General features: G+C 41.9%; 2 protein-coding genes across 12 annotated transcripts; one reads left to right on the forward strand and one right to left on the reverse strand.

Annotated features, from left to right (window-relative positions):
• Positions 1-8929: 8929 nt before the first annotated feature.
• fcf1 (FCF1 rRNA-processing protein) lies at positions 8930-32759 on the reverse strand. 2 transcript variants are annotated; one of them, XM_063043960.1, is made up of 8 exons: positions 32683-32759; positions 27840-27907; positions 24427-24498; positions 22242-22390; positions 16317-16389; positions 13603-13690; positions 12139-12233; positions 8930-11258 (listed from the first exon to the last, which is right to left on the reverse strand). In XM_063043960.1, exons 1-8 carry the CDS (start codon positions 32683-32685, stop codon positions 11210-11212), a joined length of 597 nt encoding a protein of 198 aa, XP_062900030.1. In that variant the 5' UTR covers positions 32686-32759; the 3' UTR covers positions 8930-11209. The 2 variants fall into 2 exon arrangements, with proteins under 2 accessions (XP_062900030.1, XP_062900041.1); XM_063043971.1 differs by lacking the exon at positions 32683-32759 and adding an exon at positions 32663-32681.
• A 1834-nt stretch (positions 32760-34593) lies between these two features.
• arel1 (apoptosis resistant E3 ubiquitin protein ligase 1) lies at positions 34594-133428 on the forward strand. 10 transcript variants are annotated; one of them, XM_063043993.1, is made up of 22 exons: positions 34594-34691; positions 52236-52396; positions 54902-55088; positions 59401-59612; positions 59719-59790; positions 61498-61724; positions 71782-72019; positions 79100-79269; positions 84213-84393; positions 85057-85310; positions 99415-99492; positions 99942-100083; positions 101027-101148; positions 101430-101505; positions 103719-103828; positions 104774-104953; positions 108418-108543; positions 111070-111199; positions 116023-116081; positions 121261-121350; positions 124091-124266; positions 125362-133428. In XM_063043993.1, exons 4-22 carry the CDS (start codon positions 59609-59611, stop codon positions 125462-125464), a joined length of 2538 nt encoding a protein of 845 aa, XP_062900063.1. In that variant the 5' UTR covers positions 34594-34691; positions 52236-52396; positions 54902-55088; positions 59401-59608; the 3' UTR covers positions 125465-133428. The 10 variants fall into 10 exon arrangements, 9 of the variants coding, with proteins under 9 accessions (XP_062900063.1, XP_062900078.1, XP_062900054.1 ...); XM_063044008.1 differs by having other exon boundaries at positions 52236-52337; XM_063043984.1 differs by lacking the exon at positions 54902-55088.
• Positions 133429-288358: the final 154930 nt, after the last annotated feature.

Below are 288358 nucleotides of genomic sequence, written 5' to 3' on the forward strand. Positions count from 1 at the left end.
AAGGTAAAAGCCAATGGTGTTACAGGAAAGATACTAGCATGGATAGAGCATTGGCTGATTGGCATAAGGCAACCTGTAGGAATAAAAGGAGTCTTTTTTGATTGGACGCTGGTCACTAGTGGTGTTCCGTGTTGGAATCACTTCTTTTTACATTCTATGTCAATGATCTGGATGAAAGAATTGATGGCATTGTGGCCAACTTTATGGATGAAACAAAGACAGGCAGAAGGGCAGGCATTGTTGAGGGAGCAAGGCGGTTGCAGAAGGACCTAGACAGATTAGAAGAATGGGCAAAGAAGTGGCAAATGGAATAGTGTTGAGAAATTTATGGTCATGCACTTTGGTAGAAGAAATAAAAGCATAGACTACTTTCTTAACGAGGAAAAAATTCAAAAATCTGAAGTGCAAAGGGACTTGGGAATCTTTGTGCAGGATTCCCTAAAGGTTCATTTCCAGGTCGAATTGGTGGTGAGGAAATACAAATGCAATGTTAGCACTCATTTCAAGAGGACTAGAATATAGAAACAAGGAAGTAATGCTGAGGCATTATAAAGTACTACTGAGGTTTCACTTGGAGTATTGTGAGCAATTTTGGGCCCCTTATTTAAGAAAAGGTGTGCTGACACTGGAGAGGATTTAGAGGAGGTTCACAAGAATGATTCTGGGATTGAAAGGCTAATCATATGAGGGGCAATGATTGATGGTTCTGGGCCTACACTCACTGAAATTTAGAAGAATGGGGCCGGGGGGGGCGGTGTCTCATTGAAACCTATCGAATGTTGAAAGGCCTATATAGAGTAGATGTGGAGAGGATGTTTGGTATGGTGCAGGAGTCCGGGACCAGAGGATACAACCTCTGAATAATGGGACGTCCGTTTAGAACAGAGATAAAGAGGAATTTCTTTAGACCGAGGGTGTTGTATCTATAGAATTTGCTGCCACAACCAGGTCATTGGACGTACTTAAGGCGGAAGTTGATAGGTTCTTGATTAGTCAGGGCATGAATGGTTATGGGGAAAAGGCAGGAGAATGGGGTTGAAAGGAAAACAGATCAGCCATAATGAAATGGCAGAGTGGACTCATTGAGCCAAATGGCCCAATTTTGCCTCTCTGTCTTATGAACAATCAACAGCAGTGCACCCCAAGGATGCATGCTTAGCCCAATTCTCTACTCTCTCTATACCCATGACTGTGGGGTTAGGCACAGCACAAACACCATCTATAAATTTGCCAATTACACAACTACTGTTGGCAGAATTTCTGTTGGTGGAGAGGAGGTGTACAGGAGTGAGGGAGATCCGCTGATTGAATGGTATCACAACAACAACCTTGCACTCATTGTCAGTAAATCCAAGAATTGATTGTGGACTTCAGGAAGGGGGAGTCAAGGGAACATACACTAGTCTTCATCAAGGGATCAGCAGTGCAAAAATGGCAAGCAGTTTCAAGTTCATGGGTTTCAGCATCTCTGATGATCTATCCTGGGCCCAACATATTGATGCAATTATAAAGAAGGCACAACAAGGGCTATATTACATTAGATGTTTGAGTATATTTGGTATGTCACTAAAAACTCGAGTAAATATCTACAGATGTATCATGGACAGCATTCTAACTGGTTGCATGACTGTCTGGCATGGAAGGGACACTGCACTGGACTGGAAAAACCTGTAGAAAATTGCAAACTCAGCCAGGTCCACCATGGGCACGAGCCTCCCCAGCATCAAAGAGATCTTCAAAATCAATGCCTCAAAAAGATGCTATCTATCATTAAGAACTCCAATCACCCAGAACATGTCTTCTTCTTATTGCTACCATCATGGAGGAGGTACAGAAGCATGAAGACACACGCTCAGAGTTTTAGGAACAGCTTGTACATGTTTCTCATCCAGTGCAAGGATAAGATTCCTTTTGTCCTCACCTTCCAGCCCTCTGGGCTCATACATTCAACTCCCTTTTTTGCTCCTTTGATAAGATACCACCATCAGATACATCCTCCCCTTCCTTTCAACATTCCAAAGAGAGCATTTTCCCTGAAATTCCCTGTTCCATTCTCCCAACACACGTCACTTCTAATGGCACTTTTCCACTGAACTGCAAAAGAAAAATCATTTTCCTTTCTCACTTTATAGAAAACATATCCCTTTGGGTGAAGCACTTTCATTTCAGCCAATTAACTCATCCAGTGCTCACAATGTGGTTTCTTATAGATTCAGAAAAGCGAATTGAAACCACTGTAGACCAACTCACTTCAAGCTGCAAGGGTGATCCTGATAAACAGGAAGCAGTTAATGTTTCAGATCCTTCTTCAGAATTAGCGAGGTACAGTACCTTTTCCCTCTTGCAACTCAGCAGCATCTCACTCTTCTCATAGTATCTGTTAATTAACACTTGAAAAGTAACATCTTGAGACTAATTTCTCATTACATATTGGCTACTGTTAATTTGGCCTTTAAAATATAATTCAAAACTGGCTTTTTTTCAAGACATGGTACAATTATGAATATAATTGATACTTTAAATTTGAAATGAGTTTTGAAAAAGGTTCTTAGACCTGAAATGTTTTTCTATGCAAACACCGACATGGTGCAGTTTCTAAATTCTTTGGCTAGGGGATTCCCACTTCTGATTGATGTCAGAACTCTTTAAAATGGGGCATGGTGTTTGTCAGCCATTTAATCCAAGCCTTCGGTTCCTTAAGGATGTTATAGCTGGGGTGGTAGTGGGGATAAGCTCCCAGTACCTACTAAATTCTCCCATTGGTGTTTGTCTGAAATAGTCTCTGACAACCAAGTCCAGCTCCTGGTTCAGCTGCTAAATGTGTGATTTAGCTACTAAGCCTGGCAGATCCATTTCTACTGGCAGGAGAAGGGACAAAGGTGGGTTACTGGCTCCTTGAAACCAGTCGCTTCGGACAGATGGTGCATATCAGTCACGGTTGGGAGCTCATTTAGGAGAAGGAAAAGTCTGAATTGAAACCTCTGCTGCCTTGCAGCTATACCCACTCATAGGGAAGGCTTTGGGAGTAAACCCAGAGGAAAAATCCAGAGCTGGAGTCCCTAAGGCAGTCCTACTTTGAGTTCAACGCTGACTGGCAACCCCTGTGACGCCGCTGGTGACAAGCTGTATTGGTTCCTGTTGTTCCTTTGGATTCATCAGCATGGAGAGGGGGAGCTTGCTGCATGGGTGACAGCCAGCTCTCCATATCTCTTCTTTTTTTGCTAATTTGCATGACTTGTTCAGAGCACTTTGGTGTGGACTGGGGTGGTTCGGCACAGACTGGCTCTGCGGACTGCAGTGAATGAACAACACTGTTCTAAACTGAACTGACCTCAACTGAACACTCCTGGACTGTTTCTAGGACTCTGCAGTTCGATGTTTCATATTCTGTGTGTCATTTGCTCGCTTCCTGCTGTTTGCACTATCTGTTATTTTTTCGCACGTTGGGTGTTTGATGTTTTCTTTGAACGGGTTCCATGGTGTTTCTTTGTTTCGTGGCTGCCTACGGGAGGACAAATCTCACAGTTGTATACTGTATACAGTACATACTTTAATAATAAATATAACTCAAATCTTTAGAGTATCGTATTGCCCTGGCTTGAGTATGTAGACAACTAGGATGCAACATTCATGGTCAAACCCCAGCAACAGAGGCTTCACAAAGCAAACCTTAATAAAAAATGTTAATCCAGTTAATGTACATTATCATAAACTTTAGCAAGACAGTCTAAAACAAAGATAATTTTGCTGTGGATTGCTACCCCCATCCAAATTCCATGTTCTTTTATGATATTTATATTTTTAAATGATGTGATACAATTAGCCATCTTTTGATTTACATTTCACAAGGCTCAATCAATTGTAGAGTTATAATATCAGTATAGTCACAAAGTATTACTATTCCATTGGTAATTATCTGATATTTTAGAGAAGAGTGACATAGAGTTGAAGTTACTTTACCTACTGCCCATTTGCCTGCCAGTGTTTAAGGCAGCAATGAAAGCCCTCCATCTCTGCTTGTCCTTGGCCGTCTTCTCTATTATGTCCCAGGTGTGATTCAGGGTCCTCATTTCTGCCTCTACGGTACGGTGCCAAATTTGGTCTCCTGTGTACATGGTTTGTACATTCCAGAAATTAATCTTGGTCTCGGTGGTGTTCAGGGCATTCTTCAATGTACCAGTAGCTTCCTCTCAGTTTTCACTTTTGTTAGCTATACAAGTCCCGCTTGGAGTCTCAGGAATACTGTCGCACACAGATTTAGAAGTATTCTTCATTGCTGTTTTGTTTGACCAGTCAGGGTTGTTAACCCTGAGCTGAACCCTGAACACAGAGGTCTGGCAGACCACATTTAGTCTGGCCTCTACCTTTTGACCTGTTTGGCATAGGTGACCCTTCCAAGAGCCAAAGCATAAAGTCTTGACTCCATTCAGCCTAACTCTTCAGATCACTGAGGCACTCAAGCCTCCACACCCTACAACAGACGTCCCACCTCTCCCGGAAGTTCCGGGAGTCTCCCGCATATTAATAGTGGCTCCCTGATGCCCGCAAATTATATACAATATCACGGAAATCAATTTTTTTGAGAGCGAGCGAGAGAAAGCAAGAGAGAGAGAGCGCGCGCGTACGCAAGGGAGAGCGAGCGAGAGCAAAAGCAAGTGAGAGCGCGCGAGTGACCACGAGCGAGAGCGCGCCGTGGCAGAGTGTTCCAAAAAAAATATAAAACGTACGTCAACCCAGACTACACTAAAGTGTACCCCTGCCTAATAGGGGTCAAAATAATGACAGTGTTGCTCGCTGCGCTGTTTAAAACAGTGACTTTTCTATTGCCCATGGTGGGTTAAGACTGTAAAAGACATGTTGAGGTGAGCTTAACAGGTGTCATTCGTTCATTAGCATAGCTAACGTTATTTAAACTAGCTGGCCAGCTGCTAAGGAGCTACTCTATTGCAGACATCCCACCTCTCCCGGAAGTCTCCCGCAAATTGATAGTGCTACCTCCCTGAAATGAGTTTTTGCAGGATGGGATGTCTGCTACATTAATGTTGTAGTCCTCTTGGAGGAAAGCTGAAGTTGATGAATCATGGTTATAAATAGCTAGGGTGCCTAAGAGTTTTGCCCAGTACTGTACTTGTCAATGTAGAATGGACAAATCAGTACTTCAGTACTTCTTGGCCTTCACGTGAGGCTTAGCTACTAGGACTGGCGGAACTATTTCTACTGACAACAGAAGGGGCATAGATACCTCTGACTGCCAAAGCGAGAGGTTAAAGTACTGTGCAAAAGTCTTAGGCACCATAGCTATATATAAAGTGTGTGCGTATATGTGTGTGTGTGTGTGTGTGTGTGTGTGTGTGTGTGTGTGTGTGTGTGTGTGTGTAATATATATATATATATATGCTTAAGGCTTTTGACAGTACTGCACCACAGTGAGATTCATTTTCTTGTGGGCAATCACAGTAAATATAAGAAGCACATTAATATCAGTGAAACACTACATCCAACAAGATGGACAATAACCAATGTGCCAAAAAAAACACAAACTGTGTAAATACAAAAAGAAAGAAAAAATAAAAACAATAAATAAATTAAACAATACATATTGAGAACATGAGATGAAAATTCCTTGATAGTGAGTCTATAGGTTGTGTGAACAGTTCAATGTTGGGGTAAGGGAAGTTATCCACACTGGTTCAAGAGGCTGATGGTTGGAGGGGGTAGTAACTGTTCCTGAACCTGGTGGTGTGGGTCCTGAGGCTCCTGTAGCTTCTTCCTGATGGCAGCAGTGAGAAGGGAACATGTCCTAGGTGGTGGGGGTCCCTGATTATAGATACTGTTTTCCTGCAACAACAGTCGACGTGGTTGTGCTCAATAGCGGGGAGGGCTTTACCCATGGACCAGGCTGTATCCACTACTTTTTGTAAGATTTTCCATACAAAGGCCTTGGTGTTTCTATATCAGGCCATGAGGCAACCACTCAGTATACTCTCCACCACACATCTATAGAGGTTCGTCAAAGTCTTAGATGACATGCTGAATCTCAAGATGGTGCCAACGAACAATGCTCCCTCAGTCAACATCTTCCAGATAGCCCACAAAAATGTACTTTTACTTGTTTTTCTAAGATTGTTAGAACCTGTAATTTACAGTTTAGAGATCAATTGAGTGATCCAGCACTCTGCTGTCTCCGAGAAGCAATCACGTACTCAGGCCTCAATGCAAAGAAACTTCGAGACAGGACACAAGCCAATGTTCAACACTATTTCACTGATTAAGATGTTTTTTTCTAATTACCCGTTCCTTTTCCATTTTATTGTGTGAGAGGAGGGTGTTTGTAGGTCGATGTTCTGTTGGTTTTTTTGTGTGTGTGGGGAGGGGTTGCTTTTTTGGGTGTTGATTTTCCTGTTCCGTTTTGTGCAGGGTGAGAGGTGTTTGGGGTTGATGATTGGGATGCCATTCTTTAATGTATGTGGGTTTGATGTTTCTCTTTGAATGGCTTTCATGCTTTTTCTTTGTTTTGTGGCTATCTAGAGAAGATTCCTTTCAGAGCTGTATATGGATACAAGCTTTAATAATAAATGAACCTTTAAAGTAGAGGTGCTGCTGTACTTTCCTCGTAATGACATTTACGTGCTGAACCCAGGACAGATCCTCTGCAATAATAACACCGAGCAATTTAAAGTTGCTGATCTCTCCACCTCTGATTCCCTGAAGAGAACTAGTTCATGGACCTCTGGTTTCTTCTTCCAGAAGTACATAATTAACTCTTTGGTCTTGCTGACATTGAGTGAGAAGTTATTATGGCACCACTCAGCCAGATTTTCAATCTCCCCGATATACGCTGATTCGTCACCACCTTTGATTTTGGCCAGCAACAGTGGTGTCATCTGCAAACTTTAATATGATATAGGAGCTGTGCTAAGCCTCACAGTCATAATCATAAAGCACACATCTTTGTGGTGCACTTGTACTGAGGGAGATTGTGGACGAAATATTGCCAATCTGAACTCACTGGGGTCTGCAAGTGAGGAAATCGAGGATGCACATGGAGGTACTGAGGCCTAGGACTTGAAGCTTATTGTTTAGTTTTGAGGGGGTGATTGGTATTGAATGCCCTGCTGTAGTCACTGAAGAACATCCTGATGTTTGCATCTTCACTATCCAGATGTTCTAAGATTGAGTGAAGAGCCAATGAAATGTTATCTGCTCTTGACCTGTTGAGAAGGTAGGCAAATTGGAGTGGATCCAAGTTACTTCTCAGGCAGGAGTTAATATGTTTGATCACCAAACCCTCCGAGCACTTTATCACAGTGTTTGTAAGTACTGCTGGATGATAATCACTGAGACAGGTTACCACATTCAGTGGCCACTTTGCTTGTTAATACAAATACCCAATTAGCTAATCGTCTGGCAGCAACTCAATACAAAACAGCATGTGGACATGGTCAAGGGGCTCAGTTGTTGTTCAGCCCAAACACCAGAATGGAGAAGAATTGTGATCTCAGTGATTTAACCATGAAATGATTGTTTAGAGTGGTTTGAGTATCTCAGAAACTGATTTCCTGGGATTTTCACACACAAGTTCATAAGACCATACGCTAGAAGCAGAATTAGGTCATTTGGCCAATTGAGTCTGTTCCACCATTTCATCATGGCCGACCCATTTTTCCTCTCAGCCCTAGTCTACCTTCCCTCCATATCCCTTCATGCCCCAACCAATCAAGAATCTATCAACTTCTGCTTTAAGTATACATAAAGACTTGGCAGCCACAGCTGCCTCTGGCAGTGAATTCCAGATTCACTACTAAAGAAATTCCTTCTCATCTCCATTCGAAAAGGATGCCCCTCTATTCTGAGGCTCTGTCCTCTGGTCTCCATCCTCTCCATATCGACTCCATCATGGCCATTCGCCATTCGATAGGTTTCAATAAGGTCACCCCTCATTCTTCCGGACTCCAGTGAATACAGGCCCAGAGCCAACAAACGCTTTTCACGACAAGCCGTTTAATCCTGGAATCATTTTTGTGAACCTCCTTTGAACCCTCTCCAGCTTCAGCACATCCTTTTCAAGGGGCCCAAAACTGCTCACAATACTCCAAGTGAGGCTTCACCAGTTCTTCAAAAAGTCTCAACATTACACCCTTGCTTGTATATTCTATTCCTCTTGAAATGAATGCTAACATTGCATTTGCCTTCCTCACCACAGACTCAACCTGCAAATTAACCTTTAGGGTATCCAACACAAGGACTCTCAAATCCCTTCGCACCACAGACTTTTATATTTTCTCTCCATTTAGAAAATAGTCAACCCTTTCATTTCTTCTACCAAAGTGCATGACCGTAGAATTCCCAACACTGTATTACATCTGCCACTTCTTTGACAATTCTCCTAATCTGTTTAAGACCTTCCGTGGCCCCTCCATTTCCTCAAAACTACCTGCCCCTCCACCTATCAGTTTCTAGAGTTTACCAAGAATGGCACAAAAAAACAAAAAGCACCCAGTGAGTGGCAGCAATGTAGGCCTTGTTAATGAGCAAGGTCAGAGAATGGCCAGATCAGTTCAATCTGACAAGAACGTGACAGTAACTCAAATAACCACCTGTTACAACAGTGGTGTGCAGGACATCACTGAACACACAATACGTTGAACCTTAAAGTCGATGGGCTACAGCTACACAACAGCTATGAACATATACTCAGTGGCCACTTTATTAGGTACAGGATGCAGCTTAATAAAGTGCCCACTGTATTGAAAATCTCAAAATTAAACAATGCTGTATGCATATCAATTAAATTGATATCAAAAATTACTATGAATGAGCACACATTAAACATTCCATTACAATCACTTTAGATGTAAAGCAAAAAAAAGTATGACGGAAAATTATTACATTTAATTTTCTATTTATTAAATACAATTGTGAAAATATATACAGTACATGTACATAGTCTTCTGGAGAGGGATTTACATAAAACATTCTCTAACATTAATAATATGCAAAATATTTTTGAATTTTATCTATATTCATAGAAAATGTCAATATAGACACTAAGTAACTACACTAAACAATTGCAAACCAGAGAAAACACTTTTATTTTGCATAGCTAATAGTTAAGTCTGGTTTGTTCCCACCAAATGCTACTTCCTTTACCGGAGTTCTTGTGACCAGCTTTACTGTGGACCTAATAATAGGCATCCATTAGTCTCGTGAGACCATGGATTTGCGCCTTGGAAGGTTTCCAGGGCACAGGCCTAGGGAAAGTTGTATGGAAGATCGGCAGTTGCCCATGCTGCAAGTCTCCCCTCTCCATAACACCGATGTTGTCCAAGGGAAGGGCACGAGGGCTGATACAGTTTGGCACTGGTGTCATCGCAGAGCAATGTGTGGTTAAGTGCCTTGCTCAAGGACACAACACCTTGCCTCAGCCAAGGCTCGAACTAGCGACCTTCAGATCACTAGTCCGACGCCTTAACCACTTGGCCACGCGCCAACACAGCTGTGGACTTACAACAACTATAAACTGTGTAGCAATAAACTATACTCAAACAGCTAAAATTAATGACATAAAGGATAAAGGTTGACACTGTCAAGGTCATAAATGGGTAGGTAATCCATATCTAAATATGTTCCACAGAAAGGAGAATTCAGTAGGATGCATGATGGCTAATTACTTACAGGTCCATAGATTAAGTAAGAGATTCAAGAAAAAAAAATAGCATTTTCCAAACGTGTCCCTTCTGTTTAAGTAATTAGCCCCCAGGACAGGGGTTCCCAACCTTTTTTATGCCATGGGCTCCAACCATTAACCAAAGAGTCTGTGGACCTCAGGTTGGGAACCCCTGCTCAATGAACATCAAAGGAGAAAAGGGGCTGGAGGAAAAGAGTTACATGATCTTATTTAAAATAAAACAGGTGTTTATTTTAACATTGTATTGTCAAAGTTACTCAATAGTAAGCTTTAATACAGATGAAGCATATAATTATCTCAAAAAGATTAATACATTCCACGTTTAACATTAATTAGCTTGTCAACTTATTCCATTTCACAATTACTTTCTTGAAGCACTGTATGAAAACAAATCAAAACATCTCTAATTGTAAGGCCTCAACCCCCAATAATTCATTACCCACTGGCAACCCCACTTACAAGTCTTCTTAGCTTGAATAAGCTTTGCTGTTACAGATGGCAAAACTACAAAGCATGAAGAAAGAGTATAGTAGTGTCTTCCACCTTCCTTCTCAGTCATGAAGAAGGGGCTCAGCCCGAAACATTAACTGTTCATTCACTTACATAGATGCTGACTAACCTGCCGAGTTGCTCCTTAATTTTGTGTGTGTTGGTTTGGATTTCCAGCATCTGCAGAGTTTCTCATGTTTATGAAATTGTGGTGGTAATTTTATTACATATCAAACACAATATACCCAAGTTAGTACACTGTCTAACATTTTATCAAGTCACCAAGTTGTAAGGGTCAGAATGAAAATTTCCCACCTACTGGTCAAAGGTATTGTCTATTTTATTACCATTTCTATACAACATGCCTAAAAATAGATTTTTAGATAATTAAGAGTCTAAGGATATGGGATTGATAGAGGAAAGCAGCAATGGAGGTGAAAGACATTCTTGAATGGCAAAGCAGGCACAAGGAGGAAAATGGCCCATCCCTACTTTTATTTAATGTTCATACGTACATGGATCGTTAACAAAATTATTGAGGATTGGATAAGAGGACCAAAGAGTCCACTCCTGTTCTTTGGTGGATCTTGAATTTGTCTGCTTAAGTGTATATGTCATGGGCTTAAAATTAAAGAGCAAATATTTTTATGTTGGTATTGGTTGCTTTATAACCAGTTTCACTTTTCAATATTACAAAACTGCAAAAACTTACTTAATGTATTTTTCACACCTACATATCAACATAATATTAATTTAACTCTTCCACTGCTTATTTTAATATCGTGTTACTCACTGTTACGACTCCTTGAAAGTTAAGAAAATGCCATGTTATTGAAAGTCATTCCTCGTAAATATTCAAGAGGGAGGGGCGGACACTGGAAGGGCAGATAAAGAAATGCATTAACTAGCCCTATTATAGATTACAAGCAGCTGTTTTAAGATAGCAATTTGGTTTAATGTGAAAACAAATTCTTCATGAAAAATGTAAAACAAACAGTTTTTTTTTGGTGCAACCAGAATATCACTGCCTTTTCAAAATCTTGGAGCGCCATAGTCATCTGGCATTCGTTCAATGTTATACCTGAAAGAAAAATAATCAAGTTGTACAGCAATTGTTATTAAATTATTTATTAATATAATCCACCCAGAATACAGGCAAATGAAAAATAATTTTCTTTGTTATAGCATTTCACAATTTCAGAAATTTCATTATTGCCTTAGCTGAATTATTGCCCTGAGGTTGGGAAATATGGAAGACAATTTCTGGGCACAATAGGGCCCCACAAATGAGCAATTAAAGGGCAAATCTTAAATAATGATGTGGTGGGATCATGTTTATCCTGAGTTGACAGACAAGACCTACCATCACACAATTCATCCAAAAGCCTTCCGCTATGGTGATACAGTAACCTCAGAACAAAGCTATCAACAGACAAGAGTTGTATTACCAAAGGTGCTATATTGAACTGAAGGACTAGATTGTGGTACAAGTTGATTAAGCAATGTTTGAACCAATTCCCTTCTAACTGAAAGGTGAGAGCATCACCAGTGAGCCAAACCTTGCAAGAGAAAAGGTTGGAACTCCTTTTTGTCAAGGACAGTGAATACTGGCTAAACTCAAGCTGTGAGTGAATATTAAACAAAGAAATGGAGCAGTAGAGGTTGAAAGAACAGGAGCTAAAAATTGTTCTGACATTCAACGATTCAGCATCAAATAGGATTACGATAATTCTTCTATGATGGTCAATAGCCAAATGGTCACCATATCAATACCACAATACTCCAATTCTATAACTCAGGCTCATGATTTTGATGTCCAATTTCCTATTTTTTCAACAAACTGTTCTCCACCCACCCATTTCCTACACAAGTGAGCTGAAAACTAACTTCACATGATTGTTTTCCATCTAACCCAGAAAGTCAAAGATTACCTTTCAGCTTTTTAGAAAAAATGTTCTTACCTATGATTAGAAATGTACATAATAGGAACACCTGGAATTTTCCGGATTCTCCTCTTAAGATCTCTGTCCACAGTTGCTACAATGTAACATTTATGCTGCAAATGAAAAGTAGGTTGCCATTTAAAATATAAATCATGTGAAACTGATATCCAACAGCTTAGAATACTGCCTCGGCGCACAAACTGAAATTGCACAATGGCTCACGAGGCATTTAAATCCAAGGAACTAGATTAATCCGTAACTGCATTAAAAAAATGCTTATATTGGTCAGTCAGGTGACAGGGTGAAGATACGTCTGTACCAAATGAGCAGTAAGGTGCTCCTTCCATCCGCTAGCCTGCAAGTCACTCTTGGGCAAGGTGTAGCACCTGCTTAGCCCCTCAATCAGGGTAATATGAAGCTATGGAGCAGGTGGTGGATGGTCGTGTGAGCAAATGGTGCATATCCCAAGTCCTGGTTATGCCAGCACTGATGCCAGGCAATCTCCGAAGAGTACTGATAATATCTAGGGTTACCTGTCTTGTAAAGACACTGCCCAGAAGGTGGCAATGGCAAACCACTTCTGTAGAAAAAACTGCCAAGAACAATCATGGTCATGAGACCACAATTGCCAATGTCATAGGACACGGCACATAATGATGACTGTAATGGTTATAGTCACCATTAAACAGTGGCTCAGCTCGTTGGGCTGTTGTCTCGATCCAGGATCAATCCTGACCTCTGTTGCTGTCTGTGTGGTGAGTTTGCATATTCTTTGTGTGATGGTATGGGTTTCCTCTCACAGCCCAAAGATATAGAACTTGACAGGTTCACTGACCATTTTAAGTCACCTACTGTGAATGTAGGTGAGTGGCAGGACCTGGAGGCGGTGAAGGGAATAAGGGATGAATAAAACGGGATTGATATAGCTTTAGTGTAAATGGGTTGGCACGGACCATGTGTACCAAAGGGCCATGGTTTTGTGCAGTGTCACTTTTTCCTCAGATGGACGTGAAACTTTGGAAATGCTGCAAAGATGATCTACTATTGTACCATGGAAGACAAAACATAATTACATGGATAGACTGGACAAGCTAGGAGTTGGCCTTCTTAGAGTAGAAAAGGCCAAAAGGAAATTTGATAGCAACTTTCAGAAAGCATTAATTGGATAAGAGTAACAGAAACTGTTTCTAAAAGTAGAAAGATCAGTACCCAGGACACACAGATTTAAGGAATGGCATTTCTATTTTATGAGTGGACTACACTGTCAGAGAGAGCAATGATAATTAGCTTTCAGAAATTAATTACATACTGTACGTGAAGGGGAGAAAGCTTCAGTGACTGGGGAAAGGATGAGGTGGATAGGAGAGTTTTGACTGCTCTTCTTAAAGAGCTGTTCTACAATTTTACTGATTATTGAACCTAGCTTCAGCAAAAGAAAACTGTTCAAAATAAAATATTCACTGTAGTACGTTTACTTCATACCTGTGTGACTCTTTGCACTAGACAATCATCAGCATACGTTCCTTTGTGTGTGCAGGGTAACCTTTCAAATCGTGGATCCTTTGCTATTCTAGGAATGTAGACAGAGCAGAGTGTCATAATGTTATGACTATACCAATAACATGTTTATTCTACAACTTTTTTTTTGCTTTTTGCTTCAGATCACCCCTTTTGGAAAACCTGAGATTCCTATCTTCCCAAAAAGCTGCTTTTACTTCCTTAGATAACAGCATATATTTATACAAACGTTTGTAGAATGACTAAAAATGAACTATAGGTATTCTGTCCTTTAGATGCCTTTGGAATTTTGCATGCATTTAAAACTCAGACATAACAGCATTGCGTGATCTAGCAGTGATGGAAATTAAGGAACTTGTGGAATAAGGAATGATACCAAGGTAGCTGCTCTTCCTAGGTTTAATTTCCTGGTTTGTGAGTTAATAGTTTCAATCCAAGCAAACGAGGAAGCATGAAGACCCTCAGAGCTTGTAGGTATATAGTACCCAACTACATACTTCAGAAATGAGACAAAGCATCTGATAGGTAATAAATTATCACAACTTTTATATGGGAGTATATAATAGCTATTTTGCAGACAGGTATGGTACCAGAATGAATGCAAACCTAATCTATTGCCATTCGGGATAGTTATGGAAAGAGCATTGCCCAAGGTGAATTACTCTTCTTCCAGAAGCATTATGGATCATACAACTTTCACCTGATTGATAAAAAGGGGACGGCACGCTAGCATAGCAGTTAGCATAATGCTATTACAGTGACAGCTGTAAGGATCATGGTTCAATTCCTGCTGCTGCTTATGAGGAGTTTGTACGTTCCCCCCCCATGACCTCATGGGTTTCCCCCAGGGGCTCTGGTTTCCTCCCAATTCTAAAGATGTCTGCTTAGGGTTAGTGTGTTGTGGGCATGCTACTCACGTAATTTTAATTTAGCACAGAGCAGGCCATCTGGCCCATTTAATACCAGCCCTGTCACCAGACAATTTACAATGACCAATTAACCTACTGTGGGAGAAAATATCAAGGCCTTACATTGTAACGGGCATTGAGGGGCTAATGATTTGTTTTAAAATGTGAATTCGAAGTCTACAATCATTTATCTGTAACTAATGCACTCTGAGTGACTGAAATGTGCCTCGCAACCGAGACATAAAAATAACTGTATCTGTACTTTGTTCTGAGAATTTTTATATCTCTGTGGTTCAGCCAGCTTGCCTGATATATTTTTTGAGAACTAACACTTAAGTAAAATGTGTAGCTGCTCAAGGACATATTTTTGCTACCTCGCTATTCGGTAGCGTTGCTGGAGTTCCACTAAATACTAACAAACTGATTGCTAAGCTTTGCCTTGAAGTCGTCATGCAGGATTGCAGTGGACTAATTATACATTGTTCTCTAAAATGCTAGACAAAGGCTCAAATAGGGGATAGAATGTGAGGAACTAAGCTAAAAAAAGTGTAATATTGGATCGGGGTGTAGAATTGTTCTTTTTCTTGTAGTTTAAATTTCTTATGCTTGTCTATGTTTTTATATAATCACCTATATACATGTATAGTACTGTGCAAAAGTCTTAGGCACATAAATATATATATATATATATATATAGCTAGGGTGCCTAAGAATTTTGCATAGTACTTTATATTATGTCTTTCCAGTTACCAAATAACACTGAATACTACTGAGCTAATACAAAGCTAAGTACTCTTATTCTGTTTCCCAATCATTTTCCTATTTTACCCAATATACAGTACGGTGTAAAAGTCTTTAGGCACTCCAGTCATATACATGCCTAAGACTTCTGCACAGTACTGTATACAGTTCAGTGAGTTTTCCAGTGGTTACAGTCGCCTCCGCATTTTTCTGGAAACTTCTTGGTTCCAGTGGCAGGTGCCATATTACTTGAATCTGGCTTATTTTATTGGTTAACTATTATCAATCGAATTTTCTGTTATCAGTCGCTCTGGTATGAGCAGACCTCACTACTTTCTAGTCTCTCTTCTTTTCCCTTGTTCTCTCTTGTCATGCTTTTTCTCCTTTCTTCTTCACTGCATTTATAACAGTTAATAAAACAATTGTAAGCAAGAAGTTTTATGCCTCATTCTTGACTTCCGAAGACCCTTTGGGTCGCAAAAACATCAGGATCCAACAGTAATATAGATTTTTAAAAAGATTAGTGGTCTATTAGTGTTTAAAATTAAGGTTTATGAACATTTTAAATGGCCAGCAGTTATTCTGTTCCTCTGCCACCGAATCCCATTATATCAAATGGTACCATTGCTGTGGTGGCTCTCACAAGGGGATAAAGCCAGCTCTACACTTCAAGTTCCAACTGGAAAAAGTTGCTCTGCACAGATCTGCGCTGTTCAGAAGCACCAATATTCAGTCCACTGGAATAACTGCACAAGCTTGGCAGATTACAAGGACCACCGTCACAGATGTAGTCCCTGATTTTAATTTCAAACAACGAAGGCATGCTGTCAGTTCCTTATACACAATCTTATAGCAAGAACATCCTTGAAATGTGAGATATTTTTCATTTGCTTGGAATCATTCACTAATGCAGTTTAACAAGTCAGAAGTTGGTGGTAGCAGGGTGGACAAGAGAAGCATGTCGTTGAGACGGGAGAACTGAACTGATACTCGCCTAGCAGGATAAACCTGCTTCAGAAGTTGTTTTACCTGAGTGCAACTCTGTACTTCTGCCCCAGTTTCTCAATTTCTGCCATCACACAGTCAGTAATACAGGGAATACCTGGAAAAAAATATTCAGAGATTTTAACTTACATCCTTCACTTTATTCCCATTCATCTGAAGAGCTTTCCCCACAATATGCATCATAAAATAAGTAATATTCTAATTTTGTGCACACGCTTCATGTCCAACCCAGATATGAAACAATTTTGTTCACAATAAACGATTACATCTCCTCTCCACCCTTGCATGCTGATCCTTGTGTCTCCATTATTTTGTATTTATGTTTGCAGCATCCAAATATGTAAGTTTCTTAGCTTTTGGATCTTGGATTCTTACAGATGCCTTCCTTTTTCAGTACAATTTAGATTTTTTGCTTTCCTTTTATTCAATTAATCTTTGCTTATCTGTTTGATCTTTTCCTGTGCCCACTGTATGCCAATGAATTTCTTTCAGCATTTTTTTTTTTTTTTTTAAAGTATGCTGGTCATCATGTTAGCCCAAGAGCGTTGTCAGGCAAGTGTCAAAAGTTATTATTGCGCTGGAACTGCTTGACTGGAGACATAACTAATTCCAGAGGTCAGGCCTTCAGTATTAGTTGGAATACTGTTTGGTATAATCGCTTCTACTGTATCCAGTGCTCTCAGACATTTATGGAGTAAGTGGACTGAATTACTGATGAGCAGCTTCTATGACCACAGGAATCTCAAAGAAACCGAAACCCTCATCCACCAGGCACCTGCGGCTTAAATTAACAGTGAATGCTTTGGTCTTTTCATTAACATTCACCTACTATACCTCACTATCCACAAGGATAGGTATGTTCTTGAAAATTCCACATTTGTTAAATGTTTAATTATCTACCACAACTTACAACTAGATGCAGCAGGCTTGCAGAGCTTTAATGCAATGAAATATGATGCACACAAACCATGATATGTGGATAAAAACACAATGAGAAGGCAAGAAACAAACATGGCAAAAATATTGAGAGAATGGAGGGATAAAGTTTTGAGTTAAATATAAAAATTGCCTGTAATTTCCACTGCATCAATGGGAATGGTGGCAGGGTGGTTACGTTGCTGAAATATTATCCAGACACCTGAATTATGAAGCAAATATGCAAACTTGATAATGTTGATAATAACTGATCTTTTAAATTTCTGCTAATAGGTGATGAATAGGTTATTGCTGAGGGTCTCAATGATGACAATGCCATTAAAGGAGAGATGATCAGGTACTTACCTGGAGGAGGTTTACTTCCACCTTCTAAGGGGCAACGAAGGGCAGGTAACTAATCTCCACATGCCATGGATAATATAGGAAAAGCTCAGGCGATGCAAATGTCATTTGGCAATTAATCATCCCACATGTTGATATTGCCTATGCTGCATTTCATGCAGCTGGAGATAACATCTTGCGGTATTGCATTACAAATGAAAATTAACACTGTAATCTCTCACTCAATGTCGGCAAGACTAAGGAATTGATAACTGACTTCAGGAAGAGGAAACCAGAGGTCCACGAGCTACTCCTCATTGGAGATCAGAGGGGGAAGAGGGTCAGCATCTTTAAATTCCTCTGTGTTATCATTTTGGAGGACCTGTCCTGGCCCCAGCACCTGAGTGTAATTATGAAGAAAGCACGGCAGTGCCTCTACATCCTTAGGAGTTTGCAAAGATTTGGCATAACATCCAAAACTTTGACAAACTTCTATACGTATGTGGTGGAGAATATATTGACAGGTTGCACCTCTGCCTGGTATTGAAACACTATTGCCCTCGAACGAAAAATCCAACAAAAAGTAGTGGATATGGCCCAACACATCACAGGTAAAAAAAAAGCCCTCTGCACTGCTGAGCACTGTCGAAGGAAAGCAGCATCTATTATCAGGGACCTCCACCACCCGGGACATGCTCTCTTCTCGCTACTGCCATCAGGAAGAAGGGACAAGAGCTTCAGGACTGTCACCACCAGGTTCAGGAACAGTTATTATTCCTCAACTATCAGACACTTGAACCAGAGGGGATAACTGCACAACTTCACTTGCCCCATCACTGAACTGTTCCCACAAATCAACTCACTTTCAAGGACTCTTTATCTCATGTTCTCGATATTGATTGCTTATTTACTTATTTTTATTATTTCTTTTTTTCTACTGTGTATTTGCAGTTTGTTGTCTTTCGCACATTGGTTGATGTCCATTCTGTTAAATCGAAATGCTATCAAGTTGCACTCTTTCTTATGCACAAGTTTAGATGACAAAAACAAAGATGAATTACTTGACGTAGTTGTTTACAGGAATTGAAGTTTCTATACTTGTTTCTATAATAGGAGTGCATACGACAGTGTTATGTTTTGGGGAATTAAGGCTATTAGAACAAGTGATCCCAGAAGTAAACTGTACTCATAACAGTACTTTAAATAAAGTGCTACAGCAGTATATTTCAACCTTGTTACTAAAGAGAATAAACAGACTGGGAAAAAGGCAAGGAAATAGCAAAAGTAAAAGAATTAAGTGTCTTGATCTTGCTTGTGTGTTCTTGTGATTTCCTAGTCTTGCAATCAGAAATTCAAGTCTTTCCTCAGTCCACTGCTGTTCATTCTGCTGACCACAACTGTGCTGCAACACACAGCTCAAACCACATCACCAAGTTCGTTGATGACACGACCGTGGTGGATCTCATCAGCAAGAACGATGAGTCAGCATACAGAGAGGAGGTGCAGCGGCTAACGGACTGGTGCAGAGCCAACAACCTGTCTCTGAATGTGAACAAAACTAAAGAGATGGTTGTTGACTTCAGGAGGACACAGAGCGACCACTCTCCGCTGAACATTGACGACTCCTCTGTAGAGATCGTTAAGAGCAACAAATTTCTTGGTGTTCACCTGGTGGAGAATCTCACCTGGTCTCTCAACACCAGCTCCATAGCAAAGAGGGCCCAGCAGCATCTCTACTTTCTGTGAAGGCTGAGAAAAGTTCATCTCCCACCCCCCATCCTCACCACATTCTACAGAGGTTGTATTGAGAGCATCCTGAGCAGCTGCATCGATGCCTGGTTCGGGAATTGCACCATCTCGGATCACAAGACCCTGCAGCGGATAGTGAGGTCAGCTGAGAAGGTCATCGGGGTCTCTCTTTGTGCCATTAGAGACATTTACACCACACGCTGCATCCGTAAAGCAAACAGCATTATGAAGAACCCCACGTGCCCCTTATACGAACTCTTCTCCCTCCTCCATCTGGCAAAAGGCACCTTAGTATTCGGGCTCTCATGACCAGACTATGTAACAGTTTCTTCCCCCAAGTTATCAGACTCCTCAATACCCAGAGCCTGGACTGAAACCAACCTACTGCCCTCTACTGTTCATATTGTCTTGCTTATTATTTATTGTAATGCCTGCAGTGTTTTGTGCACTTTATGCAGTCCTTGGTAGGTCTGTAGTCTAGTGTAGTTTTGCGTTGTTTTTTAACGTAGTTCAGAGTAGTTTTTGTATTGGTCATGTAGGACCATGGTCCTGAAAAACGTTGTCTTGTTTTTACTATGTACTGTACCAGCAGTTATGGTCGAAATGACCATAAAAAGTGACTACTTTAAATAGCAATTCAAAGAACATCCCAAGCATCACCACACACCCCGCTTGCTGCTAGGTTTCAATATCATATTGTCAGGGAAGGATGATCTAAAAAAGCCGATGTTAAAATTTCAAAGATCATCTCTGATGAATTGAGGCTAGAATTTTCAATTGGTGAATGACAGTGCACAAGGGAGAGCATGATTAGACACGAACAAAGGAACACTAAATCTGTGAAATTAAGGTAGTTAGACAAAGGAAGATAAAAGCTGTGAAATATGGAGCTGTAGGAAATATCCAGCAGGGCAAGCCTTATTAATGGAGAGAGGACAACAGAACCGATAGAACAGTGCACCTGGCCAGGTATAGGTGTAAGATGAACCAGGAGGTACATTGTCTGCTGAAGGCTAGGTCTGTGGCGTTCAACCAACGCTGGCAACCCAGGTCTGTACCAGAAAACCAGGTATGATCTGCGGAGGGCCATTTCAAGGGCGAAGAGACAATTTTGAACGATGTTAGAGGCGACATCGGATGTATGACCACTCTGGCAGGATTTGCAAGACGTTACTTCCTACAAAGCGGAACCCAATAGCATGATGGCAGCGATGCGTTACTACCAGATGAACTCAACGCCTTCTATGCCCGCTTTGAAAGGGAGAAAATAACTAGAGCTGTGAAGATCCCTGCTGCACCTGATGACTCTGTGATCTCTGTCTCTGAGGCCAATGTTAGGCTGTCTTTAAAGAGGGTGAACCCTCGCAAGGCACAAGGTTCTGATGGAGTACCCAGTAAGGCTCTGAATACCTGTGCCAACCAACAGGCAGGAGCATTCAAGGACATTTTCAACCTCTCACTGCTGCGGGCAGAAGTTCCCACTTGCTTCGAAAAGGCAACAATTATACCAGCGCTTAAGAAGAAAAATATGAGCTGCCTTAATGACTATCGCCCAGAAGCACTCACATCTACAGCGATGAAATGCTGAGAGGTTGCTTATGAACTAGACTGAACTCTTGCCTCAGCAAGGACCTGGACCCATTGCAATTTACATATCACCACACAATAGGTCAATGGCAGATGCAACCTCAATGGCTCTTCACACGGCCTCAGACCACCTGGACAACACAAACACCTATGTCAGAATGCTGTTCAACGACTATAGATCAGCATTTAATACCATCATTCCCACAATCCTAATTGAGAAGTTGCAGAACCTGGGCTCCTGTACCTCCCTCTGCAATTGGATCCTCAACTTCATAACCGGCAGACCACAATGTGTGTGGATTGGTAATAATATCTCCTTCTCACTGACGATCAACACTGGTGCACCTCAGGGGTGTGTGCTTAGCCCACTGCTCTACTCTTTCTATACCCATAACTGTGTGGCTAGGTATAGCTCAAACACCATCTGTAAATTTCCTGATGATACAACCACTGTTGGTAGAATCTCAGGTGGTGACAAGAGGGCATACAGGTGTGAGATATGCCAACTAGAGAAGTGGTGTTACAACAACAACCTGGCACTCCATGTCAGTAAGACGAAAGAGCTGATTGTGGACTTCAGGAAGGGTAAGACGAAGGAACACCTATCAATCCTCATAGTGGGATCAGAAGTGGAGAGAGCAAGCAATTTCAAGTTCCTGGCTGTCAAGATCTCGGAGGACCTGACTTGGTCCCAACATATCGATGCAGTCATAACAAAGGCAAGACAGCGACTTTGCTTTATTAGGCATTTGAAGACTTCAATAGATGTACCGTGGAGAGCAATCTGACAGGCTACAACACTGTCTGCTATTGTGGTGGGGGGCTACTGCACAGGACCAAAAGAAGCTGCAGAGGGTTGTAAATTTAGTCAGCTCCATCTTGGGTACTAGTCTACAAAGTACCCAGGACATCTTTAAGGAGCTGTGTCTCAGAAAGGCAGCGTCCATTATTAAGGACCCCCAGCACCAGGGCATACCCTTTTCTCACTACTACCATCAGCTAGGAGGTACAGAAGCCCGAAGGCACACACTCAGCGATTCTGGAACAGCTTCTTCCCCCACCCGATTCCTAAATGGACATTGAAACCCTGAACACTACCTCACTTTTTAAATATATATTATTTGTTTTTTTTGCACAAATTTTAATCTATTCAATATACATATACGGTAATTTATTATTATTTTTCCTTCTTCTATATTATGTATCGCATTGAACTGCTGCTGCTAAGTTAACAAAGTTCACGACACATGCCAGTGATAATAAACCTGATTCTGAATAACTGAAGAACTGATTATTTCTAGAATATAACTATGCATTCACAGACATTAGTAAACTGGATAATTGTCAGGAACTTACACTTTGCATATAAACAATCCATCATAGACTGCACAATGTCCAGCTTGGCTTTGATAGAGAAATTGATGAAATTGGTATCAACCAGGATGTAATACGGAGGACCCAGCTGTGTGTTATATTGGAAGAACAGACAGGAAGGATACTTCACCCTGGGGAAAATATAAGATAAGTTACTTAATTTTTATATCTAAATTTTACATTCAGTACAATATTAGACACTGGTACTTTATCTTTCAGAGATGTTTTAAAATGTGTTTGGAAACTAAGTACAAAAGTTTTCAGCTTCTCAGCATAAATATTCCCACCAAATGAGTGTCATGATACTCAGCACTGTTTTTAATCAGATACTGCTCATATACCTTGCCACCCTGGTCAAATTCCACCCCACATATATATTTGTACATATGTTGGCAAGTGTGCAGAAATTACCATCTTTTGTTTTCTGCATTTCACTTGTCAATAAAAGGTCGGCATGGTAGCGATCGGGGTTTGAACCTCCCTGTGGTCTGTAAGGAGCTTCTCCATGACCACATGGGTTTCCTCTGGGTGCTCCAGTTTCTGATGACATATAGTTAGGGTTTGTAAGAGCATGGCGACAATTGCAGGCTGCCCCGAGCGCAATCCACACTGATTTGATTTGACACAAATGATGCATTTCACTGTATGTTTCGATGTACGTGACAAACAAAGCTGATCTTACTCTTAAATGGGAAACTGATTCCAGGATGCAACACTGATTAGTAGGCAGAAATTACTTCTGATGCCTATGCAGAAGGCAATCTGGTTGACATAATTCTTACAATTCTAATGGAAGTTCCTAGAGTAGAGGGAACGTAATCTATTCATGAGTCATAAAAGTGCACAACTTGGAAGTGAACATGCAGATGGTGGCCTTCACCTGTGCCTAGTTAGCTCATGGATTTTGTACCAGTGAGGTTCAATTCGTGTAACTCTGGTCATTCCCTGCTCCCAACCAAGCAATATTATTCTTATTTCCCACTATTTTTCCCTCTCACGTGCTCATCAACTTCTTTTGGTTCTCTTACCACTTGCCCAGACAGTAATCAATTAAGCTACCTGGTGATCTTTGGGACACAATAGGAAATCGGAACACCAAGTTCAACTCTACATTGTTACAGGGAAAACTTGCAAACTCTACACGAACGGTACCCAAGGTCAGGATCAAACTCGGGTCCCTGGAGATGTGAGATAACAGCATCAACCACTGCACATAATGCCACTGGGCAGACTGACGTCATTCAGGGCAGCTACTGGAGTACTGCTGGAGCTGCACTTATAAATACATTCAAGTGTATTCCATTATAGTATTGATTTGACCATGCAGATGGTTGAAAGGCTTTGGGGTTGGTGATTCATTTTCTCGCCAATGGGACCCCAACACCTCCACCCCCACAAACAGTAAAATGTCAGACATAAGAGTTATACAGAACTGGACAGGCCCAACTAGCCCACCTTGACAAAAATGTTAAACTATATGGGTCCCATATCCCCATAAACCTTTCCTATTCATGTACCTATCCAACTATCTTTCAAACATCGATAGTGTAAGTGCCTCAGCCACTTCCCCTGGCAGCCAATTCCATGTACTGACCAATCGCTACATGGAAAAAAAAGTTGCCCCTTGAGTTCCTATTGAATTTCTCCCCCCTCACCTTAAACCTATGCCTTCTCGTTCCTGACTTCCCAACTCTGCGGGAAAAATTAAAGATTGCACATTTGAAGACTGGACAAAGGTTCTTTCACCCGTAACGTTGACTCTGTTTCCCTTTCCACAGATGCTGTCTGACCCGGTGAGTATTCCTAGAATTTTCTATTTTTGTTTGGTTTGCTAATGGATGTGACATTGTCTGTCACCATTTTAAATGATGACACATTAATGCTATCCAGGCTTTGCTGCTTTTTGGTGTGCACTATATCATTTGCTACGGAGTTTCCAACAGAGGTGTAGATGTACAGAATTTTCTGGTGCAGAGCCCCGATGATCCAAGTGCAGATGAAGGGAGAGACCAATACTTGACAATACCGATCTGCTGCATCACTGTGTGCTCTCAGTACCATCACAGATTTTAGACAGCAGAAAAATATTTCACAAGCACCTCCCTCTAATATTAATCAAGATATTTCTTTAAAACTTATAATCTTGAAATTCCAATGTAAAACGTACACTTCCTTAACTTTCAAGGCACTGGGATCCTCTTTTTTCATCTTCTTAGGTTTTGCTCTTTCACTTTCTTTTCTGAAATAAAAAAAATTTATTATTGTGAAAGATAGCAGCAACCATCTCCTGAAGGGTTTTATGATCTGAGGGAACTTAAATCTGTTTTTTTTTTGAGAATAAAACTATAACTTGCAAATCAATGCCTTAACACAGGTTAAGAAAGCTAACACAGATCAATAATTCCTTGAAAGGGGAGACACAGGTGGATTGGGTCATAAAGAGAGCTTCTGGCACATTGGCCTTCATAAATCAAGGTACAGCAGATTCTGGTTAATGGGGACACATTGGGATAAGTAGATTTTGCCCCAATTAAGCAGCTGTTACAATTAGCCGAAGTTTCATGGAAATAGCTTTAAAAGTTATGAAAAAAGACAAACCACAGTTTAACTGAGTAACAAATTCTAGAATCAACCTCTGCCTAAGCAGGAACGTGGACCATCACCACAATAGGTCGACAATCTCACTAGCTCTGTACTCGGCCTTGGATCACCTGGACGATAGTCATACCTATTTAAGACTGTTGGTTATTGATGACAGCTCAACATTCAACACAATCATACCCTCAGTTCTAATCAACAAGCTCTAAAACATGGGCCTTTGTACCTCCCTCTGCAAATGGATCCTTGACTTCCTCACCGGGAGACCACAGATTGGAAATAACATCTCTTAATCGCTGACAATCAACACCAAAGCCCCTCAAGGATGCATACTTAGCCCATGGCTCTACTCCGTCTACACCCACTCTACAACTGGCTAGGCAGTTCAAGTGGCATCTAATGATTTGCCGATGACAACTGTTGTTGGCAGTATTTCAGATGGTGAGGAGTAGACGTAGTGGGGCAATCAGCTGGTTCAGTGACGTCACAGCAGCAACTTTGCCCTCGACTTCAGAAGGCCAAGGAATAGATTGTGGTCTTCAGGAAAGGAAAGTCAAGGGAACACACAGCAGTCCTCAATGAGGGATCAGAAAGGGGGAGCAGTTTCAAGTTCCTGGGTGTCAACATCTCTGCGGATCTACCCTGGGTCCAACATATCGAAGCAATTACAAAGGCTTGACAGTTGCTATATTTCATTAGGAATTTGAGGAGACTTGGTATGTCACTAAAGACACTTGCAAATTTTACAGTTGTACCGTGGAGAGCATTCTAACTGGTTGCATCACCATCTCATACTAGACTAGAAAAAGCCGCAGAAATGATTAAACTTAGTCAGCTCCTTCATGGGCACTTGCCTCCCCCGCATCTAGGACACCTTTTAAAAAGCCACGCTTCAAAAAGATGGCATCCATCATTAAGGACCCTCATCACCTAGGACATGCCCTCTTCTCACTGCTACCAGCAAGGAGGTGGTACAGGAGTCTGAAAGCACACTCTCAACGTTTCAGAAACCGCTTCTTCCCTTCCCCCGTCACATTCTGAACGAACATTGAACCCGCGAATACTACCTCAATTGTTCCCCTCTCTTTTTGCTCTACTTAGACAAAATATAATTCTTTCTTATATATACTTCTTATTGTAATTTATAATTTATTACTTAAATGTACTGCTGCCACAAAACAAAGTTCACAACACATGACAGTAATATTAAACCTGATTCTGAAATTATGTATTTATATGAAATACAGAATAAATTAGAATGCTACCAATACTACATTGTTACAAAACTGTGCATTGGTCCCATTCATTACCGATGCAGGAATTCATCCAGTATATGCTGAACATGTTCTTTTGATTAACTGTCAATGCACAAAATCAGTGAAGATATCTAGTGTAGATAACGGACTGCATACAATGCTTTCAACAATTGCATCCTCCAAATCTTCATTGTCATTATAACATTCAAGATGATTACTAATCCCTTCAAAGTCATCATAGTTCTTAACTTGTTGAAGTAGAGAAACAGTTTCATTTTCACTCCTGGCCGTCTCTGGCAGCTCAAAGCCTGAATGCTTGAAACGGCAGTGATTAAAACATTTCTGAATTGTCTTACTGTTAATTTCCCACCAACTACCAATGACAAAAAGAATTACTCTTTGAACACAAACACATGCAACTGATTCTGTTTAAAAACTGTTCCCTCTACGAGCAGCATAGTGTGTAATGGTCACACAAGTGCACGTGACTGAAGCTAGTTGGAAACTGTTTGGCAACTGTCTCCTGTCTAAAATAAGTAGCGTAGTGTCCCAAATAAACTAAGGGAATCCTGGCTATTTTTTGTTCTTTAAATGTTGTCCCAAATAAGTGGCTCCCCCAATTAACTGATGGCCCCATTAACCAGAATCCACTGTATTGAGATCACGAATTAGGATGTTATGTTGAAGCTGAGATCAAATTTGGAGTAATGTGTGCAGTTCTGGTCACCTCTGAATGGGAAAGAGATCAATAAGATTAAAAGAGTACAGAGAATATTTACAAGGAGGTACTTTATACTTTATTGTCGCCAAACAATTGATACTAGAACTTACAATCATCACAGTAATATTTGATTCTGTGCTTCCCGCTCCCTGGATTACAAAACGACAGTAAATATTAAAAATCTAAATTATAAATCATAAATAGAAAATAGAAAAATGTAAAGTAAGGTAGTGCAAAAAAACCGAGAGGCATGTCCAGATATTTGGAGGGTACAGCCCAGATCCGGGTCGAAAACCTGGGTTATGGACTAGGTTGAAGAGGTTAGGACATTATTCCCTCAGGTGCAGCTCAAAAAGGAGAGGTCTTCTAGAGGTATACAAAATTAAGAGGGGTATAGATTGGGTTAATGTAAGCAGGCTTTTTTCTACTGAAGATGGGCGAAACTGGAACCAGAGGTCATAGGTTAAGAGTGAAAGGTGACAAATATAAGGGGGAGCCTGTCGGGGAACTTCTTCACTCAGAGGGTGGGTGTGAGTGTGGAAATGAGCTGCCAGTGAAAGTGGTGGATGCGGGTTCGATTTCAACAGAAGAGAAGTCTGGATAAGTACATGGACAGGACAGGTATGGAGGGCAAAGTTCGAGGTGCAGGTCAATGGGACAAGGCAAAGTAACAGTTTGGCACGTATTAGATGGGCTCTACAGCCTACGACACTTTACCAAGAACATTAACTTGCTAGGTTTCAGAACATATGGAAGTGTCTCAAGAAATAAAGATCACTCCTTGCGTGCAAATAACACCAAACAATAATAGTATGATAAGCCACTGATCACCTACATCGAGGAAAGATCAATAAGATTTAAAAAAAAGCACAGAAAATCTGTGAAAGATATCATTTCCCAAACAGAAAGTCCTCAAAGAGTAATGCAGCACAATAACATTGAAATGGGGGCCATTAACTTCATCTAATCTTTTAGTTTCATCCCAAGCTTAATTTAAAAACTTACATTCTTGAATCACGCAGACTGATCATTCGCTTCATAGTTGCATATTTTCTTGTTTTCTTTGCTTTTCCCTGGAAAAAAGAATCAAACAGGTGGGGGAGGCGAGAATAAGTTCAATACTAGAAAAACGAGAATAACCAGCCCCGAAATAAAGTAGAATTCTACCAAAATATAGTACTGAAATAAGTTAGCAGACTTAAACATTACCTCAGTCCCTCTCTCCCTCGGTGCTACATGACCCATACCTGGAAGAAACCCATGCACTTTGGAGAAGGACAGATAAACTCCCCACAGAGGACGCTGGAAATGAACTCCAAACTCCAGAGCTGTAATAGCGTTATGCTATTACAAAATAGTATTTTCTATTATTTCAGATTTCCAGCATCTACAGTGTTTTGGCTTCAGAAATCATGGTCATTAGAGACTAGTCTCTCCACTCACTCATCTTCAAATGCATCACCATTCTCTTTTCTATGTGCATATACCAGCTGACAATGATACCATACCCATCTCCTTTTCTGCAGTTTACCAATTACTGAGCAGCATATTTCTAGCTTCTTACAGTTTTGGAGAAAGACAGGGCAGGGGTGCAGCCACACAGCCAGAGACCCCGGTTCAGTGCTGACCTTGTGTGCTGTTCTCCTGGAGTTTGAACATCTTCCCCAGTAGCAGTGTGGGTTAACTAGCTACTGTAAATTGCCTTTAGCATGTGACTGAGTGATTAAAGCTCACAGTGAGTCATGGGAATAGGGTGGAAAGGGTGTGGAAATAATGAAGGAGGATTAAAGGTTAATATAAATAGCTGGTCAATATTTAGTGTAGATTCTATGGGCTGAAGGGCCTATTTCTGTGCTGTATCTCTTAAAATAAATCACTGACCTGAAGACCTTTGAGGTAGATAACAAAGCAATATCTGATAAATATAAAAGATCCTGTGATACCTTCCCAGAGCAGGGACAGGGCAGTGGCACAGCTGGTAAAGCCAAGGTGCCAGAAACCCAGGTTTGATTTGAAGGCTTAACCTTTTCGTCAGCAAAGCCCTCAAATCAACTCAGCTGAAACAGCTCACCCAGTGGCACTTGGTGAGAGATTTCTGAGCACAAAGAAGCACATGGCCTCTTCTACAGCCATGAGGAGGCCAAATGCAATTTGGAGGAATAACACTTCATATTCTCTCTGGATAGCCTCTAACATGATGGCACAAACATCTAATTTCTCTGATTTCCAGTAATTTCTCCCTCACATCTTTTTTTCATTCCCCATTCTAGGTTTCTTCCTCATCCCTTCTCTTCTCCTTACCTGTCCCTCACCTCCCTCTGCTCCGCTCCTCCTCCTTTTTCCATGGTCCACTGTGCTCCCCATTAGGATGCTTCTTCTTCAGTCCTTTACCCCTTCCACCTATCACCTGCCAGCTTCTTACATCATTCCCCCTTCTCCTGGTCTCACTAGCTTGTATTTCCATCTCCTCACCACCCCCCCCCCCCACCTACCACCTTATTCTGGCCTCTGCCCCCTTCCTTTCCACTCCTGATTAAGGGCCTTGGCTCAAAATGTTGACTGTTAAGTCCCCTCTATGGATCCTGCTTGACCTGGTGAGTTCCCCCAGCATTTTGTCTGTTGCTCAAAATTTCCAGCATGTGCAGTAATCTAGTGATTACAAAGGCATCATGAATCTTCACCAATTCACAGCAGGCACAAACACCAACAGGTCTTCCATGAAAAATCTACTCAGCCCAAGCTCCACATTTGATTTTAAAATTCGATGAGAAGGCAATATGCACTCTGAAAAGGGTCCGAAGATTAGTTAGGAAAGTGGAACAGGGGAAAGATGAACAGAGGGGGTTTGGAGGCCAGTACATCCAATCTTAGCAGTAAAACTAATTCAAAATCAAAACAAAACAATTGCTGCTGGCCTAAGACCACCATGGGGTTGTTCTACTTGCATGACACATCCTCATCTCCAATATGATTGTTCCAAAGACTCGAATTCCTTTTTTCAATCCTTCATTAGCAATTAGCAAATATACAATCTTGAAGTGATATTAAGTGGTCAGCAAAGGTATGAACTTTGCCTGTCCCAAACTATAAATTGCCACAAAATAAGCAAGAGTATGTAACTTATTCTCTTCACTTTTAACACACCCCCTTAATGTGACCAGTTACCATAATAAACACGCAAAACAGAATACAAAGCAAATAGAGAACAGATACACGGTTCCTACAGGAACTTATGGGTGCTGAAGACTTCTGCACAGTGCTGTAGTAATTTTATGTATTGCACCGTGCTGCTGCCACAAAAAAAATCAAATTTCTTATCAATCATATAATCCCAATTGCTCTGCATCTATTTTCTATAATGTTTAAGATGCTGAAATTAATAAAAAGATTGAAAAAGAAAGAAAAGAAAAAAATCAAATTTCATGACATATGTGAGCAATGATAAACCTGATTCTGATATGGGTCTCAGTTGTGGACTGAGAGGGGAAAGGAGGCAGGGAGAGGGGAGTCATGGTTTGGAAAGGCGGAAGGAGTGGGAAGCATGAGAGACATTCTACAATGATCAATAAACCAACTGTTTGGAATCAGATGGCCTTGCCTGGTGTCTCAGGGCTGGGTGTGTCTGCACTTGCGCCACCCCCACCCCTAGCACTTCTCTGACACCCGACACATACCCTTCATACAGAGCTCCGCCCTGACCATTCCCAACGTCCTTTGGTCCTGCCAGATTTATAAATTTGCTCTCCTCTCCATGTTGACAAATACAGTACTGTGCATAAGTCTTAGGCACCCTAGTTATATATATGTGCCTAAGTCTTTTGCACAGTACCGTAGCTCACAAGCAGGTAGGGTGGTAAAGGTACACTTGCCTTCACTGTTGGGAGTATTGAGTATGAGAGTCAGGAAGTAAATTGCAGCTATATGAAATTTTGGTTTGGCTACACATGGAATAATGTGTGCATCTTTGGTACACAACGGACATGGTGGCTTTAGAATGGGTGCACAACATTTACCAGGATTCTTCCTACAGGGTACGTGCTACAAGAGGTTCTTCCAAGAAGACCACAACCTGGTCGTGGTTTGGAGGCTTGCGTGCCTCAATGACTTGAGGAGCTATGTTGGCTGGAGTCAGAGCTCAGTGCTTTGGCTGTTGGTAGGTCAACCCATGCCAACCAGGTTAAAGGGTAGAAGACAGACTAAGAGTGGTCCAGGGCTAACAACCTTGACTGGTAAAACAAAACTAATACAGAAACAGCAATGAAGAATCCTTCTACATCTGTGTGCGATGGTATTCCTGAGTCTCCACCCAGGACTTTCATGACTGACAGGAGTGAAAATCGCAACGCTACTGACTTGATCTCTGAGGATCTAACCTGGTCCCAACATATTGATGCAGCTATAAAGAAGGCAAGACAGTGGCGATATTTCATTAGGAGTTTGAAGAGATTTGGCACGTCAACAAATACACTCAAAAACTTAAATAGATGTACCCTGGAGAGCATTCTGACAGGCTACATCACTGGTATGGAGGGGCTACTGAAAGAAGCTGCAGAGGGTTGTAAATTTAGTCAGCTCCATCTTGGGTACTAGCCTACAAAGTACCCAGGACATCTTTAGGGAGTGGTGTCTCAGAAAGGCAACATCCATTATTAAGAACCTTCAGCAATCAGGGCATGCCCTTTTCTCACTGTTACCATCAGGTAGGAGGTACAGAAGCCTGAAGGCACACACTCAGCGATTCAGGAACAGTTTCTTCCCCTCTGCCATCTGATTCCTGAATGGACATTGAACCTTCGGACACTAGTTTTCTTAAATTATATATAGTATTTGTTTTTTGCATGATTTTTAATCTATTCAATATACATATACTGTATAAAGTATACTGAGTAAGATTTATTTATTTATCATTATTATTTTACCTTTTTTCTTCTATATTTTGTATTGCACTGAATTGCTGCAACTAAGTTAACAAATTTCATGTCACATGCTGGTGATAATAAACCTGATTCTGATGAAGGAAGCCCTGAAAGCCTCCAGAGATGGAAGACGTTTATTGCTGCTCTCAATGCCAGTGGTTGGACAAATTTGGGTTGCTTTTACTACAGCAGCAGAGGCTGAGGCGAGACCTGATAGAAGTTTACAAGATTATGAGAGGCAGCAAGACAGTCAGATTTTTTTTCCCAGGGGTGCAAATATCAAGTTGTGAGGACATGCGTTTAAGGTGGGGGGGGGGGGAGTTCGAAGAAGCCACACAGTCAGGGTTTTGTATTACACAGTGGTGAGTGCCTGAAACAGACCACGAAGGGTGGTAGCGTTAGCAGACCGGGCAAGGTATTTAACACAGGGAATGCAGGCTTTTGCTCGGCGTTGGAGACTCAAGAACGAAACGTGTTAATTTCTTAAACTCTAAGGTGAGAGGGGAGGGATTTAATAGGATCCTGAGGGACAAAGTTTTCCACCCAGCGAGTGGTCAGAGTTGACAGAGTAAGTGCTTGAGACAAGTACATCAACAAGATTTAAAAGGTACTTGGGTTAAAAAAAAGGAAATGGGGCAAATGGGAGCAGTTTAAGAGAGGAATAAACCAGCTGGGCCGAAGGACCTGTTCCATACTGTATGACTCTTTCGATGGAGGGATATGACTTTATGAAGGGGGAAATGAGGATCGTGGGCAGGGGGAAGAGAGATTTCGTTTCATTCGGCATCGTGCTCGGAGCTAGCGTTGTGGGCCGAAAGACCTGCACAGTCCCAGAGGTCCCTAAGCGCCTTTGAAGAAGATTCACCCGAAAACCCCACAGAAACAACCCGGAGCGCAGAGACCTCAACCCACCGATTCGGCGACAACCTTACCATCGTTCCCTGCTCGTGGTTGTCGAACGCCGTTACGTCACCTGTCGGCGCCGACCGCCGACGTCAGCCAAGGAGCGACTACCCCGCCCATCCAGCTTCCGGTTGCTATAGGTCCCTAGAAACGCGATGGCAGAGGAAGCGTTGTTGGGAAAGCTGGGAATCGGCTGGTATTCCTCAGCTTTTTAAACATGCAGGGGGAAGAGCCACTGTCAGAAGAAGTAAAATAGCAACGAAATAAAGCTTTGAGATGGAAGGAGGTCTGACGTCTTGCAAGACTTGAAACCCAGCTCTGGTTATGGTAATGCTTATTTTTTTTACTCTTTTCGACTGAATGTTGAATTTTAATTTAACATTAAAAGAAGCAGTATTAGGATTGGGGCGAACTGCTTCAGTAAAGAACCAGCACAGGGACGGTGGGTCAAATGCATGCCCGCCGTCACCATTGACGGACTGTGTTACTGTATTTAAAAAAAACTGTTAAGAGCGCAGTAGATCACCGAAGAAGGACGTTGTTGTAAAAATATACACAGATGTGCCAAATAGGTTTTACTTTCTAGCTTCCATATGTTATGAAATGCAGTGTGTTTAGAACAACAAACAGGCTTGTCTGATAACGGGTGCAAGAGAAAACAAATTCTTTGTCAGTGTTATAAATTATTAATGATCCCCTTTTTCAGTGCATTGGTAATTCGTTTTATTTTACGATCCCATTTGTTCATTAATGTCAGATTGAAAGTGGAAAGCTGTATAAAGATACAAGCTATGAACAGAACATTTGTAATTATGCCCCCTCAATAATGAATTAACAGGCACTAACATTTTAAAAAAATGTTTTCAGAGCTTTAAGTTGGCAAATTTTTATTTTCTATCCTTTGCTTAAAACACCCTTTTGCCAAGTTGCTATTTCCATGACGGACTTAATTTGCAACATACAAAGAATAGTTTTGAGCTCTGATCACAGGTACACAATGACCTTGAATAAAAGTGTGAAACAATTTTAATTTATAAATATCGAAGACAGGAAAAAAAACACTTAACCTATTAGTTGATGCTGGGTTTAGATGCATGACCAAAAGGTAAATTCAACAGGACAAAATAATTCTCCATTCATTCCTCTTTCTGCATTTAGTGCATAGAACAGTGAGTGCTAACCTTTCTATTTATATATATATATAAAAAAAATCAAAAGCCTGATCTCAATGCTGTAGGGTTTTGTGGAGACATAATCAAGTCAGGTTTTGCTCTGCATCATAAAGCAACTTGGTAGCTGGAACATGAGAAAATCTGCAGTTGCTGGAAATCCAAAGCAACATACACAAAATGCTGGAGGAACTCAGCAGGTCAGGCAGCTTCTGTGGAAGTAAATAGTCAATATTTCAGGCCGAGACACTTCATCAGGACCTGAAGAAGAGTCTCGCCCCAAAACATCGACTGTGTACTTTTTTCTATAGATGCTCCCTGCACGGCTAAGTTTCTCCAGCATATTGTGTGTGTTGCTTTGGCGGTTGGAAGTTGTTACAGGAATTAGTTCAATCTTTTTTGTGGCCCACTAACTGTAACGTATAAACTTAATCTTGCAGATTCCTTTTACTGAAGATGCAGATTATTTACATTACTAGCAGAGCAGAACTATGCCTTTTCGTATTCTCATTTTCTCAAAGTATGAATTTCCTCCCAGAAATAACAATTTGAACAATGAAATTAATGGATAATTGTATGTGGCTTTGGCAGTGGATTGTTTTCAAATGAAACATGCAAATGTTGATATAAGTTTACTGCAAACACAGCAGAATTTTGATAATCCCAATGCTTATACTGCATTCTGAAACCTGTGATTCATTATTCATGACATGCTCATTCACGGAGCCAGACGGACAGGTGTATTTTGATTTTCCTGCTCTTTTCATTTTGGGTGCTGGCCTGGCAACTGAGGTGGAAGAATCTTGGAGAGAAACTGATTGAAAAGTGGTTCAATGCTAACAATCTTAAATGCAAGATCTTATTTGAAGGTAAGTCATTGTTCTTAGTTATACTGCAATAAGGGAAAAACTGTACATGCTGGGAATTGGAGATAAGAATGGAAATGCTGAAAACAATCAGCAAGGAAAAGCTTAGTTAACATTTCTAGTTGATGACCTTCCATCAGTCCTGAGACGTTAATTCTGAGATTTTTTTTGGCGTTCTGAGAGGACTGAGGTGAGGAGAGATTTCTCAAGATTTATAAGCCATTTTTTAAACCAATGTCCATGGTTGAGATTTATAATTTCAGGATTTAAGGCAATGAAATGGATGAAGCAAAGGATCAATTGTTATTGACTGGCTGAGCATGCACCTGGAGCCATGTGTCCTGCATCTGCTTTTGTTCTTTGTGCTTTTTTTCCCCCGACAGACCCTATCCAATTAAGAGTGTGAGCATTAATTAGACCTTAAGATATGGGAGCAGAATTGGGCCGTTCAGCCCATCAAGTCTGCTCTGCCATTCCATCATGCCTCTCAACCCCGTCAGACAGAGCCATCAGACAGTCTTCATTTGTTAATCCTTTCATTCCTGGGGTCATTCTTGTGAACATCCCCTGGGCTCTCTCCAATGCCAGCACATCTTTCCCTGGAACACACATCAAAGTTGCTGGTGAACGCAGCAGGCCAGGCAGCATCTCTAGGAAGAGGTGCAGTCGACGTTTCAGGCCGAGACCCTTCGTCAGGACTAAGGGATCCCTTACTCACTCTTCCTTCAGTTAGTCCTGACGAAGGGTCTCAGCCTGAAACGTCGACTGCACCTCTTCCTAGAGATGCTGCCTGGCCTGCTGTGTTCACCAGCAACTTTGATGTGTGTTGCTTGAATTTCCAGCATCTGCAGAATTCCTGTTGTTTACATCTTTCCTTGGATAAGGCGCCCCAATACAAAACTGCTCACATTATTGCAAGTGCAATCCGACCAATGCCTTATAGAAACATAGAAAATAGGTGCAGGGGTAGGCCATTCGGCCCTTTGAGCCTGCACCGCCATTCAGTATGATCATCCAACTCAGAACCCTGTATCTGCCTTCTCTCCATACCCCCTGATCCCTTTAGTCACAAGGGCCATATCTAACTCCCTCTTAAATATAGCCAATGAACTGGTCTCAATTGTTTCCTGTGGCAGAGAATTCCACAGATTCACCACTCTCTGTGTGAAAAAGTTTTTCCTCATCTCGGTCCTAAAAGGCTTCCCCTTTATCCTTAAACTGTGACCCCTCATTCTGGACTTCCCCAACATCGGGATCAATCTTCCTGCATCTAGCCTGTCCAATCCCTTTAGAATTTTATATGTTTCAACAAGATCCCCCCTCAATCTTCTAAATTTCAGAGAGTATAAGCCTAGTCGATCCAGTCTTTCATCATTTGAAAGTCCTTCCAACCCAGGAATCAATCTGGTGAACCTCCTTTGTACTCCCTCTATGGCAAGCATGTCTTTCCTCAGATTAGGGGACCAAAACTGCACACAGTACTCCAGGTGTGGTCTCACCAAGGCCTTGTACAACTGCAGTAGTACCTCCCTGCTCCTGTACTCGAATCCTCTTGCTATGAATGCCAGCATACCATTTGCCTTTTTCATGGCCTGCTGTACCTGCACGCCCACTTTCAACGACTGGTGTACAATGACACCCAGGTCTTGTTGCACCTTCCCTTTTCCTGATCGGCCACCATTCAGATCATCTGTTTTCCTGTTTTTGCCACTAAAGTGGATAACCTCACATTTATCCACATTAAATTGCATCTGCCATGAACTTGCCCACTCACCTAACCTATCCAAGGCATCCTGCATCCTCTTAGCATCCTCCTTACAGCTAACACTGCCGCCCAGCTTCGTGTCATCCGCAAACTTGGAGATGCTGCCTTTAATTCCCTCGTCTAAGTCATTAATATATATTATAAAGCTTCAGCATTGCATCCTCACTTTTCAAAGGTTAAAAGGTTAATTTATTATCAAAACATGTATCCATATACAACTCTGAAATTTGTCTTCTCCAGATAGTCATGAAACAAGAACATGAAAGTCATTCAGAGAGAAGCATCAAATCCACCTGCCCCCCCCACATAAAAAAGAATGGCACCCCAATCATCAGCCTCTAAGACCTACCTCCCCCCGCACAAAACGGAACATGAATATTAACCTTCCCAATAAACAGCCCCTCCTCCACACAAAAGAACTAACAGGACACAACAGAACATCAACGCTCAAACACTTCCCCTCGCACAATAAAACTGAAAAGGAATGGGTGACAAAAAAAAAGTATAAAAGCAATCAATCTGATAAATTCCGCAGTCCATAACACAATAGTCCAATTCATAAATGCAGAACAACAATACCATCCTCCGATATCACTGGCATTTATCGAAAGAGAGGGACACCACACGAGGCAGAGAGGCCTACCCGCCTGCTACAGCAAGCTGCACAGCGATAAGCCGCTCACAGACCCCTCCATGGTAGTGATCAAAAGGAAGGCAGTCGGTGTTGAACTCTCACTTGCCATCCCCATTCACCCTGATGTCTTAATCTTCCTTGACACTTTAACCAGTAATAATGGGCGCTTTAACCAGTGAAATAGTCAAACATTGGCTTGCACTCATCTCAAAGTTTCTTCGCATTAAGCATCAGGGTACGCACTTGCTTCCAGGAACCCTCTGGGAGACATTTAAGGTGAAAAACAGATGGAAAATAAGAAAAAAAATTGTATTCTAGTCCTCATGAAATGAATGCTAACATTGTATTTGTCTTCCAACTCAACCCCAAGTTGACCTTTAGGAAATCCTGCATGAGGACTGCCAACTCCCTCTTCTCCCCATCTACAAAATAGTCGACACCTTTATTCTTTCTGCCAAAGTGCTTGCCTATGCACTTCCCTACATTATATTCCATCTGCTACTTTGCCCAGTCCCAATATGGCTAATTCCTTCTGTAGGCATCCTGCATCCTCAATACTACCTGCCCTTCCAACTATCTTCGTACCGCCTGCAAACTTGCCCACAAAGTCATCGATTCCTTCATCCAAATCATTGGCATATAATGCAAAACGAAGTGGTCCCAACACCGACGCCTGCGGTACATCACTAATCACAGGCAGCCAACCAGATAAGCCTCCCTTTATTCCCACTCTTTACCTCCTGCCACTTAGACAATCTTCTGTCCATTCTAGTACCTTTCCCGTAATACTGTGGGCCTTTGTTAAGCAGCTTCATGTGCGACACCTTGTCAAAGGCCTTCTGAAAATCCAAGTGCACAACATCCACTGATTCTCCTTTGTCTATCCTGCTTGTTATTTCTTCAAAGAATTCCAACAGATTTGTCAAGCAAGATTTCCCCTTAAGGAAACCATGTTGACTTTGGCCTATTTTATCATGTTCGTCCACCCTGAAACCTCATCCTTAATGCTTAGAATGCAGTGTACTCGATCCAAAACATTCTTGGCCCTGGCACCTGGGAGAAAACATATCATCCGGATGTCTCTTTCATGTCCACCAGATCTGCTTTCTGCTCCTTTATTTATGGAATTCCCTATCTCTACTGCACTCCTCTTCTCCCCCTTCCCTTTTGAGCCACAGACTTGGGTCCTGTGGCATCTCCCTGGTCGGTTGTTCTCCTTCCCCCAACAGTATCCAAAGCGATATACTTATTATTGAGGGGAACAGCCACAGGGGTACTCTGCACTGTCTATTCCCTTTCTCTCTTCTGACAGTCATCCAGGGATTTGCTTCCTGCAGCTTAGGGGTGACTACCTTCTTGTAGCTCCTATCTATCAACTCCTCATTTTTCTGCAGTTCAGTGCTCTTTGTGCAGACACAGTTGTTAGGGAAACTTGGAAGTCTCCCAGAGATCCCATACCTCACACTAAGAACATGGTTCTACCTCCAGATCCATTCTCAGTGCACTTGCTCTGTATTGACAGAAAAAAAACTTACTAGAAACTTGGAGCTTCAACCTGTTCTCTCCCAAGCCTGCTGAGCCAAAGCCAGACCACTCTAATAATGCCAGCCTCACACAATGGCTGTTCCACTTGCACCTTTTTTTATTGAGCAGGAGTAACATCCAGAAAATACTGCTTTTTATATGAAACAATGAGTTTACTATATGGTTATCAATAATTATCTATGGCACTTCTAAAATAGGATTTGAATACTGCAAAACATTTTCAGTTTTGACACTGAATCTAAATTCAAAATGCCATTGGAACATTTCAAAGACTGATATTGAGAACTTGATAATCTCAGATGTTTAGTCCAGTGTCTAGAGCTGGTGTGAACCCCTGTATGAAGTTTGTTTGACAGCTTAGTGAAATATCTTCTGGCAACTTGTATTTTTCTTTTTTGGGTTTGATGTCTACCACCATCTTATCAAGGCATGTTGTCATGCTGACAGTTTGCTTTCTTGAAATTGAAGTGACTCCAGAAACATACCATTTTGACACAGGTGGTTGGACTTGGACCTCAATGGGTCACAGTTGTGTATAACTATCTTGTAGCTTAACATCAGAATGTTGCTCCTGACAGAAGTGAGATCAAGATTTGTGTATTGTTTGTAGCACTTAGTGTTAATAGAGCTGGGATCATGAATCAGACAAAGCTCCTGTAGTTTATCCATGCCCAAATTTCTTTACAAATTCAGCTTTGGCATTGTGACTGTAGTTATTAATAAAACTACAATAACAATTCAAGTTTCTTTTTGGATTTATCAAATACTAAAGGGCTTAGCTTTAAGGTAGAGGGGGAAAGTTTAAAGGACATTTACGAGGCAAGTTTTTTGACACAAACTGGGAGGTGCTGCCAGGGAAGTAGCATGATAGCAACTTTTAAGAGGCATCTAGTCAGGCAAGTTACCAGGCAGGAAATGGAGGGATAAGGGCCTGTGCAGACAGATGGTATTAGAACGTAAACAACAGGAGTATAGGAGTGGAACCAGGCGTGGTCATCTGCTGCTGTTACCCACCCACTTCAAGGTTCACTGTGTTGTACATTCAGAAATGCTCTTCTGCACATCACTGTCATAACGTGTATTTGAGTTACTGTCAACTTTAACCAGTCTGGGCATTCTCCTCTGACCACTCTCAATAGCAAGGTGTTTCTTGTTTTTCATACCCTTCTCTGTAACCCTGCAGACTGTTGTGTGTGAAAATCCCAGAAATTAGCAGCTTCTGAGATATTCTGTCTGGCACTGATAATCATTCCACAGTCGAAGTCATTTGGATCACATTTTCTCCCCATTCTGATGTTTGGTCTGAACAACAACTTGAACACATCTGCATGCTTTTATGCATTGTGTTTCTGCCACATGATTGGCTGATTTGGTATTTGCATTGACAAGCGAGTATTCTGGTATACCTAATAAAGTAGCCACTGAGTGTATGTTGTAAAATTTGTTGCCAAAAAGACCAAAGTGCTTGTTCCTGTTCTGCACTGTTCTATGTTCTTTGTATAGGCATCCATTAGTCTCATGAGACCATCGATTTGCACCTTGGAAGGTTTCCAGGGTGTAGGGCTGGGCAAGGTTGTATGGAAGACTGGCAGTTGCCCATGCTGCAAGTCTCCTCTGTCCATGCCATCGATGTTATCCAAGGGAAGGGCACTGGGGCCAATACAGCTTGGCATTGGTATCATCGCAGAGCACTGTGTGGTTAAGTGCCTTGCTCAAGGACACAACACGCTGCCTCAGCTGAGGCTCAAACTGGCAACCTTCAGATCACTAGACCAAGGCCTTAACCACTTGGCTATGCGCCAACGTGATTGGCTGATTTGTATACGTTCTTTTTATACGTAGTTCCAAATGTTTAAATTTCTTTTTTTGGGATTTCTTCACTGCTGAGATTAACAGTTCCTCAACATTTAAATTCAATATCTTGATATTATTATTGTGGGTTATTGACGTTATCCTGATAAACAGCTGAATTTCTAAATATAGTACTGCTGTGAGAGAAGGTGAGAAGCCAGAAAATGGAGTTGATTGCAAGAAGACAAAGGCTGGCTGAATGGGTAGATAAATGGCAGATGAAATTTCATATAGGAAAGTGTGAAGTGATGCACTTTGGCAGAAAGAGCAAGAGGATGAGTTTATTGTGATATGCAGGTGCATTGAAAAAACTTGCAGCAGCATCACAGGCACACAGCATTAGATTCAAGATTCAAAATACATTTAATGTCAAAGCATGTATAAATTATACAATCTTGAGATTTGTCTGCTTACAGGCAGCTACAAATCAAGAAACCGGAAAGAACCCAATTTTAAAAATAAGACCAACACCCAATGTACAGAGAAACAGAAAATAAAACGCAAATCATACGAACAGTGGAAGTGAGCAACAGCAATCGGAACCAAAATCCTTAGATCTGAATACCTGGAGTAGGCCCAAAGTCTCAATTTCAGTTCTTCATATTTGCGGGGCAGATCACCACGAAGCTCACAGACATGAAGCCCGGCGGCCAGCGCTGTCTCACAGCCTCAGTGCAAAATTGGCATGCCTCTGGTCCTGACACCCTGCCTTTCCAGTCTATCTGAGCCAGTGTTTAAATTGTCCAAACAGCGGATCATACCTTACATTGGGATCCAGGCCCTGTTGCAGCAAAACGCTCTGGGCCAAGACTACACCATTCTTAACTTCTCCAAGCCACTCGGTGCTTAGTGTGATCCAACCTTGCACCTGGGTTAGCTGGATGGGCATCGAAATTCCTTTGCCTCAACTCCTCCTCTCTGAAGTGCGCACTCCAGCTCCATCTGCATCAATTTTGCAACGCACCCCTTTTCTCCTCCCTCAAATTCACTTCACCTTTACTGGCTTTTTCATTGTTTGCAGAAATGGTTTACCATAATTTACCTCTGAAAAGATATTATTAATAATGTTTTAGTCAAATTTCTTGCCTTCGAAGTGCTGGTAAGCTGTTGCTGTCCTCCAGTAGTGTTATCTTAAGCCGAAAATCAGACAGAGACACAACATTAACAAGAAAACATGAAGTAAACATAAATTATGTAAGAAAGCATGCATTTTGAACGAAAAATTAACAAAAAGTAATTGTTCTAAAGGATGTTCAAGATCAGAGGGACTTGTCTTTGAAAATGACAGGGCAAGTTAAGAGAAAGGTAGTAAAGTATATGAGACCCTGGGATTCATACCTAAAGGCTTAAAGAACAAAAAAGTAGTAGAGTTACATGGTGAGCAGAGATTACATCTGGAGAGTTGTATCCAGTTTTTGGATCCTTAAATTTAGAAGGATGTAAAGATCTGAGCATCCAGAAAAGATTGACTGGAATGATTCAAGGAAAGAAAGATTTCAACAATTGGGTCTAATAAAATCAGTGTTGAATTAAGGAAGGTTGAGAGAGGTGTTGAAAGAGATGCACTTAACCATGACTGGTTTAGATGGGGTTAATAAAGAGAAACACATTTTAAAAATTGAATGAATGATAAAGGTGGATGTGAGGAATAGAGTTTTTATTTACAGGCTAATCGTGATCTGAAACTCTGCCTGCTGAATTGCTGTAAACAGAATCAATCAAGAGTAATGAATAAATACTCAAGAAAGAGTAATTTGCAGGAAGTAGAAGCACAGGTATTCTGGATTTGTCTCCTAGTAGCTGGCATAGGCTTGAATGCTTCAATGAATTGGTTTATCTTGATGTGTTATCATTTTTTAAAATACAGAAATAGACTTTTGAGCAATCTTGATAGAGAGAGATCATTGTTGCTGTTTGCTGTAGTAAGAGAAGTGATTGTGCAATAAAACTATTTTTGTCTTCTGCATCTCCATTGTTAAAATTAATATTTTCATTTTTCTGCTGTTCATGGCTGATCTGTAGATAAGCTGTGTTCACCAACACAAAAGATACAGGTGCTGGATATCTTGAGCAACAATCACAAAATGATGGGGGATTGGGGGATTTCAGCAGTTCTGACATAGCTTCAGGAGCATTGGAGGGAAGGTTTCACTGCCACTTGGATGAAAAAAAGGTTCCTAATACTGTCCTTAAAACCTCAGCTCCAATTTTCATATTTCTTTTGTCATGACAAATAGATCACACTTTATCCTTTGATAGCCCAGGGATATAAACTACCATCATGCTGTCTGTTCTTGCAATCTATTCCATTATTATGATGGTAAAATTACATTCAGTACTCTGTCTAAGTCAGTTTTGTCTTCCTGAGGTGCAGCACAGAAATGAAAGTTCTGTTTCAGATAGGATCTAACCAGAATTTAATGTAACCCTTCTAGTAAGGGGAAATAAATTCTCAGAAAGAGGGCTGAATATCAAATGAAATATGTAGACAAAGAAAAAGAATAAGATTAATGCTCCAGAATTGAATGTAAAATCTAAAAGTAGTCAAATCAAAATTGACTGGGGGTGGGGAGGGAGAAACTTGGTTCATTCCTTGACAGAGATGAAATGTCACTGGTGAGGGTATCTTCTGTGTGGACCCAGAATTCCTGTACCTTTGCCATTGGGAACAATGCTTTAAGCTGCCCAGTTATCAGGTTCTGTAATTCCTATCCCTATGCCTTTCAGCTTTATCTTAATATTCTTTTGAACCAACTCTACTGCATGCTTAGTATCATCATTTTTGCTTTGTTTACTTTTGTGCAGTGCCATGGAAACATATTAATATATTAAAATTCAAAATGAAACAAAAGTTCCTCATTCAGTTTAAATTTCTGCTGCTCTATTCATTATCGGTACCTTATGCAGTTCAGAGTTTTTTGAGGCATCTGAATATTATTACTGCAGCAGATTACATCCCAGATAAATTTAATCTGCTACACTTCCAGTATCTGTTGGCTATGGGAGATACTAAAATGTGGTTGTGAGTGAGACACTGTCACTCCCATTGGGTGATTATAAAGTGTTTAAGAATGCAATTTCTCATTTGAAAAGTAAGGTCAAAGAAAGCGTTTTAATTTTGTAGTGGTTCTGGTCAGTTAATGGAAAGTGAGCAGTGTACCTTGGGATAGGTGCAGTGGCAGTTTTCCAAGGTCACTAGTGATGCAACTAAGAGACGAAGGCAGGCAGCCAAGTTTTATCAGGCAACCAGCTGTGGCCATTTTAGTTGACTGGCAGGAATCCATCGTAGCATTTGGTGGATATACCACAATACATTTTGTTTTACTACTTCAGAGATGCCCCTGGCTTCTGCTTGCCTGAATTTTGAAAACTCATTTGAGTTCGAAAGAATGTACAGGTAGCTTGTCGTGATACAGTTGATAGCACTTGACGCATGCATGTTTTTCTCGAGAAAAATGAAATTGTTCAATAGATTTACATCTTTTGTTTGACTCTGTGTCACCAGCTTCTTATAGATAAATTACAGAATAGAATGTGCTGTCCTAATTGTCTATGGGTGATCTACGAAACAGGGTTAAGCTGCAGGCTGTTGGAAAGCTGCAGCTATATTGTGCTCACAATTATAAAAATGATAGTAGTAAGATGATAAGCTTTTTACTTCTTTCAAAGTGTCCTTTAATAAAGAAAATGATCTTGCATTAATATAGTTTTTTCCGTATTGTTTTCAGGAAATACTTTCAGCCAATGAAGTACTTTTAAGTGCCCAGTTACCCCACTTAGCTCTGCTCCTCAAAGTGCTGATTCATTATGGCATATTTAGTCCCAGGGTCCAAAAGCTCATGAGCACATGCCATTTTGAAGACGTGCACAGTTTGAGCACTATGCATGGCTGTACCAGGAATCTGGCTTGAATCACTGCTGTAACTTCTGGCTGTTGAGCTTATTATCAGAGAGGAACCTCTGGGGTGTGGGGAGCTGTGCAAAAAATTAGGAGAGCTGAACCTACTAGATGGTGTTACATCCAAAAGGTGATGAGAGAGATTGTGGGATCTGGGCAATTTGTTATACCAGTCATTTTTAAGTCCCCAGGAAAGGTCTGTGTTCACCCTACCAGCATTCTAAACCCTGCATCTCAGTGGCACAGCCTGCCACTGGCTCCCATTCAGCTTGCACCATCTCTCATAGACAGTTCTTCATGTGTGGGGTAATGAGATCCTTATTTCATAACTGTAGAAGCACTTGTGGGGGTGGGCAGGGTTTAACATCAGACTCCTTGCACAGCCTTGCTAAAGACATTAGGCTCCTGGGAAAGTGTCCTGAGAGTAAGGTGTAGTCGTTGATGCAAAGTAGAAAGTGTTTTGTTGTTTATAGTCGTTCTGTGATTATTCGCGGGAACTGTTGTGATGTTCTTTTTATCCGATTTCTTTTAGTTTTGAAGGCAATGTATGAAGAAGAGGAGGATCAGCTTTTCAAGTGTTCTTCTCATTTGTGTCACAATTGGCTGCTGGGAATTTGGAGTCCACCTTCATTCGGAGTTGTCATTAGTCTTATTTTAGCAGCATTTAATAATTCAGATATCATGTAAACAAAGAAGCTCTGAAAAAAGTACAGTAAACTAGTCCTGCATTAAGGATCCATTTAATAATTAATAATTCTGCACAATCTAGTTGATATCTCCTAGAAATATTTTTCTTTACTAACTATCCGCCATGAGATGTTTCTTAATATTTAAAAACGCAGATACTAAATGCATGAATATTCCTTCATGGATGAAAAAGATATGGGAATTGTGAGCTGTCTCCAGTGCACCATTGGTGTGTTGGTTGTTAACATAAACTAAGCGATTTACTGTGTATGCTTTGATGTACATGTGATAAATAATCTTGAATCTTGCTTGGATAGGCAATAGTTACAAAAAAACTCCTACCTGAGCAACCACAAAAATCAAACTTGACTCATCAATTTGAGACCACATGACTTGAGCAGAATTAGGCTTTAGCATTCCATTATCAACTTTTGCTTCTCTATCATCTTCTCATAACCCTTGACGCCCTGACTAATGAAGGACCTATCAACCTCCACTTTAAATATAACATATGACTTGGCCTCCATGACTCTCTGTAGCAAAGAATTCCACAGATTCGCTACCCTCTGGCTGAAGAAATTCCTCCTCATGCATATTCTAAATGGATGTCCCTCTATTCTGAGGCTGTGCCATTTAGCCCTAGACTACCCACTACTGGAAACATCCTTTCAACATCAACTCTATCCAGACCTTTCAATTTTTGATAGATTTCAATGAGATCCCCTCTCATTCTTATAAACTTCAGCAATCATTCTTTGTAAACCTTCTCTGGGCCCTTTCCAATGCCAGCACATTGTTTCTCTGATAAAGGGCCCTAAACTGCTCACAGTACTGCAAGTGGGGTCTGTTGAATGCCTTTTAAGGTCTTAGCATTACATCCATGCTTTTGTGTACTCATCCTCTCAAGATAAATACTAACATTGCATTTTCCTTCCTTTCTACCTACTCTACCTGCAAGTTTTAACTTATGGAATCCTGCACACAGACTCCCAAGTCCCTTTGTACCTCCTTGTTTAGAAGGAATATGCTTTTATTCCTTCTACCAAGTGCATGACTATATGCGGTACTTCCCTACACTATACTCCACCTGCCACTTATTTACTAATTCTCCTAATCTGTTTAAGTCCTTCTGTATTCTGAAATAACACCTCCATCTCGCTGACAGTCAACGCTAGTGCACCTCAGGGACATCTGTGTAGCCCACTGCTCTGTTCTCTCTATGCCCATGACTGTATGGCTAGGCACAGTTCAAATGTCATCTATAAATTTGCTGATGATACCACCATTGTTGGCAGAATTTCAGATGATGGCAAGAGGGCGTACAGAAGTGAGATGTACCAGCTAGTTGAGTGGTATCGCAGCAATAACCTTGCACACAATGTCAGTAAAACCAAAGAGCTGATTGTGGACTTCAGAAAGGGTAAGAGAAGGGAACACACACCAGTCCTCATAGAGGGATCAGAAGTGGAGAGGGTGAGCAATTTTAAATTCCCGAGTGCCAATATCTTTAAGGACCTAACCTGGTCCCAACCTATCGATACAACTATATAGAAAACAACACTGCAGTTATATTTCATTAGGAGTTTGAGGAGATTTAGTATGTCACCTCAAACACTTGTAAATTTCCACAGATGTACCGTAGGAAGCATTCTAATTGGCTGCATCACTGTCTGGTATTGGGGTGGGGGGGTTTGCTGGTACTGCACTGGATCGAAGCAAACTACAGGGCGTTGAAAAATTAGTCAGCTCCATCATGGGCACTAGCCTGCATAGTATCTTAGACATCTTCAAGGTGCAGTGCCTCAAAAAGGCGGCGTCCATCATTAAGAAACCCCACCACCTAGGACATCATTTCTCATTGTTACCATGAGGAAGTACAGAAGCCAGAAGGCACACACTCAACAAGGCAGGAATAGCTTCTTCCCCTGTGCCATCTGATTTCTGAATGGGTATTGAACCTATATTTATACATAAATAAATAAAATAGTTAAATTTATATACTAAAACAGTTTTTTTTGTATTATCATGTATTGCATTATACTGCTGCCATAAAGTTAACAAATTTCACAACCTATGTCAGTGATATTAAACCTGATTCTGATTCTTAGAGTGGAATGACATTTGCAATTTTCTAGACCTCAAGAACCATTCCAGAATCTAGTTATTCTAGAAAGATCATTACTAATGCCTTGACAATCTCTTCAGCCACCTCTTTCGGGTCCCTGCAGTGTAGTCTATCTAGTCCAGGTGACTTGCCTACCTTCAGACCTTTCAGCTTCCCAAGCTTGTTCTTCTTAATAACAGCAACTATACTCCTGTACCCTTACAGTTTTGAATTTCTGACATACCGCTACTGTCTGTCACAGTGAAGACTGGTGCAAGATACTTAAGTTTGTCCAATGTGTTTTTTTTTGTCTCCCATCCCTGTGTCATTTTCCTGTGACCCAGTATGCACTCTTGGCTCTCTTTTGCTCCTAACATTTCTCAAAAAAAACTTTTGGCATCCTCTTGTATATTATTGGCTAGCGTACCTTTATATTTCACCTTTTATCTCCTTATGGATTTCCTAGTTGTCCTCTAATTTTTAAAATCTTCCCAATCCTTTAACTTCCCACTAATTTTTGCTATATTACATGCCCTCTCTTTTGCTTTCATGCTGTCTTTCACTTCCATTGTCAGCTATGGTTGTGTCATCGTCCCTTTAGAAAACTATCTCGCCTTTGGGATGTATCCGTGTTGTGCCTTCTGAATTGCTCCCAGCCATTGCTGTTCTGCTATCATTCCTTCTAGTGTTCCATTCCAATCAATTATGGCTAGCTCTTCTCTCATGCCTCTGTAATTCCCTTTACTCCACTGTAATGCCGATACATCTGACTTTAGCTTCTCTGTCAAACTACAGGGTGAATTCTATTATATTATTATCATTCTCTCCTAAGGGTACCTTTACCTTAAGCTCCCTAATCAATTCTGGTTCATTACCCAATTCAGAATTGCCTTTCTCCTTGTGGACTCACCCACAACTGCTCTAAAAGGCCATCTCGTAGGCATTCTACAAATAATCTCTCTTGGGATCCAATATCAACCTCATTTTCCCAATCTACCTGCATATTAAAATCCCCCATGACTATTGTAACTTTGCCCTTTTTACATGCTTTTTCTATTGTCCATTTTAATTTGTACCCTACATCCTGGCTACTGTTCTGAAGGTCTTTTTACACACTAGGATTCTATATCTTCCGCTGTACATCTCTTTCTACAGATTTCTATTTATTTTTTTTAACCATCAGAGCCACCCCACTCCCTCTGCCTACTTGCCTGTCCTTTTGATATAAAGTGTATCCTTGGATGTTAACTCTCAGCTATGATCCTCTTTCAGCCATGACTCAGTGATGCCCTCAATGTTATAACTACCAATCTCTAACTGTGCTACAAGATCATTTACCTTATTCCTTATGTCAGTTACTGTCTCAATGCCAATAATTTGGAATGGTTCTCTTATTTCTGTTATCCCTTAATGGGAACATTACAAGTAGAAGCAGGAATAAGTAACTTGGCCTCTTATGCCTGCTTTGCCATACAATAAGATTATATTTCTAATTCCTTATCTCCATTCACATTGTAAGAAAATAAGGAGGACATTCAACTGACTGAACTTGTACTGATTCTAAGAGCAATTCTATTCTCTCACTTACCTGTACTTTCCTTGAACCTATCCTCTGAAACACATCAACTAACATGCCCTGATTCTCCTACTGTCTCATGGAGTAAAGGCAACTTGTAGTAGCTGGTTAACCTTTAACCAGCACCTCCTTGGAACATGAGAGAAAACCAGAGCACCAGAGGAAATTTGCATGGCCATAGGGCAAAGGTGCATACCCCACATGTTCAGAATAACCCAGTTCACTCAATTTCACTTTATATATTTTTACCAAAGTGAGGCATAGGACCAGAACTAGGCTATTTGTGGCATTGAGTTTGCTCTGCTTATTGATCATGGCTTACTTATTTTTCCTCTCAATCCCATTCTTCTGCCTTCTCCCCATAACCTTCAAACCATTTCTAATCAATAACCTATCTGCCTCTACTTTTAAATATACCCACTTCAGAAACTTAATAAATTATTGTTTGTGTGCGTCTGAGTCTTGATGTCAGCTGCTTCCAGTTCAGTCCTTGGCCAGCACACTATTGTGGCTGGGTATCTAATGATTGGTAGGGCAAATGTGCTGATGGCCCTGATCTTGTTCTTCCCATTCAGCTGGCTTTTAGATTTACTGAGAAGACGCTGGGTGCAAGAATCAGCAGGACGCTGCCGGAAGTTGGGCAGAGCCCACCAGGAGCAGAGGCTAACTCTGGGAACTGCTCGGGCTCCACGCTGCCATGGAGCAGGGGGTCTGGGATTCAGGTCTTGGTGGAGGGGGTCAAGTAGGGGTCTTGGGCTGAACCCCTCGCACTTGCACTACATTTGCCCACAAAAACCTCTGGAAGAGAGTGACAACTGAGTCATGCTGGCTCAGACATTGCCCAGATTAACAAAGTCCTTGCCAATGTTTGGGGAACGGTGATCATTTGGTGATAAAGTGGCCAAACCATAAATGGATGAGATTGGATGAAAGAGGAGAGAGAGATAACTTGTATATTGATTGACTTCTATAATTCAAGGATAGTTTTCATAATCAGTAACTAATGTTTAGCAATGTTAATTACAGTTATCATTTCAATTTAACATCCGAACGGGGTTGCTAAATTTAGTCCCTGTTGACCTATTTTGATCACACTTAATAACTTATTTTAATAAGAATATTTTGTGTGCTTTGGTGGATCTATGAAATAAGATCAGCTGCACGTTTCAAGTACAATATGTGTACAGCAATCAGTTAGGGGAAGCATTGATCAGACACCCTGGGTTTCACTTGAAGTTGCTTTTTAGTTAACCCTAACTTATTTCCAAATTTGATTTTTTTGTTCCTTCAAGAACCTTCTGTTCTTGGCAATGACAAAGGAAGACTTTTGAGCCACTTCTCAGAATGCACAAATGGCTCAAAGATCAGATCAGTATAAGTGCCCCAATCTGGAAGACCTAGATCAGGATGAGGGAGACAACTCTGACTGATGAGATGGCAAAAGCAGACCTCAATATATTTGAGATGAATTAAGAATACTTTTTAAAGTGGAACTTGTGAACCAAATGTTATTTGGCTCATACCTAACAGCAACAATTTATATTACATAATTGAATAAATGGAATGAATGCATACAAATTATTATCAGTCTTGAATGCTGGACAGGTCCCTTCTTGAATATATTTATTTTAATTAGTAAAAGTGAAGTGGTTCATTGCACTTAGTCAATTTTTTGTTTATTTTCCTATGTGTACAATTCTCATGAATTGTCATCAAACTGAAACAGTAACATTTTCCCAACATGTAGGACTCAAATGGTCTTTCCAGGCACTTGGTGTATTGTACTCAGCATTCACAACGTGGCTTCCTCTGCAGTGGAGGATCTGAATGCAGATTGAACAATGGCTTTGCAGTGCATCTACATTTAGTCTGCAGGAGTGGTCCTCCTCTTACAGTTGCCAGATGCATTGATTCTCCATCCCAGATCTACTCTAACCTATCTGTCTCTGGATTCCTACACTGGTAGTGAGGCTCAACGCAAGCTTAAGGAATGTTGCATCAGTGATGATGAATTCTTCAACTTTAGGTAATTTACTATTTCTTTTGGGTGGCGGGGTGGCGATGCGTCTCCGCCAAAGGAGGCGTAAGGTGCTCCTTCCCTCCGCTAGCCTGCAGGTCACCCTTGGGCAAGATGTCGCACCTGCTTAAGCCCCTGATCAGGGTCATGTGAAGCTATGGGAGCAGAAGGAGGCGTAAGGTGCTCCTTCCCTCCGCTAGCCTGCAGGTCACCCTTGGGCAAGATGTCGCACCTGCTTAAGCCCCTGATCAGGGTCATGTGAAGCTATGGGAGCAGGTGGTGGATATCACAAGTCCAGGTTATGCAACCACTGATGTCAGACAGACAATCTCTGAAGAGTATTGATAATGGCTGGTGTCACCCATCTTGTAAAGACACTGCCCAGAAGAAATGCAACGACAAATCACTTCTGCAGGAAGATTTGCCAAGAACAATCGTGGTCATGAGATCACGATTGCCTAAGTCATACAAAATGGCACATAATTATGATGTTGACTATTCCTTTCTGTGGGCGCCATGATAGCATAGCGATTAGCGTGATGCTATTGCAGGTCAAGGTGTTGGAGTTCTGAGCTCAATTCCAGCACCATCTGTGAAGTGTTTGTATGTTCTTTCCCTGTGACCGTGTTGGTTTCCCCTGTGTGTCTGGTTTCCTACCACGGTTCAATGATGTACTGGTTAGTGGGTTTATTGGTCATTGTAAATTTTCCTGTGATTAGGTTACTGTTAAATAGGTGGGTTGCAGTGCGGTGTGGCTCGTTGGGATGGAGGGACCTGTTCCATGCTGTATCTCTAAATAAATGAAATGGTCATTTATGATTGTATATCTGTAATTTTTGACACTTTTTCTTTCTTCATGTCTATAGTCTGACTTCATAGGCTTATATGTTAGGATTGCTCACAGTCCTACTGTCTGAAAACCTAGCACAGATAAAAGAAAATGCAGATTATGCGTCATCTATCACATTAACCCATTTGGCATCACCCTATCATCGATACTCACTTTGGTTCTTACTTTTCTATCTCCTATCTTCTCTGCAACTGGAAAATACCTGTTTTCTCTCTTTCCCAACTTTGACAAAGGACTTGAATCCAAGATGTCAACTCCATTTCTTTCACAGATGCTTTCTGACCTGCTGAATCCTTTCCACATTTTCTGTTTTTATTTCTTATTTCCAATGTTTGCAATTTATTTGATTTTAATTAAATATCATTTTTCCCCTGTCTTTACAGATACTCTGGGCCTGTTTTCTGTTTCCAGCATCTTTTTTACCCTTCTAGCATTTATTGTGATTATTTTTGTTATTTACTTCAGGATTTTTATACTTCATTTACTCTATGTGCATTAACTTCACTTACCATTGTTATAATATGAATCCTTATCCCTTCAGAAAGCTGTTTTATGTACTATCAGTGATCTGGTTATTCCGAGAACAGACAACTTAGTCTTTTCTTTTGTTTTATTTACAGATGTGCAGAGATTAGAAGTTTGCTAATATTCAGTCCGTTCTGAAGGGAAATTCCTTGGGCGACTGTGTGACTCGGGAGTTAAAAGCAGCCTAATACCAGCTGGTAAAGAAGAGCCCTCGAGAGTAGCTGTGTACACAGGGTTTAAAACTTTATTATTATGTGTATGTTTTAAAAGAAAATTACATTGTTGAACTTATTTCCTTTCTTGAACATATGATGCTGGTATAACTGGAAAAAACAGGCTAACTGGGAATGAGTGCTAGAAATTACGTTAACTATGTATCCCAAATGGCAATCAGCAAGAAGTATAAACAAAATTTGGTCATGAGGTTCTGCAGATGTTGGAAATGGAACGTAGAAGAGTACAGCACAGTACAGGCCCTTCGGCCCATAATGTTGTGCCAAATTTGAGCAACAGGCACAAGCTCTGGAGGAGTTCAGCAGGTCAGGCAGCTTCTATGAAGGGGAATAAATGACCAATTTTCAAGCCAAGACCCTTTATTGGGGGTGGGGGGTGTTGTGGGAGAGCAGGGCAGAGAAGCTAGAATAAGCAAGTGGGTGAGAAGGGGGAAAAGTACAAGCCGGATGGTGATAGGTGACACCAGGTGAGGGGGAGGATGAGAGAGTAGGGAAGGAGGAATGGGAGAGTCTGGACGGTGATAACCTCTTCTATCTATCACCTTCCAACTTCTCACTGTTGGAGAAGGTTTACTTAAAATGGATGGGTTGTCTTCTGACTATAGAATAGAGGGTCTAGACATGTATCTGCTGGAATGGAGAACAGTGAGAGGGAATTTATTTGAAACACAAGATCCTGAGAAGTCTTGATTGATGTTTTCTTTTTCAGAAGATTCCAGACCTAGGAGTCACTGTTTAAAAGCAGTTTGCATACATGTCAAATAAATTAGTGATTTCTTTGAGTAACATAGAATCATAGAAAACCTACAGCACAATACAGGCCCTTCGGCCCACAAAGCTGTGCCGAACATGTCCTTAACTTAGAAATTACTTAGGGTTTCCCATAGTCTTCTATTTTTCTAAGCTCCATGTACCTGTCCAGGAGTCTCTTAAAAGACCCTATCATATCAGCCTCCACCACCGTCGCCGGCAGCCCATTCCACGCACTCACAACTCTCTGCGTAAAAAGCTTACCCCTGACATCTCCTCTGAACCTACTACAAGCACCTTAAAACTGTGCCCTCTTGTGTTAGCCATTTCACCCCGGGGAAAAAGCCTCTGACAATCCACGCGATCAATGCCTCTCATCATCTTATACACCTCTATTGTATTTGGAGCTCTCTTCTTCCAAGGGGAGTGAAACCAGTGTATTTCAAAACTAAGGGAGAGGTAAATAGCTTCTGGATAAACAAGGACGTGAAAGGTTACTACAGTAGCTGGAAATGCAGAGTTATAGCAGAGCTGCTTCAAGAATCTGAAGGCCTACCTTTCGTCGTAATTTATGTTTTTGTATATTGAGACATTTGGGAAATAGTCCTGTGCTGTGTTTCAGGTGCAGTGGATACAGTAGAGAAGGAGTGCATTCAGTTTGATGTCTAAGTGCTTGTTGGAGCAATTACCTCGCACCTAATTTTCAGTCTTTTTATTTTAAGTTTCAACAGATTTTTCATGTGGCACTGCTCATAGTGGATCTAGGCCAAGGAAATGAATTTAAGTGGGTTGTTTGCTATTTATAAAACAAATGTAACATGCCACAAACTACCATCGCAGCCAATAATCGACAATCCAAATACAGTAATATGGCTCAAACATGAGGAAATCTGCAGATGCTGGAAATTCAAGCAACACTCATCAAAGTTGCTGGTGAACGCAGCAGGCCAGGCAGCATCTCTAGGAAGAGGTGCAGTTGATGTTACGGGCCGAGACCCTCGTGATGAAGGGTCTCGGCCTGAAACGTCGACTGTACCTCTTCCTAGAGATGCTGCCTGGCCTGCTGCGTTCACCAGCAACTTAGATGTGTTTTACAGTGATATGGCTAATGAGACACTGCCTTGCAGCAACAGAGACCCAAGTTCAAAGCTGACCTCAGGTGCTATCAGGAGAGAATCTGCACCGTCTCTCTGAGCACATCAGTTTCCTCCCACATCTCAAAGATGTACTTGTTAGTAGGTTGATGGGCCACTGTAAATTTCCCTTGGTGTGTAGTTGTGTGGTAGAATCTGGGGAAGATGATAGAGAATGAAATGGAATTTGTTTAAAACAGTAGTCCCAAACTCGAGTCTATAGACCCCTTGGATAATGGTAGGCATCCATGGCATACATAAGGATTTGGAGACCCTGGTGTAAAAAGCTGTTTGATGGATGTTGAGGGCTCAATAGTCGGAAGTGCTTGTTTTCATGCATGATGATTCTGACTACTGTAACTGAAACACACATTTTAATAAGATCTTTTTTTCAAAGTGGTGATTTCACATGGACTCTCTGAATATATGGTTCCTGGGCATCTGTAAATAAAATTTAGAATCTTGGGAGCAAATTATATTCACAGTCTGCATATATGAAGATATTGCCAAATTAAGAGCAGTGGTAGCAGATGAATGTCTGCAAAATGAAAAGCAATTTTGCAAGCTCTGTCAATGAAAGTAGAAGCAAGAAGCAACCGAATGTGACAGTGAGATGATTTATTACCCTTGATCCTTTCTGTCTAGGTGAGAGAATCTTGACTAAAATAGAAGTGTTTAAAAATGGAAACAACAGGAATTCTGCAGATGCTGGAAATTCAAGCAACACACATCAAAGTTGCTGGTGAACACAGCAGGCCAAGCATCATCTATAGGAAGAGGTGCAGTCGACGTTTCAGGCCGAGACCCTTCGTCAGGACTAACTGAAGGAAGAGTGAGTAAGGGATTTGAAAGTTGGGGGGGGGAGGGGAGATCCAAAATGATAGGAGAAGACAGGAGGGGGAGGGATGGAGCCAAGAGCTGGACAGGTGATAGGCAAAAGGGGATACGAGAGGATCATGGGACAGGAGGTCCGGGAAGAAAGACAAGGGGGGGGGGACCCAGAGGATGAGCAAGAGGTATACTCAGAGGGGCAGGATCTCCCAGTGGCCACACATTTTAATTCCACATCCCATTCCCATTCTGACATGTCTATCCATGGCCTCCTCTACTGTAAAGATGAAGCCACGCTCAGGTTGGAGGAACAACACCTTATATTCCGTCTGGGTAGCCTCCAACCTGATGGCATGAACATCGACTTCTCTAACTTCCGCTAAGGCCCCACCTCCCCCTCGTACCCCATCTGTTATTTATTTTTATGCACACATTCTTTCTCTCACTCTCCTTTTTCTCCCTCTGTCCCTCTGAATATACCTCTTGCCCATCCTCTGGGTCCCCCCGCCCCTTGTCTTTCTTCCCGGACCTCCTGTCCCATGATCCTCTCGTATCCCCTTTTGCCTATCACCTGTCCAGCTCTTGGCTCCATCCCTCCCCCTCCTGTCTTCTCCTATCATTTTGGATCTCCCCCTCCCCCCCCCCAACTTTCAAATCCCTTACTCACTCTTCCTTCAGTTAGTCCTGACGAAGGGTCTCGGCCTGAAACGTCGACTGCACCTCTTCCTACAGATGCTGCTTGGCCTGCTGCATTCACCAGCAACTTTGATGTGTGTTGTTTAAAAATGGACAAGTTTTAGACTCATTGAATTCGAATTTTCTGATATTTTTAGAACTTATGCACATGATTTCCTTAAATTCCACCATTCACCTGTGATTTCATGTCCCTTGATATTTTTAGTAGGTGAAATATTTCAAATGTAGATGTTGTGATAACAGGAAATCTTAAACCAATGAGATTTGGCTTAAATGCTAAGCCGTCAGAGCAGGGAGAGCACAATAATCAACAATGAAATGTTCCCAGGTTGTTTCTAGTTACAGAGGGTGAAATATATTTAGTGGCACACAGATTGCCCGATTGTATGCAATATCTTTTCAGGAAAAGCATTCACACTGTAATCATAAAGCAAACCATTGCAGATGCTGGGAATCTGAAATAAAAATAAACTAAACTGAAAATACTCAGCAGGTTAGCTGGTGTGTGTGTGAAAGAAACAGAGTTAATGTTCCTGATTGTCTTTTTTCAGATGAGCATTTTATGCTAACTTTTAAAGGGGGTATATAGAGAAAGGGTCGTACACTTGAGGACAAAGAAGGTATTTATACATGGAGCTGGAGAAAATGAGTGAGCTACTAATCAAGTACTTTGCATTGAGATGCATGAAAACGAAGCACATGGAAGATAGTGAGATTATGGAGTATGCTAAAATTCTAGGACAGGATGATATTGATGAGGTATTTGGATTCTTGAAGAACACTAAGCTGAATGAGTCCCCGGGATCTGATGGGATATATCCCACGTTATTGAGGGAGGCAAGAGAGAAGATTGCCAGGGGCTTGTTAGGGATCTTTTTTGTCACAAGTGAGAACCCAGAAGACTGGAGAATTGCTAGTGTTATTCCTTTGTCTAAGAAGGGCAATAGAACCAAGTCATGAAGTTCTAGGCCGGCGAGTCTTTTATCAGTGTCAGGGAAATTATTGGTGAAGATTCTTAGAGATGTATGTACTCACACCGGGAATGGCATAGACTTGTTCGGGATAGACTGCCGGGTACCAATTGCTAAGAATGTGGGATCAGGGGAGTGTGACAGAAGGTCCGGGTGCAAGTATGTGCACAAATGCTTGAATGTAGCAAGGCAAACTGAGAGTTGTTAGCAATACATATAATGTCAAGGTGCTCATAAAAAGAGGCACTTTGGTACACAAGTATAGAAGTTATGTTGAGCCTATACAAAACACTGCTTTTCCTTTCTATCTTATATACTTCAAGATCATTTTACCCATTGTTAATCTTGTTGATGATCATTTCCACATGAAATTCATCACTGCACGTGTAATGAAGTAATTTGCCCTGCAGTGTGAGTTTCAGCCTGAGTGGCATACATTGAAGGTCAAGGCTTCACAAAAGAACTTTTCTTTTTGCATAGTCCATTAGAGTTGTTTAATTATTAGTTAAAGGACACTCTGCAGACATTGGGAGACCTGACTTGGCAACTCTGAAATTGACTGCAAGTAGTTCATTCACCTTCCAAAGTCCATGAAGAATGCTCGATGCAGCACTTCACTCTTGAGCTACTTTTGCATTAGGTGCCCTAGCAGTGACAGTAATGCAGAACTCCACCATCGGAGGTTTCAAGGATGATGTGGTAGCCACTGAGAGAGACTTGAGCACCTGGGCAGGAGATCTAGACGTGTCCATTCTTCGAACTCTATTCCCAGAGATTTCTCAGATTTAGCAGGCTTTGCTTGAACCTGTATGATAAGCAACATAATCTGCAGGCTCAGATTTTCAAAATCCGTAATTCCAGATAAGTGAACTTTTGCAGGAGTGCCATTAGCATGTCCCTCTCACCTATTGATTTCTTTGCACATGTGCAGTCCCTGGTGATCTTCATCATCATCTTCATCACCATCATCATCACCTTAATCATCACTATCATCCTCCCTGACCTCTTCCCACCTGCACCATTAAGCCCCAATTTCTACACTGCCTTTAAAGCCACTGGACTCCATTTCCTCCCTTTAAGCTCACCAGGTTCACTACAGAACATTGTCTGCTATATCTGTTCCTGTTTTTCCTGGTCTGTGTTCTGCTATTCTGGAAGGGGAGATATGTTGGTGAAGGGGACAGGGGATGGGGAAGGTAAAACTATGGGGCCCTCACATCACACCCTGTGAAGACAAATAAGAAGAGAGCACCACGTATATTGACCTAAAAATATCTTCATGTTGATGTAACAGCACAGATAGTGTAGTGGTTAGTGCAATGCTATTACAGCTCAAAGCGTCAGGGTTTGGAGTTCAAATCCGGTGCCATCTGCATGAGTTTGTATGTTCTCTACATGGCGGGGTGATTTCCTCTGGATGCTGCGGTTTCCTGTCACAGAAACATGCGTGGTTACTAGGGCGATGCAGCTCGATGGGCTGGAAGGGTCTGTTCTGCACTGTCTCTCTAAATAAAAGAAAATAAGATAATAACACAGCTATTCTGCCAATTTACTGAACAGGGATGTAATCATTATAATGAAATTTGTGGTGGACTTTGTATGGTCTCTGCTTGAGGAATGGCCTGTCAGCGTAAATTGAGGGATCTTCTTCACCTGATGAGGTGCTGCCTTCAGGTGGGACCCATCGCAGCCAAGCAGTAACTTTCTTAAGTTCTCACTGTTTTCATCATAATGACAAAAGGGGAATGATAGTATCCAATGTTTAGCCTCTTATACAAGGGTTGGAAACAGTAATTAATAGTGTAGTAAAGGTTGAGAGGGTGGCAAAGGAAGGGATTTTTTTGAATTGGGGCAGTGTGTTTCTGTCTTTTGTCTGTCTTCCCTCCCATGGCAAAAGTATGGCCATTGAAAAAGAACTGTTTTTAGTGGTCTGCAATCCTTTAACATACCTTGTTTGATATGACATATCATATATAAAATTTATTGCAACGTTGCTCTATTGTGTTAGAACATTTTCTTCTGGAGGGGACAATTCAAGCTGCCTCCTGTGAGGGTGTTCTTTTGGAGGTCCAGGTTAGTCTCCTCCCACCACCCCGAAACAAAATGTTCAATTTGCCTGTGTTTTATTCACTTCATCGTCACTTCTGAAAGTCTGGGATCTCTCTCTGTAGATGTATTTACTGTTGCTCTATCTGCCAATGGGAGTGTGCTACTGTATTAAACACTCACACAGCAAAGCATTGGCATCTGTGGTGAATTTTAGCAATTCCTTATGAGTGGTAAATTCAGTAACGGTCTTCTGCACTTTTGAGCAATTTTACGACAGTTTTGTTTTGAGGTGAATATGCAAGTAGAAGTAAATACAGTGACATTTAAGCACACCAAAACTAACTGCAATCCAAAACTGCAGCATGGTTAGACCACAGTTGGAGTGTTGTACCTAATCTGATCACCAGTGTATAAGAAGCTGTGAAGATACAAAATAGTTTGCATTCTAATAAATTAATTGGCTTTTGATATGGCTGGGTTGCACTTATCCTCTTTGCTCTCACTAGATGCTTTTAAATTGGTTTCATTTAGAAATAAGTAGTTAGGCAGTTTATGCTTGACATTGTATCAGCTTTCCAATTCCTTGTCTTCATACAGGTTGAAATCACTAGGGTACGGCAATCTAAATGATCTGGTCAAGCTTGGCAGCAAGTCACAAATAGCTCTCAGACTGGGACGACTTCTGTGGTGGTTACTACAAGTTTGGTAGGAAGGTCCTCCAGCTTTCAAGGGGACTTCTAGAGTGGGAGCACAAGGTTAAGTTTGTTTACAACTTAGCCAGAGGTGCAGAGCTGAAAAGTGGTCTATGGGTATGTGAAAATTTAGACATTCATTTAAAATATTCCGACCATTACATCTTCTTTTTCCTCAGTTTAGGGAAGAATGTGTGTCCTTAATTTCAACTCTTTCCCACAGTGGGAGCAGTATTTTTTACCTCTAGTGTCATACTTTGCACTGTAAGAAGAGACCTGATGATTGTCGTCATTGGTGAGTATACTTTGAATTCCTTTCATAGGTTTCTAAAAATGAGCAGTTGAGCTCTTTGATATGATGTATACCTTTTAAAGACGTTTGTCAATCAAAAGTCAGAGCAAATTTATTATCACATATATGTCACCATATACAATCCTGAGATAAATTTTCTTGCAGGAATTTACAGGAAAATAAAGAAATACAATAGAATTTATGAAAACTAATCATAAAGAAAGACTGACAAACACTCAGTGTACAAAAGAAGCCTTTGAAAATCCATGCATGGTGATGAAAAATTTTCTGTACATTCTTTGAAACAAGTATCCTTCAATTCCCAGCTTTTTAAAAAAAAAAAGTTTTTTGGCTTCTTTATTTGAGAGATGTTTTCTGAGTAAATTGACTTTGCTTGCCCTTAGCTCAAAAACCTAACTGGCATAGAGCTGTCAGAGGACATCCTAGGCCAGAACTTCCATAAATGCCTATTAAAAGAAAGTTTTGAGTTGCTGTAATGCTGTTCATAAAAGTCATATAAAAATGAGAGCATCATTTACAAAGGATAACAGAATGGCGTTGTCAGGCTTCCCCGTGTAACACTACCCTGAAGCTGACAATGCTGCAGTATTGATGTGTTACAAGTTCTTACAGCTGTTGGCAATCAGCCCAACAAATGTAGAACCTGAATCTGGCATCTGAGGGGACGTACTACAATGCAAATAACATTTCCAACTGCTGGGGAATATGCTTTGAAATGAATGGATGCTGTGATGATGGGAGGGACAGAAAACTGTGTGCCCAGGTAATGAAGAGGACCCAAGTAAGTTGCATGCAGGGGAGGAAAATGAAGGGTAATCTGTGAGGAGAAATGCTGCAAAAATGCAGACTGTATTTTGAGAATCACTTTGGGAATGCATCTCAGTGCCCACTCCTGTTCCAGCAGGCTGAAGTTAAAGTAAACGTCTTCTCTCTTTAAGAGTGGATGTCTTTCCCAGTGTAGCACTGTGCAGCAGACTTTGAAATGTGGCAGAGTTTAGCAGCAGACTGAAATGTTCCTGGAGCTCGGAAGCTGAAAATGATTGACCTCAGTAGGCAAGGCATTTGAGGCAACCTAAAAGCAAACACAAAACAGTGAATGTTAAAAAATTACAAGCAGAAGATGCTGGAGAAATTCAACAATTCAGAGGTGTTAGCTCTGCTTCTCTCTCCACAGTTGCTATTTGACCTGCTGAGTGTTTTCACTATTTTCTAACTTGGTTACAGTCAAAGCAAATGAGAAGGGTTGTATTTGAGCTCCTAAGAGATCACAAGTCTGAGGCCCAAGAATGCAAGATGAATCTTAGCCTTTTAAATAGCACGATTTCATGGGAAAAGGGATTAATAATAAAAAAAAACTGTGATTTTGCAAGTAAGAATTGGTGATTTTGGATTGGTGAAGTTAACAGTTTCACTGCAGATCACACTGTTGATGTTGTTTGAGGGCAGTTTCTACATTCTCCCTGGAATTCCATGGGCTTCCTCCAAGTACTCTGGTTTCCCCTCACTTGCCAAAGATGTGCTCTTAAATTTCACCTTGTAAACATGGTTGACAGGGGAATCTTGGGAAGTTGTCATGTGTGTAAAAGGGAATAAGTTACAGTGAAAGTAATTAAGTGGAGTAGTGTGACTGATGAGAATGGTCTAAGACCTGGCATCAACTCAGTATATGATTTTTCTATCCTTGTACAGGTGGAATTGCAGTTTCCATCATAGCTTTCTTCTTTACTGTGAAGTTTATTTACGAGCTCGTGGCACGGGTAATTAATTTTCTTCAAAATGACAACAGAGGAAGGCAGGGGAACCGTACCATTTACGACTATGTCCGTGGGAACTACCTGGATCCAAGGTCATGCCTAGTTACCTGGGATTGGAAGGACCCTCAGGAAGTAGGGCGTATCTTGACCTTCAGAGTACATGTGTGTAAAAATATTTTAAATCTCTTTACTTTCAAAAGAATTGAAAAACTCAATTTATTGTATATTTGAGGGGTGTAATTAAAGCTGGCTGTAAGTAGGCAGTTTTACTATAAATGTGAAGTTTGGTATTATAATGGTGAGCTGCGGTTGCATAAATATATCCATAAGACCTTGTAAGCAAACGCTTGCCCACATATGTAAGATTTTGATGTAAGGTGTCTTAAATATAGATTATTTGTGAAGCTGGATCTATTGAAGATGTTTTTCATCAGTCTGAGGCACCTTTCAAAATGTTTCAAAGAATTTCACATAATTAAACAGATAAAGTTGCACAACAAGATCCAACATAACAATGGTTGTTAATATACCTGTACACGTGAACTACTGGAAGGGGCAGGCTTGGCCTCATTTTAACAATTTGTAAAAAGTAATCCTTTTAAAGTGACTATATTTACACAGACTTCTGGGTCAAATGTGAGTATTCAAGTAAACCTTCTGTTTGAGCTGCTTTCTTGAATTTCTGAAGTTGGTATAGTAGTATTCCTGCTATCCTATGAGGTAGGAAGATAGACAGACTTTCGACATAGTGACATATATTTCTAAGCAAAATTTTCTGCATGTCTTGGAGGGGAACTTTGAGACATTAGTCTTACTTTTTAACTGGAACTATTTCCCAAAACTTTGATTCAGAGACTCTGACAGCCAAATGGTATGAAAGAAGAGGATTTTTAATCTTTCACTTTGTGAATTATAGTGCCTATCAAAAGTATTCACCCCCCCCCCCCAGAAGTTTTCGTGTTTTATTGTTTGACAACATTGAATCACAGTGGATTTAATTTGGCTTTTTTGACACCGATTAACAGAAAAAGACTCTTTTGTGTCAAAGTGAAAACCAATCTCTACAAAGTGATCTAAATTGCTTACAAACATAAAATACAGAATAATGGATTGCATAAGTATATACCCTCATCAACAGTATTTAGTAGATGCACCTCTGGCAGCCATTATAGACTTCAATCTGTGTGGATAGGTCTCTATCAGCTTTGCACATCTGGACACTGCAATTTTCCCCATTCTTCTCTTCAAAGTTGCTCAAGCTCTGTCAGATTGCATGGGTATTGTGAGTGAACATCCCTTTTCAAGTCCAGCTACAACTTCTCAATTGGATTTAAGTCTGGACTCTGACTTGGCCACTCCAGGACATTAATTTTGTTGCTTCTAAGCCATTCCTGTGTAGCTTTGGCTTTATCCCTGGGGTCAGTGTCTTGCTGGAAAACAAATCTCCCAAGTTGCATTTCTCTTGCAGATTGCATCAGGTTTTCCTCCAGGATTTTCCTGTATTTCCCTGCATTTATTTTACCCTTTACCTTCACAAGCCTCCAGGGCCTACTGCAGTGAAGCATCCCCACAGCATGATGTAGTCATGACCATGCTTCACAGTAGGGATGATGTGTTTTTGATGTGCGGTGTACGGCTTACACTAAACATCATGTTTAGTCTGATGGCCAAAAAGCTCAATTTTGTTTTCATCAGACCATAGAACATTTTTCCAGCTGATGTCAGAGTCACCCACATGCCTTCTAACAAACTCTAGCTGAGATTTCATGTGAGTTTTTTTTTCAACAATGGCTTTCTCTTTGCCATTCTCTCATAAAGCTGCAACTGGTGAAGCACCGGAGCAACAGTTGCGTGCGCAGTCTCTTCCATGTTCAGCTACAGAAGCTTGAAATGCCAGAGTTGTCATAGGTCTCTTGGTGGCCTCCCTCGCTAGTCCACTTGCACAGTCATTCAATTTTTGAGGATGACATGCTCTAGGCAGATTTACAGCTGTGCCATCTTCATAACTGAATGACTTAAATGTACTCCAAGGGATATTCAGTGACTTGAAAATTTTCTTGTATCCATCTCCTGACTTTTTTTTTAAATTTTATTTTTATTTGGATGAGGAGTTCACAATTATCATGTACTTTTTTCACACATATAACCTTTTCCATTTTTTTATATGTATAAAACTACAATTATTTATACATTCTTAAGTACACATTGAGATGATATAAAAGCAAAATAAACATTTAAATAGATAATTATGTACTGTGGTAAATCTAACCTATTAGGCTAAGTAATGAAATTAGTTGTTAAGAAAAATGGTAATAATAGTTTCCATACAACCCTTCTGGACCATTTCCACTGGTCCAAAATGTTGCATACAAGCCTATATACCAACCATTGTAGGTGTTTATATCCCAATTTGTTCGTGCTTGTTCCTGCCCGCAGACATAATTATCCAATCCCTATGTACTTATTTACTTAATTTTTTCATTTTTTTTTATCCCTTTCCCAAATCTTTCCCTTTACTTGTGTTAATTCTCTATTTTCCAAAAAAAAATAACAAACATTTAGACTAGGGGTGCTTACGTTAGCAATATTACTGTGTTGATGAGAAGAGCAATATAAATCATTAGGAGAGTCATCTAAAGTCTGCTCGCATTGGGGTTATATATTCAATCCATTTATTCCAGATTTGATAAAATGTTTCTTTTTGAGTTCTCAGGGAGTAGGTCAACTTTTCCATTTTAAATATTTCCAAGATAATTTCGTACCAATCTTCTAATGTAGGTGGTATTGGATTTAGCCATTTTCTAGTGATTGATTTCTTACTTGCCGCTAAGAGGGCCTGCAGCAACTTTATATCTTCCTTCTGTTCAAGGAACAATACATGCCCCAAATAGAGCGTCTCAAAGTTCAGAGGTATCTGGGACCTAAGTACCTTAACTAATGTTCTATGAATACCTTCCCAAAATAGACTTAATTTAGGGCAATCCCAGAAAATATGAAAATGATTTGCCTCCTTGGAGCCGCACCTTCTCCAACACATCACATTTGTATCTTTATATTTTTCCTGATATGGGGTCTTGAAGTATCTTATAATGTTTTTCCAACAATGTTCTCTCCAAGTCAAAGAATTAGTCGAGGACCATTGAAAGCTGCAGATTTTCCCCCAAGCCTCCTCTGAAAGTACCAACCCCGCTTCTTTCTCCCACTTCTCTTTAATATACAGTGTATTTACATTTTTAGCATGGGAGAGTGCATTATATAGGCGAGAAACTGATTTACTAGATATTGAACTGCAAGCCGAATTCAGAATCTTGAAAAATTCTAATTCTACTGTTGATAGGTCTGTATATCTACAACTCTGGTTAACATAGTTTCGTATTTGAAGGTACCTAAAAAAGTCATTATGTTCTAGGCCATGTTTGTCCTGCAGGATTTGGAAACTTTGTAATACTCTTTTATCTATAAATGAGAGGTAGGTTGTAAGACCTTTCTTTATCCATAGCTCAAATCTTTTATCTCCTCTGTTGGGAAGGAATTCGGTATCATATGCACACCATCTAAAGAGTTTTAACATGTTATTAATTCCACATGAATTAACCACCTTCTGCCATACTTTTAATGTAAGATTTATCCAAGCATTATTAAATTTTTCCAACTGGGCCATCAATCCTTTGTCAGCTATTGAGGCCTGAAGAGGAAAACTGTCAACTAATCCAAATTCTATTTCCTTCCATCTAGCCTTATATTCCCTATTACACCAATATAACAGAGGGGTTATCTGTGAGGCATAAAAATAATTTCTCAGGCAAGGAAGAACCATACCTCCTCCTTCCTTCCCTAACTAAGGTGTTATATCGAATTCTAGGTTTCCTTCCTTGCCAAATGAAGCGGGAAATCCATTTGTCCCATTCCCTGAATTGATTATCATCCACCTCCACTGGTACAGTACGGAAAAGATATAATAACCGAGGAAGAATATTCATTTTTATAGTATTTATCCTTGAATTTAAACTTAAAAATGGGATAAGATTCCATCTATGCATATCTGCTTTTATCTCTGAGATTAATGGCCCATAATTTACCTGTGACAGTGTTGAAAGATCCTTCGGCAGGGTTATTCCTAAATATTTTAATGATTTAGCTTCCCACTTAAGATCGTATGTATCCTGCAATTTTTTTGGATGGTGTATAATTTAGGGACATAACCTGCGTTTTCTTTACATTTATTTTATAACCTGATATTTTCCCAAAGTCATCCAACAGTGTAAACAATCCTATAAATGATTTTTCTGGTTCACTCAGATAGACCAAAACATTATCTGCGAATAACGCCACTTTCTGTTCAATCCCTGCCACCTTGATACCTTTTACGATTTCGCTCTGTCTTATTAGTTGGGCAAGTGGTTCAATATATAGCGCAAAAAGGAGAGGAGAAATTGGGCATCCCTGTCTAGTGCCTCTCTCTAAAATGATGGAGTCAGTGAGGTCCCCATTTATCTTAATTCGGGCTGTTGGGCTGTCATACAGAGTCTGAATTACTTTAATAAACCTTTCTTGAAAGCCGAATCTTCCTAACACTCTGTATAGGAATGCCCAACTAACCGAATCAAAAGCTTTCTCAGCGTCCAATCCTACTACCATTGTCTCTGTCTCGTTCTTTTTAACCTGTTCTAATATGTGCAGAGTTCTCCTTATGTTGCCCTGTGTTTGTCTTTGTTGAATAAATCCAGTCTGGTCTAAATGGATTAGGCCAGGTAAAAGCTTTTCCAATCTGCGCGCTAATATAGATGTAAATAGTTTGTAATCTAAATTAAGAACACTAATTGGCCGATAATTGCCACATTCTAGTTTATCTTTACCCTCTTTAGGAATAACTGAAATAATCGCTTCTCTCCAGGAAGGTGGAGTTTCTCCTCTCTGCAAGATCCAATTAAAGGTGTTAAGTAGTAATGGGGCTAACTGTGTCTTCAGGGACTTGTACCACTCTGAGGTAAACCCATCAGAACCCGGGGACTTTCCAGCCTTTAACCTAGAGATGGCCACGTTCAGTTCTTTGACAGTTACTGGTTCTAATAAACTTTCATTTTGTAAATCTGTAAGTTTAGGTAGATCTAAAAAATTCAATACACTGTCTATATAGGGCTCAATGGGGGCCCGGGGTTGGGAGTACAGCTCTCGATAATACGTTTCAAAACTCTCTTGAATTTTCCCTATTGTACTCTCCACAAGCTTTGTCTTTGGATTCTTTATTTTATGAATTGTATTGTCTGCTTGTTGTTTTCGTAATTTATATGCTAATAATCTAGCTGATTTACCTCCTACTTCATAATTCTTTTGTCTCAGGTAAAGAAAATTTCTTTGAGTTTCCAACGTATAAATATCATCAATTTCACTTTGCAATTTCCTAATTTCCTGTTTTCGATTTGAATTACTTTTGTTGCTATCTCCAACTTGAAGTTGTTTTAATTTTCCTTGAAGGTCTGCTAATTTTTGTGCATTGATTTTTTTCATGTGAGTAGTAATGGAAATAATTTTCCCTCTCAGTACAGCTTTCAATGTATCCCATAAAATCACTGGTGATGTTTCTCCCGTGTCATTAAGGTCTAGATATTCTTTGATTTCTCCCCTTACTCTCTCCATTACTTTTGGGTTATTAAGTATATGTGAGTATAGCCTCCATAGTGTTTTCCTCATTTTCCTTTCCAGGATTAGAGACATAGAGACTGGGCTATGATCCGACAGATCAATTGTTGCAATATTACAGTTTTTTATCCTGAGTCTATCTGTATTAAAGATAAAGAAATAGTCTATCCTTGAATAGGCTGAATGAGGGAAAGAGTAATATGTATAATCTTTACTAGTAGGGTGTAATTCCCTCCAGACATCTATAATTCCCAACTCCTCCATCAATGAATTCACTTTCCGAGTCAGAGGTTTATTCTGAGTAACTATTCTTGAAGAATCTATTATAGGATTTAATCTAATATTAAAATCCCCTCCACAAATTACTACCCCTCGAGAACTGACCATTAGGTCAAAAATGTGTCTATAAAATGACCATTCACTACCTGGAGGAGCATAAACATTCAGCAATGTTATTTCTGTACCTTCTATTCTTCCTGTGATTTTTACAAACTGTCCTTCTTTGTCTCTAGTCTCTGAAATATGTTCATAATTAAGAGTACTTGATATTAAAGTAGCTACCCCTCTTTTGTGACTCAATTTATATGATGAATAAAATACATGCTTAAAGCCCATTCTTTTTAATTTTCCATGTTCAGATTGGCTCATATGTGTTTCCTGGAGGAAAGCTATTTGTGCCCTCTCTTATTTCAATTTAGACATAATCTTATTTCTTTTAATTGGATTCAAAACCCCATTAACATTATAGGAAATTATTTTTACCAATTCAGTTTGCATTTTTCTCTAGTAGAAAAAAAGCACTCTCCTTTTCTAACCAAACAGTAAGCAATCCCTTCTCAACAGTAAACCAAGACATATAACCACACCCTAGACATTTCTGAATGTCTAACATTTGAAAATTTTCCCCGACTTCCCACAGTGAGGCCTGAGCACCGACCCGCCTCAGTTCAGAGGGATAACCTCTATCTTCACCCTGTGTTAGAGGGCCCTCAGCAGTTTGAATAATCATAGAGAATTTTCTCCTATTTATGTCTCGACCATATTGCTATCATTCAAATTATTCCGCCTAGATTATTTTCAGTTACCAGTTTTCATTTTACTTTTAAGTCCGATTTACTCTTTTCAGTCATTTCTCTTAATTAATCTGTATTCTCTGTACATTCGCATCTGAATATTTGCAGCTTTTCCTTGTAGTTTGACACTCTGGTTCGAGTGGAGCGTCCTCGCCCCACTAACTGCCACGACTTCTGCCGAATCCTCTCCAGTAGCGACTCTGGTTGGGTGATAACTTTAATAGGCAGTCCCCGGTCCGCCAGGTCCGACGTTGCCTCCTCCACCGTAGCGTAAGTTTTTGTCCCTTCGTCGTAAAAGACTCTCAGCCGAGCTGGATACAGGGTCTGGAATCTGATGTTGTTTTCCTTCAGGACTCTCCGTGTTTCCGTATATTCCTTCCGTCTGGCAAGAATCCCCGGTGCGTAGTCGTGGTCTAAACTGATTTTACAGTTGTTCCACATGAAACCTTTCTTTTGCCATGCTCTTTTAAGCACCTCTTCCTTCGTTCTGTAACTGAGAAATCTGATCAGAATCGATCTGGGCTGGGCGCCTGCCGGAGGCTGTGGTGCCAACGCGCGGTGAGCCCTTTCTATCTGTAGGTCTTTTGCGGCCGGTATATCAAGGTTCCCTCTAAGCAGCTTCTCCACGAAGGGAATCATCAATCCGGGTTTACCTTCCGTTCCTTCGGGAACTCCGTAGATCCTCACATTTTCCCTTCTCGAGCGGCCTTCTTGATTTATTAGTTTCCACTGGAGTTGGTCTTGTAGCTTCAGCATTTCTGCTATCACTTCCTCGGCATTTTGTAGCTTCTCTTCAATTCCAACAATCCTCGCTTCGGCTTCATCTATCCGCGAGTTAGTTTTTACTATTTCTCCTTTAATATCTTCCAGCTGTTTGCTGTTATCTTGTCGGAACTCGCGAATCTCTCCGAGAATCAAAGACAGAGTCACCGATTCCCCCTCATTATCTCCGTCCTGGCTTGCCGTGGGGGAGCTAGGCCCTTCGCCTTGCTGCATCTCTTTATGTTTATCAGCCTTCGAAGCGGACTTTTTATTCTTGTTCTTGGACATCATCCTTGCCCCTTTTATTAATATAGTTATGCAATATTAAGTATTTGCCTAAATTCGATTTTGGGGCAGTTTACCTTCTTTTTTGTCGAGAGACCTTTTCCTTACGCCGCCATTCCCTTGATGACCCGGAAGTCCTCCCCATCTCCTGACTTTCAATAACCTTTTCGCAGAGTTGCTTGGAGTGTTTTTTTTTTGTCTTCATGGTATAATTTTTGCCAGGATACTGACGCATCAGCAGTTGGACCTTCCAGATACAGGTCTATTTTTACTACACTTAGTTGAAACACCTTGACTGCACACAGGTCTTCAAAAACAGATCGCCATTAGCTGATTATGTGACTTCTAAAATCAGTTGGCTGCACCGGTGATGATTTGGTGGATCATATTAAGTGGGGGGGGGGTGAATACTTAATGCAATCAATTATTTTGTGTTTTATATTTGTAATTAACCTATATCACTTTGTAGAGATCTGTTTCCACTTTGACATGGGTCTTTTTCTGTTGATCAGTGTCAAAAAAGCCAAATTAAATCCACTGTAATTCAATGTTGTAAAGCAATAAAACAGGAAAACTTACAAGGAGGGGTGAATACTTTTTATAGGCACTATATGTATTACTGATTTAGTTTGAATGCAAGTTGCAATAAAGACAGCTGAATGATATTCAAAGTGATCTGTGATTCATGGTGAAGAGGAAAACTATTGACTGCAGGAAGGTATAGATTATTTTGATATGTAGATGTGTAAAATTGAACTCATAAAACTAATGAACACTAGCTCATTATTCCTTTAGCACTATTTATTGTAATTTATAGCAATTTATATCTTTGCACAGCCCTGCAGCAAAGCATGTAAATCAATTGTAATCTGATTTTAAGAAATAGGACATTAGGGGAGTGCAATTAGACAAGAAGTATACTATAAACGGAAGAACAGATCAAACTTATAATGTTTCTCTACTGTCTCTGTGGCAGGCCAGGTCACAAAGATCATTAAAAATAGGATATATTCCTTCATTGGAAAAGCTACAAGATATAAAAGCTGAGTGATTATGCAAAAACTGTGTGTATTTTGGATTACAACGTAACAGGCAAAATGTGATTGCTAGTAAAAAGGTGCAGAGGAAATTTATGAGAATGTTACTAGGACTGGAAGTTTATAACATTGAGGGAAGACTGTATAACCTGCAATTGTTTACTTTGAACTGTATAACATTATGAAAGGTCTATATTAAGTAGGTAGGAAAGACCTAAATTGAAATGTATGAAAATGAGGAGCAAATCTAAAAAGTTTAAAATTATGAAAGGCATAGATAAGGTGGATGTTAAGTCTTTTCCCATGAGTAGGGAGTCCAGTACTTGAGGAATAGGTTTATGACTCTTTTAAAGCTTACCCCAGTCTTGTATCAATCTCTTCAAGTGAGAAAAATCAGAAATATAGATACAAGTTGGCTTTGAGTAAGGCAACATACAGCATTTGGTTCAATATCTTCAGATTGAGGAGAGTAGACAGAGACAATCTACTTTTCATTGTTGAGAACCCCTATCTAAAGCATGTGGACATTGGTAGGAATTGGAGTCTGGGCTGGATCAATTATTTGTATTTTAACAAAAATTCACGGTGTGGGCTCAATGAAACACTCACTTGCATAATTAAATATGACTGTTTTGCAGATATAGAAGAATTGGAATGCTCCCTGCTTCTCAATCTCTCACTCTGTACCTCATGTTGCAAATACTCTCAACATTTAGGAATGGGGTTTGCAAGGCAACATTTTTGTTGCCTTGCAAACCCCAGAAAATGAGATGCCCACATGCATTGTCACTCTTATTTCTCTCACATGGAACAGTTCAGTTTTGCTCACTGCATTCTCATGGTGTAAAGTTAATAGTGGGACCCTCGAATTTATGAAGGACTATACATAAACAGCCAATTTTGTTTATGTATAGTTTATAATAAACTCTATTGCATTTTTTCTCCCTTATAAATTTTATAGAGGAAACCAAACTGTGCAAATAAATATTAAACTGAGAATGAGAGTCCTTGAAAGTGAGTCTGTAGGTTGTAGTATCAGTGCAGAGTAGTGAGGAGTGAAGTTATTCCATTGGTTCAGGAGCTTGATGGTTGTAGGGTAATAACTGTTCCTGAAGCTGGTAGATGTGATCTAAGGCTCCTGTACCTTCTGCCTGAGAGTAATAGCAAGAAGAGGGCATCGCCTGGGTGGTGGAGTCTTTGATACAAATTTTGTTTTAATTAGAACATTCACCAACCAGACTAATTTGTACTGTACAAGAGTCTTTGAAACTTTTGACTTAATAAATTTATTTGAATGTAGCAAATATTACTTATTGTTTGGCTTTTTACTACTTTTAGCCACCCAGCATGTATGCAATCACGGGGAGTATTAATACAATAGTTCCCCAGTGAAAATATTATTCTTCTTATTTCCATGTATAGTTGTTCTACAAGAATGGGCAGCCATTCCCGGCACAACGCCCAGTGGGCTTACGGATTCAGATCTCGCACATGGAACTTGGGATAGATGTCCCTGTCACACAGGAAGTCCTTCAGGCACAGAATAATAATGTGGTGAAGGTGAGCTTCACCGTGAGGAAAGCAGGAAGGTATGAAGTCATTGTCAAACTTGGAGGACTGAATGTTGCCTACAGCCCATACTACAAAACATTTCAACCTGGTAGGTGTAAATGTCTGTATGTTTTAACCACGAACCGGACTTTAGCTTTGTCTCTCTGTTAGTTTCACCATACCAGGCAGCAGTGATAACCTCACTGCAGGACTCCAAAGAAAAAAACAAAATGCCTCTGTTACTGAAAATGATGGAAATATTCAGGAGCTCAGACAGCATTTGTGGAAAAAGAAATTGTGCTAATATTTCAGGTTGATCCCCATTGTTCCAATTGAAGGTCACTGACCTAACTAAACATTAAATGTATCTCTCTCACTTACACGTTTATTGCCCAAGTATTTCAACCGCTTTGTCTTTTTGCGCTACATATACAGTAGGTAGGAAATTATCTAATAATGACATCCACTCATTTTCTCTTCTTTATTTGAGAAGGGATGGGTGGAATGAGGAGAGTTTTATCTTTGTTTTAGTCTTCTCTGAACCAAGTTTGAGGAAGGACATTCTAGCTATTGAGGGAGTGCAGTGTAGGTTCACGAGGTTAATTCCCGGGATGGAGGGACTTGTTGAAAGATTGGAGCCACTGGGGTTGTATACACTGGAATTTAGAAGGATGAGAGGGGATCTGATTGAAACATATAAGATTGTTAAGGGATTGGACACGCTAGAGGCAAGAAACATGTTCCCGATGCTGGGGGAGTCCAGAACCAGAGGCCACAGTTTAAGAATAAGGGGTAGACAATTTAGAACGGAGTTAAGGAAAAACTTTTTCACACAGAGGGTTGTGCTTCTGTGGAATGCTCTGCCTCAGAAGGCAGTGGAGGCCAATTCTCTGGATTCTTTCAAAAAAAGAGTTAGAGCTCTTAAAGATAGCGGAGAGAAGGGATATGGGGAGAAGGCAGGAAAAGGGTACTGATTGTGGATGATCAGCCATGATCACAGTGAATGGTGGTGCTGGCTTGAAGAGCTGAATGGCCTACTCCACTTATTGTCTAAGTTGAATTGCATAATTAGTGGAGGGAGTGATCAAATTTCCAAACATTTTTTCACAGAGTATTAGAATGCTATGCCCAGTCTGGTCAGAAGAAAACAACTAGCATTCAAGGGGATCTGTTGCCAGTCTATTAATTTTTTTCATTTCTCTCACATTTCTTTCTGATTTTTTTTAGTAATTGATTTGGGAGTTAATATTTATGATGTATTTTTATCTAGCTGGTAATGCTTCAAGTATTCATTATGACAATGCTCCCACTCTTTTAACTTAATTAACTGCAGAAATAGCTTTAAGGTTAGATTTCATTTAAGAAGTTAGTAACTGATAAACCGGTTTGAGTACACAAATTTCTGAAATACCTAAAGTTATTAGGATGGGCCTGTTTTCTTCTTTGACAATTCATAGCAAGGCAGAAGAAATGACTTGTTGCAAAGTTCTAATAAAACTATGATCCTTAAAACAAGATGTTACTTTTCTGAGATCTGCAGTTTCAAATTGAAATGAGCATGTATAATTGTAATGAAGTGGTTAATTTGCAAATGTTGCTCATGACTTGACTAAAATTGAATAGAGCTCAAAGGAAGGAAAATAATTGAACAAGATACTGGTTGACTGAAGTTGAAATAGTTATAAAGTTGAGAAACATTGAAAAGTTTTGATATGTTTGAAGCTCAGTGCACAGTATGAATCAACAAAGCCAATTAAATAATGAATTATTTAAACAAATTAATGGATCATATGCCAGAGGAGCCAACTACCAAATGGCATAATTTTCTTGTCTTTCTCTACTTTGAACACTGTGTCCAATTCTGTTCAGTGGAAAGGCAATGATATTCAAGCAAAGCAGACATTTGCCTCTTAGTTAGGCATTTTGTTCTTAATTATGCATGATTAATCACTTGGCAAGGACCAATAAAAAAAAAACAGGTTTAAACAGAGTGGCCATTGTGGGACCAGGACAGTGTTGGAGTGGGGAGTTGAGGCTTTGGCGAGGAGAGGCTAGGCCATAGATTTTTTCCTCTGGTATTTATTCTTTATTTCTTAATGCTCATTTAGAGCTGTGGGGATGCCAGACAAAATACTGGAATGCTCCTCTTGAGGGATGTGGGAAGGTAGGGAGATCTCCAGTGTTCCTGATGACTACACCTACAAGAAGCGTATCCAGCTGTAGCTTCTAACAAGCTGTTAGGGAGTTGGAGCTGGAACCAGATAAGCTCTGGATCATTTGGGAGGCTGAGGGCTTGATAGACAGGACGTACAGAGAGGTAGTTATACCCAAGATGCTGGACACAGGTGATTGGGTGACTGTCAGTAGGGGAAAGAGGATAGGCAGTCAGTGCAGAGTACCCCTGTGACTGCTCTAAAACAGGTATGCCACTTTGGATTTCATTTGGGGGGGTGGGGGGAGGGAGGGATGACCCAGCAGAGAAAAGTCACAGCTGTCAGATCTCTGGCACTGAGTTTGGCTCTCTGGCTAAGAAGGGAAATTGGGAGAAGAAATGAGATGTAGTGATAGGGGATTCAATGCTTAGGGGAACAAAAAGAAGGTTTTGTGGACAAGAACAGGATTCCCAGATGGTTTGTTGCCTCCTGGGTGCCAGGGTTAGGGACATCTCGGATTGAGTCCACAGCATTCTTAAGTGGGAGGATGAGCAGCCAGAAGTTGTGCTCCACATTGGTATCAAAGACATAGGTAGGAGGGGTGATGAGGTCTGGCAAAGTGAGTTCAGGGAGTTAGGTGCTAAGTTAAACGACAGAACCTCCAGAGGTGTGATCTCAGGATTGCTACCCATGCCATGTGCTAGTGAGGCCAGAACTAGGAAGATCATACAGTTTAACACATGGCTAAAGAGTTGGTGCAGGAGAGAGGCTTCAGATTTTCGGATCATTGGGCTCTCTTCCAGGCAAGGAGGAAGCTGTACTGAATGGATGGTTTGCAATTTAACTGGAGGGGGAACTAATATCTTAGTGGAAAGGTTTGTTAGTGCTGCATGAGGGGTGGAGGGTGGGAGAAGCGAGTGGGTTTAGAGTTGCAGTGGGATAGGAACCTGAGCACCGGAGCAGATAGTGGAATGGTTATGGGAAAATATGTTGCTAAGCCTGCATACAAAGTCAAGAACTGAAAGGATGAGCATGATGGGACTAATATACTGAATACCTATATTTCAAAACAAGGAGTATTGTAGGAAAAGTGGATAACCTTGGGCCATGGATCAGCACGTGCACTTATGACACCAGTGAGACTTGGTTGCAGGAGGGGCAGGGCTAGCAGCTCATTGTTCTGGAATTGTGTTGTTTTAGATGTGATAGAGCAGTGCTCAGTCAGAATAGATGGGAGAACTCATGTACTGAGGCTATATGGGTAGAACTGAGGAATAAGAGAGGTATGACCACATTAATGGGATTGTATTATTGACCTCCCAGCAGTCTGTGGGATTTAGAGGAGCAAATTTGCAGAGAGAATGCAGATGGTTGCAAGAAACATCAGATTGTGAAGGAAGGTGAATTTAATTTTCCACGTATTGACTGGGGCTCCCATACTTTAAAAAGGGCAAGATGGGAAAGAGTTTGTCAAATATGCTCAGGAAAATTTCCTTAATCAGTATATGTGTTTCTCCCATCCCAAATGGAGAAAGTAAGATACTAGATCTCCTATGTATCAAGTGTGGATTGTGACAGGTTGTTTTCTGTCAAAGATTATTTGGTGAATAGGAGTATAGAGTTTTCGTATGTACCTGTCAGAATAAAAGACAAGGATAATAGGTTTAGGAATCCTTGGCTTTCGAGAGATATTGAGGCCCTGGTTAAGAAAAAGAAGGATGTGCATAGCAGGATTAGGTGTGTATATAGGTGGTGTGTGTGTGTGTGCGTGTGTGTGTGTGTATTTGGATAGACAAGGACTGATTAGGGATAGTCAGCGTGGCTTTGTGCGTAGTAGGTTATGTCTAACCAAACTTACAGTTTTTCGAGGAAGTTACCAGTTTAGGCAAGGCAGTGGATGTTGTAAACATGAACTTTAGCAAAGCCTTTGACGAAGGTCCTGAATGGAGGTTGGTAAAGAAGGTTCAATCACTTAGCATTCAAGATGAGGTAGTAAATTGGATTATACATTGGCTTCATGGAAGAGCCAGAGAGTGGTAGTAGATGGTTGCCTCTCTGACTGTGGGCTTGTGACTAGTGGTGTGCCACAGTGGTTAGTGCTGGGTGTGTTGTTTGTCATCTATATGAGGGAGGAGAAGATGGTGGTGCGATGCAGCGCGCGCAGCCATTCCGAATGAATATCGATTATGTGTAACTAGGGGGCCGTGCACAATCCTGATTTGATGGAGACAGCCATGAGCAGCGCAGAGGAACACCTGGAGAAACTTCTGAAATGCCCGCTTTGCTGCTGCTGCTACTGTGTGATCGAGAATCTCCGGAGACAAAGGCCCCAAATCCTCGGCTTTGCGTATTGCCTGTTGCCAGGGCCGGGGTCGAAGCACTCGGCAGAGACGGTGCTCGGTGTCGAAGAGGTGGTCAGCAGCTCGGGGTTTTCGGATGGACTCGGAGTTGGACTGTGGTTGGATGCTTCCAGGATGCTGCATCGGCAAGTTGGCAGCGCTGGAGGTTTACCATCTGCGTGAAATGATGGGACTTTTGAGAGACTTTGTGACTTTTACTGTGCCATGGTCTGTTCTTATCAAATTATGGTATTGCTTTGCACTGTTGTAACTACATGTTATAATTGTGTGGTTTTTGTTAGTTTTTAATTCGGTTTGTCTGTGTTTTCATGATATCATTCTGGAAAAACGTATCATTTCTTAATGCATGCAATACTAAATGACAATAAAAGGGGACTGCGTGTCCTCATAATCATAATAATATCGGTGATCTAGATGATAATATGGTAAACAGATCAGCGGATTTGCAGATGACACCAAGATTGGGGGCATAGTAGACAGCAAGGAATATTATTAAGGTTTGCAGCAGGATTTGGACCAGCGAGTTAAATAGACTGAAAAATGGCAGATGGACTTTAACGCAGACAAGTGTGAGGTGTTGCACTTTGGAAGGGCCAACTATGGTAGGTTTTATATGGTTAGCGGTAGGGCACTGAGAAGTGTGATACAACAAAGGGATCTGGGAATACAATCCATAGTTCCTTGAAAGTGGTATCACATGAGGATAGAGCCATAAAGAAAGCTTATGGTACATTGGCCTTCATAAATCAAAGTATTGAGTACAGGAGTTGGGATGTTATGTTGAAATTGAATAAGATGTTGGTGAGGCCTGAAAGAGTAGAGAACATTTACTAGGAGAGGTGGTAAATTGGATTAGACATTGGCTCGATGGAAGAAGCCAGAGAGTGGTGGTAGAGAATTGCTTCTCTGAGTGGAGGCCTGTGACTAGTGGTGTGCCACAGGGATCAGTGCTGGGTCCATTGTTATTTGTCATCTATATCAATGATCTGGATGATAATGTGGTAAATTGGATCAGCAAGTTTGCTGATGATGCAAAGATTGGAGGTGTAGTAGACAGTGAGGAAGGTTTTCAGAGCCTGCAGAGGGACTTGGACCAGCTGGAAAAATGGGCTGAAAAATGGCAGATGGAGTTTAATACTGACAAGTGTGAGGTATTGCACATTGGAAGGACAAACCAACGTAGAACATATAAGGTTAATGGTAAGGCACTGAGGAGTGCAGTGGAACAGAGGGGTCTGGGAATACAGATACAAAAATCCCTAAATGTGTCGTCACAGGTAGATAGGGTCGTAAAGAGAGCTTTTGGTACATTGGCCTTTATTAATCAAAGTATTGCGTATAAGAGCTGGAATGTTATGATGAGGTTGTATAAGGCATTGGTGAGGCCGAATCTGGAGTATTGTGTTCAGTTTTGGTCACCAAATTACAGGAAGGATATAAATAAGGTTGAAAGAGTGCAGAGAAGGTTTACAAGGATGTTGCCGGGACTTGAGAAACTCAGTTACAGAGAAAGGTTGAATAGGTTAGGACTTTATTCCCTGGAGCTTAGAAGAATGAGGGGAGATTTGATAGAGGTATATAAAATTATGATGGGTATAGATAGAGTGAATGCAAGCAGACTTTTTCCACTGAGGCAAGGGGAGAAAAAAACCAGAGGACATGGGTTAAGGGTGAGGGGGGAAAAGTTTAAAGGGAACATTAGTGGGGGCTTCTTCACACAGAGAGTGGTGGGAGTATAGAATGAGCTGCCAGACGAGGTGGTAAATGCGGGTTCTTTTTTAACATTTAAGAATAAATTGGACAGATACATGGATGGGAGGTGTATGGAGGGATATGGTCCGTGTGCAGGTCAGTGGGACTAGGCAGAAAATGGTTTGGCACAGCCAAGAAGGGCCAAAGGGCCTGTCTCTGTGCTGTAGTTCTATGGTTTCTATGGACTTTGTTGGGACTTGAGGACCCAAGTTAAAGGGAAAGGTTGAATAGGTTAGCATTTTATCCCCTTTAACATTTTAAGAGAATTTGTATAGGTACATGGATTGGAGGACTGTGGTCTGATTGGGCTAGACAGATGAATGGTTATAAATGGCCAGATGGGCCAAAGGCCTTTTTATGTGCTGTAGTGTTCTCTCTCGGTTGTGAGGAAGGCTAATAAAACTTGTGCTTTTTATCCTAGAAGGGAGGTTTCAAAATTAATTTTTGTAGAGTTTAATATGTTTTTAAAGAAATGAAAAAGGTTAACTGGAATATTATTTAATCTAACACGCAAGTCAAATACATAGACCAAAATTGCAAATGTCATGTTCTAATGAAATAGATCTCTGATAAGATGTGCAGCAATCTCAGAATTATTTAAGAAAAGTTTTGATGTAAAATTAGGAACTTGAGGCCCTACCTGGATGGATTAATTAAGAAATCTGGAATACTCATCCTTATGAATTAGCTGTAGACTGAAATTCTAGGAATTGTAGAGAGGGAATGTGGAATAACTATTCCAGTACCATAGAGAAGTATTTTAGTTAACGCAGTATAATTGCAACAATATAGCATGCTCTTTATCGTGTACCTGGCCTGATCTGTATTTGAACTCAGTTTGTTGCTGGGAAATTTTAATTCACTTGATAGTCAAAATAGCCTCCTACCTTTGCATCTGAAATCTTCTTTATCCTTCATTTATAGGAATAGTGTTTCCAGCAAAAACAAAAATCCTTTACCACTTCTCCACTCTGGTTCTAACAAATGGGCAAGAATACACATTGCAGATTGCCCCTCGTGATGAGTATGATAATCCAACAAGCAATGCATTGGCCATTGATGACCAAGATAATTATAAAGTGCAAATAAAAGAGGTGAGTGATTAAAATATAAGGAATGGCGCGAATATGCCATTATTTTGATTGTAAAGATAACAAATCCAGCAAATTCAATTCACAAGTCACCTCAAACTAACTAATTAAATAATGCAAGTTGCTGGAACATTACTTGCTGTCATGAACAGAAGGCTTGGAAAATTTCATAAATTGAGTCCAGATTCCAGATCCAATTAGTGTCACTGACACAGGTAGCACACCAAACAATATCTTTCAGTGATTTCTGATTTAAGAATGCTGATTGAGAAAGAATACTTGTATTCATAAAAATCGAAAGCACAGAGCAGCTCATTTATTTCAGGATAATCATGAAAGCCAAAATGAGCATCAGGTTAATTCCACTTCCCATTCGTAAGTGCTTTCAGTGATCACCTTTGTACCTTTTTAAGTATGGGCTCCTTCCACCACCACCCTTTTCAGGTTTCAGAGTCTCAACACTCATTACGTGAAAATATATTTTCTTAACTCCCAATCATGTTAAATCTATACACCCTCATTATTGTTTTACCTGTATAGGAATTATTAATCCAACCTAACAATTATGCTATCAATGGCAAATAGCAAGTTGGACCTCCAGGTTGTTAGGATATAACTGATTGTTAAACATTGGATATATTTGAGACCGGCCAGCCCTTGGAAAGAATCAAACAAGGTTGATTGTTTGCCTGTTATATAGAACATAGAAATGTATAGCACATTACAGGCCCCTTGGCCCACAATATTGTGCTGACCATGTGACCTACTCCAGAAACTGCCTAGAATTACCCTACTGCATAGCCCTCTATTTTTCTAGGCTCCATGTACTTATCTAAGAGTCTCTTAAAAAAACCTTATTGTATCTGCCTCCGCCACTGTCTCCGGTGGTGCACTCCATGCACCCACCACTCTCTGTGTGGAAAAACTTACCCCTGACAACGCCTCTGTATCTGTTTCCAAGCACCTTAAAACAATGCCCCCTCATGCTAGCCATTTCAGCCCTGGGAAAGAGCTTCTGACTATCCACATGATCAATGCCTCTCATCATCTTATACACCTCTGTCAGGTCACCTCTCATCCTCCGTCACTCCCAGGAGAAAAGGCCAAGTTCACTCAACCTATTCTCATAAGGCACACTCTCCAATCCAGGCATCATCCTTGTAAATCTCCTCTGCACTCTTTCTATAGTATCCATATTCTTCCTGTAGTGAGGTGACCAGAAATGAACACAGTACTCCGTGGGGTCTGACCAAGGTCATGTATAGCCGTCACTGCTCTTGAACTCAATCCCACAATTGATGAATGCCAGAACACCATATGCTTTCTTAGCAACTCTGTCAACCTTTGTGTGTCCTATAGGCAAGGACCCCAAAGTTTCTCTGATCCTCCACACTGCCAAGAGTCTTGTCATTAATATTATATTCTGTCTTCAAATTTGACCTACCAAACTGAACCACTTCACACTTACCTATGTTGAACTCCATCTGCCACTTGTCAGCCCAGTTCTGTATCCTATCGATGTCCTGCTGTAACTTTTGACAGCCTTCCAGACTATCCACAACACCGCCAACCTTTATGTCATCAGCAAACTTACTAACCACACTTCTACATCTTCATCCAGGTCATTTACAAAAATCGCAAAGAGGAGGGGTCCCAGAACAATTCCCTGCGGAACACCACTGGTTATTGACCTCCATGTAGAATACAAACTATCTACAACCACCTTCTATGGGCAAGCCAATTCTGGATCCACAAAGCAAGGTCTCCTTGGATCTCATGCCTCCTTACTTTCTGAATGAGCCTTGTATGGGCATCTTTATTAAATGCGTGATTGAAATCCATATACCCTGCATCCACTGCTCTATCAGTGTGTTGTTACACCCTCAAAGAATTCATTTAGGCTCGTAAGGCACAACCTGCTATTGGCAAAGCCATGCTGACTATGTCTAATCAGATGATGTCTCCAAATACTCATAAATCCTGCCTCGCAGGATCTTCTCCAACAACTTGTCCACCTCTGAAGTAAGACTCACTGGTCTATGATTTCCTCAGTTATCTCTACTCCCTTTCTTGAACAAGGGAACAACATTTGCAACCTTCCAATCCTCCAATACTTCTCCCATCCCTATTGATGATGCAAAGATCATCGCCAGAGGCTCAGCAATCTCCTCCCTTGCTTCCTACAGTAGCCTGGTGTATATCTCGTCTGGTCCCGACAACTTATCGAACACTGCTTTTCAAATTCTCCAGCATATCCTCTTTCTTAATGCCTCTACACTCAAGCGTTTCAATTGTAGAATGTCTTGGGATTTTCCTTAATCTTGCTAGCAAAGGCCTTTCTGTGTCCCCCTCTGGCTCTCCTAATTTCATTCTTAAGCTCCTTCCTGGCAAGCTTGTAATTTTCTAGAATTCTATCATACCTAGTTTCTTGAACCTTTCTTCTTAGCTAGATTTAACACATCCTTTGTACACCATGGTCCTTTTACCCTACCTTCCTTTCCTTGCCTCAATGGAACATACCTGTGCAGAATACCATACAAGTATTCCCTGAACATTTGCCACATTTCTGCCACACATTTCCTTGAGAACATCTGCTCCCAAGTTCCTGCCTAATAGCATCATATTTCCCCCAACCCCAATTAAATGTTTTCCTAAATTGTCTGCTCCTATCCCAGCACTATGGTAAAGGAGATAAGAATTATGAGCACTACCTCCACAATGTTATCTCACCAAGAGATCTGACACCTGACCAGGTTCATTTCCTAATACCAGATCAAGTGCAGCCTCTCCTCTCATTCGCTTACCTACATATTGCGTCCTTCCTGAACACACCTAACAAACTCCACCCCATCCAAACTCTTGCCCTAAGGAGGTGCCAGTCAATACCAGGAAAGTTTAAAATCTTCCATCACGGCAACCCCTTTGTTATTGCACCATTCCAGAATCTGCCTCCCTATCTGCTTCTCGATGTCCCTGTTACTATTGGGAGGGTCTATATTTTTAAAAAACCCAGTCGACTTATTGCCCCCCTTCATGTTTCTGACTTCCACCCACACTGATTCAGTATACAATCCCTCCATACCTTCTTCCTTTTCTGCAGCCTTGACACTATCCCTGATTAGCAATGCCATGCCCCCACCACTTATGCCTCCCTCCCTGTCTTTTTTTTTGAAGCATCTAAAGCCCGGCATATTCAGCAGCCATTCCTGCTCCTGAGACATCCAAGTCTCTGTAATGACCATGATGTCATAGTACCACGTATTGATCCACACTCTTAAGTTCATCTGCTTTGTTTATGATTCCCTTTGCATTAAAATAGTCACATCTCAAACCATCAGGCTGAGTGCATCTTTGTTCTATCATTTGCCGATCCTTCCTCACAAACTCGCTACAAGCTGTCTCTACTTGTGCACCAACTGCCCCATCCTCTGTCTCTTCACTTCGGTTCCCACCCTCCTGCAAACCTAGTTTAAACCCTCCCCAAAAGCATTAGCAAACCTCCTCGCCAGGCTATTGGTCCCCCTTGGATTCAAGTGCAACACGTCCTTTTTGTACAGGTCACACCTGCCCCAGTAGAGGTACCAACGATCTAGAAATCTGAATCTTTGCCCCCTGCTCCAATCCTTCAGTCACACATTTATCCATCACCTCATTCTATTCCTATACTCACTGTCACTTGGCACAGGCAGCAATCCTGAGATTACTACCCTATAAGTCCTGCTTCTCAGCTTCCTTCCTAACTCCCTGTATTCTGCTTTCAGGACCTCCTGTCTTTTTCTGCCTATGTCGTTGGTACCAATATGTACTACAACCTCTGGCTGCTCACTCTCCTATTTCAGGGTATTGTGGATGAGTTCAGAGATGTCACGACCCCTGGCAAGTGGGAAGCAAACTACCATTCATGTTTTTTTTTTCACGCCCAGACAATCGCCTGTCTGTCCCCCTTACTATAAAATCCCTTATTAATGCTGCCATCCTCTTCCATTTCCTGTTCTTCTGAGCCACAGGGCTAGACTCAGTGTAGGAAAGATGGCCGCTGTTGCTCTCCCCAGGTAGGTTCCCCCCCACCCCCAAGAGCACTCAAAATGGAGTACATATTGTTAAAGGTGACAGCCACAGGGGTGCTCTCCACTACTTGACACTCTCCCTTCCCTCTCCTGACAGTCACCCACTTATCTGTCTCCTGTGACCCTGGTGTGACTACCTGCCCGTAGCTCCTATTGATCACCTCCTCACTTTCCCTAACAAGCTGAAGGTCATCAAGCTGCAGCCCCAGTTTCCTAACTTGGTCTCAAAGAAGCTGCAGCTTGATGCACCTAGCACAGGTGTGGCCCTCGGAGGCTGTTCTTACATTCTTTCTTATGGATGATTTAGGAAGACTTGTCATGTTCATAAAAACAATGCCAATGGAAGAAGGTTTATGGAGAAACGTGGATAAGGGTGGTGCATGGGAGGGTGGATGACAAGGTTGTAAAGGACACGGTTGTACCATTAACTAGAAATGTAAAGAAATGCAAATACTTGTGTTCATGAGTGATCTTCTACTTTTGGAGGATGTATTTCAGTTTTTTAATTTCCTTACCCAGTTACTTCCCATTTGTATTCTCTTTTAAATAATGGAGAGAAGATTAGATGTGGATTGAAGATTTCACCAATGAACATTAGGAAGTGAATAGCCTCCATCAGAAGTAGCTTTGTTCTATATTTTCCTCTAGCCACTGTAGGAAATTATTGTCTCCTCTCCACATAGCCCCATTACAAAACAGTTAAAATCAGTCTTTTTATCAAATGGAATAATATGGATGTAAACTGGTATTGAATACCTTCTTCTGCATGCTTTGCACATAGGCAGTAGTGGAACACATTTGAAATGGTTTAACTAAGATTGTGCAAACATCCAATAAATAGCACATCAGAACCTGATTAATGTCTCATTTGTATTTCAGCTTGGCGCTCATGAAAATGAAGATTCTGATATTTTATTTAACAAAACCATTTCTTCAAATAAGACTACGTGCCTGGTTTTTCTTAACCTGACCTTGTGGAAAAGAGGTTGCTTTCGGGTATCTGTTATGTACTGGGATCAATTGATTGGTAACGGCGAGTTTGACATCATCATCCTTAGTGGTAAGTAGGGCATGAGGCCCATGTTATTACCTATGAAGTAGTTTTCCATTTTAGAGTTCATAGCAAACTATTGCCCGTGTCCAATGATCTATCTTCCAGATTTAACTACTTTCCAGCCTTGTGTTCATCAAGGAACTCAAATGCTGAAGGAACTCTGCAGGTCAGGCAGTATCAAAGGAAAAGAGTAGACAGTTGACGTTTCTGGTTAAGACCCTTCATCAGAACTGTATTCACCAGTCCTGTATCAGTGTTTGAAACCTTCGAATCACATTTTCATCCCTGCCATATTGCTTAATAGACCATTTATCAAAGTCACAAATGACTGTGGTAAATCATCTTTCTTCATCAGTCTTGATCTGTTTGCAAAAGTTGCCATGGTTGACCATGCAATTTTCCTCCAATGCCTTCTACTGTACATTCTTCTCACCCACTTTGTAATTTAAAACTAAATTGCTTTTTTTTTCTCATTCTTAATTTTGATAGAGGCTCTTCAACCTGAAATGTTAACTTTGTTTCTCTTTCTAAATGCTGCTTAACCTACTGTTTCCAGCATTTTTATTTTGATATGGTTTGCTGAATTGTGTTATGTATTGCTTTATCTGAGTAACAATGTTTCTGTGCGAAGGTTACTTCTATTGATTACTTAACACTTTTTATTAACAGAACATGAGAAGAATGTTGTAGAAAGGAATGTATCAACTCCAGGTAGCAGTGTTTATTTTGAGGCATACTTGTATAGCACAACAAATTATGCTCACTCACAGTGGCAATCATCACCAGTTGCACATGCCTCTGCGAGCCGACACCAGTCGACCACCATGGATGAGGAAGATGATGATAAAGATGGGGATCAGGAAAATCAGACAACCGAAAAAGTGAAGAAACCCAAAAAGGTTTACTGTTACATATCATCAAAGGTAGGAAAAGATTGTAAAATGTGCCCTAAATTAGTATCATGATTAAGAATGGTTGATGGTTCACCTTCAACGTAATACTGTAGTTAGTCTTATAGTTGCTAATTTGAAAAGAAAACTTTTGTTATTCCAATTAGTGAACTGTCTTCCCCAAAACTCAACATTCTGCATTTTGTGCAGTATTTTTATTTTAATACTAATATTGTAAATATTTATTCTCTTAAACATAGTGCATTCAAACTTGCTAAACAAAGGGGGTAATAAGTTTCTTGTACATTGGCATGCAAAAGTTTGGGCACCCCGGTCAAAACTTCTGTTACTGTGAATAGCTAAGGGAGTAAAAGATGACCTGATTTCCAAAAGGCATAAAGTTAAAGATGACACATTTCTATAATATTTTAAGATTACTTTTTTATTTCCATCTTTTACTGTTTCAAAATAACAAAACAGGAAAAGGGCCCGGAGCGAAAGTTTGGGCACCCTGCATGGTCAGTACTTAGTAACACCTCCTTTGGCAAGTATCACAGCTTGTAAACGGTTTCTGCAGCCAGCTAAGAGCCTTTCAATTCTTGTTTGGGGAATTTTCACCCATTCTTCCTTGCAAAAAGCTTCTAGTTCTGTGAAATTCTTGGGCCACCTTGCATGCACTGCTCTTTTGAGGTCTATCCACAGATTTTCGATGATGTTTAGGTCGGGGGACTGTGAGGACCATGGCAAAACCTTCAACTTGTGCCTCGAGGTAGTTCTTTGTGGATTTTGAGGTGTGTTTGGTTCATTATCCTGTTGTAGAAGCCATCCTCTTTTCATCTTCAGCTTTTTTACAGACAGTGTGATGTTTGCTTCCAGAATTTGCTGGTATTTAATTGAATTCATTCTTCCCTCTACCAGTGATATGCTCCCCGTGCCACTGGCTGCAACACAAGCCCAAAGCATGATCGATCCACCCCCGTGCTTAACAGTTGGAGAGGTGTTCTTTTCATGAAATTTTGCACTCTTTTTTTCTCCAAACATACCTTTGCTCATTGCGGCCAAAAAGTTCTATTTTAACTTCATCAGTCCACAGGGCTTGTTTCCAAAATGCATCAGGCTTGTTTAGATGTTCCTTTGCAAACTTCTGACCCTGAATTTTGTGGTGAGCACACAGGAAAGGTTTTCTTCTGATGACTCTTCCATGAAGGTCATATTTGTGCAGGTTGCACAGTAGAACAGTGCACCACCACTCCAGAGTCTGCTAAATCTTCCTGAAGGTCTTTTGCAGTCAAACAGGAGTTTTGATTTGCCTTTCTAGCAATCCTATGAGCAGTTCTCTCAGAAACTTGACCTCCACCGTTCCTGTTAACAGCCATTTCTTAATTACATTACGAACTGAGAAAACGGCAACCTGAAAATGCTTTGCTATCTTCTTATAGCCTTCTCCTGCTTTGTGGGCATCATTTATTTTAATTTTCAGCATGCTAGGCAGCTGCTTAGAGGAGCCCATGGCTGCTGATTGTCGGGACAAGGTTTGAGGAGTCAGGGTATTTATAAAGTTTTGAAATTTGCATTACCTGGCCTTTTCTAATGATGACTGTGAACAAGCCATAGCCTTAACAGGCTAATTAAGGTCTGACACCTTGGTAAAAGTTATCAGAGAGCTCAAATCTCTTGGGGTGCCCAAACTTTTGCATGGTGCTCCTTTCCTTTTTTCACTCTAAAATTGTACAAAGCAAAAATAATAAACTAATCTTGCTTAAAATGTTGAAAAGAATGTATCATCTTTAACTTTATGACTTTTGGAGATCAGTTCATCTTCTACTCTCTTAACTATTCACAGTAACAGAAATTTTGACCAGGGGTGCCCAAACTTTTGCATGCCACTATAAGTGCTAAGAATTGTGCTTATCTCCCTAACAGGATCAAAGTTCAAAGTAAATTTATTATCAAAGTTACATGTTCATCGCCACATACAACCCCGTGATTAATTTTCTTGTGTACATACTCAATAAATCCATAATAGACTAATAGACAATAGGTGCAGGAGTAGGCCATTCGGCCCTTCGAGCCAGCACCACCATTCACTGTGATCATGGCTGATCATCCACAATCCGTACGCCATTCCTGCCTTCTCCCCATATCCCTTGACTCCGCTAACGTCAAGAGCTCTATCTAACTCTTTCTCGAAAGCATCCAGAGAATTGGCCTCCACTGCCTTCTGAGGCAGAGCATTCCACAGATCCACAACTCTCTGGGTGAAAAAGTTTTTCCTCAACTCTGTTCTCAATGGCCTACCCCTTATTCTCAAATTGTGGCCTCTGGTTCTGGACTCCCCCAACATCGGGAACATGTTTCCTGCCTCTAGCGTGTCCAATCCCTTAATAATCTTATATGTTTCAATCAGATCCCCTCTCATCCTTCTAAATTCCAGTGTATACAAGCCCAGTCACTCCAATCTTTCAATATATGACAGTCCCGCCATCCCAGGAATTAACCTTGTGAACCTCCGCTGCACTCCCTCAATAGCAAGAATGTCTTTCCTCAAATTTGGAGACCAAAACTGTACACAATACTCCAGGTGTGGTCTCACCAGGGCCCTGTTCAACTGCAGAAGGACCTCTTTGCTCCTATACTCAACTCCCCTTGTTATGAAGGCCAACATGCCATTAGCTTTCTTCACTGCCTGCTGTACCTGCATGTTTACTTACAGTGACTGATGAACAAAGACACCAAGATCTCATTGTACTTCCCCTTTTCCTAACTTGACACCATTCAAATAGTAATCTGCCTTCCTGTTCTTGCAACCAAAGTGGATAACCTCACATTTATCCACACTAAACTGCATCTGCCATGCATCTGCCCACTCACCCAACCTGTCCAAGTCATCCTGCATTATCTCAACATCCTCTGCACATTTCACACTGCCACCCAGCTTTATGTCATCTGCAAATTTGCTAATGTTACTTTTAATCCCTTCATCTAAATCATTAATGTACATTGTAAATGGCTGCAGTCCCAGCACCAAGCCTTGTGGTACCCCACTAGTCACTGCCTGCCATTCTGAAAGGGACCCATTAATCCCTACTCTTTGTTTCCTGTCTGCCAACCAATTTACGATCCATGTCAGTACCCTACCCCCAATACCATGTGCTCTAATTTTGCCCACTAATCTCCTATGTGGGACCTTATCAAAGGCTTTCTGAAAGTCCAGGTACACTACATCCACTGGCTCTCCCTTGTCCATTTTCATAGTTACATCCTCAAAAAATTCCAGAAGATTAGTCAAGCATGATTTCCCCTTCATAATTCCATGCTGACTCGGACTGATCCTGTTACTGCTATCCAAATGTGCCGCTATTTCATCCTTTATAATTGACTCCAGCATCTTCCCCACCACTGATGTCAGGCTGACTGGTCTATAATTCCCTGTTTTCTCTCTCCCTCCTTTCTTAAAAAGTGGGATAACATTAGCTACCCTCCAGTCCTCAGGAACTGATCCTGAATCTATAGAACATTGGAGAATAATTACCAATGTGTCCATGATTTCGAAAGCCACCTCCTTAAGTACCCTGAGGTGCAGACCATCAGGCCCTAGGGATTTATCAGCCTTCAGTCCCATCAGTCTATCCAACACCATTTTCTGCCTAATGTGAATCTCCTTCAGTTCCTCCGTTACCCTAAGTCCTCCGGCCACTATTACATCTGGGAGATTGTTTGTGTCTTCCCTAGTGAAGACAGATCCAAAGTACCTGTTCAACTCGTCTGCCATTTCCTTGTTCCCCATAATAAATTCACCCGTTTCTGTCTTCGAGGGCCTAACTTTGGTCTTAACTAATTTTTTCCTCTTCACATACCTAAAGAAACTTTTCCTATCCTCCTTTATATTCTGGGCTAGCTTGCCTACTTATCTCATCTTTTCTCTCCGCATTGCCATTTTAGTTATCCTCTGTTACTCTTTAAAAGTTTCCCAATCATCTGGTTTCCCACTCATTTTTGCTATGTTTGCTTCTTCTCTTTTATTTTTATACTATCCTTGACTTCCCTTGTCAGCCACGGTCGCCCCTTACTCCCCTTAGAATCTTTCTTCCTCTTTGGAATGAACTGATCCTGCACCTTCTGTATTTTTTTGTTAATTCTGTTTTCTTTCTTAACTTTCCTTATTCTCTCTTTCCCTTTAACTCTATCCTTATATTTCCTCTCCTCCCCGCCCCCCCCCCCACTACTTAGTTTAAACACACCCGTCTAGCAGTGGCAAACCTGCCTGCCAGAATGCTGGTTCCCCGCCTGTTAAGGTGCAACCTGTCCTTTTTGTACAATTCATCCTTGCCCCAAAACAGATCCCAGTGGTCTAAGAATCTAAATCCCTGCTTCCCGCACCAGCTCCTCAGCCACGCATTCATATCCCTTATCTCCCAGTTCCTGCCCTCACCAGCACGCGGAACTGGAAGCAAACTGGAGGTAACCACCCTGGAGGTCCTGCTTTTCATAATAGTATCCATGAAAGACGCACGAACTTGGGCATTCAAGCAATGTAAGAAAGGCAACAAATTGTGCAAATACAAAAAGAAAGAATTAATAATAAATAGACAGTAAATATCAAGGACATGAGATGAAGAATCCTTGAAGATGAGTCCATAGGTTGTGGGAATATTTCAATGATGGGGCAAGTGAAGTTCAAAGATTTCAAAGGTACATTTAATGTCAGAGAAATGTACATCTTGAAATACTTTTTCTTCGCCACCATTCATGAAAATGGAGGAGTGACCCCTGAGAATGAATGGAAGTTAAATGTTAGAACCACACAACCCTCCTCAGCTCCCCCATCCCACGCGTAAGTAGCAGCAAAGCAACAATCCCCTCTTCCCAACCAGCAAAAAAAAGGCATTGTCACCCACCACTGAGCACTCGAAGTATGCAGCAAACATCAGCAAAGATAGTCTACTCGTTCACCCAGTGTTTGACACATCACAGGCTCCCTCTCTCCCTAATAAGGGAGAAAGAGTGTCTCCATTTCACAGTGAGAGGGGAGACATAACAAACAACTTGCTGATTTATGATGTTAAAAGTCCATTGCATCGTTTTTTTTCTAACTCTGTGCCCAAAGAACTTGGGTTTCTGGGCACACAACCAGCAGCCAGCTCGCTACTTTCAATCTTCTGTCTCCCACGACACACTGGATTCCTGAAGAGACACTGACCTTCAATCCGCCCTCTGCAGAACCATGAGATCCCGGAACTCCGAAGGCGAGCTGATCTCCTAGGTTGCATCCTGGCATATTGAATAATGGCCAGTCGTGAAACCTCGAGAGCAGGTCCCATTCCCGCCAAGAACCGAAGTCAGCATGTACTTCCAGGTCAGGGTCTTCAAAAGAACCCTGAAAGGGAAAAATGGATATATTACAGATATTATCATTTTCCAACGGTCCGATAATCTACTCTCACCACTCTTTTACGTTTTATGTGTCTGAAGAAACTTTTGGTATCCGCTTTAATATTATTGGCTAGCTTACTTTTCGTATTCCATCTTTACCTTAATGACTTTTTAGTTGCCTTATGTTGGTACTCAAAAGCTTCCCAATCCTCCAATTTCCAACTAATTTTTGCTCTATTATATGCCTTCTCTTTAGCTTTTATGTTAGCTTTGACTTCCCTTGTTAGCCATGGTTGTGTCATCTTGCCTTTAGAATACTTCTTCTTCTTTGGGACGAATTGTTTCCCAAAATTCCAGCCATTGCTGCTCTGTCACTATTCCTGCCAGTGTCCTTTGCCAATCAATTCTGGCCAACTCCTCTCTCGTGCCTCTAATTCCCTTTACTCCATTGGCTTGATCCCCCTCTTAGTGTTCAAGACTTCCTTACTTTTATGTTGCACCCAATTATAATAAGAGACAATATACACGCATTCCAAGTTGTTTTCTGTAACTCAGAGATCTTGTTAATGTTGGTTTATATCTCTAGTGCAAGGCTAAACATTAAACCATTTATACTTCATTATGCTCATTTGATATAAATGTTGCACCGTATCAGCTATCCGTATACCTAATTATTACGAATTATTTTCCCATTTTTGTTCTTAGTATTATTTATTTATTATTATTTGTCCTTTTTTTTTGTATTTACTGTTTGTCTTCTGCACATTGGTTATTTTTATCTTTAGTCTTTCAGTGCAGTTTTTCATTGATTCTATTGTATTTCTTTGTTTTACTGTGAATGCCTGTAAGAAAATGTACCTCAGGGTAGTATATAGTGACATACATCTCATTTGATAAATTTACTTTGAACTTTGAACTTTTTGTATTGTCAGCACATATAACTATTCCTTTGAATACGAATAATCTTTCATGTAACAATTTTCTGACCCATTCTTGCTCTTAACATGGCTAATTTCATATCTCCCCCCCCCATTATACTCCATGCCACCTTATTGACTAATAACTTAATATTTCAGTCTTTTTCTTCACCTCACTGATGGACCTTATATTGCTACCACACTTGGATATGTTATATCTGGTCTCCTGTCAAAGTAGTTGACTTGTCTAATGATTGTAGCTGGACTCCACCTTCCTGAAAATGTTTTGTTTCTACCTGATTCCTACTTTTGTCTATAAATTTGTAACCTTTCAAGAAAATTAACTCAAACCATTGTCTAATAACTGACTATATGACACATTATATACTATTTCTGGAAAATTCAACTATGTTACATTTACTCAAATCCCCCCTCCATTTACAATGCCAATAAGACTCATATGTGTCCAATTGTGATATCAAATAAATGTACATTTCATAAAGATGTGTTAACATGAATAAATCATAATGTAATTTTCCATGTTTCCTGTAATCACATAGTTAATAATAAGTATTAACAGTTTCCAGACTACTGATGACAGGATTCTATTTAAAAACATTCCAGTTATCTGGAGTCTTGGAGTAATTACCTGCTATGCATTCCATCTGACTTGTGTCTTGGACAGAAGACTATCTTCATGAATATTTGGCCACATAGAAAAGCATTATACTGTGCTACCCTGTGAATTTAACAATGTGATTAGACTTGGCCACCTGGAGACCATTTCCTAGTAGCATTTTGCTTCTAGCATTAGGGTAATGGGAAGAACTGCATCTGTACAAATTCAAGTATTCTTGGACCTGAAATATTTTAAACAGCTGGGCACTAAACTACTGTTGCTATCGAGAGGCAAATTTAAGATGTTTATGCACCTTGGCTCAAGTATGTATTCCCACTTCTGAGTCAGTAGGTCATGATTTTAGGCCCCAATCCATCAACTGAAGTGCATATACAAATAATGTGTGTATTTTCCCATCTTCTGGAAAACTGATAATGCTTCCAGTGAGAATAAAAATTTACAAAATAAAGAGTGTGTTCTTAAATATACAATGTGTAATGCCCTGGTTAAAAGATTTACTGCTATGCTGTGAGGTACTTCATTTTAATAGTTTTCTGTAGGACCAGTGTGTCCTCCTTGTAGAGTGTTTTGGTTGTGGCTGAGATGAGAAGCCCTGCTGTTCAACTAAGGCAGTGGTCCCCAACCACTGGGCCGTAAGCATGTGCTACCGAGCCGTGAGGAAACGAAATGATTTGGCAATATGAACTGATATGAGTCAGCTGCACCTTTCCTCATTCCCTGTCACGCCCACTGTTGAACTTGAACGCACGCGAGGTCCACAAGAATATTGTCAATATTAAATCGGTCCGTGGTGCGCAAAAGGTTGGGGACCCCTGAACTAAGGAATGTGAGTCAGCCATTCAGGATGATGGGATCGGGAGAAGTTTCTGGGGAGAGCTGGGCAGAGAGAGATTTGTGACAGACACTGGTAGGGTTCTTGGTCTTTTTGGCGGGAGATGCGATCAAGAGAAGTTTGGCAGAGATGCCCGTAAGATTTGATCCAATGGGCAGATGCAATTGCAATAAGTGCTTCTCGAAATAAGAGTCCAAGAAGGGAAACTCTACTGGTGATTGGTGATGAGAATACAGCACCATGAGTAACGGTTAAACTCAACTTTTGGAGGAGATGAGCTCCAATGGTAATCTGCACATTTAGACTGATTTTGTTGTAATGGATGCTTTTCTTTCTCTTAATAACTGTTTGATAAAGTTGAAATTAGTAAATATACTTTCTTTATAATTTTATGTTGGTGTATAATTTGTCATTTCTTTGAATGGTAATTCAATAGGGCTGTATTTGCACAGTATTCGCTCAAATTGAACTTCTGTTAATCAGAACATCCCAACTTTCCTATTTGGTTGGATCCCAAATCATACCAACCCTTGACATGTATTATTTATGAAAAGTAGCCTTCTTACTGTTGAGTCACGTGGCTGTTAGCCGAATCAGCTATTGAGCCAAGTTTGCATGTGAGCCCAGTGTAAGGGTTACAAATATATGAATGAAAAGAAAACCACTTTCACAGCAGATTTTGCATGTTTTCTGTTGTAATGTCAAAAGTAATTTCATAAGTTTTTTGAGAGATGGGCACAGTAATGGGTTCCCCGCCCATCTCTTCCATGCTGAATGTGATGACTATCTGTGCTAATTCCATTTACTTGCATTAATCCCATATCCTCTACGCCTTTCCTGTTAAAGCACCTGACCAAATGTTGCAATTGTGTTCATCTTTACCACTTCCTCTGGCAGCCTTTTCAATGACTATTTCCTTTGGTAATTTGTCCATCATCGAGTTGTTACTTGCCTTCTGACTGTCACTATGTTGAAAAAGCGAGACTTCTAGTGTGACATCCAAAAAACATACATTCAACATATCCAAAATCCCTCTACAGTGGAGTGAGGAATTGGTGTTTACCTCAGGACGTATTGTGCTCAATTATTGGAATCTATACAGACTTCAAGACATAAATAGGTTAAAATTAAGGGGAAACACAAGTTTAATCAATATTCTATTAGGGTCAAAATCAACATCCTAAGTAACTTGGGTATTCCTAGGAGTTCACAGTATGTGAACTGAATTTAATCTCCCAATAATATTAATGTAAACTATTCTGAAAAGCATTTCCAGACAAAATAAGAATTGAAAAATATTGAAGTGGTTTATATTTCAGTGTCTATTGATAGGCTTTACAGACCATCTGGAAGTGTACGTTCGATTTTCTGAGGTTAATTCATCAGGTCCAGATTTGCAGAACATAAATTTTTGAGGTTGTAAAATTGCTTGTGAAATTTGAAGATAAGAACCATTTAACATATTGATGTGGACAGGGTCGTGAAGAAACACAGACCTCCAATTCCTGATCCAGTCAAAAGTCATTATTAACAGACTGAAATTTTGTGTAACTAATGTAGGCAAGAAAAGCCAAGTTAAAGAAATTTATCAGCATATGGATGTAATCCCAATTTTGGTATCTGTTATCCTGAATTTGCATCATCCTGTTTCTCAGGATAGTAGGAATCTTGTAATTTGTAATGTAATTTTCCAAGTTTCCTATGCCATTGTCAACGCACGATTTGTGATTTGCTATCTTATACATGTTCCAGGTCTATTCTTGCTGGTAGTGCAGGTGCAGTGTATAATACAATTCTCCTCTGATTCTCTGCTGATCAAAAGCATCTGAAGATGATCCACATAGTGACGGCAGTTAAATGTACAGAAGACCTATATAAATACTTTATGACCTATTTCTGGATGTGGCCAACTGTCTGTTGTTGATTATGTCTATTGCATTATCAGCAATGCAGTTCTTTTTAAAAACATACTCTTCAGAGAAAACAGCCAATACTCTGTTATACATTCTTCTATCAAAGTAGGGATGCTAAATTTGCTAATTCATCTACTTTTAATAATGTGAACCCTGAACCTGCCCAATTAACGTCTTTTCAGCTGTTCATTAATGGCACTGCATAGTTATTAGCAAGTACATGTTGTGATCTGTTTGTCACTCATTCATTGCTCTTTTTTTTTATCCAAACACTTGAGATGGGAATACACTTGTGACTTATAATAATTGCACACAGGTTCAAAAAACAGAATGCCGGCAGGAACATAATCTACCTGTCTAACCTTTCTGTAGCTTCTCTTGCCTTCCAGCAAAGTAGGATATAAAATATGATGTGCCCACCTCAAGAATTAGTTCTTAAATAGTTCACATCTTTCTGAGGGCACCTCCACCTCTACTGACTTTGAAACTGCACGAGGAGGCAGCATTAGCATTGTTCTTATGGGATGGAATTCCTGACAATTTACCAAAACCTGATTTGTGTGACAATTGTGGATAATTTAAATTTTGGATCTGTGGTGGAGAGGCACAGGGACTTCTGCACCTAAATTTGTAGTAGTTTTAACACTACTATGGTGTGATTACTATGAGGAGTAATAACCCAGATCTTCAGATTACAATTGCGCAGAGCTGCTTGGATCTTCTGACTTCTCATTGGTTTATTGTTGCCACATGTGCAGAGATATAGTGAAAAGCTTTTGTCTGCATGCCATGCAGAGAAATCATTCCAAAAACAAGTACATTGAAGTAATACCAAAGGAAAAGCAATAGCAGAATATAGAATATTGTCTTAAAGTTTCAGAGAGAGTGGAATGCAGATAGACAAATAAGGTGCAAGGCCATGACGAGATGGATTAAGGGTTCAAAAGTTCATCTTTATCATCCAGGAGGTCCACTCAACAGTCTTGTAACAGCAAGGTAGAAGCTGCCCTGAGCGTAGCTGTATATGTTTTTTAAGCTTTTGTATCTTCCTTCTAATAGAAGAGGTCGTGATGGGAGGGGTTTTTGATTCTGTTCACTGCATTCCCAAGGCAGCAGGAAGTATCGACAAAGTCAGTGGAGGGCGGCCTGGTTTTCATGATAGAGTGGACTGCGTTTACAACACTGCAATTTATTGTGTTCTTGGGCAAAGTGGTTGCCATTCCAAGCTGTTTAGATCTGGATGAGATGCACTAACTCAGGATTCCTAGAAATCAGCTGAAGTACAGTTCTCTAATGTATTTAAGAACTATTCTCAGGGCACTTGTGTTTTTCTGTTGAATTTAAAGTCCAACAGCTGCTCTGTGTGTGAACTTCATAGACATGAGGATGGAAGGCAGGCCTCATCCTGGTTCCCAGCACTTTTCTGCCCACTGAGCTAGTTTAATCTGCAAATCTTTAGAATCAGTGAAACGAAATAACTGTGGGGGTGCATTGTTAAGGAGTATTTAACTCCCTTTGTACTTTAATTAGTTTCAGTACATTTAATGATTATTTTAATTGTGTGCAAATGTTTTGTGTTTTGAATTTCATTTTTTAATAGTTTTAACTTTATTCAATGCTGTTTGAATATTTAGTTTAAACACTGGTGGGACTCATTAGTTGACAAGGTAATCAGGATAGCTGAACCTGTCACTTGTGCTTGAAGTGGTCTTGTGCTACACTGGGCTTCTTCACTGATCTGGGAATATGCCTTCTGCCAGAAAATTCCTTAGAGATATATTTTAAAGGCAAGTGACCATTGAGTTTGGGCAGGGACTTCTATCCTTGTCAGTTCAAGCCCTCCTGAAGCACGGATATCACATTTAACTATCTGAATTGTCTGGGCAGCCAGTGAGGCCCTGCTACCAAGCACCTCCTGTCCCACTTTTCGTTACCTTCCTGGTTTCAACCGCTATCTTAGAAGCCACAGACCAAGAGTCAAAACTCATCTCTCCTTCAGCCCTGAGGGTGTATCGCACAGTGCCTTACACTGTGTTTACAAGCTATAATTCTGAGTTGATGGAAGGTTAAAATATTTTGGAATAATATCAATATAATGATGCAGCTTCTGAGTATTATGCGCAATAAGTTAAGCAGAACAAAAAGGGACTACCCATACTCAATACAATAAATGTATCTGCAAGTTTGCCTTTAATAGGCAGCTTCAAAAGAAATTTCTTGTTCTTCCGAGGGATGTATGGTGGATGTTAGTGTACAGGATTGGAGCTGCAGAAGGTTGTAAACTCAGCCAGCTCCATTGTGGTCATTAGCCTCCTTGCCATTGAGAACGTCTTCAAGAGACAGTGCCTCAAGAAAGTTGCATCCATCATTACGGACCTTCATCATCAAGGAAATCTGCTCTCCTCATTACTGCCATCAGAGAGGGGGGTACAGGAGCCTGTAGACATACACTCAACGTTTTAGGAACAGATTTTTCCTTCCACCATCATATTTCTGAACAGTCTATGAGCACTTTCACTATCTTGCTCTCTTTAATTATTTTAATATTCCTTATTGTAACTTAGAGTAATTTTATCGTTATGTATTGCACTGTACTGCTTCGAGAAAATAACAAATTTCACAACATGTCAGTGATAATAATAAACCTGATTCTGCTTCTGATTCTGAAATGTTAAGAGAAGACTATCATATTTACAGTTGATCATTATCAGATTTATTATCACGAGATCTCTTGTTAGTGGGCACCATGATAGCGTGAGTGTGACGCTATTACACCTCTGAGCATTCTGGAGTTTGGAGTTCAATTCCAGCGCCATTCTGAAAGCGGTCTGTATGTCCTTTCTGTAAAATGTGTGGGTTTCCCTTGGGTGCTCCGGTTTCCTCTCACAATCCAAACGGTAAGTTCGTTGGACATTGTAAATTGTCCCGTGAAGAGGTTAGGGTTAATTGGGGTTGTGAGGTTCCTGGGCTGGCATGGTTCAAAGGGCGGGAAGGGCTGACTCCACACTGTCTTGCTAAATAAATAAAATAAACAAATCACTAACGTATGACATGAAATTTGTTGTTTTGTGGTAGCAGTAAATTGCAAAACCTTAAAATTATTATGAATTACAAAAATCTTATTTATATATGTGATATGGTCTCATTGTCAAGTCCAGAATATAATATTGATCTTTGAGAAAGAGGTTGGAGCTGCCAGTTTAAATCAGTGCTACAAGTTTCTGTGTGTTTGCACATTGGTCTGATGCCCTTCAAAGTTCAAAGTACTTTTATTATCAAAGTGTGTACACTATACCATATACAACCTTGAGATTCATCTTCTTGCAGGCAGCCACAAAACAAAGAAACACAATAGAACTCATTTTTAAAAAAACATATAGAAACTGTCAAACGCCCAGTGTGTGGGGGGGAGGGGAGGGAGAAAACAAGTCATACAAACAATAAAAAAGTAAACAAATAGCCCACACAATATGAACCTCAGAGTCCCCAAAAGTGAGTCCACAGTTATGGAGCCAATTCAGTGCTGAGGCCATAGCTGCAGAGTTGGCTCAGCACTGAGATGAGTGAGCTGAACACCCTTGATCTTGTATCTGAAGATATAAAAGAGGCCTTGGTGTGACAGTGGAAGGAGGAGTGAATTTTTACTGTGGTGAATGTATTAGTCAAGTGAACGGCTTTGTGCTGGAGCTATTGAACCTGGTGATTGTTGTTCTGACAATCAGAATCGGGTTTAATATCACTGACATATATTGTTGCTTTGTGGTAGCAGTACATTGCAATACATAATAAAACAACTATAAGTTACAATAAGAGATGTTTTTTAAAATTAAATAAGTATTGTAAAAAGAGCAAAAAAGAAAATAATATTGAGGTAGCGCATATATTGCCAAGTTTTGAAATCTCTCCCCAGTTCCCTTGTTGATTAGTGGAAACTCAGAAGAAAAGTTACTTACTGCAGGCTGCCCAGTCTTTGAATTGCTTTTGCAGTCACAATGCCTGCAGTCAGATCTTAAAAAAAAATGTTGACTCGATAATGTTAAACCCTGTGGTTTAGCATTGCAGGATTCATTCTCATTAGAGTATGCTTACAAGAGTGCTCTCTTCTGTGAGGTAACTTATCATTCTATTTATTTATCTCTTTAGGAAGCTTCCTCATTGCAACTGGGACTGAACCTGTCATCTCTTTATTATCATAATTATATGTAGAAAGTGTTTGTTTTGCAGGAATCTGGTCTTTTTTTTTGCTACTTTCTTTGACCTGGAGGGCAACAGGCACTTATGTATTTCATAACCTATTCTTTATTTTGTAAACTTGGCTAACCCTATCAGTGCTATACAAAGCACTTGATGTAGAACCTTATCTCTCCACAAAGTCTATTCAAAACATGAAATCTTAATCAATTAACCAACTTACTTGGTTAATAGTCTAAATTGAACAGTAAACAAAATATTTGTTTTCTAGCAATTCTCGGTGAAGGAATTTTACCTGAAAATCATTCCATGGAGACTTTTCACTTTCAGAGTATGTCCGGGAACAAAGGTGGGTCTGAATTCTGCATGTCCAATTTCTGGGGATTGTGGTGGAGTTTAAGTGGCAGAATGGATAGGTGCATCATGTAGCGTGTTTCATATTTGTCAAGATTTATCTGATATTGGATTGCCAACAGTTAACTTATTTGAGTTAAGGTACCATTAAGACCCTACCTGTGGTCTCTTAACAGACGCGCTTGAAGAATTAGCTGCAGTCTAGCGAGCTTACTGTTGCATCCATGAAGACGGTTAGATTCAACTTTGAACCTTTTTTAAAATCTCCACCTTAAGCCAAAACATCTGTCACTGTCCAAAGTTTTACTGAAATTACTTGGGTGCAAAACATGCAATCTAGCAATACAATTATGGTATACGCTTCAAAACTCCTGTCAATTGATATGTTGAAAGAAGGGGGACAAATTGGTAAAAATATGTAAAATGGTGTCTTTTTATTCTCAGTTTTACTACCATGGTCTCGACCCAGTGCACAAGTTCCTAACATTAGTTGTGGATGATGGGATACAGCCTCCTGTGGAACTTAGTTGCAAAGACAGAAACATCATGGCAGCAACATTTATCCGTTTCTTGCATAACAACATTGGTAAGAATGGAAAACTTGTGTTTTATTTGTGAATAGGTGTCAAGGGAGAGAAAGGGACCATTGCTGTTAACTTTTAGGGAAAATCGAATCTGACAACTGAAGAGGTCCTTGAGTGTCAAAATTCTGCCAAATATGACTTGGATGAGAATTTGGTCCCCTGATTTTTGAGCAGCAGGACAGGGCTCATAAGATTTGCCAGGTGGATATTAGACTCTTACTATGGTACAAAAGAGAAGAATAGTTGTTAGCCAAATTAATTTGGATCAGTCTTTCAAATCTTTGTGACCGAATCAGTTTACAACCTGTCTCAGTGCCTGAGAACTACACCATAACAGGTCTATTTTAGAGAAAGAACAAAAATAGTAATTGAATATAAAGAAAAATCTGTGTTTTTTTTTTAGATCATTCAACATTTATTTCCCTCCTGGGTTTCAGCTGTCTTCTGTCACGACAATTCATTCCCACCCTTCTGCATAGGTATACGTTGGTATCAAATGACTCCTCTAGAGTTGTTTTTGACATTTAATATTTTTAATACATCAGCAACTGTGATCCATGACGTTTGTGCCATATATTGTAACCAGTCATTGAAAATTATTACCTGCCAGGTAATTTGACATTTTAATTGTGCAAGGAGACCAGCTGTTTTTTTTCTAATTGAAGAGATAGTCTAAGCTGTTGGCTAAAGCAACATAAAGGGAATGCTATATAGTCAGAAATGATGAGCTTGGGATGAAAAGTTAAATTGAGTCTTGACCTCTTCTTAATGAGTTTTGACATACAATGTGAATCCCATATGGGGTACTGAAGGCACTTTATTTTTGAGATTATTTTTTTGTGATGAATCAGCTGATTTTTGTATAAAACCAATCTTCCAGGTATCTGTTTCTATTTCTAAGCCTCTATGGATATTAAATGGAAGTATTTTTTCTCCTTTTACTAGGGGGTTCTGAAACCTTCCAAGATAAAGTGAATTTCTTTCAGCGGGAACTCCGTCAGATCCATGTGAAACGACCACATACAAAGATTATACTTAAAGTCAGCCGTCATAATCTCCTTGAGTCGGTGGGTTTAGTTTGGTTTACTGACCATCTGTTTTCTAATAGTTAATAGATCATTACTTAAACAGTAGTGTCACTAACTGTCCTTTAGAGCCGTTTTCACTTTGGAATGCTCATTAGTGGGATGGTATATTTTATATTCATCTATTTAACTTGTATTCGTTTGATTAAAGCATTGTAATGTTGGAATTAGATAAAACATCAAATTTTATTACATCAATTAATAAAGATTTTAATGGGTAACTTTGTCTTCAAATTCATTTTTCAATTTCTGTGTGTCACTAGTCCATGAAAGCCACAAGAAATTTCTCAGCCTCTGATTGGAGCAAGAATTTTGAGGTTATTTTTCAGGATGAGGAAGGTCAGTATTAAAGAGAAAAAAATATTCCAAAAGTGGTTTGTGGTTAAATGTAAAATTTAATTAGACAACTTTGATAAATGCACACCTAAATAAAAAATTGATATGACGTTGATCTTCATAGATTTTGGTTGGGTGGTGTTGAATTTGCCTTGGATGCATTAACTTTTTTCAGCTACTTCCTTCAGGTCTTAGTCCCAAAATGTGTGACTGTATTCTTACTTATCATCAAACAGCACAGATTAGTAGTTTCATTTATTTTAATAAAGGAAACAGCATGTTGATGCTTTATTCAGTGGCACAACCTCATATGAATTTTGGAGCTTTTTAGTCCCTCTTCAGTACCTATGAGTTGTGGAGCTAGTTCAGAGTCAACCATGTTAATTTCATGGGTTTGGTTTGTCAAAGTAAATTTTATTATCAAAGTTACATGTATGTCTCTATATAAAACTCTGAGATCCATTTTCCTGTGGGCATACTTAGCAACTCTGTAGAATAGCAATTATAACAGGATCCTTGGAAGTTCAACCAGAGTGCAGAAGACAAAAAACGATGCAAATGCAAATATAAATAAATAGCAATAAATAACAAGAGCATGAGATAAGGAGTCCTTAAAGTGAGATCATCAGTTGCAGGAACATTTCAATGATGGAGCATGTGATTGTATTTATCCCCTGATCCCCTAATAGCCTGATGATTGAGGGGTAGTAGCTGTTCCCGAACCTGGTGGTGCAAGTCCCGAGGCTCTTGTACCTTTTGTCTGATGGCAACAGCGAGAAGAGAGCATGACCTGGGTGGTGGGGATCTCTGATGATGGATAATGCTTTCTCACAACAACGTTTCATGTAGATGTGCTCAATGGTTGGGAGGGTTTTACCCGTGAGGTACTGGGCAGAATTCACTACATTTTGTAGGATATATAGTAGTGTTTGTCTCTTTTCTCTAATTTCCATGCACAATCTTTCCCTGAGAGTACCTTGTGTCAATATCCTGTGGATCTCCTTCAATGCTGTAATATAACTGAAAATGGATATAGACCAATTGATCTCTTATTATTTCTTCCTTGTGTCAGCATCTGCCCTTCGTTTGATCAATGCAACACTGCAGAGGAATTATAAGAAGCAAATACAGGAGTGGATCATTTGGCCCCTTGTGTCTGCTGTGCCATTTGGTTTGATTCAGTGAGAATATTATGCCATCTCTAATTTTTGTTTTCCTCTGTTTAAGGAAGGACAGTATGATACAATCAACTATGTTGAAGTAGCTAAGAAATAGTTATCAATTCATTTAGGAGACACATAGCCAGGCCATATTAAGCTAGTGCATAATAGTAAATAACTAAGGCACAGCACAAACAGTAGAATCTATGTCTAAAGATGGTGCATGAAGCTGGACTGACCACATCTTATGTGCGATAATTACTTTACTACACCACAATAGGAAGTACTATAGAGAGAACCACTGGTGTTGACTCATTGTGCAAGATCTGAACTATATATTCACTGTCACTGTTAACTTTATTACTTTTTTTTTGTATATCTGTTAAAATTTGCTTTCATGGACATATCTTTCCCTCAGCCATTGCCTTCAACACAGCAATCACAGGAACCAAAATTCTCCTCCTTAATCCATTTTGCAGAAACAAATCTGAATCAGAAATTATCATAATTTCACTTCCACTTCTCGGGCCCATCATCAAAGATCCTTACTTCCCAGGCCATGCTCTTTTCTCGCTGCTGCCATCAGGTAGAAGGTACAAGTTTCTCAGGACTTGTGCTTAAGAGCAGTTACTACCTCTTAAGCATCAGCCTTTTGAATAAAAGAGGTTAACTACAGTCATTTAAGGACTCTGTTATATTGATGGATGTCATTTTGTTATTTCTTGCTCATTATTTATTGCTGTTTATTTGTATCTGCATTTGCACAGCTTGTTTACAGTTTACATTTCCTGGTGTTTACAGTTACTGTTCTATAGATAAGTATGCTAAGTATGCCCGCAGGAAAGAATTTCAGGGTTATATGTGGTGAAATGTATGTAATCTGATAATAAATTTTACTTTGAACTTCGAACTTTTTCTGGCCAGGGTTTTTTAATATAGAAATCATATTAATCTTGGAGAAATAATGATTAAGTCAAAAGGAACTATGGGAACAAAAGGAATGCTTTCCTGAGGAAACACTGAAAGAATCTAAGATGCGTTTATCTAATGTTTCAGCACTGGATTGGGGTGGACCACGCAGGGAATGGTTTGATTTGACCTGTAAAGCTCTCTTTGACACAAGTAGTACCCTGTTCATGCACTTCAGTGACAATAACCAGGGACTAGTAAGTATAAATTTCAATTGTTTAAAAAAAATCCATATAACTATTCAAATTCAGATGGTGATAAATTACTGTTTATCAATTCTAAGAAATCATATTTGCCTTTGAACAAACTGCTGGTTAGTTGTAACAATTAGAGAAAGATGAAGCCTGCCCCCTTCAGCATGGGGAATGGTGTTAAATGTGGCATGAAACCTCTTAACTGGTTTTAAGAGCTCTATACATATGAGTCTGAAGCAACTGCTTGCAAGAAAAGTAAGCAATTTAGTAATTATCACTATTAAACTTCATCTTTTGCTTCAAGACAAGGGATAATTGTTAGTTTATTTTTGTGGGAAAATTCCTTGAATGGAGAAATCTAGGTGTTAACTATGGCCCAGTAGGAACATTTTGCCCTCTGTCTGAACATTGTAGGAACTGAGAGGGTGCTAAAGTGGTTTTGTTTTTCAACAGGACTGTTAAACACAAGGCTCAGTATGTCCGCTCATATAAAAATAAAACACCTGATTAAAGGAACAACTTGGGGAATTCTGCACTTGCCCTGGTAGATGTTTATCACTCTCATCATCAGTTCAATGGTTTCCCAATATCTTTTAATGATTTTTTGCTGTCTGTTAGTGAATCCTGGCTGCTGTTTCCCTACTCTGAAAAAATGTTTTGTGGATAATGAAGGACCTTGAGGCATCCAGCGGTTTTGAAAAGCATTATATAAATAAAAGCTTATTTCTTTGCCTTTGAATCTGGACATTGAGGCTGGTAACAATTATGAACCATATTGCACTGTATAAAATTAGTGACTTAATACCAGAAAATACAAGAAAATATGTCATGGTTTGACCTGGCAAGATTTCTAGCATCTTTTTTTTTTAAATTTCAGATTTCTGGCATTTTCAATGTTTTTTAAAATTTAATGACTTGACCAGCAATTTTCTCTTTTTGGCTATTCAGGTGCACCCAAACCCAGAACGACCATCTCATCTCCGACCAAAGTTGTATGAGTTTGCAGGGAAAGTAGTTGGGAAGTGCTTGTATGAATCATCCTTAGGTGGGGCTTACAAACAGCTGGTTTGTGCTCGGTTTACCCGTTCCTTCTTGGCACAAATTATTGGACTCCGGATGCATTATAAGGTAAACTAAGGCTATTTGTGGCTTTGCCATACATTAGTGGTCACCAAACTTTTTAAGCCCAAGATCCCCTACCTCGACCTTAGTGAAGGCAAGACCTACCTACTAAATAGTTTAGAGAAAAAACAGCTCAGCTTGTACTTCCAATTTGAGGCCTTTTATTTGGGCTAATTGTATTTGAATTACACAAAATACTTTTGTCAAACTTTCAAATTAATTCAAACAAGAAAACACTGCAGCATATCAAACAGGCCATAGCTGTCTTTCTTTAAGAATATTGCAATACCCTGTACTTCACACCTTTAATTCTAAGTTCCATTATTTAATTTTATTTCTACACGAAAAATAAATGAATAAAAATTGACTGTTGCACTCAGTGTGATGACTGGGGCTGAATACTTTCTGCTAGTTCCCTGAAATTTGGCTCGTAACTACGGACAACCAGCCTGAGACAGTGTGTGAGGTGCCTGTCAGTAAGACAGCTCCTGTACTTAGATTTAATAATTTTCATCTGTGAAAATGCAATTTCACATAGATAAGTTGAGCCGAAGTAGGCACTGACTTTTAGCGCTATAAAACCAACACACACACTGTGCATTGCTGGGGCCCCATCAGTAGTAATTGCCACCAGTTTATGAATGGGGATGTCATTTTCACGGACATATTTTTTTAAACTCATTGTAAATATCCTCACTAGTTCTCTCCTTTAATTGCAAAAGAGTGAGGAAGTCCTCCTTTGTTGTAAAATTCTGGAAAGCCATTCTGACAAACACAGCAAGCTGAGCTATTTGCATTACATCCAGGGATTCATCGAACTGTAGTGAAAAATATTCACAGAGTGACAAATCGATCCACCTCCTCTGACAGTGACTCTACCCTCCTTGTCACTGTTGCAGGGCCAAGCGGTACATTATGTATTGCGGTTGTGATGCCGTTTTTGTTTTTAAAGTCATTAAAAACAGCCTCTGCTGTAATGGCCATTGCTTCCTTGAATAAATCGCCATCTGTAAAAGGCTTCTTGTGTTTAACCAAGAGGTGACTTACACGAAATGATGCTTCAATAACTGCCTTATTTTGAGCAGCATGTTTTGTGGAAAACGATTGCTGGCTCTTCAACCCTGATTTCAGCTCTTCAACTTTCCTGGCATGAATTGCGCTCTTTGGGGGGGTAGGTGTCTTTAATTTTTTGGTGGTTGGTGTTGTGGTGCCGCTCCAGATTCCCTCTTTTAGTCAGTGCTTGTACTTGGTTGCACAACATACATACACACTTGTCTTTCACCAAAGAAAGTAGAAATTCCTCTTCCCATTCTGGATGGAGTTTATATATTTTCGCCTTCTTTTGTGGAGCCTCCGCCATGCTATCAGGATATCATGAGCAATTGCTGATTGTGTCGCCTTTGATCTGGGCCGACATTTACGTGCCAGGCGGCACCTAATTAATTAGCTGGTTTATTTCGGCTTTTTTCTTAAAGATGTGCTGGGTGCATTCCGACCACTGCGGCACCGCTGCATTCTTCGGCAATGTATCGGTCCGCGGCCTGGAGGTCGGGGACCACTGTCATATATTGATGTTTGCGACAGTCTGTACTCTTATCTAATCTAATTGGCCACTTTGATGCAGCACAAGCTACGCTGAAAACGCGGTGCATGGCGGGGGAGCTACGCACTGGGCAGAAAGAATGGAACTAAAACCCCGCAACCCGGAAACAATCTCTCTTTACAAACAGCTTTCAGTAGCGAAAGTATTGCTATATTACCATTATCCTCATTAGTATTACTTATTTTTATAATGCTCACATTACGACAGTATTTGTGTATTTATTTTTGATTTTTTTCGTGATCTACTGGGAAAGTCCCAAAGATCGACTGGTCGATCATGATCGATGGATTGGCGACCACTACCGTACATATTTTATTTCACTACAGGTATTAGGAATAAACAAATTTGTTTTATTTTTATCAAGGGTCATAGAGAGAAACAACATGGAAATGAAACCTCTTTCAGTCCGTCAAGTTTATACTGCCAATCAAGTGCACAATTTTATACTAATCCAATACTAACTCCAATTTTATTCCATAGCATGTTCCTATCAACTTCCCTCTAGATCCTTGTGTTCATCTACACACTGGGGATAATTTTTTTAATATAGTAGTCAAGGATGGCACGGTAGGGTAGTGGTCAGCACGATGCTTTACAGCATCAATGAACCAGGTTCAATTCCCACCGCTTTCTGTAAGGAGTTTGTATGTTCTCCTTGTGACCACGTGGGTTTCTCCAGGTTCTCTGGTTTCCTCCCACAATCCAAAGACATACCGGTTAGTAGGTTCAATTGGTAATTGTAAATTGTCCTGTGATTAGGCTGCGGTTAAATCAGGGGTTGCTGGGGGGTGTGTTTCGAAGGGCCAGAAAAGCCTGGTCCACGCTTTATCTCAATTCATTAGTCAACCCATGAGTTTGGGATGTGAAAGCAAACAGGAGCACCAGGAGTAAACCAAAGTGGTTATGGGGAGATTGTGCAAACTCCACAGAGACTCAGAGGACAGGATGAACCTGGGTCACTACAGCTGTATCTAGCCCCATTGCTGTGCCCCTTTTACTAATTGCTTTGTTCTGTCATTGGACTGAAACATTAACTCTTTCACTTCCGAGATGCTGCCTAGCTTGCTGAGTGTTCTCCAGCATTTTCTGTTTCTTTCCTTATTTGTAGCATATACTGTTCAATACGTATTTGCCTGCCATGGTTCAGAGTAATATAAGACATTGGGTATGCAAATCAATGCTTTTTCAAAAGTAGTATTGGGATGGATCTCAACTGGTTTCCTTCTTCTAATAACATACCCCCTCAAATTTAAGGAAGTCTAGACCATATTCTTACTTGTATGGCATGTTTTTGACTCTTTTAAAATGATCTGAGCAGATTCTTTTATACTCGACCTTCCTTTGCAGCCACCCCAACCCACCCCACCCTACCATCTCTCTGCCCCAACTCCATATCCAGTCATATTCAGCTGCTTTTGTAGCTAATAATTAGCTACCAATACTTCCAGGGATGAAGCTAGTGTATTCTGATCATGAATTTTCAGATGCAGGGAGCTTGAATAAGGAAGGTACTTGATGGATAAATGCATTTCATTTTGGTTGTAGACTGAAGCCTTGCATTTGTATCTTTAGAGTCCATGAAAATTAAATATGCAATGGTGATGTTTTGCAAACGAGTTTGTTTCTTGGCTTGTGCTTTGCATTTAAATCGCTCATTAATTGCAGATTTAAGTCATGACACAGGTTAGAAAATTTAGGCTGCCTTTAAGAAAAGGGAATTGGTATGTCCTGTACTTGTAAAAATGTCAGTGATTCTTATAGTTAAAAATATATTTTTTTCAATTTACATGCCTTTTCTGGTTTGCTAATCACCATTATGTTGGTCTTGATGTTAAAATTAAGTTAAAATATCTCCACCTTCTTGCAGTATTTCGCAACGGATGATCCAGAATTCTACAAGAGTAAAGTTTGTTATATTTTGAACAACGATGTGAGTGAAATGGATCTCGTTTTTGCTGAGGAAAAATACAACAAGTCAGGACAGTTGGAAAAGGTAGAGTTGCAAGAAATTTAGTTCATACCAGCATTTGAAATAAAATTTCATATGCCCTTTTGCTAAGGATATCATCTAGGGTATTGGTATTGTAACCGTATGACCATGTGGATGAAACTTAGGCCATTTGTCCCATCGAGGTCAGTCCATCATGACTGTGAAGATCGCAATTAAATCATTCCTTATATACTTTTTTTCTTCATCAAAATTATATATATCTTCTTCCCCTATTTCATAACCAAGCCCTCACTCTTGAGCAATATCCTGATAAATTAGTGTAAATATATACGGACTTAAAAATATATCAGAAATTGTGCTCTGGAACAAATTGCTTTAAATATTGGTGGAAGAAGATTCTATAGAGACCAACAAAAAATGGCAAAGTTATGGAAAAAAGCTTTGCAATGGGTTGAATGGTCTCTATTTATAAGCTTTCTTTATAGCTTGTCAATTCTTGTAATTTTCTGCCATATAATTTTACATACCAAAGGTAGCCTAAGATTGCATAAAACAAAAATCATAGCACTTAATCTGTCTCAAAGTATCCAATCAAAATCCAATAACATGTACTACATCTGGATGCTTCCTAGTTTACTACTTTTCTCTGCTTAAAAAGTCTTAGCATTTAAAACATATATTTTCTCAGTCTTATTCTAGAATGCATTATGTATTTCTCATCATTGAATTGTATGTCTTTCACAGCTGTCATTTCTAACTCCTTACTGTTCATGCCAATAACATGGTGCTATCAAGAAATTTTAGTATTACTCCTTCAGTTCTTTTGTCCTTTGACAATACCTTTATTAAACATTTACACAAAGGAATGAAATACAATTTATTCTGTTTTCAGTCTGAGAAATATCCATTTATCCCGTTCCTTTTGTACTGACACTTCTAAAAATATTCTTAATTTTCTAATGCTTCATCTTTTTCTTAATTCCTCTTCTGCTATTTTCCTGTATTTAGTAACTGTTTCTCTTGATTACTTTTCATGTCTTACTCAGCTCATAATTTAACGTACTTCTTTAATTCTTGTCTGGAATACAGTTGTTTTAATGTTTTCCATCATCTGCTTCAACGTTTGCCTAGTAAGACTATAGCCCGTCTGAAAAAGCATGCGACCCTTTTCAGTTCTGCTTCCCATTACCATTCCAACATGTCAGTCCATGGCCGCCTCTACTGCTGCAATGAGAAGCAATACCTTATAGTCCATCTGGGTAGCCTCCAACCTAATGGAATGAACACTGATTTCTCAAACTTCTGATAATTGCCCCCCCTTCACCATTCCCCTATTCCTGTTCCCCTATCTCACCTTATCTGCTTACCTGCCCATCACTTCCCTCTGGTGCTTCTCCTCCTTCCATGGTCTTCTACCCTCTCCTATCAGATTCCTCCTTCTTCAGCCCTTTATCTCTTTCACCAATCAACTTCCCAGCTTTTTACTTCACCCCTCACCCTCTCCTTGTTTCACCTATCACCTACCACCTTGTACTTCTTCCTCCCTTCCCCTCACCTTCTTGCTCTGACTTCTCATTTTTTTCCAGTCCTGATGAAGGGTCTTGGCCCAAAACGTTGACTGTACCTCTTCCTGTAGATGCTGCCTGGCCTGCTGCGTTCACCAGCAATTTTTATGTGTGTTGCTTGAAGACTATAGGCCTGCTTACCAAATTTTCCGTGCATTTAATTGAATGAAGTCTGCTTTCTGTTGTGGATATTTTTAAATGCAATTGTTTTTTATATCTTTTTTTCATTTTCCTACCTCTTAGCCTAACCATTTTAACACCCTCCTAGTCATGGGTACCTGTTTGCAGAACCAACTCACATGTGAGTTCTTTCCTTTCTTGATGATAGGAGGTTGCCTCATTCAACTCCATTGTAGTATTTGTTTCATAATGATATTGAGTAATATTAAGATTGCTTTTGGGGTGCTGTATTTTCATTAATCCGTTAATTCCTAAAGCCCTCCTTATTAAAGATGAGTCCTTACCTTGGGGTTTCTGATATGAACCTCCAGTTTTCATTCTTGTACAATGCAGAAGGAAGTCATTCAGCCCACCATTTCTGCTCAGTGCACTGCCCCCTTGATTCCTCTGCAACCTATTCTTGCTCACATGTTCATCAGCTCGCCTTTTTTCCTCCTGCCACCCTCCTGCACCAGGAGTAGTTTACAGTAGCCAATTAACCTACTGGCACATCTTTGGAACATAAGAGGATGTTAAAGCACCTGAGGGAGATTTACTGAGTTACAGGAGAATGTGAAAAGTCCACACAGACAGCACCAGAGGTGGGGCTTTAACTTGGGTGTCACTGGAGTTGTGGCGGCTGCTCAAGTTACTGCACCACTGTGTCCTTCCACACCATGTTGGTGTGTTTTTATTAAACTGCTGTCATAAAGCTTTGCAGCTGCTTGTTGTCCTGACACCTTGGATGCAATGTCCCATTTAGCATTACTGATCTGACTGTCAAAATGACGAAGAACATTTCTTCTTTTGGATCATCCCTCTGAGTGTACTCATTCTTCTTCAGGTTATAGAGCTGATAGCTGGGGGTGCGCAGGTACCAGTAACCAACGACAACAAGATATTCTACTTGAACATGCTTGCACAATACAGACTAGCCACTCAGGTGCGCCAAGAAGTGGAGTGTTTCCTTAAAGGTATGATTGTGTTATGGTGAAACTTGAGTGTAAAAGAAACAGTGTCGTTTTAAGCATGTGATTCTGCAGAGGCTGGAAATCCAGAGCAGCGCATATAAAATGCTGGCGGAACTCAGCAAGTCAGGCAGTGTCTGTGGAATGAACAGTCAATATATCAGGCTGGGGCCCTTCATAAGGACTGTAAAAGAAGTGGACAGAAGCAGAGTGCCACTGTTCTAGCTGATGAAGTTAAACTAAATGTCTCAAATCATTGTGCTGAATGTGGAGGGTAGCATTTATATATTTGTTAATTTTTTTTAAATTCTAATTTCATCTACTGAGCATCCAAATAAAATTCCTAGTGGGAACCACAAATCTCTGAATTTAGTCATGATGCTTATTGTTGAATAGTTTTCCTAGTTCAATCCACGGGCTTAGTTTTAAAACAGTGTTCTGGCTAATGCTGATCTCTTAATAGATTGAACTTGTACTCCAGCGTCATCTTTACTGCATGTTTATCACCTTTAAAGCAAAACTGTTCATATTCCAATGGTGTGGGGAAGAATATAAGTTTGACCACTTTTGGAGAGTATTTTAAACATAAGTATGCACATGTAGGTATAATATATGTACTTAGTGGTTACTGTGGTGATGTGTCAATTGAAACCTTTTTCTGAGTTTATATTCAAATATTTGGTATCAGGGGAGCCGTAATAGCAAAGTAACGCTATTTTACAATAATACTGCTGGGTTTCGGTACCTGAATATTGAGGTCTCTGTAATTAGGAAGGATATACTTGTTTTGTAATTTGTAAACTGATTCCTGTTTTTTAGGCCAAAAGATATAGGAACAGAATTAAACCATCTGATCTGTCGAGTCTGCTCCACCATTCAATCATGGCTGATTTATTTTTCCTTTCAGTCCCATTCTCCTGCCTTCTTCTGATAACCTTTGATGTCCTTACTAATCAAGAACCTGTCAACCTCCACTTTGAACCTACCCAATGACTTGGCCTCCACAGGCAATGAGTTGTACAGATTCGCCACTCTCTCACGGAAGAGATGTCCTTCTGTTCAGAGGCTGCACCCTCTGGTTCCAGACTCTTCCATAGGAAACATCCTCTCCACACCCGCTCTATCAAGGCCTTTCAGTATTCAGGAGGTTTTGATGAAATCGCCTGTCATATGTATAAACTCCAGTGAGTATGGGCCCAGAGCCAGGAAATGCTCATCATGTGTTAACCCTTTCACTCCCTGAGCCATTCTGGTAATTCATTCTCGGGATCATTTTTGAGGTTATTCTGTGAGAAATGACCCAGTGTGATTGGCTTGTACCCACTGAAATTTAGAAAGTGAAGTCATTGAGATATCTTAAATACTGAATCAGAATCAGGTTTGATATCACCGGCATATATCATGAAATTTGTTAACTTAGTAGCAGCAGTACAATACAATACATGATAAATATAGAAAAAAAATCAATTATCGTAAGTATACATGTATATATGTAAAATAGTTAAGTGAAAAATAGTGGAAAAACAGAAATAAAAAATGTGAGGTAGTGTTCATGGGTTCAATAACCATTTAGAAATTGGATGGCAGAGGAGAAGTAGTTGTTCCTGAATCACTAAGTGTGTGCCTTCAGGATTCTGTACATCATTCCTGATGGCAGCAATGAGAAGAGGGCATGTCTGTATGATGGGGTCCTTAATAATGGACTCTGCTCTGAGGCACCACTCCTTGAAGATGTCTTGGATACTACAGAGGCTAGTACCCATGATGGAGCTGCCTGATTTTACAATTTTTTGTAGCTTCTTTTGATCCTGTACGTACCAGACAGTGATGTAGCCTGTTGGAATGTTCTCCACAATACATCTGTAGAAGTTTTCGAGTGTTTTAGATGACAAGCCAAATCTCCTCAAACTCCTATTGAAATATAGCTGCTGTCCTGCCTTTTTTATAGCTGCCTCGATATGGTGGGTCCAGGTTGGATTCTCCCAGATGTTGATACCTAAAACTTGAAATTGCTCACTCTCTCCACTTCTGATCCCTCTGCGGGTTGGTTTGTGTTCACAATCAGCTCTTTGGTCTCACTGACATTGAGTGCAAGGTTGTTGCTGCAGCACCACTCAACTAGCTGATATACCTCACTCCTGTATGCCCCCATCTCCATCTGAGATTCTGCCAGCAATGGTTGTACCACCAGCAAATTTATAGATAACATACAAGCTATGCCTAGCCACACAGTCATGGGTGTAGAGAGAACAAAGCGGTAGGCTAAGCACACATCCCTGAGATGCACTAGTGTGGATCGTCTGCGAGGAGGAGATGTTACCAATTTGCACAGATTGTGGTCTGGTTAGGAAGTTGAGGATCCAGTTGCAGAGGGAGGTACAGAGGCTTAGGTTCTGTAGCTTTTTGATCAGGACTGTAGGAATGATTGTGTTAAACACTGAGCTATAATCAATCAACAACTGATATAGGTGTTTGTATTGTCCAGGTGATCTAAAGCCATGTGAAGAGCCATTGAAATAGACACTGAGAGAGATTTATAAAAGTAGTTGTTGAGAGGCTGCAGAATCAAAGAACTTGGAGGCATTATCTCAAGATTAGGAATTATCCATGAGCTGAGATAGGAATACATTTTTTTCAGTGGATTGCAGAACATTGGCACTTTCAACCCCAAGTGGCTACAGATATTCTGTCATACTCAAGGCTGCGTTCATTGATTTTTATACAAGGGGATCAAAGGGGATGGAGAATGAGTGCAGTGATGGGTTACAGATTTAGCCATGATCTTATTGAATGGTGTAATAGGCTTAAGAGGTTTCAATGTATATTGTAATAAATTTTTTGAGGAAATTGTACAATGAGGACAGTGCTCCCAACATGGGAGGAAAACAATCAAAAAGGAACTGACACTTGCATTGTGACAGATTTAGTAAGTATTTGGTAACAGTTCATTGCTTGCATTGATGTAGGGGTGGGGAGAGGTCTCCGTTTCCATGAAAGGAAATGTAGCCAGCTCCATCCTGGCCTTGGCTTTTTCTGGGTAGGGTCCTGGATAACATGGTTGCCATATATTAAAGCAACATACATCAAAGTTGCTGGTGAACGCAGCAGGCCAAGCAGCATCTATAGGAAGAGGCGCAGTCGACGTTTCAGGCCGAGACCCTTCGTCAGGACTAACTGAAGGAAGAGTGAGTAAGGGATTTGAAAGCTGGAGGGGGAGGGGGAGATGCAAAATGATAGGAGAAGACAGGAGGGGGAGGGATAGAGCCGAGAGCTAGACAGGTGATAGGCAAAAGGGGATACGAGAGGATCATGGGACAGGAGGCCTAGGGAGAAAGACGGGGGGGGGTGACCCAGAGGATGGGCAAGAGGTATATTCAGAGGGACAGAGGGAGAAAAAGGAGAGTGAGAGAAAGAATGTGTGCATAAAAAGGAGTAACAGCTGGGGTACGAGGGGGAGGTGGGGCCTAGCGGAAGTTAGAGAAGTCAATGTTCATGCCATCAGGTTGGAGGCTACCCATACGGAATATAAGGTGTTGTTCCTCCAACCTGAGTGTGGCTTCATCTTTACAGTAGAGGAGGCCGTGGATAGACATGTCAGAATGGGAATGGGATGTGGAATTAAAATGTGTGGCCACTGGGAGATCCTGCTTTCTCTGGCGGACAGAGCGTAGATGTTCAGCAAAGCGGTCTCCCAGTCTGCGTCGGGTCTCACCAATATATAAAAGGCCACATCGGGAGCACCGGACGCAGTATATCACCCCAGTCGACTCACAGGTGAAGTGATGCCTCACCTGGAAGGACTGTTTGGGGCCCTGAATGGTGGTAAGGGAGGAAGTGTAAGGGCATGTGTAGCACTTGTTCCGCTTACACGGATAAGTGCCAGGAGGGAGATCAGTGGGGAGGGATGGGGGGGACGAATGGACAAGGGAGTTGTGTAGGGAGCGATCCCTGCGGAATGCAGAGAGAGGTGGGGAGGGAAAGATGTGCTTAGTGGTGGGATCCCGTTGGAGGTGGCGGAAGTTACGGAGAATAATATGTTGGACCCGGAGGCTGGTGGGGTGGTAGGTGAGGACCAGGGGAACCCTATTCCTAGTGGGGTGGTGGGAGGATGGAGTGAGAGCAGATGTACGTGAAATGGAGGAGATGCGTTTAAGAGCAGAGTTGATAGTGGAGGAAGGGAAGCCCCTTTCTTTAAAAAATGAAGACAGAAGGGTCTCGGCCTGAAACGTCGACTGCGCCTCTTCCTATAGATGCTGCTTGGCCTGCTGCGTTCACCAGCAACTTTGATGTATGTTGCTTGAATTTCCAGCATCTGCAGGATTCCTGTTGTTTGCCATATATTAAATCCAGTTTATTTATTTATTAATCAAATGCACATCGAAACATAAATTAAAGCATTTGCCTTAATAACCAACACAATCTGAGGATGTGCTGGGGCCAGCCTGCAAGTGTAACACATTCCCACACCAACATAGCTGTCGACATAGCTGTGCCAAAGAAGTGAAGAGGGAGCACTTGAAGTGTGTGAGAAAATTAACTCTTGCTTTAGATGTTGAAAAGAAGCAAATTACAGTCACCTTCACAATGAGAAGGCAGTTGATCAGCAGAGGGTAGTCTTGCAGTCATGGCTGCCTAAACTGAGTCTTCTAGCTGCCAGGTAATGACAGTGATTTGGGAGCACAAAGCATGCTCTTGTCCACCTGATGTAAGCAGCAAACCAAAAATATATAAAAAGAAACTTGCATTTGTAATATCCTCTTATTCTTAAGTCACCTCAAAGTGCTTCTCACTTATAAACTTGAAGCCAATAATTAATTTTTTTCCTGTAGGCTTGAATGAGTTAATTCCTGAAAATCTCTTGGCCATTTTTGACGAAAATGAGTTGGAGGTAGGCAATGCTCAAACAAATGGCTCATACACTGTTGATGTGACTGTCCCTTTGTACTGAAATTTCAATAAGTTTATCTCATGTTTGCACTTGCTCTGAACAAAAAGTCATTGTGTGTAAGCTACACCACGATTTAATATAAATTACTTGGGTACATTTTCTAGTATATGTTATGATTGTGATTATTTTTATATGACTATTCCTACTCAAGATATCTTTTGGTCTTTTTCTTTCCTCCAGTAGCAAAAGAATAATAGAATGGGAGAGGGACTACTTGTTTCTGTGTAACTGTAGCATTAAGAGTCACTGTGCCACTGTGTTTCCAGCTACCCTGCTGCTACCAGAAGAGTTCCTCTTGCCAAGCGTCACTTTGTCATTTCTTGTTAGTCACCTTCTGTACAGGTACTCCTGTACCTACTGTCACTTTATGTACATACAATCAGTTTATGTATATATGCTAATTGTATGTATATGTGGCCAACTCAGCAGTTACTTGTACAATGTGTTTATAGGATTACTTTTATATTTGTATTTATTGTAGTTTTTGAGTTGCATTGGATCTGGAGTAACAATCATTTTGTTCTCCTTTACACTTGTGTACTGAAGAATGACAATAAACAATCTTGAATCTTATGAATTGGATGCAGTTGGCCACTCCAATGATGATCCAAATCCAGAATTACTTAAAATCCCCAGGTGAATTTGTCAGTATGGTCTTGATCCAGCTTTCAAAGAACAAAAGTTCATGTACACGCACAACACATAATTAGTCACTGGTTGGCTTACAATGACTTTGATTGAAATGGATCCATTAAGATTGTGTAGCTGGAAAGGTATCCATGGGTTGAGTAGGGAATTTGGATTATAATATGGGTATACTTCAAGCACGTGGCCAAGTGGTTAGGGCATTGGACTAGCGATCTGAAGGTCATGGGTTCAAGCCTTGGCCGAGGTAGCGTGTGGGTCCTTGAGCGAGGCACTTAACCACGCAATGCTCCAGTCTACCCAGCTGAGGATGGGTACCAGCAAAAATGTAGGGGTTTAACCTCGCGATAGATTGGCGTCCTATCCGAGGGGGAGTCTTGTACTCTCAGTCGCTTCACACCATGGAAACCAGCATAAGCACCAGCATGATGGGCCACAAGGCTCGTGACAGACTTTAATCTTTTTTAAATACTTCAGTCAACCTGAGAATGCTTTTGAGGTGATCTTGCTGGAATGTAGAAAGGCAGGCAGCATTTGTTTCTGTCTGCTTATTTTTCATATGCAAAAATATACACTGAATGTTGCAGGACAGGAAGGAAAAAAAAACCACAACTGACCTCATCCCCCTCAATCAGGATCCGATTTATTATCACTGACGTGTATCATGAGAAATTAGTTGGTTTGCAGCAGCAGTACGGCACTAAGACGCTATTATAAACTACAGAATTAAACTGTTGAAGAAATGGAATAACAAACATGGATTCATGGGCTGTTCAAAAATCTGATGGCACAGGAGAAGAAACTTCTGGATCATTGAGTGTAGGTCTTCAGGGCCCTGTACCTCTTCCCTGATGATATTAATGTGAAGCAGGAACATCTGGATAGTGAGGTTCCTTTGCTAAGGATAGTGCCTTCTTGCGTGATTGATTCATAGTTTGGCAACAACCTTCACTGAATTTAGTGTAAGTAAAGAAATGAGCTGGTGATTCTGCATGGCAATTTTCCTCTCACGTACAATCCTGTTGGCAAGATTATAGGAGCACCATTTTTTTGGGGCACATTATAGCTTATGCTGGAAGTTCAGGTGGTAAAACTGTTGGGATCATTAATACAGCTTTAAAATTATTAACTTTCAGATTGCCCAAATATACTTTGTCTTCAAATATGTTGGAGAATATTTAGCTTAACTGTCAGTTCAGCTTTGCACGCTGTTGGCAGCAGTAGCCAAGATCATGGCACCATGGGTGGCTCTATTGCTCAGGAGGGCAGGGAAGAGTTATCGTGGTAGGAGATTCAATGGTAAAGGGAATAGAAGAGTTTTGTGGTCGCCAATGGGACTGTTTGTCACGCAGAATAGGTCCTTCCATCTTTCGAGCCTCGATGCTTAGCATTCCCTCTGATTTAATTCTAGCCTAATCACAGGGCAATTTACAATGACCAATTAACCTACCAACCAGTAGGTCTCTTGACTGTGGAAGGAAACCTTGCAGGCAGCAGCGGGAATTGAATTTGGGTTGCCAGGATTGTATAGCGTTGTGCTAGCCACTACTCTACCTTGCTGCCCCAAAGACTGTCATAACACAGGTTCTCAAGTCACAGCAGCATCCTTGTAAGTTTTTTCAGTCACTCTTCCAATCTTATTAATATTTCCTGTAGGTAGGTAACCAGAACTGCACACAATACCCCAAATTTGGTCTCAACATAAACTTATCAACATAAATTCCAAGGAAATGCGATGTTAAATTCAGGCTAATCTAGTTTTTTCAGTGCTTTTGAGGTTACCACAGTTGAGCAAAATCTCTCTTGCTGCTGGGACAGTATTTTAGGAAACTAGAGGAGTACTGCATTTTGAATGGAATTATCATTCATTTTTGCTATGAAGATTATATTATTTCAAGTATTCTTGAATGAAATACTTTCTGCCACTAGATGGCAATAATGTGCCAACAATGCTAGATACTAATCTCTGGCCCAAGAGGCAACAGCAGCTGCCTGTTCTCAAACCTCAGTCTCAGTTGATTGAGGGTTTAACATAGAAACATAGAAAATAGGTGCAGGAGTAGGCCATTCGGCCCTTCGAGCCTGCACCGCCATTTATTATGATCATGGCTGATCATCCAACCCTGCACCAGCCTTCCCTCCATACCCCCTGATCCCCGTAGCCACAAGGACCATATCTAACTCCCTCTTAAATATAGCCAATGAACTGGCCTCAACTGTTTCCTGTGGCAGAGAATTCCACAGATTCACCACTCTCTGCGTGAAGAAGTTTTTCCTAATCTCGGTCCTAAAAGGCTTCCCCTTTATCCTCAAACTGTGACCCCTCGTTCTGGACTTCCCCAACATCAGGAACAATCTTCCTGCATCTAGCCTGTCCAATCCCTTTAGGATTTTATACGTTTCAATCAGATCCCCCCCTCAATCTTCTAAATTCCAACGAGTACAAGCCCAGTTCATCCAGTCTTTCTTCATATGCAAGTCCTGCCATCCCAGTAATCAATCTGGTGAACCTTCTTTGTACTCCCTCTATGGCAAGGATGTCTTTCCTCAGATTAGGGGACCAAAACTGCACACAATACTCCAGGTGTGGTCTCACCAAGGCCTTGTACAACTGCAGTAGTACCTCCCTGCTCCTGTACTCGAAACCTCTCGCTATAAATGCCAGCATACCAGTCGCCTTTTTCACCGCCTGCTGTACCTGCATGCCCACTTTCAATGACTGGTGTATAATGACACCCAGGTCTCGTTGCACCTCCCCTTTTCCTAATCGGCCACCATTCAGATAATAATCTGTTTTCCTATTTTTGCCACCAAAGTGGATAACTTCACATTTATCCACATTAAATTGCATCTGCCATGAATTTGCCCACTCACCCAACCTATCCAAGTCACCCTGCATCCTCTTAGCATCCTCCTCACAACTAACACTGCCACCCAGCTTCGTGTCATCCGCAAACTTGGAGATGCTGCATTTAATTCCCTTATCCAAGTCATTAATATATATTGTAAACAACTGAGGTCCCAGCACTGAGCCTTGCGGTACCCCACTAGTCACTGCCTGCCATTCTGAAACGGTCCTGTTTATTCCCACTCTTTGCTTCCTGTCTGCTAACCAATTCTCTATCCACATCAATACCTTACCCCCAATACCGTGTGCTTTAAGTTTGCACACTATTCTCCTGTGTGGGACCTTGTCAAAAACCTTCTGAAAATCCAAATATACCACATCCACTGGTTCTCCCCTATCCACTCTACTAGTTACATCCTCAAAAAATTCTATGAGATTCGTCAGACATGATTTTCCTTTCACAAATCCATGCTGACTTTGTCCGAAAGACTATATATGCAAGGCTTGACTAGACCTTTACTTTGGAAGCATGGTGTCAGCTGACAACTGATCTTCAATGTGGGCCTTAAAGACAAAGGCCCATAAATTGCAATTTGGTTTGACACAGACAGCATCTTGGAGACAGTGAGATATCTTCAAATGCTCACAAGACTTCTTTCTTCCTCTTCCTCATTTCTACCATTCAAAAAATTAAGTATTTATATAATTGTGTTATAGGTCTAACATTCTCTTTTACAGTTGAAAACCTTTCTTTCCCCAACTTTTTTTCTGCCTAATTTTTTGGTATCACTAAATCTGGCTTTACTGCTTTTTAAAAAAGAAGATTTTGTCTGCATATATGGTTCCCTACCTTTGTAACTTGCTGCATCTTCATTTCTCACCTGTCTACTTTAAAACTTGAGCTTATGCACTGTGACATTATGGATGAGGTGGAAATATGGATGGCCCCTGAAAGAGACAGACGCTGTGGCACCTGAAGCATTAGTCTTTCTTTCCCCTTTGCACATTGCTGGTATAACATTTCCACTATTTAAAATTTATGTTGCGTAGTGGAAATGTAATGGAACTCCTGCAGCTCCTTCACCAATTATTTCTTGCAGCCAGTGTCTCTTAAAACTCCCATCTTAATATTCAAACTGTGGCTGAATAATTTATTAAAAACCCTAACATTTTCACATGTTTTCCTTCTGAACTGTTCAATTATAAATAATTTAGCAGATGCTGGAAAACCTGAGTAACACGTACAAAATGCTGGAGGTCAGCAGGTCAGGCAGCATCGATGGAGGAGAATAAACATGAACAGTTTTGTTGGAAAGCTTTCAGACCACAACATCAACTGCTTATTCTTTTCCATAGATGCTATCAAACCTGCTGAGCTCCTCCAGCATTTTAATTTTATCGTAAGCAGGCTATGTAAATCTGTTAGTCTTTAGTTGCTTCTCTGCTGCCTCCTTTGGCTATTAATTCTAATTGATAATGCACCTATTTTTAATACCTGAACTCTGAACAGTATTGTGGCAAGTCATCTAGTTTCCTAATAGAAATGAAATTTCTGATTGTAGTGTGATTCATTTCACCTTCTCAATCAAGTTAACAAAGCTACTCTTGCTGTTTTTTAACCTCCAGCTATTGATGTGTGGGACTGGAAATATCAATGTACCTGATTTCAAGACTCATGCTGTAATTGTTGGAGGGTCCTGGCATTTCCGAGAGAAGGTAAGCCTAGGTATTAACAAAACTGGGAGCTACAGGGAAATGGTTGGTACAGGCCAGACCGTCCGATGTAATAAGAAAATGAAGCTATAATAAGAGATGCATAGTCAGAGTAGAATTAAGCAGTAGAAGCGAATTTTGGGTTCTACTAGAAGTTGTATACAACATCCTGCTTGCATTGTGAAATGGTAGATTGCAGAACCGGAAGCAAGTTCATTATCACTTATGTATGTCATGAAATTTGTTGTCTTGTGGCAGCAGTAAAAGCTACTAGAAGACCATAAGACATAGGAGCAGAATTACAGTAAGTTACATTATGAAATAGAATAATAGGGCAAAATCTAGATACAGTGAGTAACTGTGCATGGGTTTATGGATTATTCAGAAAAAAAACATGAGATGGGGATAAGCTTCTCTTAAAACATTGAGTGTGCTTCTTCAGGCTCCTGTACCACCTCCCTGATGGTAAGACCATAAGACATAGGAGCAGAATTAGGCCATTTGAACCATTGTTTCTGATAAACTATTCAGTAGTGTCTTGGCTTCCACAGCTGTCTGTTGCAATGAATTCAACTGATTCACCACCCTACGGCTAAAGAAATTCCTCCTCATCCATTCTGAGATGATTCTATTCCTTCTATTCTGAGGCTGTGCCCAATGTTCCTAGACTCTCCCTTTATTGGTAATAATGAGAAGAAGGTGTGTCCTGGAATATAAGACCATAAGACAAAGGAGCAGAAGTCGGCCATTCGGCCCATTGAGTATGAGGGTCCTTAATGATGGATTCCACCTTCTTGAGGCACTGCCTTTTGAAGATGTCCTCAGTAGTGGGGAGGCTTGTGCCTGTGATGGAGCAAGTTGAGTTTACAACCTTTTGTAGCCTTTTTCAATCCCGAGCATTGGAGCCTCCATACCAGGTGGTGATGCAACCAGTCAGAAAGCTCTTCATGCCATTTCTGTGGAAATTTGCTAGGCCCTTTGGTGTACCAAATTTCCTCAAAATCTTATAAAGTGGAGCCGCTGGTGTGTCTTTGTGATTACACCAATGAGCTGGGCTCAGGAACTTGAAGCTGCCAATCCTTTCCACTGCTGACTCCTCAATGAGGACTGGTGTGTGTTCTGCCCAACATCCACTCCTGAAGTCCGCACTCAATTCCTTGTTGGCTAAGCACGCATCCTTGAGGTATGTCCGTGTTGATTGTCAGTAAGGAGGAGAAGTTGTTACTGATCTGCTCTGAATGTAGTCTCCCAGTGCGGAAGTCAGGGATCCAGTTGCAGAAGGAAGTACAGAGGTCCAAGTTTTGAAGTTTGTTGATTAGTCCTGAAAGGATGATGGTGTTGACTGCTGAGCCATAATCAATAAACAGCAGCCTGACAGAGATATTGCTGTTGTCCAGGTACTCTTCTTGGGCACCAGTATGATTGATGCCTTTTAAGGTAGGTGGGAACCTTCGACTGCACCAATAAGAGGCTGAAGAAGGAGGCTCACAATAATATGTTCCAAAGAGCAAAATATATTTGATTTAATATCAAATAAAACTAACTATATATAACAATCTAACTATATTTAACAATAAGTACATGAACATTTATCTAATAGCAATCTTAATTTGAAGTTCTAGTCTTGTATTCATAAGAAACGAGAGTAGATTATATGGACCCTTGAACTGTTCTGCAGTTCAATGGGATTATGGTTGAAATTGTACCTTGTCTAGTTCCCCAAACCCTCTGATTCCCTGAGTGCTTTGAAATCTGTTGATATCAACTGTTCATCAGCAAATGATTATCCACAACCTCTGTGGTAGAAAATGTCACAAACTTCCAGCCCCTGTTAAAGAAACTTCTTGTCTCTACCTCAATGACTGCTATCTTCTCCTGAGAGCTTGTCCCCAGTTTTAAAGGCTCCAGTTGCCATCATAATTGCTGGGAAGTTGCAGGGATAGTCACAAAAGTTACTTTGATAGCTGATTCATTCCAAAGGCATGGTTTAACTGGCTGTCAAATTATTTCTGTTGATTAATCTGATTTGGGCAGTACCGAGTAATGCTAGTTATAGTTGAGAAACACTGCTCAGAGTCACGAGGACCAGGACAGAGTCATTTTCAGGAACCAAGTTGTCTCATAAGAACATGCATGATCTAAGTTCAGACTATTACTGGTTCCCAGAAAACTTCAAGCTAAAGTCTCACATGATGAAAAACTAGTAAACGGTGGGCTGAAGGATTTGGTGTGGTGCTTCATAAGTTTGGGGGCCTTTACGACAAAAGAGTCTTTATTGTACGATAAGCAAGTCATTTGAAAATTGTGCAGGCCTTTGGTACTATCTCTTTGGTGGGGAGAATATAACTGTTTCTTTGCTGTACGATTCTATGATTCTAATTGTGCAAGATGGATTTCTGGAGTGTGACGCTGTCTGTCAGAAGATGTTTGAGAGTGGTTTTGCTGTTTGAGGTCAGACACTCTCAATCACGTCACAATTGCTTCAAGGATCTGATTGTTGTTAGCAGATCTATTCTAGGTAAGTAGAGGCCTAGCAGCTAGGCTGCGGGAGTCAATGATTTGGTGTTGAATCAGTATAAGTGAAAAGGTGATCATATTTGATACCTAACTTGTCAAAATTGCTGCCAGATTTGTGGCATAGAAAATATCAATCTTTTTCCACTACAAGTCTTAAATCATCTGTCTTTTTTTCTCCCCACTGCCTCTGTCTCTGCACCCTCTCCCTCCCCGACCTCCATCACAGGTAATGAAGTGGTTCTGGACAGTGGTGTCCAGTTTCACTCAAGAGGAACTTGCTCGGTTGTTGCAGTTCACAACGGGCTCTTCCCAGCTGCCGCCAGGAGGATTTGTGGCAATGTGCCCGTCTTTTCAGATCATTGCAGCACCAACGCAGAGTTCCTTGCCCACAGCCCATACATGGTGAGTGCTTCAGCAAATGGCATATAACTGTGGGTACAGATGTGGGTGAATGTCACATATAGTAGTGTCAACTTAAAAATGACAACGTAATTTTTTTTTCTTCCACCTGAACCATCACCCATAACCACATCTCCAAGTCGTTATGAGGAAGACGGTGGTAAGGAATTAGATTCCATTGGCAATGCACTGACATAAGATCATAAGATGTAGGAGCAGAGTTGGGCCATTTGGCCCGTTGAGTCTGCCCTGCCATTTCATCATGGCTGATCCATTTTCCCTCTCAGCCCCAATCTCCTGTCATCTCTCCGTATCCCTTCATACCCTGACTGGTAACAAACTTATCAACCTCTGCCTTAAATATACCAATGATTTCACTTTCACAGCTACCTGTGGCAACAAACTCCATAGATTCACCACTCCCTGGTTAAAGAAATTCATCCTCATCTGTTCTAAAAGGACACCCCTCTATTCTGAGGCTGTGTCCTCTGGTCTTAGACTTCTCCACCATTGGATACATCCTCTCCACATCCACTCTATAGAGACCTTTCAACATTTGATAGGTTTCAATGAAGTCACCCAGAGCCTTCTGAATTCCAGTGAGTACAGACCCAGAGCCATCAAATGCTCCTCATGTGACAAGCCTTTCAATCTCAGAATCATTTTCATAAAACTTCTTTGAACCCTCTCCAATGTCAGTACATAATATTATTTTATTAGATAATTTTATTCCTTGCTGTGAATTGGAGCATTAAAATGGAGGAGGCTAAGAGGAAAGAGCTGGGGACTAAACAGCAAGTAATATGAGAGGCAATGAAAGGGAAAATGAAGAGGGCAGAAGCAGGGGTGATATAGAAATGAGAGGAAAAAGACTTAACAGAATAATATAAACTTTATACAAGCCACCTAATAAATAATTAACTATTTTAATAAAAAGATAATTAAATTTGATCATCTCAACATGTAAATAAGAGACATTTCAAAAATGGTGTTGATATTTAGCAGCGAAAGTCAAGCATTTTAATGATAATGGAGAAAAAAGAAGCTGATTCTATGCTTTTAATTTTTGGACTGACAATTCTTTGTTTCCATCTCTAGCTTTAACCAGTTGTGCCTTCCAACTTACGATTCCTATGAAGAGCTGCATAAAATGCTAAAACTGGCCATTAATGAAGGCAGTGAAGGGTTTGGAATGCTGTAATTCTGAAGTTTTTAAGGACACAATGATCTATCCATTGGAAGATAGTATAGGAACCAGGATCAGGACAGTTAAAAGATTGAAGATCACTGTGGATTCTCCCTATCTGCCAAATGGACATGGATTGAGCAACGATTCTCTATTATTGTAACTTGAGTCTTCAGTCACTGGGCAAACAGGTTTGAAAGTTGTGGAGAAGTCGATACGGTACAGTTAATGTTTTCCAAATGACTTGGCAAGCAACTAGGTGGACAAGTGCTCAGTTCCAAAATAGAAACAGAAGTTTCACAATCTGTGGTCGAAGTGATCCTTCTGCATTCATCTAATTTACCAATGGCTTAATCTGGGAGATCCTTTGAAGATTCTATCATCTGACTGGAAGTAAGAGGAGTACTCTGAATGCTCTGTCACTAAGCTCTTTGTTAAATGGCTTCTGTGGCATACAACATTCCGTGTCCACCTCCGGATTCAAGAAATCTGATGGCCTTGTGATGGAATGAAACACTTGACTATGAAGGAAACTGCAAATTCTATCTCCCAAATTCTCCCATTGACTGAGCTTTCATCAAACTGTTGGCCTTTTCTTTATGACCGAGCTTTACAACCAACCTCACAAACTTCTGAATACTGCACATTTTCTGAGTTGTTGTTATTGATCCACGAGGTTAATATTAGCCAAACAGGGATTTCGGCCAAACACAGGGTCATGAGTAAGAAATAACTGTTTAGAAGCAATGTTTTATTCAAGTCTCCAGATATTCAAGTACATTGTTAAAATAATTCTGTTAAATGAAATGGAAGGACAATGAGTTGATTAGTAATGAAGAGGTGGAAGGACTTGCATGTATTCAGCGGATATTTGTAAATAGAATACTGCACATTATTCACAAAAAGTTCCAGAGATCTCAATGCAACCTAAGCAAGCCTCCTTCCCTGCACCATCACATTTCACAATTCTATATCAAATTCTCTAAAAGATCATGTTAGGAACATTGTTATGAGGACCTCTTTAGAAAGAAGTAATTGTATAATGTAGTTGAGATGCATGTTGTATCAGGTTGTGGTATATTACAGATAATTTGAATGGTAAGTTAGTAAATTATTATTAAGTGTAAGCAAATGTGTTTGAAGACAGGTTTCCTGCAAAGTTGAAGAGCAACTAGGCTGCATTGATCCAGCTTTACTTAAAATTACAGGGACATTGTAAAGTGAAAAGAAGACAGAATATCTTTGACTTCAGTTAGAGAACAGCTGCTGGGTATAAAATCAGAAATAGAATGAAAGGTGTGTTCAAAATAGTGTTCCTTGTCCTTTATCTAACTCAACCTTTTTCTGTTGTCTCTCGTGTCATACAATATATCAGGAAGCAGGAAGCACAGCAGTTCTGTTTATCGTTAATTTTCTCTCTCACATTTACACAAAATGAAATCTTGCCTTGCTGTCCTTAACGTTCCTCCACTGTGTTTGTCCAGGTCTCGGTATAGATTAGATATGAAGGGATGCAACGTACATGATCAAGAAAAAAAAATATGAGAATGATTTTAATACTATTAATTTATTACAAATAAAGGCAGTACTTTGTAAACTCTTTCTCACAATTGCCTTAACATTAACTAGTGATCTTGGAGTTCTAAGGTTACAAAAATCATCGTTTCACTTGCAGAACATAGTCCCTTGTAAACAAAGAGGAATTTTACATTTTCTAAAATTACATCCAAAGTATATGGCACAAAATACTTATTCCTACTGACATTCTATTTTTCTCTTTTAATTTCTCCCCTCTTCTTATTTTTAACTTTTAATCATGCTTTTCCTCTTTGTTTTTCTATCTCAGAGTCACAGAAAAGTACAGCATGGAAACAGGCCCTTTGGCTTGTCTAGTCCATGCAGAACCATTTAAACTGTCTATTCCCATCATCCTGCACCAGGTCCATCACCCACCATACCCCTACAATCCACGTAACTATCTTTTTTGCTGTCTCTTTCCCTTTCTCTGCTTTTTCACTTTCTGGTACCTGTTGTGTGTGCCTCTGTGTCCCTATCATCCTTCTTTCAGTCCAGCTCACAACTCCACTTCTTCTGTTTCATAATTGTTTTTTTATTCTCCTTTGCAATCATTCTCGTCGTTTATCATTCATCTGCACACATGCAATCTCGATCCCCACTGAACACTCAGTCACACAATGCTTCTCAATCCATGGCTGAAACCCAATCTCTTATTCTCTTGTGCACCCTCTTACGGTCTTGCTTCCTCACATGTTCTCCCCATATCATGTGCTCCAACTGTTTCGCTCTTCCCTTGTCTTTTGCCTCTTTGCTCTCCTGACATTAACCCTGGTGCTAGCTTACCACTTTGCCACTTTCAGATGGCTGCTCTTTGGCATCACATGCCCTCCTGCTTTCACTCCTCTCTCCATCACTGCACCCTGCCTTGCACAGCTACTTCTTCCATTTCCCTCATGGCACCCAGCCTGGGTGATGGATTTCTGAAATCTGAGGCTGCTCCTAGAACAATTTATTATTTGTGTTTTTTTTTTGCTGGAATGTTACTCACTTGTGTTCGAACAGTTTTTATCAGTTCACAATCTGAATCTGTCTCATATTTACCTGACAATACTGCTGAGTTGCTTTACAAATATAAATTGTTCTTTTTTTAAAACTCACTTTACAATGTAAGGAAACAATTTTATTTCCTAAGTTCTTTTCCCCGTCAGTACAGCTTGCCTTACAGTAAACATTTCAATTGGCTGACCAATGACCTTACAACAATAGCGCTCAAAGTTCAGAGATGTTCTGCACTACTGAGCTGGGAATGGCTTCTCCGTTTGTGAGAGTTCCTCTATCCCAGGTGATAACACCAGCAATTTATAACTTCAAATGACATATTCTGATGAAGAATTCTGCCCTGCATTTGTAATTATGATTGTCACTAGCCAGAATTTCAAATTCAGTTCTCCAATACGCTATCCTATACCCAGAACTGGTGCCTTTTTTAAAAAAAAACTAGTTTTGCAAATTTGAAAATTATTCTGACCTGCACTCTGGTGTCAAAAATAATGGGATGAGAGCAATTTTCTTTTGACAGTACATTCCACCAGAAGTAGAGTGTTGGTATAAAACCGTTTTGCAGTAGAGATTGATTCCAAAGATAATGTGAGGAGTTCTGTTCCCCACAAGAAATCTGTGCATGTTTTGTTTCGGCATCAGATTCACTTCTGAATTTAGGCCGCATGTACGTTTGTAGCTTGGATATAATTTTTGGATGTAATTCTCACAAGGAACCATCTAAAGCTATGGAATCTTTTCCCCTGGAATTGAGACCCAGAAACAATCAAGCAGGATAGCACATCTTTATGTTCATCATGCACTGGTGAAGGGTCAAGGTACAAATTGTTATTTTAAGATGGAAAACATTGTATTCAATTCAACACTGACTAGACTGCTTACTTTTATAGATCTCTGTTCATTCCAATCAATGAAGTCTGTCTGCCATCTTTCTCTTTGACAGTGCTGTGTGTTTTCAGTATTAAACTCTGTTTCAGTTGATATGTTAATTATAACAATCATAAACTTAAGTTATGTGAAAATCAATTCAAATCTAATTATGTTCTCATGTAAATCAGGATTTTCTTTTTAATTAAGTCTAATGAAGTGATGCATTGCAAATCCAAACAGGAGAGCAGCAAGATGTTTAATAACTTATAAACAGGATGTAACTGTATTCTTTAAAGAAAATAATTTATCTTTTGGTGATATTATATTGCATTTTCTTAAAATTTATAAGAAGTTATATTAATAGTTGTGCATTTGCACAGTGATTTGAAATACTTTATTAGACTAGGGGACGGTGGGAATCATCATTAGTTTATTGATGCTGTTTCACTAGTTGAGATGTTTTGGGGTTTTAATTTTCTTGTTTATAAGATGATTGTGAAGAAGACTGTCAGTGGGAGAGATTCAAGTGAAGACTATGAGGAGGTGGGGGGAGGGAGGTAAATTAATTTTCTTGTGCCATGACAAGTTTAATGGAAGTGAATTATCATAAGGAGATGAGTACTTTTGAAGAAAAGGTTTACGAAATATATTGGAAGGGAGTCCTCTGCAATACTTTGAGTGACTTTATTGACAGCAATGGTGTGGAGTGTTGAGAGTATTGTATGAATATAGCAGGAGATTTTCTTTTCAGAGCTGTCATAGCATTGATTATATGGTGAATTTGTCTTGAGTAATGGAAAAAGAAAAATGAGGAGTAATCGCATTGAACAGTAGGCATACCTCTTCACATTTTTCTCTGGCAATTCAAAAACATCAGTTACTTAGCACCATTCTCCAGTTACTCAGCAAATACATTTACTATGATAGGATACTTAGAGAACTCAAGTGTATTGCTGCCAGATGAAATTCACGCACATTACAAAGCTGAACAAAGTCGGGATTTTAAGTTGGCAGATTTGATAAAAATGGTTATTTTTATTTTCTTTTAGCTTTCATTTTTGAAGCTGAAGAAGTAGTGTGTTTCTGTGCTGACAGCTATAAAATTAATTTCGAAAGTGCACAAAAACAAGTTGTCTTATGATAGGAGACTGCATGGGATTCTTTTAGAAAATCACAGTTTGTTAGCTTCAGTACCACTATTCAAGTAGAAAGTATGTCAGTGTGGAGCCCTTTGTTGTATAATGAGAAATGCAGGTGTAGAAACAGAAATTAAAGTATTGGCTCTGCCAGTAGGTTGAACAAGAGCGTAAAGTGTCAGAATGTATATTTTGAAAATTGGAAGTTTAAGCAGTTCCATTTTCTAATTCTTATGAAGGGCTTGGGTTTAAGTCGTTAATTTGACCTTTCTCTTTGTTGTGACAATGGACATGCTCTATACAGTGTATTTCTTTTATTAAATGTATTTTGTTTAACATTTCATGTTGTTTGACTATTGTAAGGAATATAGAAGTCTACTCTTTTAATCTACCACATTCATGGCAGCTGTAGGTGGATGACAGCGATGTAAGGTGTGTCAGCTAGCCATTACTGATCCTGATATCCTCTTTTAAGAAACAGATTAAAATCAGTATGTTTTAATTTTCAAGATGAGCCTGAGTTTTGCTGCAAACAAGGCAAAATCTTGGTTGTTGCAGTTCTGAGCATTGGCAAGAGGTCACACTCTGCAGGGATTCCCACCCTGTATCTTGGGAGCAATTTAATAACGGAAGGCGTTGAAGTTTATGAAAATACATTTAATTCCCTCCTAGTCCCCTTCTAATACTGGAGTTTTGTGAGTCATCTGTAGTCATTCCAGTGCATTATTACAATCAGCCTATAACATATGACATAGTGGATTTCATGAGTAGTGTGTAAAGGAGTTGATAAAAGAGGACTGCGGCAAGAACTACCATGGTTCGTGGGGGCGGGGGGGGGCGCGCCATAGTAGCATAGCGGCTCGTGCAATCCTATTATGTTGGAGCTCGAAGTTCAATTCCGCCACTGTAAGGAGTTTGTACGTTCTGCTCCTGATCACATGAGTTTCCTCTGGGTACACTGATTTCCTCCCGCAGTCCAAAGATGTACCAGTTAGTAAGTTATTTGGTCATTGTCAGTTGTTCTGTGATTAGATTAGTGTTAATTAGGTATGCTGCTAGGCTGCACGGCTTGAAGAGTCGGAAGGGCCTGTTCTGCACTGTATCTCTAAATAAAATAAAATAAATATTATACTACCTGCAAAGCTCTAATATTTATTGCTCCTCAGTTGGTACAGAGGTGATATTGGAGAATATATGAAATAAATGGAAGAACCAGAACTTTGCTTACACTGGATCACGTATTGCCCCCTTTTAGTATATTGATGAATGTTCTCACCATAACATTAGTACTGGCATACCAGGACGATTTTAATATTGTAACATTACATAGTGTTTGATTGTGATCTGAATGTTATTTATTTATAAAAGATAAGTACAAATACTTTTATATTCTGACAAAAGTGCTTGATGCTATGGATACACGAGTTTTTTTCTGAATATTTATACTGTTTATGATTAAAATGGGTGAATGAATATGTTATTTCTTATTGTTGGAGTCTTTCTAGAGATCGAAACTTAGTAACTGAAGAAAGTATCCCTTATCTCTTAATTCAAAACAGTTTGAGACTTCAGGGGCACTCATAACTTAATATTCAAATATATACATGTGTTACATCGTTATACAGACTGAAGCCACTTGGCCCATTGAAATGAGACTGGTCAAAAATGGAGTTACTTGGGTTATTCCTATTTCCCAGATCCCAGTAAGTAGCTCTGTGGGTCTTGATTCTTCAAATCATCTAGGTCTGTTTTTCATGTGATGAAGGTTTCTACCTCATCACCCTTTCAGGCAAGAGGTTCCAGACCCTTGTAACTTTTTGGGTGAAATTTCATCAGCTGAATAGAGAGGATTTATGGATATGTTTTTTTTCCCTAAGGCTGAGAGGAATGAACACCAGAAAAAACTATCAAGGATTATAAAAGGAGCAAATAAGAAGCAATATTTCAAGCTTAGTTGGTTGACGTTTTGTTGTCTGTAATGGTACCAAAAGACAGAACTTTTTATATCAATTAATGATTATAAAGTTTATGATTGAGTGCAAACCCTGAACATATAATGGAGCCTTGGATAACTGCAGTAAAATTCCTGTAATAGGGCAACTGTTTGTTCAGATATTCGGATTTTTGTACCATCTTGCTCACTTGTTGGTCCAGAATATGAGCTGGATCCACAGCACAAATAAGGAGTGCAGCCAGGACTGAAGTCTGGATGCTGGGCTGGGCCTCGGGGTCCTGAACACAAAAGGATCAGGAACACAAATAAGTTTGCAACCAGTGTCTAAAGTGCTTTATACTGTATTTACTGCTGTTTTCTGTCTGTAAAATTTATTTGTTTCCAGAATTTGGGTAATGCCAGATAGTGATTATTTCCCAATCTCGATTGTTTCTGAAATGAGTGGCTCTTCAGACTATTTAAGAAATCAATCAAGATTTAATCAGAGGTCATGGGCCAGATACAGGTAAATTGCAAATTTCCTTCCCTAAAGAACATAAATGAACTCAATAGTTTCTTTTTTATTGTGGGTTAGTAGTTTCTTGCTCATTATAATAGCTTCTTGTTCCAAAATTGTTTAGTTAATTGAATTTAAATTGACCAGCTGTAATGTATCTCTTACTCAAAGTCTTATTTCCAGCACAATCATGTTGGACTCTGAATACTAGCCTAGTAACTTAACCAGAATATTTCTGTACACCCCATTTACAGCTAATGGAGAGATATAACATTGGTTAATTCATAGCATTACAATGCAACACCATTTGAGTTAAGCTCCTTTTTAAAGAAGGAAAACTTTGATTAAAAACTTGGTGGTTTTCTTTTTTCAGCATGCATGTTGAGTTATATCCAAAATTACCTTGGGATATAATGGGGTTAATATAGTTTCTGTCACTTGGTTCCTCAAAAATAGAAAGCTAATTTAACTTCATAATGTTTTTTGGAGCTTTTTTCCCCCCTGAAGATTTATATGTTGGTAGATGTCAAGCATTAAATGAAGTGTTAAAGGAGGCTATTCAGTTTTATTGGAAGAACCATCCATTTCTCAGTTGCAGCATTCCCTGTTGCCCTCCAAGTTCTTCCCATTACGCTGTTGTTAAATCTTGAGGCAACCCAATGTAACTTGAAGTGAACTGCAGAATTTACTCTTGTATTAATAAGCCCAAACATCCATAAAAAAAAACTAGAAAAAAAGTAATGAATAACTACTTACACTTTATCATTGCTACAATTGTCATTATGAAAAACATTTACGATAGACTCCTTTCAGAAGCTGATGAGTAGAGAGTGTATGCTGAATAATATTAAGTGGACTGATATTTTAAGAAAAAATACTGTTTTTACAAAAACTTGTTGTTAATTATGTTGCAAGAATGATGAGTAAATTTTAATAAAGGGATTTGTTGTCATCATTTTTGATCAATTACGCCTTAATTATCATATTCATAACATGCTTTGTGAAGTAATGGTTGTTCAGTTGCTGCATTCACATGAGTACAACTATTCTAAATTGCTGCCATCTGTGATGCACTTTTTCTGGTGACCTTGGGAACTGACCCTTTGGACTGTTAGTGATTTTACTTTATTTTCTCATCTTTCCCCTGTTACACGTTAGCAAGCTAAGCAATGTTCATTTTATTTATTTAGTGATACAGTGTGGAGTAGGCCCTTCTGACCCTTTGAGCCACACTGCCCCAGCAACCCCCGTCAAATCTGATTGAACTCTAACCTAATCTCGGGAAAATTTGCAGTGACCTATCAACCTACCTGCTATGTCTTTGGACTGTGGGAGGAAATGGGAGAAAATCCATGCATTCCACGGGAAGAGTGTATAGAGACTCCTTTCAAAATGGCACCAGGATTGTACTCTGAACTCCGGAACGCCTTGCATTGTAATAGTCAAGCTAACCGCTATGCTATAGTGGCACACAGTGTTGTCACCATGGTCACCCAATAGTTAGTGTTGCTGCCTCAGTTCCAAGGATTTGTTTGATCCTGAACTTGTGGAGATTGCACAGACTCTCCTTGACTGTATTGGTTTCCTCTGGAAGCTCTAGATTCTTCCTACCTCTCAAAGATATCCTGGTTGTAAATTCCCTCTTGGCTGCTATATTACTCATTATATTCCTAAGCTGGGTAGTCTGAGGACAGGTCAAGGACTGGTGCAAAACTGGCATGGAAAATAAAGAAAGGGGGAATGGGACTGATGGTTTTGCCTCACCAGGATTTATTAAAAGTGAATAATTTTCACTCACTTGTGGGGATATGTCAACAGAGTGCAAAACAGAAATTTTTAATGTCTTTCCTTTGGCCAAGTCTGAACATGGCATTCAGGACATGGATCACAACAATATTTCCTTCAATTTTATTTCTAGCAATTCCTCCTTGGAAACCAACTTCTGCAACTCTGAATCTGATGTCAAACTAAGTAAAATTGATTCAAAGTATATTTATTATCAAAGTACATATGTATTATATACTACTGTGAGATTAATTTTCATGTGGGTATTTACAGTACATCCAAAGAAACACAATAGAATCATTGATGATAAGAGTTACAACGAAAACATCTATTATCAGAGTTCAAGAAAACCCAGAGAATTCCACAAGATCACCATAAGCATTGGATAAGGCAGTGAGAAGCATAGACTCCTCGTATCAGCTATAAGGCTTGGAGGCTCTGTGTCCAGTTTCTTAGAGAGGCTCAGCCACTGAAAACGGATCCTTCCTGAGTCAATGCAATTTCAGTTGTTTTCCATTTTCACTTGGTATTTAAAATAGTGAAGAAATAAAAGCTCAGTTTAACAGAGAATACCAAAATCTGTGCAAAGGCTTCTGGATTTAGACCTCTCCCTGCATCGGTAGATGAAATGGATGTTATTTTTGCAGTGATGCCAAACAAAAAGCCACTGGGTTAGATGAGATTTACCCAGAGTTCTTGAAGTATCTTGTGGACAAGAAGATTCACTTAGCTTGTTGATCTTTTCACAGCACCAAGTTGGGGGTGTGGTGGAGGAGACACACCAAAGGAATGGAAACAGACCATTTTTGCTGTCTGTAATGGGAGCTGATACTTAATGTTTCATACATCATTTGATCTCAGCAATGAATTCTGCCTGCTAATTTTGTGTCCACCTTATAGAACAGTTAAGTCTGACCCATGTGCTTTACAGTGGGACTCCCATAATGATTAGTCCTGATAATATCACTTTTCAGCATCTACATTAGTGACCCTTCATATGATCAGTCAAGTTCACACATGCATATGGTTAGTTGAACGGACACACATAACTACATCAGCCAGTACTAAGACATCAAGGAACTGAATGAAACTCACGTCAGTGGAAATTGCATCCAAACGTCAGCATTACCCTTCCACCTGGAAGGCAAATCTGGCATTCAGAAGCTGGACGTCAAGTTCTGCATGAAGATAGTGGAACATGCATATTCCACCAATAACTAGGAAGATGACAGGATCATTACCTCAGATTTAAATAATAATGATCAAAGATCAGGTGATGGCCCAAACAAGATTTCTGCAGAAGCACATGGGAGCCACAAGGTCTTCGGATGACTACCTATAGAGACCGTGTTGGTGCTTGAGTTTGGTTTTCTCCACTATGGAATATTAGTTTTCCTGGAATGAAAAATTAAGATGCTGAATTTGTAACTAAAGACAGTTATGCACATTGTTACTGGAATATTGACATCATCAAACTTCACTCTCCTGGTTTTAAGAGGAATTGATCTGTCATTGGCTTCTTATTGGATTGTTGCAAGCTTGTATATTTCACTCACCTGCAGGAGGAAAGTTGTAGTAAAATAGGAGCTCAAGTCAAGGAACCACTCTGGGAAGAGACTTGAGCGATCCACCTTGATTACCAGCTAAGCACAATAGACACCCACAATGGAATGGCAAGAATAAACAGAGATTCTGTATATGCTGGAAATCCTGAACAACATGCACACGAAGTGCAAAAGGAACTCAGCAGGTCAATCAACATCTATAGAGGGGAATAAACAGTTGATGTTTTGGGCCAAGACTCTTCATCAGGACTGGAAAGGAAGGGAGAAAAAGCCAGAATAAGAATGTGGAAGAGTGGAAGGAATACGAACTGGGTGATTGGTGAAACCAGATGAGGGGAATGAATTAAGAAGCTGGGTGGTGATAGGTGGAAGAGGCAAAGGGACAAAGGAGGAGGAATGGAATGGGAGAAGACAATGGACCATGAGAAAGGGAAGGAAGAGAGGGAGCAGAGGGAGGTAATGGGCAGGTAAGGAGAAGAGAAGGGGTGAGAGGGAAATTGGAATGGAAAAAGAGAAAAGGAGTGGAAGGACAAATTACTGGAAGTTTGATAAATCAGTCTTGTCACCATCAGATTGTAGTCTACCAGAAGGAATATTAAATGTCCCACTCTCCAACTTCTCCCTCACCTGGTTACACCTATCACATGCCAGCTTGTACTCCTTCCCCTTTCCTCCCTTTATCTTCCTCCCCTTCCTTCCAGTACTGATGAAGGGTCTCAGCTTAGAACGTTGACTGTTTATTCCCCTCCCTAGATGGTGGCTGACCTGCTGAGTTCCTCCTGCATTTGAAATGACAACAATACTTTGATCTATTTCAATAAGTTTTTGTACTAAGTATATGGACAATCTTGAATCAGCTATGAGCTGGATAGTGTAAGGTGGATATCTTTCACAATGATGGAGAGTGAAATCAAGTCTTACTTACCCTGGCAACATTAAAAGTTGAACAAAATAACATACTGTCAAAAACTGCTCCTACAGAAGTTTTCTGCATCTCTTGACTAAAGCTCACATGGCCACAGTAATTCAACGTTCAAATAAAATCTATTATCAAAGTATGAGATTTATTTTCTTGTAGGCATTCAGAGTGGAACAAAGAAATATAACAGAATCAATGAGAAGCTACACTCAAACAAAAACTGCCAAGCAACCAATGTCCAAAAGAAGACAAACTGCAAATACAAAGAAAAAGCAAATAATAATAACAATATACATATAAATAAGTAACACTGGAACATGAGTTGTAGAGTCTTGAAAGTGAGCCTGTAGATAGTGGAATCAGTTCATTGTTCAGGTGAGTGAAGGAACTTGATAATTGAAGGGTATAAGCAGAATAACAGTAGTTGCTGTTTCCTTGCTATAAAACTTAAATATTAATATATTGGTACAACTATCATTTGACTAAAAGGACCTTTAAACCTCAGGGAAATTATGAATAGTCAATAAATATGTCTTTACTGGGAATTACAGATTAATTTTCAGGATTCATTGAACATATCAAGGGATTATCAATGTAGAAACTCCCTATAAACAGCACTGGAATTGAATCAAGGTCGCTGGTGGTGTAACATTATTACTGTAACTACTACGCTACAGTGCCACCCTTACTGAACGGTATGTCTTCATCCTGCCAAACTGGTGCATGAATTCTATTTCCTATGAATATTCCAAAATGAATTGCACATGTAGACTTTGGCTCCTTAAGCAGCAGGTTCAGTTTAAATGATGTCATTTGGTGGCACCTTGTGTTCAGATAACTGAAGCTTCTCTGCAGGTGCATCTTAAATTCCAAACTTCATTTCCACTGACCGTACTGCAAGACATTTAGGAACTACAGGCCTTGCAGTGAGTTATTTATAATTTATTACAGACATTAGACGTATTAATTTATTGCAGTGGTGGCTAACATGGTTTTCATAAGGAGAGGTTGTCCAAAGAAAACCTAGTGATGGGGAACTATTAATTAGTTTAAAAGGATGAGATGGCATTAATCACTAAGAGTGGGATTAAATTTAACATCTGGTGGCAATCACAATGGTGCTGTTGTTCGGGAGAGTGTGACCCATATTACTAAACACACAAAAGAGCATCATTGCATTGAACAAGTCAATCACCCTTTCTCTGGGTACCCTAAGAAAATAAAAGTAGAGGTGTGCGCAGGGGTGTGACATGGTCTAGCCATTTAGTCGGGGAATTTACTAACTAAAAGACTTATTGATCTTTTGAAATTCTAAATCCTGGAGCACAAGAAATACTTGAATAATTTTGTGGACATTTATAGAATGATATAATTATGAAGTTGAAGAGGGGAGAAACAGCTGAGGTAACATTTCCATATCTTGTTTTCTGATGTGGCCCTGTGAATGATAACACAAACCCACTGCTTGGAGGTGTTAGCAGGCCAGGCAGCATCCATGGAAAAAAAGTACAGTGGATGTTTCGTCCCGAAAAGTCGACTGTACTTTTTTCCATAGATGCTGCCTGACCAGCTGAGTTCCTCCAGCATTTTGTGTGTGTTGCTCGGATTTCCAGCATCTGCAGATTTTCTTTTGTTTGTGCTTGGAGGTGTTAGCTTTGTTAAATATACTGAAATTACATTATGATAGCTATATCCCTGTAGTTCAAAGGACAATTTATTCAGAAAGTACACAACTATGAAATTCTTCTTCTCCAGATAGCCACAAAACCAAGAAAGAAAAGAATAGCAGTATGATCATCAAGCCCCAAATCTCTCCTCCCCACACAAACAAAAATGGACAAAAGCACAACAGGCACATCAACTCCCAAATCCCCCTCCCCTGCACACAGGAAAAACAAGAAAGATTGGGCGAAAAACATAGAATATAAAAAACTAAACGTAGTTTATGAATTTTACCTCCAAAGTCGGCTGTGAAAGGAGGAGGGTTCACCATGGGGTTAGCAACCCCATCCCGTAGATACCCAGAGCTACAGGAACGCTAAAAGAAGCTCCAAAGATCTCATCCTTGGGAGAGGAAGGATATTTTCCTAGAAAATGTATAAGGTGGGCTATAGCTCGGGACTACTTGAAAACTGCCCCAGGACAGAAGACTTTGGTGTGCTACTGTTACCCTAGGCACTAGACACTAGAATACTACAGCACAGTACAGGCCCTTCGGCCCTCGATGTTGTGTCAGTCCATATATTCCTTAAAAAAATGTACTAAACCCACACTACCCCGTATCCCTCTATTTTTCTTTCATCTATATGCCTGTCTGAGAGGCTCTTAAATACCCCTAATGTTTTAGCCTCCACCACCATCCCTGGCAAGTCATTCCAGGCAGCTACAACCCCCCATGTAAAAAAACGTATCCCGATGTCTCCCCTAAACTTCCCTCCATTAACTTTGTACATAAATCTAATGTTTGCTATTCCTGCCCTGGGAAACAGGTACTAGCTATCCACCCTATCTATGCCTCTCATAATCTTTTAGACCTCTCATCCTTCTACACTCCAAAGAGAAAAGTCCCAGCTCTGCTAACCTTGCCTCATAAGGCTTGTTTTCCAATCCAGGCAACATGCTGGTAAATCTCCTCTGCACCCTCTCCATAGCTTCCACATCCTTCCTATAATGAGGTGAGCAGAACCGCACACAATACTCTACGTGTGGTCTCACCAGAGATTTGTAGAGTTGCAACATGCCGTCTCTACCCTTGAACTCAATCCCCCCATTAATGAAGCCTAGCATCCCATAAGGCTTCTTAACTATCCTATCAACCTGTGCGGCGATCTTGAGGGATGTATGGATTTGAACCCCAAGGTCCCTCTGTCATTCCACACTCTTAAGTAACCTACCACTAACCCTGTACTCAGCCTTTTGGTTTGCCCTTCCAAAATTCATCACCTCACACTTATCCGGATTGAACTTCATCTGCGGCTTTTTTGCCCAACTCATCATCCTGTCTATATCCTCTTGTAACCTTCAACAACCTACAACTCAATCCACCACTACTCCAATCTTCATGTCATCTGCAAACTTACCCATCCTTCTGCCTCTTCATCCAGGTAATTTATAAAAATCATAAAGAGCAGGAGTCCCAGGACAGATCCTTGCGGCACTCCACTAGTCACCGACCTCCAGGCAGAATACTTTCCTTCCACTACTACCCTCTGCTTTCTTCCTTTAAGCCAATTTTTTATCCAAACAGCCAAGGTTCCACTGATCCCATACCTCATGACTTTCTGGATGAGTCTCTCGTGGAGGACCTTGTCAAATGCCTTACTAAAATCCATGTAGACCACATCTACTGCCCTACCCTCATTAATTCCTTTTGTTACCTCTTCAAAACACTCAGTTAGGCTCATGAGACACGACCTTCCCTTCACAAAGTCATGTTGACTATCCTTGAGTAGATTGTACTTCTCCAAGTGCGTGAAGATCCTATTCTTAAGAATCCTTTCCAATAGTTTGCATACTACCGACATAAGACTCACTGGTCTGTAGTTCCCAGGATTCTCCCTATTACATTTTTTAAATAAGGGAACCACATTTGCCATTCTCCAGTCCTCCAGCACCTCCCCTGCAGCCAAAGAGGATTCCAAGATCATAGCTACTGCTCCAGTATCCCTGCCCAGTAGAGATGATGGGCTTAAGAGTGAGAAGAGTAATTTATAAAATAGAAGATGTGTGGAGAGAAGAAAGCCCTTTGATGGGGTGGAAGTAGCTCTTGTATTTCGGCAAAAAAACTTTGATCTTGGACTCCTGTATCTTCTCCCCTGTGGTTTGATGCCAAAGGCAATCATGAACATTCCCTTTTCCTTATTGACTCTGTTGATCAGTGTCAAATATTAAAGGCAATTTTTAATGTCATGAGTCTGCAGCAGAGAGAGCTCTGTTAGTGATTACACTCTGTCTCACTTCATCATCGATTTTATTATTCATTTTACAGCACCTACTTTGGACCTATAACCTTTCCTCCAACAATATTGGGGGTAAGGTATTGGTGTGGGTGGAGAATTGGTTAGCAGACAGGAAGCAAAGAGTGGGAATAAACGGGACCTTTTCAGAATGGCAGGCGGTGACTAGTGGGGTACCGCAAGGCTCAGTGCTGGGACCCCAGTTGTTTACAATATATATTAATGACTTGGATGAGGGAATTAAATGCAGCATCTCCAAGTTTGCGGATGACACGAAGCTGGGTGGCAGTGTTAGCAGTGAGGAGGATGCTAAGAGGATGCAGGGTGACTTGGATAGGTTGGGTGAGTGGGCAAACTCATGGCAGATGCAATTTAATGTGGATAAATGTGAAGTTATCCACTTTGGTGGCAAAAATAGGAAAACAGATTATTATCTGAATGGTGGCCGATTAGGAAAAGGGGAGGTGCAACGAGACCTGGGTGTCATTATACACCAGTCATTGAAAGTGGGCATGCAGGTACAGCAGGCGGTGAAAAAGGCGAACGGTATGCTGGCATTTATAGCGAGAGGATTCGAGTACAGGAGCAGGGAGGTACTACTGCAGTTGTACAAGGCCGTGGTGAGACCACACCTGGAGTATTGTGTGCAGTTTGGGTCCCCTAATCTGAGGAAAGACATCTTTGCCATAGAGGGAGTACAAAGAAGGTTCACCAGATTGATTCCTGGGATGGCAGGTCTTTCATATGAAGAAAGACTGGATGAACTGGGCTTGTACTCGTTGGAATTTAGAAGATTGAGGGGGGATCTGATTGAAACGTATAAGATCCTAAAGGGATTGGACAGGCTAGATGCGGGAAGATTGTTCCCGATGTTGGGGAGGTCTAGAACGAGGGGTCACAGTTTGAGGATAGAGGGGAAGCCTTTTAGGACCGAGGTTAGGAAAAACTTCTTCACACAGAGAGTGGTGAATCTGTGGAATTCTCTGCCACAGCAAACTGTTGAGGCCAGTTCATTAGCTATGTTTAAAAGGAAGTTAGATATGGCCCTTGTGGCTACAGGGGTCAGGGGGTATGGAGGGAAGGCTGGGTTCTGAGTTGGATGATCAGCCATGATCATAATAAATGGCGGTGCAGGCTCGAAGGGCCGAATGGCCTACTCCTGCACCTATTTTCTATGTTTCTAATATATATGCCACAAGTGACAGTAGCTCATTCTTGGAAATGCCAGCTACAGGAGAAACCGATTTCTTAAGTGCACTCCTTTCCCTCACCATGCATTGCGTCTATAGAAAGATTATCCTTTCCCCAGATCGGGTCTTGCATTGAAAAGACTATTCCACGTTAGCATCCCTTCCACACACCATGCATTGCATATGTTTCAGATATGAAGAAATTCCTCGAGGTTTCGTGGAATCTTTGAGTTTTGAAGCTGTCCAATATTTTACTGGGCATTAGCTTGTTGACAGTTAGGAACCTGTCTCCATCCTTGACCTTAGAGAGAATTCTGAGCAATTCTAGAATAAGTTGGGTGGGTGAAAACATTGTGAATGTGGGGTGTTTATATTGCCTCTTGCGTGTTTAAAAAGGTCTAATTATTTTTACATTAATACAAAATGAGTCCCAGGACGTACACTAACAAATTTACTGATTTGCTTTTCTTCTTTTACTCACTCAACTTTCAACTGTATTTCTTTTCCTGCTTTTAAAATAACTTATATAAGATTTTTTAATACTGTATTTAAAGTTTAACTCTTTTATCTTATTATATTTCTATCTTATCTTCTCGGGGTTGTTCTGAGAACATTTCCACCTTTTGCTTTCCCGATTATTTGACAATACTTGGTTACACCGATAGGATTATTGTGTTTGGTACAGCATAGAAAGTACCCTATCTGGATGCACAACAGCTTGGTATGGGCAACAGCCCATGACCGTAAGAAGCTGCAGCGAGTTGTGGACACAGCTCAGCATATCATGTAAACAAGCCTCCCCGGCGGACTCTGTATATTTCCCACTGGTTCAGTAAAGCAACCAGTGTAAGCAATGTCCACAACCATCCCAGAAATTGTGTCAAAGTTCAAAATAAACTTTATTATCAAAGTACATATATATCACCATATACAACCCTGAGATTCATTTTCTTGTCAGCATACTCAACAAATTTATAGAATAATAACTATAACAGAATCTATGAAAGACTGCCCAATTAGGGTGTTCAATCACAATGCAGAAAACAATAAACTATGCAAATACAAAGAGAAAAAACAATAATAAAAAAAACAATGACTATCAAGGTCATGATACGAAAATTCCTTGAAAGTGAGTTAATTAGTTGTGGGGACATTTCAATGATGGGGAAAGTGAAGCTGAGTGAAGTTATCCCTTTTGGTTTGAGAGCCTGATGGTTGAGAGGTACCAACTGATCCTGAACTTGGTGGTGTGAGTCCTGAGGCTTCCCGTACCTTCTTCCTGATGGCAGCAGCAAGAAGAGAGCATGTCCTCGGTGGTGTGGGTCCCTGTGACAGTGCTTCATATAGAAACATAGAAACATAGAAACATAGAAAATAGGTGCAGGAGTAGGCCATTCGGCCCTTCGAGCCTGCACCGCCATTTATTATGATCATGGCTGATCATCCAACTCAGAACCCAGCCTTCCCTCCATACCCCCTGACCCCTGTAGCCACAAGGGCCATATCTAACTTCCTTTTAAACATAGCTAATGAACTGGCCTCAACAGTTTGCTGTGGCAGAGAATTCCACAGATTCACCACTCTCTGTGTGAAGAAGTTTTTCCTAACCTCGGTCCTAAAAGGCTTCCCCTCTATCCTCAAACTGTGACCCCTCGTTCTAGACCTCCCCAACATCGGGAACAATCTTCCCGCATCTAGCCTGTCCAATCCCTTTAGGATCTTATACGTTTCAATCAGATCCCCCCTCAATCTTCTAAATTCCAACGAGTACAAGCCCAGTTCATCCAGTCTTTCTTCATATGAAAGACCTGCCATCCCAGGAATCAATCTGGTGAACCTTCTTTGTACTCCCTCTATGGCAAAGATGTCTTTCCTCAGATTAGGGGACCAAAACTGCACACAATACTCCAGGTGTGGTCTCACCAAGGCCTTGTACAACTGCAGTAGTACCTCCCTGCTCCTGTACTCGAATCCTCTCGCTATAAATGCCAGCATACCGTTCGCCTTTTTCACCGCCTGCTGTACCTGCATGCCCACTTTCAATGACTGGTGTATAATGACACCCAGGTCTCGTTGCACCTCCCCTTTTCCTAATCGGCCACCATTCAGATAATAATCTGTTTTCCTATTTTTGCCACCAAAGTGGATAACTTCACATTTATCCACATTAAATTGCATCTGCCATGAGTTTGCCCACTCACCCAACCTATCCAAGTCACCCTGCATCCTCTTAGCATCCTCCTCACTGCTAACACTGCCACCCAGCTTCGTGTCATCCGCAAACTTGGAGATGCTGCATTTAATTCCCTCATCCAAGTCATTAATATATATTGTAAACAACTGGGGTCCCAGCACTGAGCCTTGCGGTACCCCACTAGTCACCGCCTGCCATTCTGAAAAGGTCCCGTTTATTCCCACTCTTTGCTTCCTGTCTGCTAACCAATTCTCCACCCACACCAATACCTTACCCCCAATACCGTGTGCTTTAAGTTTGCACACTAATCTCCTATGTGGGACCTTGTCAAAAGCCTTTTGAAAATCCAAATATACCACATCCACTGGTTCTCCCCTATCCACTCTACTAGTTACATCCTCAAAAAATTCTATGAGATTCGTCAGACATGATTTTCCTTTCACAAATCCATGCTGACTTTGTCCGATCATTTCACCGCTTTCCAAATGTGCTGTTATCACATCTTTGATAACTGACTCCAGCAGTTTCCCCACCACCGACGTTAGGCTAACCGGCCTATAATTCCCCGGTTTCTCTCTCCCTCCTTTTTTAAAAAGTGGGGTTACATTAGCCACCCTCCAATCCTCAGGAACTAGTCCAGAATCTAACGAGTTTTGAAAAATTATCACTAATGCATCCACTATTTCTTGGGCCACATATACAGTAGATGTGCTCAATGGAGGGGAGGGCTTTACCTATGATGGACCTGGGCTGTATCCGTTACTTTTTGTAAGATTTTCCATTCAAGGGCGTCGGTGTTTCTATATCAGGCTGTAATGCAACCAGTCAATATACTCTCAACTACACATCTATGGAAGTTTGTCAAAGTTTTGGATGTCGTGCCAAATCTTCGCGAAATCCTGCTGTGCTTTCTTTATAATCGCACTTACAAGCTGGGCCCAGGACAGGCCTCTGAAATAACACAGAGGCATTCACAGTTGCTGTCCCTCTCTGTCTCCGATCCTCCAATGAGGACTGGCTCATTGAACTCTGGTATCCTCCTCCTGAAGTCTAAAATCACCTCTTTGCTCTTGCTGACAATGAGTGAGAGGTGGTTGTCGTGGCACTACTCGGCCACGTTTCCAATCTCCCTCCTAAATGCTGATTCATCAGCACCCTTAATTCAGCCTCTGACAGTGGTGCCATCAGCAAACATCAGCATTGGAGCTGCTGCTGACCACACAGTCACCAAGTGTAAAGTGAGCAGAGCAGAGCAGCGGGGTAAGCACACAACCTAGTGGTGCACCTGTGCTGAGCGAGATTGAGGAGAAGATGGTTTTGCTAATTCAAAATAACTGGGGTCTGCAAGTGAATCCAATTTTATCTTCTCTCTTCTCACATTGCTAGATGATACGACAGCCTGAACGCACATACCACCAGCTTCAAGGACAGCTTCTATCTTGCTCTCAAAAGACTATTGAATGGTTCCCTAGAACAACCCTTGACCTCATTATGAATTTGCACCTTATTAGTTACCTGCACTGCACTTTCTCTGTTGAGGTTCCACTTTACGCTGCGTGTTATTCTATTTTCTAGATACCTCAACACACTGTGTAATGATTTGATCTGTATGCACAATATACAAGACAAGCTTTTCACTGCATGACAGTAAGAAACAAATTCCTGTTCCAATTCCAATATTGTGAAAATATCAGATATTAGTGATACTGTTGACAACACTTCCTCGCAAATCTTTCTTCCCATGTTTAATAGCTGCATTCTTCAAAGGAATTGAATAAGAACTGCAAGATGGTGCTGCAATCTACTGATGGCCAGATCAGAGGCATTTTAGTCTGGTGACCAAGAGTTTTCAGTACCATCTTCAGAAAGCCGTCTCACAGGAGAGGTGGCCGTTCTGGACTAAACCTGAATCAGTGAAGGATGCAATACAATTGTGGCAGGGTTTAAATACTAACACCTCTTATAAAGTTAAATCAAGTGACATAGGCAACTATAGGCTTCACTTAATGAGCACAATACATTCTATACTTGTTGACCATAAATTCATTGTGGAATCATTACAAACCCCCACAGCCCACGAAACGTATCCAGCCCAGACAGGTGCGGCACTGGGCTGTGTGCTTAGCCCCCTGCTCTACACACTTTATATGTATGACTGTGTGGCTAAACACAGCTCCAATGTCATATTCAGGTATGCTGATGACACCACTGTTGTAGGCTAAATCAAAGGTAATGATAAATCAGCATATAGGAGGGAGATTGAAAATCTGGCTGAGTGGTGCCATAACAACAACCTCTTACTCAATGTTAGCAAGACCAAGCAGTAGGTTATTGACTCCAGGAGAAGGAAACTAGAGGTCCATGAGCCAATCCTCGTTGGAGGGTCAGAAGTGGAGAGGGTCAAAAACTTTAAATTCCTTGGTGTTATTATTTCAGATCATCTGTCCAAGGCCCAGCACATAAGTGCAATTATGAGTTGGCTGACTGTTAGTCAGGAGAAGGAATGAGAAGGTGAGTAGGCAGTTAGAGCAGAGCACCCCTCTGGCCGTTCCCCTCAATAATAGGTATACCATTTCAGATACTGCTGTTGGGGGATGACCTCCCAGGGGAATGTCTTGGAGATCAGGCTACTGGCACTGAGCGTGGGTCTGTGGTGCAGAAAGGAAAGTGGGAGAAGTGTGGAGCAGTAACGATAGGGGACTCAATAGTCAGGGGAACAGAAAGGAGGTTCTGTGGACATGAACAGGACACCGGATGGTATGCTGCCTCTCAGGTGCCGGGATCAGGGATGTCTTGGACTGCATTTTGGAGGAGGAGGGAGAACAGTGAGATGTCTTGGTACACATTGGTGCCAATGACATAGGAAGGAAAAGCCAAAAAGTCCTGAAGAGAGAATTTCGGGAGCTCAGCAGAAAGCTGAGAAGCAGTACCTCCAGGGTGGTAATTTCTAGATTGCTACCTGTGTCGTGCACCAGTGAGGTTAGAAACAGGATGATTTGGCAGATAAATCCACGGCTGAGAAGCTGGTGCAGGGGACAAGGGTTCAGGTTCTTGGATCATTGGGAGCTCTTCTGGGGGACGAATGACCTGTACAAAAGAGACGGGTTGTACCTAAACCCAAGGGCACCAATATTCTCGCGGGCATGTTTGTTAGAGCTTTTGGGGAGGGTTTAAGCTAATTTGGCAAGGGGATAGGACCTGAGTGAAAGGACTCAGGATAGGACGGATGGTTAAAAAGCAAAGATCGCATGTAGTCAGACTGTCAGGAAGAGCAAGCAGATGATGGGACAATATTACAGCCAGTTGGGTAAGTAACAGTGCATTAGGGATGTAGAATCAAAAGGGGTAGCAAATACAGTTCTCGAAGTGTTATATCTCAATGCACGGAGTACAAGATATAAAGTGGATGATCATGTTGCACTTTTACAGATTGTCAGGTATGATGTTGTGGCAGTCACTGAATCGTGGTTAAAGGATGGTTGTAGTTGAGAGATTAATGTCCAAGTTTAGACATTGTATTGCAGGGATAGGAAGACAGGCAGAGGGTATGGTGTGGTTCTGCTGGTAAAGAATGGCATCATAGGATTGGAAGATGTTGAATACTTGTGGGTTGAGTTAAAAAAGTGCAAAGGTAAAGGAACCCTGATGGCAGTTATATACAGGCCACCAAATGGTAGCTGCGATGTGGACCACAGATTACAACGGGAAATAGAAAAGGCATGTCAAAAGGGCAATGTTATGATGGTCATGGGAGATTTTAACATGCAGGTAGATTGGGAAAATCAGGTTGGTAATGGATCTCAAGAGAGTGAATTTGTTGAATGCCTATGAGATGGCTTTTTAGAGCACTTGTCATTGAACCTACTGGGGGGATCAGCTCTATTGGATTGGGTGCTATGTAGTGAACCGGAGGCGATTAGGCAGCTTGAGAGAAAGGAGGCAGTGATCACAATATGTTTGAGTTCAACTTGAAATTTGATAGGCGGAAAGTAAATTGGAGATGCTGGCGGGGATGACAGCGGAGCAGCAATGGTGTGATTTTCTGGGAAAATGAGGAAGGTACAGGATAGATGTATTTTAAAAACAAAGAAATACTCAAATAGCAAAATAGTATAATCATGGCTGAGAAAGGGAAATTAAAGCTAATGTCAAAGCAAAAGAGAGGGAATACAACAAAAGCAAAATTAGTGGGAAGATAGAGGACTGGGAAGCCTTTAAAAACCTTAAGAAAGCAACTAAAAGGAGGGAAAAGATAAAACATAGAAACATAGAAAACCTACAGCACAATACAGGCCTTTCGGCCCACAAAGCTGTGCTGAACATGTCCTTACCTTAGAACTACCTAGGCTTACCCATAGCCCTCTATTTTTCTAAGCTCCACGTATCCAGCCAGGAGTCTTTTAAAAGTCCCTATTGTTTCCGCCTCCACCACCGTCACCGGCAGCCCATTCCATGCACTCACCACTCTCTGTGTAAAAAACTTACCCCTGGCATCTCTTCTGTACCTACTTCCAAGTACCCTAAAACTATTCCCTCTTGTGCTAGCTATTTCAGCCCTGGGAAAAAGCCTCTGACTATCCACATGATCAATGCCTCTCATCATCTTGTACACCTCTATCAGGTCACCTCTCATTCTCCATCGCTCCAAGGAGAAAAGGCCGAGTTCACTCAACCTATTCTCATAAAGCATGCTCCCCAATCCAGGCAACATCCTTGTAAATCTCCTATGCACCCTTTCTATGATTTCCACATCCTTCCTGTAGTGAGGCGACCAGAACTGAGCACAGTACTCCAAGTGGGGTCTGACCAGGGTCCCATATAGCTGCAACATTACCTCTCAGCTCTTAAACTCAATCCCACGATTGATGAAGGCCAATGTACCATATGCCTTCTTAACCACACAGTCAACCTGCTTAGCAGCTTTGAGTGTCCTATGGACTTGGACCCCAAGATCCCTCTTATCCTCCACACTGCCAAGAATCTTACCATTAATGCTATATTCTGCCATCATATTTGACCTACCAAAATGAACCACCTCACACTTATCTGGGTTGAACTCCATCTGCTGCTTCTCAGCCCAGTTTTGCATCCTATCAATGTCCCGCTGTAACATCTGACAGCCCTCCACACTATCCACAACACCTCCAACCTTTGTGCCATCAGCAAATTTACTAGCCCATCCCTCCACTCCTCATCTAGGTCATTGATAAAAACCACAAAGAGTCAGGGGCCCCAGAACAGATCCCTGAGACACTCCACTGGTCACTGGCTTCCATGCAGAATATGACCTGTCTACAACCACTCTTTGCCTTCTGTGGTCAAGCCAGTTCTAGACCCACAAAGCAATGCCCCCTTGGATCCCATGCCTCTTTACTTTCTCATTAAGCCTTGCATGGGGTACCTTATCAAATGCCTTGCTGAAATCCATTTACACTACATCTACTGCTCTACCTTCATGAATGTGTTTAGTCACATCCTCAAAAAATTCAGTCAGGCTCATAAGGCACGACTTGCCTTTGACAAAGCCATGCTGACTATTCCGAATCATATTATGCCTCTCCAAATGTGCATAAATCCTGCCTCTCAGGATCTTTTCCATCAACCTACCAACCACTGAATTAAGACTCAATGGTCTATAATTTCCTGGGCTATCCCTATTCCCTTTCTTGAATAAGGGAACAACATCCACAAACCTCCAATCCTCTGGAACCTCTCCCGTCCTCATTGATGATGCAAGGATCATTCTCAGAGGCTCAGCAATCTCCCCCCTCGCTTCCCACAGTAGCCTATGGTACCTCCCGTCCAGTCCCGGAGACTTATCCAACTTGATGCTTTCAAAAAGCTCCAGCACATCCTCTTTCTTAATATCTACATGCTCAAGCTTTTCAGTTGCTGCAAGTCATCAACAAGATCATTTTCCGCAGTGAACACTGAAGCAAAGTATTCATTAAGTACCTCTGCCATCTCCTCTGGTTCCATACACACTTTTCTACTGTCACACTTGATTGGTCCTATTCTCTCATGTCTTATCCTCTTGCTCGTCACATGTAGAAAATATGAAAGCAAGTTAGCAAGCAATATCAAGGTGGATAAGAAAAGGCTTTTATCAAGTATATAAAAAATAAAAGAGAGATCAGAGTGGATATGGGACCACTAGAACATGCGACTGGAGAAATAATAACAGGGGACAAGGAGATGGCAGATGAACTAAATGAGTATTTTGCATCAGTCTTCACTATGGAAGACACTAGCAGTGTGTCTGATGTTGAAAGATGTGAGGGAACAGAAGTGAGGGAGTTACTATTACAAAAGTGAAGGTACTCAAAAAGCTGAAAGATCGAAAGGTGCATAAGTCACCGGGATCAGATGAACTGCACCCCAGGATTCTGAGAGAAGTAATAGTAGAGATTGCGGAGGTACTAGTAATGATCTTTCAAGAATTATTGGACTCTGGCACGGTTCTGGAGGTCTGGAAAATTGCAAATGTTACTCCACTCTTTAAGAAAGGGGAGAGGCAGCACAAAGGAAATTATAGACCAGTTAGCCTGACCTCAGTTGTTGGGAAGATGTTGGAGTCAATTGTTGAGGATGAGGTTATGGAGTAGTTGGTGACATAGGACAAGATAGTCCGGATGGTTTCCTTAAGATAAGATCTCGCCTGACAAATCTCTTGGAATTCTTTGAGGAGATTATAAGTAGGATAGATAAAAGGGGTGCAGTGAATATTGTATATCTGGATTTTCAGAAGGCCATTGACAAGGTGCCACACGTGAGGCTGCTTACCAAGTTAAGAGCCCATGGTATTGCAGGAATGTAAATAACTTGGTTTGAGAAATGGTAGGAGGCAGTGACTGGGAATAAAATGATCCTTTTCTGGTTGGCTGCTAGTAACTAGTGGTGTTCTGCAGGGGTCAGTGTTGGGATCGTTTCTTTTTATGCTGTATATCAATGATTTAGATGATGGAATAGATGGCTTTGTTGCCAAGTTTGCAGATGATACAAAGATTGGCGGAGAGGCAAGTAGTGTTGAGGAAACAGGTAGGATGCAGAAGGATTTAGATTAGGAGAATGGGCAAGAAAGTGGCAAATGAAATATAATGTTGGAAGATGCATGGTCATGCACTTTGGTAGAAAAAATAAATATGCAAACTATTTTCTAAACGGTGAGAAAATCCACATGGACTTGGAACACAGTAAAGGTTAACTTGCAGGTTGAGACGTTGGTGAGGAACACAAATGCAATGTTAGCATTAACTTCAAGAGGTCTAGAATATAAGAACGGGGATGTGATGCTGAGTCTTCCTAAGGCACTGATGAGATCTCACCTAGAGTATTGTGAACAGTTTTGGGCTTCTTATCTAAGAAAAGATGAGCTGGCATTGGAGAGGGTTCAAAGGAGATTTACAAGGATGATTCGACAAATGAAAGGGTTATCATACGAGGAACGTTTGATGGCTCTGAGCCTATACTCATTAGAATTTAGAAGGACAAGGGGGGATCTCATTCAAAGCTTTCGATTGCTGTAAGGCTTAGACAGAGTGGATGTGGTAAGGATGTTTCCCATGATGGGGGAGACTCTAACAAGAGGGCATAGCCTCGGGATGGAGGTCTGTCTATATAAAACAGAGCTGCGGAAAAATTTCTTTCGCCAGAAGGTGGTGAATTTGTGGAATTTGTATCAGCAGCAGCTGTGGAGACCAGCTCCAGAGTATTTAAGGCCGAGAATGATAGGTTCTTGATTGGCTATGACATCAATGGTTAGGGAGAGAAGACTGGGGAGTGAGGCTGAGGAAGGGGTAAAATGGATCAGCCATGATTGAATGGCGGAGCAGACTCGATGGGCCAAATGGCCCAATTCAGCTCCTATGCCTTACGGTCTTATGAAGAAAGCACGGTGGCACCTCTGCTTTCTTAGGAGTTTGTGAAAATTTGGCATGACATCTGCAACTTTGACAGACTTCTATAGACGTGTAGTGGAGAGTATATCGACTGGCTGCATCACAGTCTGGTATGGAAACACCAGTCCCCTTGAATGGAATGTCTTATAAAAAGCAATGGATATGGCCCACTGCATCACGAGTAAACCCCGTCCACCATTGAGCACATCTACATGAAATGCTGTTGCAAGAAAGCACCATCAATGATCAGAAACCCCCATCAACCAGAACATGTTCTCTTTTCACTGTTGTCATCAGGAAGAAGTAACAGGAACCTTACAACTCACATCACCACATTCAGGAAAAATTATTACCCCTCAAGCTGCAGGCTCTGGAACCAAAAAGGATAATTTCACTTCACATGCCCTATCATTCAAATGTTTCCACAATCTGTGGATTCACTTTCAAGAACTCTTCACCTGATAGTCTCGATACTTATTGCTATTTATTATTATTATTATTTTTGATTTTTTTTCAGCTCAAGCTGGCAAAACCTGAGGTATAGGCACAACCAAGCACACTCTCTTGTCCATTGCTAGGAACTTTCAGATGATTCTAGTTGTGTTCAGTATTGTGGCTTCCTGAACATTTACATCGATATTGCTGTGTAGCCCTAATTGTATAGTGATTTTGGAATGATACTAGCTGTAGATGTTACTGTTAGAACAATGTATATGCTGTTCATCTTCCTTAATCTTTCAATCTCCTTTTAAATCAGTATATTTCTGGTGTTTTTCACTTATTGATGTTATATGTGTTTGGAATGGCTAGATCTATTAAATAAGTCGTTCTTGCTGATTTTTCTTGTATTGTATCTGGATGGTTATTATGGATTGTCCTATCTGTAATAATGGATTGGTTGTAATATAATTTGTGGGACTCTGACTCTAAAATTGAATCAGGCTTGTATTTATAGTAAGTTATAGTATCTTTTATGTGTTTGTATTTTAAAGCAAAATTTTGGTGAATGATTTTTGCTAATTGATTGAGATTGTGTAAGTAATCAGATTGAGTTGAACTTCTGCAGGATCCTGTAATGTGTTGGATTGTTTCTGGTTTCTCTTGGCATTTTCTACATTTATCATCTTGAATTTGTTGGTCTTTTATTATGTATTTTTGATATTTTTTTTCCGATAACCACATGGTCCTGTATTGCTACAAGGAACCCTTCTGTTTCTGTGAAGAGGTCTCCAACTCTGAGCCAATGCTTCCTTGTCAACATCTAGCCCGCTCAGATCGTGGGGATGTTTTCTGTGGAGGGACATGCTCTTCTGTTGGCTCACTTTTTATTCAATAGTGATAATTTCTTCATTTTTCTGAAGAAATTATGCTCACAGTTATGTTTGTTAGTGTGCACTTCTTATCAGAATTGCTCACCTGGAGTACTGAATCCTGTTTTCATTGATGAAAATATATCCTTAGAAGTTTTACCTGACCGTTATGTAAATTTTTAATGTCTGTTATTCCACTTCCTCCATCTAAGCAGTGTTTGAGTGTACATAATGTTTTCTGAAATTTGTCATTTCAGTTCTTATTTTTCTTTGGATGTTTTCCAGATATTACAGTTATTATTATTATTATTATTATTATTATTATTATTATCATTTCTTTCTTCTTGTATTTGCACCACTTGTTGTCTTCTGGTTTAAGATGGCGCTACTTGTTGTTTTAAGCGACTGCTCGCTGATGGTCAATGAAACAGAAAGCAACTAAATACTTTGTTATGCACACTTTTTCTGGTAAATGATCACTGCAAACAGTGGCCTGTGGTTCCCCTGTCAGAGTTGAGCCAAATTGCCTGTACAATCTGGCATTTTTGCGATGTGGCTGGGCCAGGACAGTTGATGCATGTCCAGACTGGAGCTGCTGGAGCTGTGTTGGAGGCAATTTGATGTGGCGGAGCCAAGGTGAGGGAAGATCCGAGGTTTGATTTAAAAACTGAGCCAAATGGGGAAGGTCGGGTACTGACCGAATTGAGGCAGCGGAGCCCAAGCCCAAGGGCGAGGAATGACTCAAGTGCTGGCCCAGATTGAAATGGTTGGTGTGTCGTGGTTGGAGGCGAGAGATCGGCCAGTTTGGCTCACTGCTCTGTGGGGTTTGCTCATTTCCGAGCTGGACTGAAGCTGTGGCCTGCAACTGGTGGACTTCTGGATTGGCTGCAGTTATGTCTGGCGTTCTGAATGCTGTTTGCTTGCATGATTTGTTTTTTGTTCTCTCTCTGCACACTGGGTGTTCACTGTCTTCTTTTGTTTTTAATGAATCTTTTGGGTTTCTTTGTTTCAAGGCTGCTTGTGAGGAGACAAATTTCAAAGTTGTATAAAGTATAATAAATGTACTTCGAACTTTGAAATTTTGCACACTGGTTGAATGCCCAAGTTGGTGAGGTCTCTCATTGATTCTGTTATGGTTATTATTCTATTATAGATTTATTGAGTATGCCCTCAAAATGAATCTCTGTGTTGTTTATGGTGACACATATTAACTTTGATAATAAATTTACTTTGAATTTTGAATCCTAGATGGTGGTATGAATAGTTTACTTTATTACTTTATTGTCACCAAACAACTGATACTAGAGCATACAATACTGAGTCCATGGTGGCCATCGGCACACATTTACACTAATCCTACACTGGTATCATTTTATTGTAGCCACATTCTCTTGAAGTACCCTTGGATTCTGCCTCTCACTCACGCTGGGAGCTGTGATCAGCTAACCTGCCATCCTGCACATCTTTGGGATGTGGAATGAATCCAGAGCATGCAGGGGAAATCTACACAGCTGGAAGAAGAACATGCGAACTCTGCACAGCTAGCATGAGAGGTGCAGACAGAAAAAGTGTTGCTGGGTGTTACGTTACACCAAAAAGTTCTTGAATTCTGCTCAGATAGGCAGAGAGACACAAACACCAATTATCTACCTAATAGGCTAGAACGGAACAAGCATTAAAATACTTACTAGGTATGCACGGGCCCCTCTCTCTGCAGCACACTTCCTGATGGGCTGATCTACGGCGCATTCGCAACCTGCGAGACCTTGAAGCTCTATTACACCCTTTCCACTGCTATGAAATACTGCAATGTGGACTAATACATTAGCATCAGATAGATAGATAGATAGATAGATAGATAGATATACTTTATTAATCCTGAGGGAGATTTAGTTTCATTACAGTCGCACCAACCAAGAATAGAGCGTAAATATAGCAATAGAAAAACCCCAACAATCAAACACCAAAATGCAAACTATGCCAGATGGAAAATAAGTCCAGGACCAGTCTATTGGCTCAGGGTGTCTGACCCTCCACGGGAGGAGCTGCACGTTCGATGGCCACAGGCAGGAACGACCTCCCGTGCCGCCAAGTGTTGTATCACGGTGGAATGTGGCCGAAGTCCAACAGTGAAAAGTTCAATATCCAGTCTGCAAACACGTTCCTCGATCGTAATATGCCCCGGATTGCACCATCCATTGTTAGCCAGAACAGTAAGCACCCAACTCCTTTACGCTTACCGCTCTCAGTGCACTTCCGGTCAGCCAGAATGGTATTACCCATCGAACTCCTCTTCTCCAAAAGTCTCTGTTGTTTCGACCCGGTCCTCTTTCCTCGGCTTTGTGATCCCCCTCTGTGTGTTTTCCTCCGGATTTCAGCAGGGGTGTCCACCGCTCTGTTCGCTGAGTCGGCCAGTATTTGCTGGTCCGTGGAATACACGATGAGACCTTGCTTCTGTCCCACGTGTCGGGATGTAACCATTTCCAGCGCTAAAGAAAACCCAAATAAAACTCTCTCTACCAGCATGTTAGAGAGGGTGCAGCTTCAAACTACCAAACTATAACCAATCACCACTTGCCACCACTCTTCGTGAACCCCACCCCTGTGTTCACCTAACTTTCATGTTCCCATGGCTGTATTCACACAGGTCACCCTTGGACAAGGTGTGGCACCTGCTTAGCCTCTCAATTAGGGTCACATGAAACCGTGGGAGCCAGTGGACAATGGCCTTTGAGCATATCACAAGTTCTGATTACGCGACCACTGATGCCATAATGTCTGGAGTCACCCATTTTGCAAAGACACAGCCCAGATGAAAGCAATGGCAAACCGCATCTATAGAAAAATTTGACGAGAACAATCGTAGCCAAGATCATGGTCGCTCACGTCATACCACATGGCACATCATAATGACGATGATGTATTTGCTTATACTAAATTTAAAGCTCTCTTAAGTTTTTGTCTGCGATCCCAGTCTGACAAGTGTTATGTAACTTCAGATATTCATAACTTTGAATCAGCAAAAATCCCCCGACCTTCAAGAGGATCAGCCTCATCCATTTTCATCATCATCATTGTGGAGGAGAGCACTCAACAGAAAATAGCATGGAGCACCTGTACTAATATTGGCTATAAAGGCTGGCTGCTCTGTCACAGAAGGCTCAGTGAATGATCAAAGTCTCCCTAAATCTAAAAGCATTATAATAAACATACGTTCATGAGAGAGAATGAAGCCACAAAAAACAATCAAGAATCAAAATCATTCAGGAGAGAACAGTCTACTTGATCAATGGCCCCACGATTATATTCAGTGTAGACTCCCACATCTACTGATGCAGTGCTGCATTAGTAATGATGTGCAAAGGAGCTATTTACCGAGTTACTTTGGCAGAACTTCTTCTGTTATCATCTCTGCAACTAAAAGAGACTAAACTAAGATTTGATCACCCAGAAGTTTCATTCCAGCCTATTCACTCTCCTGACCTACATCTCCACTTCACTGGAAAAATATCTTGGACTTCTCCGCTAAACCATGTGTGGTGATGGCCAGCAGAATTAGGACAGAGGTGATTCAAGGAGAACAGTTATCACCACCTTCTCATGGCGAGTATCTGCTCTCAGGATGAGGCTTTTCAATCTAGGATGAGGGAGATGTCTTCTTTTTTTAAAGAAAGGGGCTTCCCTTCCTCCACTATCAACTCTGCTCTTAAACGCATCTCCCCCATTTCACGTACATCTGCTCTCACTCCATCCTCCTGCCACCCCACTAGGAATAGGGTTCCCCTGGTCCTCACCTACCATCCCACCAGCCTCCGGGTCCAACATATTATTCTCCGTAACTTCCGCCACCTCCAACGGGATCCCACCACTAAGCACATCTTTCCCTCCCCACCTGTCTCTGCATTCTGCAGGGATCACTCCCTACGCAACTCCCTTGTCCATTCGTCCCCCCCCATCCCTCCCCATTGATCTCTCTCCTGGCACTTATCCGTGTAAGCGGGACAAGTGCTACACATGCCCTTACACTTCCTCCCTTACCATCATTCAGGGCCCCAAACAGTCCTTCCAGGTGAGGCAACACTTCACCTGTGAGTCGACTGGGGTGATATACTGCATCCGGTGCTCCTGATGTGGCCTTTTATATATTGGCGAGACCCGACGCAGACTGGGAGACTGCTTTGCTGAACACCTACGCTCTGTCCGCCAGAGAAAGCAGGATCTCCCAGTGGCCACACATTTTAATTCCACATCTCATTCCCATTCTGACATGTCTATCTATGGCCTCCTCTACTGTAAAGATGAAGCCACACTCAGGTTGGAGGAACAACACCTTATATTCCGTCTGCGTAGCCTCCAACCTGATGGCATGAACATCGACTTCTCTAACTTCCGCTAATGCCTCACCTCCCCCTCGTACCCCATCTGTTACTTATTTTTATACACACATTCTTTCTCTCACTCTCCTTTTTCTCCTTCTGTCCCTCTGAATATACCCCTTGCCCATCCTCTGGGTCCCCCCCACCTTGTCTTTCTTCCTGGACCTCCTGTCCCATGATCCTCTTGTATCCCTTTTGCCTATCACCTGTCCAGCTCTTGACTCCATCCCTCCCCGTCCTGTCTTCTCCTATCATTTTGGATCTCCCCATCCCCCTCCAACTTTCAAATCCCTTACTCACTCTTCCTTCAGTTAGTCCTGATGAAGGGTCTCGGCCTGAAACGTCGACTGCACCTCTTCCTAGAGATGCCGCCTGGCCTGCTGCGTTCACCAGCAACTTTGATGTGTGTTGCTTGAATTTCCAGCATCTGCAGAATTCCTGTTGTTTGACTAGAGAATGGTGTTATATATGACTTTTTTGAATGTCATCCCAAGAGCAAATGAATTTGAGGATTCATCTGACTTCTTGACTGTGGACCTTTCATTAGTTTAACATGTAATTTGCATTTCATATAATTAATTGTATCTACAATTGTACTTGCCTGTATTTATTTAAGGATATATTACTTTTGGTAGTGAATGTGTTAATCTTTTTCGGTCATAAAATTCACAAGCCAGGCTCACAAGTTTGCGCACAGATGGTTATACAAAGCAGGAAATCCTGATTAGGTTGTCAGGATATTTCATATTCCTTAAAACAATGGGATTAATGGTTTTGGTGGAGTTTTCTGACAGTTTTTCTGTTGTAGGATCTTGCTGATATAATTAAATCATACTCTGATACAATAGGTGCATCAATCATACTCGAGAGGGAGGGGAGGCAGTAGCCACAGGTGGCAGAAGGTTTCATCTTAATTACAAATGTTTCCTTCCCTTTGTTACAATTTTCTGCAGGAAAGTGGGTAGCAGTCATCCAGAAGAAGAAAAACACATTTTCACATTTAACTCAGAGTGGGGATTTCACCATGATAATTATAAATAATGCGACACCAATCAAAATGGAACAAGTGTCTTCTTCCCATTGTTGTTTATCTCTCATAATGTTAATGAAAGCCTCAATATAAGTGTAAGAACTTCTTCATGCTTCCAGGGTGACCGCTCTGTCAGCATTACAGCATGTTTATGTAATAAAAAAAACTATTTTTGAATCATTTCCACATACTACATATCAACCTTTCAGCAAGATGAGATCTGTGTCCAATTAAAGATCTCTTCCAACAATGTGTATGATTGGAATATGGTTGTTTTCTTTTTCTGCCTTTGAATCCTTGTACAAAAATTATTCACCTCCGATCTCACTACTAGTATCGTGAGATGGCCAAGATTTAGGAACTTTTATGGCATCTTGGGTTTCCAATGCTTTTTGTTTTCAGTGCTTGTGCTGATATTTCTGTTGACTTAGGATATAGCTAGGACATCTGGTTTTCTAATTGTTTCAATATCAGCTATACACATCTTTTTAAAAAAATCATTTGCAATGCATAACGATCACTATATACAGTGGCATGCAAAAGTTTGGGCACCCCTGGTCAAAATTTCTGTTACTGTGAATAGTTAAACAAGTAGAAGATGGACTGATCTCCAAAAGTCATAAAGTTAACGATGAAACGTTCTTTTCAACATTTTAAGCAAGATTAGTGTATTATTTTTGTTTTGTACAATTTTAGAGTAAAAAAAAAGGAAAGGAGCACCATGCAAAAGTTTGAGCACTCCAAGAGATTTGAGCTCTCAGATAACTTTTACCAAGGTGTCAGACCTTAATTAGCTTGTTAGGGCTATGGCTTGTTCACAGTCATCATTAGGAAAGGCCAGGTGATGCAAATTTCAAAGCTTTATAAATACCCTGACTCCTCAAACCTTGTCCCAACAATCAGCAGCCATGGGCTCCTCTAAGCAGCTGCCTGGCACACTGAAAATTAAAATAAATGATGCCCACAAAGCAGGAGAAGTCTACAAGAAGATAGCAAAGTGTTTTCAGGTAGCCGTTTCCTCAGTTTGTAATGTAATTAAGAAATGGCAGTTAACAGGAATGGTGGAGGTCTGGAAGACCAAGAGAATTTTCCCAGAGAACTGCTCGTAGGATTGCTAAAAAGGCAAATCAAACCCCCCATTTGACTGCAAAAGACCTTCAGGAAGATTTAGTAGACTCTGGAGTGGTGGTGCACTGTTCTACTGTGCAGCAACACCTACACAAATATGACCTTCATTGAAGAGTCATCAGAAGAAAACCTTTCCTGCATCCTCACCACAAAATTCAGCATCAGAAATTTGCAAAGGAACATCTAAACAAACCTGATGCATTTTGTAAGCAAGTCCTGTGAACTGATGAAGTTAAAATAGAACTTTTTGGCCTCAATGAGCAAAGGTATGTTTGGAGAAAAAAGAATGCAGAATTTCACAAAAAGATTAAGCACGTGGTGGATCGATCATGCTTTGGGCTTGTGTTGCAGCCAGTGACATGGGGAACATTTCACTGGTAGAGGGAAGAACGAATACAGTTAAATACCAGCAAATTCTGGAAGCAAACATCACACCGTCTGTAAGAGAGCTGAAGATGAAAAGTGGATGGCTTCTACAACAGGATAATGATCCTAAACACGCCTCAAAATCCACAATGGACTACCTCAAGAGGCGCAAGCTGAAGATTTTGCCATGGCCCTCATAGTCCCTTAACCTAAACATCACTGAAAATCTATCAATAGACCTCAAAAGAGTAGTGTATGCAAGATGGTCCAAGAATCTCACAGAACTAGAAGCCTTTTGCAAGGAAGAATGGGTGAAAATCCCCCAAGCAAGAATTGAAAGACTCTTAGCTGGCTACAGAAAGCGTTTACAAGCTGTGATACAAGTCAAAGGGGGTGGTACTAAGTCCTTTTGCTTCGGGCCCTTTTCCTTTTTTGTTATTTTGAAACTGTAAACGATGGAAATAAAAAAATAATCTTGCTTAAAATATTAAAGAAATGTGTCATCTTTAACTTTATGCATTTTGGAAATCAGGTCATCTTTTACTTGCTCAGCTATTCATAGTAACAGAAATTTTGACCGGGGTGCCCAAACTTTTGCATACCACTGTTTATCCCTGTGTCCATTAACGGCCATGTTTGTTGTGATGCTAGAATTAGAGATAGGCTACACAAGGAAAGGGTAACAGATTTCACTCCATTTACAGATCAAATATGTTCTTAAGAGCAATCCGATAGTTTTATGATCACTTTTACTGAAAACAGCATTTTGTTTTAGATTTACTGTATTTCTTTCACTCAAATTTGAACTGAAGGAACGTGGCAGGCAGATGACAAAAGTGAGAATTTCTTTCCCCTCTTTCTTGAAGGACTGTGGTGAACCAATTGGGCTTTTCGGTGGTTTTGTCGGTATGACGTTGTTTTCCTGGTATGTACCCACCACTTACAGTTCACACTTTCCTCAGCCTGCCTACACCCTTTGGTCTGAAGCCGTCCCGGGTGCGAAGGCAATAAAGGGCCCTGAGCAAGACAATGGAGAAGTCCTTTACCTGAAAGACTGTGCAAGCCTAGCCCCCTAGTCTGTCATTCTGAAACTTTAAACTAAACTATAAAATACAAACGCAAACAGGAATTCTGCAGATGCTGGAAATTCAAGCAACACACATCAAAGTTGCTGGTGAACGCAGCAGGCCAGGCAGCATCTGTAGGAAGAGGTGCAGTCGATGTTCCAGGCCGAGACCCTTCGTCAGGACTGACGAAGGGTCTCGGCCTGAAACGTCGACTGCCCCTCTTCCTACAGATGCTGCCTGGCCTGCTGCGTTCACCAGCAACTTTGATGTTTATAAAATACAAAATCATTTAAAAGTTTATTTCAAAAAAACAAATCAACTATTACTCCTCAACCAGTGGGGATAACTTCATTCACCTTTACTTACCCCATCACTGACCCTTGAAACAGAACTTATGGACTCACTTTCAAGGACTCCATCCCATGTTCTTAATATTTATTTCTTATTTGTTTATTATTATTATTTCTCCTTTCTTTTGTATTTGCTGTCTTTTGCACGTTGGTTGTTTGTCCACCCTGTTGGGTGCAGTCTTTCCATTCCAGAGCTAATAAGATGTCCTCCTTCTTCAAAGAAAGGGGCTTTCTTTCCTCCACCATCAATGCTGCCCTCACCCACATCTTTTCCATTTCACGCACGCCTGCCCACACCTCATCCTCCTGCCACCCCACCAGTGATAGGTTTCTTCTTGTCTTCACCTACCACACCTTTAGCCTCTGTATTCAGCACATAATTCACCATAACTGCTGCTATCTCCAACGGGATCTCACCACCAAGCACTCTTTCTCTCCCCCCCCCCCCAACTTTCTGCTTTCCGCAGGGATCGCTCCCTATGTGACTCCCTTGTCCGTCTTTCCTTCCCCACTGATCTCCCTCCTGGTACTTACCCTTGCAAGCAGAACAAGTGCCACACCAGCCCCTACACCTCCTCCCTCACCACCATTCAGGGCCCCAAACAGTCCTTCCAGGTGAGACAACACTTCACCCATGAGTCTGTTGGGGTCATATATTGTGTCTGGTGCTCCTGGCATGGCTTCCTGTATTGGTGAGATCTGACGTAGATTGGGAGACTGCTTCGGAGAGCACCAATGCTCCATCCACCAGAAAAATTGTGATCTCCCAGTGACCACCCATTTCAATTCTACTTCCCATTTCCATTCCAGCATGTAAATCCATAGCCTCCTCTACTTCTGGGATGAGGCAACACTCAGGCTGGAGGAGCAACACCTTATATTCTGTCTCGATAGCTTTCAACCTGATGGCATGAATATTGATTTCTCAAACTTCTGGTAATTGCCACCCCCCCTCACCATTCACTATTGTACATTCCCGTTTCCCTCTCTCACCTCATCTCCTTACCTGCTCATTACCTTCCTCTGTTGCTCCTCCCTCTTCCCTTTCTTCCATCATCTTCTACCCTCTCCTATCAGATTCCCCGTTCTCTAGTCCTTTATTTCTTTCACCAAAGAACTTCCCAGCTGTTTACTTCTCCCCTCCCCTCTGCCAGTTTCACTTGTCACATACCACCTTGTAACTCGTCCTCCCCTCCCTCCATCTTCTTACTCTGACTTCTCATCTTTTATTCCATTCCTAATGAAGGGTCTCAACCTGAAGCCTCCATTATTTACCCTTTTCAATAGATGCTGCCTGAACTGTGAAGTTCCTCCTGCATTTTGTGTGTGTTGCTTTGGATTTCCTGCATCTGCAGATTTTCTCATGTTTATGGGTGCAGTCTTTCATTGATTCTATTATGGTTCTTGGATTTAATGAGTATGCCCCGAAGAAAGTTAATCTCAGGGTTTTATGTGGTGACATATATGTACTTTGAACTTTGAAAACATCTAAATAATTTAATACATTGAACAATTTTCATTTGGACAAGAAATTGACAACTGGAGTGCCCTGTAAGAAAATCTGAGGCTATTTACTTTTGAAGGAAAAATGGAAAAACGGCAAGATGGTGGCTCATTCGAATGCAGGGGCCTTTCTGGGGCCAACCAAAGGTGCACTTTTCTTTTTAAAACATATTTTTTATGATCGTAAGTTGACACTGTTCTCCAAGAACAATGGGTACAGCAAGTCGACTGCATTAGTGATCTGTTCGTTTGTTGGAGCCGCCGGCTGGGGCATAGAAGGAGCCAGCGGATGAGTCAAAAAAGGAGAAGCTGGCGCTTGGCCAGGAGAAGGAGAAGCCAGTGGAGGGGCTGGAGCAGGTTTGGAAGAGCTGACCTGAGTACAGACTGTGTTGCTGCCAGCTACTCAAACGCATCAGAGTTGGTGTGCAAAAAAGCATGCGATGTAACCATCACTGTCTTGGACATTTCTCTTGTGATCGCAAGACCCTGTTGGACATTGATAATGTGAGATGCTGCAGGCCTGTTTCCCTTGTCTGGTGGTCAGACAGGCGACGAGGCAGCAGCGTGGCCTTGGTTGTAGTGAGGACAAGGCCTCAAATGGGCTTGCCTGCTGCTGCAGTAGTCAAGGTGAGATGACACAGGAGGTGGTGTAGCGTGGTGTCCGTGCTTAGTTGGGAGCTGGCCTCTCCCATCAGTGTTAACTGGCGGAAGCCCAGGTTGGATTGCCAGGAGCTGCACCATCAATTTGCATCTCGCTCAGGGACTTGGACTATGCATGTGTTTTCTTGCATTACATTGCATATATTTTTTTGCTATGTTGAATGTATGTTATGCACATGGGTCTCAGAGGAATGATGTCTCGTTCGACTGTATCCACATATGGTCTGAATGATAATTAAACTTGATTTAAGATGATTTGAAAATCAAATTATTATGGAAGTGGAGCAAGACTATGAAAGACTCAGCAGACTGATTCCGTGGATGGTAGCACTGAGGAGGGATTGGGTCAAATAGTCATATTTGCGCTGGAATTTAGAAGTTTCATTGACATATATAAAATTCTGAGAGGGTTCAAGAGACAGGATGTTCTTCCTCAGTGGTGGAGGGGAGTGGGAGGGAGCAGCTGGTGTCCAGAATCTGGGGTCACATACACAGACATTTTGAACATGAGCCTGTCAAGCTCTTTAACATACAGTGCATGTCAAATCTCTGAATACTGTATTTACAGATTTTGAGACATGGAAGGCCTCAGTGGGTACATGGAGAGAGCGGAAGTGTCACATTGAGGCAGATAGTCAGCTGTGGCCACACTAAATGATGGAGAAATGGTGAAGGCCTGACTAACCAATACCTGTTTCTAGTTTTCTCTGCTTCTCCCTCAAGATGAAGATTCAAGTTTATTTATCATGTGTTCATAGATACATACGGTGAAATGTGTCATTTGGCTTAACAACCAGCACACCCAAGGGTATTCTGGGGGCAGCCTGCAAGTGCTGCCACACTTTTCAGCACCAACATAGCATTCCCACAATGCACAGCAAAAGAACATAATAACGACACAAAACAGAGCAAGCAACAAAACAAGCTCCCATTCCTCCTCTTCACATTCATTCCATATGGTCCTCAAAATCAGAATCAGGCTTAAAACCTCTGCTTATGTTGTGAAATTAGTTTCACGACATCACATTCTTCATGGTTCATAATCGCCTTGAAATCAATTGCTCGTGGATCCTATGCTAGAGCCTAAAGCAGGTTCTCCAGCAGACACTTCAAAGAATCTCAGTAAGATTCAGCTCCCCTACTCAATTTTTTCTGCACTTACATTCAGGGGCCACATTATTAAGTAGACCTGTACATCTGCTCACTCATGCAAATGTCTAATCAGCCAATCACGTGGCAGCAACTCCAGACATAAAAGCATGCAGATATGGTCAAGCGTTTCAGCTGTCGTTTAGCCCAAATAACAGACAGGGGAAGAAATGTGATCTAAGTAACTTTGCCTTGGAACGCCTATTGTTACTAGATGGTGTGTTTCAGTTGCCAATCAGACCAAACATTAGTATTAGACTATAAGACATAGGACTTCAGGAGGAGCCCCCAAATACTCCCCCCACTCACTATACTCAACAGTATTGTGTCTGTTGTGGAGACCTTCAGGTTTCTGGGTGTCACAATCTCCCAGGACTTGAAGTGGACACCCAATGCGGACACTCTTATCAAAAAGGCTCAGCAGAGGTTGTATTTCCTACGTCAACTCAGGAAGTACAACCTGCCTCAGGAGCTGCTGATTCAATTCTATTCAGGAATAATCCAGTCTGTTCTCTGTTCATCCATCACTGTCTGGTTTCGATCAGCTACCAAACAAGACAAGAATAGACTCCAAAGAACCGTCAGGGCTGTGGAAAGGATTATTGGTGTGAAGCTGCCCTCGATCCAGGACTTATATGCATCTAGAGTCAGGAAGCGAGCAAGCAGCATCATTGCAGACCCATCACACCCTGGACATCACCTGTTCCAACTCCTTCCTTCTGGTAGGCACTTTAGATCACTGTATGCCAGGACAAATAGGTACAAGAACAGTTTCTTTCCATATACCATCAGTCTTATGAACACTTGAATTTTAGTCTATTATAAACCAAGTCCACCTGTACATACACTGGTATACCTTATTATTCGCACTATTGTTTTGTTTGCTTTTTGATTCTGTACAGCGAGAGCTCAGGGAAACCGGCATCAAATTCCCTGTATGTGTCCACATACAAGGATTCTGACTCTGATTCTGATTCTGAATAGAATTAGGCCATTCAGCCCATCCAGTCTGCTCTGCCATTTGATTATGGTTGATCCAATTCACTGACAACCCTATTCTCATGCCTTCTCCTCATAACCTTTCACGCGCTGACTTATCAAGAATCTATCAACCTCCACCTTAAATGTACCCAATGACCCGGCCTCCCGAGCCCCCTGTTGCAGCAAGTTCTACAGATTCACCAGCCTCCGGCTAAAGGAATTCTTCTTCATCTCCATTCGGAATGGATGTCTCTCTATTTGGAGGTTGTGCGCTCTGATCCTAGACTCCCCAACAGGAAACATTCTGTCAACATCCATTCTATCCAGGCTTTTCAACCTTCGATTGGCTTCATTGAGATCCTCCCCTCATTCTTCTAAATTCCAGTATGTATAGGCACAGAGCCATCAAACGCTCTTCATGTGATAATTCTTTCATTCCCAGAACCTCATTTGAACCCTCACAACGTTATCACATCCTTCCTCAGATAAGGATCCCAAAACTGTTCACTCTCCAAGTGAAGCCTCACTAGTGCTTTATAAAGTCTCAACATTACATCCTTTCTTTTATATGCTAGTCCTCTTGAAATGCTAACATCGCATTTGCCTTCCTTACCACCAACTCAACCTGCAAATGAAACTTTAGGGAATCCTGCATGAGGACTACCAAGTCCTTTTTCACCTCGGATTTTTGAACTTTCTCCTCATTCAGAAAACAGTCTATGTTCTTGTTTCTTCTATCAAAGTGCATGACCATGCACTTCCCAACATTGTATTCCATCTGCCATGTCTTGGCCCATTGTCCTAATCTGTCTAAGTCCTTCTGCAGCCTGTCTGTTTTCTCAACACTACCTGTCCCTCCACCCATCTTCGTATCATCAGCAATCTTGGCCACAAAGCCACCAATATCATCATCCAAATCATTGACGTACAATGCAAAAAGAAGTGGTCCCAACACTGACCCCTATGGAACACCACTAGTGACTGGCATCCCATTAGAAAAGGCTCCCTTAATTCACACTCTTTGCTTTCTGCCAACCAGCCAATGCTTTATCCATGCTAGTAGCTTCCCTGTAATACCATGGGATCTTATCTTGCTCAGCAGCCTTATGTGTGGCCCCTTGTCAAAGGCCTTCTGAAAATACAAGTGCACAACATTTACCAATTCTCCTTTGTCTATCCTGATTGTTATTTCCTCAAAGAATTCCAACAGATTTGTCCGGCAAGATTTTCCCTTGAGGAAGCCATGCTGACTTTGACCTGTTTTATCATGTGCCTCCAAGTACCCTGAAACCTCATCCTTAATAACATCTGCAACATCTTCGTAACTACTGAGGTCAGGTTAAGTGGCCTATAATTTCCATTCTTCTGTCTTCCTCTCTTCTTGAAGAGCGGAGTTGCATTGAGAATTTCACAGTCCTCCGGAACAACGGCAGAATTTAATGAATCTTGGAAGTTTATTACTAATGCCTCCACAATCTCCTCAGTAGTATTCCATAAATCATTTTCAAAGACTCTACTAATCATGTGCTGGACATTATTTATTTTTTATTTGCACAATTTGTCTTCTTTTACACATTGGTTGTTTGTCAATCTTTACTCATGTAAATTTTGTTAATTTGTTTTTCTTTCCTATAAATCAAAGTTTCAATGTGCATTTATTACCAAAGTATGTATACCGTATACAATCCCGAGATTTGTCTTCCCACAAACAGCCATAAATCAAAAAAACACAACCAAAACCATCAAACAGCCAAAATGTGAAAAAATAACAAATCATGCAAAAACAAGAAGCGAGCAAATAGCACACGAAACATTAAACGCCAAACCGCAGACTCCCACAGACTCCCTGAAAGTGGCTGCAGGATCAGCTTTGCACTCAAGTGCCTTGATCAAATTGTGCAAGAAGTATAAAAGAGTAAACAACAGCAAGGTCTTCAAAAACGAGTCTACAGCTGTGCTTAGCACTGAGGACATTAGACATTAAACCGCAGAGTCCCCCAAAAATGAGTCCACAGCCACAAGCTGCTGAGGTGATTGAACCTTGTAGCATGGGATCTAAGGCTCCTGTACCTTACACTGGCAGCAGTGAGAGGGAGATTGGTCAAAATTACATCTTCCTTTTCTTTCAGCTGTGGTTCTGCCACTGTTGGAGCCTGTGATCTACATTCGGTGGTGTATTTTTGGGCTGATTGAGCGATCTGGCACTCACTCTGAGAGGGTTCCATGAGCTTCGAGTGAAGTGTGTGTCTTCAGGCCAAGAAGCCTGGAAATAGGACACCATTTCTTGCTACACACATCAAAGTTGCTGGTGAATGCAGCAGGCCAGGCAGCATCTCGAGGAAGACGTACAGTTGACGTGTCAGGACTAACTGAAGGAAGAGTTAGTAAGAGATTTGAAAGTGGGAGGGGGAGGGGAAGATCCAAAATGATAGAAGACAGGAGGGGGAGGGATGGAGCCAAGAGCTGGACAGGTGATTGGCAAAAGGGGTATGACAGGATCATGGGACAGGAGGCCCAGGGAGAAGGAAAAGGGGGAGGGGGGGAAAAACCCAGAGGATGGGCAAGGGGTATAGACAGAGGGACAGAGGGAGAAAAAGGAGAGAGAGAGAAAGAATGTGTGTATAAAAATAAATAGCGGATGGGGTACGAGGGGGAGGTGGGGCATTCTTGCTGATCTTGCTGATTAAGGTGCTGAGGAAGACTGAAATCATCAAAGCGAGTGGGTGCTTAGCATTGTCTACCAGGCTGTCGCTGCTCCCGAAGGAAGGTGTCTGTGTGTGATGGTTTCTTTCTCCCTGTTGCTCGCTGCTCCTAAAGGGTGCCTGTGCTCAAATGGGCTCTCTCTCGCTCAATGCTTTTGGAGGATTGTGCTGAAGTCCTGGATCTTGGGCAAGGTTTAATCAATGCGGTTTGTGAATTGGACTCTGTAGATCAGGTTATGATGAGTTTCCGGTTTCTGGTCGCTCCTTTTTTTTGCTATTTTGTCCGACTTTGATCGGGGTGGTCTGCAGATAACCAACGACACAGACCTGAATATACCTGGACTCTTTTGATTTTCTGCTTTATATTCTGTGTTGTTTGCTTGTTTTTTTTGTTGCCGTTTGTGCGACTTGTTTTTTTTCTTTTGCGTGCGAAGGAGTTTTTCTTTGAACGAGGTTTGATAGTTTTAGAAACATAGAAACATAGAAAATAGGTGCAGGAGTAGGCCATTCGTCCCTTCAAGCCTGCACCGCTATTTATTATGATCATGGCTGAGCATCCAACTCAGAACCCCGCCCCAGCCTTCCCTCCATACTCCCTGATCCCCGTAGCCACAAGGGCCATATCTAACTCCCTCTTAAATATAGCCAATGAACTGGCCTCAACTGTTTCCTGTGGCAGAGAATTCCACAGATTCACCACTCTCTGTGTGAAGAAGTTTTTCCTAATCTCGGTCCTAAAAGGCTTCCCCTCTATCCTCAAACTGTGGCCCCTCGTTCTGGACTTCCCCAACATCGGGAACAATCTTCCTGCATCTAGCCTGTCCAATCCCTTTAGGATTTTATACGTTTCAATCAGATCCCCCCTCAATCTTCTAAATTCCAACGAGTACAAACCCAGTTCATCCAGTCTTTCTTCATATGCAAGTCCTGCCATCCCAGGAATCAATCTGGTGAACCTTCTTTGTACTCCCTCTATGGCAAGGATGTCTTTCCTCAGATTAGGGGACCAAAACTGCACACAATACTCCAGGTGTGGTCTCACCAAGGCCTTGTACAACTGCAGTAGTACCTCCCTGCTCCTGTACTCGAATCCTCTCACTATAAATGCCAGGATACCATTCGCCTTTTTCACTGCCTGCTGTACCTGCATGCCCACTTTCAATGACTGGTGTATAATGACACCCAGGTCTTGTTGCACCTCCCCTTTTCCTAATCGGCCACCATTCAGATAATAATCTGTTTTCCTATTTTTGCCACCAAAGTGGATAACTTCACATTTATCCACATTAAATTGCATCTGCCATGAATTTGCCCACTCACCCAACCTATCCAAGTCACCCTGCATCCTCTTAGCATCCTCCTCACAGCTAACACTGCCACCCAGCTTCGTGTCATCCGCAAACTTGGAGATGCTGCATTCAATTCCCTCATCCAAGTTATTAATATATATTGTAAACAACTGGGGTCCCAGCACTGAGCCTTGCGGTATCCCACTAGTCACCGCCTGCCATTCTGAAAAGGTCCCGTTTATTCCCACTCTTTGCTTCCTGTCTGCTAACCAATTCTCTATCCACATCAGTACCTTACCCCCAATACCGTGTGCTTTAAGTTTGCACACTAATCTCCTGTGTGGGACCTTGTCAAAAGCCTTTTGAAAATCCAAATATACCACATCCACTGGTTCTCCCCTATCCACTCTACTAGTTACATCCTCAAAAAATTCTATGAGATTCGTCAGACATGATTTTCCTTTCACAAATCCATGCTGACTTTGTCTGATGATTTCACCGCTTTCCAAATGTGCTGTTATCACATCCTTGATAACTGACTCCAGCAGTTTCCCCACCACCGACGTTAGGCTAACCGGTCTATAATTCCCCGGTTTCTCTCTCCCTCCTTTTTTAAAAAGTGGGGTTACATTAGCCACCCTCCAATCCTCAGGAACTAGTCCAGAATCTAACGAGTTTTGAAAAATTATCACTAATGCATCCACTATTTCTTGGGCTACTTCCTTAAGCACTCTAGGATGCAGACCATCTGGCCCTGGGGATTTATCTGCCTTCAATCCCTTCAATTTACCTAACACCACTTCCCTACTAACATGTATTTCACTCAGTTCCTCCATCTCACTGGACCCTCTGTCCCCTACTATTTCTGGAAGATTATTTATGTCCTCAGTGAAGACAGAACCAAAGTAATTATTCAATTGGTCTGCCATGTCCTTGCTCCCCATAATCAATTCACCTGTTTCTGTCTGCAGGGGACCTACATTTGTCTTTACCAGTCTTTTCCTTTTTACATATCTATAAAAGCTTTTACAGTCAGTTTTTATGTTCCCTGCCAGTTTTCTCTCATAATCTTTTTTCCCCTTCCTAATTAAGCCCTTTGTCCTCCTCTGCTGAACTCTGAATTTCTCCCAGTCCTCAGGTGAGCCACTTTCTCTGGCTAATTTGTATGCTTCTTCTTTGGAATTGATACTATCCCTAATTTCTCTTGTCAGCCACGGGTGCACTAGCTTCCCTGATTTATTCTTTTGCCAAACTGGGATGAACAATTGTTGTAGTTCATCCATGCAACCTTTAAATGCTTGCCATTGCATATCCACCGTCAACCCTTTAAGTGTCATTTGCCAGTCTATCTTAGCTAATTCACGTCTCATACCTTCAAAGTTACCCCGCTTTAAGTTCAGAACCTTTGTTTCTGAATTAACTATATCACTCTCCATCTTAATGAAGAATTCCATCATATTATGGTCACTCTTACCCAAGAGGCCTCTCACGACAAGATCGCTAATTAACCCTTCCTCATTGCTCAAAACCCAGTCCAGAATAGCCTGCTCTCTAGTTTTCTTTGTTTCATGACTGTCAGTGGGGAAGACAAATTTCAGGGTTGCATACTGCATACACACTTTGAAAATAAACGTATTTTGAATCTTTGAAACTCAGGCAGGTGGTGCAAAAAACGCACTTGCTTTCCGCTCTCATCCTTGTCAATTTTCATCCTGCTCGATGCTTTAATCAGCGCAGAGTAACGGAGCTGATCCTGGGTTTGCCCTCAGTCATTAGGGATCGATGACTACATCTGCACGCTTTGCTCTCAACCTTGCCGAATCCCCCAGGAGATCAAAAAGCACCAATCATTTAGTCAATGCAGAAACATATCCGCAAAATAGAAATTACACTCTGCAATCAATTGCAGTTCAGAAGAAGTATATTTAAAAGAAGAAGTGTATCTAATAGTTTGATAAGCTGTCTGCAGGATGTTGCATTGGTCATTGACATCACCTTGCCTTCAAGAAAATGAATCTCAAGGTAGTATATGATGACGTATATGTACATTGATAATAAATTTACTTTGACTTTGACTATTTGACATTTCTAAGGCACTACTACTACTTCGTCAACTCAGGCCGAGGGGGCCGGCGTCGGGCACGATGACGGACTCTCCACTTCTCCCTCTCCCTCATCAGTGTGTTCAGTTCATCTACATAGCCGCACCGCTGTCTTCTAGGAGCGTGTTGTCCATAGTCTTGGGAGGGTGCCCAGGGTTCATCCTCCCATGCTTGGGCTCCCATATGATGACTAGGCTGGCAGGTAGCTCGGGGTGGCGTAGACAGTGCCCCACTAGTTGCAGTCTTCTCGCCTCGATTTTAGTGGTGAGCATCGGTAGGTCATCATAGAGCCTAAGGCAAATCTGCTCTAAATCCATTCAGAAATTTGTGTTAAACTGCCAACCACGTTTCTATATTTTTAAATTTATTCCCAGAATTAGCTATTTGAATTACATTTGTTGGAAAACTGTTAAATGCTTGAACTTGTTTTTCTGATGGCTCAGTTTCATTTTTTGTGCAGAAAGTAATTAGGTCAATGAAATGCTTTTAAAGCATCTCATCTGTCCCAATTAAACTGCCTTAATAATCATACAGATAGAGCATATGGTAATAATTGCCAGCTGACTTAGAATGATGGACTGAGCTGTCTGGGCTTTGCATATATTTATGCAAGTACGTTACCATAATCGGTGCTGAAACATTAAGTGCAAACACCCCTCCAGGTCAGATGAATGCCAAGTCCTAATTGATAAACTATGAGAGCTGCATTCTACGGAGGAGCAGCAGAGAATTATTGCTTGGGTAAAGTTTGTTACAAGAGCTGCAACTGGACCAGAGTAAAATGGCTGTAGGAAACAAGCGATGAAAAATTGTACTTGGATGGAAAATCCTCCTTTTATTAATTGTGATCCAGCAAATCAACTTGAATGTTAATTCCCATGACCTCAGATGTGGTGGGTGGAGATTTGGAATTTTTCAGCCATATGAAACGTCTATTGGTCAAGGCATGGGATAACAGAGTTACATCAGATTGAGTGATGTAATGGAGGAAAGAGATTCAGAGTAATATCCAAGTACTTAGATCCTGGACAAGCAAAAGTATTGGTACCAATAGAATTAAAGTCAACGATGAGTTCAGTGCCAAAACTGAGAATAATATATATTACAGTAAAGAAGTCTTGAAGCATTAATTGCACGGAGTATACTTCTGTTTGTGGACACCACTTTCTCAGATATAGCTTTTGCTATGTATAGTATCCTCCAAGAGGACCAAAGCCTTGATGTAGGGTTTGGAGGCTTGCGTGCCTCAATGAGCCAGAGAGCTATGTTGGCTTGAGACGGGGTCTTGTGCTTTGGCTCTTGGTAGGGTCACCCATACCAAACAGGGCAAAGGGTAGAGACCAGATTAGGAGTGGTCCACTAGTCCTCCAGGTCTGGGGGTCAGCTCAGAGCTAACAACCCTGAATGGTCAAAAGAAATTGTTACGGACACATCAATGAAGCATTCTTCTTTATCTGTGTGCAACGGTATGGATAGACACAGATGGAGGACCTTCCTTGCTGCCGTAAATGCCAGCGGTGTAATGGGCAATAAAGATGTATAGTATGTACCGTATAAAACATCTTAACTCCATCACAATTTCCTATGTCCCCATCTAAGATGGAATCTTGTCAAACTTTACTAATGCTCTCTCAGCAGAGCTGCAACATCCACACGCAGCGAGGTTGGTGCACCAGATGTTGGAGATGGAGATCTATTCTCCCAGTGCCACTCTGTGGATAATCAGCTGCCTCTCTGCACTTTTCTTTCCCGTTGCTTGACGCATGCAGAGTGTAACTATGGTGTCAGGAATTGAGAACAACTAACTGTCAAGGAGGCCCTGGAAACATGGTGACACTGGCTAGAGAGGGCAGAGCACCCCTTTCTGGTGTGGACAGATCACAAGAACCTTCCATATATCTGTGACGCCAAGAGTCTCAACTCGCGTGAAGCCCATTGGGCTCTCTTCTTCATCCAGTTTAATTTCACCCTCACCTTCCATCCTGGCAGCAGAGATAGTAACCCTTGGGAGGGGGCCCTGCCATGGAGTTTGGGTGCTCTCACAGACAGGCAGCTGAATGGGGTCGTCTATTATGCTCGTGACTAAGCACGTTCCAGCCAATTAGTGTTTCATTGTGGTTGTATTTAATTCCCTTCTTTTCTTTTCAGTCTTATTGAATCTTCACTGAATCATAGTGACAGCAACACCCCCTGCTTCCTTAATGCACGTTCCAGGAAAGAAGATTGCAATTTAGATTAATGTTGCAAAGGAGCGGTATTAGTTTAGTATTAAGTTACTGCTTCCAAGCCACAGTGACGATGTTAGATTTTAGTTTGAGAATTTGAGTTTGTGGCCCTGTTGACCTAGTGTTTATTTTTTTCCTTTGGTTCTGTGCAGTTCTTGTTAAACCCCAGTGAACTGCCCTTTCTACCACAGTGTCTCTTCCTTGTCACCTGGGCTATCACTAAACTCCTCTCCTTTATTTGTTCATCCTTCATTGGCCGACTCCATCTCCCTCACTTGGTTCCACACTCCACCTATCAGGTTCCATCATCTGCAGCCCTTTATTGCTTCCACATCGATTTTTCCACTCATCCCTTCTCTATCTGCTTACCATGCCTACCTACGTGGATCTACCCCTCACTCACATTTTCTTGCTCCGCTCCTTCCTCTCTCCTCTGAGCACTTGGCTATCTCCTGCTCCACCCTTCAGTCCAAATCAAGGGTTTTGATAGAGACCTTGACTGTCCATTTCCCTTCACAGATGCTGCCTGACCCATTGACTTCCTCCAGACTCTCCATCAATGGCTCTATAACTCAAGTTCTCAGTATTATTTATTTTATTTGCACATTTATCTTTGTTTGCACATGATCAATCTTTATCTATGTGTAGTTTTTCACAATTTCTATTCTGCAAGACGTGCATCCAGCTGCAGCATCTAATAAACTGCGGTAAGGAGTTGGAGCTGGAACTGGATGAGCTCTGGATCGTTTGGAAGGCTGAGGGGGTGACAGATAGGACATATACAGAGGTGGTTACACCCAAAGTGCAGGACACAGGAAACTGGGTGACAGTTAGGAAGGGGAAAGGGGTTAAGGAGCCAGTCCAGAGTACCCCGTGACTATCCCCTCAACAACAGGTATATCACTTTGAATACTTCTGGGGAGGATGACCTAACAGTGGAAAGTCACAGTGGTCAGATCTCTGGCATTGAATCTGCCTCTGTGACTTAGAAAGGAAGGAGGAGAAGAGGAATGCTGTGTTAACAGGGGATTCGTTAGTTAGGGGAATGAACAGGAGGTTCTGTGAGCGAGAATGAGATACCCGGATGGCATGTTGCCTCCCAGGTGCTAGGGTCCGGGATATCTCAGATCGAGTCCTCAGCATTCTTAAGAGGGAGGGTGAACAGCCAGAAGTTGTGGTCCATGGTCAATGACATGGGTAGGACAAGTGACGAGGTTCCGCATAGGGAGTTCAGGGAGTTAGGTGCTAAGTTAAAGGGCTGGAACTCCAAAGTTATGATCTTAGGATTGTTACCTGTGCCACATGCTAGTGAAACCAGAACTGGGAAGATTATACCTTTTAATATTTGGCTAAGGAATTGGTGTAGGAGGGAGGGCATAAGATTTTTGGATTATTGGGCTCTCTTCCAAGGAAGGTGGGAACTGTATAGAAGAAGTGGTTTGCATCTGAACTGGAGGGGGACTAATATCATAGTGGGAAGGTTTCTGAATGCTGCACGGTGGGGTTTAAACTAGAGTTGCTGGAGAATGGGAACCAGAGGGCCAGAACAGTTCATGGAGAGTTTGTGGAGGCAGACGTTGGTAAGACCTCAGACAAAGTTAGGAATCAAAAGGTTGAGCATGGTGTGACTAGTTTCCTGAGCTGCCTATATTGCAACGTAGGAAGTATTGTTGGAAAGGTGGATAATAGTGTTGAAGATGAGGTAGCTGGTTTACAAATAGAGGCAATGTGTAGTGAGGAGAGGCGGTTGATAGGGCAAAATTGCAGTCAACAGGATGAGCTGCAATGTAAAATGTGGACAAAATTGCAAAGAGTGAACACAGGACTGAAGGTACAGTGTTTGAATGTGCCAGTATACAGAATAAGAAAGATGAACTTGCAGCACAATTGCAGACTGGGAGGTGTGATGTTGTAGAGATTATTGAATCTTGGCTGAAAGAAGATTATAGCTTAACATCCAAGGATACGCATTCTATCAAAAGGACAGGCTGGATGGCAGAGGGACTGGTGTTCTCTGTTGGTAAAAAATGAAATCAAATCATTAGAAAGAGGTGACATAGGGTTGGAAGATATTGAATCATTTTCGATAGATCTAAAGAACTGCAAGGGTAAAAAGACCCTGACCTCCAAACAATAGTAAGGGTGTGGCCTACAAATGACAATGGAAGATAGAAAATGCATGCCAAAAGGGCAATGTTACTATAGTCATGGGGGACTTCAATATGCAGCTAGAATGGGAAAAATCAGGTTGGTGATAGATTCCAGCAGGGGGAATTTCTAGAGTGGCTTTTTAGAGAAGCTCGAGGCTGAGCCCACTAGGGGATTAGCTATTCAGGATTTGGTGCTGTGCAATGGACCGGAATTGATTATAGAGCTTAAGGCAAAGGAACCCTTAGGAGACAGTGATCATAATGCGATAGAATTCACCCAGAAATTTGAGAAGGAGAAGCTAAAGTCCAATGTATCAGTATTATAGCTGGAGTAAAGGGAATTACAGAAGCATGAGAGAGGATTTGACCGGAGTTGATTGGAAAAGAACACTGGCAGGGATGTCGACAGAGTAGCAAAGGCTGGAATTTTGGAAGCTATTTGAAAAGAACAGGAGAAATACATCCCAAAAAGGAAGAAGTATTCTAAAGGAAAGATTACATAACTGTGGATATCAAGAGCAGTCAAAGCTAACAAAAAAGCCAATAAAACGGCATATAATAGAGCAAAAATTAGAGGAAAGTTAGAGGATTGGGAAGCTTTAAAAACCAACAGAAGGCAACTGAAAAAAGTAATTAAGAAGGTAATGATGGAATATGGAAGTAAGCTAGACAATAATATTAAAGAGGATATCAAGAGTTTCTTCAGATACATAAAATGTAAAAGAGAGGCGAGAGGGGATATCAGACTGCTGGAAAATGATGCTGGAGAGGTAGTAATGCAGGATAATGTAATGGCAGATGTACTGAATAAGTATTTTGCGTCATTCTTCACTGTGGAAGGCACTAGCAGTATGGTGGAAGTTCCAGGTGTCAGGGGTCACGAAGTGTGTGAAGTTACCATAGCTAGGGAGAAGGTTCTTGGGAAACATAAAGGTCTGAAAGTAGGTAAGTCATCTGGAACAGATGGTGTACACTCCAAAGTTCTGAAAGAGGTGGCTGAAGAGATTGTGGAGACATTAGTGATGATCTTTCAAGAATCACTAGATTCTAGAAACATAGAAATGAAGAAAACCTACACAATACAGGCCCTTCGGCCCACAAAGCTGTGCGGAACATGTCCTTACCTGAGAAATTACTTAGGGTTACCCATAGCCCTCTGTTTTTCTGAGCTCTATGTACCTGTCCAGGAGTCTCTTAAAAGACCCTATCATATCTACCTCCACCACCATCGCCGGTAGCCCATTCCACGCATTCACCACTCTCTGTGTAAAAAAACTTACCTCTGATATCTCCTCTGTACCTACTTCCAAGCACCTTAAAACTGTGCCCTCTCGTGCTAGCCAATTCAGCCCTGGGAAAAAGCCTCTGACTATCTACATGATCAATGCCTCTCATTATCTTGTACACCTCTATCAGGTCACCTCTCATCCTCCATCGCTCCATGGAGAAAAAGCTGAGTTCACTCAACCTACTCTCATAAGGCATGCTCCCCATACCCAGGCAACATCCCTGTAAATCTCCTCTGCACCTTTTCTATGGTTTCCACATCCTTCCTGTAGTGAGGCGAACAGAACTGAGCACAGTACTCCAAGTGGGGTCTGACCAGGGTCCTATATAACTGCAACCTTACCTCTCGGCTCCTAAACTCAATCCCACGATTGATGAAAACCAATGCACCGTATGCCTTCTTAACCACAGAATCAATCTGCGCAGCAGCCTTGACTGTCCTATGGACTCGGACCCCAAGATCCCTCTGATCCTCCACACTGCCAAGAGTCTTACCGTTAATACTATATTCTGTCATCATATTTGACCTACCAAAATGAACCACCTCACACTTATCTGGTTTGAACTTTATCTGCCACTTCTCAGCCTATTTTTGCATCCTGTCAATGTCCCGCTGTAACCTCTGACAGCCCTCCACACTATCCACAACACCTCCATTCTTTGTGTCATCAGCAAATTTACTAATTAATCGCTCCACTTCTTCATCCAGGTTACTTATAAAAATCATGAAGAATAGGGGTCCCAAAACAGATCCCTGAGGCACACCACTGATGACCGGCCTCCATGCAGGATATGACTCGTCTACAACCACTCTTTGCCTTCTGTGGACAACCCAGTTCTGGATCCACAAAGCAACTTCCCCTTGGATCCCATGCCTCCTTACTTTCTCAATAAGAAGGGAGAAATGCAGAAGAAAGGAAACTATAGGCCAGTTAGTCTAACCTCAGTGGTTGGGAAGATGTTGGAGTTGATTAGGGTGATGTCTTAGGGTACTTGGAGGCACATGTTGAAATAAGGGGTAGTCAGCATGGTTTCCTCAAAAAATATTGAACAATTTCAAGTTCCTTGGTGTCAACATCTCTGAGGACCTAATCTACTCGCAACATATCGACGCAGCTATAAAGAAGTCAAGACAGCTGCTATATTGCATTAGGATTTTGAAGAGATTTGGTTTGTCACATAAAACACTCAAAAACGTCTATAGATGTACCATGGACAGCATTCTGACAGGCTGCATCACTGTCTGGTTTTGGGGGGTGGGTGGGTGGAGGGGCTACTTCAAAGGAGTAAAAGAAGATACAGTTAAAGATAAACTTAAAGAAGATAAAATTAGTCAGCTCTATTTTTGGTATTAGCTTCTGTAGTAACCAAGCCATCTTCAAGGAGCAGTGCCTCAGAAAGCCGATGTCCATTATTAAGGACCGCCATCACCCAGGCCATGCTCTTTTCTCATGGTTAACATCAGGATGGAGATACAGAAGCTTGAAGGCACAAATTCTTCAGGAACAACTTCTTCCCCTCTTCTGTATAATACCTAAATGGACATTGAACCCATGAACACAACTTCACTTTTCAAATATATTTTCTGTTTATGCACTATTTTTAATCTATTTAATATGTATATACAAACGTATATATACCTACTGTAATTGATCTACTTTTTAAAAATATATTATCATGTATTGCATTGAACTGCTGCTGCTAAGTTAACAAATTTCATGACATATACCGATGATAATAAACTTGATTCTGATTCTGATTCTGACTCAAGGAAAAACCTTGCCTGTCAAATCTGCTGGAATTCTTTGAAGAAGTAACAAACAGGATAGACCGAGGAGGATTGGTTGATGATGTCCACTTGGATTTTCAGAAGGCCTTTGACAAGATGCCTCACATGAGGCTGCTTAACAAGATACAAGCCCAGGGCATTAAAGGAAAAATTCTAGCATGGATAAAGCAGTGGCTGATTGGCAAGAGGCAAAGAATGGGAATAAAGAAAGCCTTTCCTGGTTGGCTCCCAGTGACAAGTAATGTTCCACAGGGATCTGTCTTGGGACCGATTCTTTTTATGTTGTATGTCAATGATTTGGATGATGGAATTAATGGGTTTGTTGCAAAGTTTGCAGATGATATAAAGATAGTCGGAGGGGCAGTTAGTTCTGAGGAAGTAGAAACAGAGAGAGATATAGATACTTCATTGATCCCAAAGAAAATTACAGTGTCACAGTAGCATTATGCGTGCACAAATATTAGAAGAGAAGTAAGAAAGAATAAAAATTAAAATATCTCAAGCAGTCTAACTGGAGGGGGTAATCACTTCTCTGGCTATAGGTTGACTCATTATAGAGCCTAATGGTCGAGGGTAAGAATGATTCCATATAGCGCTCTTTGGAGCAGCAGAGTTGTCTTGGTCTATTACTAAAAGCGCTCTCCTGTTCAGCCAAGGAGGCATGCAGAGGGTGAGAAACATTGTCCAGAATTGCCAGGATTTTCTGTAGAGTCCTTTGTTCTACCACAGCCTCCAGTGGGTCCAGTTTGACTCCTACAACAGCGCCAGCCTTTCTAATCAGTTTATTGTGCCTGTTGGCATCAGCCATGTTGATGCCATTGCCCTAGTACACCACATACAAGATTGTACTGGCAACAACAAACTGGTAGAACATGTGAAGGAGAGGCCCGCATACTCCAAAGGACCTCACTCTCCTCAGGAAGTAAAAGCGACTTTGGCCCTTCTTGTACATAGCCTCTGTGTTGGTGCTCCACTCAAATCTGTCATCCAGGTTCACTCCCAGGTACTTGTAGGTCCTCACCACATCCACGCCCTCACCATCAATAGTAACAGGGAGCAGTGCAGGCTTAGTCTTCCTAAAGTCCATCTCCATCTCCTTTGTCTTACTGATGTTGAACTGCGGATGATTCATCTTGTACCATTTGACAAAGTCCTCCACCAGGGCCCTGTATTCATCCTCCCGTCCTCCCTTTATACACCCAATTATTGCTGAGTCATCAGAGAATTTCTGCAGATGGCATAACTCAGTGTTGTATCTGAAGTCCAAGGTATACAGGAAGGGTAAACAGGAAGGGAGCTAATACAGTCCCCCGTGGGGCCCCAATACTGCTGATAGCCATGTCTGACACACAGCTCTGAAGCTGCACAAACTGTGGTCTGCCACTCAGGTCGTCCGTTATCCAAAATACAATGGAAGTGCCAACTTGCATTGAAGGGAGCTTTTCCCCCAGCAATAAGGGCTGTATGATATTGAAGGCACTTGAGAAATCAAAAACCATGATCCTCACTTGAAGTATTGTGAGCTGGTTTGGGCCCCTTACCTTGGAAAGGATGTGCTGAAAGGGGAGGGAGTTCAAAGGATGTTCACAAAAATGAATCCAGGATTGAATGCCATGTCATATGAAGAGTGTCTGATGGCTCTGGGCCTGTATTCACCAGAATTCAGATGACTGAGGGGTGACTTCATTGAAATCTATCGAATGGTGAAAGGCTTTGATAGAGTGGATATGGAGAGGATGTTTCCTATTATGGGGGAGTCTAAGACCAGATGACACAGCCTCAGAATAGAAGGGTGTCCTTTTTGAATGGAGATGAGGAGGAATTATTTTAGCCACAGAATGGTCAATCTGTGAAATTCTTTGCCACAGGCAGCTGTGGAGGCCAAGTCTTTATGTATATTTAAGGGAGAGGTTGATTGCTTCTTGATTGGTCAGGGCATGAAGAGATACAGGCAGGAGATTGGGGCTGAGAGGAAAATTGCATCAGTCATGATGAAATGGCAGAGCAGACTTGATGGGCCAAATGGCCCAATTCTGCTCCTATATCTTACGGTCTTATAGTCAGTCTTTAAGGATCCCGGTAAAGACTTGATTTAGGACTGAGACTTACCTTTTCAAATTAGGATGCTCAAAAGGGCCCAATAACACACTTCCACTGATTAATTTGTCCTAGGAACTTATTAAGTTTGAAATATGTTAATAGTTTCCCTCTAAATCATTCTCATCTTGGTTTATAATTTGATTTTAAATTACTTTTGCTCTCTTCTTGGAAATTTCTGCTGTTCTTTCTCTGTCCTTGGTAAAATGACTGGTTCAGAAATTGGAGTCATAGAGTTGTAGATGCTGAAGCTCAGGAGGTTCTATTGATTTCTTTACCAACCCATAAATGGCAGCATAAAAAGTACACACTCAATTAGAGTAGAAAAAATATAGTGATTTCTCCACTGCTTAACTGATACACCTTATTGCTGCTTTAGGAAATGCTACAGCTCGATATGATACTTTATTTGTCTGTACAAACTTTCTTGGAACCAAGCAAAGTTGGCGTTTTGGGCTGTTACCAGTTTTGTGTTGTAAAACAAAGTTTCAAAGTGTTCAAAGTACATTTATTATCCAAGTGTGTATACTGTGTATGACCTTGAGATTCATCTCCTTACAGGCAGCCAGAAAACAAAGAAACCCAATGGAACCCATTAAAAAAGAAGACTGTGCAGAGTAAAAAACAAATCGTGCAAAGAATAAAAATAAGCAAATAACATTCAGAACCGAAGTTCATGAAAGTGAGTGTACAGCCACGAGGCCAGTCACAGCCGACCCAGGAGCACATTAGTTGCAGGCCATTGCCTCAGTTCAATGCAGATTTGAAGTGAGCTGAACACCAACCCATCTATTACTTCTGGCCCCAACACCCTGACTTTTAATTTTAGTAAATTAAAAGTTGGGCACAACATCATGAGCTGAAGGGATTGTACTGTGATGTAGTGTTCTACGTTCTAAGTTCAAATCAAACTAAAGTCAGTCTCTTCTACCAGAAATAAGGCCCTAGTTACACTCTGCTCCCCAATAATGTCCTTTTTGATGAATTTTCCAGCATTTGTTTACGTTCCAGATTCTAGCATCTGCCCTCTCTTCTGCTACACTCAGACGGATGACCATGTTGTCCACATGTGCGAGTATCTCAGTAGCACAGCGGTTAGCACAACGCTGATACAGCCTGGGACATTGGAGTTTGGAGCTCAGTTTTGACGTCATCTCGAAGGAATCTGTACATCTTTCCCATGGAATGTGTGGGTTTCCTCCGGGTGCTCTCGTTTCCTCCCACAGCCCTAAGATGTTCTGGTTGGGAGGTTAATTGGTCATTGTAAATTGTCCCACAATTATGCTAGGGTTAAATCGAGGGATTGCTAGGTAGCGTGGCTCAAAGGGCTAGAAGGCTCTGTTCCATGCTGTATCCCAATCAATAAATAAACAAACGATCAAATAAATAAATAAAAGTTCAACAACAAATTCCTAAAGCAGACTTTTCTGAGTGCTGTCATGGGAAAAGATTTCTGATTGGTTGCCATCAGATTGTTTAATGGTCCATGAACCCATGAACACACCTCGTTATTCATACTGCTGCGGCAAAACAACACATTTCGCAACATATGTCAGTGATATTAAACCCGATTCTGAAGGCCAAGTGGACAAAGGGAATGATTCCAAGATGTGCACATTGCCTTCTTTCAGAAATGAAGCATCCTCACCGAATCCTGGCACTGTCATGCTCCAATCACTCAAAGCAGAAAAAAAATGCTTTGGATGTTTGAACCTCAGGAGCAGAAAACCACAGTGTGTAAGGATCAAAAGCTACCTCGGAAACTATCTGGCTCCATCAGGCAGCTCCTGTCCCATCTGTGCAAGAGTTTGTACACTGGCCGAATCAACCAACTTGGGACCCTCATTGCTAGAGTAGAGGCAAGTCATCCTTGATTTTGAGAGGCAGAAGGGGAAAAGGAGAAATGGGAAGAGCAAAGAGAGCTGGAAAAAGAGAAAGGGGTGGAAGTAGAGGACAAGGAAGAGCAAGATGAGGAGGCGGATGAGGTAAAGAAGAAAGGCAATCGGATGCTTCTTTTATTGATTTAAATGCTTCTGATATTAGAGACACTTCAGTAATTTGAATACTTTAAGTATGAATATCATAATATTTGATAATAGGTCAAAATAAAAAATAAATTGACTTAAAACATATAGCAATACTGTTCAGTCCCCTCTCATTCTATCGCGTTGGTAGCTTCCAGTGCATCGAAGTCCAGGATCTAGAGCCAACATTTGGAAAGGTCAAGTGAGCATTGGCTGTGTGCCTTGGAAAAGATTAGCACATGTAATTTTTGACAATAATGGATTCAGCAGTGGCTGGATGGGAGACGCCAGAGAGTAGTGGTGGATAATTGTTTGTCAGATTGGAGGCCGGTGACTAGTGGTGTGCCTCAGGAATCTGTACCGGGTTCAATGTTGTTTGTCATATATATTAATGATCTGGATGATGGGGTGGTAAATTGGATTAGTAAGTATGCAGATGATACTAAGATAGGTGGAGTTGTGGATAATGAAGTAGGTTTTCAAAACTTGCAGAGAGATTTAGGCCAGTTAGAAGAGTGGGCTGAAAGATGGCAGATGGAGTTTAATGCTGATAAATGTGAGGTGCTACATTTTGGTAGGACTAATCAAAATAGGACATACATGGTAAATGGTAGGGCATTGAAGAATGCAATAGAACAGAGGGATCTAGGAATTATGGTGCATAGTTCCCTGAAGGTGGAATCTCATGTGGATAGGATGGTGAAGAAAGCTTTTGGTATGCTGGCCTTTATAAGTCTGAGCATTGAGTATAGGAGTTGGGATGTAATGTTGAAATTGTACAAGGCATTGGTAAGGCCAAGTTTGGAGTATTATATACAGTTCTGGTCACCGAATTATAGGAAGGATGTCAACAAAATTGAGAGAGTACAGAGAAGATTTACTAAAATGTTACCTGGGTTTCATCTCCTAAGTTACAGAGAAAGGTTGAACAAGTTGGGTCTTTATTCTTTGGAACGTAGAAGGTTGAGGGGGGAATTGATAGAGGTATTTAAAATTATGAGGGGGATAGATAGAGTTGACATGGATAGGCTTTTTCCATTGAGAGTGGAGGAGATTCAAACAAGAGGACATGAGTTAAGAGTTAAAGGGCAAAAGTTTAGGGGTAACATGAGGGGGAACTTCTTTACTCAGAGAGTGGTAGCTGTGTGGAACGAGCTTCCAGCAGAAGTGGTTGAGGCAGGTTTGATGTTGTCATTTAAAGTTAAATTGGATAGCTATATGGACAGGAAAGGAATGGAGGGTTATGGGCTGAGTGCAGGTCAGTGGGACTAGGAAAGAGTAAGAGTTCAGCATGGACTAGAAAGGCCGAGATGGCCTGTTTCCGTGCTGTAATTGTTATATGGTTATGGTTCTATATTCTATTGTTGTTAGAGTTGTGTCTGGGACTAAATGGGAATTTTCTTCAGTGTGGAAATCAGTTCCATCTTCCTCATCTGGTTTAAGGTTGTCTATACATCAGATAGAAGGTCCAGTCCTAGGAATGGTTTCCATAGCATTACTGATGATCTCCTTGTTCATCATAAAGTTGTTTATTGTCACCTCTGTTATTTCTTGCTGTTAACAATGTGCAGTTTGAATTCTCTTTCACGGAGCTTTCATGATTTAGATTTGCCTTTCACTTCAAAATGTTACCCCTATAGCTGTAATATCTTCTGCAATATCCCTTAATGAGGCGTCTTACCAAGAATTCTCCGGAGATTCAAGGGTAGTGCATTCTTTGGATCACCTTTTAACCAAATGCACGTTACTTCTTCGAAGACCTCCAAGTGATCAACCATGATTTCCCTTACCAAGCTATGAGTGACACACACAAAATGCTGGAGGAGCTCAGCAGATCAGGTGACATCAATGGAAAGGAATAAAGAGTCAACATCTGCGGACCAATGCCCTTCATCAGGACTGGGAAGGAAGGTGGAAGAAGCCAGAATAAGGAGGGTGGAGGGGAAGGAGTGCAAGGTGGAAGGTGATAGCTGAAGCCAGGTGAGGGGGAGGTAGCTGGGTCTGAGAGTGGGGATAAGGTGAGAAGCTGGGAGGTGATAGGTATAAAAGGTAAAGGGATGGTGAAGAAGGAATCTAAAAGGAGAAGAGAGTGGACCATGGGAGAAAGAGAAGGAGGAGGAGCATCAGAGACAGGTGAGAAAAATAGAAGGGTCTGCAATGTGCTGTACTATTCTAAGAGAAGGAGTAAGATGAGAGACAGAATGGAGAATGAAAGAAGGGAGAATTAACAGAAGTTAGCGAAATCAATGTTCATACTGTCAGGTTGAAGGCTTCCCAGATGGAATATGAAGTATTCACACTACAGCCTGAGAGTGGCCTTATTATGGCAGTAGAGGAGGCCATAGACCAACATGCTGGAATGGGAATGGGATTAGAATTGAAATGATTGGCCACTGGGAAATTCTGCTTGTGGCAAACTTTGCTTGATTACTTTGTCTTTTTCTAAATGCCCTGCTATTTAATAATAGCTTCAAACACTTCCCTGAATACAAGGATCTTTCACAGGAGAATATCACCAGATTAGGTAGAATTCTATTGAATAAGCAGCATTGAGTTATATCACTTATTTGGCTGTGATAGTTTACTAGTTGTCTAGTTAACAATAGATGAGAAGGCATCACCACTCACAACATGCTGGAGGAACTCAGCAGGTCGGGCAGCATCTGTAGATGGTTTTCCACGGATGCTGCCCGACCTGCTGAGTTCCTCCAGCGTGTTGCGAATGTTGCTTTGACCCTGGCATCTGCAGAGTATTTTGTGTTTACATCACCACTTGCAGCATCTGTAATTTCAGTTTGCAATTTTCTGGGTTAGCAGAAAAATCTACAGGAAAACCATTAAGGAAATATTGAGGAAAATGTGTAATCTGCAGGAAATGTCGGGTCATGACCCAGGTAAACCTGTCCAGTTAGAATTGGCAGGATGTTAGTGATAACAAGAAATCCCTTGTGCTTTTCATTTGTAGCTTTACCCAAGATAGATGGAGATACCAAGCTACACTCTCCCACAGAGTGAAAACATTCACCCCATTCCTGTGACTAAATTTTGTGGTAATCCTGTGAGCTAGAGGGGAGAGACTTGTACTTGTAGCGCTATGTTGTACTTCTTTCACACTTGAGTCTAGTCATATACAATATATCTAGTTCTACTCCAAGCCAGCTATAAGGGGAAATGCAAGAAAAGTCCTTGCTTTATTTCATTAAAATTTTACTGCTCCCTTTGTCAAAAACATCTGGTAGTTTTACAAAATAAAAATTGTAGGACTTTGTACAGTGAGGAAAATTGGTGACCTGAATGAACATTTTATGGCATACGATGTTTGAAAAAGGAAGCCTGCATGCGTACTTCTTCAGCCCTTTACCTCTTCCACTTTTTACACCCCCCAGCTTCTCATGTCGTTCCTCCTCCCCCCACCCACACACCTTCCCCTCACCTGGTCTCACCAGTCAACTGCCAGCTTGTACTCCTCTCACTCACTCCACTCTCTTATTCTGGCTTCTTCCCCTTCCTCTCCAGTGCTGATGAATGGTTCATTTGACCTCCATTGACGCTGCCTGACTTGCTGAGTTCCTCCAATACTTTGTGTGTGTGTGTGTTGCCCAAGATTTCCAGCATCTGTAGAATCTCTCATGTTCAATCTTACCACATTCTCACTTATGAGGAAGCAGAATTTAGCGATACAACCAGACATCTGGACCACCGAAATAGGGCACTAGCTTCATCTGGCAATTATGGAGCATGGAAGTCTCCTCACATTCTTTTCATCCAATCCTATTATCACGCCTGGCTCTCCCTTTATCCCCCAGGTGCCTGTCCAGCTTTCCTGTGCGTAAAGCATGTCCCACATACAAAGTGTGCAGAATTTGCAGAAGCAGAGAGAGTTGTCCTGAAAGATTAGCAACACACATAAATGTTGCTGGTGAATGCAGCAGGCCAGGCAGCATCTCTAGGAAGAGGTGCAGTCGACGTTTCAGGCCGAGACCCTTCGTCAGGACTAACTGAAGAAAGAGCGAGTAAGGGATCCCTTAGTCCTGACGAAGGGTCTCGGCCTGAAACGTCGACTGCACCTCTTCCTAGAGATGCTGCCTGGCCTGTTGCGTTCACCAGCAACTTTGATGTATGTTGCTTGAATTTCCAGCATCTGCAGAATTCCTGTTGTCTCCTGAAAGAATGTCTGCTTTATCTGAGATTAAAACACAATGATCAAATTTTACATGGTCCCATCACACTTAAATACCGTAACCTTATGCCTTTGGCATGGTAGTGTAGCAGTTAGCACAACTCTTTACAGTACCAGCGACCGGGGTTCAATTCCCACCACTGCCTGTAAGGAGTTTGTACATTCTCCACATGACTGCGTGTGTTTCATTAGGGTGCTCTGGGTTCCTCCCACAGACCAAAGATGTACTGGTTAGCAGGCTAATTGGTCATTGTAAATTGACCTGTGATTACGCTGGGGTTAAATTAGAGGATGCTGGGTTACACAGCTTGAGGGGCTGGAAGGGCCTACTTTGCATGGTACCTCAATAAGTTGAAAAAAAAATACTCCTGTCCCTACACATTCCATTCCTGTTTTAAATCAACTTCTGATGAATTGCCTGTGATGTTACTAATTAAGCAAGGATCATCAGCAACACATCCACCACAATTATTCTCAACACTGGTGCTCCACAAGGTTGAGTTTACAACCCCCTCCTTTACTCCCTGTACACCGGTGATCCCCAACCTCCGGGCCGCGGGCCGATACTGGGCCACGAAGCATGCAGGGGTGCAGCGGCAGCCGGGACACACCCAGCACATCTTTAAGAAAACAGTCGAAATAAACAAGCTAATTAATTAGGTGCCGCCCGGCACGTAAATGTCGGCCCAGATGAGAGGCGATTGCCGATTGCGTAGAGCAAGTGAGATTGGCATTCGCCTCTGATCTGGGCCGACATTTACGTGCCGGGCGGCACCTGATTAATTAGCTTGTTTATTTCAGCTTTTTTCTTAAAGATGTGCTGGGTGCATCTTGGTTACCGCTGCACCCCTGCATGCTTCGCGGCCTGGAGGTTGGGGACCCCTGCTGTATACTCATGACTGTAGGACATCATCAAAACAATACTAATATCAATTATATTTTATATCTGTGGCCTGTAGTTTTGGAGACCCCATAATGGGAAATGCTTTCTTTAAGTTTTCTCTTTGAAAATCTTAAGAGGCAACAGGAAATGCTTCTAATCATCTTTAGAAAATGCTGAATCGTGACTTAAGAACAACATCCCCAGGATGCAGGTCAAATATTCCTATCCCTCCACAGATGCTGGTCATTGCTATGAGTTTCTTGAGCAGATTGTTTCTAATGCCAGTTAGAATTGGTTAACACCCCTGCTTAAAGTTGCAAGAATATTAATAAAGAACATGAAATACCTGTGTTCTCTCTTTTTTCTTCTGTATCAAGTGTTAAAGATGTTACACCCCTAACTTCTCTACTAAAAATGTATTCTTTGTATGCATAACTTCTGAGTTCTAGAATCATCTTTGGAAGTTTTTGGAATTGGTTTATTATTGTCACATGTACCAAGATACAGTGAAAAACTTGTCTTCCATATTGTTTATGCAGATCAGATCATTAAACAGAGCATTGAGCTAGAAAAAGGTAAACTATAACGATGCAGAATAAAGTGCAACAGCTATGGAGAGAGTACAGTGCAGGTAAACAATAAGTTGCAAGATCTTAACAAGGAAGACTGGGAAATCAAAAGTCCAACTTATTATACTAGGGAACCATTTAATAGTCTTATAACAGTGTGGTAGAAGCTGTCCTTGAGCATGGTGGTACATGTTTTCAGGCTTTTGGCTCTTCTGTCCGATGGAAGAGTGGAGAAAAGAAAGTGTCCAGGGTAGCTGGGGTATTTTTATATGCCGGCTTCTTTTCTGAGACAGCAAGAAGTACAGACAGAGTCCACTGAGGGGAAGCTGATTTCTGTGATGTGCTGACCTGTGCAGTTTTTTGCAGTCTCAGCAGAATAGTTCCTATACCAGATGGGGCGTTTTCTATGGGGCATCAATAAATATTGATGAAGATGTATGGGAACATGTCAATTTTCTTTAATCTCTTGAGGAAGTAGAAGTGTTGATGAGCTTTCTTGGCTGTGGTTGCTGCCAGACAAGTTGTTGGTGATGATCACTCCTAGTATCTTGAAGCTTCTAAGCCTCTCAATCTCAACACCTTTGACGTAGACAGGAGCATGTGCACCATGCCCTTTCCTGAAGCCAATGACCATCCCTTCTGTCTTGCTGACATTGAGGAAAAGGTATTGTCTCGATATCACGTTACTAAGCTCTCTATCTCCAGTTAGACTGACCTCAGTGGTTGGGAAGATGTTGGAGTCAATTGATAAGGATGTGGTTTCAGCATACTTGGAGGTGCACGATAAAATCGGCCAAAGTCAGCATGGTTTCCTTGAGGGAAAATCTTGCCTGTCAACCCTGTTGGAATTCTTTGAAGAAACAATAAACAGGATAGACAAAGGAGAACCGATGGATGTTATGTACTTGGGTTTTCAGAAGGCGTTTGACAAGGTGCCACTCATGAGGCTGCTTAACATGTTAAGAGCCCATTCTATAACAGGAAAGATATTAGCATGGATAGAGCATTGGCTGATTGGATGGAGGCAAAGAGTGGGAGTAAAGGGAGCCTTTTCTGGTTGGCTGCCAGTGAATCATGGTGTTCCACAGCAGTCTGTGTTGGGACCGCCTCTTTTTATCTTATGCGTCAATGATTTGGATGACCGAATTGATGGCTTTGTGGCCAAGTTTGCAGACGACACAAAGACACTTGGAGGTGCAGGAAATGTTGAGGAAGTAGAGAGGCTACACAAGGACTTAGGCAGATAAGGGAAATGGACAAAGAAGTTGATGGAATACAGTGTCAAGAAATGTATGGTCGTGCACTTTCGCAGAAGAAATAAAAGAAATAAAAGCACAGACTATTTTCTAAATGGAGAGAAAATTCAAAAGTCTTCTGAGGTGCAAAGGAACTTGGGAGTTCTCATGCAGAATTCCTTAAAGGTTAATTTGCGGTCGAGTCAGTGGTGAGGAAGGCAAATGCAATGTTAGCATTAATTCGAGAGGACTGGAATATAAAAACAAGCATATAATGTTGAGGTTTTATAAGGCACTGGTGGGGCCTCACTTGGAGTATTGTGAGCAATTTTGGGCCCTTTATCTAAGAAAGGATGTGCTGACATTGGAGAGGAAAAGTCTTAGAACCATGAAATGAATTTGGGATTGAAAGGCTTATCATATGAGGAGCGTTTGATGCCTCTGGGCATCTACTCACGGGAATTCAGAAGAATAAGGGAGGATCTCATTGAAATCTATTGAATGTTGAAAGGCCTCAATAGTGTGGATGTGGAGAAGATGTTTCCTGTGGTGGGGAAACCTACGACCAGACAACACAGCCTTAGAATAGAGAGACGTCCATTTACAATAGAGATGATGTGAAATTTCTTTAGCCAAAGAGTGGCAAATGTGTGGAACTCGGCTGTGGAGACCAAGCCTTTGGGTATATTTAAGGCAGAGGTTGATAGTTTCTTGATTAGTAAGGGCATGAAGGGTTATGGGGTGAAGGCAGGAAATTGGGACTGAGAGGGAAATGGATCAGTCATGATGAAATGGCCTAATTCTGTTCCTATATCTTATGGTCTTCCTGTAATTTATCATTTTTTGACATGGCTGACTATGATGGTACCATCTGCAAACTTATAGATGGAATCGGGTTATGCAGTAATGAGTACACAGGCGATAGAATATGGGGCTGAGGGCACAACTTTGTGGAGCGGCAGCGTTTAGAATAATCGTGGCAAATGTGTTGTTGGCCTGTCCTTACAGATTGCGGTCTGACAGACAGGAAGTCAAGGATCCAGTTGCATTGAACCCTTTCCCGTGCCTCTTTGTGCTTTTTACAAGGAGGTAACCAGAATTTATTTTACAGGATGTAGACATCACTGATAAGAGTTGTACTCTTTGTGGTGAAGTTGCACAATGCTGCTTGATAAGGGGTTCCACTGCATAGACCAACAATACTGAAGGAAACGACTTGGAAGTGAATGTGCTGCTGTGGTGTGGTTCTCGCCTGCTGTTTTGTACTTCTAGGCAGCAGGGGCGGTGGATTGGAAAGACTTGATGAAGAAACTTTGGCATGTTCTGCAGTGCATGTTTGGTACTCACAGCAGTCACTACAGCGAACGTTTGGTACTCACAGCAGGCTCTACAGTACACGTCATGGATGGTACAGGCAGCACAGTTCAAAGTTCAACACAAGTTTAACATAATTACGTTGCTTTTCAATTCCATAATCTCTAAGATTAAGACTAGTTTTATTTGTCACATGTACATTGAAACATCAAAACATACAGTGAAATGCGTCATTTGCGTCAATTCTGCTGGTCAGCCCGCAAGTGTTGCCGTGCTTCTAGACCCAACATAGCTTGCTCCAACATAGCACGCTCACAAATTACTAAAACTAAATCTCACTTTGCTTTTAAATTAATAGGCTTTTTAACTTATATTGCTACTATTGGAGCCATAAATATATGGCATTCAAGACTGTTTGGTGTCATTTCCAGTACACAAGTGTAAAAGTGCACAAAAACACAATACGTTAAAGAACACAATAATAAATAAGCATAGTTGATATAAATACATAAGATAGCGTATCTACATAGATTGATTGTATGTCCATAAATTGAGCCAGGGACATAAGGTGACTGTTGGGAAATAATAAAGTAGTGGTGGTTGGGGGTGTGGAGGGGTGGGTCGGTGGGTGGAGGAGTTGATCAGCCTCACTGCTTGGGGAAAATAACTGTTTTTGAGTCTGGTGGTCCAGGTTGTGGATGCTATGTCGTCTCCTCCCTGATGGGAGTGGAATAAACCGTCTATGAACGGGATGGGTGGGATCCTTCATGATGTTACTGGCCCTTTTCCAGCACCCTTTTGTATATACGGGCATCCATACAAATTATTTCATTACAAGATTCAAGATTCCTGATCATTTAGTATCATTTCCCGTACACAAGTGTAAAAGAGAATGAAATAACTGTTACTCTGGATCTGATGCAGCACAGAAAAAATCGCAATAAGATAAAGAACCAATAAAAGCACAATCAATATAAATACATAGGATAGTTTATAAACATAGATTGAATGTATGTCCATAAAGTGATGTTAGGTACAGGAGTGCCTGTGTATAAGCTGACTGACTGGAATTGATAAAGTAGCAGTGGGGGGGGGGGGAGTGTTGGTGAGTTCCTTTTTTGTCTTTTGAGCTCGTTCAGACCCTTACTTTCAACACAATATGTGGCCTCATCATTCACTACCTTAACTGGATAGAAACTTTTTTACCAATCACACCCTATCGTATTTTTTGTATTTTTATATATTACAGTCATAGAGTCATAGATTCTTATGGTATGGACCCAGACCTCTTGGCATAACTGCCCATGCCAACCAAGAAACCTGCCCAAGGTAGTATTAGACCTCATTTGCTAGTATTGGACCCGTAGCCTTCTAAACATTTCCTACGTATGTCCCTGTCTAACTGTCTTTTAAAACTTATTTTATACTTGCCTCAGCCACATCCCCTGTACCACCCTCTGTGTGGCCCCTTAGGTTTTTACTAAATCTTTCCCCTCTCACCTTAAACCTATGCCCACTGGCTTTTGATTCCCCAGCTCTGAATAAAAAAGTCTTGAGTGCATTCACCCTATCCATCCCTTTTACAATTTTATACACTTCTTCATGATGGTCTTTCAGTCTCCTGTGCTCCAAGGATATTCATATATTGTCTTCTAGTATTTTAAAAAAATATTTAATTATTTTATTGAGATATAGCGTGGAGTAGGCCTGTCTGGCTCTTCAAGCCATGCGGCCCAGCAATCTCGTGATATAATTCTAGCCTAATCACGGGGCAATTTACAATAACCAACTAACCTGCCAACTGCTACATCTTTGGACTTTGGGAGGAAACTGGAACACCCAAAGGAAGCCCATGTGGACACAGGGAGAATGTACAGACTCTTCATAGGCGTCGCTGGGAATTGAGGCTGGGTCGTCTGTACTGTAGAACACTGTGCTCACCACTACACTACCATGCCACATTCTTTGTGATAACTCTAAAACTTTTAATTTAGTTTTGCCTGCACATATTGAAATTGTACCTCCCTGCGGTGGTTATTTATTGGTAAATGCTTCATTTTGTGCTATCCGAGCTTTTTTATATGAATGCTACCTCATTTTCTCCATTGAGGGGTCAGTGGTGGAAAGTTTGAACAGTTTCAAGTTCCTGGACACCAGCATCCAAGAGGATTTAGCCCTGGGACCAACACAACACAATCATGACGAAGACGCACCAGCTCCTCTACCTTGTTAGGAGTTCCAGGAGATTTAGAATGTCACCAAAGACTTCCTGCAGATTTCTATAGATGTACAGTAGAGAGCTTTCTGATAGTTTGCATCACATCCTGGTCTACAGCCTCCAATGCACAGGATCACCAAAGGCTGAAGAGGGCTGTGGACTCAACCAGCTCCATCAAAGAACAGCTCTCCCCACCATCGAGAATATCTTCAAGAGGCAGTGCCTCAAGAAGGCAACACCAATCGTTCGGGACCCTCACAGTCTGAAACGTGCCCTTATTGGATGAGGGGGGAGTTATTTTCCTTGCTTTTTGTAGTTTCACTTTACTCTACTTGCTTGTATTTTAATATAATCACCTATATACATGCGATATTTCAGTGAATTTTCCAGTAATTACAGTACAGTTGCTTCTGTATTTTTCAAGAAACTTCTTAGTTTTCAGTAGCAGGCATCACACTACTTGGATCTGGAAATATTATGGGTTAAACTATTGTCCCACTACCATCTGGAAGGAGATGCAGAAGCATCAGGATTAGCATTGCAGAATGAGGAAGTTTCTTCCCTCAGGCTGTGAGACCAATAGATACCCTGCCACCATCGAGATCATAGAAACCATAGAAACCATAGAAACTATAGCACAGAAACAGGCCTTTTAGCCCTTCTTGGCTGTGCCGAACCATTTTCTGCCTAGTCCCACTGACCTGCACACGGACCATATCCCTCCATACACCTCCCATCCATGTATCTGTCCAATTTATTCTTAAATGTTAAAAAAGAACCCACATTTACCACCTCGTCTGGCAGCTCATTCCATACTCCCACCACTCTCTGTGTGAAGAAGCCCCCACTAATGTTCCCTTTAAATTTTTCCCCCCTCACCCTAAACCCATGTCCTCTGGTTTTTTTCTCCCCTTGCCTCAGTGGAAAAAGTCTGCTTGCATTCACTCTATCTATACCCATCATAATTTTATATACCTCTATCAAATCTCCCCTCATTCTTCTACGCTCCAGGGAATAAAGTCCCAACCTATTCAATCTTTCTTTGTAACTGAGTTTCTCAAGTCCCGGCAACATCCTTGTAAACCTTCTCTGCACTCTTTCAACCTTATTTATATCCTTCCTGTAATTTGGTGACCAAAACTGAACACAATACTCCAGATTCGGCCTCACCAACACCTTATACAACCTCATCATAACATTCCAGCTCTTATACTCAATACTTTGATTAATAAAGGCCAATGTACCAAAAGCTCTCTTTACGACCCTATCTACCTGTGATGCCACTTTTAGGGAATTTTGTATCTGTATTCCCAGATCCCTCTGTTCCACTGTACTCCTCAGTGCCTTACCATTAACCCTATATGTTCTACGTTGGTTTGTCCTTCCAACGTGCAATACCTCACACTTGTCAGTATTAAACTCCATCTGCCATTTTTTAGCCCATTTTTCCAACTGGTCCAAGTCCCTCTGCAGGCTCTGAAAACCTTCCTCACTGTCTACTACACCTCCAATCTTTGTATCATCAGCAAACTTGCTGATCCAATTTACCACATTATCATCCAGATCATTGATATAGATGACAAATAACAACGGACCCAGCACTGATCCCTGTGGCACACCACTAGTCACAGGCCTCCACTCGGAGAAGCAATTCTCTACCACCACTCTCTGGCTTCTTCCATCGAGCCAATGTCTAATCCAATTTACCACCTCTCCATGTATACCTAGTGACTGAATTTTCCTAACTAACCTCCCATGCGGGACCTTGTCAAAGGCCTTACTGAAGTCTATGTAGACAATATCCACTGCCTTCCCTTCATCCACTTTCCTGGTAACCTCCTCGAAAAACTCCAATAGATTGGTCAAACATGACCTACCATGCACAAAGCCATGTTGACTCTCCCTAATAAGTCCCAGTCTATCCAAATGCTTGTAGATTCTGTCTCTTAGTACTCCCTCCAATAACTTACCTACTACTGACGTTAAACTTACTGGCTTATAATTTCCCGGATTACTTTTCGATCCTTTTTTAAACAATGGAACAACATGAGCCACTCTCCAATCCTCCGGCACCTCACCTGTAGACAGTGACATTTTAAATATTTCAGCCAGGGCCCCTGCAATTTCAACACTAGTCTCCTTCAAGGTCCGAGGGAACACCCTGTCAGGTCCCGGGGATTTATCCACTTTAATTTTCCTCAAGACAGCAAGGACCTCCTCCTTTTTGATCTGTACAGTTTCCATGATCTCACTACTTGTTTCCCTTAATTCCATAGACTTCATGCCAGTTTCCTTAGTAAACACAAATGCAAAAAACCTATTTAAGATCTCCCCCATTTCCTTTGGATCCGCACATAGCCGACCACTCTGATCTTCAAGAGGACCAATTTTATCCCTTAGAATCCTTTTGCTCTTAATATACCTGTAAAAGCTCTTTGGATTAACCTTCACTTTGACTGCCAAAGCAACCTCATGTCTTCTTTTAGCCCTCCTGATTTCTTTCTTAAGTATTTTCTTGCACTTCTTATACTCCTCAAGCACCTTATTTACTCCCTGCTTCCTATACACGTCATACAACTCCCTCTTCTTCTTTATCAGAGTTGCAATATCCCTTGAGAACCAAGGTTCCTTATTCCTATTCACCTTGCCTTTAATCCTGACAGGAACATACAAATTCTGCACTCTTAAAATTTCTGCTTTGAAGGCTTCCCACCTACCGATCACATCCATGCCAGAGAACAACCTGTTCCAATCCACGCTTTTTAGATCCTTTCTAATTTCTTCAAATTTGGCCTTCTTCCAGTTAAGAACCTCAACCCTAGGACCAGATCTATCCTTGTCCATGATCAAGTTGAAACTAATGGTGTTATGATCACTGGAACCAAAGTGCTCCCCTACACAGACTTCTGTCACTTGTCCTAACTCGTTTCCTAACAGGAGATCCAATATTGCATCCCCTCTAGTTGATCCCTCTAAATATTGATTTAGAAAACTTTCCTGAACACATTTTACAAACTCTAAACCATCTAGACCCCTAACAGTATGGGAGACCCAATCAATATATGGAAAATTAAAATCCCCTACCACCACAACTTTATGTTTCCTGCAGTTGCCTGCTATCTCTCTGCAGATTTGCACTTCCAATTCTCTTTGACTATTGGGTGGTCTGTAATACAATCCCACTAAAGTGGCCATACCTTTCCTGTTTCTCAGCTCCACCCACAAGGACTCAGTAGACAAGCCCTCTAATCTGTCCGGCCTGAGCACTGCTGTAATATTTTCCCTAACAAGCAATGCCACTCCCTTCTTTGCACTAGGACAGTAAGTTGTTTAATGTTTACTGTACTGCTGACTGTTTACCTGTGCTGTGCACTGCTTGCATCTTGCATTACATTTTGTGAACATGTCTATGGTAATATTTTGCTTTATGCACTGTGTGCAATATATTTTTTGTGGGATCCCCGTGATCCAGAGGAACATTGTTTCATTTGGTTAGATGACAATAAACTTGAACTTGAACTTAAATGCTATCAGTGGAATTTTTTAAAACTCTAGTTCCAGTACGTGAAGATCAAGACTACTTTATTCCTTTTCTTTTTTCCTCATGACACTTGTTCTTGTTCTTCTTTGCTCTTGTAATACTTAATAAAACAATCATAAGTAATAAGCTTTATGCCTCATTCATGATTTTTGATTGTAAAAGCATCAGGATCCTACACCTTATTCTCATTGCTACCATGAAGAACGAGGTACAGGAATCTGCAGACTCACTCTCAACATTTTAAGAACAGCTTCCTTCTCCCTGCCATCAGATTAGGAACACATGAACACTACCTCCTTATTTTGTTTTTTCACATCATGTATGTAATTATAATTTATATATTTTTATCTCTTTGCTTCATACTGCTACATAAAATAAGACACTTCACATCATAAATCAGCGATATCCGTAGTATCCAATACGTCTACAAGGAGTGCTGCGTCCTTCATTAAAGTCCCCCACCACCCAGGACATGCCCTCTTCTCATTGTTACCACAGGCAAGTCTGAAGGCACACACCCAATGATTCAGGAACTGCTTCTTCCCATCTGCTGTCTGATTTCTGAATGGACGTTGAACCCATGAACGCTATCTCATGACTTTTTTAATTTCTGTTTTTTTTGTATTATTTATTTTAACTGAACTACTTAACAGACATATATAGACTTACAGTAATCCAATTTAGTCTCTATATTATTTATTTATCATGTATTTCATTGTACAATTAATGAATTTCAGGACATTTGTCGATGATATTAAACCTGAAACTGATTATAAATCTGATTCTTATTCTGATTAACTGGGTTTGATAGATATGACTGCCTATGTATATTTTTGTTCCACTGTCGGTGATATTCAATATTTTGAAGTTTATTCATTATCTCAAACAAATTTTATCTATCTTATCCCAGAAAGTACTTCAAGCTCAACAAAGAGTGCGTCAAGAAAGGAGGACTATTGATAGATGATTGAGTAAGGTGGGAATCACAATCTATCTTCTCAACTGATAAAGCTAAAGCTACTATTCAAGATTTTTGATTGATTCGATATGCGTTTCCCCATGGCTGAAAAAGCCATTTATACTTCACACTGCATATATCACTCAGTAGACAGATATTGACCATTACCCTTTCATACCATGAAAATAAGCATGTGTTGTTCATTTGTTGTTTCTCCCTCATCCTTCAATTATGTTGAACAACTCAGTCTCTGAAGCAGTAATGTTCTTTTAATCTATTTCCAAGGCCTGACATTGTGTCTAAAGGCTGCCACAATTCTAATTCTGACACCAGTTACAAGACATCTTACCTCCCATTGGAAACTAGAGAGATACTTGCCAGATTGGCCCAATGCCTACAAATGGTTCCTTCCAATTCTGTGTGTTTTTATTATGTGGGATAACGTCTTTTTTTTAATGACATAACAACCAGATGCAGCAGGATACAAATGTAACAAGAGCTTGAATTTGACCCTCATGGCTGTAGAGACACAATGGGAGAAGTTAGATTGGGCTCTTAAGGGAAAAGCCAATAATATCCTATATTCCAATGCTTGCTGCAGAAACCCTGATTTAAAAATTGTTATTTAACTGTGTCAGAATGCTGTTTCCAAAATATAGAGAGCCAAAACGTAAAACAAACCCAAATGACTTCATGGACAAAAATTTAGATTGTGAAAGCTATGGACCTTTAGTGTCAATAGGCTTTGAGAAAGGCAGGATCAATTTATAATGTTAGAAATAGTAAGTGAGAATGAAAGAAAAAAGAACTTGTTATGAATCCTTAAGAAGAACAGACAAAACAGAATAGTAAAATAAATGGTAAGTATTCAAAATGATTTTGGTGTTCAGATTCATATATCTCAAAGTAACTAATCTCATAAGGCCAAAAGACATAGGTGCAGAATTAGGCCACTCAGCCCATCAAGTCTGCTCTGCCGTTCCATTATGCTGATTTATTATCCCTCTCAGCCCCACCCTCCTGCCTTCTTCCCATCAGTTTTGATGCCCTGAGTAATCAAAACCTGATCAGCCTCCGCTTTAAATATACTTAATAACTTGGCCTCCACAGCCACTTGTGACAATGAACTGCACAGATTCACAGTTCTATATAGACATCCCTCTAGCCTGAGGCTGTGCCCTCTGGTCCAAGACTCACCAGCTGTAGGAAACATCCTCCCTACATCCACTCTATCTAGATCTCACAATATTTGATAAGTTTCAATGAGATCCCTCCTCATTCTTCTAATCTCCAACGAGTGCAAGCCCAGCGCTACTAAACGCTCCTCATATGTTAACCCTTCCATTCCATAAGACCATAAGACATAGGAGCAGAAATAGGGCATTTGGCCCATCAAGTCTGCCCTACCATTCAATCATGGCTGATCCTCCTCAGGCCAACACCCCGGCCTTCTCCCTGTAATTTTTGATGCCGCGGCCGATCAAGAACCTATCAAACTCAGCCTTAAATACACTCAATGGCCTGGCCTCCACAGCTGACTGTGGTATCAAATTCTACAAATTCACAACTCTCTCGCTAAAGGAATTTCACTGCGTCTCTGCTTTAAATGGGCACCCCTCTATCCCGAGGCTGCGCTCTCTTGTCCTAGACTCCACAGGAAACATCCTTTCCACATCTATTCCGTCTAGGCGTTTCAACATTCGAAAGGTTTCAGTGAGATCCCCCATCAACCTTCTAAATTCCAGTGACTACAGGCCCAGAGCCATCAAACGTTCCTCATATTCTAACCTTTTCATTCGCGGAACACTCTCCAATGCCAGCGCATCTTCAAGGAGCACAAAATTGTTCACAATAATCTAGGTGAGGCCTCACCAGTGCCTTATAAAGCCTCACCTTCACATCCCTGCTCTTATATTCTAGACCTCTCAAAATGAATGCTAACATTGCATTTGCCTTCCTCACCAACGACTCAATCTGTAAGTTAACCTTTAGGGTGTTCACCAATCTCCATTTCATCTGCAAATTTGGCAAAAAAGCCATCTGTTCCATTATCTAAATTATTGATATACAGCATAAAAAGAAGCGGTCCCAACACCGACCCCTGCAGAACACCTCTAGTCATTGGCACCAACCGGAAAAGAATTCTTTTATTCACACTTGCTGTCCCCTACCAATCAGCCAATGCTCTAACCATGTTAGTAACTTTCCTGTAATAACATGGGCTCTTAACCTGGTAAGCAGCCTTATGTGTGACATCTTGTCAAAGACCTTCTGAAAATCCGAATATACAACATCCACTACATCCCCTTTATCTATCCTACTTTTAGTCTCCTCAAAGAATTCCAACAGGTTCGCCAGACTTTGTCCTATCTTGTCCTGTGTCACCAAGTATTCCATAACCTCAACTTTAACAATTGACTCCAACATCTTCTCGTGAACCTCCTCTGGACCCTTTCCAATGCAGGCCATCTTTTCTTAGATAAAAGGCCCGCAACTGCTCATAATACTCCATGTGTGATCTGATCAATGTGTTATAAAACCTCAGCATTACATTGTTTCTTTGATAGTCTAGTCCTCTCAAAATGAATGCTAACATTACATCTGCCTCCCTTACCTTCTACTCAACCTGCAAGTTAACTTTCAGGGAATTCTGCCCAAGGACTCCCAAGTCCCTTTGCACCTCTGATTTTTGAATTTTCTTCCCGCTTTGAAAATAATCTATGCTTTAATTCCTTCTGCCAAGAGCATGACCATATACTTCCCTACACTATATTCCATTTGCCACTTCTTGGCCCATTCTCCCGATCTGTCCAAGGCCTTGTACAGACTCCCTGCTTCCTCAACACTACCTACCTCTCCACTTAACTTTGTATCATCTGCAAACTTGGTCACAAAGCCATCAATTCCACAGGTAGATCAAGCAGTTCCGAAGGCCATGTTCCAAGGATGTTGGAATACACAAACAAGGCTCTTGATGAAGTTGTAGAGAGTTTTATTGAGATGTTAAAGGACCACTGTGTGAATTTTTTTACCTGCTTCCTTGAAATATTCTGGTTACTTGCAAACTTGTTTAAGAATTTTATGTTACTATATAAGGGCTTTATTTCTCTGCGATGTACTTAATATGTGCTGTACATAAAGGGAGCCAATGTTAGATTTTCAGAAAACATTCGATAAAGGTTAGCATGGAAAACTGAAGCACAGTATCATTTCAAAGGTTATTGTATCCAATAATAGAAACTAATGTTTTGGACCATAAGACATAGGAACAGAATTAGGCCATTTGACCCATCAAGTCTGTTCCACCATTCAATCATGGCCGATTTTTTCAACCTTATTCTTCCCCTTCTCCTCATAATCTTTAATCCCATTACCATGCAAAAACCTATCAATCTCTGCCTTGAATACAACCAATGACTTGGCCTCCATAGCCCTTTGTGCACAGATTAAATGAATGAAGAAATTCCTCACCAAACCAGTTTTAAAGGGATGTCCCTTTATTCTGAGGTTGTTTCTTTGGATCCTAGACACTTACTAATGGAAACATCCTCTTCACGTCTACTCTGTTCAGACTTTTCTGTGTCTGGTATGTTTCAAGAAATCCCCCTCTTCCACTCAGTCCTTCTGAACTCCATTGAGTACAGGTCCAGAACCATCAAAGACTCCTCATGCATTAAGCCTTTCATTTCTGGAATTGCTTTGGGAACATTCTCTGGATGCTCTCCAGGGCCAGTACATCTTTCCTTGGACACGCAGTTCAAGATTGCTCATAATATTCCAAATACAGCTTGACCAATACTTACAAAGCCTCAATTTTGGATGGAAGATGGGCTGCTTAACATAAAAATGTGACTAGGTATAAATGGGACCTGTGTAGATGACAGCACATAATGCATGATATGCCACAGTGCTGCTGTGGTCTCATGAATTAGATGAAGATAACAAAGATGTAATTGCTAGATGTGAAACTATCCATTTGGCAAGTAAAATAAAAGTTTATCAACTAATTGGGAAATGCAGGGCTTTGTGATGCAGATGGAAGTGGGTGTCCTCATTTGTGATGAACAAAGGTCTAGCATGCAAGTAATTGAATGCAAAAATGGTGAGGTCAAGCTGCAGTTTGACAGGGATTGATGAAACCACACCAAGGGTACTATATATAATGTTAGTCTCCTTAATTAAGGAAAGATTTTAGATTATTGGAAGTCGTTCAGAGAACGTTTATTAGACTGGTGCCTGGAATTCAGTGGGTTGTGTTCTGAGGAGCCAAGCCTCTCGAGTTCGGACAACTTAGTTAGATAGATAGATAGATTGAAGTATACATGGTCTGAGGAGTTGAAGTGAAGAGGGTATTTCCTCCTGTGGGAAGATTTAAAAGGTAAGCTCATTATTTAAAAGGAAAGTGTTGCTATTTAAGGCATTTATTTTCTCCTATAAAGCTTGAGTCTTTTGAAACTCTTCCTGAAAGGGCTATAAAAGCAGTCTTGAATGTTTTTCAGTCAGAGGTGGCTATATTGTTGTTAAGGAAATGGGTGAATTTTGTAAACAAAATGCTGGAGGAACTCAGTGGGTCAGGCAGTCCCTTCATCTGGACTGGAAGATAGAGGGGAGGTAGCCAGTATAATGAAGTGCATATTGAAATCCTCATGACTATCATAACATTGCCCTTTTGACATGCCTTTTCTATCTCCCATTGTAATTTGTAGCCCATATCCTGGCTACTGTTTGGAGGCCTGTATATAACTCCTATCCTCCAAGGAGGAGGAGAAGATGGCGGCGCGACGCAGCTTGCGCGGCCACTCCGGTGAATGATATCTGTAATCTGTCAAGTAGGGTGCCGTGCACAATACTGATTAGATGGAGACAGACGTGAGAGAATGGAGGAACATCTGGAGAAACTTCAGAAATGCCTTTTTTGCTACCGTTGCTACTGTGTGATCCTGAATCTCCGGAGGGGAAGGCCCCGAGTCCTTGGCTTTGTTTGTTGTTCGGCGGCCGGGACAGGATCGAAGCGCTCGGCAGAGATGGTGCTCAGTGCTCGGTGTCGAAGGGCTGGTTGGAGGCTCGAAGTTTTTGGACGGACTCAGAGTTGGCTGTGGTCGGGTGCTTCCAATGCATCGGCAGTTGTTGGTGCCTGGAGGTTTATGGTAGGGAGAGTTTCTCCTTCTGCTGCCTACTATCGGGGACTATTGGGAGTCGATCGGAACTTTGAGACTTTTTTTTACCGTGCCCATGGTCTGTTCTTTATCAAATTATGGTATTGCTTTACACTGCTGTAACTACAAGTTATAATTATGTGGTCTTGTCAGTGTTAGTCTTTGATTTGTCCTCTTTTTGTGATATCACTCTGGAGGAACATTGTATCATTTCTTAATGCATGTGTGCATTTCTAAATGACAATAAATGAGGACTGAGTGTCCTCATAATCTAATATCAGGTCTTTATACCTTGCAGTTTCTTAACTTTACCCACAAGAATTCTACATCTTCCAATCCTAGGTTATCTCTTTCTAAGTAGTTGATTTAATTTTTTTTACCAACAGAGCCATGCCAGCTCCTCTGCCTGCCTGTATCATTGGATGTTAATCTCCCAACTATGATCTTCTTTCAGCCATGATTCAGTGATGCCCATAATGTTATACCTACCAATCTCTAACTGTGCTACAACATCATTTATCTTATTCCATATACTATGTGCGTTCAAATATAACACCTTCAGTCCTGTATTCATCACCCTTTTTCTGTTTGTCCCCCTTTTACTCTGCATCTCATTTCACTGACTGCAATTTTGCCCTATCATCTGCCTGTCCTTCCTGACAGTCTCACTACGTACTGCATCTGCTTGTAAACCAACTGTCTCATTCTTTGCCTTATCACACTGGTTCCCATCCCCTGCCAATTTAGTTTAATCCTTCCCAACAGCTCCAGCAAACCCGCCTTCAAGGATATTGGCCCCCTTGGGTTCAAGAGTAATCCATCCCTTTTGCACAGATTACACCTTCTCCAGAAGAGATCCTAATGATCTAGAATTCTAAAGCTCAGCCCCCTGCACCAGCTCCTCAGTCACACTTTCATCTGTGAAATCATCCTATCACACCCTCATCTTCATCTTCCCATATGACCCGAAGGTCATCGAGCTGCAGCTCCAGTTCCTTAAAACTTTCTCTGAGAAGCTACAGCTTAGTGCACCTGGTGCAACTGAGGTTTACCGGGAGGCTGGAGATCACTCAGAACTCCCACATCTCACACAAAGAACACAACACAGCCCCTGGAGCCATCCTCACTGCACCTACCAACAGATGGATAATGAAGAAGAACCTTTCCAACTTTACCTGTTTGCTTTTCAATCAAGGCAAGTGCCAAGGTCAGATGGAAGTAGGTCACCATGGGCAGGCAGGAGTCCTGGGTTGAGGTTACAGTCAGCTTGGCCCTAATCTTGTCAAATGGCAGCAATGCCTGCCCAACCATCCTTTGGTCTTAATTCACGTATTTAAATAAATTTGTTTCCAATGTCGTGGTAAGCACAAGAGATTCTTCAGATGCTGAAAATCTAGAGTTGCTCTTACACAAAATGCTTGAACTCAGCAAGTCAGGCATCTATGGAATGGAATAAAGATGTTTCAGCCCGACACCCTTCATCAGGACTGGAAAGGAAGGGGGGAAGAAGCCAGAATAAGAAAGTGAGGAGGAGGGCAAGGAGTACAAGCTAGAAAATGATAGGTGAAGTGAGATAGGGCTTCTTCTGCAGGCCTTTACCTTTCCTACCTATCTCCTCCCAGCTTCCCACTTCATCCCCTTCTCACACCCTCTCATCTGGTTTCATCTATCACCTGCCAAATTGTACTCCTTCCCTTCCCCCCATCTTCTTATTTTGTTTTCTTCCCCCTACCTTTCTAGTCCTGATGAAGGGTCTTGGCCTGAAGTATTGACTCTTTCCATACCTTTCCATAGTTGCTACCTGACTTGCTGAGTCCCTCCAGCATTTTATGTGTTACTTTAATTTTTGACTTTACTTTAAAGTTTTCCTTTGGAGACATTAGCAATTAGTGAAAAAGAATGACTTCAATAAAATATATATTTTTTGTGTTTAGAGTTCATTCCATTGTGCAGATCTGCCATTACACAGGGACTTTTGACAGCCATGGGTTTCAAGGACTTTAATACTGCCTCAGTGCATTGTTAATAATGAAATTGTTATGACCTGTTAGAAAATCTAGATGATTGTTTGCAGATTAGTGGTTTAGTAATGATGGAGGACAAATAATTAAAATGTTCCATTACTAACCATTCACATCTTTTTGTTTCACAATAGGAGACTGATAGACCACAGACCATAAGACATAGGAGCAGAATTAGGCTATTCAGTAGTACAACTGGGCTGGGCAACTAAATGGTAAACTAAAACCCCTCTTTTTGTTGTCTCACCAGTTGCTGTTCGGCAGCCCAAAGAAACACTGCAATCTGCTTTCCTTTTTATATAAATCTGAGACCATGGTGTTTCCATTAGGGAGGCACAATTAGCACAATCGCTTTACAGCACCAGCGATCACCGATCGGGGCTCAATTCCCACCACTGCCTGTAAGGAGTTTGTCAATTCTCCTGTGACTGCATGGATTTCCTCCAGGTGCTCCCGTTTCCTCCCACATCCCAAAAAGGCATATGGTTAGTGAGTTGTGAGCATGCTATGTTGGCACCAGAAGCGTGGTGACACTCGTGGGCTGCACCCAGCAGATCCTCACTGATCTGATTTGATGCAAGACAACGCGTTGCACTGTACGTTTCGATGAACTTCAGAATCCGAATCACTTTATTGCTAGTATGTGAATGTACCAGAACTGATGCCAAACATAAAACACAGGACAATACCATAACTGACAACACAATAGCAACCAACAATTTACAAGACAAAAGTGCAAACAGCCTTGAGCAATCAACAACCTAGCAGAAAGGTGAAATGCACAAATGTCAATGATCAAACTTAGATCAATGTGAACATATGAAGAGACTCGATTTATTTATTTATTTACTGAGCTCCAGCATGGAACAGGACCTTCTGGGTCTTTGATCCGTGCTGCCCAGCCGTCTCCCAATTTAACCCTAGCCTAATCACAGGACAATTTACAATGACCAATTAACCTACCAACCAGTATGTTTTTGGACTGTAGGAGGAAACCAGAGCTCCTGGAGGAAACACATGTGCTCACAGGGAGTACATACAAACTCCTTATAGGCAGTAGCGGGAATTGAACCTGGGTTGCCTGTACTGTAAAGCTTTGTGCTAATCACTACACTACCAAGTCTTTAATGTTTTGGGATATCACATTATCACTCTTTTATTAAATAAAAGCCAACCAATCTCAGCTTTTTTTTGAAGATTAGCTTTATTAGTTTTCTTTGTCTGAAACTGAACACATTGCCATAACTTAGTCACCTGAAAGCTACATACTAAAAACCTGATGTCTTTGGTGCCCTCTGCGATGCACTGTGCAGCCCTTGTAGAGAGGGTTAAAATATTCAGTTCAAATGTCACATAGTCACCATTCCCAACTCTATGTTTCCTTTAAAATCAAAGCAGGATTTTAGGCTTTTAAAGTAATCTAATCAAAAATAAAAAAGATAGATTGATTTCCAAAACAGGAGCAGATGGATTCCAATACTTTCAATCCATCAGTACTATACAATTCTAGGTCCTTCCCCTTCCCTCCCCAGCTTTTGTTGTATCATCATTTCATTAATGATGAGAGATTCTACTGTCTGAAAATTGCATTTTATCAGCAATTTCAAATTTTGCCTGAACTGCTATTATTTATCAAATCAGAAGTCATAAGAAACAGGAGCAGAAATTGACTATTTAGTCCCTTAAGCTAGCTCTGCATTCATTAAGATCATGCCTCATCTTTTACATCATTTCCACTTCCCTGCATTATTAACCCCTCATAACTTCATCACCTTAATGTGTGAAAATCTTTCAGCATCTGTTTTGAATATACTCAATGAATGAGTTTCCATAATGAAAGATCTACCAATCTTTGGGTGAAAAATGTCTTCTCATCTCAGTTCTGAATCACCATCTGCATTATTATTTTGTTACTGTGACTCTTGCTTCTGATCATCCCAAATCCACATCGACGGTGCCCAGCAGCATAAAAATTTTGTGTGTTTAGATGGCAAATGTTATTCTGTCTGTAATCCAGTACTGTAATTGAAATTGGTGAGACTTTTACTTATTACTGCTCAGGGACATAGTTCCTTCAATCCATCATCAGGCTAAATCCCTCTAATGCTTTTATGAAAATTTCATTCTTTTTTGAGATCTGGACTCTGCTGGCATGGTTGGTATTCATTGCATATCCTTGAGGTAACAATAGGGAATCATAAAACCAGAAGAGCATAAGATATGGGAGCAGAAGTAGGCCATTCTGTTCTGCCATTCAATCATGGGCTGCTCCAATTCTTCCAGTCGTCCCCACTCCCCTTCCTTCACCCCATACCCTTTAATGCCCTGGATAATCAAGAACCTATCTATCTCTGCCTTAAGTACATCCAATGACTTGGCCTCCACAGCCACTCGTGGCAACAAATTCCACAGATATACCACCCTCTGACTAAAGTAATTTCTCTGCATCTCTGTTCTAAATGAACATCCTTCAATCCTGAAGTCATGCCCTCTTGTCCTAGACTCCCCTACCATGGGAAATAACTTTGCCATATCTAAAGCTATTCAGGCCTTTTAACATTCGGAATGTTTCTATGAGATTCTCCCCGTCATTCTCCTGAACTCCAGGGAATACAGCCCAAGAGCTGCCAGACGTTCCTCTTATGGTAACCCTTTCGTTCCTGGAATCATTCTCGTGAATCTTCTCTGAAACCACTCCAATGTCAGTGTATCCTTTCTAAAATAAAGAGCCCCAAACTGCACACAATACTCCAAATGTGGTCTCACGAGTGCCTTATTGAGCCTTAACATCACATCCCTGATCTTATATTCTATACCTCTAGAAATGACTGCCAACATTGTATTCCCCTTCTTCACCACCGACTCAGCCTGGAGGTTAACCTTTAGGGTATCCTGCACAAGGACTCCCAAGTCCCTTTGCACCTCTGCATTTTGAATTCTCTCCCCATCTAAATAATAGTCTGCCCATTTATTTCTACCACCAAAGTGCATGACCATATACGTTCTGACATTATATTTCATTTGCCACTTCTTTGCCCATTCCCTTAAACTATCTAAGTCACTCTGCAGGCTCTCTGTTTCTTCAACACTACCCACTCCTTCACCTATCTTTGTATCATCGGCAAATTTAGCCACAAATCCCTTAATCCCATAGTCCAAATCATTGGCATACATCGTAAAAAGCAGCGGTCCCAACACCGACCCCTGTGGAACTCCAGTGGTAACTGGTAGCCAGCCAGAATAGAATCCCTTTATTCCCACTCTCTGTTTTCTACCGATCAGCCAATGCTCCACCCACGCTAGTAACTTCCCTGTAATTCTATGGGCTCTTATCTTGCTAAGCAGCCTCATGTGCAGCACCTTGTCAAAGGCCTTCTGAAAATGCAAGTACACCACATCTACTGCATCTCCTTTGCCTATCCTGCTTGTAATTTCCACAATGTATTGCAGTAGGTTAGTCAGGCAGGATTTTCCTTTCAGGAAACCATGCTGGCTTTGGCCTATCTTGTCATGTGCCTCCAGGTATTCCGTAATCTCATCCCTAACAATCGATTCCAACAATTTCCCAAGCACTGATGTCAGGCTAACAGGTCTATAGTTTCCTTTCTGCTGCCTCCCACCCTTCTTAAATAGCGGAGTAACATTTTCAACTTTCCAGTCATCTGGTACAATGCCAGAATCTATCAATTCTTAAAAGATCATTGTTAATGCCTCCACAATCTTTCCAGTTACTTCCTTCAGAACCCAAGGATGCATTTCATCAGGTCCAGGAGATTTATCCGTCCTCAGATCATCAAGCTCCCTGAGCACCTTCTCAGTAGGAATTTTCACTGCATAAACTTCACTTCCCTGACACTCTTGAATGTCCAGTATACTGCAGATGTCTTCTACTATGAAGACTGATGCAAAATACATTCAGTTCCTCTGCCATCTCTGTGTCTCTCATTACAATACCTCCAGTGTCATTTTCTATTGGTCCTATATCTACCCTTGACTCTCTTTTACGCCTTATATATTTAAAAAAGCTTTAGTATCTTCTTTGATATTAGTCACCAGCTTCCTTTCATAATTCATCTTTTCCTTCCTAATGACCTTCTTAGTTTCCTTCTGCAAGATTTTAAAAGCTTCCCAATCCTCTTATCTTCCCACTAACTTTGGCTTCCTTGTATGCCCTCTCTTTTGCTTTTACTTTGGGACTGACTTCAGTTGTCAGCCATGGTAATGTCCTTCTTCCATCTGAAATCATCTTCTTGAACCAGTGTAGATATTTTCACAGAATTGATGAAGGAAACCCTGTGGAGCTGTTGGCTGGAGAGTTTTAGGATTTAGATGCAGTGACAATAAAAGGGCCAGCGGCACATTTCCAGGTCAAGGTGATGTGTGACTTGGGGTGAAACCTGGAAGTGGCAGTGCTCCCTTCCACCTGCTGACCTTGTCCTTCTTGGTAATAGAGACTGAGGGAATAGGGATGTTCTCAGAGGAACAATATTCATGTGGTTATTCTGGTTGAGTTTCTGGCCAATGATGCCTGTGAATGTCAAGGGCTGGTTACGTAAGAACATAAGAAATAGGAGCAGGAGTAGGCCATCTGGCCTGTCGAGCCTGCTTCGCCATTCATAAGATCATGGCTGAGCTGGCTATGGACTCATCTCCACCTACCTACTTTGAACTGTCTTGTTGGAGATGGTCATTGCCTGCCATATTTGAGGCACAAATTTTACCTGTCTTTTATCAACCCATGTCTCATTGTTTTCCGCTTCCTGCTGTACTCAGGAATATGCTGTTTCATTTGCTGAGGAGATGGAAATGAAAATGGACATTGTGCAATGATCTGCGAACAGCTCCACTATCCTTATGCTGAAAGGAAGGTTGTTAATGAAGTCGGTCCTAGGTCCTGAGGCAGTCCTGAAGTGATATTCTGAGGCTGAGACAATGACCACAATCATCTTCTTTTCTTGCAAGTCAGTACTTCATCTAGAGTGCTTCTCCTCTGATGCACATTGAAGCTACTCTTAATTAAATATTGAATTCTGTGAAATTGAGTCATTCTCACCTAGCCTCTGGAAGTCAGGTCTTAGGTTAATGTTTGGTGAAAGGGCTGTGAAGAGGCTTGGTATGTATCAGATCATGTAAGACGGCAGATTGCTCCCTCAAAACCAGATGGGTTATTAGTGGTAGTTTTTTGGTGGCATTTTTTCCGAGACTAGTAGGCATTTTTTTCAAATCCCTAATTATTACTTGAATTTAAATTCTGCACTGTCATTGTAGGATTTGAATGTTGTTCTCCAGTTTAATTGTTACATTACCATAGCCTGACAAGGTAAGTGTTACGGAAATTATAGAATATTCGTGATAGAAGATCTTCTTTCTGTTCTGATTTTAACCTTCTGTTGGTACAATTGTGGAGTTAACAGGAGGCTGAGACTTTGAGACTGAGATGTGTAGACAGATTGTAGGCACAGCATATGTTAAAGGACTTGAACAGTTAAATAATCAGTTACCAATATTGGCATTGGATGAGGTTTGATGTGACATTATGCTGGCAATATCCTATGAATGACTGAGAATCTCATACTGGGCTCCTATGGTATTAAAGTCCTTTCTGGAGCCTGAGGAAATGTGTTCTCATGAACTGGAGATTTGAGCAAGCTTAATTTGGGTCAGATCTTTAGTTCCAAGGATTGGCATTCCCAAACTCTGTTGACAGCTCTTTGTTCTGCCCTGACAGCTAATGATATTTAAGTAAGGTTACTCCTATTAGTGAAGCAAATTACTATTCCCTCTCTGTATCTTTTACTCCTCTAATAGAAATGCAGTTGACATTGATAATTTAATTAAACCTCAAACTGGTCTCTAGTTCTTTTTATCTATGCCAACATTTGAAGCTGGGCATGGATCAAAAATAATTACCTCATTTCATGTAAACATGAATCTAAAAATTATGAAGCTAATTTGGAATGTCAAAGCTAATTTCAACCTATATCCTCCTTAATAGCCTTGCCTTTCTCTAACTCAAAAGAGTATTATAGAAATATCATTAAAATGTGGATAGAAATGCAGGCAGCTTGAGCTAATGTAGTGCACAGGAGAGGGTATTTTTTTAACTCTGAGATCAGACTTCCACAGTGGTCTGAGGGTTGTGGCTTAGGATATGGGGTATAATGAGAGGATAGAGTGGTAGTAAGGGTGCATTAGGTACAGTCGATTGAACTCAGTCTTTTCCAGAACTGCTTAGTCCTGATGTTGAGTGACCTAGACGATAAGTGTACCATTCTGCAATGAGGCACTAATCTTGGTGCTTGATCACATCCGTTCTTCAAACAGCAAAGCTGATACCTCAGAATCACAAGCGAATCAGGTTTAACATCATCATCCTATAGGATGTGAAATATGCAAACACCAGGAAATCTGCAGATGCTGGAAATTCAAGCAACACACATAAAAAATGCTGGTGAATGCAGCAGGCCAGGCAGCATCTATAGGAAGAGGTACAGTCGACGTTTCAGGCCGAGACCCTTCGTCAGGACCCTTTGACCTGACGAAGGGTCTCGGCCCGAAACATCGACTGTACCTCTTCCTATAGATAACACACATCAAAGTTGCTGGTGAACGCAGCAGGCCAGGCAGCATCTATAGGAAGAGGCGCAGTCGACGTTTCAGGCCGAGACCCTTCGTCAGGACTAACTGAAGGAAGAGTGAGTAAGGGATTTGAAAGCTGGAGGGGGAGGGGGAGATGTAAAATGATAGGAGAAGACAGGAGGGGGAGGGATGGAGCCGAGAGCTGGAAAGGTGATAGGCAAAAGGGGATACGAGAGGATCATGGGACAGGAGGTCCGGGAAGAAAGACGGGGGGGGGTGACCCAGAGGATGGGCAAGAGGTATATTCAGAGGGACAGAGGGAGAAAAAGGAGAGTGAGAGAAAGAATGTGTGCATAAAAAAGAGTAACAGATGGGGTACGAGGGGGAGGTGGGGCCTAGCGGAAGTTAGAGAAGTCAATGTTCATGCCATCAGGTTGGAGGCTACCCATACGGAATATAAGGTGTTGTTCCTCCAACCTGAGTGTGGCTTCATCTTTACAGTAGAGGAGGCCGTGGATAGACATGTCAGAATGGGAATGGGATGTGGAATTAAAATGTGTGGCCACTGGGAGATCCTGCTTTCTCTGGCGGACAGAGCGTAGATGTTCAGCAAAGCGGTCTCCCAGTCTGCGTCGGGTCTCACCAATATATAAAAGGCCACATCGGGAGCACCGGACGCAGTATATCACCCCAGTCGACTCACAGGTGAAGTGATGCCTCACCTGGAAGGACTGTTTGGGGCCCTGAATGGTGGTAAGGGAGGAAGTGTAAGGGCATGTGTAGCACTTGTTCCGCTTACACGGATAAGTGCCAGGAGGGAGATCAGTGGGGAGGGATGGGGGGGACGAATGGACAAGGGAGTTGTGTAGGGAGCGATCCCTGCGGAATGCAGAGAGAGGGGGGGAGGGAAAGATATGCTTAGTGGTGGGATCCCGTTGGAGGTGGCGGAAGTTACAGAGAATAATATGTTGGACCCGGAGGCTGGTGGGGTGGTAGGTGAGGACCAGGGGAACCCTATTCCTAGTGGGGTGGTGGGAGGATGGAGTGAGAGCAGATGTACGTGAAATGGGGGAGATGCATTTAAGAGCAGAGTTGATAGTGGAGGAAGGGAAGCCCCTTTCTTTAAAAAATGAAGACATCTCCCTCGTCCTAGAATGAAAAGCCTCATCCTGAGAGCAGATGCGGCGGAGACGGAGGAATTGCGAGAAGGGGATGGCGTTTTTGCAAGAGACAGGGTGAGAAGAGGAATAGTCCAGATAGCTGTGAGAGTCAGTAGGCTTATAGTAGACATCAGTGGATAAGCTGTCTCCAGAGACAGAGACAGAAAGATCTAGAAAGGGGAGGGAGGTGTCGGAAATGGACCAGGTAAACGAGGGCAGGGTGAAAGTTGGAGGCAAAGTTAATAAAGTCAACGAGTTCTGCATGCGTGCAGGAAGCAGCGCCAATGCAGTCGTCGATGTAGCGAAGGAAAAGTGGGGACAGATACCAGAATAGGCACGGAACATAGATTGTTCCACAAACCCAACAAAAAGGCAGGCATAGCTAGGACCCATACGGGTGCCCATAGCTACACCTTTAGTTTGGAGGAAATGGGAGGAGCAAAAGGAGAAATTGTTAAGAGTAAGGACTAATTCTGCTAGACGGAGCAGAGTGGTGGTAGAGGGGAACTGATTAGGTCTGGAATCCAAAAAGAAGCGTAGAGCTTTGAGACCTTCCTGATGGGGGATGGAAGTATATAGGGACTGGACATCCATGGTGAAAATAAAGCGGTGGGGGCCAGGGAACTTAAAATCATCGAAAAGTTTAAGAGCGTGAGAAGTGTCACGAACATAGGTCGGAAGGGATTGAACAAGGGGTGATAAAACAGTGTCGAGGTATGCAGAAACGAGTTCTGTGGGGCAGGAGCAAGCTGAGACAATAGGTCGGCCAGGACAGGCAGGTTTGTGGATCTTGGGTAGGAGGTAGAAACGGGAAGTGCGGGGTGTGGGAACTATAAGGTTGGTAGCAGTGGATGGGAGATCCCCTGAGCGGATAAAGTCGTTGATAGTGTGGGAGACAATGGCCTGGTGCTCCTTAGTTGGGTCACAATCGAGGGGTAAATAAGAGGAGGTATCCACGAGTTGTTGCTGTGCCTCAGCAAGGTAGAGGTCAGCACGCCAGACTACAACAGCACCCCCCTTATCAGCGGGTTTAATAATAATGTTAGGATTAGTGCGGAGGGAGTGGAGAGCAGAGCGTTCCGAAGGAGTGAGGTTAGAATGGGGACAAGGTGCGGTGAAGTCGAGACGGTTGATGTCCCGTCGGCAGTTGGCAATAAAGAGATCCAGAGCAGGCAGAAGACCAGAGCGGGGTGTCCATGAAGAAGAGGAGTGTTGAAGACGGGAGAAGGGGTCATCGGTGGGGGTGGAAGAGTCCTTGCCGAAGAAGTAGGCTCGGAGACGGAGACGGTGGAAGAAAAGTTCTGCATCGTGGCGAACACAGAACTCGCTGAGGTGTGGGCGAAGGGGGACAAACGTGAGGCCCTTACTGAGAACAGAGCGCTCTGCCTCTGACAGTTGAAGGTCGGAGGGGATGGTAAAGACCCGGCACGGATGAGAGCTGGGATCAGAGGGGGGGGGAGGGGGGAGGCTGGGGGTGTCAGTGGAGAGGGGAGGGTTGGGGTGAGAGGAAGATGGAGCCTCTGAGGGCCCAGGAGTTGACGGTGGGATCTGAGGAAGACGGGGCTGCGGAGTGGTGGTGGGGGAAGGGGAGACGGGAGTCACAACAGCAGCACATAAAGACCCGGCCTGGAGTTCAAGGCTGGAGTCGCAGTTGGTGGTTGCGCGATCGCTTTGAATGTCTCCATGGTCGTTGCTGGAGTCCGGGTTTTGAATATGTCCTGAGGTGTTGGAGCCGGCGAGATCAATGGCAGAGGCCGCAATCTGAAGTTCATGCCTACTAGTTTCATGGTCAGCAGGCTCTGGAGTCCGTAGATGTAAGATCTTGCGATCTTTGCCTAACATGACAAAGTCAAAGAAACGGCGATTGCAGGCGTGGATCCGACGGAGGATGAAATACCGGGTAGGACCATTACAGACGGCGAAGAAAGTGTCCCGAAGGAGTGGAAGGGTCTGGGATAGGGACACCAAGTACCTCCTCATGGCGGAGAGCGTCGCCTTCAGAGCTTGACGGGAGAAGCGGCGAGAGGCAGAGTCAATGAAATGTGAGTACCTGGGATCCTCAGAAGGTCCAAATTGAGAGGCTTGGAAACGAATCCCAAAGCCAACTGGAGTAAGTTGGCGACGGAGGCACGTTCCTAGAAAGGATACATGGCTGTGATAGCGAGTTTGAGTCAAAGTCTGGTCGAAAAGTTGAAGAGCCGAAGAAATCACAGATGGGGAGCAGTGAGAGATGGTTTCACTGAACTCCCGTCGAAGAGAGGATCTAAACTTCTTCGGTGTAGGCATCACCGGAAGAGGCTTCGCAGTAGTGAATTTAAACGCAAACAACAGGAATTCTGCAGATGCTGGAAATTCTAGCAACACACATCAAAGTTGCTGGTGAACGCAGCAGGCCAGGCAGCATCTATAGGAAGAGGCGCAGTCGACGTTTCAGGCCGAGACCCTTCGTCAGGACTAACTGAAGGAAGAGTGAGTAAGGGATTTGAAAGCTGGAGGGGGAGGGGGAGATGCAAAATGATAGGAGAAGACAGGAGGGGGAGGGATAGAGCCGAGAGCTGGACAGGTGATAGGCAAAAGGGATACGAGAGGATCATGGGACAGGCCTGCTGCGTTCACCAGCATCTTTTATAGGATGTGAAATAGGTTGTTTTGTGGCAGCACCGCAGTACAGATATAAATTACTATAAATTAGAAAATAAACAGTGGAAGCAAAAGGAATACTGAGGTAGTGTTCATGGGCTGTTCAGAAATCTGATAGTGGAGGGGAAGGAGCTGTTGTGGCATTGCTGATTGTGGTCCTCCCTGGTTGTGGTTACAAGAAGATAGCATGTACTGGATGGTGAGGATCCTTAATGGTGGATGCTGCCTTCGTGAAACACTGCTTCTTGAAGAAGATCTTGGTGGTGGAAGAGTTAACTGAGTCTCCAATCCTCTGTAGCCTCTTGCATCCTTATACATTGGAGCCTCCGTACTACGCAGTAATGCGACCAGTTAGAATGCATTCCACCATACATTTGTAAAAGTTTGCAAGAGTCTTTGGTGACTTGCCAAATTTCCTCAAACTTCAAGTCCAAGTTCAAATTTATTGTCATCTGACTGTACATATCTATTATACAGCCTCCGGACCATGGTGCACCTACACAACATATATCATAGCACAGCACACAAATCAGTGAATAAAATATAATTTAAAATACATGTGAGCACAGGTAAACAGTAAACAGATCACTGTCTTAGTGATGAGACCCCAGTGGCGGCAGAGTATTCAGTAGTCTCATAGTCTGGGGGGAAGTAAAGTTGCTGGTGTGCCTTTGTGATTCTGTCAATGTGTTGGGCCCAGGACAGATCCTCCGAGATGTGGACAGCCAGGAATTTGAAGCTGCTCAACCTTTCCATCACTGACTGCTCAATGAGTATGTGTTCTCCTGGGCATCTTGTTTCTCTGGATGTCATTTCCATTGTCCCAAGGTATGTTTTCAAGTCCTCATTTATAGGGTGATCTTTCTCCATGCATTATGCCCACAATTGTCAAACTAGTCTGTATAATCATTGTTAATTGCTTCCATCCTCTGCATTTGCTTATAATGTGAACCATAGATCCAGTATACTGGGACCGTATTAACTGCTCTTTGTTTCCTTCAATTCCGCTGTTATATTTTTAGAAGTTCTTCACACTAAGTTCTAAATCCTATCCTTATTGCAATCCTCCAATGAAGGAAAAGGACGGACCGAGATGGAGGACCTTCATTGCTGCCCTAAATGACCCTGGTGTAATGGGCAATAACAATGAATGAAACTTTAAATGTCCATAGAATCAAAGAAGTCTGAAGTTGAGAAAGAGATCATTATGTCTAGGCTAGTTAAAACATAATCCCATTTCCCACATGTTAGTCTGTATCCTTCCCAGGTTTTGGTTGCTTAGGTGAATAACTTCACATAGCTTTCATTCTTTATACACTTTCTTGCTCTTCAGCATTCTCATGGTTTTATTTTCCATTGAATCTAACGTACAGTACCTGTAGAATTGTGCTTGGTTTGATAGCTTAGCCTAGAGTCCAAGTTGACAATGCTGTTTGTTCAGGTTCAAGTTTAAATGCCATTCAATCGTACATGAATGGCCATGAATACAGCTAAATGAAACAGCATTACTCCGGCCCCAAGGTGCAAGACACAGAACCAACATTCACACACTGCACAAGGTACATATGAGATATCAGTAAAATGCAGTCACACAAAAAATGTAGTCCTAAACCCCATGAGTCCATGAATGTTGCGGCTGTCTGTAGCTGAACACAATGCAGCTTGTTTTCGGCTGAGCAAACACTAGGGAGCAGCACCGACTCCAACTTGGACACTGCACCACTCTGCCTCTGATGGAGCGCTCTGACTCTGACATCTCTGTCCTGGGCAGCTGTAAACAGGCGATACCACGGATTGAGGCCTAGTCATTGCTATGACCGCAGCCACTCAGCTCCCCTGCCGTCTGTCAATAAATCGGGGAATCAGACTTGCAGCATTCCACATTAACAATGTACAACAGGGTCTTGCAGTCACAAGAAAAGCCACTGAGCTGATCACCCAGTGTCAGACTACGCACTGCTTTCACGCATTGACTAGCATTAATGTAGGCACCATGTGACATATGGTCTCCTTGTGTGTTGACATTTTTCTAATTCCATGAAAGGTACCGAGACATTGGGAAGGTTGACAAAGGCTGAGGAATGGATTTTAAATTATTCAGCTGTGAAAAAAAGCGAGACTGATCTGTCTCATAAAGGAGACTAGCCCATCTCATTTGGGAAAAGAAAGAGGCAGAAAAGGAGTTCAAGTTTTTTAAGCTCACAACGGAACATGGAGAAATTTTGAACTGGAGACTCAAATGCAACTTTCAGGCCAAATGGAATTTCAACTACTTCTCACTTAGCAATTACATAACTAAACAGACTGCCCAGAATAACAGTTTATTCCATTACCAGTAGGCCATACATTTGGAGACGGGGCAGAAGGGAAATTCAGATAGTTTGAATGGGTCTTTTACTTGGGCTGAGTGGTCGATTTGTGCGTACCCCATAGTGTCACACACAAGGCCACACAAATTAATAACTTACAATCTGAAAACACACTTTCTTTTATTATTTACATGTACAGGTCACTGTTTTAAATGTAATGCTTCCTGTGGAACAAGGGTTAGATAGGGGTTTACCACCTGGGACACACATCCCCATCAAGCTTAATAGACCAATTAACTTATTTGTCCATAAAGCATTCCGAGACAGTTAGTACAAGTTTAAAGAAAAAATTTCCCAGAAGTCCAAAATTATAATTTTAAAACGAGACATTTGTCCGAATTCTTAAATTGTTACATTATGATGCTATTAACAACACAAAGGACTTGCCAGCTATTGCTAACAAGTTAAATAAAGACATGTGTGTTACAGGGTTCAGTAAATGAACCTTCATTGTTGAACATAAAATAGCGGCTCCATTTGGTTTTAATCCTTCTGAGAGGATATGTTGCAATACCTACTCATGGTTCAGATAAAAATCACAAGTGTGCTCCCAACTTATATATGGCTTTGTCCCTCCAGTTTCCTCTGCTTTTCCAACTGATATTGGATTTTACTTCAGTAGGCCTATATACTCTCGGCACTCCATCTTTCACCGAGCAAAATTTGCTATCTTCTCATCTGTAAGGTCCAGAGTCATATTATACCAGGCCATGCATCCACCTGCAAAGCCACAGCAGTGTATCCTCAATCAGAGATGTGATCTTGGGTCATTTACTTGCTGCTTCTTGGAATGATGGTTTTCCATTTCCTGATCCAATAAGTACCAAGGGTGGAGATACAAAGGAAACCCAGCTCGCTGAGAAATTGAGGGTAATGTGGAGAAATAACGCAGATCGCAGTGAAACATGAAGAGGTCCTCAAGAATGCCCATGTTCTTTGTATTCGTACATTCACCACTGTGTAGGTTCCAGAGGAAGAAATTATGTGTTACACATGCTCTGCCATTTGGAAAGTAAAACAAAAGATTGAAACGTTAACCTTTCCACTCAGAAATTCAGTTCTGATGCCAGCACAGGCAGCACGACTTTCCCCTCTAAGATGGTTCAGTAAAAGCACTAACCGTGGGCAGTCTCAACTGAAGTCCCAGTGGAGACAGGGAATGTGAAATTGGCACCAAACTGGTCCTTGATTAAGCATTATTTCAATCCTACAAACAGTTCTAATTGTGTCCTGCTCATTTGCTGTCATTTGGCTGAAGGGGATCCTCTATCAACCATAATGGATGAGCGTCTGGTGCGTCCTGCCAAAATGATGATTGAGGGAGTAACTCCGGCACAAGGTCAAGTTTCAAGTATGTCAGTCTTCCAGCCTAACCTTGATTTGACAAAGTGGTGCATGCCAAATCCATTGTTGTTATTTAATCCCACCCCTGAGATTGTGGTCTTACCCCAGGGCTTTTGATGTATGTTCATTTTATTTTTTGCAATATTGCTTAGCAGGGAATAAACATTGAGTTAATTCAGGATAGTAAGTCAAAAGTATAGAAATAACAGTTACTAGGGAGGGGAGTGGTTTAAACTAAACAGCTGAACAAGCCGTGGGCAGGAGGAGATTTTTGTGATATGCGGCGTATTTTAATGGTCTTAAACTCTGGAGGAAGCAGATTTAGTACTTGCTTTCAAAAGGAAGTCAAGTAAAGGACTTGCTGAATTTCTTTGGTACATTTCAGAGGGCTTTATTTAAAATTTTTGTTAGTGTTCAGAAAACTTGCGTAATTTTTATTATTAAAAAGTCTTAAGGATGCATCAACTTTAGGTCTCAATAAGTCCAACTAAGTTAAAATCACAAAGTCACAGGCCAATGTGATGTGTCTGTGCTCTGAATCTGTAAATGATACAGTGAAGTATTCCACGATTTGAAATGTTGTTATCCTGATACCTTACCCTTATCAGAATATGGAGACACAATTGTGCCACTTGTTAGACACAGCAATGAAATCTAGACTTAACTCTGCATTTGTTAAGGACAAGTGGAGTGAGCCTACTTTTCAATTTGGTAGGAAATAATTTCACTTTGAAAGTAATTCCATTGCCTCTGACTGGAGGCATGTGTCACAGGGATCGGTGCTAGGTCCATTGTTGTTTATTATCTGTATTAATCATTTAGATGATAATGTCATAAACTACTTTGACAAATTTGTGATGACATCAAGATAGGAGGTGTAGTGGACAGTGAGGAAGACTATCAAAGTTTGCAGCAGGATCTGGCCCTACTGGAAAAATGGGCTGAAAAATGGCAGATGGAATTTACTGCAGACAAGTGTGAGGTGTAGAACTTTGTGAGGACAAGCCAGGGTAAACCTTACACAGTGAATGTTAACAACAGGAATTCTGCAGATGCTGGAGATTCAAGCAACACACATCAAAGTTGCTGGTGAACGCAGCAGGCCAGGCAGCATCTATAGGAAGAGGCGCAGTCGTGCAGCATCTATAGGAATGTTCGTGACACTTCTCACGCTCTTAAACTTTTCGATGATTTTAAGTTCCCTGGCCCCCACCGCTTTATTTTCACCATGGATGTCTAGTCCCTATATACTTCCATCCCCCATCAGGAAGGTCTCAAAGCTCTACGCTTCTTTTTGGATTCCTGACCTAATCAGTTCCCCTCTACCACCACTCTGCTCCGTCCAGCAGAATTAGTCCTTACTCTTAATAATTTCTCCTTTTGCTCCTCCCATTTCCTCCAAACTAAAGGTGTAGCTATGGGCACCCGTATGGGTCCTAGCTATGCCTGCCTTTTTGTTGGGTTTGTGGAACAATCTATGTTCCGTGCCTATTCTGGTATCTGTCCCCCACTTTTCCTTCGCTACATCGACGACTGCATTGGCGCTGCTTCCTGCACGCATGCAGAACTCGTTGACTTTATTAACTTTGCCTCCAACTTTCACCCTGCCCTCAAGTTTACCTAGTCCATTTCCGACACCTCCCTCCCCTTTCTAGATCTTTCTGTCTCTGTCTCTGGAGACAGCTTATCCACTGATGTCTACTATAAGCCTACTGACTCTCACAGCTATCTGGACTATTCCTCTTCTCACCCTGTCTCTTGCAAAAACGCCATCCCCTTCTCGCAATTCCTCCGTCTCCGCCGCATCTGCTCTCAGGATGAGGCTTTTCATTCTAGGACGAGGGAGATGTCTTCATTTTTTAAAGAAAGGGGCTTCCCTTCCTCCACTATCAACTCTGCTCTTAAATGCATCTCCCCCATTTCACGTACATCTGCTCTCACTCCATCCTCCCACCACCCCACTAGGAATAGGGTTCCCCTGGTCCTCACCTACCACCCCACCAGCCTCCGGGTCCAACATATTATTCTCCGTAACTTCTACCACCTCCAACGGGATCCCACCACTAAGCACATCTTTCCCTCCCCCCCTCTCTCTGCATTCCGCAGGGATCGCTCCCTACACAACTCCCTTGTCCATTCGTCCCCCCCATCCCTCCCCACTGATCTCCCTCCTGGCACTTATCCGTGTAAGCGGAACAAGTGCTACACATGCCCTTACACTTCCTCCCTTACCACCATTCAGGGCCCCAAACAGTCCTTCCAGGTGAGGCATCACTTCACCTGTGAGTCGACTGGGGTGATATACTGCGTCCGGTGCTCCCGATGTGGCCTTTTATATATTGGTGAGACCCGACGCAGACTGGGAGACCGCTTTGCTGAACATCTACGCTCTGTCCGCCAGAGAAAGCAGGATCTCCCAGTGGCCACACATTTTAATTCCACATCCCATTCCCATTCTGACATGTCTATCCACGGCCTCCTCTACTGTAAAGATGAAGCCACACTCAGGTTGGAGGAACAACACCTTATATTCCGTATGGGTAGCCTCCAACCTGATGGCATGAACATTGACTTCTCTAACTTCCGCTAGGCCCCACCTCCCCCTCGTACCCCATCTGTTACTCTTTTTTATGCACACATTCTTTCTCTCACTCTCCTTTTTCTCCCTCTGTCCCTCTGAATATACCTCTTGCCCATCCTCTGGGTCACCCCCCCCCCGTCTTTCTTCCCGGACCTCCTGTCCCATGATCCTCTCGTATCCCCTTTTGCCTATCACCTGTCCAGCTCTCGGCTCTATCCCTCCCCCTCCTGTCTTCTCCTATCATTTTGCATCTCCCCCTCCCCCTCCAGCTTTCAAATCCCTTACTCACTCTTCCTTCAGTTAGTCCTGACGAAGGGTCTCGGCCTGAAACGTCGACTGCACCTCTTCCTATAGATGCTGCCTGGCCTGCTGCGTTCACCAGCAACTTTGATGTGTGTTACAGTGAATGTTAGTTCTCTGATGTGTGCAGTTGAACAATGTGATCTGGGAATACATATCCATAATTTCTTGGAAGTGGCATTCACATGTAGATTGGGCTGTAAAGAGAGCTTTTAGAACATTGGCCTTCGTAGATTATGTCAGTGAGTACAGGAATTGGGATGTTACGTTGAAGTTGTACAAGATGTTGGTAAGACTGAACTTAGAGTATTGTGTCAACACACACAAAAACTGCTGGTGAACGCAGCATCTATAGGAAGAGGTACAGTCGACGTTTCGGGCCGGGACCCTTCGTCAGGACTGACAGTAAGAAGAGATAGTAGGTGATGAATATTGGCATGAATATTGACTTCTCTAACTTCCTTTAATGCCTCTCCTCCCCTACACACCCCATCCCTTATTTATTTATTTTATATATTTTTCATATATTTTTAATTTTTCCCCCCTTTTTCTCTCTCTCTCTCTCTTTTACCTCCCTCTGTCCCTCTCACTATAACTCCTTGCCTGCTCTCCACCCTCTGGGCTCCCCTCTCCCCTTCTCTTTCTCCCCAGGTTTCGCGTCCCATGATCCTCTCCCTTCTCCAGCCTCATATCCCTTTTGCCAATCAACTGTCCAGCTCTTGGTTCCATCCCTCCCCTCCTGTCTTCTCCTATCATTTTGGATCTCCCCCTCCTCCTCCCACTTTCAAATCTCTTACTATCTTTTCTTTCAGTTAGTCCTGACGAAGGGTCCTGGCCCGAAACATCGCCTGTACCTATTCCTATAGATGCTGCCTGGTCTGCTGCGTTCACCAGCATTTTTTGTGTGTATTCCTTGAACTTACAGCATCTGCAGATTTCCTCGTGTCAGAGTATTGTGTGCAGTTTTTGTCACACACACCAGGAAAGATATCAATAAGCTTGCAAGAATGCAGAAAAAATGACAAGGATGTTGCCAGGACTTCAGGACATGGGATATAGTGGATTGCTGAATAGATTAGGAGTTTATTCCCTGGAGTGTAGGACAATGAGGGGAGATTTGATAGAGGTATACACAATTATGAGGGACATAGGCAGCCTAAAGACAAGCAGGCTGAGTTTGGATGGGATTAGGACTAGAGATCATAGGTTAAGCGTGAAGGGTGAAATATTCCAGGGGAACCTGAGAAGAAACTTCTTAATTCAGAGGATAGTGAGAGTGTGGAGCAAGCTACCAGCAGAAGTGGTAAATGTGTGCTCAATTATAACACTGAGGAGAATTTTGAACAGATACATTGGATGGGAGGGGTTTAGTCAGATATAGTCTGGAAGTAGGTAGATGGGATTAAGCAGAAGAGCAGGTCAGCACTGACTAGATGGGCCAAAGGGCCTGTTTCTGAGTTGCAGTACTCTATGATTCTGTAAGTCATAATGTCTTATTTACTGAGGTTGCAGGCTATTTAATTGGATGCTAGAGATGGATTTGCCAAATTTCCACTTGGTTGCACAGCTTCTGCAGGGAAATACCTGAGAAAGAGAAACTTTGAGAAAGTCCTCATGCAATTGTGTCTTTTTCACTCTGTTTTCACTTGGGCTTTCTTCTTTTGTTATAGCACCACGCACCATGCTTCCTTTTCACTGTCAGGGTCCCACAGTCCAGTGATCTGTGTACACATTTGAATGCTATGTACAGGGCCGTCCAAGCAAGATGTAAGTTGTTTCCATTCGTTGTCAGCACAACTTAATTGTGTAAAAAAGGATTTTTAGGGGTAGGCCTTCTGGAGTATTACATACATCTCTGGTCACCCCATTATGGATCATAAGGCCATACAACATAGGAGCAGAAGTAGACCATTTGGCCCATCGGGTCTCCTCCATCGTTCAATAATGGCTGGTCCTTTCTCCCCCTCCTTAGCCCCACTCCCTGGCCTTCACACCTTAACGTTTGATGCCTGTCCAATCAAAAACATATCAATCTCTGCCTTAAATGCACCCAACGACCTCAACCCCTCAGCTGCCAGTGGTAATAAATTCCACAAATTCACCACCCTCTGGCTATAGGGAAGACACTGAGGCTTCGGAGAGGGTGCAGAGGAGGTTTATCAGGACGCTGCCTGGTTCAGAGGGCAGGTGCTGTAATGAGAGGTTCGATTCACTTCGGTGGTTTTCTCCGTAGTGCCGAAGGAAGAGGGGAGATCTGATAGGCACAGATGGAGTGGACAGAGAGTATCTGATTCTCAGGGTGAAATGTCTATTACCAGAGGGCACACATCGAAGGTGAGGGGGGTAGGATCAAAGGGCAGGTGAAGTTCTGTAGATGATGTACACACCATCTATAGAGGCACTGGAACCATTGGACAAGTCCTGTAGGTGATGTCCATGCCCCCTACAGAGGAATTAGGACCGATGGACAAGTGATTTTACTCAGAGAGTTGTGGATGCCTGGAATGCACTGCCTGGTATGATGGTAGAGGCAAATACATTAGAGGCTTTTAAAGAATATTTAGATTAGCACTGAGATGTGAGGAAGATGAAGGGATAAAAGTTTGGGTATTTTTGATGTGGGACAAAGGGCCTGTTCCCGTGCTGTACTGTTCAATGCTCTGGGTCTTGTTTTTGATTTTCTTAAGCTTAAACTGAAAGATTCGCTTCCTTAAGTATATGACTGAAGAGGGATCATGCACAAGGCACTGGGTAAGAATGTAGAACTCTTTTAAAGAGCTTGGCATGACTGGCAGATATTGGAGTTCAATGACTATTACGATAGAGAATCCCATTCAACCAGTGTACCAAATTGCCTTCTATAAAAGCCACAATAAAGAAAGAGAGTTCAAGTTTACTGGCTTTCTGAACCAGGCATCATCTGTTTTTCATGATTATTCTCTTTTTAGCTAGTCTCTCACCACCATCATTTGCAATTTCCCCCCACCAATGCTGGCAGGCAGTTCTATAATGCTTGTCTTTGGGCCTTCAGCACCTCTTCAATGTAAATATTAGCCATTCATTCAACACTGAATAATCTCTACAAGTCCTGGCATCATCTTCAATAACTATTCCAATCAGTCTCTATTTGCAATAGCCCTTTGCTGCTAAACCAATCGCTCCCTGGAAACAAAAGCCAGACCTACACTGCAGGCTTCCTGTAAATACGGGGGAGAGGGAGAGCCTCCAGAACCTAAACACCAAAGTTTGCTGCTGATCATAATATGCAGGGCATTGTTGCTCTGTTTCCTAACGATGAGCTAAATTCAAGATTCCAGATTCTTTATTATCATTCTTCTGTATGCGACTGTAAAGGAAAACAAAATAGTTATTACTCCAAAGTTCAAAGTAAGTTTATTATCATAGTACATATATGTCACCGTTTACTACCCTGGGATTCATTTTCTTCTGGGCATTTACAGTAGATACAAAAGCACAATCAAATCAATGGAAAACTACACACAAAAACAAGCAACCAATGTGCAAAAGGTATCAAGATGTGCGAATACAAAATGAAAAAATTGTAAGTAATCAATAATATTGAGAACACAAGTTGCAGAGTCTTTGAAAGTGAGCCCATATTTTGTGGAAGTAGTTTAGTGTCGGGTTGAGTTATCCACTCAGGTTCTGGATCTGATGCAGCATAAGAAAACACAAAAAGAACACAATAAAACGTTTAAAAAATTATAAAAGTGATCCTAAAAAATAGAGCGCTGATGCTCATTCATCCAGTTCCTACTCTTTTTAGATCCTGCAGTGAAATTAACAGCATTCTATTAGCATGTTAAAGACACACAATAGACAGTTTATAAAAGCTCTTCATAAATAATCTTTCTTGTATTGATCTACTACAATGTCAAGTCAAGTTTATTGTCATGTGCTCAGCTATGATGATATCCAGATGCAAAGAAAGACTTGCTTGCAGCAGTATTACAGGAACATGGATTGAAATGACAGACCACAGGCTATATCTCAATTATAAAAGGCAATGAAGTATAAAATGACCGTGCAAAGCAAGACCTTACAACAAAATAAAACATAATCAGAGACAAGGCCATGGTAGTGTGAGAGGTGGTGCACGTCTTCCACCACTGATCCCTTGATAAGAACTGCTGTGTGTTCTCCTGATTTCTCCTTTCTGACATTGTATGGGTGCTGTTGAATCGTGAACCAGGAGTTTGTCTCTCTGTAGTGCTGAAAGGAGGGGCGGAGAAGATATGCCTGGTGGTAGTATCACACTCAAAGGGTTAAAAAATCTTGGGGTATTATTTGCTACATATGGAGGTTGGGAGGATGGAATGAGGGGACAAGATGACTCCTGCCCTTGTTCTGGATGGAAGGAAAGGGCGGGGATGTTGGAATAGCACCACAAGTACTGTTGACTTTGGTGGACGAGAGACAACAGTTAAGGATAAAGCAGGACACATCAGAGGGTCTGGTTTGGAAGGATCAGAGCCTAAAGGACAGAGATGAGGAAATTGGGAGAACAGCATCAAAGTGCCAATTTTTCACATTTTCCATTCTGAATGCTGATGAGAATGCGGAATTGAAAGCAGTTTGTTTTTCCCTCTATTCATTCCTCTTGGTCATCGATTGGGGGTCATTTGATCTCTATTCAACTTAAATGCTCCTTATTTACAGAGCACGTTGATGTTGTCTCTCTCTGCCCTTCTATACGTTCACCTTTCCTGCACTACACCACGGGGCATTGTGATATCATCGTACTTCCTGAGATTCCATCCTGAGTTAAAGAGGCATGGTAGCGGAGTGGTTAGTACAATTGCTTCACAGTGCCAGTGATCTCTGATCAGGGTTCGATTCCCGCTGCTGTCTGTATGGAGGTTGAGTTTTCTCCCCGTGACCGTGCGGGTTTCCTCCCATGTGACGAAGAGAGACTTACTGTAGTGATCAATAAACCAATTGTTTGGATTCAAATGACCTTGCCCGGTGTCACTCGAGCGACCACCATCCTTAGCACTCCTTCTCTGCCACCTGTCCCACACCCTGGCCACTGTGCATAGCACTGTAATTTAGAGTAATATTTAAGTCTTGCACTGTACTGCTGCAGCAAAACAATAATTTACAATGTTTGTCAGTGATATTAACATTATTTTGAGTCCAATTCTGATACAAGATGATAAATTGGAAAAGTTATTTTCAGTACCAGTATTATATTTTAAACAGCATAAACAATGAGTGAGATAGGTAATATTGTTCAGCAGTTATTGTCGGTCTGGGGAATATATAACAAACTGGAAGGACAGCATCCACAGATGCTAAAAACCAGTAAACTGCTGGAGGAACCCAGTGGGCTGAGCAGTATCTATGGGGGTAGAGCGGGGTGGGGGTGGGGGAAGGAATTATCCCTTACAGATGCTGGCTAACCAGCTGAGTTGCTCCAACAGATTGCTCTTTGCTCCATATTCCAGCGTAAGTATTCTCCTTTGTCTCCACGAGAGCTGATTTGTCACTTTCAATGTGTATCGCCACATCCAAACATTAAACAGCTTCAGTCCAAGTAAATTAATAAAAGCCAGTAAAAGCTGGAACATCTGGACAGCAAAGATGCATACATCAGGATGCTCTTTATTGACTACAGCATCCCTCAACACTAATCAATAACTTCTTGGCCAGAATACCTCACTGCGCAATTGGAACCTTGACTTCCTCACATGCAGACTCCAGTCGGTTTGGATGGACAACAATGTCTCCTCCATGATCTCCATCAGCATAGGTGCATCACAAGACTGTGTGGATAAGCACTGCTCCATTGCCATATTCAAGCTTGCTGATGCCATCACTGTCATAGGCTGAATCAAAGGTGGTAATGAATCACCATACAGGAGGGAAATTGAAAACCTGGCTGAGTGGTGCCTTAACAATAACCCCTACTCAATGTCAACAAGATCAAGGAGCTGATCATAGACTTCAGGAGGGGGAATCCAGAGGTCCATGAGCCAGTCCTGATCGGAAAGATCAGAGGTGGAATGGGTCAACAACTTTAAATTCCTCAGTGTTATCATTTTGGGGTGTCTGTCCTGGGCCCAGCACATGTGCAATTGCAAAGAAAGCACGATAGTGCCTCTACTTCCTTGGGAGTTTGCAAAGATTTGGCTTGACATCTAAAACTTTGACTAACTTCTATAGATGTGTGGTGGAGAGTATATTGACTGGCTGCATCACAGCCTGGTATAGAGACACCAATGCCCTTGAATGGAAAATCCGACAAAAAAATAATGGAAATGGCTCAGTCTAGCACAGTAAAGTCCTTTCCATTATTAAGCAGATCTACATGGAGTATTGTCACAGGAAAAGCAGCGTCCATAATCAGCAACTTTCACCAGACAGCCCATGCTGTTTTCTCAATACTGCCACCAGGAAGAAGGTACAGGAGCCTCAGGACTCACACCACTAGGTCCAAGAACAGTTGTTACCCCTCAACCATCAGGCTCTGGTATCAAAGGGAATAAATTCACTCAATTTCAGTTGCTGCATCACTGACTGTTCCCACAATTTATGAACTTACTTTGAAGGACTCTCCATCTCACCTTCTTGATATTTATTGTTTATTTATTATTATTATTTCTTTCTTTTTGTATTTGTAGTTTGTTGTCTTTTGCACAGCGGTCGAATACCCATGGTCTTTCATTTATTCTATTATGGATTTATTGAGTATGCCCACAAGAAAATGAATCTCAGGGTTGTATAAGGTGACATATATGCACTTTGATAATAAATTTACTTTGAATTTTGAAAATCTCAATCAGCGGAGGACAGATTATAAATGTGAAGCCACCCTGATGGTTTAGTCTATAATCTGTTAGTGGCTGTTTTGAATGAGGATACATTCTTATGATTCGGACATACATCATAAATTTGTGACCAGCAATCCCAGTTATGAATCACGTTATTATTCTAGGCTGTTGTGAGAGAGAAGTTATGAATCACACACCCTTCCTGGAATTTTAATCCTGACACATAGGAAAACAGCAGGTTCCTGGCACCTCATGCAATGCTAAAACTCGTAATGAGCAGACCATTATACCTGGGAAATGGGCAGAGTAAATAACTTGAACATGTTCACATGTACAGATGTCTCCTGCTTCTATTCCCCACTGGTAAATTCACTACCTGCCGCTAGTTTAACCTAATTGCAGTAAGGTTTGGTTAGCTTATCAAGGATGTGAATTATTAGCAATGGTTTTCTGTCATGTGATTTCTGGTACATTGTTTCTTTGCAATAAAGCATGCCTGAGTTGCTGCAGTTACATAAAAGTTCCGATGTGCAGGTACAGTAATTACTCTTCCAAGTGCATTTGTTGGCTCCATCAGGGCTGTATTCAGATCAAGATGTGTGCAAGAGTTTGAACTTACACAGCAATCTCATGCCTTCTGGATTTTCTTGCGGTGTACAAACTACCGTTTGTATGTAAACAGAATACGGGAGCCAAAACCATACGTGAGTCTGATCGGCAAAGTTAATCTGTTTCTGATGGATTTGAATGGGCCAAATGCTGGCCAACAGACCCCTTTGAACCATGCCATTGGAACCTTTGTAGTTATCTAAATCTGAACTGGAGAGAGAATAAGGTTACTCTCTGCGAAAAGAGGCAAATTGTCTGAAGTTGGATCATGTTTTTCAATACAGTTCATTCCTGCATATTTCTTATCTTTTTTGTTACAATAAAGAATCTCCTGGACCAATATCCTCAGGATTGAGTCCATGTAACCTGCATTAGTTAGACAGGATGTTTCTTCCAGAGAGAAAATGTTAAACTCTACAGGGCGAAGGTGTAAGGTGAGAGGGGGAACGGTTAAAGGAGATTGATGAGGTAAGTTGTTTTACACAGATATTGGTTAGTGCTTGGAACATGATGCCACAGGAAGACTGGATTCATATATAATAATAATAATTTACTTAGAGAGCACTTTTCATACTGACAATGTACCTCAAAGTACTTTACAATGGGATAAAGTGCCAACACGAAAATAAAAGACCAGAAGGTGCTAGTTAAAAGCAAAGTTAAATAAATTGTTCATTCCCGGTGTTTAAAAGTGTCTGCATCCCTTATAGTTTCAGGTATTGAATTCCACAGTTTAGGAACGCTGTTCTAAAAAGCTGACCTGCCAACTATCCTTTGAGCAAGATTGTTTAAATTTATGGAGAAGGAAGACCTAAGAGCTTGAACAAGATTATAATGCAAAAGTGATTCTGTGATCACAAACAAGAGCAGATTTGCAGATGCTGGAATCCAAGCAACACACACAAAATGCTGGAGGAATTCAGCAGGCCAGGCAGCATCGATGGAAAAGAGTACAGTCGATGTTTTGGGCCGAAATGCTTTGGCAGGACTTGCCTTCCCTGCTGAGTTCCTCCAGCATTTTGTGTGTGAGTCTGTGATCTTCTCTGGACCCAGACTATTTAAGAGACCTCTATTGGTTAGAGGTTGAACGTGGATGTTGTGTCCTAGTGGTCTACATGATACGCAAGCCAGTATGCGAGACAGGTGAGTATGATATGGAGAGCACGCTGTTGTCCATGTAGCAGGCTCCCCTGTTCCAAACAGGTGATGGATCCAAAGGACTGATACAGTTTGTCACCAGCAGCATCACGTGAGTTGCCAGTCAGTATTGAACTCAATGCAAGACTGCCTTAGGGACTCCAGCTCCGGATTTTTCCTGAGGGTTTACTGCCAATGCCTTCCCCATGAGTGGGTATAGCCAGATTTTCCTTCCGAAGCCTTTTCCTTGAGTAGATATAGCCACAAGACAGCAGAGGTTTGAGATAACAGTTCTTCTTCTCCTAGATGAGCCATCAAACACAGCTGATGAGCCCCATCTGCCTGAAGCGACTGGTTTAAGCACCAGCAACCCGCCTTTGCCCCTTTCCTTGTCAGTAGAAACAGTTCCTATGGGTATTATAGCTAAGCCACGTGTGAAGGCAAAAAGTTGGACTTGATTGACGGAGGCTTTTTGAGATACATGCTACTGGGAGCATTTAATAGGCAGTGGGAGCCTGCCCCCTCTACAACCCCTGGCTATGACGGAACCCAGACCACTGACAGCTTTAAAAACTACAGAACTTCAAAATTAATTCTAAAAGATACAGGAAGCCATTGCAGAGTAGTTAGGATGGGAGTGACATGCTCCCTCATCCTGGTTTTAGTTAAAACCAGTAATATTTAAAAGGCATTGGCTTGGTTCATAGACAAGTAGGGAATGGAGGGATATAGACCTTGTGCAGGTGGCTAGTATGGACATTGTGGGCTGAATGGCCTGTTTTCCCTGCTTGTGCTGTTCTATGTTCTATGCACATTGGACTGCCCATATCATATCATTGGCTTGATTGACACCAGATTACCAAAACAGACATCTTATCCTGTTCTAAGAGGAGATTATGAAGTGGACAGAAAAAAAAACTTCAAGAATGTACTCCAAGTAGCATCGCCATTGACTCAAAGCAGAGAAGGAGCATTTGGAATGCTACTGAGAACTTCAACGCTACGCATCAGGAGTAAAGGGAAGCCCTGTGCGAGCAGCAATCCAAGTGAGTCATTTCCCAAAGCACTCAGCCCACATCGGTGGTTCCAGCATTGACCTCGTCAGCCACCTCAGAGCCCACAAAACCAGAATGAAAGCAAGTCACCTTTGACCCATCCTGAAATAGCATCAAGAGGAAAGGCATCATGGAGTAGGGTGGTCCAGCATGGGAATACACGTACCTGACGGAAGTTGGGAACTCAAAAGAATGTGCAAGCTTAATATGAACGGCTTTTGTGTTCGGCTCTCTCTCTACATATTTTAATTAAAACAATCTACCAATGACATGATCAATTCTGAACGAAGCACACTGGGCAGCTTTCGTAAGTTATCAGCCAGTAACAATGCAGATGTCCCAGGGAATACTGTTCAGAATGGGTCTTCTGCTGCTTGCAATTTAATACTTCACAATTCTCGTAGTTTTGAATGCCAATTGTCATAATTTTGAATGTCATTTAGAATTGAACGTACAATATCATGATGTAGGATCTGATGACCAGAAAATTATAAGATATAGGAGCAGAATTAGGCCATTCTGCCCATTGAGCCTGCTCTGCCATTCCGTCATGACTGATTTACCATCGCTCTCAATCCCATTCTTGGATGTCAGAGGGGTAGAAGCTGTGTACCCAGTGACTTGGCCTCCACAGCTGCCTGTGGCAAAGAGTTCCACAGATTCACCACCCTCTGGTTCAAGAAATTCCTTCTCAACTCTGCTCTAAAGGGACATTGTTGTGTTCAGGGGTTGTGCCCTCTGGTCCTAGACTGCCCCACTATGGGAAACATCCTCTCCACATCCACTCTATCAAGGCCTTTCAGTATTTGATAGATTTCGATGAGATCGCTCTCACTCTTCTAAACTCCTGTGAGTACAGGCCAAGAATCATTCTGCTACGATGGCAGAATAATGGAAGCATGGATGGATGTTCGACAGGAACCTCCTTAAATAAGTGACTTCCTCACATGACTTGTCATAGAGTCATACCAGTGATATCATTTCTTTGCAGTTTTTGTCACCAGCCTACCGGAACATTTCTATACCATACCAAACCCAATTCACTGGCTGGAATTGCATTCCCAACAGTTTACATTGTAAGTGGTTCACACTGCCCGTACACCCCTAGACAGTGTTTCATACAAAGCCCAGGATCTCCACTCATGGTAAATGGAGCACGACCAGTAGGGGGAGCCCCAACCTTAGCAAACATCTGAGCAGCAGCAGGCAAGCAAAATAGGTCAAAGCAATTAGGCCACTGGTGCGTGACTGTGTGGATACCTGCCCCGTTAGATTAAGAACCACAAACTCTTGCAGAATGTATCCAAACAATATAAAAAGTGAAAAGATTAAGTAATTCAGAATTTGCATCAGCTTTGGTAATTATGGGTCAGTAATATCTCTCCGAAGATATTAACCCCAATGTATGTATGTATGCATTTATTTACTAAGTGATACAGTGTGGAATAGGCCCTCCTGGATCTTTTAGCCATGGTGCCTAACAACCCTTGACAATCTCGATTTAACTCGAACCCAATGCCGGTACAACTTACAATGACCGATTAACCTACCCGGCATATCTTTGGACTGTGAGAGGAAACCGGAGCGCCTGGGAAAATCCCATGCATTCCACGGGGATGGACGTACAAACTCCCCACCCGGGACCCCAGGATTGAACTCCGAAACGCCCCGAGCTGTAATCGCATCGCGGTAACCGCTATGCTGCCGTGGTGTTCTCTGCTGAACAAACCAACTGAGCCTGTTGTACACGTAGCGAAAATACCAGCGGAACGAATGCACCCATTAAGTATCCAAGGAATGATTTACACAGCTGCCCCTGCACCTGGGAGGCAGAACGGTGGAGGAGGGGAGTGATGGCCATCACATGGTGAGGATCAGGCTACAGGGTTACATTGTGCATTGGTTTACATTGTAAATTTCAGGGCAAGGGTTATATTGTGAAATGCCAGAGAGATCAGAACCTCTAGAGCACAAACCACTTGCTTGGATAATGCACCACTGGAGAGGTGTTTTGCAAATAAATAAAGAGCAAGAAGATTAGTAAGGAATCAAGTCAAACCTAGCAGAGACAAAAAGGTATCCTCTGGGCTGAGGCAGAACGTTAGGCATCCTTTGAAATGAATGCTTTCTCTAAGTCTTCACTGAACTGGAGGATGATGCAGTTATTGTAATTATGTGCGAAATGCTTGATGGTTAAACAGAGTGAGAGAGAAACTATTAAATGATCTTTGATAGTTGGTGCCATGTCAGAGGACTCAATGTTGGCAAAAATTATATTGTTGTTAAACAAGGGACAGAAGTTTAGTCTGAGGAAGTAGTCCCAGTGGGGGACCTTTACGATGAAAATATCTGGGAGATAGTAGAAACTGTCATTTAGAAAGATGGATCAATCAAAAAATTTAAAAATGATTCAAAAATGGTTCAATTTAATATCAGAGAATGCATACAGTATACAACCTGAAATTTGTCCTCTTCGCAGACATCCACAAAACAAGAAACCCCAAAGAGTGGATGATAGAAACATCAGAACCCCAAAGCCGCCCCACTCACAAGCACCAGAAGAAGCACCAACACCCACCCCACACCATGCAAGCAATAGTAAATGCCTTTAAAGAGACCTTGATCGAGAGTTCTTCAAAAACTACAGTCCATAACCCAGCATTTCAGTATCTCAGACAGGCTCTCTCACTCCATCGATGGACAGCGAGGTCACTCCTGCAAAAACGAGGGCAGGGACCAGCAACTCACTGTTCTGATGTTACAATATTCCACGCTGCTTCTCCAAGCCCCCGAATTGAGGACCGACAGGCACTCACTCCTCATCAAAAGAGAGAGAGAGAGATCATTTGAGTAGAGGGACCTTCCTCTGACAGCAGCACCCACTGCTTGTGAAGGACTGTAGTTTGAACTATAGATCGCGGATTCTGACAGAACCCCAACCACCTTGAAAAGAAAAGAAAGACATAAGGGAAGATTTTTAAGGACGTAAGAACAGAAGAAATAGGAACAGGAGTAGGTCATCTGGCCTGTTGAATCTGCTCCGCCATTCAATAAGATCATGGTTGATCTGACCATGGACTCATCTCCACCTACCTGCCTTTCCCCATAACCCTTAATTCCCCTACTATGCAAATATCTATCCAACCTTGTCTTAAATATACTTACTGAGGTAGCCTCCACTGCTTCATTGGACAGTGAATTCTACAGAATCACCACTCTCTGGGAAAAGCAGTTCCTCCTCATCTTCATCCTAAATTTACTCCCCTGAACCTTGATGCTATGTCCCCTAGTTCTAGTCTCACCTACCAGTGGAAACAGCCTTCCTGTCACTATCTTGTCTATCCCTTTCATAATTTTATATGTTTCTATAAGATCTCCTCTCATTTTTCTGAATTCCAGTGAGTACAGTCCCAAGCAACTCAATCTGTCCTCATAGTCTAACCTCCTCATCTCTCCAGAGATGGTGAACCTGGTGAACCTCCACTGAACCGCCTCCAAAGCCAGTGTGTCCTTCCACAAGTAAGGAGACCAGAACTGCACGCAGTACTCCAGGTGTGGCCTCACCAGAAGCCTGTACAGTTGCAGCATAACCTCCCTGCTCTTAAATTCAATCCCTCTAGCAATGAAGGCTAACATTCCATTTGCCTTCTTGATAACCTGCTGCACCTGTAAACCAACCTTTTGTGATTCATGCACAAGACTCCCAAGTCCCTCTGCACAGCAGCATGCTGCAAATTTTTTCCACTTAAATGATAATCTACTCTTTCATTTTTCCTTCCAAAGTGGATGGCCTCGCATTTACCAACATTGTACTCCATATGCCAGACCCTTGCCCACTCACTTAACCTATCTATATCTCTCTGCAGACTCTCCGTATCTTCTGCCCAATTTGCTTTTCCAGTCAATTTACTATCATCAGCAAACTTAGATACACTACACTCGGTCCTCTCTTCCAGATCGTTAATGTGTATCATGAACAGTTGGGGGCCCAGCACTGACCCCTGCGACACACCACTCACCACTGAATGCCAGCCAGAGTAACACCCATGTATCCCAACTCTCCGTTTCCTATTAGTTAACTGATCCTCTATCCATGCTAATACATCACCCCCAACTCTATGCATCCTTATCGTATGGTTAAATCTTTTATGCGGCACCTTATCAAACGTCTTCTGGAAATCAAAGTAAATAACATCCAAACAACAGGAATTCTGCAGATGCTGGAAATTCAAGCAACATACATCAAAGTTGCTGGTGAACGCAGCAGGCCAGGCAGCATCTATAGGAAGAGGTACATCCATCTGTTTCCCTCTATCCACTCTGCTTACTAAATTCTCAAAGAACTCCAGTAAATTTGTCAAACAGGACCTGCCTTTGCTGAATCCATGCTGCATCTACCTGACTTTTCAGATGCCTCGCCATTTCTTCTTTAATGATAGCTTCAAGCATTTTCCCATCTACAGATGTAAAACTAACTGGCTTATGGTTACCTGCCTTTTGTCCACATCCTTTTTTTGAACAGTGGTGTAACATTTGCTGTTTTCCAGTCCGCTGGGACCTGCCCAGAGCCCAGGGAATTTTGGTAAATCATTACCAAAGCCTCCACTATAACTTCTGTCATTTCTTTCAGTACTCTGTGATGCATCCCATCAGGACCAGGGGACTTGTCTATCTTCAGGCCCATAACTTTGTTCAGCACTACATCTTTAGTGATAGTTGTTGTATCGAGGTCCTCACCTCCCATTGCATTCATAGCATCTCTCTTTGGTATGTTAGACATGTCCTCCACTGTGAAGACTGACACAAAATAGTCATTCAAAGCCTTTCACATCAAAGTTGCTGGTGAACGCAGCAGGCCAGGCAGCATCTCTAGGAAGAGGTACAGTCGACATTTCGGGCCGAGACCCTTTGTCAGGACAGCCTTTACCATTTTCTCACTACCCAATATCAATTCCCCCTTCAAGTCAAGTCAAGTCAAGTCAAGTCAAGTCAAGTCAAGTCACTTTTTATTGTCATTTAGACCATAACTGCTGGTACAGTACACAGTAAAAACAAGACAATGTTTTTCAGGACCATGGTGCTACATGAAACAATACAAAAACCACACTAGACTACAGACACGACGAATTCTGCAGATGCTGGAAATTCAAGCAACACACGCAAAAAATGCTGGTGGAACGCAGCAGGCCAGGCAGCATCTATAGGAAGAGGTGAGTCCTTCGTGAGTCCTGACGAAGGGTCCTGGCCCGAAACGTCGACTGTACCTCTTCGTATAGAAGCTGCCTGGCCTGCTGCGTTCCACCAGCATTTTTTGTGTGTGTTACTAGACTACAGATCTACCCAGGACTGCATAAAGTGCACAAAACAGTGCAGGCATTACAATAAATAATAAACAAGACAATAGGCACAGTAGAGGGCAGTAGGTTGGTGTCAGTCCAGGCTCTGGGTATTGAGGAGTCTGATGGCTTGGGGGAAGAAACTGTTACATAGTCTGGTCCTGAGAGCCTGAATGCTTCAGTGCCTTTTGTCAGATGGCAGGAGGGAGAAGAGTTTGTATAAAGGGTGTGTGGGGTCCTTCATAATGCTGTTTGCTTTACGGATGCAGTGTGTGGTGTAAATGTCTGTAACGGTGGGAAGAGAGACCCCGATGATCTTCTCAGCTGACCTCACTATCCGCTGCAGGGTTTTGTGATCCGAGATGGTGCAATTCTCAACCTCCAAGGGACCTATGTTCACTGTAGCCACACTTCAGCCACCCTCTTCTGCTTTTTTAAGGGAAGATTGTGTCAGAACAGACTTGTTACATGGCATCTCTTCGTTCCCTATTTGAAAAGGAGGGGCTGATAAGGAGAGCTTTTGTAATCTAAAGGGCTTTTGGCAAAATAACCCATGACAAACTCGCCAGAGAAGTGAAACTCTACGGGAGGCAAGTTGGGTCCGAAATTGGCTCAGAGACAGGAGACATGGAGTAATCACCCTGCAGAGGGTCCTGGCTCAAAATGTTGACTGTTTATTCCTTTCCATAGATGCTGCCTGATCTGCTGAGTTCCACCAGCATTTTGTACAGTATGCATTGCTCTGGATTTACAGCATCTGCAGAATATCTTGTAATGGTCAGCAGATGTTTTGTGACTAGAAAGTTATTTATATGGGATGCCTCAAGTCTCAGTACGAAGTATCTTGTGTTTTTGTCATTATATTAATATCTTATGCTTAAGTACAGTGGGTACTGGAATCAGAATCAGCTTTAATATCACTGGCATATGTCATGAAATTTGTTAATTTTGCAGCAGCAGTACAATGCAGTACATAATAGTTAAACTATAAATTGCAGTATGACATGTATCTATATAAAAAAAAGTTAAGCTAAATAAGAAGTACAAAAAAGAGAAAAATGGTTAGTGAGGTAGTGTTCATGGGTTCACTGTCCATTCAGAAATCTGATGGCAGAGGGGAAGAAGCTCTTCCTGAATTGCTGAGTGTGTGCCTTCAGGCTCCTGGGTGATGGGGGTTCTTATTGATGGACGCCATCTTTTTGAGGCATTGCTCCTTGAAGATGTCCTGGATGCTGGGGGTGCTGGTGCCCATGATGGAGCTGACTGAGTTCTCAACTTTCTGCAGCTTATTTAAGCAGTTTATTGATAAAAATGGCCATATCTTGGAAGAAAGATGTCGAGTTTGATAAGTTCCTGAGAACCTTATTTATAGGGAAAGATTGAATAAGTTTATTCCCAGGAGTGTAGGAGATAGGGAGGAGGGGGGTTGCTAGTGGTAAACAAAATTATGAGGGGTATAGATAGGGTATTTTCCACTGCTTGGGTGAGACTAGAACTAGAGGTCATAGGTTAAGGGTGAAAACTGAAATATTTAATGGCAATATGAGGGTGTTGTGGGTTGCCAGCAGAAGTGATGGATGCAGGTTTGCTTTCAACATTGAAGAGAAGTTTGGAGAAGTACATGGAATGGAGGGGTATGGTCCAGCAGCAGGTCAGTGGGATGAGGCAAAATCTTAGCTTGGCATGGACTAGATGGGCCAAAGGGCCTTTCTCTGTTCTATGACTCCATGACTCTGGGTATCAATGAACTGTTAAGAGGGCAATAATATGGAGGTGTATGAGGTAAAGCATTTAAGGAGGACAAACAAAGTAAAGGAATACAAGATAAATAAGAAAATTTGGCTATGTGAATAGCAGAGGGAAATTGAAGTGCTTGGTCACTAATAACTGAAGAAAGCAGGACGTAAAGATTAAATAATAAAGAAGACCTATGATACCAGAGAAACAGGAGTGATATTAAGCCAGGATGGGCCTATGTGGTTTACCTGTAAAGAAAGCAACCAATGCAATTAGTAGAAATAAGTTAAATCAGCAATGTCCGCTATATAACCGCATCAGTAAGAGATTTAAGTTACTTTCATTCCTGCAGGGAAGTGTGGTTACACTAGAACTGTATGAAACACTTGACAGGCCACAGCTGGAGCACTGTGTACTGTTCTGGTTACCAGATTACAAGGAGGATTTGATTGCACTCTAGTGCATGCAGGAGTACTGGGATGTTGTCAGAAGTGGAGAATTTTGGGCTTTGAGGAGGGGCTGCGGTTGATTATTTTGGAACAGAGGAGACTATGGGGAAATTTAAAAGAGGTGAATAAAACTATGAATGGTTTTAGACTGGACTCCAAGGCCACCCGAGGCAAATACACTGATCATTTTAAAGCTTGTATGTTCTGTTAAGGTCCCAACTTACATAATTTAGAGTCAAGATTTAGAAAATGAGATGAGGGCAGGTAACACTCTTTTGGGAGGCAGGGAACAAAACTACCCCCTTCTGTACCGAGAATTTTTAATTTCTCCTGTACTATTTGTCTCTACCTATCCTGCCTTCTGTCCCATCACAGTCTTCCTTTTGATCTTTCAAACCCTCACTCATTTCCTACCTCTATATGTGTATCATCATCATCATTAGGCGCTGTGTCGTATGAACGTGGACGATCATGGTCTTTCCATGCCCATGATTGTTCCTGGCAAATTTTTCTACAGAAGTGGTTTGCCATCACCTTTTTCTGGGCAGTGTCTTTACAAGACGGGTGACCACAGCCATTATCAATACTCTTCAGAGACTGTCTGCCTGGCGTCAGCCAGGACTTATGATATGCACCAGCTGTTCATATGACTATCCACTACCTGCTCCCATGGCTTTATGTGATCCTGGTTGGGTGGGGGGGGGGAGTGGCTAAGCAAGTGCTACAGATTGCCTAGGGGTGACCTGCAAATGGCAGAGGGAAGGAAAACCTTACACCTCCTTTGGTAGAGACGTATCTCCACCCCGCCACCCAGCATGTTATATATGTATGAAATCTATATGTCTCTTAGGTGTTTGCCTGTTCTAATGAAAGGTTATTTCTAGCGTGGAAATGGATAAAACCAGAGGGCCTAGAGGTAAATTTTAATTATAGATAGGTATAGGTATAGATAGGGTAAATACAGGCAAGCTTTTTACACTAAGGTTGAGCGAGACTACAACTAGAGGTCACGAGTTAAGGGTGAAGAGTGAAATGTTTAAGGGGAGCCTGAGAAAGAGCTTCTTCACTCAGTGTGGTGAGAGTGATGAATGATGTGGTGAATGCAGGTCCGATTCCAGCGTTGAAGAGGAGTTTGTATAAGTACACGGATTGGAGGAGTATGGAGGGCTATGGTCCAGGTGCAATTTGCTGGGACCAGGCAGAATAATAGTTCAGCACATACTAGATGGGCTGAATGTCCTGTTTCTGTGCTTTTGTACTCTATGACTTTAAATTTAAGGGTGATTGGAGGAAGGCATAGGGAGGATGTTAGAGGTAATTTTTTTTTATTACACAGAGGGTGGTTGTTTGTGAAGGCAGATACATTAGGGACATTTAAGAAGCTCTTAGATAGGCACATGGATGATAGGAAAATGGAGGGCTATGTAGGAGGGAAGCATTAGATTGATCTTAGAGTAGGTAAAAAGGTAGGCATGACATCATGGGCAGAAGGGCCTCTACTGTGCGGCAACATTCAATGTTCCATATTCTAAGTTATGGAATAAAAATATCTGGTTTGCTTGTGTCTCCATATACACTACTTAGCTCATTTCAGAACTGTCTCTGGTGCCACAAACTTGCATGCACGTAATGAGTTGTACAGCTAATCTAAGCACCAGCATAATCCAGGCTTATGTGTTTGATCAACCAAGTAAATTCCCATTCACTCCCATTGAATGGAAGCTCGGATCCAAAGATAACATTTATATCTGAAATTCTGTCCAAATAAAAAGTGTTCCACAATTATCTTGTATTCAACGCACAGCTCATGGAATACCATCAATTTGCTGCCAAATTTCTGTAAGAACAAGTCATGGAGTTTTATAGAAGTCCATTCGCTTTTGTGTGAATTTGATGGATTGACTAGTTCTCTTCTGTTGTCCTTAGTTAATCAGAGTTGTTGAGTGACTGATTAAATAGGAACACAGAGATTTGTCTTTCCTCTGCAGCTTATAGACATTCCATCTTAATCATAATTCATGCAAGACTTTTTTTTATTAAGAAAGCTACAAGAAGGAGATTAATTTGAAGCGCTCTAGTGAAATAAAAGGGAAATTGTACTGTGGGTTGTGCTGCAGAGAGCTAGCAAGGTTACGATGGACTGAAAAGATTTCAGCAATAGACCATAAGATGGTAAGATATAGGAGCAGAATTCTGACATTTGGCCCATCGAGTCTGCCCTGGCATTTCATCACAGCTGATCCATTTCCCTCTCAACCCCAGTCTCCAGCTTTCTCCGTGTAATACCTTCATGCCCTGACTAATAAAGAATTTATCAACCTCTGCCTTAAATACTCCCAACGACTTGGCAGCCATAGCCATCTGTGGCAATGAATTCCACAGATTCACCACTCTCTGGTTAAAGAAATTCCCACTCATCTCCATTCTAAGTGGACATCCTTCTATTCTGAGGCTGTGTCCTCTGGTCTTAGAGCCCCCCACAATAGGAAACATCCTCTCTACATCCACTCTACTGAGGCCTTTCAACATTTGATAGGTTTCAATAAGATCTCCCCACGTTCTTCTAAATTCCAGTGACTACAGGCCCAGAGCCAACAAAAGCTCCTTATATGATAAGCCTTTCAATCCTGGAATCATTTTTGTGAATCTCCTTTGAACCCTCTCCAATGTCAGCAATAAGACCATTCCTACCGCAATGTGAAGATTCCATAAATTAGCCTTGAGCCCATTATTTTCAAAGAAGTAGAAATGCTCTGCACTTGCATATATCTTTCATGAGTTGTTTATCCTGTATGGTAATAAAGGAAAATTACAGTCTATTTTGTACAGCAAAATCTCACAACTGTTAATGAGGTAATGACGAGGTTATTTGTTTTAATGGTGTGGAGTGAGGGATAAGTATTGTCCACATCACCAGAAAATTATCTCAGAAAATGATTAGATATTTTGCTACATGTGTTCCATTGAATAATTATTCTCATCTGAAAAATGCATAGATGGGGCTGCATTTGATTTCTCAATCAAGGAAAAGCCCCTCTGACTGTGTAGGACATCCTCATCAATGCAATAGCCACTCAGCCTTGAATTTTCTCTGTGTGATCTGTGATTGAAACCTATTATTGTTTGACTCTTGGGCAAGAGTGCTACCAGCTGAACCACTATGTTGCTGACATTAATAGAAAATTGTTTTGACAGTGAGGTCCAAAGCTATTAGTTCCAGTTCAGAATCAATATCATTTCATCTCAAGATACAGCTGCCACCAAGGCTGTAATTATTATTTAACCCTAAGTTTGTTTGGGAAGTTGGAAGGGAGGGGGCTTTGTGAGCAGCTATGATCACCATACAGCGCATTAGAGATGGTGGGAAAGGAGTGAATGGTTAAGTAGGAGGCAAAGAGAAAAGTAAATAGGCTGCTTTAATCTGAATATTATTGAGCTTCTTAAGTAGTGTTGGAGCTCTGTGATCCATGACAGTGGTTAGTCAATCCTGACCTATGCTTTGCGGAAAGAGAACAGTTTGGTACATCTGGTGGTGAGTTCCTCATTGCAGGATACCAGTCTCTGCTTTTGGAGCCCTGGTGGTTATGATGTTCAGCTTCAGGTCAATGTTGACTCCTTGCATGCTGACCATCTTGGAATGTCCTACTCAATGACTCGAGAGGTAACTTCACCATGTTGAAATGACTTCTAGAGCTCAGGCCCTTCCAAAATGTCTTTGACAAAATCATCAGCTGAGAGCACACCTTATGGAGTTAAAGAAAAGTTGCACTTGGTAAGAAGGGGTTCTAAGTACAGAAAATAGGTAATGTTTGAAGAATTGAGGTGTAGCATAATGGTTAGCATGACGCCATTACAACTCAGGGTGTTGGAGTTCAGAGTCCTCTGTAGGTATCTCTATACATCCTCCCTGGGGAATGCATAGGTTTCCTCTGGGTCATCTGGTTTCCTTCCACATTCCTAAGACATACTGGGAAGGTTAATTAGTCATTGTATATTGTCCCATGATTAGGTTAGGGTTAAATTTTGACTGTCGGGTTTTGTGGCTCGAAGGGCCGGAAAGGCCCATTCCACAATATATCTCTAAATATATCTCTAAACTTGTGATCCGGAACCCAACAAGAATTCCAGATATGGCCTACAGAAGGTTATCGTAAGAATAAGAAAGCAATTCCAAATGAAGTCAGAAACTCAATCAGCTGCGCATCAGCTGTGGCAGGACTTGCATGCCATTGCTTCCTATAAAGTAAAATCTAACATCATAAATGGTTGTACAGCTTCACTCCCTGATGAGCTCAACGCCTTTTATGCATGCTTTGAAAGAGGGATTAAAACTACACCTGTGCGAATCCCTACAGCATCTGGCGACCCTATGATACCCGTCTCAGAAGCTGACGTCAGAGCTATGTCAGGCTATTGTTTATTGATAACAGCTCTGCATTCAATACTGAATACTGATCAACATTCTTCAAAACCTGCCCCTCTGTACCTCCCCCTGCAACTGGATTCTTGACCTCCTCATCGGGAAACTACAGTCAGCGCGGATTAGAAATAACATCTCCTTGCTGACAATCAACACAGGCACACCTCAACAATTTGTGCTGAGTTCTCTGCTCTACCCTTTCTACACACATGACTGTGAGGTTAGGCACAGCTCAAACAACATCAAAATGCATACTCGAGTAAGGTTGCAACAATATCCCTGCGCTACGTATCAGTAGGAACAAGGAATTGATTGTAGACTTTAGGAAGTAGAAGTTGGGAGAACATGATCAGCGAGAGATCAGCAGTAGAAAGGGTGAATTGTTTTAGATTTCTGGGCATCGACATCTCAGAGAATCTATCCTGGGCCCAACATATTGATGCAATTAGGAAGAAGTCACGCCAGCAGCTATGCTTCATTAGGAGTTTGAGGAAATTTTGTACATCACCAAAGACGCTAGCAGATTTCTGCAGATGTACTGCAGAGAGCATTCTGAGTGGTTGCATCATCGTCTGGTATGAAGGCGCCAATGCACTGGATTAGAAAAAGCTGCAGAAAGTTGCAAACTGAGCCAACTCCATCGTGGACACTGGCCTCCCCACCACCAAGGACGTCTTCTAAAGGTCATTCCACAAGAAGGCAGCATCCATCGTTAACGACCCTCACCATCCACAACCAGCCCTCTCCTCATTATTACCATCAGGAGGAGGCACACTCAATGTTTTAGAAATGGCTTTCTTCACTCCACCATCAGACTACTGAATGGTGTATGAACCCAAGAATGCTGCCTCACTAATTTGCTCTTTTTTCCACTATTAATGTATTTTTACTACATTGGAATCCAGTTAATTGGGACACATTGGGACCAGTACTTTCTGGCCCAATTAAGTGGCTGCTCCAATTAGTTGAATTTTCATGGAAATAATTAAAATGGTACAAAAATGCAATCTACGATTTGAGTAACAAATAATGTACTTAAAATGAAATGCACAATAAATTAGAACACTATCAATAATACTACTGTACTATAAAACTGTGTATTAGTTCCTAATAGTTATTGATGGAAGAATTCATTCAGTGTAAGCTGATGTATTCTTGTGATAGACTGCAAATGAACAAAGTCAGCATAGACACCTAGTGCAGATAGTAGACTGCTTTCAAACAGAGATGTTGATGCTTGCAGCCTCCGAGCCTTTATTTTAATCGTAACATTCAAGATGATTGTTGATACCTTGAAATCCTTTGTAGTTCCTAACTTGTTGAAGTAGCAAAATCATTTCACTTTCACTCCTGGCCGTTTTTTGCATCTCCAAGTCTGAATGCTTGAAACCACAGTGAACAAAACGGTTCTGAATTGTCTTACTGTATATTACTCGCCAACTACCAGTGACAAAGATCACTGCTTTTTGAACACAAATATGCAAGTGACACTATTTATAAACTGTTCGCCATTTTCTGTCCTGTAATTTCTTTCTGTGTCATGTGGTGGATTGGGCAGCAACCTTGGTGTTTCTTTCAATACACACAAAATGCTGGTGGAACGCAGCAGGCCAGGCAGCATCTATTGGAAGAGGTACAGTCGACGTTTCGGGCCGAGACCCTTCGTCAGGACTAACTGAAAGAAGAGATAGTAAGAGATTTGAAAGGGGGAGGGGGAGGGGGAGGTCCAAAATGATAGGAGAAGACCGGAGGTGGAGGGATGGAGCTAGGAGCTGGAAAGTTGATGGGCAAAAGGGATACAAGGTTGGAGAGGGAGAGGATCATGGGACGGGAGGCCTAGGGAGAAAGAAAGGGGGAGGGGAGCCCAGAGGAAGATGGAGAGCAGGCAAAGAGTTTTAGTGAGAAGGACAGAGGGAGAAAAGAGAGAGAGAGAAAGAGAAAAAAGGGAACAAACAAACAAATAAATAAATAAATAAGGGATGGGGTAAGAAGGGGAGTAGGGGCATTAATGGAAGTTAGAGAAGTCAATGTTCATGCCATCAGGTTGGAGGCTACCCAGACAGAATATAAGATGTTGTTCCTCCAACCTGAGTGTGGCTTCATCTTGACCTGTTTCTTTAATATTTTTGTCTTTTTTTTAACGAGGCTGAGTGCTAGCTTGATGCTCAAACCAGCATGGTGGAAGGAGCTGGCCATATTCAACATGGGACTACTTGCCTCGAAGTCCAGTGCCAATGCCACTATACCACCAACTGGCTATTTTCTGTCTAATTGGGAAAAAATCTGGAATAAAAATCTAGAATCTAAATAAATCAGGAAGCTAGTATCACTAATGCTGTCTATAAAGCTACCAGACTGTGGAATAAAAACCCTGTGATTTCTTCGGAAGGCCATCTGCCATCCGTAGCCACGACATAGATCTCCTGAGAGAGCATTGGTTTCTTTGTTTAGTTTCAGACCCAAAGCAATGTGGTTGACTGTCCTCTGAAATGGTCTGACAAACTACTCAATTCAGAGACAATAGTGGGGTGTAGTAAATGCTGTCCATGCCAAGGACGTCCACATCCACAGACATATAAACAGAATAAATTAAAGGAAACAAGAAAACGTGCTAGAAAAATGCACCCATTTATGCCCTTGTGTCCAGGATCAGACATAGAGCATACCCAGAAACGGGGACATCTCCTTTTCCCTTACTAGGGAGAGAGAGAGAGAGAGAGCCTGTGGTATGTTGAATACCGGGTGAACAACTAGTCTTCGGGGTACTGCAAGTCTGTGTCTTTATTGATGTTTTGCTGCACACTTGCGTGCTCGGTGGGGGGCGCCGATGCTTTTTTGTTGGGGGAGGTTCGTTGCTTTGTTGCTGCTTATGTGTAGGAGGGGGGAGTTGGGGGGGAGCTTTGGGGTTCTAACATTTAACTGTCATTAATTCCTTGGGGCACTCCTCTGTTTTCATGGATGAATTTCAGGATGCATATTGTATACATTTTTCTGACATTAAATGTACCTATTGAACCTATTGAATGCTGAGTTACAAACAAGAGAAAGTCTGCAGATGCTAGAAATTTGAGCAACACACACAAAATGCTGAAGGAACTCACCCTACCAGAGATAAGGTTCCTCCTGTAGTCACCTACCACCCTACCAGCCTCCATGTCCAGCACATAATTTTCCAAAACTTCCGCCACCTACAACTGGATCCCGCCACCAAACACATTTTTCCCTCCCCTTCACTTTCTGCTTTCCGCAGGAATCGCTCCCTACACGGCTCCCTTGTCCATTTGTCCCTCCCCACTGATCTCCCTCCTGGCACTTATCCTTGCAAGCGGAACAAGTGTTACACCTGCCCCTACACCTCCTTCCTCACTACCAATCAGGGCCCAAACAGTCCTTCCAGGTGAGGTGACACTCACCTGTGAGTCTGTTGGGGTCATATACTGTGTTTGGTTCTCCCGGTGTGGCCTCTTATATCGGTGAGACCCGATGTAGATTAGAAGACCCCTTTGCAGAGCATCTACACTCTGTCCGCCAGAACAAGCAAGATCTCCCAGTGGCCACCCATTTTAATTCCACTTCCCATTCCCATTCCTATATGTTCATCTATGGCCTCCTCCACTGTCAGGATAAGGGCACACTTAGGTTGGAGGAATAACACCTTGTATTCTGTTTGGGTAGCCGCCAACCTGATGGCATAAACATCGATTTCTCAAACTTCCAGTAATATTTCCACTCCCCCCCTTCACCATTTCCTATCCCCTTGTCCCTCTCTCATGTTATCTTCTTGCCCGCCCATTGCCTCCCTCTGGTGCTCCTCCCCCCTTTCTTCTTTCTTCCATGGCCTTCTGTCTCTTTCACCAAACAGCTTCCTAGCTCTTTGCTTCATCCCTCCCCCTCCAACTTTCACCTATCGCCTGGTGCTTCTCTCTCCCCTCCCGCACCTTTCAAATCTACTCCTCAGCCTTTTCTCTCCAGTCCTGCCAAAGGGTTTCGGCCCGAAACGTCGACTGTACTTTTTTCCACAGATGCTGCCTGGCCTGCTGAGTTCCTCCAGCATTTTGTGTGTGTTGCTTAGAATGCTGAGTTGTTTAGTCAAATTAGTTGAGCACTGTTGGACACGTTGCTTTTTTTTAAAATGGCCCTCCTCTCTGGTCAGCCATTGACTTCAAAAATTTTGTCTGTTCTTTGCACAATGTGGGAGGTGGAGAAAAAAAGCAACAAGACCAGTTTCTGAAGACAATAAAAAATATATTTCATGTTAATGTCATGGAAGGCGTTGACAAGTACTATGAAGAGAGAAAAAGGGGGACATTAATCATTACATCCAAGTGAAACTGTGTTGGGGAAGTGGTGTGGGGGAATAAGGCAAATGTTTCCAATGTTGTGAGAAGCGCTTTGATATCCAAAGGCTTTACAAAGTGGTTAACGTAATACTTTACAGCATCAATCATTGGGAGATCAGGATTCAATTCCCACTGCTGTCCGTAAGGAAATTGTATGTTCTTCCTGTGATTGTGTGGGTTTGCTCTGGCTGTCCCAGTTTCAACCCACATTCCAAACGGTGCACAATTAATGTTAGTAAGTTGCAGGCATGTCATATTGGTGTCACTTGTGGTCTGCTCCCATCCCAGATCATTCTCGGATTGTGTTAGTCGATGATGCCAATGACTCACCTCACTGTATGTTTCGATGTCCCTGCAACACATAAAGCTAATCTTGTAAAAAACCTTTGAACAATGAGAAGCAAATGAAAGAGGTGGAACAGGTAGGGGAATGGTGTTTGGGGAGAAGTGCAGCTATATTTCTGCTGCATAAACTAACACCAGCCATAGTATTATGAGCAGTTTTGGGCCACTTATCTAAGAAATGATGTGCTGACATTGTAAAGGGTTCAAAGGAGGTTCATGAAGATAATTCGGGATTGAAAGACCTCTCATATAAAGAGTGTTTGATGGCTTTGGGCCTGTACTCATTGGAATTCAGAAGAATGAGGGGTGACCTCACTGAAACCTATTGAATGTTGAAAGGCCTCAATAGAGTGGATGTGGAGAGGGTGTTTCCTGTGGTGGGGGAGTCTAAGACCAGAGGACACAGCCTCAAGATAGAGGGTCGTCCTTTTAGAACAGAGATAAGGAGGACTTTCTTTAGTCAGAGAGTGGTGTACCAGTGGGATTTGTTGCAACAGGCAGCTGTGGAGGCCAAGTCATTGGGTATATTTAAGGGACAGATTGATAGATTCTTGATTAATCAGGACATGAAGGGATACAGGGAGATGGCAGGAGTTTGGGGCTGGGGGGGAAAATAGATCAGCAATGATGAAATGGTGGAGCAGACTTGATGGGCCAAAGGAGCCTCATTCTGCTCCTATATCTTATGGTATCTGCCTCAGGACCTTATCAAGTCTCAGTAGATGCAACAATATCCTTTAAAATACTTCCCACAGTTGACAGACTGGTACCTTCCCCATCACCCTTCCACACAACTCAGAGAACATATGCCCTTTTTATAATTACCTCCTCTGCACAGCTGGTTGTTTGAATAATTCAATCCTTCTCAATGTACTCCTGTAGAAAAAAACATTGATAGCAAACAACAGTCCAGGTGTTACAGATTCATAGATCCATAGGGTTAGACAGAAAGCAAACATGCCCTTCAGTCCAACACATTCATGCCAACCAAGATGCCTGCATGAGACCCATATCCCTTCAAATCTTTCCTATCCATTTCCCTGTCCAAATGTCCTTTAAATGTTATAAGTTTACTGCCTCTTCTCATGGATTCTTCCATGTGCGCATCACTCTCAGTTTATAAGAAAAACTTTCCATCAGATCGCCTGTAAATCTTTCTCCCCTCACCTGAAACCCTTCCCTCTAAACTTATACTCCCTTACTCTGAGAAGAGCATTGTGTATAGCGCACATATGTTTAGCTCAAAGTCAAAGTCTGTCCTGAGCCTTTGTGGCCCATCAGGCTGGTGCTTACGCTGGTTTCTGTGGCGTGAAGCGACTGAGAGTACGAGACTAACCCCCCCCTCCCCCCGGATAGGATGCCAGTCTATCGCGAGGTTAACCCCCAGCATTTGCCGGTACCCATTTTCAGCTGGGTGGACTGGAGCAGTGTGTGGTTAAGTGCCTTGCTCAAAGACACAACACGCTGCCTTGGCCGAGACTCGAACCCACGACCTTCAGATCGTGAGCCCAACGCCCTAACCACTTGGCCGCGCGCCACTCCGATATTTAGCTAGGGTGCCCAAAACTTTTGCACAATTCTGTATTTGTCAATGAGGAGTGAAGAGTGAGTTTGTAAATCTGTCGGGAGAAACGGATGTTGGGAATGGTGAGAGTGGAGTGCCGTGGGAGGGGTGTGGGGCAGGTGGCAGAGGAGTGCCAGTGGTGGTGGTTGCTGCAGATGCAGACACACTCAGCCCCGAGACACCAGGAAAGGTCATTTGATTCCAAGCAATTAGTTTATTGATCAATACAAAATGTTTCTCCGGTGCCTCCGTTCCCCCTTTTCCCAACCATGATTCTCCTCTCCCTTCCCCCTTCCCACTCTCAGTCCACAATAGAGACCCATATCAGAATCAGGTTTATCTTCACTCACATATGACATGGAATTTGTTTTTTTTTTTGCAGCAGCGGTACAGTGAAAGACATAAAATTACTACAGGGCTGTGTAAAAGTCTTAGGTACCCTAGCTAAATACAGCATACAGTACATGTCTAAGTCTCTTACACTATACTGTGCATCTACCCTGTCTATGCTACTCATAACATAGAAACCTTTGTAAGTTCACCTTTCGGCCTCCCCAATCCTTGCCTGTCCAAACTCCTTATAACTTAAGCCCACCAATCCAAGCAACATTCCTGTGAAAGTCTTCTGCACCTTGTCTGGCCAAAGAATAGCCTTTATCCAGCTGTATCAGACTCTTGAATAGATCTCTCAGATGCCAGCTATGAATTCTTCAAGGCCTTTCACCATTTGATAGGTTTCAATGAAGTCACCCCTCAAGTCTCTGAATTCTAGTGAATACAGGTCCAGAGCCATCAAACACTCTTCACATGACAAGCCATTCAATCCTGGAATCATTTTCTTGAACCTCCTTTGAACCCCCTCCAATTTCAGGTCATCCTTTCTAAGACAAGGGGCCCCAAACTGCTCACAATACTTCAAGTGAAGCCTCTCCAGTGTTTTATAAAGTCTCAATATTACATCCTTGCTTTTATATTCTAGTCCTCCTGAAATGAATGCTAACATTGCATTTGCCTTTCTCACCACATCACCAGTCTCAACCTGCAAAATAACCTTTAAGGAATCCTGCACGAGGACTCCCAAGTCCCTTTGCACCCCAGTTGTTTTGTATTTTCTCTCCATTTAGAAAATAGTCAACCCTTTCATTTCTTCTACCAAAATGCCCATTCCTTTGCCCATTCTCCTAATCTGTTTGTCCTTCTGTAGCCTCTCAAAACTATCTGCCCCTCCACCTATCTTCATATTGTCTGCAAACTTTTCACCAAAGCAATTAATTCCATCATCAAAATCATCAACATATAATAATTGATATATAAATATGAAATATAATATGAGTCATTGATATATAAAGAATTGGTCCCAACACAGTTCCCTGTGGAACACCACTAGTCACTGGCCGCTGCCAGAAGCGTTACCCTTTATTCCCACTCTTTGCCTCCTGCCAGTCAGCCACTACTTAATCCATGCTAGAATCTTTCCTATAACACCTGGGCTCATAGTTTGTTAAGCAGCCTCATGTGTGGCACCTAGACCTTCTGAAAATCCAGGTACACAACATCAACTGATTCTCCTTTGTCTATTCTGCTTGATATTCCTTCAAAGAGTTCCAACAAATTTTCAGGCAACATTTTTCCTTAAGGAGACCATGCTGACGACAGCCTCTTTTATCATGTGCCTCCAAGTACCCTGAGACCTCATCCTTTATAATCAACTCCAACATCTTCCCAACCTGTGCTGGTCTCCTGAAATGATAATGCTAGGTAATTAAAGGTTACTGACTCTCTCCACCTCTGATCCCCTAATGAGGACTGTCTTACTTGTTGTTGTAGCTCCATTGATCCAGATTGTTAATCTCCCTCCTACATGCTGATTCATCACCTAGTTTGATTCAGCCAATGACAGTGGTGCTGTCAGCACACTTAAAGTGGCATTGGAGCTATACTTAGCCACACGGCTATAAGTGTAAATCAACAAGAACTGGGGCTAAGCACACAGCCTGTGCTGATGGAGATTGATGAGGAGATGTTGTTGCCAATCTGAACAGACTAGTGAGGAAATCAAGGATCTAATAGCACAAGGAGATATTGAGGACTAGGACAAAGCTTATTGATTAGTTTTTAGGGTTGATAGTATTGAATGCTGAGCTATAGTAATTGAAGAGCATCCTGATGTATTCATCTTTGCTATCCAGATGTTCCAGGATTGAAGGAAGAACCAAGGAAATGGCATCTGTTGACCTGCTGTGACGGTAGGCAAATTGGAGTGGATCCAAGTCACCTAGACCTTAAGACCATAAGACAAAGGAGCTGAAGTTGGCCATTCGGCCCATCGAGTCTGCTCCATCATTTTATCATGAGCTGATCCATTCTCCCATTTAGTCCCACTCCCCCGCCTTCTCACCATAACCTTTGATGCCCTGGCTACTCAGATACCTATCAATCTCTGCCTTAAGTACACCCAGTGACTTGGCCTCCACTGCTGCCCGTGGCAACAAATTCCACAGATTCACCACCCTCTGACTAAAAAAATTTCTTTGCATTTCTGTCCTGAATGGGCGCCCTTCAATCCTTAAGTCATGCCCTCTCGTACTGGACTCCCCCATCATGGGAAACAACTTTGCCACATCCACTCTGTCCATGCCTTTCAACATTCAAAATGTTTCTATGAGGTCTCCCTTCACTCTTCTCAGGCAGGAGTTGATATGTTTCATCATTAATCTTCAAACCACTTTATCACAGTGGATGTAAGTGATACTGGATGATAGTCGAGTCAGGTTACCACGTCCTTCTTAGGCACCAGTATAATCGAAGCCTACTTGAAGCAGGTGGGTACCTCAGCCTACTGAAGTGAGAGATTAAAGATATTGGTGAACACTAGCCAGTTGATCAGCGCAGGTGTTTAGTTCTCAGCTAGGTACCCCATCTGGGCCAGATGTTTTCCGTGGGTTCACCCTCCTGAAGGATGCTGTCATGTCAGTCTCAGGGACTGGAATCACAGGAGCTGTAGCAGTCCATGAAGGTGCCTCCATGCTTTGATGGCCAAAGCGAGTATATAAGGCATTGAGCTCATCTGGGAGCAAAGTTTTATTGTCACCTATGTCGCTTGGTCTGGGCATCAGCTGTTGACTTGTTGCGACAGTGGGCCAATTGGAGTGGATCCAAACCACTTCTCAGGGAGAGTTGATATGTTTCATCACCGGCCTCTCGAAACATTTCATCACAGAGGATGTAAGTGCCGCTGGATGATTGTCATTGAGGAAGGTTACCACATCTTCTTAGGCACTGGTGTAATTGAATCCTGCTTGAAGCGGGTGGGTACCTCAGACTGCCGTCCATATTTCCCTTCATAGATGCAGCCTGACCTGCTGAGTTCCTCCATCATTTTGTGTGTGTTGTCTTGCATATTGTTCATACAGATCAAATCGTTATGCAGTGGGTTGAGGCAGAACAAGGTAAAGCAATAGCAAAGCAGATCAAGGTGTAAGAAAGTACACTGCAGGTAAGCAATAAAGTGCAAGATCATAAAGAGATATATTGTGAGGTCAAGAATCCACCTTGCCATACAAGGAGCACGTTCAAGAGTCTGATAACAATGGGATAGAAGCTGACCTTGAGTCTGGTAATATGTGCTTTCAGGCTTTTGTATCTTCTGCCCATTGGGAGAGGGAGGAGAGAGGATGTCCAGGGTGGGTGGGGGCTTTGATGATGCTGGCTGCTTCATAGAGGCAGTGAGAAGTGTAGACAGAGTCCATAGAGGGAAGGCTGGTTCTTGTGATGTGCAGGGCTGTGTTCATAACTCTGCAGTTTCTTGTGATCGCCATACCAAACCATAGTGCATCCAGATAGAATGCTTTCCATAGTGCATAGATAAAAATTCGCCAGGGTGTCTCGAGACATGCCAAATTTCTTTAGCCTCCTAAGGAAGTAGAGGCATTAGTGAGCTTCTGTAGCTGTGTTATCAACTTGGTTGGTGATGTAAAAGATCTTGATTAAAAGATCACACTCTTTTACTTTGAGGAAGGGCAAGGGAATTAGCTCCAGATACTGGCAAATATTTACCCCGATCAATATTACAAAGACTGATAAATTTGTTGTTATATTGTTAATGCCTATGGAAGCTCAAGGTGGACGTTATAACCAATGCTGCTATCTAATGGCGGTAGAGCACATTGGAACGATCAGAGGCTGTAACAGGCACTATGGGACTCCAGCTTTCTTTTTTCCTTTTAATACTGAACATACTGTTTTAGGAAATAAACTGATGCCAGAAACATGGAAAATGCCATAAATACTCAAAACATTGTTCGTTGATTCAAACTCTTCATTTAGCTTGGAGACAGTTTGTTTCAAAGGGTTGACCTAATGCAGGACTGGAATATTGCCTTCAACATTTAGCTCAGAAGAAGAATTACTTTCCTGTTTTGACGAGGAACTGAAAAATAAACTGGCCCATCAGTTAGTAATAACAAAGAGCTCATGGCTGGGCCTTAGATCACAACTTGTTCCAAGCAGTTCTTTGTCCTCTGTCCATCTGTTGCTCAGATTACTTGAGAGTGACCTCTTGGTGTCACTGGACCCTCATCTGTATTGCTAAGGTTGGCCCTCAGCCCCATGAAATGCAGCGGAAATCCCTGCCATCAAAACAGCAAGAGCAAATTTGAGCAATATAAATATTTGGAGTATTGCTCTCCTGATATTGTATCTAATGAAAAGTTAAATCTCTTGTGTGCCAGTGAACAACCTAGACCGCATTAGATTTTAGAACTATTACAACAAACATTTTTGACTTAGTAAGGAATTGAGAATGAATTCTGATTAAATCTTAAGCAACCATTTTTGTTGAATAAAATATTAGCAAGCAAGCTCACAATAAGCATATTACAATATTTCTTCTAAAAATGGTTTTGAAGAATTCATGAGAGTCATCATTTTACAGTGATATTTGTGCATTTTGATAGAATCAGAATCAAAATCAGGTTTAATATCACTGTCATATGTCTCGAAATGTGTTGTCTTGCACCAGCAGTACATTGCAATACATAATAATAACTATAAATTACAATAAGGAGTATATATAAAAAGGAGCATTAAATTAAATATGTCGTGCAAAAAGAGAGGGAAACATACTGAGGCTGTGTTCATGTGTTCATTATCCATTCAGAAATCTGATGGCCAAGGGGAAGTTGCTGTTTCTGAAATGTTGAGTGTGTGTCTTTAGGGTCCTGCACATTATCCTTGACAGTAGCAGTGAGAAGAGGGCATGTCCTGGGTGATGGGGGTCCTTTTTAAAGGCATTGTCTTTTGAAGATGTCCTGGATACTGTGGAGGCCAGTGTGCATGATGGAGCTGCCTAAATTTACAACTCTCCGCAGCCTTTTTACTGACCCTCCATGCAGCTGGTGATGCAGCCAGTTAGAATGCACTCCACGGTACATCTGTAGAAATTTATGAGTGTCTTTGGTAGCATACCAGTTCTCCTCAAACTCCTAATGAAACATAACTGCTGGCATTCCTTTCATCCTCAAAGGGGATCACGGATCCCCAGGTTCTCAGCATCACTGCAGGTACTGTTAGTAAAGACATATTCCTCTCAGATAAAAATGGGCTAATATTTCAAGTATGGCGTAGACCAATAATGACTCCTAAAGCAACAAAATATTATCCTGTTACTGTACAGGGTAGCACATAGTGTAGTGTAACACTTTTCAGCACCAGCTATAAGGTCAGGGTTCAACTCCTGCCTCTGTAAGGAGTCGGTATGTTCTCCTCATGACCACATGACTTTCTCTGGATGCTCCAGTTTCCTCCCACAGGCTCAAAAACATTAAGGTTAGGCTTGGTAAGTTGTGGGCGTGCTATGTTGGCACGGAAGCACGGTGAGGCTTGCGGGCTGCCCCACCCCCACCCCGACTCCTTTGGACTGTGTTGGTCATTGTCACAGAATATTTCCCTGAATGTACACGTGAAAAATAAAGCTAAATTTTACTCTTTAATTTGTGTGTTCTTCTTGTGGGTGCATTGCTGCCATCAGAAAAAGTAAGTTGTTGTGCATTCATGGATACTTCTTTGCATTGATCAGAGGAGCTGTCTAAATGAGGGCCTTCTTTTAAGCACGGGAATGACCTGAAGATTGGAAGTGTAGTAAAGTATGGTGATTAAGTGAACAAAGGGTGAGAATATATTCAAGTTTTGCTACTTAGGAAGCTGGGTGACATCAGATGGCAGGTGCAACATGGACATCAAAAGAAGAATAGGGATGGCAAAAGACACCTTTACGAGAATGAAGAGTATACTGACCAATACTAAACTAGGCATGACAACCTGCCTCAGAGTAGTGAAATGTTACGTTTATCCAGTTATGTTATATGGCTCAGAATGTTGGACAATATTTAGTAACATGAGGAAACGAATTGAAGCAACAGAGATGTGGTTTTTGAGGAGGATGCAAAGAATATCATGGACGAAACGACTATCTAATGAGGATGTCATGAACAGAGCAAACACAAGAAGAGAAATCATAAAAAGGCAACGTAACTTCATTGGACATGTGATTAGGAAAGAGGAGTTAGAATGCACGGTAATTATGGGAAAGATTGAAGGGAAGAAAGCAAAAGGAAGGCAAAGACAAATGATGATGGAGACAGCAGCCAGAGCACTGGAAATGAATACCAATGAATTGATCGATTTGACCCGAAACAGGAGTGTGTGGGCCATGGCAGTCAAAGCTCAAACTGGGCACGGCACCTGATGATGATGATGATGATGACGATGAAACTCTGTTGATTTGCTATCCTGGGACTAGCAGATTTTCAAGACTTTTAGATATGATTCCATTTGATGCCCAAACAATGTGCTATTTCACTTTACATTTAATGCAGTGCAATAAGTTTTACAGGGACCCAGTGAGTTTAAAGGGATGGGGAAATATACAGGAACTTTGGAACCCAGTTCCAGCTGCAAACCTTACTATGTTCCTAATTCCTATTTTTCCAGACAACCCCAGTCCCATATTCCCCAGCCTCAACGACAGAACCCGCTCACACTCTGGACCACTGACTCACATTCCACATTAGCAAGTGAGCCAGCATCTGAGCAATCAGATTAGTAGAGTTTTACTATAAATAGGATGATGGAATGGGCAGACAGGTGCCAGACAGCAGTATATATAACCTAGCTGGTGAACCATGGTTGTTACCTTAAGGCTGTCATTTCATTCAGGATTGTGTCAAGTGACTAACTACTTTCTGAGTTGGAATAATACTTTGTAGTATTATCAAGCTCTGAAATAGGAATCCAAAGAAGTAGTGTAAAAGCAGGAGAAGATAGGGGCCAGATTGGGGATGAATAGATGGAAAGATTATTCGTCTTTTACTTGCTCTAGAGTGTGAGTCTTAAATTAAATAGGCATCTGTTAGTCTCATGAGACTATGGATTTGCGCCTTGGAAAGTTTCCAGGGCGCAGGCCTGGGCAAGGTTGTATGGAAGACCGGCAGTTGCCCATGCTGTAAGTCTCCCCTCTCCACACCACCGATGTTGTCCAAGGGAAGGGCATTAGGACCCATACAGCTTGGCACCAGTGTTGTTGCAGAGCAATGTGTGGTTAAGTGCCTTGCTGAAGGACACACACGCTGCCTCAGCCAAGGCTCGAACTAGCCACCTTCAGATCACTAGACGAACGCCTTAACCACTTGGTCACGTACCAACACAGTACTCACAGTGTGAGTAAGGTGGAAAATACTATAGATATCAACTGGTATTAAACTATTCATCACACCTTTAACTTGTGGCTAATTAAGAGCTACTCTACATTGGCTGGTGAATTTGTGGAATTTATTACCACAGGCAGCTGTGGAGGCCAGGTCACTGGGTGTACTTAAGGCAGAGCTTGGTAGGTTCTTGATTGGACATGGCACCAAAGGTCACAGGGAGAAGGCTGGCGGGGGTGGGGGGGAAGAATCAACTATGATTGAATGGTGGAGCAGACTCGATGGGCCAAATGGCCTAATTCTGCTCCCATGTCTTATGGACTTATGGTCTTATGGCTTCCTCTATCTTTTAGAATAGATCTTAAAGTTCTCTTACTAGTTTTTAAAGCACTCAATGATCTAGGACTGAAGTACATCATAGAATCACTTTCATTTTATAATCCTGCTCGAGCTCTCATATCTTCTTTCACCATTCTCTTAAACTTAAACAATCTCCCTCAAAAGAAAATTGGAGGGTCAGCTTTTATAAACTACACTCCCAGGCTGTGGAACTCAATACCTAAAACTATATGGGATGCAGACTCAGCTGACACTTTTAAATGCCAGCTCAAAGTCTATTTATTTAACTTTGCTTTAAACTAACATCTTTTTTGTCTTTTATTTTTTATGTTTGCACTTTATTTTATTGTAAAGCACTTAGAACAATATTGTATGAAACGTTTTTATTATTATTATCTTGTGAGAAAGTATTAAACACCTGTCACAGAAGTGAAATTTATATTTCCTGAGGTATGTTTTATTAGTGAGATCCAGGTGGTCAGGAGGAATTGGTCAGAGGGAAAATTGAGGCCAGGAATTTTGATGCATGGAGAACTCAAGTATGCAGATATCAAGATAATATCCAGTACCTAACTGGTTAAATGTGAGATAGACCTCATCTGGTTTTAGTTATTACAATTCTTGGAACAAAAGCTTCCCTCTCTCATCACTTATTATGGTGTTAATTTGTGAAAGGAGAAGTTACCATTTTGTGAAAGTGATGTAAAACTGTGCTGAGTTGGAATGAGGTGAGAGAGGGAAGATACAGAGGGAAAGAAACCCATTTCCTATGGAAAATAGGTTGAATGGGAAAATGGAGAAAGAATTATAGGGTAATCCTAGGGTGAAAGAAAAGTATGAAGCAATGAGAGAATTAAAGGCAAGGGTGGAACAAAGCACATAACTCTGATTTGTTCCCTTTAGTCTCCTTTGTTTGTTGGTGGTTTGGCACAGATCACTCAAGTACCTGGTGGAACTCAGTCCACAAGCTCTTGCTTCATGTGAATGTGGAAATCAAGTCATTGGGAGCGGTGGGGAGGAAGAATGCAAGGGATGTTGGAAACGCTTTACAACTGGAAGAGATTGACATCCCTCATCCTGATGTACACGACATTCCTACAAGGTCAAAATTTAATCAAAAGCAGCACACACACAACGCTGGAGGAACTCAGCAAGTCAGGCAGCATCTATGGAAAGGAGTAAATAGTTGATGTTTCGGACCGAGGTCCTTCATCAGGATTGAGAAATTTAGTCAATCTTGTAGTGGAGAATCATTACCAATTGAATAAATTGGTCTAGATATACTAATAACTGGCTAATTTATCAATACCCTCCAATTTTAATCTAATTGTAAAACGTTTCAACATTGCAATGGGAAAGAGTTAAATATAAATCACAGTGCCTCAAGAGAGTTTTGTCTTTAATTGGCAATATCCAGCCTAAAACATTTCTGTTTATTCATTGACAGGATGTGAATACTGCTGGAAACAGCTGAAAGTATTATCCAACTCAACTTGTCCCTGAATTAAAGAGGCAGTTAAGCTTCAACTAAGGTTCATAAATTATGGGAGACATTGCTAGGGAAGATAGGATCTTTTCCTCATGGTAGGAGTATCAACAATAAGACTATATAGGTCTAAGGTGAGTGATTTCAGGGGAAAAGTTGTTCTTAAACAGAATGGTTAATATCTGGAACTCACGGCAGATGAGGTGGTGGAATCAGATTCAAATTTATTTATTACATGTTTACATGTAGTGAAAAGCATGTAAACATGTTAGGTAACAACTAATTCACTTCACAATGTGTTGAGGACAGCCTGCAAGTGTCACCATACATTCTGCTGCCAAATTCAGTCAAATACAACCACTGTTTAGACAGACACTTTAAAGAAACAAGGCATATAAGGATATAGACCTAATGTGGGCAAATGGGATTAATGTAGATGGGCAAAATGGCTGGTATGGATAATGGTGAAGGGTCTTGGCCTGAAACACCTACTGGTTGTTCCTCTCCATAGATGCTGCCCGACCTGCTGAGTTCCTCCAGCGTTTTGTATGTGTTGCTCTGGATTTCCAGCACCTGCAGAATCTCTTGTGTTTATGTCATGGACAATGGTGGGCTGAGAGGTCTGTTCTGTGTTATAGTCCATGAAATTTAGTGGTTCTGGAGCCAAATTAGCTTTTTACAAGAACTTTTATTACTTGGAGATGCAAAAGACTGCAGATGCTGGAATCCGGAGCAATAAGCAATTCGCTGAAGGAACTTAATGGGTCAAATAGCATATGTAGGGGTGGAGGAATAATTTATGGCAAACCAATTATATCATTCTTACCATCTGAGCCTAATTTTTGTCCCAGATTTATTTAACTGAAATTAAATCTCCTAACTACCATGGTGAACTTGTGGTATGGCGATGTTCTGGATCACTGGGTCAGAATATTGCCATACACCAGACACATCAGTATCTGGATGTTTGATATTAAAAGCTGGATTCCCCACCTGACCCCCTCCCATCACACTAATCCTTTGAGGAGAGGGAGAGAAGACAGAACATTTATTTTACACATGTCTAAAGAATATGGTAACATCTCCGTAAGACCATAGAGCATAAGATATAGGAGCAGAAGTAGGCCATTTGGCCCATCGAGACTGCTCCACCATTCAATCATGGGCTGATACAATTCTTCCAGTCATCCCCACTCACCCCATACCCTTTGATGCCTTGGCTGATCAAGAACCTATCTATCTCTACCTTAAATACAGTACACCCAATGACTTGGCCTCCACAGCTGCTCATGGCAACAAATTCCACGGATTTACCACACTCAGACTAAAGTAATTTCTCCGCATCTCAGTTCTAAAAGGACGTCCTTTAATCCTGAAGTCGTGCCCTTTTGTTCTACAATCCCCTACCATGGGAAATAACTTCACCATATCTAATCTGTTCAGGTCTTTTAACATTTGGAATGTTTCTATGAGATCCCCCCCATCGTTCTCCTGAACTCCAGGGAATACAGTCCAAGAGCTGCCAGACGTTCTTCATACGGTAACCCTTTCATCCCTGGAATCATTCTTGTGAATCTTCTCTGAAACCTCTCCAATGTCAGTATATCCTTTCTAAAATAAGGAGCCCAAAACTGCACACAATACTCCAAGTGTGATCTCACGAGTGCCTTATAGAGCCTCAACATCACATCCCTGCTCTTATATTCTAAACCTCTAGAAATGAATTCCAACATTGCATTGGCCTTCTTCACCACTGGCTCAACCTGGAGGTTAACCTTTAGGGTATCCTGCACAAGGACTCCGAAGTCCCTTTGCATCTCTGCATTTTGAATTCTCTCCCCATCTAAATAGTAGTCTGCTCGTTTATTTCTTCCACCAAAGTGCATGACCATATACTTTCCAACATTGTATTTCATTTACCACTTCTTTGCCCGCTCCCCTAAACTATTTAAGTCTCTCTGCAGACTCTCTGTTTTCTCAACACTACCCACTCCTCCACCTATCTTTGTATCATTGGCAAAATTAGCCACAAATTCATTAATACTGTAGTCCAAATCATTGACGTACATCGTAAAAAGAAGCGGTCCCAACACAGACCCCTATGGAACTCCAGTGGTAACCAGTAGCCAGCCAGAATAGGATCCCTTTATTCCCACTCTCTGTTTTCTGCCAATCAGCCAATGCTCCACCCATGCTAGTAACTTCCCTGTAATTCCATGGGTTCTTATCTTGCTAAGCAGCCTCGTGTGCGGCACCTTGTCAAAGCCTACTGAAAATCCAAGTGCACTACGTCTACTACACCTCCTTTGTGTACCCTGCTTGTAATTTCCTCAAAGAATTGCAGTAGATTTTTCAGGCAGGATTTTCCTTTCAGGAAACCATGCTGGCTTTGACCTATCTTGTCATGTGCCTCCAGGTATTCCGTAATCTCATCCCTAACAATCAATTCCAACAACTTCCCAACCACTGATGTCATACTTCTCAGAATTTTTCAAATGTCTTCACATTCAGTGAAGTCCTTTAAAATTCAGATCTGTTAGTATGCAAACAAATATTGACTTTATCTGCATTCACTGAGGTTCTATCACATCAATAAGATAAATAATAATTGCTGGGGTGAGATTAGATTAAAAATTCTGTTTGCTATCAATTAGCATGCAGCTAAACCAGTAGACGGACCCTCCATTCAGTGGTGCAACAACATTACTCAGTAACAGACAGGCATATCATCCTCGATTAGAAACTAAAGTGAAACTACTGACCATGCTTAACATTTGACTTCTATTACTTTAACAATGAAATGATGAGAGTAAGTTGCTTCCACTGGGAAGGAATTTATTAAAACTATTGATTATAGGATTTAGGAACAGTGACATTTTCAGAGCTTTATGCGTAGAGTCATAGATCAATAGGGTCATACAGCACACAAGCAGGCCACATCACTCAATAGTCTGAACTATTAATATGCTTGGTCCCATTGACCTGCACACCCTCGCATCAACATCTCTATCCAAATTTCTCTTAAATGTTGAAATTGAAACCACACCCACCGCTGCCACTGGCAGCTCATTCCACACTTTCACTACCTTCTAAGTGAAGAAGTTCCCCCTCATGTTCTCCTTAATCATTTCACCTTTTACCCTTAACCCATGACCTCTGGTTGTAGTTTCACCCAATCTCAGTGGAAAAAGCTTGCTTGCATTCTATACCCTTCATGATTTTTTTATGCCTCTATCAAATCTTCCCTCAGTCTTCTTTGTTCTAGGGAATAAAGTCATAACTTATTCAAACTTTCCCCGTAATTCAGGTCCTCAAGTCCTGGCAACATCCTTATGAATTTTTTCTGCGCTCTTTCAATCTTATTTACAATTTCCTTTAGGTAGGTGACCAAATCTGCACCAAATTAGGCCTCACCAATATCATACAATTTCAAAATCATATCCCAACTCTTGTACACAATACATTAATTTATGAAGGCCAATGCGCCAAAATCTTTCTTCACGACCCTACTTACCTGTGATGCCACTTTTAAGGAGTTATGGACCTGTATTCCCAGATCCTTCTGCTCTATCCAGGTTGGTTCTCCCAAAGTACAACACCTTGTACTTTTCTGCATTAAATTCCATTTGCCATTTTTCAGCCCATTTTTCCAGCTGGTCCAGATCCCACTGCAAGCTTTAATGGTCATTCTTGCTGTCCATTCCTCCCCCAATCTTGGTGCAATCCACAAATTTGATGATCCAGTTAACCACATTATCATCCAGGTCATTGATGTAGATGACAAACAACAATGGACCCAGTCACAGGCCTCCAGTCAGAGAGGCAATCATGTTCTGCTTCTCCAGCCAAGCCAACGTCTAATCCAATTTACTACCTCAGCTTCAATGCCAGGTGACTGAACCTTCTTGACCAACCTCCTGTGCAGGACACTGCCAAAGGCTTTGCTAAAGTCTTTGCTAAACTTACACTGCCTTAGCTTCATCCCTTTTCCTGAAAACTTACTTGAAAAACTCTAGAAGATTGGTTAGACATGACATACCATGCACAAAGTCATATTGACTAATCAGTCCCTGTCTATCCAAATACTTATATATCCAGTCCCTTAAACAGTGGTCCCCAACCACCAGGCCACGGACCGGTACTGGGCTGCAAAGCATGTGCTACCGGGCCGAGAGGAAATGATATGATTTGGCGATATGAAACAATATGAGTCAGTTGCACCTTTCCTCATTCCCTGTCACGCACTGTTGAACTTGAATGCTCAACCCCATCGACTGGTCTGCAAGAATATTGTCAATATTAAACCGGTCCGCGGTGAAAAAAAGGTTGGGGACCCCTGCCTTAGAATACCTTCCATTAACTTTCCCACTGTTGATGTCAGGTTCACCTGCCTATAATTTTCTTGCTTATTCTCAGAGCCCTTCTTAAGCAACAGAGCAAAACTGGGTATCCTCCAAACCTTTGGCACCTCACCCGTGGCTAAGCCTGGTGTAAATATCTCTGCTAGAATTCCTGCAATTTCTGTACTTGCTTCTCACAGGGTCTGAGGGAGCACATTGTCAGGCCCTGGGGTTTTATCTACCCTAATTTACCTCAAGACAGCAAAATCTCCTCCTCTGTAATCTGTACAGGGTCCATGAGTTAGTCATAGTCATAGTCATACTTTATTAATCCTGGGGGAAATTGGTTTTCGTTACAGTTGCTCCATAAATAATGAATAGTAATAGAACCATAAATAGTTAAATAGTAATATGTAAATTATGCCAGTAAATTATGAAATAAGTCCAGGACCAGCCTATTGGCTCAGGATGTCTGACCCTCCAAGGGAGGAGTTGTAAAGTTTGATGGCCACAGGCAGGGATGACTTCCTATGACGCTCAGTGCTGCATCTCAGTGGAATGAGTCTCTGGCTGAATGTACTCCTGTGCCCAACCAGTACATTATGTAGTGGATGGGAGACATTGACCAAGATGGCATGCAACTTGGACAGCATCCTCTTTTCAGACACCACCATCAGAGAGTCCAGTTCCATCCCCACAACATCACTGGCCTTACGAATGAGTTTGTTGATTCTGTTTGTGTCTGTCACCCTCAGCCTGCTGCCCCAGCACACAACAGCAAACATGATAGCACTGGCCACCACAGACTCGTGCCCTTTTGCAAAGTTGATATGGCTTTGCCTCACTTTTATAGACTTTATCTCCATCTCCTGAGTAAATACAGATGCAAAACAAATTTAAGATCTCCGTTATCTGTTTTGGCTCCACACATGGATTCTGATCTTCCGGAGGACTAATTTTGTCTCTTGCAATCCTGATGCTCTTAGCATATCTGTAGAATCCCTTAGGATTCTCCTTCACCTTGTCTGTTAGGGTAAACTCATGCCTTCTTTTAGCCCTGCTGATTTCACTCTTAAGTGTTCTCTTGCACTTCTTACATTCCACAAGGACCTCATTTGTTCCTACCTGCCTATACCTGCTATGCACCTTCCTTTTTCTTAACAAGGGCCTTGATGTCTCTTGAAAACCAAGGTTTCCTAATTGTGTTATCTTTACCTTTTATTCTGATAGGGTCATACCAGCTTTGCCAGAAAACAGCCTGTCCTAATCCACACTTACCAGATACCATCAAAATTGGCCTTTCTCCAATTTAGAATCTCCACCTAGTGACTAGGCCTATCTTTTTCCATAATTACCTTGAAACTAATGGCATTGTGATCATGAGATGCAAAGTATTCCCCTACATAAACCTCTGTCAACTGCCTTGTCTCTTTCCAACATAGCAGATCAAGTATCACACACTCTCTAGTTGGGACTTCTATGTACTAATTAAGGAAACTTTCCTGAATACATTTGACAGACAATTTCCCACAGAACATTTTTACAGTATGCGAGACCCAGTCGATATGTGAAAAATTAAAATCATCTACTATCATTAACTGCACCAATCTGTAATCTCTCTAGAAATTTGCTCCTCTAAATCCCATAGACTTTTGGGTGGTCTATAATATTCCCATTTTTACAGATGGTCCAGATCCTGCTGCAAGCTTTGATAGCCTTCCTCCCTGTCCACTATGCCGCAAAAGTTTGGTGTCATCCACCAATTTTCTGATCCAGTTTACTACATTATCATCCAGATCATTGATATAGATGACAAACAACAATGGACCCAGCACCAATCCCTGATTCTACTACCACTCTAGCTCCTTTCGCAAAGCCAATGTCTAACCCAATCATCCTGAATTCTAGGCAACTGAACATTCTTGACCAACCTCCCTTGCTGGACTTTGTCAAAAGTCTTGCTAAAGTCCATGTAGAAAGCATCTAACCCAATTTCCCTCGGGATCAATAAAGTATGTCTATCTATCTATCTGTCATCAACTTTCATGGTAACTTCCTCAAAAAACTCTATAAGGCTGGTTACACATGACCTACCATGTAAAAAGCCATGTTGACAATTCAGTCCCAGTCTATCCAAATACTAATATATCTGCTCATTTAGAATATATTCCAGAGATTAATAATAGGAAACCTTGGCTAATAGGAAAATATGACTGTCTTCATCACACATATGTCCAGCAAAGTTATGGAGAAGATGTGGGAGAAAGGTGAATATTGAACACCGTGGCACTATCCTCCCCACCCTCAAGGACATCTTCAAAAGTCGATGCCTCAAAAAGGTATCCAGCATTAAGGACCTCCGCCACCCAAAGCATGCCCTCTTCTCATTACTACCATCAGGTACAGGAGCCTGAAGAAACACACTCAATATTTTAGGAACAACTTCTTCCTGTCTGCCATCAGAGTTCTGAATGGACAATGAACCCATGAAAACTCCCTCACTATTCTTGCTCTCTTTCCACATTATTTATTTCACTTCATATATACGAGGGGTGATTGATAAGTTTGTGGCCCAAGGTAGAAGGAGTCTATTTCAGAAAACCTGGCACATTTATTTTTCAACATAGTCCCCTCTTACATTTACACACTTAATCTAGCAGTCGTGGAGCATACGGACCTTGGACCTCCAGAAAGTGTCCACAGCAGGGGTGATTAATAAGCTTGTGGCCCAAGGTAGAAGGAGATGAGTTAAACGGCTCTTGTTACATGCACATGCAGTTCAGCTCTTTGAGTGATTATGCAGAAAGTTTGAAGTTAATAACTCATTTTCTTCTACCTTAGGACACGAACTTATCAATCACCCTGCTGTGGGCACTTTCTGGAGGTCCAAGATCCGTATGCTCCACGACCGCTGGACTAAGTGTGTAAATGTAGGAGGGACTATGTTGAAAAATAAATGTGCTAGGTTTTCTAAAATTGACTCCTTCTACCTTAGGCCATGAACTTACCAATCACCCCATATATAAGATTATATTTTATAGTAAATTTTATGTACAGAACTGTACAGCTGCCCGTAAAACATCCAATTTCACGACATAGGTCACTGATAATAAAACTGATTGTGATTCTGACAAAGTTTCAGATCATACTTCATAAGAATCTCTTTAAACACATTGTTTGAAAATGGTAAATAAGTCAACAATTGGAAGGTGTCACTATATAAGTGTAACCCTCACGTTCAGCCGGCAGCATTAGTCAAGTCAAGTCAAATTTATTTATAAAGCACATTTAAAAACAACCCAAGTTGACCAAAGTGCTGTACAAACCATAACAGTTAGCTAAAATCACAAATACAAGAAACACAGATATAAACAACAAGGCGCACAGCTTATAGGCACAAAATAAACAACACATGAGCCTAGGCACAAGCCAAAAATCAGCGACATCAGGAAGATTCAAATGCTAGTGAATAAAGGTAAGTTTTGAGCCTGGACTTAAAAGAGTCGATGGAGGGGGCAGATCTGATAGGGAGGGGAATGCTGTTCCACAGTCTAGGGGCTACAACAGCAAAGACGTGGTCACCCCTGAACTTAAATTTAGATTGTGGGACAGCCAGGAGACCCAAGTCAGCCGACCTGAGGGACCGGGAAGTAGAATAAGGGGTTAGAAGGTCTGCAATATAGGAGGGGGCCAGCCCATTTAGGGCTTTATAAGCAAACAGGAGTAACTTAAAATCAATTCTAAACTGTACTGGTAACCAGTGGGGAGAGGCCAGGATAGAAGTAATGTGGTCCCTCTTCCGGGCACCTGTCAGGAGCCTGGCTGCGGCGTTCTGGACCAGTTGCAGACGGGACAGGGACGACTGACTAATCCCAGTGTACAGGGAGTTGGAGTAGTCCAAGCCGGAGGATATAAGGGCATGGATGACTTTCTCGAGATCTTTGAAGGAGAGAAATGACTTGATTTTGGCGATAATATGAAGCTGGAGAAAACTGGCTTTTACTACTGCCTTAACTTGTTTGTCAAACTTAAAGGCGGGATCAAGTATCACACCAAGGTTTTTGTCTTGGGAAGACAGTCTCTGGCCCCGCCAAACATGTGAAATCTGAGGTGCAAAACCTCTTGTTTGTGTGGATGCTGTGTGATCTGTTCCCCTGTTACAAATCAGTACTACGAAATAACAAACAGTACACCATATGCAATTAAATAATTTAGCTTTATAATTCTTAATTTGACTAAAGAGTTAGTGAAGAAAAACAAAAAGAAAAGGGCCCATTTTAATGACAGTCCAATGCACACGTTGGAGCTCACGGTTTCCCTTCCGGTGGCCCTCCATCGATTTCCCCTGGTTTTCATCAACTCCCAGCCTTACTCCAGGTCCACTTCTTTCTGGTATCCTTTCTCTTCATCTTCCGCTGAACAAAAGACCTTGAACAACTCAGTCTCAGGCACACAAGAAAAAAACTCTCCCTTCATTGGATGGCGTACATTCCAAAGCCCCCGCTATCTCTGGTCATAACCCAAACACTGCTGCTGCAGAAACAACCATTACCTTAGCATTGAAACCTTCCCCAGGCTGTTACACTCTCCCCCCACCAAATTTATTCATGTCTTCATGACTTTGAGATAATTTTCCAACCCTTCCTACAAAGCACAAAGTGCAACCCAGGTGTAAAAGGCAGTGACATAGCTCCCCAAAGTGGTAGGGACCACATTCTGTTCCCCCGGTGCTATATAGGCCAGCCTATCCTAATTCTTGGAGACCTCCATTCCCCCTCATCTACCTCTTCATGTTCCGACACTACTGGGGATACTTCTGGTCTACCTGGCGAGGCCTCCCCTGGTCTATCACTTATGTCCTCCTGCAACTTGGACCCTTCTGACCCTTGGCCGAGGCCGCTTCATCCCTTGCAGGGTCCCACTGAACCCCAGGTTGTCCACAGAAAGCCTCCCCTTCTCCACCTGACTCAACGTGAGAAGGGTTGGGAATCTCCTCAGTGGGGAGTTAGCAAAAGGCAGCATATACCACACCTCCATTTCCTCATTCTCCGAATCAGTGTCCCACTCAGGAGCGGGGGCCAGTCTAATCTCTCCGGCTGTTGGTCCTTCAGCCTCCCTGTGATGCTGCAGAGTCCTCTTACTAGGTGTAGGCTCCAGGTCAGGCTCTGGGTCAGCCTGCAGCTCTTCTCCCACGGGCAGAAGGTGGTTCCGACGGAGAATCTTGACAGACCCATTCCCATTCTCTGGTTTCACCCGGAAGACAGTTACGTTTGGCATCTGACTCTCCACTACATAGGGCGTAGCCGCCTAGCGGTCAGCCAACTTGTGCTTTTCAGGTAGCCCCAAATTCTTTATGAGGATTCGGTCTCCCGGCATGAGTTGGAAGAACCTCATGTTTTGATCATACCTCCTCTTATTTCCTTGATTCTGCTTGGCAGCCGTAACCTCAGCTAATTCATAAGCCTTATTTCAGCTCTGTTCTCATATGAGACACATACTTTAGATAAATCTTCAGTGATAGGTCGTCCTTGCCAGCCCCACAAAGGTTGATGGGCAACCTTGCCTCACGCCCAAACATCGGATTATATGGCGAGAACCTGGTAGCTTCATTTCAGGTACAGTTGTAGCAGTGGACCAGATGTCCAATATGTTCACTCCACCTGCTCTTCTTGCTGATCTCCAGGGTTCCGAGCATGTCTAGCAAGGTCCAGTTAAACCTCTTGGGCTGGGGATCACCCTGCAGGTGATAAGGAGTAGTCCTCGAATTCTCGACTTCGAGCATGCTCAGTAACTCATGGATGAACCAACTCTCGAAATCCCGTTTCTGATTACTATGTATCCGCCCGGGGAAATACTTCTCCCATAACACTTTGACCATGGTGGACGCCCTCTGATCCTTGCTTGGGAAAGCTTGCGCATATCTGGTGTAGAGATCCATGATGACTAAGACATTCACCATGTTGCTGGCATCTGGCTCTATCAACAGGAAATCCATACACACCAGGTCAAGGGGCTCTGCACTCTGCAAATGGGACAAGGGAGCTGCCCTTGTAGGCAGCGTCTTCCTCCGTATGCATCGAATGCACGACTTGCAGTATTCTTCGACCTCTGGTTTCATTCGGGGCCAATAAAGCCGATCTCTGAGCAGTCCATAGGTCTTTTCAACCCCCAAGTGGCCAGAATCATCATAAAGTGACTTGAACACAATCCTCCGATACCTCTCAAGCAGAACCAGCTGGCAACGCCGAGGTCGGTCCAGAAGTGACGTGACCTGCTATAGGATCCGGTTCCTCAATTTTAATCTGGGCCATTCTCTCAGTAAGTTAGACACCACAGCGTGTTTCATCTTCTCCCCTTGGGCCATGTCTCCCTTTTTGACCGCTGACCAAATGGTACCAATGCCCGGGTCATCTCACTGAGCAGCTGCCACTGCCCCAGGACACAATTCCGGTAACTGGTCTGTCTTTAGAGCAGTCAGGTTACAGTAAACTTGTGGAATGGCGTCATCAGAAGCTTCCAATTGATCTACCCTCGATTCTCCCTTGCCTTTCCTCTGCCTTCACCGTGATGGAAAACTGGCACATGGCTTTCACTCCTGGCGCAGGAGAGCTCTCCCACTCTTTGTCCCTGTTCTTGTTGTTCAAGCGCACGTTGGGACAAAGCATCAGCATCAATGTTCCTGCTTCTCGGCCGGTACTTCAGCCTGAAATCATAGGCAGAGAATGCTACCAACCACCGATGGCCTGTGGCATCCAGTTTTGCTGATCTCAGGATATAAGTTAGGGGATTGTTGTCTGTCCTCACCTCAAACTTGGCACCATAGAGGTAGTTCCTCAGCTTATCCACAACAGCCCATTTCAACATCAGAAACTCCAACTTGTTCCTGGGATAGTTTTTCTCAAAGGGCGACACACTCTGGCTGACAAACGCAACAGGTCTCAACCTGGTGCCCTGATCCTGATACAGGACATCCCCTAAGCCCTCTCTGCTGGCATCCATGTGCAGTACATACAGCAATCAGGGTCTGCAAAAGCCAGCACAGGCACCAAGGTCAACATCTCCTTCAGCGACTGAAAGGCCTCTTCACATTTCACATCCCACCTTGGTCCAAAAGGCTCCAAGGGGCAAAGATGATCTTTACCCTCCTCTGCTTTTGTCCTCCTCCCATTCTTTCCCAAGGGACAGTAACCACACAGAAGCTGATCTAAAGGGTGACTCACTTTCGCGTAGCCCTTCACAAACCTCCGATAGTAACCACAGAACCGAAGGGATGAGCGCAAAGTGCTCACAGTCTGGGGCCTTGGCCAAGTGGTGACTGCCTCTGTCTTAGCTGGATCCATTGCTACTCCATCCATTGAGACGATGTACCCAACAAAGTGACAGACGTCTTGCAGAACTGGCAATTGTCCAGGGAAAGTTTTAACCGTTCAGCTTTTAGACAGCCCAGCACCTTCAGCAGCCTCGCTTCATGCTCTTCCAAGGCTGACCCAAACACTATGAGGTCACCCAGATACACCAATTCCTCAAGCAAGTTCATATCCCCCATTATTTTCTCCATGACACGCTGGAAGATTACAGGGGCTCCTGATATTCCCTAGGGTATCCTTTCAAACTGGAAGAATCCCAGTGGAGATATAAATGTCATCTTCTCTTTGTTGGCCTCACTCACGGGGATCTGGTAATATTCACTCCTCAAGTCCAGCACACTGAACTACTTCGCACCACTCAGGCAGGCCAGCGCATCTTCAATCCTTGGGATCGTACACTGGTCGGGGACGGTACACCTGTTCAGAGTCCTATAGTCCACACACATGCATACCTTCCCATTCTTCTTTCTGGCCACTACTACTGGGGACACATAGGGGCTTCTGGACGCACTGATCGTCTCAGCTTCCTTCAACTTCCACAAATACTGCCGCACGTCTTCCACCTCTGCAGGGGCCAGTCGCCGCGGCCTCTCTCTGAACGGGGTGTCCTCGGTCACCCGGGTAGTGTGACAAGTGTTCTTGGAACAATCCACATCAAACTCATCAGTGGAAAAGACACCTTCCAGCTTCAACATCTTCTTTATCAACCTTCTCTTCCAACCTGCAGGTACCGGGGAGTCCCTGAAGTTGAATGACTCAGTGGTCAACTTACCCCCTTTTTCAGATAGTTTCTCCCTGGCTTGTCTCACAGGGACACTAGACATTACCATCACCGGGAACAGATGCGCCAGGGGTATCCTCCGCTTGAAGGTGACCTCCCTCTTCGTAGTGTTCCTGACAATCACTGCCATCCTGCTTGCCTGTACCACCAAGGGCTTCTGCAGTTCGGGCCTCATCAGTACCCCAGCAGGAAATCCCAACTCCTCCTTGTGGTCTTCTGGAGCATCCACAAAGAGGGCCTTGCTGTCAGGCATTCCGGGAAAATGGGGGGGGGGGGTTCCCATCACTCTCGCTACTTCCCCGGGTTGTAACATGATTGGCTTCGATTAGGTGAACCACACAGTCCCTCATCTAAATTCAGTATCTGGCCCAATGCAGCCACGCACTTCCTCAAAAGCAGCTCGAAACACCGGGTGAACGGACAATGATCTCAGGAAGCTCTCTCCAGCTTTCTCCTTGCAGGCTCCCATGAGCCTCCTCACAATAGGAGAGTTGGTCCCCACAAGAATTGAAACGCCGCCCTTCTCAACGGGGTCTGGACAAACTAGCGCTAATGTATCAAGGGCCTCAGACACTCCCACACCGGCCTCTGAAAACTCCAGCTTCACTGACAAATAACCATCATACAGATAATCACCCGCACTAAGACCCCAGATCTCTAGTGCACTGAATGACGTCAATGGTAAATGCGTCAAATACTAGTTGTAAAACGAATGGTTTTACAAAGTGACCTGCGACCCCGCGTTAAGTATGGCTCGAGCATAAGTACCCTATATCTGTAGCGATACACTGGAGCTTGGCCCCACTAAGCCTTCAGGAACAGGGTTTTTTTGTTTCAGGGTGTTCCTTGATATATTGCTGGGAATGAGTTCCCCCCGATACACCAGGTTATCTCCTCACTGGGTCTCTTAAATTTTTCCAATGACTCTCTCTGCTTAGGTACCCAAGGGCTCACTCTTCAAGGGGTTTCCGGTTGTTCACACTCCCGCCTGGAGTGTCCCTCTTTTTAACAGACAAAACCAGTCACCCCCCCTTCTCACGGGACCCTGGCTGCTAGCAGCCCTCTGCACAGTCTGGCCCCTTAGATCCGCCTCCCTATCAGTTCCATCATATGGGGCGGGGGGTCACACCCGCTGATAACAACTGGAACATCTCAGTTCTCAACACTACCACAATCTCCTCTACCACTCCCCAGGGCAGGCTATCCGTGGTCACTTCACCCCAGGGGACCCTCAGGACTGTACCCTGCTGACGGAGGCCTCCTGTGCTTCCGACACATTTTCCTCCTCTCGTACTTCTCTGATCAGCTCAACAAACGAGGGAGGGGGGGTGCATCTTATGAGACAGTCGGAGACCCCAAGCGATCAGGTCCTGGGACTGGGCGCCCTTTGCTATCTGGTCCATTCTTAACTGATCCACCGCAGCCGCCTGAATAGCCTCTCGGCGTCGCAAGCAATTTAGCTGCCTCTCTAGCCGAAAGATACAGGCAGAAAGCTTCTTCCCCTTCTCCTGACGCATGTTCTGAAACCCCGTCATGAGCTCCATAGGGCTTCCTGTCATGCCAAACACATTTTCCAGTGCTTGCATGTAAGCGGCAGTAGTGGCAAAAGGGTACAGGGACTTCACGGCTCTCACATCAGCTGCCCGCCCCCTCAAACTTTCAACCAATCGCTGTCGTTTTACATCATCAGAGCACTGCCACTCATCTAACAACTGAGAGGTCTGCCCCGCCCAAGTCTCATACTCCTCTTCCCGTTCAGGGGTGGGCTTCATTCCGGATGAACCCCCACAGTTGTAACCCTCAGGTTGGGCTGGCGGCGTTAGTCTCGGGAAGATGGTCTCTGGCCCAGCCAAGTATGTGAAATCTGAGGTGCAAAACTTCTTGTTTGGGTGGATGCTGTGTCATCTGTTCCCCTGTTACAAATCAGTACCATGAAATAACTACACCATATGTAATTAAACAGCTTTGCTTTATAGTTCAAAACTTGACTAGAGGGTTAGTAAAGAAAAACAAAAAGAAAAGGGCCCATTTTAATGAAACAGTCCAATGCACACGTTGGAGCTCACAGTTTCCCTTCCGGTGCTCCTCCATTGTTTTCCCCTGGGCTTCCTCGACTCCCGGCCCCACTCCAAGTCCACTCCTTTCAGGCATCTTCTTTCTTCATCTTCCACCGAACAAAAGACCTAGAACAACTTGCTGTCAGGCACACAACAAGAAAAGAACACTCCCTTCATTGGTCACATTCTAAAGCCCCCGTTATCTCTAGTCATAACCCAAGCACTGCTGCTACAGAACAACCATTACCTTAGCAGTGAAACTTTCCCAGGCCGTTACGTAAGTTAAAGAGAAAACATCTTTCAGAATCTCAGCGTGTTCCAAAAGCTGAACAGGTTCTTTCTGAAATGTACTTGAGATTGTAATGTAGGAAAGATGCAAGTCCACTTGTACATAGCAGACTCAGTAAGCAACAATATGAGGGTGACCAGTTAATCTGCTTTTGTGAGGGATGATATATTGCCCAATATGCCACTGCTCCTCGTCAACATAGTGCTCTGTGATTTTATGGCACTCCAAATCCAAGTCTCAGTTTAACACTTCCTCTGAAAGACTGCACCTACGAGACTTCCTCAGGTCTGCACAGGGGAGTTAGCTTTGGATTTCCTCAGAGCTTAGGTCACTAAAATGGAACTTGTACAAGGGTGACAACTTGTGGGCCAAGGCTAGCAGTTATTTCCACTATTATACTCTGAATTAATTGCGGTGATTTCCTTTGTGTTTGCACCCAAGGAACAAATATTTCATAGATGAAAGCAATGGAAAAAGATGAGCTTTGATATTAGTTTATTATTGTCATGTGTGCCGAGATACAATGAAGAGCTTTTGTTTGCATGTGCCATCCAGACAGATCATTCCCTGCATAAGTACTTTGAGGTAGTAAAAGGCAAATCAGAATGCAGAACATACAATCAATCTATGTATATACTGTAAGCTATTTAATGTATTTATCTTATTGTGTGTTTTCTTTTTTGTGCTGCATCAGATCCAGATTAACAATTATTTCATTCTCTTTACTGGAGCAATCTTGAAATATTGAATGCCACACTACTGCTTCAGAGATGGCGCAGTACAGATCGACCAATAAAGTGTAAATGTCAGATGAGGTACTTTAGGAGATCCTGCAGCTATAACCATCCCTCACCTTGTCATGATGCTGAAGTGAGTCATTGATGAGGCCTGACTCTCCTTACCTCACTTCCATAGATGATTACAAGGGCAGGCGAGGTAGTGCGGATGCTGGAATGTGGAGCAATGAACAGTCTACTAGAGGAACCCAGTGGCATGAGCAGCATCAGAAGGAGGAGAGCAATGGCCAGTGTTTCGGTTTGAAAACTCTGCTTTAGAACTCTTGATGCAGGGTTTCAACACGAAACGTCAGCAGTTCCTTTCCTCCCACAGATATGACTGCCATAAGACAAAGGTGAGAGAATGAAGACTGTTGGCCCATCAAGTCTGCTCTACTGTTTAATCATGGCTGATTTATTTTCCCTCTCAACCCCATTGTCCTGCTTTATTCCTATAACCTTCGGTGCCCTGACTAGTTAAGAACCTATCTGTCTCTGTTTTAAAGGGATGTACTTCTATTTTGAGGCTGTGTCTTCTGGTGCTACACTCTCCCACTAAACATCCTCCCCATGTCCACTCTATCTAGGTCTTTCACTATTCAATGAGATCCTACCCACCCCCCAACCCCGGTCATATTTCTACACTCCAGTGAGTACAGGCCTAGAACTATCAAACACACCTTGTAGGTTAACCCTTCCAATCCTGGAATCATTCTAACGTACCTCCTCTGGATTTTCTCCATGCCAGCAAACTGCTGGAAATACCCCAAGTATGGTCTGACCAATGCCTTATAAAGCGTCAGCATTACAACTTTACTTTTATATTCTAGTCCTCTCAAAATGAATGCTGACATTGCATTTGCCTTCCTCACCACCGACTCAACTTGCAAATTAACCTTCAGGGAATCCTACACTAGGACTCCCAAGTCCCTTTCACCTCTGAGGCTGCTTGAACCACCGGGTTTCTGCAGCAGATGGTTGCTCGAGTGCAAGTGAGCCCTCCTTTGGCAATGATCAGTATCCTCCCGGACCACGAGCACGACGCACTGCTTGTCATTAGGCTTTGCTGTGGAAAGACTGATTATGTTCCACCATCAGTGTTTCAGACAAAGGTGAATTCTGGTTAGTTCACGTGGAAGAAACTTACAGTATTCTCAACTTAAGATGAGTGATGAAATTTCTCTCTGTAACACTGTAAAGTGTAAGTAATGGAACAAATGACCAAGTTTCCCTTGGCTTGCCCGGAATATGTTGAATGCAGTCTTCAGCCCCATGCCTACAATATGATCCTTTGCATTTTATTACTTATTTAGAGATCCAGGCCCTTCTGGCCCAATGAGCCTGTACTGCCCCAGTTGCGCTCGTGTGACTAGTTAACCTACGAACCTGTCTTTGGAATGAGGGAGAAAACTCACGTGGTCAGGGGAAGAGCCTACAAGGTCTTTACAGACAGTGATGGGAATTGAACCTGGGACTGCAGCCGCTGTAATAGTGTTCCGCTAAATACTACGCCACCACGCCACCCTTACCAAGCCCCTATCTTGTTCAGCTGGAGTGAATCAATGGCCCTTTCACGGTGGTAACTCTGATTGCTGTTAAATAAATATAATTCTCAGGTCAGCTTGAGGTTATTGTGTGGCCTGGATACTTTGTGCATCGGAATGCGAATGGCAGTCTGTCAGGCTGTAGTTCTGAAGAGTCTGGGATTTTAGGAATGTTTTGTATCGAAACGCGACATCTGTTGCGACAAATATGCCGTTTCTAATATGTTACGACCAGATGTCCCAGGCTGTTCAGATCCAGATCTCAGTGTTATAATTAGAAAAGCATTATGTTCAGTGTCAACTCATGTACCACTCTATCATTACAATATACAGCTTGGAGAATCCTCTTGCAAGCATAAGAAAATCATAGGTCCTGAGGTCAAATGCAAGGCATTTTCAATTTCTGTGGAAATTTCTTGAAACCAGCATGAAGCGATGATTTTCCTTCTCCTGGGCCTCATTTTCTTTGGTGAAGTATAATTCTGCGCGTGCGATGACTAGAATGGGACAAGGATGCCTAGAAGTGACAGAACTGACCATCCATTTGGGTTTTCATTCAGCAGGTTGGGACAGCTCACTCCAAAGGCATTCTATCTATCTATTCCTGGGAAGTTCTCTGCCCTTCTTAGATGGGGATAGGAGAGCGATGATGTGAGAGATTCTGCGGATGCTGGAAATCTACAGCACGCAAGCAAATTGCAGGAGGAATTCCACAGGTCAGGTAGCATCTGTAAAGGGAAATAAACATTTGACTATCACCTCTCGTTGGTTTCCCTCCTCCTTCCATTTATTCCATTTACTACACAGGATTTTAAAAATCTGCAGAGGGTTGTAAACTCAGCCAGCCCCATCATAGGCACTAGCGTCCCCACTGTCCAGAATATCTTCAAAAGGTGATGCCTCAGAAAGGTGGCTTCCATCATTGGGGACCCTCACCTTTCAGGACATGCCCTCGGCTCATTGCTACTATCTGGGAGGAGGTGCAGGAGCCTGAAGATCCATACTCAACGTTTTAAAAAACAGTTTCATCCCCTCTGCCATCAGATTTCTGAACGGACAATGAGTGAACCAACCCCTGGACATTACTTCACTATAAACTCTTGTGCGGAGCTCATCGACTTCATCCCCATCTGGAGCTCATCAACCATCCCCGTGTGGAACTTATCGACTTCACCCTCATGCGGAGCTTGTCGACTTCATCCCGGTACGGAGCTCATCAACCATCCCCATGTGGAACTTGTCGACTTCATCCTGGTACGGAGCTCATCAACCATCCCCATGTGGAACTTGTCGACTTCATCCCAGTACGGAGCTCATCAACCATCCCCGTGTGGAACTTGTCGACTTCATCCCCATGTGGAACTTGTCGACTTCATCCCAGTACGGAGCTCATCAATCATCCCCGTGTGGAACTTGTCGACTTCATCCCAGTACGGAGCTCATCAATCATCCCCGTGTGGAACTTGTCGACTTCATCCCAGTACGGAGCTCATCAACCATCCCCGTGTGGAACTTGTCGACTTCATCCCCGTGTGGAACTTGTTGACTTCACCCTCATGCGGAGCTTGTCGACTTCATCCCCGTATGGAGTTCGTCAACTTCATCCTTGTGTGGAACTTGTCGAATTCATCCCCGTGTGGAACTTGTCGAATTCATCCCCGTACGGAACTTGTCGAATTCATCCCCGTACGGAACTTATCGACTTCATCCCCGTACGGAGCTTGTTGACTTCATCCCTGTGTGGAAATTGTCGACTTCACCCCCATATGGAACTTGTCGACTTGTGTGGAACTTGTCGACTTCACCCTCATGTGGAACTTGTCGACTTCACCCTCATGCGGAGCTTGTCGACTTCATCCCCGTATGGAGTTCGTCAACTTCATCCTTGTGTGGAACTTGTTGACTTCATCCCTGTATGGAGCTCGTCGACGTCATCCCTGTGTGGAACTTGTCGACTTCACCCTCACACAGAGCTGGTTAACTTCATTCCTGTGTGGAACTTGTCGACTTAATCCCCGTGTGGAACTTGTCGACTTCATCCCCGTATGGAGCTCGTCGACTTGTTGACTTCATCCCTGTGTGGAGCTCGTCGACGTCATCCCTGTGTGGAATTTGTTGACTTCATCCCCGTATGGAGCTCATCGACGTCATCCCTGTGTGGAACTTGTCGACTTCACCCTCACACAGAGCTGGTTAACTTCATTCCTGTGTGGAACTTGTCGACTTAATCCCTGTGTGGAACTTGTCGACTTCATCCCCGTATGGAGCTCGTCGACTTGTTGACTTCATCCCCGTATGGAGCTCGTCGACTTCATCCCTGTGTGGAACTTGTCGACTTCATCCCCGTATGGAACTTGTCGACTTCATCCCCGTGTGGAACTTGTCGACTTCATCCCCGTATGGAGCTCGTCGACTTCATCCCTGTGTGGAACTTGTCGACTTCATCCCCGTATGGAACTTGTCGACTTGTGTGGAACTTGTTGACTTCACCCCCACGTGGAACTCGTCGACTTCATCCCTGTATGGAGCTCGTCGACTTCATCCCTGCGTGGAACTTGTCGACTTCATCCTCTTGTGGAACTTGTCGACTTCATCCCCGTACCGAGCTCGTCGACTTCATCCCCATGTGGAACTTGTCGACTTCACCCCCGTGTGAGGCTTGTCAACTTCATCCCTGTATGGAGCTCGTCGACTTCATCCCCGGACGGAACTTGACGACTTCATCCCCGTACGGAACTTGACGACTTCATCCCCGTGTGGAACTTGTCAACTTCACCCTCATGCAGAGCTCATCAGCTTCATCCTCGTGTGGGCTCATTGTCTTCACCCCCATGAGGGGCTTGTTGAGATCAGCCCCGTACGGAGCTCGTTGACTTCATCCCAGCGTGGTGCTCGTCCACTTCACACCTGCGCAGACTTCATCAACTTCGTCAACTTTGCCTCCAACTTCCAACCTGCCCTCAAGTTTACCTGGTCAATTTCTGACACCTCCCTCCCCTTTCTCGATCTTTCTGTCCCTGGAGGCAGCTTATCTACTGATGTCTATTATAAACCCACAGACTCTCACAGCTACCTGGACTATTCCTCTTCCCACACTGTTACTTGCAAAACTGCCACCAGCTTCTCTCAGTTCCTCAGTCTCCACCACATCTGCTGTCAGGATGAGGCTTTTCATTCTGGAATGAAGGAGATGTCCTCCTTTTTCAAAGAAAGGGGCTTCCCTTCTTCTACCATCAGCTCTGCCCTCAACCACATCTCTTCAATTTCATGCATGTCTGCTCTTACCCTATCCCCCTGCCATCCTACCAGGGTTCCTCTTGTCCTCACTTAATCCAGCACATAATTCTTCAGAACTCCTACCATCTCCAACAGGATCCCACCACCAAGTACATCTTTCCCTCCACTGCACTTTCTGTTTTCCGCGGGCGATCGCTCTCTATGCGACTCCCTTGTCCATTTATTTCTCCCCACTGATCTCTCTCCTGGCACTTTTCCTTGCAAGCAGAACAAGTGCTACACCTGCCCCTACACCTCCTCCCCACTACCATTCAGGGCCCCAAACAGTCCATCCAGGTGAGACAACACTTCACCTGTGGGTCTGTTGGGGTCATTACTGTATTCAGTGCTCCCAGTGCAGCCTCCTTTATATTGGTGAGACCTAACAAAGGCTGGGAGGCCGTTTCACAGAGCACCTACACTCCGTCCACCAGAAGAAGCGGGACTCACAATGGCCACTCATTTTAATTCCGCTTCCCATTCCCATTCCAATATATCAATCCATGGCCTCCTCTACAGTCATGATGAGGCCACACTCAGGCTGGATGAACAACACCTTATATTCTGCCTCCAACCTGATGGCACGAACATCGATTTGTGGAACTATCAGTGAACTTCCTCGTCTGCCCATCACCTCCCTTTGGTGCTCCCCCTCCCCCCCGCTTGACTTTTGTCTGTGGCCTTCTGTCTTCTCCCATTGGACTCCCCCTTCTCCAGCCCTGTATCTCTGTCACCAATCAACTTCCCAGCTCTTCTTTCAACCCTCCCCCTCCGAGTTTCGCCTATCACCTTGCGCTTTCCTCTCTCCCCTCCCTCCACCTTTAAAACCTACTCCTCATCTTTTTCTCTAGCCCTGATGAAGGGTCTTGCTCAAAATGTCAGACTGTGCTCTTTTCCATAAATGCTGCCTGGTCTGCTGAGTACCTCCAGAATTTTGTGTGTGTTGCTTGAATTTCCAGTATCTGCAGATTTTCACTTGTTGTGATTGGTTTTCCTCACTATTATTGCAGTCTTTTTGCAGTACTATTTAATTTAGATTCATCTATCTATCTATCTGTCTATCTATATATATATGTGTGTGTCCCATTATAAGTGATAGTATGTTTATGTACTGCCCTGTAACGCTGCTACAGCTGCTGCCGGAAGCTCTGGGGGGTGGCACGGTAACTGTGTTTAGCGTAACACTGCAACTCAGGTTCAATTCCAGCCACTATCTGTAACCAGTTCATCGTACCTGACCAAACAAATAATAAAAAATAAACAAAAAAATCAACAGATTTCATGACTTGTGCCAGAGATTATAAGCCTGATTCTAATGTCCTCTCCTATCATATTCCTTCTTGCCCCCTTACCCTACTGCTTACCTTCCCCACCCCACCCCATTTTCTTACTCTGTTTTCTGTTCCCTCCCTTTCCAGTTTCGATGAGTAGTCTTGGCTGAAACATTAATTGTTTATTCCCCTCCAGAGCTGCTACCTGGCTCCCTGGGTCCCCTCAGCATTTTGAGTGTGTTGCTGATTGAAGAATTGAATTCGGAATTGGCCATAACCACCCTGACACCAGTGTCATTCTTTAAGGTAGAAATCAAGCCTCTCTTTCTGGGTTCACACTTCATTCTAGCTGTCATGCTACCAATATATTCCATATTGTTCACCTTGGAGGCCAGTCCTTGGTTCCTATCTGCCCCCAAAACTGTAAGAATTCACACCATAAGGAGACTTCCGTACCCTGGCTGCTATTTTTGCTGTCCGTCACTTTATAAGAGGTGGATGGAAGTTCTGCTCCTTAACGAGGCAGTGCGGAAGCAAGCAGGGAAATGAGGCAAACTTCTCCACCTCAGTTGGCAGAACCAACTGAGAAAGGTTAACTTCCATGAAAGAAGTGGCTATACATTACAATGACATGGTGCAAAGCGAGGATGTGTTAACAAAGGGATAGAGAGAAGATTAGAACCCCTCCTAGTGACACTGAGATTCTGGGGTAGGGGCTAGAATTTCCACAAGGTGTCCATTCCTTCAGCTTGCAGTTCTGAGCTTCCCTTTAGTGTTGTGTTGATACTCCCATTTTGTGCCTCAGATCTGAAAACAAACTGCCAAAAGCGAGTAATGGGTGGAAACCTGCAAAATTTATTGCTGTCGGATTAGCATAAGAAAATTAGCCAAGTGTGATCTTTCCTTATCCAAATTTATGCTTGTTTTTCTCCCCCCTTTCGCCCAAAAGAAAAGGGCAACTTCTGCTGAACTTTGGAAGATTTCTCACGAACACAGAAAACGGATTAACATCACCACTGTTTTTGTGGAAACATATGTAGATACTGATCGCTGTGAGTGTGTGGGGGATGCAGAGAGAAGGGAGCATGTTCGTACATTTGATAATGACGAAGCCCAGTTCAGCCAGACCCTAATCCTCCCTTAGCCTGTCAGACATGTGCCCTCCCCCTTGAACGATTCAAGTTCTCCACCATTCTGCTGAGTGCCTACATTCTGCCAAATCTCCCTGTCTCTCTTTGAATTAGTGCTGAACCACAAGACCAAACCTCTCATTCCATTCCACCTTAGAAATTGCCAAGCGCTAACAGTCCGGCTAGTCCACTGCAGCTAAATCCCAGGACAAATATGGAATGTACATCTGGCAGGTTCAACCGTAAGAGGGTGTGGGGGTGTTTTTGTTTGTCTGGGCCAGATTACTGGTTGGGAGATGAAGATAAAAAAAAAGGCTGTTCCTGCAGTACTGGGTGTAGCAGTCCAACATGCCTATTCAACATGTTCTATTTACATACCCTTCCAGTGGACTCTGGGCTTCTTGAGTTCTTGTCCACTGATTTTGTAATTTACTGCCAGCATTGCTAACACACACCTGCAAGATATTTTAAGAGCTGCCTTGATTTCTGATTAATGCTCCAGGGGTCACCCGCTGAGTTCAGTAAACTACCTTGTGTTTCATTTGGTTTCTTGGCAGTCTGATCCTATTATAACTAAATGTTAGTTTAAAAAACAGGGATTTCATTTCAACGTAACAGATCTAAAACTCAGAGCAATTTGAGACAATTAAAAAAAAATAACAATCAACAAACCAGAATTGCCCCGTATCATAATTTACTTATTTAAACCTCGGAAAGGATTTTGCTGCAGAATGTTTAAAATGGAACATTTTTACTTCATTCTTTATTTATGCTAAAGAGCCATTATACTCAGTGAATGCACTTAACTTCCATCTTAAGGTCAGGGTGGTTAAAAGCTTTATTATATACAAGGAACTTCCTTGCTTCTGATGTGATTCCCCTATAATGGACACCCTCAGGATATTCCGGAATATACTACAATAGCCCAGACAAATTAAACATCGAAGGAAAAAAAAACTACAGTCCGTCTCATGACCTCAAAATATCTGTAAGTCTCCTAGAGTCAATGAAGTGTATAAGACATTGGTGAGGCCTAACTTGGAGTATTGTGTGCCGTTTTGAACATCTACATACACAAAAGATGTAAACAAGTTTGAAGAGTACAGAGAAAAATTACAAGGATGTTGCTGGGACTGGAGGACCTGAGTTTTAAGGAAAAATTGAATAGGTTAGGACTTTATTCCTTAGAACATAGAATATTGAGAGGAGATTTGATAGAGGTATACAAAATGATGAAGAGTAGAGATTGGGTAAGTGCAAGCAGGCTTTTTCCACAGAGGTTGGGTGGGACTACAACCAGAGGTCATGGGTTAAGGGTGAAAGGTGAAACGTTTAAGACGAACATGAGGGGAAACTTCTTCACTCAGGGGGCCATGAAAGTGTGGAATGAGCTGCCAGCACAAGTGGTGCATGTGAGCTTGATTTCAATATTTAAGCAAAATTTGAATAGGTACATGAATGCTAGGTGTATGGAAGGCTATGGTCCCTGTGTAGGTCAATTTGTAGGCTATTTAAGTGGCTTCAGCTGGGCCAAAGAACCTGTTTCTGTGCTCTAAATTTCTATGACTATGACTCTAAATAGTTCTGAAGCGTAGTTGCTCTCTCAGAGCAGAACAACCAATTTGTATGTAGCAATCTCTCAGGATAATAATGTGATGTAAACAGAATTTTCTTTATTGTGAAGTTGATAGAGATAAATATTTTCTTTTTCATCTAGTCCAACTCTTCTTCAAGACAAGTTCCCTTCCAGCCATTTGACAGAGTGGTTAAGGCCTTAGCTTTCCACCTCATCCAGTAGACCATAGTGCCGCAGTTGGTTTAAGCAACTTGGGTTCAATCCTGACCTCAGATGCTGTCTGGGTGGAGTTTACATATTCTCTCTATGAACGTGGAACCCCTCTGGGTGCTCCAGCTTTCTCTCACATCCTAATGATGTGCAGATTGGTAGACTCCAATGCATAAAATCAAGAATGGTCAGGATGGGAAACAATTTCTTCCCTTGGGCCATTAGACTTCTGAACTCCCTGTCTCATCGCTTTCGAAGAGTCACCGGTTAATCTGTTCTGTACCTTACAATATTTAATTTATGTACTTTGCTTATTTACGTGGACTTCATCTGCAGATTTTATCTTTACTTTCCAAAGTTATTGTGTGTTATGTTTACGACTGTGCTTTTCACCCTGGTCCGGAGAAACTTTGTCTCATTTGATGGTATACACGTACATAGTTAAATGACAATAAACTTGACTTGACTTGATTGACTTAACTGATTGATGTGAATTACCCCCAGAGTGGTAGAATTTTTTTTGGGGGGGGTGGTATTGCTGAGAATCTGGAGAGGATGACAAATGGATTTACAATAGGATTGGTATAAATAGTTGGTTTAGGGGCAGCACAGACTCTATAGGACAGAGGACTTATGCTGTTCTGTAAATTTCCAGCGTCAAAATGAGTTTTGTGTTCAAGTACATGGAGTGGTATATGATCCCAGATACAGCTGACTCAACCCTGCATTCATGAAATCCATACAAGAATTTGATGTTAACTATTGTTTAATCGTTTGTTCGTTATTTGCTGTGTTGTATGACGTGGGTGATCATGGTCTTTCCATGACCATGATTGTTCTTGGCAAATTTTTCGACAGAAGTGGTTTGCCTCTTTTTATTGCTAAAGATTCTTGCTGTGTTGGGTTCATTTGTTTGTCATGTGCCATGTTGTATGACGTGTGTGATCATGGTCTTTCCATGACTATGATAGCTCTTGGCAAATTTTTCCACAGAAGTGGTTTGCCATTGCCTTCTTCTGGGCAGTGTCTTTACAAGACGGGTGACCCCAGCCATTATCAATACTCTGCCTGGCATCAGTGGTCGCATAACCAGGACTTGTGATATGCACCAGCAGCTCATACAACCATCCAACACCTGCTTCCATGGCTTCACATGACCCTGATCGAGGGGGGGAGGGGTTGCTAGGCAGGTGCTACATCTTGTCCAAGGGTGACCTGCAGGCTAGCGGAGGGAAGGAGCACCTTACACCTCCTTTGGTAGAGATGTATCTCTACCCCACCACCCCGATTTATTTAATATGATAACAGTTTATATATACACAAGTGTTCACTAAATATGGAAAGTCATCATGATACATTCTTTACAACAGAAGAAAACATTAGAATATGAAAAACAATTGGGTTGAGGCGTGCAGAATTGAAGGATATATGGAAAGATTTTAAAGAGCGGGATAAGGTGAGCTGGAAGGAGAAGGCAAGAGGTTACAAGGGTCGAGCAAATTCTGATGTTGATGGGTTAGATAGGCGTTGGAGGGACACGAAGAGAGAAGGGTAACATGAGATCATAGAGGAAATGAAAAACGCTGTTTAACTTTTTAAAATTAATTCAGAGACTGCAGGATTTGTTAGCAAGACATTTATTGCCCATCCCAAATCCACAGTAAGAAGTTGGGGATCAGTTACCTTCTTCAGCAGCTCCAGTCCTTCTGGTGAGGGTATTGGGCTTTAAACTCCTGATGATGAAGGAACAGTGGTGCATTTTTAAGCCAGGATGGTGCGTGACCTGAAAGTGGACCCCACTGCTGGTGGTGTTCCCACGTAGTCGCAGATTTGTGAGGAGCTGTTGGAGTAGCCCAGTTGTGAAATGCCAGTGTTTTCCCATAGGTGATTTCCACCACAGCCCCGTGCGCTGGTGGTTGGGATGGGGGGGGGGGGCGTGGAAAAGATGTAGTGCTAATCAAGCAGGCTGTTTAGTCCTGGATAACGTTGAACTTCTTGACAGCTGTTGGAGCTGCACTCATTCAAGCAAGTGGAAATTATTCCACCATGCTGCTGACCTGTGCTTTGTAGGGGTTTGAATAAGGACGTGAATGGGAGGGGAATGGTGGATGCAGGTCGATGAGATTAGGTAGAGGATTAGATGGGCTGAAGAGCCTGCTTCTGCGCTCTAGTGCTCCAAGTGAGCTGATCACTGACCCATTTGTCTATCCACTGCGGGAGGTCCGGTTGAGTTCCTGGTCAATGGTGATGCCCAGAATGTTAAAGGTGATGTTACTGCCATTGATTGTCAAAGATAGATGTTGTTGATGGGTGTTGTCCAGCATTTATTCTGTTGTATGAATACAACTTGCCAACACTCTGTAGGCTGTATTATTTCTTCAGCAGCCCATTTGTAATTGCAAAAAAGACCATGACCTCAGTCTTATTTGTACTGGAAACAAAGATGTCCAGATTACTTGATTTTATGTTATTTTCTGATAGTTTGGGAGTTCTAAATATATATTCAATATTGGTTTATGCCAGCTCTAGAATACTTGATTCAGAAGACGCCCTCATTACGTGGCAGCCTCTGTGTGGAGATGTGTTGTATGTTGCAGTACTATGTGAAACATCTGTCTTGACATGGGGCTCCTTTATTGTTTCCATCCATCCTGTGCTCTGTGTAGAATGCAACATCTTGTTTGTATTCTGGGGTTTCCTCTACTCTCTGTCAGTTCCGCTCCGGAGATGAACAGCCATAAATGCAAATGCTCTCCAGTATCAGGGGCTGAGAACCGATTAACCGAAAGTGTGAATGTTGCTGGAAGGAATTTGTTTCCTGAAGGGTTACACACCAGGCTGGGGTTTCCACCAGAACTCTGCTAAATCTGCAGAAGGAATTCACAGCATGTTGCTTACGTTGCTGTTCTGCATTAGTGAGGAGTATACATAGGAGCTGAACAGCAGAGGCACATCCCCTCACAATAAGCATCCAACTCCTGAAGGATGAATAGGTACACACTGTATGTATATCCAAAGTAGCAGACACAGAATGCTGAAGGAACTCAGTAGGACAGGCAGCATCTATGGAAATGAATAAAGAGTTGACATTTCAGGCCGAGACCCTTCATCAGGACTGGAAAGGAGGAGGAAAGAAGCCAGAGTAAGAAGGTGGGGGAGGGGACAGAGCACAAGCTAGAAGGTGATAGGAGGTGGGAGGAGGTGGATGATGTAGGAAGCCTGGAGATGATTGGTGGAAAAAGTAAAGGGCTGAAGAAGAAGGAATCTGATAGGAGAGGAGAGTGGACCTTGAGGGAAAGGAAGGAGGAGGGAACCTGGGGGAGGTGATAGGCAGGTGAGGAGACGAGAAGAGGTAAGAAGGGAGCTAGAATGGTGGGTTGGTGAAGAAGAGGGAAGGGAGAGGGTGAGAAATTGCCAGAAGATGGAGAACTTGGTGTTCATGCCATTAGGCTGGAGGCTGCCTAGACAGAAAAAGAGGTGTTGCTCCTCCAACCTGAGAGTGGTTTTGCAGCTTCTGCCGAATCTCTTGTGTGCATGCCCAACATGTCCTTCCAAAAGCAATCAAATCCTGCAGACAGCTCAAGCATCAGGCTCATAGTCAACATACTATGTGATAAGATACCTAAATAGAGAGGGCAGCCTCTATCCCAGGGTGGAAATGGCTAATACTGAAGGGCATGATTTTATGGTGATTGAAGGAAAGTTTGGTGGCGGGGTGGGGGGGTGGGGGAGGATGTCAGAAGTTGAACTTTTTTTACACGGAGAATGGTTGGTGTGTGGAACACCTGCCAGGGGTGATGGAAGA

The sequence above is a fragment of the Mobula hypostoma genome, chromosome 1 (assembly GCF_963921235.1).
Source record: "Mobula hypostoma chromosome 1, sMobHyp1.1, whole genome shotgun sequence".
Taxonomy (NCBI): Eukaryota; Metazoa; Chordata; class Chondrichthyes; order Myliobatiformes; family Myliobatidae; genus Mobula; species Mobula hypostoma.

Coding starts and splice junctions, on each gene's coding strand:
- arel1 (XM_063043993.1), top strand. Junction 72,020..79,099: donor CTACAAAACATTTCAACCTG/GTAGGTGTAAAT, acceptor CTTCATTTATAG/GAATAGTGTTTCCAGCAAAA. Junction 116,082..121,260: donor TTGACGAAAATGAGTTGGAG/GTAGGCAATGCT, acceptor TTTAACCTCCAG/CTATTGATGTGTGGGACTGG.
- fcf1 (XM_063043960.1), bottom strand. Junction 22,391..24,426: donor GCCTTGAAAGTTAAGGAAGT/GTACGTTTTACA, acceptor TATTTTCCCCAG/GGTGAAGTATCCTTCCTGTC. Junction 16,390..22,241: donor GGATTGTTTATATGCAAAGT/GTAAGTTCCTGA, acceptor ATTTTTTTCCAG/GTATTCCCTGTATTACTGAC.